Consider the following 288,358-nt stretch of genomic DNA (forward strand, 5'->3'; position numbering starts at 1 on the left):
TATTGCAGTCAGCCAAGGAGTGAAGGAAGGACCTTTTATAGCTGTAGTGGGGGAAGGGGTGCTCATCTTGCTGTGCTGTTAATATTTCCGGAGCCCGCTTACAATTTTATCCGAGTCTGGTGGTTGTGCATGACCTATCCTGGCTTAATACCGCATGTGATGTCCCTTGTCCAGTTGGTCCAATACCTCCTGAGTATTATTAACATTGCTCAAGGCAAGGACACATGACCGACATCTGTTTCTGGACTCCCTCAATCGGACTTCTGGCCGTGGTTCCACATAGAGGGGCAGTGCATACACTATTGCAGAACCATGAAATAACAGTGCTCAGGTAGACAGCTGAGGGCTATAAATGCATGAAAATGCATTTCAGTGCGGTGATGCGAACTACTAATACTGAAATGCGTAGTCTAAAGCCGGATGCGTGGTACTTGGCAGGACTGACTCTTGGAAACAATAGTTACAGATCTTTATAAAACCCTCCAACCTTTTTATCCTTTTAAAACACAGAGAACCTAGAAAAATTAAGTAACGTTGCACACTTACCATTTATAGAGATTTTTTAATTAAAGTCCTATTTATTAGGTTTTAGAATTTTTATTAAAAAATGGGTTGGGCTAACCACAAAAAGCCATGATATAGGCAAAACAGAATTACAATTTGAAGGGAGTCTGCTTAAATAAAAATGTAAATAACACTAAAATAAAAAAAGTCACTACGATGTTTAGTGCCACGGAAAACAATTGAATTGGGGGAATAAATTGGGAGTGAAAAGGAACGCATGGAAAGCAGATTTCAAAACAAGTAACACCTGATCGTAGCAGTCACAGATATTAAAGTTGACAGAAATCGAAATCCCTATTAGCCTTCCGCTTCGACCAACTACATTGTTCCTTTGCAACAGCTGTTTTCGCTGCAGCCAATAACCCGACAAGCAAAAAAAAATGGCCGACCGCCGCCACAAGGGGTTTCATTGGCGCTCTAACCTGTTCAAGTTACGTCTACAAGGACTTGACAGATGTAGCAGCCAATCAAAAAGCGCATAAATACTGTTGCATCCGCCCCAGACAGAGCCTTCAGACAAACATTCGAACAATCCGTCAGACAGTATTTGCAATGGCCGCCGCTTGAGAAGCAATGTGATTGGCTGTTCAGAAGAAGAACCGACAGCTATCTGACCCAATAGAAAGTTATATTTTCACTGCTTAGCACGGTGCAACCAATAGGTTGGTGTTGAAGGCGGCCCTAGGAATTGGCCGGACCCTTGTGCCCGCCTCTCGGCGGCAGCCGGCTCAGTCGGAGAATGGCCGCCGCTGCCTGCGGGGCGCAGTGTCACCGAACTGGGGAACCTCCCCCGCCCCAACAGACACGCACCCGGAGGCGGGGGGACAGCCGTCGGCGTCAGGCTGCCCTCTTCTTCCTCACCAACATCTCCCTGGATGGGCGGCCACAGGGGCCCCGCTGCGCTCCACCTCCGCCCAGCCCGCCCCGAGGACCCCCAGCACTCCTCCTTCCCTCCCAGGATCATGAAGTGTTCCACAGCCCGTCAGAGACTCCGCAGTGGGGGCTCAATGGCTTCCCCGAGGGACCCTGTCCCGCACCCCCATTACCCCCATGCTCAGCCTGCAGGACCGGGACACCGCAGACTGCGGGACTGCTACACCCCGGGGGGCTGAACTTGGACCTTCAGAGACAGAGGTGAGGGGTCAAAGGTTAAGGGGCGGAACATAGCAGTACATAACATTTGTTGTGGCCGAGGTCAATCCATTGTAGCTGAGGGCATTAGAAACAGTGCCATGGCTTCAAAGCATTTCCTCATTGTCATCCACTTTTCCAGATTTGCATTTGATTTTACTATATTTTCTCTATTTTAGTCGTCTTTCCTCTGTTTTTTAGCGTTGCTAACTATCGAGAATTATGTTCCTCATATCCGTTGTAAGGTATTTTGAGCAAACGGTGCATGTAAAGTTTCGGACTTTTAGTTCTTTTTCCTTTATTAGCAAAAGAATGAAGCCACCCACTTTTATGGCGTGTCTCTCTCGGTGGCAAGTGTCAATGTGGCTCAAAGCCAAACATTCTTTTAATGATTATTGTGTGTTTTGAGTGGTGGGGAGGTTCTCTCGAATCTGTAATACTGTCCTAATTCTGGTTCTGCCTTTTCACAAGTAACAACATTCGCTTCTTCTTTGCTGCACTCCATGCACTGTTATATTCACAGAATTTCGTGGTTTGAGATTCTCGCCCCGCCCCCCTCCCCGCAATAAAAATCTTTTTTTTTCAATCACTCCGGTGCTTGCTGGCGCTGCAGTTTATCAAATGAATACCATTTAAATATACTGTGGCTTGGGAAGGTGAGGAGAACTTGATAATTTTTAAAAATCCACAATGCGGTGTGTGATCTATGTGTCTGGTGGAGAATACTTTGTAGGTTTTGGATTCCCTGTTGGCAGCGGCTGAAGTGAATTAACAAATAAGTATCGGAGCCATGAAGCTGCGCGCAATGTGGCGGGGTGATTGAGCGTGGGGACGTGGTAAGAGTTCAAAAACAAAATATTCTATAACTTTTTTTCTTTCTTTCACCAGGTAAGTGCAATGCACAACTTAAATGAAAATTAAGTACAAGTTATGTTAATCGGTGGAAAATGCGCTATTGTACATTATGAAACCTCTATTAGGTAATTCACTGCACTAGAGATCCACAGAATTGAATCCTAGTTGGTGCAGTGGAGAATAGTGACTTCTGTATGTTTAGGGCTGTAAGGTACCAGTCTGAAAAAGAAAGCAATGTGTACATGTAAGTCATTATTTTCAACTTGCATTACACACAGTATAAAAGAGGCTTCTACAAAATGCACAAAAAGGTTTAAAATAAAAGTTCTTCCAAAATATAGATTTTAGGAATACCCAGACAGTACTTGGTGCAATATATTTTTTTATAACTGTTTTTGAAAAGCATCCACTTAACAGCTTAGCTGGTAGCTCCCTTACAATACCTCTCAAAAATAATAAATGTGTCTCGTCGGCAAGCTTCTTGTGATTCCATAAATTAAGGCTATTCTCGGTTTACAGCACCCTTTACGTTTTCAGATTGACCAGTTGCGCACATTTACATTTCTTTGAGGGAAGCAAGCACCCAAGTCAAGAAGGCTTGTTAGCTGTCTGCCAATTTGTCCGTTCACTGCACAGGAGATACCCTGCTGTACACTTCAGCTAGGCAAGAGACACAATTGATGGACGGCATGCAGAAAAAAATCAAAACATTCACCCCTAGTCAAGAGATCTGGGTTAAATCCATTATTTTGCTCACCATGCTGCCACAGTTTGGACCTGGCTATATGCAAATCAGTCTTGACCCTGTGCCTCATGGGACCAGTCCAGTCCGAACTGCCAAGCCAGGCCCTCCCTGGACTTGAAACAAGCATCCTAGGACCATTTTCGGGGATTCAACCCGCATCAGCCAGGCTAGCTTATATTCAGTGGCACAGTGAGCTCGGGACCCACGGCTGGACATACCCAGCACGCTAAGGTGAGAAAGCAAAAGACACAATTGCTGGATGGAATGCAGAACAAATCAAAACATTCACCCATAGTTTGGAGATCTGGGTTAAATCCATCATTCTTTGCTCACCATGCCACCCCAGTTTAGACCTGGCCATATGCAAATCAGTCTCAACCCTGTGCCTCATGGGAGCAGTCCAGTCCGGACTGCCAAACCAGGTCCTCCCTGTTTGGGCTGGACTGCTCCCATTGAGCACAGGGACAGGACTGATTTGCATATGGCTGGATTCAAACTGGAATGGCATCAGGGCCAAAAAACAATGGCTTTAGGCCCAGATCTCTGTACTGGGGTGAATGTAAGACATTGTTCTGCATTCTGTCTATCAATTGCTCTTTTTGCATTGGTACACTTAAGCTAAAGCATTTCCGCTGTCGTAATTAACCATCTCTGGATAGTTGTCTATTAGGAAAAAATGTAGGGGAACTTTTTTTTTCTAAAATTAAAAAAAGTATGGGCACGTCGTACCCCTTAAATTCCCCCTCCACCGACCGTGGCCTGTGGGTGTAAGAGATACCCTTGAGTGTGGTGCGGGATCCTTTGAGCATTGTCAACTGGCCCTTAGGCTCCTGTGTGATACTGGGAGGCAGTAGATACTTTGGATGGTGTGCTGCAACAGGCTATGGGGTTTGTGGATAGTGCTCTGAATATCATGTGGTGTTGGAAGATGTTGCAGATATGTATAATGCAGTAAAGAGGCATCTCTTTACAGAAATAGTAGTAATGAAATGTCTTTTTAGTGCTGGACAAGCATGTTGCTGTCCAAGCAGACTAGAGAGAGGTTTGTGGATGTGGTGGACAATTGCTCTAGGTAGATATCCTTTGGGGATTGGGAATTTCTTTGGCTGTCAAGATGTGCTCTACTTTGCTACACTGCATTTGGTTTCTTGAAGCGCTATTAAAACGTCTCTTGGAGCACTTGGAAAATACCGAAGCCTGGGAGTAATAGCTTTCATGAGGGTTAATGATTCACACATTCCTCAGCTACCCTGGCTAGTTGGAACTCTGCTGTGTCCCATGTGACAACAGGATGTTGGAAGTTTATTAAAGCTCCACAACCAATGAAGGGCGTTTTGAAGCAGTGATGTGATAGAAGACCGTTTCCTGAATATTTGTAAATTATAGAAGCTCTGAGTCGAGGTGTAGGGTATGGATGAGCGAAAGACCATGTGGACAAGAGTAGTGGGAGGGTCATAGGGGCGGGGGGGGGGGGGGGGGGGAGGTTGCAAGTTTTTTGTGGTGGGCAGGATTGGTAGGGTTTTCGGTGCGTGGTTGAAGATTAGTAGTTAGAAGTGTTGGCTACTTTGTGTGTATGTTGGATCTGTATTTTGGGCCACGATTTATTTCTAGCCGGTGTTGGGTATCCATGTATAGACTGTTAGGAGAATTGCAAATCTTTTCTGTCTTCATTGAACTGAACTGCAAGTCGACAATGTGCATTGAAAAGCCGGGTACCAAAGCAAGCACCCCACACCATAAAGGCCCTGGCGTAGCATCTGTGAAGACATTGTACATATAAGATCCTGTGTGGAACATCCAGAGCCTTGAACTTCTGGTCCGATGTAGGTTGGGTGGATCATACGAGAGCGGGTTGATGCCATTTTGATGCGCACATAGAATGTCATTAAATGTACAGAAAGTGTAAAACTGGTCCAAGCAGCTTGATTAAAAAAAAAAATAGCCAGAACAAATATTTCTGCTTTTCCTCAAAATTCTAATCGCCGCATATTTATTTTTATTATGTTTTTAGGAGAGTTGGGAGATTCGCCCTTTTGTAATTTGTTTCTGCCACCCAGGGCTTTGAGACATTTGCTGCCTTCTACCGAGCGGGTGAAACCTGAGTCTTTGCTCTCCATTCAGACAGGTTGGAATGTGCTTTGAATAGGTGGTCATCTTGTTTACACGTTGTAAAACATACTGACTAGGCCTCACACAAGCAACTGACTGGAAGAAGTGTGTTGTTAAAAACATTCATTGTCCTTTTGAATTGCATAATGTTTGGTCACGAGATATCTTTTGGCTCAGCACTGTATACATGTGTCTCTAATTCATAGTTTGACTGCAGCCTCCAGTCATTTCAATTTTACTTTGGAATGCCTTTGTCTTGTTTTTCTCACTGCTCTTTCCTTTCATTTATATGTATGTCCTATGTTAAAGGCAGCGGAGAAGCTGTACAGTGTTGAATGCAAAGACCGAATCTGAGAGTGAATCTGGGCAGTGCGTGGTGCAGAGGAGGGCGATTTTCTATGTCGCTATCTAGTGATCTTTTAGTAGACGTGGCTTCAGTTCTTTCACCTTGTTGCATTGATATGACCGTCCAGATCGTTGGCTACTGCTCAGATAGTCTTCAAATCCACTGCTCGTCTTTCTAAGTTCAACAGTTTTCTCTTGTTTTACATACATCTTTTCTGGAAACATATAGTGGCAAACATTGTGCTGCTTATTGCACAGAGACTTAGCGCCTCCTTTAAATCTGAACAATACATTGGCCTTCATGACAGAGGGGGGGGGGGCATTAACAGCTTATCAAGAGGTTCTTTCTCACCATTTCTTCATGTTGATGGAGATGCCCAGTGCTATTGTCTTTGCCTTCAATCGATCACTGGACTTCGATTTGCATCTAACTAATCACTGCCGATGAGTAGAAGGGTGCCACATACCAGAATATTTTAAGAAACAGCCTCTATGTTTTCTGCTTATTGGCGTGAAATGTTCTGATTATGCAGCTGATTGTCTAGGGGATCAAATAAATATGAAAGGAAAGGAAGAAACCTAAAAAAGCACCTAAGAATCTGAAATGTCTGGTTATTCCAAAGATGCTGACTTCTGACCAGCCAGTGCACTTGAATTTCACTCATTAGGCACAATGAGGCTCCTCTGGGCATCTCACCTACCTATCAAAGGCGAGGTAACAGGCGCTGGGGATCTTGCAAGCTCCTAATAGTTGCTATGCACAGTGCTACTGAAAACTAGGTTTGCACAGCACTATTTATAAATATGTATATTGTGTCCATTTATTTCTTATAGGCAGAGTGGAATCGATCTTGAGGTGTTCTATATCTTGTGTGCGCAGGATGTCATGCCCACCACTGCCGCTGGCTCCCCCACAGGTGCCGATTATAGCCCAGCATATATAATGCCTTTCGTTGGTCAAGCTGATGGTTCTTATTTATTTTGGCTCGGTTTCTAAATCGGACCACTCCTATTCCAGATCAAGCGTTGGGTCCCACAGTACTGAACAGTCCAGCTGGTGTTGCACTAGAAGTACGGTTATGGACTGGCTTAGTCTGGTTGAAGTCAGCCAATGGTAGACAAGCCAGTTGTTCTGCATACCTAACAGAGGCCCAGTATACCACGCGTCGAAGGGCATAGGCCGGGACACTGTTGTACAGGATATTACCGTAGTCAAGGCCAGATAACGCCATTGCCATCAAAATGAGTTTTAAGGCGGAGGGAGAAAAGAATCTGAATTTTCCTAATGGTGGGAAGGGTGAAGAAACAAGAGGATACCGCCAGATAGTGCCATTGCCAAAAAGGAAACGTGGACTATCTGAGTAACGCTTCTCAGCAGCAGTGATTCTTTAGTGCTATTTTACCACTGTCTAACCACTGCTGTTTGTATAATCATGAAAGCACTCACTTCCGTTAAGGCATTGCGCTATAAAATGAGTTCTAGGACTGAGCCCTGGCAAACGCCTGCTCAAATTAAGCACTGCTCGCAAGAAAGAAGTGCGGAAAGGAAGAACTGCAAATTGTACCATCACGCAGTCTCTGTACTGCCCTCCATTCTTTCAGTTTAGGAGTACTTTTGTGTAGCATCCAGGGTACCTTCTGGTAAAAATATCAGCCCAGGCTTAAATTCACCATAATATAGCTAAGGCCTCCCATTGCTTTTAGGAAATAAATGGTTGTCTTTTTAACATTCTTTTTTTAAACCCACTGTCCCTAATTGACTAGAATTATCTGCTTCCAAAAGGGTTACTAGTGGTGGTTGGCGACGCCAGTTAGTTAAAAATTAAATTTCAGGTTACTCGACCAGTATCCCAATGTATGAATATCTCTGATCAGTAGGGCAGCAATAGTGGCATGTTTCACTTCTAAGGACATAAGAATGATCTGTCGCTTCGTGAAATTCTCAAGTTGGCACATTTTAAAATTAGAAGTTATCTCTGGAGTGGAGGAAGGACTAATCACAGATCCTGTGCCAACAGGGCCCCAATCCGTGAGTAATCATACAAGTCTGACGATCAAAATATCGTGTTGGTCCTGGCGTTTTTTTTAAAGAACTGCGCCACTATCATTTTAACCCAAGCATCATTGATCGATGCCACTAGGTATCTAAATCACATCTGCCTCGAACATTGTTCTTGCCTGCTATGAAGTCTTATAAGCAAAGAAAGTCACCATATAAGCCATGGACACTAACTTTTTTTTCTTCTAATTTTAAATACAATTCAGTATACTTTGTTATAGAAATGGTATGATTGTACCGATTTTATATAATTGTACAATAAATTATCTGATTCAGGTCAGAAAGCATGGACATGTGAAGCAGTATTACCTATTCCATATATTGATGAACCAGCCTATGCCAACTACATTATAAACCAAGGCAATCCTGTTTCTCGCTTGATTTAAAAAAAAAAAAAAGATCAGAGACCGACTTCAAAGCATGAAAACGCAAATGCGCAACTCCTGCTGTTGGAGGAATCTGGCTGCAGCACAAGCAGTAATAGGAAATATACACTTTTTAAACCTCCATGCTACATGTGGCAGGCACCGTAAGGTGCGTGCCACATATTGCATGGATGGTTTTTTTTGGGGGGGGGGGCACCTTTGATGCCCCCAGGTCTCATAGCGGAGACTGCGGGGGACGGTGGCCCTGTTAGGGGTCCTCAAAGTCCCTTTCCGACAATGCACGTTTGCCGCATCCTTTCTGTGGCGGTCCGACCGCCGTAGAAAGGATGTGGTAAACATGCATTGTAAACCCCACGGCGGTACCTGAGCAGGCACCGCCTCCATTTTGAGGATTACGCTCTCCCCAATGGGTTTTTTTGAGCGTGGTTGGAAGTGGAGCTGATTCCTCCCCTATCCCACTGCCCCTTGGGCATCGGTAGGACCAATGCCTCCGATATCGGGTGGAACGCCACCGACGAGCTGTTGGATGGCCTTTCACCCGATATCGTAATGGGGCCCTTAAAGTGGTTAATGTTCAAATAGTCCATGTCCGTGACTTATTTACCATTTATATTTCAAATTTTACTGAGAGTATTCCCAGGGTGGTGTTTTTGTATATATCTTTTTTTCCGTTCAGATTGAGTGCCTGCTTCAACGGAGTTGCTTCTAGGTGTCTCTAACAGCCATGAGAGGGCTCTGGTGTTAAGGCTCGAGACAGTGCGGGTTTCTCACAGTGCCTGTGACTGGGGGCGTGAAAGGTGTTTAGATTACATAGCCATCCAATGCTTGGCTTCTCTCCAGATTGCATACAGATATCCATTGACAAAGCCAACAGTGCAGGCTGGCTTTAGATGCGCGTCGGTGGCTGGGTTAGTATATCTGGATATAATAACAAAGCTCATAAAGACACCAAAATACCAGTGGGGTGGCACACTATGGGAATCACAGAATGTTAGTTTATGGTGTTAAAGCTGCGCCTATACCTGCAAAAGCTGCGCCCGCCCCCGTGCACACTTTTTCAAAATTCCACTTAAAGCCCTGGTGAAAGTACTGAAGTGTCCAATGTCCCTAGTGTGCATTCACCATTACCACTGAAGTGTTACTTAACACAGAACCATCTTCTTCATGAGCAAGCCTTGCTGTGAGCCGATCTGATAATATAAAATAAGACACAGAAAAGGCGTGCGGTACACTCCAAGAGCTTTTTCGCTTCCAAGTGTAATGTCTTCCCGCAGAAGTGCATTATTTTAATTACCTCTACTTAATTCTGAGTGTTAATAGCAGATGTGTACATGGCATGTGATCGCAATGCCGTCTCGTGCGCTCTCTGTGGCTGCAAAATACTCCAAAGTATGCTATAAAGCAAACCACATGTCACGTGCTCCTAATGTATTAAATGTGTGCAATGGAGTCCTTGTTAACTGGAAGAGAATCACCCGTATAAAATTCTGAATAAGTTACTGGTAATATATTCTGCACATGTCTGTTACTATGAGTATTGTCCGTCAAATGTTATTAACATTCAGAAAATACTAAATTAACACTTTGTGATTTGCAAACATCAAGGCAATGTTAATTGTTAACCTGAATCCATTCTCTTGAGCATCAGGCTACAGACGGCTCGAGGCCTGCCTCGTGTGATCCGTGCACGGCCGTGTCATTTCACGGGCGGTCTGTGTCTTTGACTTCGTTTGGGCCTTGGTGGCGTGGCACGGTAGTTCCACCGCCGGTGCAGATCTGTCACCGGTAGAAGCTGCTTCTCTAGTCCTGTCAGGGCCTCCTCACAGGCTCGTTGCACCGCTGCGACCCCTCTTGCTGAACGTGGTTCTCTTTAACCCTCCGCAGGGCTTTTCCCCCAAGTGCAGTCCTGCTGCCTGGGCTTTGTTGGGGGCACTGAACCCTTCCGGGAGGCAAGCATTTGCATTGCCGTTCGTTGACTGTCGCCATGTTGAAACGCAGAAGTTTGGTCAAGGCAGAGTTTCTGTTGTAATTCAACAGATTTGCCTTGTATGTGATCCTTTGTGAGCTTGCAGGGATGTTCAGTGAGCATTTTTAAAATTTTATTAAAGTATTATTAATTCAACATTAAAGTCACATACATTTTCCAGTTGACATTCCGAATAATTGTACAGTGCTGCCTCATCGTAGGTAGGGAGAAAATGGTAACAAACCCAATACCCTAATTCCGCAAGCTTTTTGTTCCTAGAGCTCCAGACTCCCCCTCAGTAGGGCTCGCCTTGTCTTTTTGGTGCCACCTGAAGGCTGCTCCATGGGGGGCCACGCTTGCGGTAGAGATGAAGTTTGTTGGAATCATGAGTGAGGTGGGACTGAGTCAAGTTTCAAGGCTTTCTTCAGTATTCAGAGACCACCTGCAGTCGAGCTCCCTTCCTGGGTACGCAGGGCCTCGCAGGGGCACAACAAGCTCCTCCTTTAATCTTCTTCACATAGAGCAGAACTTTCTACCCAGCCATATGTATGGGAGTCTTGTTAAGGGTAAAGGATGGGGTACTTAAGTGGGGTCACTGGACCCAATAAGATGTGACACCTGGTGTAACCGGCGAGATGCTGTGAGCATGTCACAGCGTCTACACAATGACTAGGGATCTGAGCCCTCTCCACTGGAGTCCAGCTGCACCCCTGACGGTGCCTGTGGAGGGGAATGCCTGGGATGGAGACACCGATGCTACCGTGGGGTGGTACTGGGGGAGGTGCTTGTGCATAACTCTGTATGTCATGTCATCCCTTGCTGTCTTTCCTTCTTAAATCTGGAGCTCAGTGGTGTTCCAGCATGGCTGCTTTCAGAAAAATGTATAGTTCACCCTTTCCCAATCTTATTTTTCCTTGAGATGTCACAGTAGAGAGGATGCATGCAACCACCAAAACCAGCAGGTTTGACTTTAGATTTAAGCCTACATTAACACAAATAGCACAGGTACGGAATGGAAGGCTGCAGTGCTGTCTGCTGTAATGCAGTGTAGGTGCAGGAAAGACACTCTTACTCGCCTCCCAATTCACATGTCCAAGGGTGGGCACAGGTTGAGGGGTGCGTAGATCAGGTTATGTATATATTTAGAATTTGTCGCTTGAAATACAGAGTGTAGTTAGATGGGCAGAGTGAGTGTAATGAGAATGTCAGGAGTTGGATAATTCAGAGTGAGTCTATGATGGTGTGTAATGTGATGATGGGGGGGGGAGTGTGTGGGTGCTTCAATTTTACTTATCTCGCAAAAATGCTTCACATATATGGCACTTATGTATTCACTCCCTCGTTTATTGTCTTGAACTTCCCGAACAGTCCAAGATTCATTCGACCCAAGACCAGCCTCTGTTAAGAAACAATCGATTTAAATCTTGCACACAGGCTTTTCCCCAAAGAAATCATGGGGTTGACAGGTAAGCTACTGCACCCGTAATCCCCCAAGCATCCTAACAGGTAAACTCTGTTCTTTGCTGACCTAAAAGCATAGTGGCATCACGCGAGCAGCTAGTCAGATCGACTATAGTGAAATTGTGAATCTGTAAAACATAATTTAGACCACTCATGGTTAGGCACTTGCTAGGACTAAGCCTATTGCACCCTGTTGAGAATTCCTTTACTCGCCCTGACTTCTCTTCCCGAAACCTGAGATTATAGGGAAATTAGTTGCACTGCACAAGTCCCTTTTCAGCTGAAGGTGAGGCTGCATGAGAGAACTGACAGTGGAATTTAGGGAGGGAGGTGGCAGTTTGGAGACTAGTGAACATTCTCCTGCCTCGTGTGAACACTCTCTGGCTTGATCCAATATCCCTCTATCAGAGCCTGGACTCTATCCCCTTCTTACATTATTCCCTCCTGCATCCCACCATCTCCTATGCTGCTTCACCCCTCCTTACCTTACCTCTTAGTGCCAATGCAATAACTCCCACAAAAACATCGGCCATTGCGATATTAATGTGCTGTGGCAGCTCCATCCTAGTCCCTTCCTGTCTCCTGGTTCCGCTTTTTCATATCTCCTGTGCTCCTTCAGTGAGTTAAGGAAACCTTAAATTGGCATAAATTACTTTCTAAATGTGAGGTTAACTGATTTAGGAGAAAGGCTGGTTTAGTGAGCCTAACACTCGCCATGGACAGTGCTGTGATCTAAAGATCACAAGCTTGAGTCTCCGCAAGGCTACATTTTGATCGCAGAGAGGCCCTTCTGGTTAGCCATGTGCAGCATACATTTAGGAGAAAGAATTACATCATTAAATGGATCATTTCTGCCTGCCTGTGAATTGCGAGGCCTGCAAGCTGGAAAGAAAAGTCTCCCGTGCCGCCTGCCCTGCGCGCTGCTGTGCTGATCAGACGCATCGGCAGAATGTATGTGTGCGCCAGACCTCCTAAGAAAAACTCACCTTGGTTCACGCCAGATCTGGAGCAAATCAAACACGCCGTCATGGTAGTAGAAAGGAAATGGCGCCAAACTAAAGATCTGAGGGACATGGACCAGTATAAAGCTGCACACAGGCAGTATATGAAAGGAATCGCCGAGGCAAAAAAGGCATACCTTGGTAATAGGATATCCCAGGCGGCCAACTCAGGGAGAGCTCTACAGTATAGTGAAAGAATTCACTAATCCCCCTGCCAGCCAACAGCCACTCAACAAATCTAAAGAATGGGTGGATTCTGTGGCATCCTACTTCCACGAAAAAATCAACGAAATCCATAAACGTTTTCCTCAGTCACCTCCCATTTGTCAGACTACAGTCTCGCCCACTAACAGCTGCAGGGACCCCAACAATTGCATCTCTACACTTAGGGAATTTTCATCATGCTCAGAAGCAGAGGTTGAGGCAACTTTACACAAAATGAAGTCTGGAGCCCCTGGTGACCCTGCCTCTCCTCAAATCCTATCTAAAATAGCTCCTGTTCTGATCCCTGCCTTAACGAAAACCTTAAATCGGTCCCTACTACACTCCTCTGTCCCATTACATTGGAAGGAGGCCGTAATGAGACCTATTTTAAAAAAACATTCAGCCGATCCTAAATCACTCCCTAACTATCGGCCCATCTCACTCCTTCCCCTGTTTGGGAAGATTATGGAGTCCCTAATAAACAAACAACTCAAAATACATCTGGAGACTAACAAGCTCCTTGACCCCTCACAGTCGGGCTTCAGGGCCTTTCATAGGACCGAAACTGCCCTGCTCAAAATTGTGGACAATATTAGAATGACACTGGATTCCAACCAGTCTGCCATACTGGTCTTGCTCGACCTATCCGCTGCCTTCGACACCATCTTGCACCTCATTCTTTTAGAACGCTTTGCTGAGATTGGTGTCGAGGGCTCCGCATTATGCTGGATAAAAAGCTATCTGACAAACAGGCCGTCCAAGGTCCAAGTTGGTGCTCACTCCTTCCAATCCGGGACGCCGCTACGAGCCAGATTACCGAACCCCCGACTACAGGTGCTCGGTGGTTACCACGAACACCGTGCTACACTACAGACCGGTGTCTTCTACAGCTTCACCATATGCTCTTATCGGAGAATGATATTACAAGGAATATAAGAAATTTCCCCTGGGAATCACTAGACTCCCTGGCGAGCGTTTGCTCAACCTTGAACAATCACTGTATCAAGTCCCTGAAATCTGCCATATTCTGAAAACCATTGGACTCAACGTTGGGCTGACTCATTCGTACCTAGTGTGAACACCTCCTTTTAATATATGAAGGTTATATGCCTTTGAAGAACAATTGCCATTTGCTGTTTGATCCCCACGATTTTGTCCGAATAGGTTGACAACTCCAAACTGAATCGATTTGCCCTGACGAAGTTCCACAAGGCAAATGGAACGAAACGCGTTGGCTGTGCCTGTATCTGACGAATATTGTTAAATAAAGAAGAAGATGTACAATACACCTCTTTTCTTTTGGACTCTAATTGTGTGCACCTTCCATCTTATGTTTGAATATTAGAATGACACTGGATTCCAACCAGTCTGCCATACTGGTCTTGCTCGACCTATCCGCTGCCTTCGACACCATCTCGCACCTCATTCTTTTAGAACGCTTTGCTGAGATTGGTGTTGAGGGCTCCGCATTATGCTGGATAAAAAGCTATCTGACAAACAGGCCGTCCAAGGTCCAAGTTGGTGCTCACTCCTCCAACTTTTATGACAACGAGAAGGGTGTCCCTCAGGGGTCAATACTGAGCCCTACGCTCTTCAACCTGTGTGTCCCCCCTCGCTAAGGTTATACGAGCACACAGTTTCGGGACCGTGTCCTAAGCAGACGACACCCAAATATTGATCACAATCAATCAGAACCCAGATGCAACTAAACAGAAATTCAAAAATTGCATGGTTGACATTCATGACTGGATGACCAGGAACTTTCTAATGATGAATGCGGGAAAGACGGAGGTCCTGCTGTTTGGAAAGGCCGATAAAATCTGGTCCAATGACTGGTGGCCAGCCTCCCTTGGTTCATGCCCCTTGCCCAAGCTCTCAGTGAGGAATCTTGGGGTAATAATTGACAATAAGCTGTCCATGTCTGATCACATTAGCAATGTAGTAGGCACCAGCTTTGGTCTCATGTGTAGTCTAAGGAAAATCTTTAAGTGGATTCCCCTTTCAGCTCGCATGCCTTTAGTACAGGGACTCATTGTCAGTAGGATTGATTATGGGAACTCACTTCTGTACTCAACAAATACCACCCTGTTGGCTCTCCTTCAGGTTCTACAGAACACCGCTGCAAGGTTGGTGCTCAACCTTCCCTCCCGCACTGCTTCACTACTCTGCTTAAAAACCTTGCATTGGCTCCCAATACAACAAGCATTTACAATGCAATGGTTTCGCCTTTGTTAAAGTTAGAGCTATTGACATTGCTCTTGACATTATTTTTATTTATGTTTTTTTTAACATAAATAAATGGCATTGTCATTTACAATGCCACTAGCTTTATCTCTCGCAAATGACACACACAAACACACACAGAGCCCCCCCACACACACCCACACAGAGCCCCCCACACACACAGCCACACAGAGCCCCCCACACACACAGCCACACAAAGCTCCCCACACAGAGCCCTCCACACACCCACAGAGCCTTCCACACACACCCACACAGCACAAGCAGGCAACAGGGGCACGAAAACGGAGGCACAAGCAGGCAATAGGGGCACACGGAGGCACAAGCAGGCAACAGGGTCACGAAAACATGCACAAGCAGGCAAAAGGGTCACAAGCAGGAATTGTAATTTAGACGGGGCTGAAGTGGAGAACGGTCAGTAGGGAAGTAGTGCGGCTGGTGCAGTGGTACCAGGCTGAAAGGTGAGAGGGTCTGTCTGCACCCCAGTTTGGACAGTTTCCACTACCTAACATCATCATCTTGGTTCACTGATGTTAAAAAACAGGAGCAGCCATGATTGGATGCAACGGTATGCGTAGAGCATCATACAAGTAACCCAAAAATATCTATAAAACTAGGCACTTTCAAATTCAACTCAATCCCCCCGATAAGACCAATACGACGTGACAGCTGCAATTGAATGGCTTCAGTTTTGAATAGTCCAAGGCAAATGATTACATTCAAACCTGCATGCGCTTGAGGTTTGTCCCTTTGAAGCTCACAAATGTGCATTTTTTATTAATTGCTGCCACAGTACCAGAACACAGCTATCAGATAGTAATTGGAGTTTAATCGTTCATTGATGCCATACCAATATCTTTAAATTCGATCAAAATGCATGTGGCTAGTTAAAGGTACGGTATTGACTGAAAGATCCCCCTAATTAACAGCTATATTTTTGTGGAAATTGATCTGTATAATGATTACTTTATTATCATACCAGCGCCTCAAATAGCCACGTATGCCGTCTTGATTTCTGCACTGAACGCAAGCAGTGTTTCTGGATGCTTTAAAACTTCCTCACTTGGACTAGTCAAATTACCTACATTTTTTCAAAAAGTCAAGCACCGCTTATTTTATGCTGATGCACATAAAAGATTTATGGTTAAGCATCTCGGTTTGAGTTTAGAGCGGTTGCATTGTATTTGCATAGTTTAAAGGAAGAAGTTAATTACAAAAACAGGCCGGTTTCCCTCCCATCTTTGAACGTTTCTAGAAGCAGGGCTTCTTGTTGACAAAGAATGATTACCACTTGCAAGCGGATTTGGTGTGAAGCAATGATATTGTTGATGAACTCCTGACAAGTCATTCCGACCTGGAACGGTTACCATCGGCAGTAACTTCAGGCAGCTCTTTGCAAACGGACACCTACCACTGGGTGCCTTTCCCACTACTGAAATTACCACTTACCATTTAGGTCTAGGTAACTGTGGGACCATCCAACCATCAAAATTAAAGCTTAAACTGAGAGTTCAACTTGACCGGGCTAGAAAACCATTAACTACAGGTCATGGAGTAGTGGTAAACACGGCAGCCCTAATACTATATGCACACTGGCACTGCCAATGATATTATGGAAGGGGGGGCGGCACAATTCAAGGGGTTATGGTAATAAAAAGATAAATGTACGACGTGCCTAACTTCATAAAATGTAACCCATACTTGTCCGGGAAAGGGGTTAATCGCATCGTGGCAGTTTAATATCCTAAAAAAATTAGTAAGGACCTAAAGGAGACCTGCTAATTTTCGAATAAAGCGTTTGGCTGAATAACCAGGTGAAATTTTCCTTATGATCTACAAACTTTATGGTTAAAATAAGTATCAATTATACGGGAAAAAATTGGTAATTCTACAGCCAGGTAATTGGCAAAAACTTATTGTGAAAATATCAAATAAGATGCAGTTGATCATCCAAAGCCGACATTTTTAAATGATAATAAACTGAGATGAACGCATTACTGCATAACAGTAATCGTTTCAATTGAGGGGGTTGTGCAGGTTTCAATCATTCAGCTGGTTTCGGGAGTTTTAATTCAAGCCTGTCGTGCTTCCAGCAGCTTATTTAATCTACGGATAAATGTAGCCTTTGAAGGGCGTGCTTACCTTACATGTTTCTTTTTAAGAACTGAAGCCTAAAAACAATGGGGGGGAAAAGTGCAAGCTTGCAGTAGCTTTTTTTGTACAGTAGTATGAATGGTCAAAGAGGATTTCTTTTTACCTGTCTCAATTCGTTAATCATGGAAGGTGTCTCCAATAGCACTCGACAACTTCTACTAAATTATTCAACGAGATTACCAGAGTGGTAGTTTAATGACGGCACACCTGTGCACCGACTCATGGTGGATCGATACATTCCAACTAATTAAACCAAAAAAGAAAAAAGTTGCAATTAACACTTGAGCCGGTGCTAATGAGATGGAGTGGGGGAGAAAGCAGAGTGCTTTACCTTTAATAATCCATATGGAAAATACTCCCAGAAGAATCCCCTGCCCCTATGTGCACAACAGGATTCAAATGGCGTCCAACCTGACCTGTTACACGCTGCTTTTCAGGTACACCTGAAAAACCAGAGCTGCTGGAACCAAGAAAGAAAAAATTGTTATTAAACTGGCATTGACAGCCACATTCAGCTACATAATACACGCAAACAGTTAATAGGTCAAAAATCCAATTTGTTTTTATTTCTTTATTGTTAAAGAATCAGTCCTTAAAACATGAAAAATTAGTAAAGGCGTGTGCACATTTTATACAACATGGCAGATTGAGTAACCTTTAGTCATATCCGTTGTTTCTATTCCCTTTAATCGCCCTAGATAGCCAAAAGGGAAGGCAAACTAAGTGAGACACTGCGTCTAAACATTGCATTTTTCGAAAAGATTCATGCTTTGTGGGTGCTGAAAGCTACATAAGAGAACTTAACTTGTTTAAGAGTTTTATCGGATCCGGACTCTGAAGGCAACGAACACGTCATTGGTTTTAATTGTACTTTTTAGTAGCTAGCCTGGGATTCACCACTGTGCTTATCGGCAACCTTCTACTACGATGATGCAGTCAGTTCCCAACATTGCCTGATCACGTTAAGAGTCCTGCAAACGGCAAATGTTAAGTGAACATATTTCTCGAGAGCGATACCCAACCTTTCAGTGTCAATGGCGGAATTTGATGGAATCAGTACACGTGCCACAATACCCTCAAGGGCGGCCTCCCTGAACATGTCCATCACCATCAGTCACATGGGTCAAGGCGGGGGTGGAGAGGGGCTCTGTCAGCCCAGGGTATCAGCGACGAGTTCTAATGAGCCTTTGAGGCTCTTGAGAAGGATCCAGTCTGCAGTGCGGTCTCCATGTGTGTTCGCTGGTCCAAGGCAGAGGTCGGACGGTCCGTGCTCGGATTGTTGCCCCGGCCTACACTCAACGCCCTGGTGTACCAGTCACTTCCTTTCGAGCCAGGGCTGCACAAGATGGCGGCGGCGCCATCTTACAACACCGCCCACATCATGATCACCCGCCCTACCCCCCCGCCATTCACACGACTAACCGGACGGGCCGCAAAACCCCGGAGCCGCCAGTCACACCACCCCCGTACTCGCCCCATCCCTGTCACATTACCCCCATACCCACCGGGCTCACCATCCTCCGTTCCAACTCCACTCCCGGTCACACGACCCCGCACCCGACGCAATCCCCCGGAGCCTCCAGCCACACGACCCTCCCTACTGGCCCTACTTCGGAGCCTCTAGCCACACGACTCCGTACCCGCCCTACTCCGGAGCAGCCAGTCACGGCTTTCAGTACCCACACTACCCTCCGAACCCGCCAGTCACAGCACTTGCCGTTCCAGCCCTACCCGTAGTCACAAGATTCTCCGTACCGCTAAATACCACGGAGCCGCCAGTCGTACGGCCCTCTGCCCCGCTTAATCGCTGGTCCAAGGCAGAGGTCGGACGGTCCGTGCTCGGATTGTTGCCCCGGCCTACACTCAACGCCCTGGTGTACCAGTCACTTCCTTTCGAGCCAGGGCTGCACAAGATGGCGGCGGCGCCATCTTACAACACCGCCCACATCATGATCACCCGCCCTACCCCCCCGCCATTCACACGACTAACCGGATGGGCCGCAAAACCCCGGAGCCGCCAGTCACACCACCCCCGTACTCGCCCCATCCCTGTCACATTACCCCCATACCCACCGGGCTCACCATCCTCCGTTCCAACTCCACTCCCGGTCACACGACCCCGCACCCGACGCAATCCCCCGGAGCCTCCAGCCACACGACCCTCCCTACTGGCCCTACTTCGGAGCCTCTAGCCACACGACTCCGTACCCGCCCTACTCCGGAGCAGCCAGTCACGGCTTTCAGTACCCACACTACCCTCCGAACCCGCCAGTCACAGCACTTGCCGTTCCAGCCCTACCCGTAGTCACAAGATTCTCCGTACCGCTAAATACCACGGAGCCGCCAGTCGTACGGCCCTCTGCCCCGCTTAATCACGGTTAAACGACCCACCATACCCGCGAGCCATACACGCCCGACACACAGCCTCCCGTAACCACCCTACCCCTGAGCCGTTAGTCACGCGACCCTCCACTACGTAACCGACAGTCACTCACATGAATTGATACGAGTAGACCATGGTCTTTACAGTTAAGAACCCAAGTGGAGCCGTCATCATTATATAAGATGGTAGTTAAGATAGCCCTTCCCAACCCACTCCCGTCGAGGCCCAGGCGAGAGATAAACCTGCTGACGCACAGAACGGCTCAGCCTACCACGGCTAACTACGCAGCCATGCAGTACTCCAGCCGAAGACCCTTACACTCGGGAGGACCCACCAGCCGCCGCCATCTTACCAGCGCTCTGCCACTCTCCATGAAATCTCCGGCGCATCTATGCTGCGAGGCGGTGGACAGCAAAGCGCCCTGCCCGGACACTCGCATGGTGACACTGCGCAGCCCTGCTGGATCCCTCATTTGTTTTGGTTTGCCGCTAACCAGGCAGCTTTCCTGGTAAAACCGGTTTAGGAAACAGGGGTTTCAATTGAAGGCAGCCACACACTACCTCCAGGGATCCTTTGAGGCAACGTCCTCCGCAGACGCAGAAGTGCCGGCAATGCCGGACCAGACACGGGGGCGTTCCCGGCGTCCCGTGACGTCGGCAAAAGCCAAAGAATGTCGGGAACGCCCCCGTGTCTGGTCCGGCATTGACGGACAGGCCCCTCGTCCAATGGCAAGGCTCCGTTTACGGAGCCAGCCAATCAAGGACGAGGGCCGAACAAAAGCCACACTATGGAACTCAACAGGATTTCGCCTGCGCGGAAAAGCTGCGCAGAGCGCAGCTTCCGCTAGGCGAAACCTAAAAACGTATTAAATTCAAAAACTATGTTGCCTCGTCCGTTAATCCATAAATGGGCATGGCCCGGCATACCTAGAACAAAAGCTTAAGATCTACCACCCGGTGAGAACGCTCAGATCATCCAGAAAGTTTCTCCTAAGAGTCCCTAGGGTACGCACAGCCAGAAACGGTGACAGGGCATTCAGCAAAACAGCTTCTGAAGCCTGGAACTCCCTGCCCCTTCAGATCAGGACAGACCCAGACTACCTGAGATTCCGCAGACAGCTAAAAACAAAGCTCTTCTAGACCTATCTTGCTCAGCCTGATCTCTGCTAGGAGGTTTCTCTACAAACGCTCTGAGACCTTCGGGTGATTTATGCGCTATATAAATGTAAAAAATGGAAATGGAATGGCCAGTGTATGTGTCCTGAAGCAGACGCACCGAACTGTGGCGCAGTACCAACAATTCACATCATTTGGTGTGGACCTGGCGCTGACTCATGAATAGCTAGCTGCTGGATCGGGAATCCGGCAGATCCCACTCTATTCCAACTCTGCCTGCTTTGGCCCCACTGACTCCCAGAGCAGACATTGCACCAGCAGTTGCCAGAGCAGGAGCAGTTTGCGCCATATATGAGTGGTGTTAGGGCTGCCTGCTGTCCATCAAGACCTCCAGCTTCAAGCAGTAGGTTCCTTGAAATCACTGCACCATGCTTACCAGTGTAAGGTGTGGTGCTGATTGTCGCTCTTACTCTCTAACCTCTTCTTGAAACACCACTGTGGCACTTTGCCTTTGAACATATGTTAACAAGACTTGTTTTTCCCTGAATATGACCACCTAGTAAATCAACAGTTTGATCAGGTACATTTTATTCTTCGAGGCTTTGTGATGCATGAACCAGGATGCTGCTTCTTTGTAAATAATGAGAATGAGGAAGAGATGCTCTTATGTATGTTATTGTGAGGCATTGTCAATCGACCATGAGGCCAGAACTCAAGAAATCTGCCTCGTTCTTCAATGTACATGCTTTTGTTCTTTAACTTCTTTTCTGTTATAGCCACCCTCTTCTTTCCTAATTGGGAGAAGAGCTTGAGGAACTTGTGACTTGCCTTTTGTCCTCTGAATTTGTGGGGGCATCATGTATCCCACATACCCTGAAGCTAGACTTTACCGTAAGCCACAAAGGTAACTTTTCTTGCCGTTTCTCATTCTTAGTCCTCCCTACATTTCTGACATTGTATTTGTGGATGGTATTCTCAGTGTCTTGGTTCTGAAGGTGGTATAATTATGTTTTTAAACAGTTTTACCTGCACTATGTGTGAAATGGTTGCCTTTAGTATAGGCCATAACAAGAAAGTGGGGAACCCAATATACCCATTGGAGGCTTGGGCAATTAGATAAATGATAAGTAAAAGGTGAGTACAAGGGATTTTTTTAGCTATTCTCACTCAAGTGTTGTATAGAAGAAATCGCTTGTGTTCAACCGCAAATGGTGGCGAACCCTTGAACAATCAATACATAAATGAGGTTATTCAAAACATCAGCGTTTAATGAAAGAACATTTATAAGCACAGGGATATCTTTTTTTCAAAAGTACACAACTTTAATGTAAATAGAATAAAACATTATATTTTATACAGTTTGAAGACACCTCATTGTAGGATCAAGTAAGTATTGGGTGTGTCGCAGTCTCAAGCGAGTCATGTTTCAGGAACAGAACAGAGACTGCGACACACCCAATACTTACTTGATCCTACAGTGAGGTGTCTTCAAACTATATAATTCGGTTGGAGACTATAGTTTCTAATACATAGTCAGAGTGTGCATTGATTAACGCCCTTTTTACATTCAAATCGGACTGAAATCATGACTCTTCTGTTAGAGTTGATATATCCATCGGAGCTCATTTGTCTCTAATATTCTGATTCGCGTGGTCCCAATGGAAAATTGGACCGTTCTAAAGGGACTATTAAAACAATCAACTTTACATTCTGAAGATGGTCTGACAGACAAATCTGCCATAACAGACCGAAACGTCGACTTGTACATCTATTTCCTTAACATTTGTTGTGTTTTAGGAACTGTTCTCTGTATTTCCAGATTCGTTCTTCTTTATTTTTTATATGGAATAGATGTTTACATTAATGATTTGTAGGTTATTTTGTATATCCTCTATCATGGTGTTTTGTTTTTGAGTAGAGGCTGGCAGCAAGAATCTGCATTAAATATAATGTTAGAAATTGAGACGTATATCCCGTTTTTGGCTAGGTAATGACCCATAGATCCTAGACATTTTTCTCAGATACCAGCTATATATATGGGCGAGTGTACTTCCAGAAGTATTGAACCCTTTGCTTGGAAGGTAGGGTGTTTTGTAATTTAAGTTCCTTTTTGATTGACTGCCATTCAAGGGAAACTTCTTCCTGAAGCTGTGTTCCACATTACACATTGTGTACTGTAGCTCTTCTCTCACAATCGCCTTCAAACAAATAATGGTTCTTCACTGACACTTCTGAAAGGGCATTGGAGCAGTGTACAGAGCTGAGCGAAGGACTTCTGATCAAACTGTCCCAGTCTGTTTATAGTCACCAGAATTGATGGGTGTTAACCGTGGTCGAGGAAGTGGGTGAGGGAGAGCAAGCTGCCATGGTCAGGACACATGCAGTGCCATGGGGCACTATGTTATGTATGTTAGTATTTGGAATAGCGCAAGACTTGTCCCTGAAGGGGCATCTCAGCACTGACTGTGGGGTTAACATAAAACTGATCTCCCAGGCTCTGGATGTAAACGAAACTGTGCACTACACAGATCAAGGGAGCCAGCATGGTCTGGCACGAAGTATGGGGCAGGCAATGAGCAGTTTGGTTGTGGAACACATGGTGCAAGACATCAAAGAGGGAATAGGCTCCGGGAAGCCCCCGCCGTATGTATTCTACGCAAAATGTCGGCGCAAGTCCCATATTTCCACTGGTGGTCTGTGGTCCAACTAACTTTGCTTGATGATGATAGCCGTTAGCTTCAGAAGCTCTCAATTGTACAGATTGCTGCTTCTCTGTCAGTGCATTGTAATGAATACACTTCTTTGACAGTACAGGATGGAATGTAAAGAATGTGTTCTTGAATCCTGCAGAGCAGCCTATTTCAAGAAAGAGGAGCCTCACTACTTCCCACTGCTACACCAAACGGTGAATAGTCACAATATCGAATTTTTGATATCGAATTGCCAAAATATCGAGTTTTAAATATCGAGTGGACATAATATCGAGTCTCAAAAATATAGTGGTGCAGAATATCGAAATTCAGGGAAGAAATATCGATGTTCATAATATCTTAAGTTAGTAATATCGAGTCATAATGTAGTTAAAAATGTCGTGTTTTTTTTGTGTGTTTTAAGTGTTAGTATGTGTTAAAAGTATGTGTTATTTTTGTAATGTATGTTTGCGTTTTCTTAACACCTAGGCTGCTTGAGATGATCTTCTGCTGTGCTGGGCCATAATAGAAATGGGTGTGGTCATGACGAGCTCAGCTCAGGACCACTGTGCCTCATGACGGGCTGAACTCGTCATGAGCACAGAAGGGGTTAAAGTAATTAATTTTATGTTATTACATTTTTGCGTTATTTAATTCCGTAGCAGGTTGTGGGTTTATAGGGGAATAGGGTGGGAAGGAATTTAATTGTAATTAATTAAGTATTTATTTTTATTTATTGGTATTGATAATTTATTGTTTATTTAATTGGTAATTCATTTTTATTAATTGGTAATTCATTTTTAATTGATATATTGTATTTATTATACGGAGCTAGTTGTGGGTTTATAGGGGAATAAGGTAGGAAGTAATTTAATTGTAATTGAAATTCTTTTGTGTATTGAAAATTATTTTACTGTTAATTTTGATTTTATTTCTTTTTAGTATTGAAAATTAATTTTTTAATTATTAATAGATACTTAATTTTTAATTAGTTTGTAGTGGTATTTATAATTAATTACCTACTTTGTAATTGGCAATTTTTTATTGGTATTGATGATTTATATATATTCAATTAATACATCATTACTTTCTCTACTGTTGCACTCACTGGAGTGGGAATAATAATTTTGACCCCTACGCTATCCAACACTTTCCCTGCTGTTGCACTCACTGGAGTGGGAATAGTAATGTTTGCCCACCCGCTGTCCAACGCTTTCCCTACTGTTACATTTGGTGGAGTGGGAATAGTAAATTATTCCTACCCGCTAGCCAACACTTTCCCTACTGTTGCACTCTCTGAAGTGGGAATAGTAATTTTTACCCCTATGCTATCCAACACTTTGGAGTGGGAATTGTAATTTTTACCCCTACACTATCCAACACACTCTGTGGAGTGGGAATAGTAATATTTACCCTCCCGCTATCCAACGCTTTCCCTAGTGTTGCACTCACTGGAGTGGAAATAGTAATTTTTACCTTCCCGCTATCCAACGCTTTCCCTATTCCCGCTATCCAATGCTTTCCCTATTGTTGCACTCACTTAAGTGGGAATAGTAAATTTTACCTTCCGGCTATCCAACGCTTTCCCTATTCCCGCTATCCAACGCTTTCCCTATTGTTGCACTCACTTAAGTGGGAATAGTAAATGTTAACCTCCCGCTATCCAACACTAAAAATATTTAATATTTTTTAATATTAAGTTAACATATATATGTATTAAAAAATAAAAATGCATGTTTATTTTATTTAATTACATTAATTATTAATTTTAAGGTTTACGGTTTTTTAGGTATGTTTTACTTAATTATATTCATTTTTTAAATTATTTTACATTACTTTTAAGACATTTAAAACATTCGATATTTGTACAAACTATATTATTTACAACAATATTTTGGATTCAATATATTTGTACTTACCTTGTTTGTAGATAGGAAGTTGATATTCTGGCATTCTATGTTTTTCAGCGATATTTTTGCCTGGTCGATATTTTGCTCCTCTATATTTTGTCAGTGATCCATTTCTTCTTGAGCCTTAGTCCTAGCGACATGTCCCTTGATAATGGTCGGTTATGTTGTATAGATGTTTATAAGTGCTGTGTATGCCTGCAGACCTAGTGTGTTTAGCTGAACTGGATCAGTGGATTGCAATTTTATAATTAGGGCTGTAGAGCAAACCTTGTATGAAGGGACCAGAGCCCGTGTAGTCTCCTCATACCTCCCGTCTTTGGAACAGAAGGGTTATTCATTTACTCTGTGTTCACCTAGTGTGTGTTTATTATGTGGTGTCTTCTGCTCTCCTTGTGAAATGCAATCTGCCCTGCTTAGCAACTCGTGAGATAAAGCTTAAATTAACAACCTTGATTGTCTTCACCAGGTCCCCAAGATGGACTTTGGACCAGTTACCCAATGAACCTTGCTGCATTAAACACTATTGATCCCCTGAGAGTGCATTGTGCACCAACATTGGGTCCAGTAGAACTCGCGATTTGGATAGGTCTATTATTCGACAAACTGTAGACAAAGCTGTTTTGTATAGTAGTGAAACATTTGCATAGTTTTCTGTACTACTTAACACTCGGATTAGCATCAAACACCAGGACTCTCTTAGAGTGGATGGCCAGAAGCAATGTTGGACATGGAATGCTCTGTAAGACCAGTGACTGCTACTTTTATATTAGATAAACAACTAGTGGGAACCTGATTGTTGTAGAAGACTAATGCACTCCTCCACCATCAGTATTACATTTTAAATCTACACTGAATTCTTTTTAGGTCGAGCCTTTACCATTCCGCAGGAATGGGAAATGGGGAGAATTCAAGTCGGCTATTTTCTCTTCAAACCAAAGGGCTTTCAGCCCGCGGTTTTCATGCAGTGCCCGTCAACATGCACGCGCATCGCATGCAAGCCCAGCCCAGTCCTCCCTCATTCACGCCCACCCACCAGGCTCTCCCGCCCCCATCAGGCTTCTCTCCCAATCCGCATGCAAGCCCAGCCCAGTCCTCCCCTCATTCACGCCCACCCACCAGGCTCTCCCGCCCCCATCAGGCTTCTCTCCCAATCCGCATGCAAGCCCAGCCCAGTCCTCCCCTCATTCACGCCCACCCACCAGGCTCTCCCGCCCCCATCAGGCTTCTCTCCCAATCCGCCTGCCTCCCCTCGCGCATTCACGCCTCCCACCAGGCTTTCCCGCCCCCATCCGGCGTTTCATTTTTTTTTTGTTTGTTTCTGGTGCACGTCGCGTTTCTCCTGTCCGAGTGCTCGTTTTGGCTTCCCAGGTCCCAGTTTATTGATCGCCTGTTTTTCCGTTTATCCTGCCCCCTTATCAGTTATTGTGCAGTGCAGCGTCCTGGGAGCTTGTTTGTCTGATCCCCGCTGCGTGCGCGCTGCCCCCCCCCCCCCCACCCCGGGGACCGGCTCGCCAATGGTTAAGGTCGGCCGTGGCTCCACGTCACGTGTATGAATCGCCATATATGTGCAACTATGCAATACCTTCTCCCATGCTATGCAGTGTGTTTGTCAAATTCACACTATACAATGATGGCAAACTGTTTTTTTGGGGGGCGATTTTTACTGTACACAGAATAAAACCACCTTTCTTTTTTCCCTTGTGGTACTAAATCCTGGTGGATACGTGTTCCGTTATGTGATATTTGCCATCCCCACCTCCCTCACGCCCTGATTTGCAATGCTGCCTCGTCTTGCAGCAGTTTCACTGCAGGCAGTGTTCGCCCCGCTTCCACCGCCTGGCTGGCTGCTCGCTGGCTCCCTCTCCCTCCATTCATGGTTTTTCATGCATGGCAAAAATCAATCGTGTTTATCAACATCGTGAAAGGCGTCTGCTTTCGTTTTGCACGCGCGCCCTTTTCTCGCGTGCACCTGGGTCAGATAAGGACGCCATGCTTCTTCTGTCGATTGCTTTGGAGGGGTGGGCTGTGCGCTGCAGCCCCCCACCCCCTTGTTTTGCAGCGCACATGCCGCCATTTGCAGCAAACGGTTCGGGTTGGCCCGACAGATGGTCGTGTCCGTTGTGGTGGTGGTTCAGTCCCCATGTTCCGTTTTCTACTCCCATGTTGGGATCTATAGACGAGCATTTTCTGTACGCATCTGCAGAATACGCGACTGAGGTCCACGAAAATGCTAGGAAGTGCCACGCTGTATCTCAGCGCTCAGCGTTGGTATCTCCTTTTCAAAAGGAACAAGGCAACGCGGGCAGAATATTCAAGTAGAATTTCAGCCTCTCGTTAGTTGTGCTTTTATCGTTTGGCTCTCTGTGGCCGCTTCTTAGTCGTCTGGAGCAGAAATGCCAGTCTGTGTCCCAATTAGGTCCTGGGTTTAAATGGTATTGTATCATTGTGGTGTTTTTCTTAGAGGGGAGGCTCACCCTCACTCACCCTCAACCCCTCCCCCTCACCCTCACTCACTCACCCTCACTCACCCTCACTCACCCTCAACCCCTCACTCACCCTCACTCGCCCTCACTCGCCCTCACTCGCCCTCACTCGCCCTCACTCGCCCTCACTCGCCCTCACTCGCCCTCACTCGCCCTCACTCGCCCTCACTCATCCTCACTCATCCTCACTCATCCTCACTCACCCTCACTCATCCTCACTCGCCCTCACTCGCCCTCACTCGCCCTCACTCGCCCTCACTCGCCCTCACTCGCCCTCACTCGCCCTCACTCGCCCTCACTCGCCCTCACTCGCCCTCACTCGCCCTCACTCGCCCTCACTCGCCCTCACTCGCCCTCACTCGCCCTCACTCGCCCTCACTCGCCCTCACTCGCCCTCACTCGCCCTCACTCGCCCTCACTCGCCCTCACTCGCCCTCACTCGCCCTCACTCGCCCTCACTCGCCCTCACTCGCCCTCACTCGCCCTCACTCGCCCTCACTCGCCCTCACTCGCCCTCACTCGCCCTCACTCGCCCTCACTCGCCCTCACTCGCCCTCACTCGCCCTCACTCGCCCTCACTCGCCCTCACTCGCCCTCACTCGCCCTCACTCGCCCTCACTCGCCCTCACTCGCCCTCACTCGCCCTCACTCGCCCTCACTCGCCCTCACTCGCCCTCACTCGCCCTCACTCGCCCTCACTCGCCCTCACTCGCCCTCACTCGCCCTCACTCGCCCTCACTCGCCCTCACTCGCCCTCACTCGCCCTCACTCGCCCTCACTCGCCCTCACTCGCCCTCACTCGCCCTCACTCGCCCTCACTCGCCCTCACTCATCCTCACTCATCCTCACTCATCCTCACTCATCCTCACTCATCCTCACCCACCCTCAACCCCTCACCCACCCTCAACCCCTCACCCTAACTCACACTCACTCCTCACTCACCCTCACTCCTCCTCACTCATCCTCACTCATCCTCACTCATCCTCACTCATCCTCACTCATCCTCACTCATCCTCACTCATCCTCACTCATCCTCACTCATCCTCACTCATCCTCACTCATCCTCACTCATCCTCACTCATCCTCACTCATCCTCACTCATCCTCACTCATCCTCACTCATCCTCACTCATCCTCACTCATCCTCACTCATCCTCACTCATCCTCACTCATCCTCACTCATCCTCACTCATCCTCACTCATCCTCACTCATCCTCACTCATCCTCACTCATCCTCACTCATCCTCACTCATCCTCACTCATCCTCACTCATCCTCACTCATCCTCACTCATCCTCACTCATCCTCACTCATCCTCACTCATCCTCACCCACCCTCAACCCCTCACCCACCCTCAACCCCTCACCCTCACCCACCCTCAACACCTCACCCAAACTCACACTCAACACCTCACCCAAACTCACACTCACCCTCACGCTCACTCACCCTCACTCACCCTCACGCTCACTCACCCTCAACCCCTCAATCACCCTCAACACCTCACTCACCCTCAACACCTCACTCACCCTCAACACCTCACTCACCCTCAACACCTCACTCACCCTCAACTCCACAGTCACCCTCACACGCACTCACCCTCAACTCCTCACCCTCACACTCACACACTCACACCCCCTCACTCACACCCCCTCACTCACACACACTCAATGACAATAACTCACACTCAGACTCACACACCCTCACGCTCACACACCCTCACCATCACCCCCCATCACCCTCACACCCCCTCACTCACACTCACTCACACTCAATGACAATACCTCACACTCACCCTCACTCACCCTCAACGCCTCCACCTCAACTCCTCACCCGCACTCACCCTCAACACCTCACTCACCCTCAACACCTCACTCACCCTCAACACCTCACTCACCCTCAACACCTCACTCACCCTCAACACCTCACTCACCCTCAACTCCTCACTCACCCTCAACTCCTCACTCACCCTCAACACCTCACTCACCCTCAACACCTCACTCACCCTCAACACCTCACTCACCCTCAACACCTCACTCACCCTCAACACCTCACTCACCCTCAACACCTCACTCACCCTCAACTCCACAGTCACCCTCACACGCACTCACCCTCACACTCACACACTCACACCCCCTCACTCACACTCACACACACTCAATGACAATAACTCACACTCAGACTCACACACCCTCACGCTCACACACCCTCACCATCACCCCCCATCACCCTCACACCCCCTCACTCACACTCACTCACACTCAATGACAATACCTCACACTCACCCTCACTCACCCTCAACGCCTCCACCTCAACTCCTCACCCGCACTCACCCTCAACACCTCAATCACCCTCAACACCTCACCCTCAACACCTCACCATCACTCACCCTCAACACCTCACTCACCCTCAACTCCTCACTCACCCTCACTCTCACTCATCCTTACTCACCCTCAACACCTCACCCTCATCTACGCAACGCCACTCATCTACTAAAAGACACTCAACTACGCAATGCCACTCAACTACGCAATGCCACTCAACTATGCAACGCCACTCAACTATGCAACGCCACTCAACTATGCAACGCCACTCAACTATGCAACGCCACTCAACTATGCAATGCCACTCAACTATGCAATGCCACTCAACTATGCAACGCCACTCAACTACGCAACGACACTCAACTACGCAACGCCACTCACACATGCAACACCACTCACACATGCAACGCCACTAAACAACGCAACACCACTCAACTACGCAATGACACTCAACTACGCAACGCCACTCACACATGCAACGCCACTCACACATGCAACGCCACTCACACATGCAACGCCACTCACACATGCAACGCCACTCACACATGCAACGCCACTAAACAACGCAACGCCACTCAACTACGCAACGCCACTCAACTACGCACACATGCAACGCCACTGCCACATGCAACGCCACTGCCACATGCAACGCCACTGCCACATGCAACGCCACTGCCACATGCAACGCCACTGCCACATGCAACGCCACTGCCACATGCAACGCCACTCACACTGCCAACGCCACTCACACTGCCAACGCCACTCACACTGCCAACGCCACTCACACTGCCAACGCCACTCACACTGCCAACGCCACTCACACTGCCAACGCCACTCACACTGCCAACGCCACTCACACTGCCAACGCCACTCACACAGGCAACGCCACTCACACAGGCAACACAAATCACACAGCCAACGCCTCACACACAGGCAACACCTCTCACACACGCAACGCCACTCACACACGCAACGCCACTCACACACGCAACGCCACTCACACACGCAACGCCACTCACACACGCAACGCCACTCACACACGCAACGCCACTCACACACGCAACGCCACTCACACACGCAACGCCACTCACACACGCAACGCCACTCACACACGCAACGCCACTCACACACGCAACGCCACTCACACACGCAACGCCACTCACACACGCAACGCCACTCACACACGCAACGCCACTCACACACGCAACGCCACTCACACACGCAACGCCACTCACACACGCAACGCCACTCACACACACAACGCCACTCACACACGAACAACACTCACGTTGCCAATAGATCGCGCAGTACGACAGGTGGAACTATTACAATGGCAAATAACAATGCCTTTCACTGTTGTTATCATTTAGAATACATAAAGGGCTTTGTCATTTACACAACCAATAGCTCAAACTTTCCTACTGCGAGACCTATTGGCAACGCCAGTGCTTGTTCTGAATATGCAACATGTTGCTAGATTTGTAATATAGCAAACCGCATGAAAGGCTGGTTGTTTGTACCTCGAGTTTGCAGGGCCTTGGAGGAGTGCATAATAAGAGATAGGTTCTGACTAGCTTCAAAATCGGTTGACATGGGCTAATGTTGAATAAATCCCGGAGAAGCGTACCCTGAGTCTGTAGGGCACATGTAAGTGATAAGGTTTTTCAGTCACTTGAGCTGGAATTACCTGTAGTATTTGCATGTTGAATAAGTTGTGTCTAATTTTCCCTGCATAAATGTAATGGAACTCACTTTTTATTGTGTGAATTTTATCATATGCTAATTCATCAAAACAATCTCTAAACATTATTTGGTTCATTTCATGGATTTTTAAAACTAATTAAAAATCAATTTAAATCTTTGTCTAAAATGCTAAATAATTATTCGGATAGTGCACCATACACTCAGTCTCTTGGCACAAACAACCCCATTTAACCAAAAACTAGTCTGGGATAAATTAACTTCATTCAGTGGCGGACAATAAATTACTATACAAATAGCCAAATTTTTAGCTTTTCAAAGAATTTCCTAAAAGATTACTTAGTTGTAGTGAGGTTGGGAGTTGGAGCACATTCTGCTGCTGATTAAACGATTTTCCTCCAATCTTCTATTTGGAATGCAGAACAAAGCATGGGATTGTGACCGGAGAGCTCAGTGTGGCACATGTTTTGAAACTCCCTGGCTAAGAAAGGAGACCTGGTTTAATACTTAGGGGTCCATTAGGATGTAGGGCGGATCGCCACGGCCCGCATTGCGGTGGCAATCCTACCCCACCTGCCACCCATTTCCCCCCGCCATATTAGTGTGGTGGGGGGACCCTGGCAGACGGAAAGACCATCCGCCGCTTTTCCGCCATGTCGACGAGTCAACCGGGTGGAAAAGGATTTAATATGGTGGCGGTGTCGGCTATCCATATTAGTATGCAGGCGAAGATCAGCCTTTCTGTGGCGGCAATGGGCATGAGGAGTTCACAATTGGGGGCCCGTTGTGGGGGGTGCACATGTGGGGGTACCTATGGGACCCTCCTGCATTTGCATGCACAATGCAGCAGGCACCGCGCGGTGCCTGCCACTTTGTGCATGCAAATGCACTACCTGTATTTTTACCATTGCGGCGGGTGCTGCTGAATGCACTGCCAGCCGCAATGTTAAAAATGCATAATGCGCCCACCAGTGTGGAGGGCGCATCCTAATCCCACGCACAGGACCGCAGCACATACGACGGGCGGTCCCGTTTTCCGCCCTCCATCCTAATGATGCCGATAGACTTCATGCAGCCACTTTAAATTGAATGTTTGACCATCAGTAGATTGTGGAACTCTGAAGGAGGAAATGCTATCCTTTTTACGCAGATTGAAACTCGTCTCACAGTGGCATGCTGGGCCTTCGGTAGGATTGGAATCTTGTTCAAACCTAAGTAAATTGATTTGCGAAATTATAGTGGAATGGCACAAATGCTTAGGAAAGGATAACTCTGTTTAAGATTAGATTTCAACTTTTTTTTCCATTTTCAATTTTATTGATCAAACTCTGTGAATAAAACTTGTTGATCTCAATTTGGTTCTTATAAACATATCCACCTCTTTTTACTTTAAAAAATATATATATATTTTTGACTGAGTTTCATATAGCGCGAACTTGACCCGGTATCGGGTATCAACATCTCCTTTGAGACCGCAACCTTCCCGAAGAGCTGGAAGCACGCCGAGATCAACGCCTTACTCCAGAAACCCAAGGCGATTCCGAGGAACCTCAAGAACTTCCGGCCCGGCTCCCGTTCCCGGTGAGGGTAATCAAGAAGACCATCAACAGACAACTGACCCGCTACCTTGAGGAGAACAACATCCTGGACCAATCCCAGTCCGGGTTCCGCAGCAATCAATGCACAGAAACTGCCCTCTTCGCCGCCACCAATGACATCAGGGCCCTGCTGTACAACGGCAAAACTGCAGCCCTCATCCTCCTGGACCTATCAGCCGCCTTCGACACTGTCTGCCACCACACCCTACGCACACGCCTCCACAACGCAGGGATCCGAGACATGACTCTGGAATGGACCACCTCCTTTTTTTCCAGCAGAACCCAAAGTGTCTGCCTCCCCCTTTCCGCTCCGAAGCCTCCAAGATCATCTGGGGCGTACCCCAAGGTTCATCCCTCCGCCCGACATTGTTTAACGCCTGCATGGCACCACTCGTCCACGTCGCCCGACTGCACGACCTCAACATCATCTCTTACGCTGATGACACCCAGCTGATCCTCGCCCTCACCAAGGACCCCCCTCACCGCCAAAACCAACCTCCACGAAGGAATAAAGGCTGTCACCGAGTGGATGAAGAACAGCCGTTTGAAGCTGAACTCTGACAAGACGGAGGTCCTCATCCTCGGCTCCACCTCCTCAGCCGACTCCTGGTGGCCGACCGCACTGGGAGCAGCACTAACACCCACAGACCACGCACGCAACCTGGGGTTTATCCTCAACTCAACACTCTCCACGACCAAGCAAGTCACCACCGTCTCATCCTCCTGCTTCAATACCCTCCGCATGCTCCGCAAGATCTACAGGTGGATCCCCACCTAAACCAGAAGAACGGTCAACCAGGCCCTTGTCAGCAGCAGGCTGGACTACGGAAATGCCCTCGACGAAGGAGCCTTGGCCAAACTCCTGAAACCAGGACCTACTAACCTTCAGGAGGCTACTCAATACCTGGCTATTCGAGCAGTGGCAGCACCCCTCTTCTCCCCCCTCCCCCCCACCCCCGTGCCTTGAGACCCTCATGGGGGAGTAGTGAGCTTTACAAATGTTCTGAATGATTGATTATCAGAGTGCTTTACATAGCACCAGTTGCATTACATGAGGACACGTTCATTTTTGCTAGGCGCTGGGAGATCAAGTGATTTGCCCAAAATCACAGGATTTTAGTGTATAGTGTCAGAGATTAAATACGCACCCTGTTGGATGATTTAAAAGTCCAGGCCACCTGACAATGATGGAATAATTCATTAACACGATGGAGATTTATTAGTTACTTGGCCAGTGTACTGCCTTCCTTCAGCAATGTTTTTTCTTTTTATATATATATTCAGACCAGTGGATCAGCCAGACGCAGTGAAGACTATTCAATTTCCAATTACTTTCTGTAGAAGAGTGAATTACCCTCGAAAGGCAGAGCAGTTGGTGTTAATTGTACTCCAGGTTGTTAAAAGCTTTGAGTGATACAGTTCTGAAATCCGTTACTCTGCAGTTTTCACATCCATCTTGGGCAGGGCAGGATAAGGTTTTTGCAGTGAGCAAACCTGGGGGAACAGTAGTTGCATGTGACAGTGTGAATCTGTGCGTTTGTTGTTCATGAGTTAAATAGTCAGGTGACTGTCGCGATTGTTTGTGGGGTGTTCCTCGTGTAACTCAACCATTGCTGGACCTGTATCTATTACAGCGATGCACTCCCCTCTCATCTGCATGTGACTCACCCACATGCACATTTGTAAGTGGTATCTTCTGCATTGCATGCATTGTTCTGTTGGTCGTTAAGGTGCTGCTTTGTTGGGGAACTTGGTAACGACTGGAAGCTGTAGACGATTTGTCAAGTTTATTTATTAATTGCCTGGGGAAATGGCGACTACTCCCAATAACTAGAGTGCCACCCTGCACTTTTTAGTGCGTATGAAAGGTGTCAAGTGCCTCCTTTAGAGCCTCCTTGATAGGAAGTCTGTGGCAGAAAAAAGCCTCTTTGGTACTCTGTAGTCTTTGGTTGAATAAAATGACTTGTACGAAGTAGATAAGCAATTAACCAAACGCTTCCTACCCGGAGAAGAGCAGAACAAGATCTTCCAGGAGAAATCCAAGTTGGCGAAAATAGCTTGAAGTCGGTGACCAATGTGATGATAAAATGTCAACAAATGTGCTGTCACACATTCTACTGGTTTCCCAGTGCAAGAACTGTAAATAACAGGTATTCTAATTAAGGCTCACTGTTTTCGGTGTTTACTGTTTTTTTCCAGATAAGTACATACAGAAAACGCTTTATTTTCCGGTCTGTATTTATTTTTAAATGTGGATGAAAACAGAAATTAGATTTGTTTTTTGACTGTTTCTAAATGCTCTCAAGTCATCACTGTCAGGCCTATAGAATGGGGGATTGACAGGTAAGGGAGGGTAAAAAGAAATACATTTTAGTAATGAGGCTTAAACAGCAGTAGATGTGCATAAAGTTGTTACCAAAATCTACATGTTTTCATATAAGTACATTGATTTGTCATCTGTGGGGGTTCATCCCACTGGAACCTGTTGGGCATTCAAGAGGTTAGTAAAATTGGAACTTTACCAGTTGAAGCTTTTTTTTTCTCGCAAACCCCCAAATATATGTGGATAGATGTAGCTCAAATTAGCACAACAAAATATGGATAATTACAGGCGGAAATGTAAAATAAAAGCATAAAACCGGGATCCCTAATTAAAATGACCCCATGTAATTCTTTGCAGTTTACAGGCCTTGGAAAAATGGAAGGCTGAGATGGTCTTGCCGGGACTGGGGCTCATGAGCTGCAGCTTACTGCAGATGTCTTGGGAGCAGTGTTTTCAAATCCTGGAGAAATCCGGTGAAACGTTGTGACGTGTTCCATCATGCGGCAGAGTTAATTTGCCTAATGGTGCTCGCTGTACAGCCCTGCTTCGTCCAGTTAGCTTAGGCTTTCATGTGCTTACACAGCGTTAGTTGTTTCGTACCCTATTAACGTCTGTGACGTGCATGTGACCGACCAAGAATTCCGCGAAATGTTCTTCTACAGAAATCGAGGCCAGTGTTGTGAGGGAATGCCCTTCGGTCATTTTGATGGATTTCCATGAAATTTGAATTTCCCCTTTGTCATTCCTTAACTCCGGCCTGATTTAGAGTGTTGGACGAATGTCTACTTTCTCGAATAGAACGAATTTACAATTGGCTGCCATCTGTGCTGACGTCATCTATGCTGACGTCATCTATGCTTCTGATGAACCATTCTAAGGAGCCTGATCAAGACTTGAGCAGGGGGTCTTTTTAAGATGTGCAGCCCTGGGCGTCAACCAAGTACGTCTTTCAAACCATTCCTCAGAGAAGGTAAAAAGATAATAAAATGATCATGAAGTCAGAAGCATTCTCCCAGTTCTGGTTTCTGGATCAGTGTGTGAAATGATGAAGGAAAAAAAGCTGTTTTACAGACGACGGCTATTAGCAATTAGGAGTATCCTGGCAACATTAGTGTATCATCATTTTGGTCCTAGACTCACAAAACAAATATCCTTGGCGTTATTCAGAAATGCTGGTAATATGATTTCTCAGTATTCCAATCAAAAAGCCTCGTGCTTGGTAAAGGTGCACTTGCACGCGGTGATGGACACACAGGGCCAGCACTAGGCATCGGCAGTGCGGGTAGCTGCCCTGGGCCCTGGTCTCAGTCCACGAACACTGGGCCCCACATCATTGCGTCAAAGCCAGGCACACCGGTCCTCTCCTGACCCCTTCTATCTAATTTGAGAGCAAGATGTCCCCTCACAACTGTGCCCAGGGGTGGGGTCGCCAACCCCTGCGCCCCTCAATCATGGAATTGAGGCGATACTTAGCGGAGAAGCTCCCCTCTACTATGGGCCCAGTTGCAAGGAGACACATTCTGCAAACTTGCCTTGCAAACAAGCCTCTGTCCTGCTGCCCATTCGGAGTTAACCCCTTTGTGAATAAAAAAACGACTCACACATGGTGCTTGTAGGTGGCTGAGAGAGAGGGGCTGCAGCCTAGGAGAGCTTGGCAGAACAACTAAAGGAGCAGGCATCCATAGACGGACCCCGGCAGGATATTGCAGCATAGATTTGCAAATTTTGAGGCAACATTTTTTTTTTATTTGGCGGCACAAAAACTGAACTTTAGCTGCATTATTACGGCACTTTATTTTACTCATAATCATTCCATATCTTCCATTCTTTATCTTAACGTCTAGAGAAAGCAGTCAGCGCCAGGACACCCTTGGGTAATCGTTCGCGCTATATATATGTTAATAACATAACATAACATATCCGTATTACATCAATGGAGACTATTTTAGCAGAGTATTCCACTTTCAAATAGGCATGTTGAGTGTGGGAGAGTATTTGTTTGCAAAGCTAAGGCCCCAAGTCCTGTAATGGATGACAGCAACATTTTTCTCATATTGTTGGCAGCCAATCAGAGAACCTGCGGGACTCTGACTTTCACATGAGCGATATGGCGCAGGGGAAATAAAGATCCCACGGCCAATCATAACTCTCTACTTTTAAATTGGTGTGAGTCTAAGACACTCTTGCACGCCTAAATGCACCCCTGCTGGGTCCCGAAACAAGAAGAGCGGATGCTCTGGTGCCCATCGCAGGGCCCGCTTCCTGTCTACTCTCACCCTAAAACATGGTGCAGACACCCCTACCTTGACCAGTGGAATTAACCCTTCCACTCTCCTGCCACCGACTCTGCTCACAAGCCAACGCCATGGTTTGATGTAATTCGATTCTCTCCCGGCTGCACATGAACTTAAAACTGCGTAGTATACAACAAGTTGCACACATGATTATACTGACTGACCGCCCCCTCGCCCCCACCTTCTACCTACCACCAGCCCCATGTCCAGTGCACAGGTCCTAAAAAAAAAAAAAGTGGGGGACTAACCAATTTAGATAGTTTGCAAGTGACGACATGGCGCGTGCCACTATAGCCCATGACCCCACAATGCATGGCATTGCACATTTGATCACAGGAAGTGATCTCTCTGGAAGTGACATTGGATATTAAGACCTCAAAAATAGGTTTATCCGGTACTAGCAGCCCGCCCCAGCGTTGCCTGGGGCAGAAGGGGGCTGGGAGCAGCATTTCAGGCTTGCCTGTCCCTCGGCCCGTCCCTCCAGGTTCACTTACCTTACTCGCCGCTCCTCCTCGCGCTGCTGATTTTACTGCTCCACTGCTCCTCCGCTTCTCGCTGGTCACATCCCTCGGCCCGTCCCTCTAGGTTCACATACCTTACTCGCTGCTCCTCCTTGCGCTGCTGATTTTACCGCTGGTCATTACCGCTTGTCCGCTGCTCCTCCCCGCCTGTCCGCAGCTCCTCCCCGCGATCATGTCCTCCGCTCTTCCTGTTGCTCCTGAACGCCGCTCCTCCCCGCGCTCTCGATGTCATGACGCAGACGTCGCAGCCGGCGCTTCTTTCAGGGGACTACTTTGTTTTTAAAGTTCATTTTTTAAATGTACGTTTTATTTTAATTTTATGTAGCCTATGTCCATCTACACACCCTGACAATTTCAAGGATGTATCGGGTGTGTGGATTGGCGCTGTGGTTCCCGAGTTTACCTTGCCAAAAGGGTTGTGTTCTCTCTTTATAATAGTAGTATAGATATCATTAGTACGTTTAAGCACATTATGAGATTTAACAAATTTGATTTTGCTTTGGGCTTGCTCCAAAAAAAGGGGTGCAATCCCAATGTAAAATTTCGGCCTCAACTCAAACATTTTTTTTTCAAAGCCTTGCCACAAAGAAATTTGCAACAAGGAGTAGCATGGCAGTAAATCTCTTCTGCTTAATTGGTTGCAAAGTCTGCATTTTAAAATATTTTATGGGGTTAAGGCTTCTGCTGCATAGGGGCCCAATAAATTTCAGGGAATAATAACGGTGAGAGAACTCTGGAGGTTAAAGCATTTGCTGGAGAGATCTGTGTTTTGTATAGTCCCAGATTTGCACCAAAGTAGTATAGAAGGTTAATGTGTCTCCTGCAAAGCACAACACGTAACATACAGATGAGAGATTTTTATTTTATTTATTTAGGTGAGTAAGTTACTGCTTTGAACACAGAGATCCTTTTAATTGCAGTTCATAAATTATCCTTCTAATATAGCACAGTGAGCTGTAAAGGACATGTGACTCCTACACCTTATAACCCTCACTGACTCATGTAACACATCTTGTACATTGATTTACACACTTACATGATTTATTATCAATGTCTAATGTATATGTTATGTCAAGCGCTCTGACACCCTGCATTGGAATGAGTAGTGCTATAAATGAAATCATATAGTACTATTTAAATTGTTATTTTTGTAAATACTTGGACAGGCCAACACATCTTACATTCTTACAGTGCATGCACTTACTTGCATAAAGGGACTGAACAAAGTCAAAAGCATGCCTCTCGTTCCTGTGAAGAGATCTCGAGCTGTGTGCCTTTGTTTCCCCTCCGTTTTATTTAAATTTAAGTGAGGTTCAAGGCCACGTCCAGTCAGGATACTTGATCAAAGGATTCGCCTCATGGCCCCTTAACTTGTCCTTTATCTTCAACACAGAAGTTATAACTCTGTGGACTCAAGGCACTGGTTCTCAGAAGTACTTATGAGTAGAACTATAGCAGCATTCTTTTACATACGCCTACATGCCTTTGCAAAAATGTCCTGAATGTTCAAGTTAGTAAAAGTGTATAGAGGGCAGAGTCCTTTCTGTTTGTATAGATCTCGTCCCTGAATGTTGCCAGTTTGTGTTTTGGGGGCAATAAAGAAAGAAAATAGGAGTGCGTAAAAGAGTTCTACAGGACTTTTACTTCATGTTCTCCAAAATGCCCGTGTGAATAGTCTCCACTATCTTTAACATGAGCAGGATCTGGGGGAGGGCAGCCTAACATAAGCATTGTGATGTATAAGACTATAATCGGTTTACCCAAAAACCTACTCTCCACTTTCAAAGTACTTCTGCACCATCACCAGTCCAAATGAAAGCCACAGCGCCTCCTAGCGCAGGCTATTAGTTCCATCTTCTTTCAGCTGGAGCGGGCCTGGAGCTGGGACTCTTCATGGAGCAAATCGTTCTAATTCGAGCAGTAATTACAGGAATGTAATTCCCTGCTAGGGAAGGTGCCTGCATGTCTGTAGTGTCCCAGCCGTGACAAAGATGCTTCCAGCATATTTTCCTTTCTGCGGTGGGTTTTGAACATTGACACAAGCTTAGGACAGGTTACATTTGAGTCCCAGCACACCTCTCTTGATCATTCCACCTTGAAATATGGGGAAACCGCACTCCCAGTGTGGAAAGAGCAACCTGCTCCTTAACACCTCAGGCACAGGAAGGCACACAAAGCGCATTATAAAGGAAGCACTGTGCAGGCTTAGTATTATTTTTACTTACAGAAATCTACATATGTGGTTTTGGGTAAAGGCCTTTTAGTGTGGAGCAGTGATGGCCCCGGAGGTGCTATGATGGGGAGTGGGGTCTGCAGGTTGTTGTTGAGAACATAATGCAGGAATTGCCCTGCACGCGTGGCTTGACTCGTCTTGCAGGAGGCAGGCCTGCTTTCTGCCGCCCAGCCCTGATTTTGCGGGCACTTTTGTAAAAGCGCAGCCATTTGACAAAAGTGCCAATTTCGCAATTATTTAGCAAATCGTGAAATCCTGGAGGGTCTGTATTGAGATGTATACAGCCCTGAATATGTCACATTGTATGCAAATTAGAGCAGCCTTGCACATTCGCTTTATGCCGAGGGCCCCCAAAATCCTAGAACTGTTCCTGTGTACGCTGTTCTAAGGTACTCGGAGCGCGCTCTCCTGCTGTTTACTATGGCGCGAGTCTCAGCCTGTTACGCAATACACAGCTCTTTGCTCACAGGACCGGTGTTGCTGCCGCTGCTCCGTTAAAGAAAAACAGCAGAAAACAAACCCTATGTCCTCGTTTAGCTTTTCCTTGCTGTCTACCCACGCGCTGTCTGTCTCTGCCTCGTCCTACTTGTCTGGTGCGGCCACGCCTTTTGTCTACACAGCTTTGGTTTTTTTTGGTTTAGCTTCACGTATTGTTACTAAGTCTTTCAAATCTTCAGTATGGTTTTTAGCACCACACAGATGAGTATTCGAGCTCGGACTGAGACAGAAAATATGCCCGGCATCTATATATGTGTCCCCATTTGTGAATAACATAACTACCAAAGTGGGCCAACATTTGCAAAGCAGGGCAATTTTGAACTTGTAATGACACGCTGTCTAAGTGTTTTGCAAGGTATGGGAGACTGCATGCATTTGTGCTTGATGCAGGTAATGATTGTGGTGAAATCAGGGAAATCAACAGTAACCCCCCCACCCCGATCATAAAACAGGTCTCATAGCCAAAAAACTGGACCACACACTGACCTGACGGATCACCCATTTGGGCATTCCCCGTTTGCCCTACTGGCCAGTCCCACCCTTGGAGTGCTACCCTCTCACTTCATGCTGTTTGAGTACCATTTCGTCTTCTGTGCAGGGCTTCCATTTGGAATGCAGCAGTGACAATATTGTATCTAAAAAGTACTCTCCGTCCTCACCCTGCCTGTCAATTATTTGTCTCTGAAATGCATTATAATTATAAACAGGAACTATCCAGGTTTGCTAGTTTCCCACCAGCATTGTCAAAGCCAATAGGCCAGTTGTGAAAAACTATATTTGTTTGTACAACATATAAACATCTTTTGGGTATGCCTGTTTAGGTCGAGCCTGCAGGCAGCGAGCATACACTGTCGCTTGGCAACCTATTGTGACTTTAAACAAAAAAAAATCTAGAAAGGGGCTTTTAGCCTGCCCATCACTTAACTTGTTGGCATAATTATCACTTTTCTTTGAGACCTTCAACTCAGCAGCTCATTTGATGCATCACTTCCTGCGTCTCTTCCTTTTCTTTCTGTGACTCATAGACCAAGTACAGATTGATTTATCTTAATTGGTGTGATTTTGCAGCTTGCGCTGTGATTCGGGTATTATTTCTTCATTTGTTTTGCATTTTATATTGTGCGAACCCACCCGCAAGTGTTGGTGCGCTTTACATGAGCACCAGCCACAAGTTTGTTCTTTTTTTATTTATTTATTTTTAGCCTTGCAGCAGCTCACATGCACTGCTCGCTCTCCGAGGCATGCTGTAGTAGGGTATGCTCTGGCAGCCCCGTCCACTCTCCGCCCACATTTGTCATTGGCTTTGTGTCATTGTCCATCTTAAATTGTGGCTTCTGATTTCGTAATTGGGCCTGTTAGTCCCGCCTTGTCTTAATTTGTTATGGCCCATAACGACTGGACCTTTTACTTGGCTCTTTACACGGCCTGCTTTATCCAGGGGGTGAGCACTATTTTTGTTAGTGGCTCTTATGGGGACAGCATTTTTGGGAATTGCAGCATTTTTGGGAATTTGCATAATGAGTGCGGCTCCCGCTATAGGGACACCGCGATCATTTAAAATTTTTATTTAACTTTCATGTTGTGTGGCGTCCACTTATGGGACACAGCACTCTGTCAATTTTTTTATTATTATAATTTTTTTTACTTTCATAGGGAGTGCGGTGTCCACTTCAGGGACACTAAGCTCCGTTTGTTTATTTATTTTTTTTACTTAAAAACTGAGCGCGGCGACGCTTCAAAGACACTGCGCTCGGTTTCTTTATTTCTAACTTTAAAACTGAGCTTGGAGCCCGCTTCACGGACACCGCGATCAGTGTTAGTTTTTTTAAAAAAGGAAAAGAAACTGAGCGAGTTGTCCTTGAAGCGGCAACGCGCTCAGTTTTAAAGTTAAACAAGCATTTGCAATGCAATGGGTCTCGCATTTATGTGAGTTAAAGCTATTGGCATTGTCATTTACAATGCCAATAGCTTAAACACGCGTAAATGCGAGACCTATTGCATTGTAAATGCTTGTTTTTTTGTCATAAGGAGATTAAGTGAATTGCCCAGAAACGCTTCCAATTGTCACCAAGTGCCTGAGCACCTCATGTAGTAAAGCTAGCTTTGCTTCCAGCAGCAGTAGGAAGGGGCAAAGATTTCCCGAGCTCTTGCCTGACTAACGTTTTAGTTTTTTATGGTCTGGCTTGACAGTACATTTGTCGCCAGACAATTGTGTGAACAACACTCTAGAGGGTTTTTGCCTCCGCCCACATGTTTGGAGGCAACAGTACATGTTTTGATTGGACAGAAGTAATGTGCTTCCACAAAAATGTGCTTACCGTCCACATAGATGTAGTAATTGTGTTTATTTCTCCAGCTCCCTAAGCTTGAACTTTGAGGGGCACACAGGTGACGTTGGAATGCTATTTAAGTGACTTATATGATTAGGTAATCGTTGTTAATCTCTGTCCACAGCATGGATGGCAGGAGGGCAGTGATTTATCTACATTAATTTTTAGGTCTGGCTTGTAATACTTCACATTACCGTACAACATTCATTTAACCCTTTCGCTGCGGCCGCGATTTTAGCGCTGTGCGGGAAACAAAAGAACAGGGCGGTGCCGTGACAAACCCCAGCCGTCATCAGCACACGCCCACCGCGGGGCGTGACGGCTGGGGTTCGTCACCAGCATGGGATGGGTTAAAGCGAAATCTATCAACATTGCCAATGCTTGTTCGGGAATGACATTGCAAACGTCAGTATGCATTAGAGGTTCTTGTGCCTGTTCCATATTTTGGTGGAAGGGAAATGTTGTAATGCTTATACTCAACCTTTCCATAAGGCACTTTATTAGAATGTGTATTTACTGTTATCCAGTGTTGTGTATGATTGGTCCACTGTTGTCCGGAAGCGCCTCTGGAAAACAGCTGGGGTAAGCAGCTGTCTCTTATCCCTCGTGGGCCTGTAATTCCTATTTCTTGAATAAACTACTGAATTTGGATATCCCTACTCCTCCGGGAATAGGGAGCGACCCTAGGGGCTTTTCTGCACGCAACTCTTCACACCATCGTGGTTGGACCGTATCATTTTAGTGTGTCAAATTGCTCTTCTCTTGTGTCATCATTATCTGAAGTGCGGAGATTGGGCTAATAAACCCCGCTTGAGCACCTTGCAAACAAGCATTTGCAATGCAATAGGTCTCGCATTAGGAAAGTTTGAGCTATTGGTATTGTAAATGACAATTTTTTTATTTATATGTTGGTTTTGAAAATAGCTAAATTATTAGCTTTGTCATTTACAATGCCAATAGTTATAACTTTCGCAAATGTGACACCTATAGCATTTGTAATGCAATATGTGTTGTATTTACGTGACTTAGATGTATTGATATTGCAAATAACAATGGCTTTTATCATTTTTTTAATAATTAATACTTAAATAAAAGTTATTGTAATTTATAATGGCAAACTTAACTTAAACTTTTGTAAATAACTTTTGTGAAGATTATGTTCAGTGTATTTTATTGTGACGAAAATCCAAGAACAGAAGTTAAATATTGACTTTTTTTGTGACATTTGTAATAAAGTTTGAAACATTGAGAGAACATATTTGAACCAGGTGTTACTGAATGGTTGCACAGATTGATGCTGTGGTGGGGCTAAGTCATGTTGTGGTGGCGATGAGTGATGCTGTGGTAGCACATAGTGATGCTGTGGTGCCCCTGAGTGATGCTGCGGTGCCCCTGAGTGATGCTGCGGTGCCCCTGAGTGATGCTGCGGTGCCCCTGAGTGATGCTGCGGTGCCCCTGAGTGATGCTGTGGTGATGCGATAGATAGAGTGCAATAGATAGAGGGAGGGTGATAGATAGAGGGAGGGTGATAGATAGAGGGAGGGCGATAGATAGAGGGAGGGCGATAGATAGAGTGAGGGCGATAGATAGACAGACAGACAGACAGACAGATAGGTAGATAGAGTGAGGGCGATAGATAGAGTGAGGGCAATATATAGACAGAGTGAGGGCGATAGATAGATAAACTGAGGGCAATAGATAGATAGAATGAGGACGATAGATAGAGTGAGGGCGATAGAGAGATAGAGTGAGTGATAGATAGATAGATGGTTGTGTGGTTGTGGTTGTGTGTGTGGCTGTGTGGTTGTGTGTGTGTGATGGTGTGTGTGATGGTGTGTGTGTTGTGTTTGGGGTTGTGTGTGTGTGTTTGGGTGTGTGTTGTGTTTGGGGTTGTGTTCTGCTTGTGGTTGTGTGCATCTGGTTGTGTGTGTGGGTGTGTGTGGTTGTGTGTGCGTGGGGATGTGTGTGGGGTTGTGTGTGTGTGGGGTTGTGTGTGTGTGTGGGGTTGTGGGAGTATGGGGTTGTGTGAGTATGGGGTTGTGTGAGTATGGGGTTGTGTGAGTATGGGGTTGTGTGAGTATGGGGTTGTGTGAGTATGGGGTTGTGTGTGTGGGGTTGTGTGTGTGGAGTTGTGTGTGTGGAGTTGTATGTGTGTGTGGAGTTGTATGTGTGTGTGGAGTTGTATGTGTGTGTGGAGTTGTATGTGTGTGTGGGTTGTGTGTGGGGGGGTTGTGTGTGTGGGGTTGTGTGTGGGGGGGTGTGTGTTTGGGGTTGTGTGTGGGGGGGTGTGTGTTTGGGGTTGTGTGTGTGTGTTTGGGTGTGTGTTGTGTTTGGGGTTGTGTTGTGTTTGGGGTTGTGTTGTGTTTGGGGTTGTGTTCTGCTTGTGGTTGTGTGCATCTGGTTGTGTGTGTGGGTGTGTGTGGTTGTGTGTGCGTGGGGATGTGTGTGGGGTTGTGTGTGTGTGGGGTTGTGTGTGTGTGGGGTTGTGTGTGTGTGGGGTTGTGTGTGTATGGGGTTGTGTGTGTATGCGGTTGTGTGAGTATGGGGTTGTGTATGTGGGGTTGTATGTGTGTGTGGGTTGTGTGTGTGGGGTTGTGTGTGGGGGGTTGTGTGTGGGGGGTTGTGTGTGGGGGGTTGTGTGTGGGGGGTTGTGTGTGGGGGGTTGTGTGTGGGGGTTGTGTGTGTTGGGAGGGGTGTTGTGTGTGGGGGTAGTGTGTGTGGGGGGTAGTGTGTGTGGGGTTGTGTGTGGTGTGGGGTTGTGTGTGTGGGGGGTTTTGTAGTGATCTCAGAGTAACAGTATAGCTGAGAGCAGCATGGTACAACCCCGGCCGGGTCCCAGGAGCTAGCGCGAGGCGCGTCTGAACGCTCTTGTCAGAGTGCGGCTCAGCAATGACTCTGAGGTGCATGATGGCGTTTTTGACACAGGCATTTAGGGGAATGGGCAAATCGAATGCCCGGACATAATGTCAGCTGCATGACTATGTGTGAGAAAAAATATACTATGTTTAAATGGAGATGAACTGGGGATGTAGAACGATATTACACCCATGTGCATTTTAATAACGATCAAAACTCATAAGGAAGATACATGCCTTAAAAAAAATAATTAAAAACATGAGGAGTGTACTCGGCACAAAAAAAAATATTCTGTTGCGAACATGTGCTTTTATAGGAACTGGATGTTCTGCCATGTTGAGTGCCATTGTTAAATAGAGAACCCTGTGTAGTGTCAACGTAGCAGGGACACTGTGACCTCCTACTGCTGATATAATACAATAGTGCCCCCCCAAGTGCCCTTTTGATAGAAAGGATACATCTGAGCTGCTCCAGTGAGGTACATCCTCTATCCTTTGAAAACTGATCTGAAATAACATGTTGCACTAGTCTTAAATACGGCTTGCGGCTGGGTGCACCACATTTTAGGTCAAGTTTTTTTTAGTAGTAACGTAAAGGATCCCTAACTAATATGGGAGTTAAAACTGTAGCGCGTTCCTCAAAATGTTATACTCGCAAACTACTCCAAAAATTGTGCTGTTTAAAGCTGTCAGTTTCAAAACTCAAGAACAGGTGGCAGAAAACACAACACTATAAACAAGTTTAAATATGCGGTCTTTCTCGCTTCTCTTTAAAAGAAAATTACAAAAAAAGGCTTCCTACTACATTCCAAGAAAGAAAAGGGATCGCGGGTTCCTACTCAACAGAGGTATGCCGAACTATCTCCCGAGGCCATACATGAGGAATGCACCTACATGCCAATGTTTTCGAGCACGCAGAGATAGATGTTATGCAGGACCCACTGAGCTTCTCCGCAGCCTCCTTTGCAGTGAATGCTATTTTAAAAGATGCGGGTTAAAGAGCTGTATAGGCATGAGCGCCATAATCATAACATGATAAGCTCACATTCCGTTTGCTATAAAAACACAGCATGTAATTTGAACAACATAAAATTATTACAAACAAAACATCTATATTAAATTTGCAAAAAAATTTGCAATACAGATTTGTACGACAAATTAAGCCTAGGCGGCGTCGTAGAAAGTAGTACACTGAGCAGTGGTTATAACGGTATTTTGCAGCAAGGTTCAGCGAGACAACCGAAACGACAACGTAACGGAGCCGTGACCACCCACTTAAAGGAGGGAGGCAAAGTCACAACCGACAGGTGTTTTCAATGTGCACACGTCTAAAATATACAACAAATAAGCAATGACCACGGAAATGGCTGAGGTCCTCTGCAGGACTCCCTCGCACCCACCCCAAAGCATACAATTCAATAATACATGCACCCGTGAAATTACCCGCAACAAAAAGTTTAGTAGCCGAAGACAATGCGACGAATTAAATAAATAGTGGCTTTCTTACCTCACTGTCCTGGGCGGATCAGTAATTTAAAACTTTAAAATTCGTAGCGGGCGTCTTTACCTTTAATGAACCAGCCCTAACAGTCTATGATGCAGTCAGTCTCTGATGGAAACAGCTGTAAACCAGTGAGCCATTTTGGAGCATATGTCACTTTAAGATGTGCTAGTAATAAATAAGACATTAAACCCACATCTAAGTAGTATACAAGCATCAATTTAACACCTCAAGCAACACATGAAGCAGCTGTGCTTTTATTTCCAAGCACACCTCATTTTAGCACCTAAAGAAACAGCGGTGCATAGTGTGAGGCATATTAATTCATCCAGGAGTGCATGATGTGGTAAATTGGGAGCAGGTCAGAGACCATGGTCTGCTCACCACATTAAAACCTCCAGTGTGTCTTAATTACAAACTTTTTGCCGATCGCGGTATTGAGTTGTGCTTTAGTACCGCACTCCTGCATATTTTACAAGCATATTCTAATACATATTAGATGCAATGTGGAAGAAAACAGAACACCTTCTCATGAGTGAACTACGATCAATCATCAGCATTAACAACTCAAACAAGCAAACTCACCGCCACAGCCCGGCTTTAACAGGAAGCCAGGCAACCTTTGTTGGGACGGGGGCGGGGCCGGACAAAAACAGGAAGTAGGCGCTCCTGTGCCCGCCGGAGGATTTCCGTGTTAGCTAGTGGGGCTCCCGTGCTCGTGGAGAGCCCCGCGGCCCCCGCCTGTTAACCGGAATGACCCGCTGGCTGCCGAGGGACACGCAAGAAGAACCTGGTGAGTGGGGTGTGAGGGGGATGTGTGCGCGCGCGTGTGTGTGTCTCTGGTGAGGTAAGGGGGGGAGCGTGTGTGTATGCAGTGTGTGTATGCAGTGTGTGTGTATGCGACGGCGGGGGTGGGTTCTCTGTATGTATGGGTGCGTGCATGGGGGCTTGTGTGTCTCGGTGTATGCGCATGCGTGTGTGGTGCTGTGCGCGGCCCCGAGGAGGAATCTGAGACAGCGACGCTCGTGAGCTCCGTCTCAGATTCCTTCTAACACGCCGACAACAGTTGTCTTCGCAGACAAAGCAGGCTCCGCCTGCTTTTAGGTCTGCTCGCCCTAAAAAACTACCTCTCTGTCCAAAATCGTTTAACGCAGCCAAGAGTAAGCATTGGTAAAGCCAACCGGTCTCGCCTATGCGAGATCTAATGGTTTTGTCAATGTATTTATAGTCGTGTTGGGACAGCAGTGCAGCCTCTGTGCAACATGGCTGAAAATAAACAAAATAAAATGGTTATGACGTGGTTACCACTGTCCGGGTCATATTACTTTTTAAAAAATATGCTTAAAGCTATTTTGTACAGTAGCTGCTTTGCAGCATGCCTGAAAGCTATTTTAAGAAGTGCTGTGACATAGCATACTCCATCTCATAGCTAACCTATTTTATTTACCTTCAACCATACCTTTCAGTTGGTGTAGCTGAAGAGGAGGGGACTGCTCATTTCCCCAAACACACTACTAGCTGGCCCACAGGACACCTCCAAGAGCAGAAAGGCTGTGACAACTTGAATTTTACTTAGAATAGTGCACTTTGGGGTAGTGTGTTGTAAGGTAAGTGGGTTGTGCTGCAAAAACGGAATTAGCTGCCCGTGGGAACCTTTTCCTCATTGGCTAGGGAGGGTTTAGGAGTCCCCACTAGGAGTCACATCCACCCACTGGCTAGTAAATCCTGAAAAAGGGGTACCTCACCCAAAGCTCACGAGCACTTTCTGAATCTACTGAAGAGGACTGGACCTACTGTTTGAGTCCTGTGTGGAGACCTGAAGGGCCTGACCTGCTCCCACTTGTACCCAGGACAAGAAGTGGACTGCATGGGTCAATTTCCATGACCTCCTGTGTGGCTACAGGGAAATGACCAGCTTCAAGAGGCCTTATTTCAACTGGCCCCTGCTGGCAGCCTCTGCTAGAGTGACCTCTGGTCCCCAAGTGCTGTCCCTGATGTCCTGGAAGCTTGAAGCTAAGGTGCCCCATAGGTGATGCTCCAGAAACTCTGAAAAGCCGAGACTTGGAAAATGTTTGGCCTGCCAAGAGCTTGGGATGTCAGGAAGGCCCTGTGCAGAGGTGTCAGATTTCGATGCAATTTTGTCACACATACCTTCAGGCTTTCCCTGCTGGAGTATATTGATATATACAAACTGGAATACCCTACCCCTTCATATCAGGACCAGTCCTTCTCTTGTCGCTTTCAGGAAGTCTTTAAAAACGTGGCTTTTTAACCAGTAAATATCATCTCACTGTTACGCATCATTGTTCTTCAGGGCCGAGACACCTTCGGGTATTTGTGCGCTTTATAAATTGCATAAATAAATACATCTCCAGAATAAGAAATATTGAAGGGCCCAAGGCAAAAAAAAAAATCTGCCTGATACGAGGATTTCAGTGGCTGCAAGATTTCAATTTCTCCCACTCTAAGCTTTTCTTGCCAATACCAACTGCTTCAGCTGAAGCTCTTCTAACGGCTATCCAGTTTCGAAAGGACGTCATCAGATACAACCTGCAGTTTTTCCCCACTGGAGGATTTTAATTTCCATGTCTGAGCCTTTGCAAGAAGGGAAAATCTTTGACTGGACTCAACCCCCTTGTTGTATCCGACCAATGCTATATTGTGGTCTGTCTGAAATCGCATTTTCCCAAGTTGAGCATGTCTGCTGTGTGCCATAGGTACCTCTGGGTTGATTCCAGGTTTAAATTATTGAAACTCTGTCTGTGCTCCAGTCCACAAGATACCTAAACTTGGCTACCCATAATGCATCTATTAATTAGCCATTCAGGAGTAAGCATTTTGGAGGACATCAATCTGTTCTCAAGGCTTCTCCCTCATTCTCTGTCCATTGTTCACTCCTTTCCTCTGTTCTTCTCTTCACTTCCCATCTTTTATATTGACAGCCCTTGGCTCAACGCTTTGAGGTGGCTTTGTGGCTTCATCAAGCACTTACAAGAAACTATTCTAATATCACATTATAAGCAACGCAGTGCGGGTCTCAAAACGCCTGGTGCTGTTGGCTAAAACTCCCTGACTTGGCCTAGGGAGTGATTGTATGTTAAATGTAGAAAGGGGGTCCCCGCAAAGAGAACGTGTTTTGAAAGAAAACACAGTAACACAATTAAAAAGGAAATTAAGGATAAGTATAAACAAAGATTCAGAATTATTCTTGTATGAATGTTGTCATTTATTTAACAACACTACTTATGACTCAGTGAAGCATTTTACAATCACTTTCGAAAAATTAAGAAGCCCCAAGGGGGGGAAAAGGGAAAGGAAAGGGAGTCGTGCTCAAAAGCGGTGAAAAAGTTAAGAAAAATGCACAGAATCAAACAAACAGTAAGTATTTACAAACTTCCAGACAGGAATTGGAATTATTCCAAAAACCAAAAGCCTATACAAATTGTGGCAAATATTGAAAATAAAGTTCAAGTGGGGACATTCTACGGTCACGTCTATGGTTTAGTGTAATCCAGGGGATGTGCCGGAAGTCCAATTGGGAAATTCGTCGACGTTTCGACCCCTATATGTAGGCTAAGTTAAGTCCTTTGCCGGGGTCTTCATCAGGACAATTGCAGTAAGGGAAGGGGCGAGGTGGGGGACGTTTCGACCCCTATATGTAGGCTAAGTTAAGTCCTTTGCCGGGGTCTTCATCAGATTACACTAAACGATAGACGTGACCGTAGAATGTCCCCACTTGAACTTTATTTTCAATATTTGCCACAATTTGTATAGGCTTTTGGTTTTTGGAATAATTCCAATTCCTGTCTGGAAGTTTGTAAATACTTACTGTTTGTTTGATTCTGTGCATTTTTCTTAACTTTTTCACCGCTTTTGAGCACGACTCCCTTTCCTTTCCCTTTTCCCCCCCTTGGGGCTTCTTAATTTTTCGAAAGTGATTGTAAAATGCTTCACTGAGTCATAAGTAGTGTTGTTAAATAAATGACAACATTCATACAAGAATAATTCTGAATCTTTGTTTATACTTATCCTTAATTTCCTTTTTAATTGTGTTACTGTGTTTTCTTTCAAAACACGTTCTCTTTGCGGGGACCCCCTTTCTACATTTAACATACTACGCCCAGGTCCCCGTGACTGCATGGGTTTAACCCCCTTTTTGTAATGTAATGTAGGGAGTGATTGTAGGCACATGCAGACGCTACCAGCTGAAAGCAGTGACTCCTCTGTGCCAGTCAACAAATTCCCAAACATTGATGCAGTAGAGACCTCTGCATTAAGGACTGTCATGATGAAACAATGGTTTGATTTAATTTTCTGAGTAATATAAATCCAAAAGGAGTTCAGGATATTCTCATGTTGTACGTGACTTTTTCAAATGCATTCAAAATATTTAAAGCTATGACATATTCCCACAGGCACTTATCGTGCCTTTTTCTTCTTTTGAAAATCGACGTTAATTGAATGTTTCTGGGTCCGTATTACACTAACACTAGTATACATTTAACTAAATGCGCAGGGCACAAACTGGGCAGTGCTGCCTTAGGGCAGTCGTGGACTTGCGGCGTCCAGAGGACGGCGCATAAGTCAAAGGAAAAGCGGCTGGCCCAGATGAGCTGTCTGAATAAGAAACTCTTCCACTCAATAGCATGTTTAACATGCACCCTCCCCTGTGACCGATAATTTGTTTTTTAAATGTACCAATTGATGCCTGATTTTGAAAAACATTTTTAAAGTGGACCCACTTCTCGATGTTTGTTGCAAATTCTTAGCTACTATTTACAGCTACCCCCTCTAAAATCGACAGACTGGGCTTATAGGCGTATCTAAAATACACAAAGTTGCTAATTTTTGTTTATTAGATTTAAGAACACCTTCTCAAGCTCCCCTTTATAGCTTTTATTTAAATGAAACTTGTTGCAATTAAAAATGCGGCAGATTGCCAGTGGCGGCTCCTCCGCTATGGTACAGGAGCAATGCCGCACTGCTTTTTAGCAGCGTAAAGGATAGGAAATATAGAATGATAATAACTTTGAGTTATTATTTTATGTTTCCTTTGCGGGTGGGTCTGGCTGCTCTGCTCACGGAGCAGGGCTGGGGAGGAGTGGCTTGCCAACTCCCTTCGGGCCGCCCAAACCAGTCATGCGCACTTTCCTGTTCTCCATGCAGGCTGCATTACAGCTTGCGTGGAGAACAAGCCCAGGCCTTCATTCCCAGGTTGAGCATCGAACCAGGACGCTCAGAACTAATCACAAGGCTGCATTGCAGCGTTGTGATTGGTCAGGAGAGTCTGGCTGGTCTTCCTGGCTTCCTGTCCCACAGGAGAGCAGGAACAAGGAGCAGAGACGCGGGATCCGGCTGCAAGGAAAGTGTATAATTTTTAAAAATTGAGCAACCTCAAATGAAGTTCAAATAGTAACAAAACTGTGCATATTTTCTTTGTTTCAGGTGCAAACTGATTTCTCAGTTTAGCTTGCGTTGTTGGCAGTATTTCAGTTTTGTGACATTTATTTAGGGAATCTGTAAAATCGCGTGCTGTAAAGTTTACAACCTGCTGGTTTAAAGCTGATGCAGTGTTTAATTTGTAAAAGAATAAGTCGGCGCCTGAAGAATTTCTTGGGAGCCTACCACACTGCCTTTCTCAACTGTACACATTTGTTTTATCTCACTACTCTTGCAGGTACTTTTTCAACTCTTTCTTATCCTATTGCAGCTGCTTTCTTATCTTTCTCTTATGCCTTCTTTCTCCTGTTAAAGCCGGGATCGATGTATTGCTACCAATTGTTGAAAATATATACAGTTCGTGAGCTCTACCTTGAGGACTATTACATCTCTCTCCTCATGTTTTTGGCTGTTTGGTATTTCGTTCCACCCTCCAGGTTTCCACTGGACCGCGCAAGTGACTATTTTGCAAGTGAAAATTATACTCCATCATTGGGATTTTTGTTGCATTCAGTTGTTTATCTCTTATATTCATGTTCTAATTTTTTCCCCAGCATTGGCAAAGACACTATGGCGGGCTTTAATGTGAATAATACTAATTAACATGCAAAGAGTGCTATGGGGTGGGCATTTCAGTAGCTCAGTTGAGGCAAAGAGTTGGAAAATGCCTGCATGCACATGCAGTATGTAAGAAATTGGAATATTATTTTAGGATGGGTGACCACCCATCTCAAAGACAGTCACAACCTTTGTCAAGGTGAGCCTTCAAAGTCACTAAATTTCCCTGAGCTCGTCCCCTTGGTAGCTATGGCACTGTAAGGATTGTCCTCGGGTAGGGGGGTATCACCCTTAAAGTAAGGAGGTTCAGAGAGAGCTTGGTGAATAACCTTGGTTTTATTGTGCTAAAGGTCGTGGTAAACAATAAGTCTTGTAGCATGTTATAACTAAAAATAGTCTATATCCAGCCAGCTTTACGTCCTTCACTGTAGGCTCCCAGGTTGTAGTCCAACAGAAGGTCTTCAGCCTCCGAAGGTACTCAAAAAGAAGGAAAAGAAAGAATACCCTGGGTTACTGGCGTGGCCGATAGTCGATTAATGCCAAGAAGGGGGGCGGGGAAGTGAAGGGGATCATCAGGGACCGCAACCGATATGTGCTCTGTAGACTCGTGAAAGTGTTTAGGCTCGCACACACTCACGCATGTCCCGTGACCACCCCACCACCCTCTACCCGTTCCCTCCCTCTTTAAAGAACGCTCCCCGTAACCTCGCCCGTACCTTGTGGAGCCACACTTCTCCTGTTGAAGTGTGGCGGGGCGGAGCGTGGTTCCGTTGGCCTCCCGGCTTTTCCTTCTCCTGCGGCGAGCTGGCGTCTGGGTCCTCTCTCGTCTCAGGTGGCGGCAACGCTGCTTCGGTATTCTCCTGCAATATGACGAATTTCTCCCGAGGTTCACTAGACGCTTCCTCCTCTCCCGTGCCGGTCACGCCGTTCTCCCCAGGACGTTGCGTTATCAGGCCGTCGTCCTTCCCAATTGGAGAAACGGGGATGACGTCACTGGCGGAGCTCCCTCCTCCGGGTAAGCCCAGGCTGTCTTAAAGGGAGCGTAGCCGTCCTGCGTACGCCGGGGTGGAAAGGAAGAGGGACAAATGTCAGTACCCGACTCGTGGCAGGTAGGGACCCCCTGACAGGCACAGAGCAGAGAGGCTTGACTTAAGGCATGGGTACGCTCAAACATTTTCTAGGGGGGCAAAAATGTTGGTCTATGGTGGGACCGGGGCTGCATTGAAGCAAGTAGGGTGGCAGTCTGGGAAGTTGGCTGGTGTGTGAGGTGGTCATAGGGGAAGGGAACCATGTACATATAAAGGTTGAATTGCACATTGTGAAACCAGAAAGCCTGGGGTCAATCCCGGCTTCCTCAATTGATCAAATTGTGTGTTCATAGGTAGTTGCTTTATTTTATTTGTCCTCCTTTTTTTAGGGTCGAGGCCTGCCAGACAGTGCAGCTGTCTGGTTTGCTAAATACCTCTTGGGGACATTCAAAGCTTCCCTTGGAATGTATCCGGCCCGTTGCTTACCATTTGGATTTGAGGTTTATACCTTACGTTTTCTGGCTTTCTATTTGCTGCTTTAATCGCTTTAGGCTGTCCAGATTCAGTTTGCCCCTCCTATGAAGCAAAACCTTTTCACATTACCTCTCCTTGTATTCTTCCACGAGTGCTCCTTTCTGTAAACAGGCCTGTAAATCTTGTTATCTTCGTGTCAAGTGTTGTGGGTAGGGACACCTACCCTCGTGACTGTGCGCTCAGTAAACAATGAAACATAAGGGTTTCTAAACTAAGTTCAATTTATTTTGATTCAAGTTCGTGGAAACTTCAATTCATTTTGACAGATGAATTATAGACCATGATTCTTACCGTACATAATAAACATCTTATGTCGCAAGTTAGATGATTCTCTCCATTTTTACGTCCACCCAATGCATTTCGGGGCAGAAAAAACCATGACCCTTCGTCAGGGGTCTGAAAACAATGGGTAAGACAGGACCAAATTAGTTACTCCATTAACATAAACGTCGATATACACTGATAAATAGTGTGAAACGTGCTGCCTTTAAAAACCCGAAAACGTGTCTCCGAAACATGCCGTCCATGGAAATCATTAAAGATCAGTGTAAAAAATTCACCGCGTGATAGCTGGATATAGTGATAAATTACGTGCTGACACAAGTAACATAAGTATCAACATACGTGCCGAATCGCTACAGCAATTGTTATCACCAAACCGTTCCCAGTGCAAAATCAAGAAAAGAAATGTGCCTGTACACTTACAAGGGATCGGAAAACGCCGTAACTCCACGAGTACTCGCCAGTGTACACAGTTCAATGAGAATGGTGAGGATAAGTGGAACGGGGATCATGTGATCGGGAATGATCACCGGCAACGAAAACATTTGGCACCCATCACGTGATCAGAGTGTACATGCTTCAAAATAAGGAAGTGAAGTAGTGTCGGAATACCGTACATGAAGTGATATAGACAAAAGAAAAAAGTAGTAAACAAAGAATATAAACGAGTAAACATGATTTGAAATACACATCACATGAGGAATCTTCATCAGAGAAAATGACCAATTGATACAATACAGGTAGGGACCAGAGGCATTCAGAAGGCAATGCAGGCATATGTTTTTTGACTGATGCACTTCATAGATAACGCATGGTCTAGTATTTGTTGTAGAATTTGATACCATCTTTCTATGAATTTCTTGCTGTTTTTACGAAGCATTGGCTTAAGAGCTATCCTGAGTCCCCGTGGTATTCTCTGATATTTATGATAATGGATAAGAGTGGTCGCGTGCAACCTTTGGTTGATTTCCTTTTTGCTCATGTATTCAAATTGTCTTAACAATTGTGCCGTGGTTGTCTTTTGTGGAGCAAATATTCTGGTCTCCTGAATTAACCCATAGATTTCTTTTGCAGCTTCTGCGGTAAATCCAAGCGGTTCAGCTTTGTTGGTGGTTAATAAGGCTATATCATCTAGTTGCATCTTGAAGTAGTGGTGCACCCAGGGATGGGGCTGACTGGTTTAAACAATGAGAAAGTGTATTATCCCTGTGCACGCGTGATTAATAATTCTTTTCTTGATTTTGCACTGGGAACGGTTTGGTGATAACAATTGCTGTAGCGATTCGGCACGTATGTTGATACTTGTTACTTGTGTCAGCACGTAATTTATCACTATATCCAGCTATCACGCGGTGAATTTGACACTGATCTTTAATGATTTCCATGGACGGCATGTTCCGGAGACACGTTTTCGGGTTTTTAAAGGCAGCACGTGTCACAATATTTATCAGTGTATATCGACGTTTATGTTAATGGAGTAACTAATTTGGTCCTGTCTTACCCATTGTTTTCAGACCCCTGACGAAGGGTCATGGTTTTTTCTGACCCGAAATGCATTGGGTGGACGTAAAAATGGAGAGAATCATCTAACTTGCGACATAAGATGTTTATTATGTACGCTAAGAATCATGGTTTATAATTCATCAGTTAAAATGAATTGAAGTTTCCACGTACTTGAATCAAAATAAATTGAACTTCGTTTAGAAACCCTTATGTTTCATTGTTTACTGAGCGCACAGTCACGAGGGTAGGTGTCCCTACCCACAACACTTGACACGATGTTCAAAGGCACAGTTTGACTAGGTGCGACGTCTGTAGCGCCTTCATGAACTAACCACAAGCAGAGTTAAACCTTTTGATTATTAATCACGAGTGCACAGGGATAATACACTTTCTCAATCTTGTTATCTTGTCACATTTGCTGTGCATTGAGACAGATAAAGACAGATGGACGGAATGCAAAACAAATCAAAACATTCACCCCAGTCAAGAGATCTGGGTTAAACCCATCATTCTTTTGCCCACCATGCCACTCAAGTTTAGGCCTGCCCACCATGCCACTCCAGTTTAGACCTGGCCGTATGCAAATCAGTCTTGACCCTGTGCCTCAATGGAACACCCAGCCCGAACTGCCAAGCCAGGTCTCACCCTGTACCAGAAACAAGCATCCCAGGACTGGTTTCAGGGTTTTCACCCCCCATTAGCCAGGATAGCTGGAATCCAGTGGCACAGTGAGCCCGGGACCCACATCTGGGCATACCCGGTGCGCTTGGGGCGAGAAAGCAAAAAACACACAATTGATGGACGGAATGCAGAACAAATCAAAACATTCACCCCAGTCAAGAGATCTGGGTTAAATCCATCCTTCTTTTGCTCACCATGCCACCCCAGTTTGAAAGTCAGAGGTCAAATGTCAGGCTCTGTCTTCCGAGGGAGCTTGGTGTTTACTTTTCTTTCTCAGATTTCATAGTGAGAGGATTTTTTGTGACAATGTTCCTGAATACTGGGGTAGATGAAGGTGTTTTTTTTCTAGCATACAACATCTAAATGAACTGTGCAAGTATTTCAGAATTAGTAAAGCACAAATCAAGCAAATGTTTGCTAATTCTGAAATGTGTTGGAAACAAATACTTTAGTATAATAAAGCAAATCCATATATTAGGTGATGCCATTTCCATACATAATAGTTTGCACGCGGTATCGTTTTATTAGTAAAACTGTATGTCTGTGCAAATGTAATGGTTATTTCAATTGTAAATGTGTTGTCTCTAATGGCAGTGTGCTACTACACCATGCATACTCCACTCTGCCACTCCACTACACACCACTGCACTCTACTCTGCACCACTCCACGCCACATCACTCTGCACCACTCTACTCTGCACCCCTCTACTCTGCACCACTCTACGCCAATGCACTCTAAGCCTCTCTACTCTCCATCACTGCACTGTTCGCTACTGCACTTTACACTGCACTCTGTACCACTGTATTCTACGAACACTTCAGTCTACTATACACCACTCTAATCTATGCCACTGCATCCTATGATTCATTGTACACCGTTGAATTCTAGGATGCTGCACTCAAAGTCCTTATTCTCTGCAACATTCTATGCCAATGAACACTGCACCAGTCCACTCTATTTACCGCCACTACGCCAGTGCACTCTACTCTGCACCACTGAACTCTGCAGCACTCTACTCTACACCACTCCACGCCACTTTACTATACTCTACTCTGCACCACTGTATGCCACTGCACTCGGTGGCACTCTACTCTGCACCACTCAACGCCTCAGTAATCTGCACCACGCTATGCCACTACACTCTATGCCCTTCTGCTCTGCACCGCTGCATTGTATGCCAGTGCAGTCTACTATGCACCACTGTAATCTATGGCAAAAACAAGGAGATGATGGACGGAGCGCTGAAACTTTTCCCTCACCTCAAGTCACAGATCTTGGTTGAATCATCATTCTTTAGCTTAATCAGCCAGGCTAGCTTGAATCCACCAAGGAAACCGTGAATCAAGCATGAATTAAACTACCTGGAAACAAGATGCTCTTTTTTTCAGTATTTCATGTCAATATGAGCAGGTACCTTTAGGTTTCACCTAAACATCGTATGCGCTGGTCCTGCGAGACATGTTTACCCACATCCACCCATAGTTTCAATGCTTAATTTCCTTGGTTCCTGTTTATCATGGCATGAGAGGGTTGTGTCCTCTTGTGTTTAGCCCTCCCCTGGAGCAAGGACCAGGTACTTGTGTCCATCCATTGATCCCGTTTTCTTAGCTACTTTTATTTCTGTTCATGCGCTCCATATTAACGCTTGTGTTTTCAGTCAGTCTCCCATATCCTCGTCCATGTTGTATGCTGATCAAAGCAGTGCAGGCGATGTTGACCCCTTCCATGCTAGGCCGATTTTGCTCGTGTGCTAGGCTTTTAAAGAATCAATGGCTTTATGCGGCCCCAGCCATCATGAGCACACGAGCACCGTGATGCATGACGGATGGGGGCCGTCATCAGCATGGAAGGGGTTAAATAGCCGTTGTAGCAGAAGCCAAAAGATGTACACTTTTACATCAATATACAAACAGAGCTTTGCCCAAAGACAACTGGAGAGCGTTTAATTCCCATAAATATGTGTAACACCACAGCTCAAAGCATCCAACAGTACAAAATCCCATGCGTTGCTCGCCACACACCCTGTGTGGTAACTTTAGGAACAATGAGTTTCAGTCAAGGAGGCATCGCTTGAAAAGGGTTGTATAACACCACCCCTCTTTCCTTTCCCACTTGTTCTTTAACCACACAGGCGGAACAACGTATGTGTTTGAACCACACATTCCAATTACAATGCAAGTCGTTACAACTTTCCTTAAGGGGTGCTCGACTTTGGCATAGTATAATTTTACTATTCCAACTCTAGTGTCCGCAACAGTAGAGAAAGTGTTGGACTTTAAAGCCCAGCACCGCTTTACCCTGCACATGTCGTTTTAACGACTTGCGTTGTAAAGGGAATGCGTGATTCAGACGCATTCGTTTTTCTGCCTGCTTTATAAAGGCAGCGCACTGTTTGGCAGTCGTGGTATATGCGGTTTCCCCCTTGAAGTGCGTTGTTGCTAAAAGTCTGCTTGTCTATATATTTTCTGCTCTGCACTTTGGTGTGGAGCGCTCCTGACCGACCAACGTGGAAAAGGCTAGCACCTGGGGTGAAGGAAGCAACATAGAGCAAGGGTATGCAGGTTATTTACACAGGGGTGGATAGTTGGGTCAGGAAAGCAGCGCGATTGATGGAGAGCTGGGAAACACAGGCACTCTCATGGAGTGCTTGCACAAAGAGGATAAAATGTCGTTTCCTGAAAGTGAACAGTGGAAGGACACAAGTAAATCTGTAAAAGTGTCTGGGAAATGCTCCAGGGGGAGGGACAGACACAAGGCAAGCCATCGAGTATGAAGTAGAGAATTTGGAGTTACCTTAAAACCAACCAACGGTAAGCAGTGGGATAGCGGCAGTCTCCATGTTATTCACGTGGTAAGTCTACACCATGTCCTCTGTGATTAGACAGCTGTCATCTGATCAGCTCGACTTAAAAGAAAGCAGTGTCGACCACCGGCACAAATTAAGCACTTCTGTGCCGCATCAGAGTCCTATCCCTTTTAGTGGCTTTTCCGGAGAAACAGCAGCATGTGCCAGAGTCTGATTGGTAACGCGGGCACTTGGGCAATGGCCATGGGGCCGGTACCCGAATTCCTGCTGTGGGCTGATTTTTGGCAGCCTGGAGGGCCGATTTGGGTGGTTTCTGCGTTGTCCGATGCCGCCAGCAGCCCAGTGGGTGCCTGAGTGGCCATTCTGGAAGCAGATGGGTGTCCATTACCTCCCTTTTATCAATGGGCAGAGGTGTCGCACTCTTTCTCTCGCTGGGCCGACCCGTTAATGTATGCATATTGAGCGGGGCCGCAGACGGCCTGAGCAGAAGTGGCCTCACTTCTTTTTGGGTGTGTTTCACCACTGTGAACTACTCCGTGCATTTTTTCAACCCCCCCCCCCCCCCCCGCCCTTTTTTTTAAGTAAGTAAAATTTCGCCAATGCAGTGTGTTGTGGGAAAGTACTATGCAAATGTGGGCCACTTTTTATTTTTTTTTTGCCTGCCCGGGCCGTTTTTTAATCCCAATCCAACCCTGGCATGTGCTGTCGGACATGGGTGGAGTCGAGGCGTCTTAAAACCTTCTGCCTAAAGACGGAATGCAACAGTGCCTTTAAAGGCCATGACATAAAAACACCATAACATTTTTCACATTCTTAAGCAAAGTGGAGTAATGCTGGAATTTCCCCCTCGAAAAAACATTGTGAATGGTTTATGTCAGCTTTACAAGAACGTCTCAGAAGAGGCGGGTGAGCTTTGCTTTACTCTGTACATTTCTCTCTGTAAAATGGAGAGTAAGTGTGATCATAAATACCAGCAGCCCAGAGCTCTGTACTGGGTGCACTCTTGGTAGCACCATGTACCCCACTAATGCCAAATAACCAACACCTTGGAGAAAGCAAAGAGCACTATGGTGCATTCATTGTGATACATACAGTGAATTATATAATCACTGTGCAAATGAAACTTTTCTTGTAGCAAAATGCAATTGCTGCCAGTGGTCTTGATACTTTGGAGTACGTGTAAAAGGTGATTACAATTAAACTGGTACCCGACTGGCACATGGTTTGTTTACTTAAACATTATAATGAAAGTGATATTTATAACCAAAACTAATAGATCAGTCTGGCGTGATGTAATTTCTCCTTCAGCCATTTATTATTCGAATTAACGAACCACAGGAATAAAGCCAATATATTATCCAGAGTACCAATCACTAGCTCGCGTGCACCCTTCCTGAGCTCTGTCTCCAGTCTTGAGAAAGTGGTTTCTGCAACCGTGAAGTAGGTTTTACTGTGTTTGTCTTTGGATATTAAAAGAAAATTAAGAAGGGAAATCTAAAAGAAAAGTTGCATGCAGTTATCGAGTCTTTAATTATTTTTTTCCTTCTATGAAAAATATATTTCTTTTATTGATTACTTAAAATCACTCCAAAACACTTACAATAAACACATAGACCAAGCTTGCCCTTAGCCAAAATGATATACTTTCTACAAATTACATTCTAAAATGTAACTATGTCGTTGACTGCCTTCTTACATTACATACTAACTTGTGACGAAAATCTAGTAGTTTTACATTGAACATTTGAAGGAAAAATTATTTCAAGAGCGAACAGCATCCGTAATGTGTCTTGTACCATGTGTTAAAAGAAAAAAGGGGCTTGCAAATAAAACTTTCTTTGCTCTAACTACTACGCACACAGAGAATAGGTGAAAAGATTTTTTTTGTATCGCACAACTTGCAACGTTCAGTTTTATTTCTAAACTTTAATAAGGGAAGCCGGCAAAACCTTATCCTACTTGTAGGGAATGGATGAATAGCCTTTATTGCCAGATTCATTAAAATCATTGCAATATGCGTCAGTGCAATGCTATTTGTAGGGAGAATGTAATCAGAAATGTTTTCCTCTAGCAAACACACCTACATCGCTCCCCTCGAGACCTCAAGCGTTTTTAGATTTGTAAAACAGCCGATACACTCGAGGGATGTCCTGATGCTGAAGAGCAGAGTATTTCCAGCTAGGGAGCGAGATTAGACTGGGTTTTTCAAAGCTATGCTTGAATAGCTTCTTAAAGAGAGGGTAGCTAAAAACTTGACACGAGGATGGAGGCTGTTCTCCAATCTTTGCGGCCAAGTGCAAGGACAAAGATCTACCCTTTCAGATTTGAGGATTGACCGATTTAAGACTGGCCGAACAAGGAGCACACGTGGGATGGTAAAAGTTTTTTATTTTGATGAAGCGGATCGTTGTTATGAAGTGCCAAATGGGCAAAATGCAGAGTCTTGGAAAAGGTCTCTCAAAAGCATGGGGAGCCAACGCAAGTTTCTTAGATGCGTAACGCTAAGGGAGCGAGGCGACAGTTAAGTACAAGATGCAAACACAACAAGATGATGCACAGGGTTCTGAAACTTTTCAACCACTCACCCCCAGTCCCATGAGGAACAGGGTCAAGACTGATTTGCTTATGGCTGGGTCTGAACTAGGGTGGCGAAGTGAGCCAAAGAACGATGATGGATTCATTCCAGATCTGTGACCGGGGCTGAGTGTGTGAAAACTTTCAACGCTCCGTCCATCATCTCCTTGTGTATGCTAAGTTTGAGATGGTCAGCAGATTTTTGAATAATTTGTAGCCTGTACAACTGGTAGGATGGTATGACTACTTAAAGGGAGTTCCCATTGTCAAGCCAAAATGTACCAACTGCCTGGATCAATGTTTTCCAAATGCTGATGGAAAGCCAAGTCTCGAAAGACCTTCCATAGCACCATCAGGATGGCAAAGCAAGTGGCTAAGAAGTTATTAACCTCATCACTGCGGCGCGAATTCCGCCGCAGTGCTGAAGATTCCAATCATGGGCGTGGTCATGACGGCTCCCGGCCGTCATCAGCACACGCCCACCGCGATTCATGACGGCCGGGAGCCGTCATGAGCATCGAAGAGGTTAACCTGAGGGGTCCTTGAGAGATCTAGCTCCAAGAGAATGCCTAGCGATGGAGGCGAGCATCAACGTGGGAGAGGGGGGGGGGCAAGCAGCAGCGTGGGAAGGGCAGGCAGCAACGCGAGAGGGGATGCAATGCAAGCAACAACACAAAGGGGGTGGATGTAAGCAACAATGTGAGAGGGGGCAAGCAAAAATGCTTCGCTAAACCAGGCGTATGGGAGAGCCAGATTTCCTGCAAACGTATACACTTTAATGGAGTGCTGCAACAAAATGAAAAAGTAGCTCCAAAAGAGCAGGCAGTGGAAGAACCCAGAGTAAAGAAGCAGTACTTGGGGCCCTGTGCCTGGGAATGGACAAACACACGGAGCAGCAGTGAAGCAGAAACACGCTGACCAGAAACCAAGGAAATTAGTGACAATGAAGCCAACTAAGGGTAAAAGCAACAGGCGGGCACTAAACCTCCTGATTTTAAACAAAATAAATATCTTGCAAGCTACAGAAGATACGGTGACACACAAAAACCATCACAAGCAGCCGTCCTCATACTAGTAATGAAAACACACACCCAGTGTCCATAACAATTCTCCTATCCGTACCAGTTTTATCTTGCCTGTTGCACAGCAGTTTTCAGTTTTGTTGGAAATTTGACCTTTCTGCATGGTCACCCCCAGAATTTGGCCTTCTGTTGCTGAACCTGTTTTTTTGTTGGCTCTGGGAATCTATGCACTTTATCCTGCTAACCAGATGTAAAGTGCTTGTGCGCTCCTTTCAAATATGTTAAAATGAGTATACACCTAATTGACATGGTTAGTTTCCTTGTAAGTCCCTAGTACGCAAGTATTATCTGTACCCATGGCCGGTAAGTTGAAAGCTGCCAGTGGGTTGCAGTACTCAGTGTGCCACCCACTAAAGCATCGCAGTAAAAACCTGTCCCCAGGTCTGCTCCTACAGCCTGGGTATGCATTTTTAAACTGCCATTTTGTACTTTTGGGGAAAAATACATTTTGCCAGTGCTAAACCTTTCTTTTTATTGCCAATAAGTCACCCCTGGTGTAGGCCGTAAATGCCCTTAGGACAGAGAACATGGTATTTAAAAAGTAGGACATGTATATTTAATGTTTTACATGTCGTGGCAGTAAAAAAAAAACATTGTTTTTCATTGTTGCAAGGCTGGCTGTCTGTAGGCTAACATTAATTTCCTTTATTACATTCAATAAGTGCTACTTTCAGTTTGAAAGTTGCTAGAAAAATGGTTCAAGGACTACTTTTAATTGTAATTCAAAATCCAACTTAACGGTCAAGTCAGGTTTTATATCCCTATTTTAGAAAGGACTCTTTGAAAGTTGTCATTTTCCTGCCATAAAACTATTGACTTTTGTGCCCATGTCCAGCTGTCACTTGACCTCTGATGGCTCCCCGTGGTGAGATGTAGATTTCTCCCAGACAATGGCTAAAGGCTCTGAGTGAGGGGTGTGGGGTGGGACATCTCCCTTGAAAGGATGCCCTTGGGTTGCTGTAGCCAGCCCCTTCCTGAGCTTCCAAGGATGACTATATTGTCACTGCCAAATGAAGCTAACACCTAGGTCTGCCTTTCTTCCTCTAGTCATTCTGGCAACAAACCCAGTGGGTGTAGAGGAACTGGTTAGGCATGGCCCAAGGCTTGCCCTCCACCCATAGGCTGGCACTGTGCATAAAAATGTGCACACAGACTTCCCAGAACACTCCTGAACATGGATCAGAAGAATTACTGCCTTGCTGTCTGAAACCTAAAGGCCGGACCTGCTTGCCTTGAATCAAGAGTTCTAGATTTGACTCAAAGGGTCATTTGGTGAACTCCTGTGGAACTACAGGGACATAACTAGCTTCCAGAGGCCTTTCCCTGCAAAATGGACCTGCTATGGACCCTGCTGCTGGCCTCTATTTGAGTGAGTCTATCTACCAGGTGGTGTCCCGAGGTCCTGGACTCTTTGCTGGTGTTACTGTTTGCCTCCAGTCCTGAAAGAAGTGGGACGTTTCTAAGTCCGAATGTAGAGGGCTTTAAATTGATTTTCGCCAAGTAGCAACCCACCAAAGTCAAGGGCTATCTGGGCACAGATGTCGGTCCTCACCTACTCCTGAGCTTTCCCGACTTCATTGACAATTGTACTGCGAGCCCACGGCAACCCGCAGTTGACTAGACTCGCTTCTGACCCAGCTTGCAGGTTGCCCTGCTGATTTGTCGACTACCACTTTTTCTCTATACAAGTGTCTACGTCGATAGGTAAACTGTCCACTGAGACACACCTGGTCTCTATATCCGACCTGTGACCCTTCACAGTCAGATTTTACTTTTGACTTTGTCCCAGTGTAGCGTGACCAGATACCAGCGGATGGAGTTCTGTGCTTTGTAGCACTATTTTTAATTTAAAATTCATATCTCCAGTTGTACTTATTGGATGTTTGTTTTGGTGTCATTTATTTATAAAAATGTTCTTTTAGTTTCTAAATTTGTTTGGGATTTTTCTAGTGTTGAGTTTTCATTTTATTACTGTTTGAGTGCTGCATAGTTATTTTACACATTGCCTTTAAGTTAATCCTGCTTTGTGCCAAGGTAGCAGAGGTTTGAGCACGGGTTTATTTAGTGGTTCATTCTAAAACGGATCGTCATTATTTGAAGTGAGTTCTTGCATCCCTCAACTAATCTTCCAATTTCAAAAGTGTATAGGAGTGCACATAAATTCATAAGAAGCTAGCATGTGTGCTTCATAAATCATCATTACACCTGGTATACACACGACAGAACAAGCTTTGTCCAATCTGTTCTGAGTTTACTTCTGCCCACTCACTCTGGTACTAACCGCCTCTCCGCGCAGGTGCATTAATGCACACTACTCTCCTTTGTGTCCTGTCTACTCCCTCTTCTCCTCACAGTCCATCTTTGAACACTTGCACTTTATTCTTATGTGCCCATGGTATTGTCAGTTGCTGTTTTTGATCCTGTCGTTCCCTTCCTGGTACCTGCTCATTCCCCCACCTCCTTTCAACCCCAAATCTTAACTTCCTCCCATGTCATATCTATGAGGAGCCCTGGCCTCACACTGTGACTGGTTGCCCACTGTGACCTCCCCCTCTGCGGCGAAGCCCACCAGCCGTCTCCAGTTCAGTTTTACTATTTGTCCCTCCAGCAACCCCGAGAATGCCCCCAGTTCTCATACTCTTCTGTTATGATCCTGCTGCTCACGTGCTTTATACAGGAATGACATCCCCTGCACTTACTAAACACCTTGTGTAGCAGTTTTTGACCTCAATAGTACCCGTTCTAGGTGGCATTGCTTGGGTCTTTCCAGAAGCTCCAGTACCGGGACACAACCCATTCAGTATAACTTTTGCCAGGAATGAATGGTCTACCAAGACAACTTGAGATCAGGACTGTGGTAAGCAGCGGCACCCATCCGGTTGAGTTGTCCCCAAGGCTGTATCATGCACCGGACCTCCATTTTTTTCATTTATCCAAATATTTCCCAAAATATTTCATTGACTTTATTTATGTCCTAAGTAAATGTGCAGGCCATTTACATCAACTGTGCCTCAAGGTCCTATACAGCTGGCACCTGCTTAGGCCTCAGCAATTTTATCAAGCCTCAGGCATTATGCTGTCATTTATGTTGAGGCGTGCAGTAAAAATTGAGGCTAGATGAACTGTTGCTTCCAAAATATGGTTGGAATTTCTACCAAAAACGCAACCTACTATGTACAAAAACTTTTTCCTCCGAAGATACCAACCTTATGCTTTCAGAAGGTATTTATAACGACTCCAAAGATGTGAAGGAACCTTCCTCCAAGAGCACCGTAAATAACTTTGGGATAAGACCTCCAAAACGGACGTGTGAAATGGAAAGATCGGTATTAAATCTGAAATGTATTCAGGGGTGGATGCTGCATGAGAAATTGGGAACTAAGGCCCATATGTATCAACACATTTCCCCATAGACACAGAATGGGCAAAACCCTTTGATACATCTGGTCCTAACTGTTGCCAATGGTGTTTAGACAACAAACAGTGCTTCGCCTCCACAATCGGTAACACATCACAGAGACCACGTGTGTGTATATGTACGTACAGAGGTGGCTTGCACACAGCTCTTATTCATTGTACAGAGGAGAGCTTTTGTATTATGAGACTTGGTTACAACTGGTTTACAATGCGGGTATCTGAAAAGGTTAATTAAACCTGCTATTCTTCAATCCTTTTAATCCTCATCATTTTAAGGTGGTGTATCTGAGGTTTGAAGGCAATTTTCGAGAAAGACTAATTAGAACATTTTTGTACACTCGGAATGCTGGAAAATGTTTTCTGCCCAAGCTTAGAATTCTGCGGCTATGCGGCATTGATTAATTGTGCTCATTTACACGCCCTCTGTGTTGTCTGGTCTCAATGTCAAGTCCTGCGCTTTCTTATTAACCAGTTGGTTTGATGTTCCAGCATGAACTCCTTTTAAAAAGGCATCGTTTTGCCTGCTGCATGCCATCTTTAAATAGCCTTCCAAGCCTGGGAGTTTCAGCTGGCTGCCAAGGCACTAGGAACAGTTTTAAAAGGAAACAAATTTGCTGGTTTGCTTAAGGGGTAACTTTAGATAGGGATCAAGATTGTAGAGCCAAGTGTTCTTGTTTTGGTCAAAATGAAACTCGAATGGATTTCATTTGTGACTTCTAAAATCTCAGCTTGTTGCACAAAAGCAGCTGCATAATCCAAAATGTTGAAATTCGATCAATTTTGCTTATCCCTTTTCTGTTGTGAATCACAATTTTTATTCTTGCCAGTTTTGTTATGCTAAATATGTGTGTTCTGCGAAATAAAAGAAGTAAAACTTTTCTTCTAGTCCCGGATACAATTTTGTGAAATATAGGGATGTCTCTTTTGATATAGATGTTTTCCTGTGATCTTTTGAATTGAACCTGCTGCTAAATCACCATGGTTGGGTATTCATTGGGGGATTGTATGGAAATGTGAAATCTAGTTTCACCCACATTTATCCCAAAAACTAAATCTATAGAACCAATAGAACTAGTGTTCTTGGTATGTACTCTACTGTTAACCCAGGAGAACATTTTGTAGGTTGTGCAGCTGTTTTTAAATCGGTAGTTCCACACGTTAAGTCTCGTGTGTTGATGTTGTTTGTTTCTAGCCCTTAGGCTTTGATTAACGTTGTCCACTTTTACAGAAGGCGGCTTGCATCCCAGCGCTGTTCTCTAGAATTTCTAGACAACGTAGTGGAAAGCGCCGGAATCCGGAGGTACTTTTCATCGCAGCCTTCACTTGCCTTCACTTCTTGCATGATTCCTTCTGCCTGCAATCTCTGCCCAGGCTGTCCTCTCCCTGCGATCCTCCTTCCAGCCTCGATGCTTATTGAGTTTCAGTCTAGGTTCTGCATGTCTTGGGGTGATGCTGGTACTCTGGTCACTTTATATTCAATATACACTTTCCTGAGCAGATCGTGGCGAGTCTGGGCATTGGATCTGTTTGGCCATAGCAGACTCTGGCCCGCGGCCATTTATGTGCCAAGTCTCCTTGGGAGACTTCAATAGTCACTGGTCTATACATTCTCTTTTGTTTCTTCCTATGCCATAATAAAGACCTTTTTCTTTTTTCCACATTGCTGAAGTTGTGTGCTTGTTTGCTAACTTTATATACGTTAATCATTTTATCTGTTTTTGTGTAATTTTCAATGAAAGTGTCCACTATCTGTTGTTACTCCTCCCATGCCATTAAAACCGACCATTGTGAATGTAGTTTTATTTTGTTTATGGGTGGAAATGAACGCATTTGGGGTTAAGCCTTTCATCCGCTTGTCCTCAATGAAGCAATGTGCCTACCTATAGTAGGTGAACATCTGAGGTGTGGTGATGGTTAAGGATATCTGAGCGCAGGCTTCAAGGCGAAGGCCCGGTTTCAGGAGCCACAGTTGTACCATGATTGGGTATTGACTCACAGAGCCTAACAAATAGGATTTACTGGCAAGAATTTAGCATCTGTCCTCTGGGTCTTAGCAAGAGGCGAGGCTCACTAGGCTTAGAGCAGCTTTCCAAACCCAGGTATTCAAGACCAAGCTGGAGACAAAACTCTACAGTTCTCTGTCGGGCAAATGGCAATCTCATAGTGCTGCATTAAGGGCCGTCTGTCGTCCCTTCTGTTCATCAGCTGTCTGACGTCAGTACATTAAGAAGGGTATTTTAAAATGTAAAAATAGGACTACATTTCTAATGATCTATAAGGAAGTCTGCTCAAAGGGCCCCATGTTCGCTTTCCTGTTTGACAACAGGGTGACCCAGTTCCTGTTCTAGGATTATACTTAGAGATAGAATCTAGTCTTAAATAATTTTCCTACACACTCCCGAAAGGGTGAAATAGTTGTCCTCCTTTGCTAATTTTTCTCCTCTGGCGTGAGGTGAGCCAGAAACCAGAACAGCTTCTTGTAAACCACCCAGCGGAGCTCATACAGACTATTTTTAATTCAACTATGGATAAAGCACTGTAGGTAATGGAAATCTAATCAATCAAATGATTTTTCATACAGAACGATGTGTATACCTCAAATTTGGTTCTGTTAACATTTTTATTGTCAGAAGTTAGCAATAACAATAATCTTTGGGAAACATGTAACTGAGGCAAGATCATTTTGAGGTTGACTCCTACAGAGGTAAAAAATATGTATGAACAAAATACAAATGGGGGAATACTGCAAATAAAATGTTGAAGCGCCATAACCCCAAACAATACTCTATTCATGTATGTCCGTGAAAGTTTTCACACCAAACGGGGGAAATAGAAGCATAGAGAAGAGATGAGTTAGTCAGGTGTGCAACGGCACATACTAGAAAATATTGGCAAATTCTACAGGTAAAACGAGTGTGGGTATAATTCACAAATGCCAGGAATTCACAAAAAGATTTGTGGCAGCTGTAAATGGATTTACTGCTGCATGCCGATTTATCTGCCACTAGTGTGAAGAACTCGGTAATGGGAACCTCCATGCAGTGGGTTGATAGTAGCGTTACAGGTTTTGTGTTGCATTGTAGGTTAGTGAAAGGCCATAAACATGCACATTTGTGGCCGTTCAAAAACTGAAATCTTACACTTTTCTAATGTGGAAATGGTCAAACGTGACTGTTGTTGGACCTGGATTAACTCTCCTCCCAGGAGGAGATATTGGGGAATGTCTTTATCCACGTCATTTTACTCTATGTACAATTCTGCACAAGGGGATAGTCCGCTTTAAGAAAGTCATGAAACTTCTACTAGAACCCCGCGCTTGACATGACTTTCCAAGTGAACTGTTACACTTGTTTGGTGAATGGCAAATAAGTGTAAAACCCCATTCAGGTAGAGTTGTATGATGCAGCCCATAGTTCTAGAAATTTCTACATGAATTGGTCACATTGACTTTAGGTGCAGCTGCTGCCAGCAATGTGATGCATGCACAGTAAAGTTGCAATCGAAGTCTGGCCTATACCGTTATCTCCAAGTGCCCATCACCCAAAAGATAGATCTAATTTAATAACAATAGCGAATGTGTTATTTGCATAAATCTCACTTAGACTCAGCTGACCATCGTACACTTGAATGTTGTAAATTGTACATTCTTGATCTGTAGGTTGGCATGAGTGGTATCGAGTGTCACGTCTGGGTAGGCAACCTCTGAGGGTGACAAGTCATCTTGAAATACATATTACATGCAGATCAGCCAATATTATACCCCAAGAAGTCTATTAATATCTGCTGTCAACATTTCTATATATTGTGCTTCTACTTGGGCTCTGCCCACAAGCCCACATTTGATTGGTTCCTCAGTGATTGATTTTCTACATCTGTCACCAAATTCCTTAATTATACCAAAAGTTGAATGCACTGTTCACACTGAACCAGCTTGACTTTGTCTGCTTTGAATATGCTGTCTAATTAAGATCCAGCTATGTGGACAGATCCAAGCACTGTGATGTTGACGGAGCACTTTCTAATCCCTTTATTAATAATGGTGGAAGAACTCTAGTTTTAATAAATGGTCATAAAATAAGCTCTTTAGCTCTTACAGCAGCTCCCCAAATGTCCTATTGGTACCTCTTTACCTGAATGCAAACCAACAACTTGTACCTTCACATACACATTCTCTTCATTGCCACCACTGTAGCTCCCAGCACGTTAATAGCATTTTGAAATCTGTGAAGTAAGAACACTTAAACTAGTCTAATACAGACAACATTATTGTAATGGCTTTACCCATCTCAGGGAATCTTAATTAGTTATGGAATGCATTCTGGCCAAGCAACCGCAGTAAACTAGCCACCAGAGAACAGTAATTTGACTTTAAGAATTTTCAAATAAAAGATGCCATTAATTCCCCAGGACTAATCCTCGCCTTCTTTGCACCATTAAGCATCACCTGCTTGTAATCATGTTCCTAAATAATGTTGACAACAAATTGCTGCCCAGTATCTGACACATCTGTCCAAAGCATTGTGGAAAGCATTGTACAAATTTAATGCACAGACTGTTAGCTAAGTTAATCCATGTACCATTTATTTTCTTGGTCGAGCTCAAGGTGTTTTCGTAAGGACAAACTCGTTGCTGACACCTACATTTACTTAAACCTTTACATGTAAAAAACAGTAGCATGCCACCTTTGACCCTGAACCACACTGCCCTTCATGAGTAACCTAATAAATAAACACAGCCACCCAAGTTTAAGAGAAATTAGTAAGGACTGTCTTGGCATTGACTGACAGGAATTCCCCCTTCAGTTGCTCAAAGACCTCCATGCTTGAAATCGTAGGCAATTTGCTCTCGCTTGTGAAGCTTTCTCGGATCTCTGTATGGAGTTTGGCACAATCAACTATAGAAAACTAAAGAATGTTCTTATTATGATTATGAACATTACTGGCTTAGTTTTATCATGGTTTATATGAAAATAGAAATATCACGGAATACCCTTGTAATCCTGCTCTCAAATGGATCCCTGTCGATTCTTCTTCCCCTGGCTATCAGTCCATGGCTCTTGGTACGGCAGTGTCCCGTGGATGCACTGCTTCAGCCAGAAAAAAGATCTGTCCTATTCCAAGGTCTGCCACCGGAAGACCAAATGTGTCAGACTGAAATCCTAACAATATATCTCATTAAGACAGAATTCCTTAAACTTGATACTGTGGCTAGAAAACCTCCACTACGGTAGGTAGGTGCTAGCAGATCCATCAATCATTCAGGAGCCAAATCCCAAGTCTCCAAGCATAGAATCGTGTTTGGTCCAGAATACCAAGCACAATGAAAAGAGCCTCCATTTGTGACAAATGAAGATTTTCCTGCTGGCTCCAACATTCCGCATGAATGTGGGGAGGCAGATTTATCTGAATACCAATAAATTGTATGGCTGAGATACCCGCCACCCCCTCTCAACACAATCCCCAAGGATGGGAAACCGGAAACGGTTCTGAACTTTTGGAAGACGGGAGGGAGTGACCCTCCCGGCCGTATTTATTAAAATATGAAACAAAATTAAAACATTAAAATAACAGTTTCATATTAATGTACAATTTCATTTCCACATTGCGATGTTTGGCTAACCTTAACATATTCTCTAATACAAAGGTTCTCCTAGCCGATCTAACATCCTACAAAACATTTAACTTGAAATTGTACATCCTAACGTTTAAGGGCCAACGGCAAGGTCGTAACCGGTGTCAAGATCCCTAAACCAGACATATCCCCCTCACTTGTGAGGGGCGACCGCACAGAGGTGTACCTCAAGTGCATTTACCAATTTCCCTTGACTTGACAGGGGCCCCAATAAACTCGACGCCATTTAAAGGTCGTCCGAGGACTCGTGTGAGGTATCTAGAAGGTAGCGTAGACCCCCTCCCAAACCCCACACAACTTACCACATCTGCCGTCGCAGATGTCCTGGCCCCGGGAAATTCCCCAGGAGGGGGCTGTAGCCCCTCCTACCCAGGAAGGGGCCTTGACCGCCTTTCCTTTCCTTTCGGCGGCCCATCCTTAGAAGGGACCGCCTCCCCGTTGAGGGGCCAATGGCCACCTCCCTCGAGCGCTCCCATCCGTAATGGGTGACGCCCACCCATAGGGATCTTCCAATTACTGCTCACCGATCATGACCTTACCGCCCGACCAAAATAAATACGACAATTCTAACTAAATTACTAAATGACTAAATCACTAAAGACAATAACAATTACGACTTATTAAAAGGCATGATTACTGGTCAACACTAGTGCATAATTACTTTATTTGCAAAAACATACCACAATTTAACCATTCTTTATTGCATATTCAAAGTTATCACGATAATCATCACAACCTGCAAAAAATCAGCGTTACCACATCAAACTTTATTCAAAACCACTTGCTGTCTTCAGGGGCTGGTGGGTGGGTCAAAATTGGCTCTTCGTTCCGTCTCGAGCTCACGTGCAGCGAGGAGGTGCAGCTTCAGAGCACAGGAACAAGAGGATGCTTTCTTGGCTTGTTGCTCCTTTTATCCGTCTTCAGGGCGGGCGTAAAACCCGCCCCGCCTGCCCCGAAGGGCGTGGCCGGCCGCGTCAGTGTCTAGGCCAGCCCACTCCAGGGCGGGAAAAAGCGCGCCCCGGCTACGCCGCTTCGGGCATACCAGCCGAGACTCTCCTCCCGCCCAAGATGGCTTCCCGGGGGGATCGTGGTACTCCGCCATACGTTCGGGGGGACCGAATGGTCGCCCCTTTCCATATGGCTGAGATACCCGCCACCCCCTCTCAACACAATCCCCAAGGATGGGAAACCAGAAACGGTTCTGAACTTTTGGAAGACGGGAGGGAGTGACCCTCCCGGCCGTATTTATTAAAATATGAAACAAAATTAAAACATTAAAATAACAGTTTCATATTAATGTACAATTTCATTTCCACATTGCGATGTTTGGCTAACCATAACATATTCTCTAATACAAAGGTTCTCCTAGCCGATCTAACATCCTACAAAACATTTATCTTGAAATTGTACATCCTAACGTTTAAGGGCCAACGGCAAGGTCGTAACCGGTGTCAAGATCCCTAAACCAGACATATCCCCCTCACTTGTGAGGGGCGACCGCACAGAGGTGTACCTCAAGTGCATTTACCAATTTCCCTTGACTTGACGGGGGCCCCAATAAACTCGACGCCATTTAAAGGTCGTCCGAGGACTCGTGTGAGGTATCTAGATGGTAGCGTAGACCCCCTCCCAAACCCCACACAACTTACCACATCTGCCGTCGCAGATGTCCTGGCCCCGGGAAATTCCCCAGGAGGGGGCTGTAGCCCCTCCTACCCAGGAAGGGGCCTTGACCGCCTTTCCTTTCCTTTCGGCGGCCCATCCTTAGAAGGGACCGCCTCCCCGTTGAGGGGCCAATGGCCACCTCCCTCGAGCGCTCCCATCCGTAATGGGTGACGCCCACCCATAGGGATCTTCCAATTACTGCTCACCGATCATGACCTTACCGCCACAGGCCGGATAGTTGACCGGCTATCCGGACCCCCCACAACACTCCTGCCTAAAGGTCATGTCATAAAGTCCTTAGCCAAGCTATCAGGTCTCCTATGAGTAACTCGTTGCCCATCCGGGACAAATGAACACCATCCCCCAAATACATACTGTCCCCTTTAATACAACCATGCGAAATAGAATGCAGTGTACTTGAACGGAACAATCTACTCACTTTATTATTAATTTTCCTTACTGAATGATTCAGAGCAGAAACCGAAAGAGCCCCCCGCCACACTTTCCGTGGGATCATATGAGACCATGCAATTGTGCACCCTGGAACTCTTCTCGCTAACCAACTTACCGTGGAAAGCATCGCCTCAAGAAGAAGTCGTCTACCAGTGGTCACCAAATCATTGCCCCCAAGATGTACTATGACTACAGACGGCGGTGACCTCGTCCGCCCTAACAAACCCTCGAAAAATGATCGAAACTGGTCAATACAGAGCCCGCCCTTTCCGTAGAAGGACACACTGTACCTGTATTCCCCAGCCACGTGAATCATGTCACCTGCTTTGAATACGTCCGCGGCACGCCTCACGTATGAGTGGCCCACGACCCACACCTCCTTTTTCACAGCCGGTGATGTCTGACCGCTGGCCCGGTGTTGGGTCGACTGCACAGTCCGCCCCGCCTCGTAGGCTTGCGCAACTGAAAACCAAACAAAAACAAGAAGCGTGAGTACATCATTACAGCTTCACAACATGTGCAACCGCACATACCTTTTATAACAGTTCGAGGACCAACGCCCCACACGTTTTATTTGTTCGACATTCAGACCCCTGGCTGTAGCCTCTGTAGCAGCCCCTATCCGAAAGGAATGGGTCCCAAACTCGCCGGGGTTCAAGCCCGCGGCCGAAATCGACATCGCAAGCACCCGCTGAAACTGAAACCTCGTCAGTGGGGTGGCGTCAGCGTGTCTCAACAAGGTCCCCCCCATGATGCCACCCTTTGCGCTAAATATTCCTCTACGCAACCCACCGGGCACATGGACGACCCGGGAATCCTTTGTATGATGATGCAGTCCCCAATCGCACCCTGATCGGTCTTGGACCTGACCAACGAGACAGTCATTGTCTCCCCCCTGACCTGAACGTGCGCTCGGCACAGTCCCCCCATGGTATCCTGCTTGTTCTTTGCCACTAGTTCGCTTACCCGCATAGCCCCATGGAATGCTAGCACAAAAGCGGCACGGAATAACCTTGTTTCATACATGGATGAACATGTCGCAGGGAGTACAGATAACAACAGAGCCAACCTATCCAGACCTATCGGGCGCCTTGCATCTACTCTGCGACCCTCAAGGCGTTGCCACCCACGTAGCGCTTTTTGCACAACGAAAGACGCAGTCGGGTCCTGAATCCCATGAGCCTTTGCCATAAAGGAAATGGCGGCCCGATGCCTCTGGGCCGTAGCCACTGATTTGCCTGCCTGATGTAAGGACAGCAGAAAATCTACTACTAGTTCTTCCTGGCCCCAAAGCTCTGCCCTAGCAGCCCCCACAAAGGCCCAATAGGATCGGAACGCCCCTTCATATGCCTTCCTTGTCCTGGGTGCTAAACTCTCTCCCACGAGGTTCTGTAGTTCGGGGCACCGAGAGACCAGAGAGCTTCGGGAAAGGGTGCCGCCACCGGGTCCGCTGTGGGCAGAAAACCCCAGAAGGCCTGCATACGAAAACGAGAAAGCGCATCAGCCGCTTTATTCATTACCCCTGGCACATGTCTTGCCCTAAATAGCACGTTCAATTGCATACACAATAACACAATTTCTTTGAGCAATCTCAGAATCCATTTGCATCGTGCTGCCTGGCTATTGATACACTCAACCACGGTCATGTTATCAGACCAAAACACCACAGAGTGATCTCTGAACCCCTCAGGCCAAGTTTTCAGGGCCACAAGAATGGGAAACAGTTCAAGAAAGGCAATGTTACTTGTCAGCCCACACTCATGCCACCATAACGGTCATTTTTGAGCCGACCATCGTGTGCCGAATATGGCCCCAAAACCAATGCTCCCAGCTGAATCTGTCCACAGCCCCAGCTCCTCGGAGGATACGGCCGGTTTATTCCAGACAATTCGACCATTGAAATCCGCCAGAAATGCCAACCAAATGCGCATGTCCTGGCGAATCTCTGCCGATAGCCTCGTGCGGTGATGACCCTCCTTCAGGCCGACCATGGCCTGAGCGATCGAGCGGGAAAAGGGGCGGGCCATCGGCATTACTCTCAGGGCAAAATTCAGCTGGCCCACCAATTGTTGTAATTGATGCAGTCTGACCTTAGACTCACTAATACACGTTTCCAGGGATGCCCTGAATCTTAACACCTTTTCTCTTGGTAATCGAAAACAACCTTCCTCTGAATCGAGCTCGATCCCCAGGAACTCGAGGCAAGTCGAGGGACCCACAGTCTTACCTGGTGCCAATGGCACACCAAAATGCTTCATTAAGACACAAAATTCATTCAAAGCCTGTCCACATTCCGGATCCCCGGCCGCCCCCAGAAACAAAAAGTCATCGAGATAATGCATGACATGTTGAAAACCCGTCCTCTTTGTGAAGACCCACTGCAGAAAACAACTGAACTTTTCAAAATAGGCACAAGATATAGAGCAACCCATTGGCATACATCTGTCCATGTAATAGTGTCCCTGAAACATGAAACCAAGGAGACGCTGATCGTCTGGGTGTACCGGGAGCAACCGGAACGCTGACTCAATATCTGACTTCGCCATCAGCGCCCCGGGCCCTAGGCGATTCAACATGGCGACGGCCTCATCGAAAGATGCGTACCGCACCGAGCACACTTCCGGGTCTATCGCATCATTCACGGAAAGACCACGTGGGGCTGATAAATTATGTATCAGTCGGAACTCACCCGGGTCCTTCTTCGGGACCACCCCCAAAGGAGAACAAACAAAGTTAGCACACGGTGGCTCATCAAATGGACCGGCGACTCGACCTCGAGTAACCTCCTTCCCAATCTTTTCCTGTACCACGGTCGTATGTTGCAGGACCGACATTTGGTTTTTACATTTTGCTAAACCCTGAAACTCCCCCACTGGGATGCGGAAACCATATGAAAACCCGTTCCGCAACACCCCAGCGGAAGCATGATCCGGGTATTCGCTGAGCCAAGGAATCATTGCCATGGTATCAATCGGAGTAGGTAAAGGCACCCCTCGGACTATTTCAGACCTGTTTGGTGCCTCCTCTACCACCGTTATCACCCGTTTTGGCTCTGCACATGGACTCAGGATGGGATGACTGCCCACACCCTCCACATTCGTGTCTAAATTTGCACGACCCCTGGGGCCTCTTACATTTACCCCTGTTAAAGTTCCAACAAATCCCCTTTTTACCTGCGTTGCCGTTCGGCCTCGAGTGGTAGTCGTTACCTGTACCTGATCGAAAGGGTGTCCCAGCATATTGGCGTGAGGACTCACCCCCGCTACTCCCTACCAATGGTAACTTCAACATACCAGTACTCTCCATTTTTGACCACGAAACAGAATCGTAACAATCCCAAGTCAAGTTTTTGTCGTGTTCTTTCGCTTTTCTAAAAATATTATCGTAACAGAACCACTGATTGCCCCCATATGATACAGAATATTCCATGATCCGTGACTGATAAATAGGCAATTCGGACAGCAACTCGGGCCTACGTTCACCCATGATGGAGGTAAAAATTCCCCATGCCCTGCCCCAAGTGCCAATGTTTTCGTCAACCTTAAAGGCGGCCATCTTTGCGCGCCAAACACTCGGATGCATGAGCTCCTTTTGGCTCTTAACATGCTCCATCTCATAATGATCTGTAAGCAACGAGAAAATGTTTACATACTCATCTGCCCACATCTTTTCCTTAATAGCCAGAGGGACATGCTGACCCAACTTTTCCCTTCGTGAGGGTGCAGACTCATCCCTCGCAATCGGCAATGGCCGCTTACCTGAACCGGAAGCTGCGTCTGCCGCTGGACCTGCTCCTGTCGATTTTCCACCCGCCGGAGACGGCGTGATAACTGGCGATGGTGCCTTCGCCGCCTCCCTATTTTCCCGCAGTTGCTTCATCAACACCCGTGCGTCGTCAGCCGTGGCGCCCTCGCCATTTTTCCCCAACCACGCTGCCAATTGTGCTGCCAACTCGGGCGGCATATCCTCCCCGGACACGGGAGTGACCACCACGGGAATCGGATTCCCCTCTGTCGGCACCGGAGTTGGCCCTTCGAGTGGGGTATCGGGAACCGGGATGTCTCCCCCAGCTGCCCCCCGTCTGGGCCTCTTGCCCTTCCCTCCTGGAGCGGCTCCTGCCAAAGGTCGTTTCGGTCCCCCTTCCCCGTCTCTAGCCGCCATCCGCTTCTTTAGATCGGTTACCTCTTTCATGAGCATACGGAGCATCTGGTCGGTAGTAACTCGCTTTCCGACTTTCTTAGGCATTCTCAAACAGAGTATCTGTAAGACAAAAAAGAAAGATTACCACGCTCAAAATTGGCTCTTCGTTCCGTCTCGAGCTCACGTGCAGCGAGGAGGTGCAGCTTCAGAGCACAGGAACAAGAGGATGCTTTCTTGGCTTGTTGCTCCTTTTATCTGTCTTCAGGGCGGGCGTAAAACCCGCCCCCGCCTGCCCCGAAGGGCGTGGCCGGCCGCGTCAGTGTCTAGGCCAGCCCACTCCAGGGCGGGAAAAAGCGCGCCCCGGCTACGCCGCTTCGGGCATACCAGCCGAGACTCGCCTCCCGCCCAAGATGGCTTCCCGGGGGGATCGTGGTACTCCGCCATACGTTCGGGGGGACCGAATGGTCGCCCCTTTCCAATTGCGTTGTTCAATGCACAGTTGCTTTGGAGATCCCTTGCTCCCACTGCAGTAATCCAGAATTGATTGAAATAATACCTGTGCACGGGGTACAAAGTAAAAAAAAAAAAAAAACATACTCCTACTTTATACATGGTTTTGTACTAGGAATATCTTCCATGCATCCAATGTCTCTCGAGGAGAGCAAATCTGCTAACTGGTCAAAAGCAGCATGACCCTGGCCAATTCTCACAATGTAAGGAATTCAATTTAAATACGTTCGTATTGGATTGACATAAATTCCCACCGAACCATACATTCAGCTACATTTACATACTTCAGAACCTTATGCCAACATTAACCATTTATTTTGTTAACCCCTTGCGTGCGGGGCGTATTTTCCGCCACTTGCTGACTCCGCCTTGCGCGGGCGGAGTCATGACGGAATGGTTCCGTCATCAGCACAGCTCAACCGATGCTGATGACGGAACCGTTCTGTCATCAGCACGCAAGGGGTTAAATACATTTATCTTAAATCCTGAATCAATTCAGTCATTTTTTTATTCCAAGACTAATTCTAACCTTGAATATTACAGATTTAAAGTGAAATATTAAACTAATATTATTGTAACATTAAATTAACCTTAATTAAATTATTTTGAATTAGTTATATTAATACTAACCATAGTCCTATTCAAAGGTTGTTTTGATAACCTTGATTCTAGATTACATGAACGATCAATTTGTTTTCCTGATGCTTTAAACAAACGGATGGTATAACCCTGTTTTTGCAGATAAAGTAAAGGTGCATTTGAAGCACATGGCGGCTGAAGTAAAGGGCAAAAATAAAAGGTTTGGCACAGGAAATGACTGAGTGGAAAGTAAAGATTAGTATCTGAGGAAGAATACGTGAGGTGATCTTTCACCCCTCGTATTTGAAAGGAAAAGGTCATAGCCCAAAGGGGAAGTATACATAACATAGCCAAAAGGGGAAGTGATTACATAAGAAATGGCATGGAAGAGATGTGTAGAAAGGGCAAGTTAAATTTGAGGGCAAAGACACAGTGAGGGTGTAGTAATCCTGGTAGGATCTCCAAAAAGGACAAGAATATTTGAGCGATCACATGGGGGGGGACCTATGGGACCTGGCAGTGTTTCAGGCACTTTGTTGTTTCTTAAGTAGATTTGCACTATACCAATAACTCTACATACATATATACAAAGGACTGTTATAATATGAATGACAAACCTGGATGAAAAAGTAGGTTGTTCTCCTTTTACACATCGCTGATATCGTATTCTGGCAGCCTCAACGTCTGAAATCTAAAGATGGGCTGGAGGTAGGTCTATGAAAGGAGGATTGAGCATTCAACTCTAGTTTTAATGGAAACGAGCAGGGCTTTCGCAGCAAAGCAGACCCTGTCCAGTTCAATGCCAGCACACAAGAATAGGTGGAAGAATGCAGCCAAACAGTTAGAATTAGGTAAGAGATTAAGTTTGCACTGAGCTGAGGCAAGAGGTGATTGACAGTCTCAAACCAATGGCAAAGAGGCTTGTCCAAGAAAGCCAGTGGTTCAAATGAGCCCGCTGTACGAATAGTGTTAGCAATAGATCTACTTGACAGATACACTGTCTAACCCCTAACCTAAAAAGGGAAAATTACAATGGTGGCAAACATTGCTGTTTCTTCAGGTTATAAACCCAGTATACGAACTAGAGGTTGCACAAGACAAGGGTAGACCTCAAGTGTAGCATTGAAAAATATTTTTACAAATAAAAGATATTTAATGCACCTATTGAATTTCTGCAGATGTAACGCATACAAAATATTTAAGGCAAAGAGGATCAATAGTACTAAGTGAGTCTTTTGTCAAAGTAGACCAGGAAATTCGATTTGGTGGGCATGCACACTTGTACTGGTTCTGTAATTATTTTCTGGCGAAAGATAATATCACATTCTACATGTTGAACGTGTTTGTGGTTATTCCTGAAGCTGAAACCCCATTTTGTTGGAATTTTAGGTCGATACATTTGTCGGGATCTCCACGTCACAAAGGGTTGAAAAAAGTTCACTTCATCAAAAACATGAGGCAGTACGACACCAGGAGCAGCAGGTAATATGTTGTTTCAAAAATTTTACATGTCTTTTCTACACTGTGCTTCTCTACCACAGCCCTTGGTTCTCACTCATGATGTTCATCAGCCAGTGTTTTCATTGGTATCCTGGCTTTCTTGTTCCGAATATACTCCTTGTCTGCAGATCCCTCGGCTCCACAGTTTACACAATCTTCCTGACTACTTATAGGACACCTGCTTATCCTCTTTCCTACTGCTTGTGGTTTCCCTGAACCCCTATGGGGTTATCCCTGATCTCTTGCTACTTTTGCACATTCTCTACTCTGCCACTCCTTGCTCCTGTTTTTCCTCAAAGCATACGGGCCTTTTCAGATCCACCCAAACCTACATCAGTTTTTTTTGTAGTGTGTAGGACCTGGAAAACATCATCCTCGTACCTTCACTGAACTTGTCCCGCCTACCTTTTTTCTACATGCACTTGGTAGACATTTTACCTTTGACTTTTTACCTTTTAATAGGATTTCTTTGCTACCCCTTTAACCAGGATGCCCTATTCTGATCAACATAATGTGACTAATGTTAATGTTTTCAGAGTTTATTATGTACTCATTTGCAAGGACTTGTAGTTCTCTGGTTAGTATTGATGTTTTCCTTACTGATCCAGGAATACCTAATGGGCTCTGTGTTCATTATTGTAAAGCCTTCACATTGATAGCCAAAGTAGTGAGTGAGCCCCACACTGGTCGAGTTATATCCCAAGACCTGAACACAGATGTCAAATTTCACAGTATCCTGACACCTTTTGATGCGGTGTAGTTCAAAGTAGGAAATGTTGGTGTTTTCTCCTGCTTATTGGTATTTGTTTTATCGTTTGTGTAAGAACTTCAATGAACAGGTTGGATTGGAGCTACCTTTAAAGTTGGCCATAGCCTTGTGCGTAGGACTCCTGGTGATTGGTATACAGCACAAAATATGTTCTGTTTGGGCACCATGATGATAACTTTGGAAGAATGAGTGTGGGTTGGCCTTGCAGAGAATTGAATTTGAACTGTCGAACAGCAGGTCACCCTACTCGTCAGCAGCGAGGGCTTAACTTGCTTCTTTCTCCTGCTTGCTACCCCAGTGCGATTACAGCGCGTTTGAAATGTCCACCATGGTTCTTCCCTGACCCTCGGCTCAGCAGTCTCTCGTATCACAATTCCCTTACAGTTTTATGGGACAGAAAATAGGGCCAGGCACCAAAATAAAAGTGGCCCACCATTTGCAAATGGGATAGTAAAAAACTAAAAAGTGTTACACATTTGTAGAAGACCCCACTGTGACTTCTGCATGTGCATGGGCTCTCACAACAAAGGTGTGAACACCCTACCCAGCCAGTTATCCGCTGCCAGCATTTCAAGGGGAATTATGCAGTGAGCATCCATTGGTTCTGCATTTAGCGCTAGTATGACTAGACGGTTGGAATTGAAGAGTGGGTAACTTCTGGAAGGTATGCGAGTGCCAGTTATTGTGAGTTAACTGGCAGTTGATTTTTTTTTAAAATTTTGTAAAAAAAAAAAACATTATGTAGAGTTGCACCACTGGTCTACGCACACCTAATGATTTATTGCAGCTCCTTCCATACCATATGAGATCCCAACTCTTGATGCATTGTGGGCCAAGTGTAGCCTACCTTTGTGTGCACAGTGGAGTATGGCACTACTCAGCCCACTCAATGTATAAAGATGCTCACAACATAAGATCACAAATCCGGCTCCTCACCACATTACAAGCCCATCCCAGCCACAAAACCATCTCACACAGACTATCCCATCTGGCACTTACAGATTGCCCTGTAGGCCAGTCAGCCCTGGCTCCTGGGGGATATCAGACTGGTTCAGTTTGCATAAATACAGCGTGCAACAGTGTAGAAGGCTCCTGTGGCTCTTTTGTTGCAGAATGCAGAGTTGGAAGTCTGATGGCGCTCTTGCATGGAGCAGTGGGGTTTTTAAAAGTGTTGAGGCCTAAGTTTTTCTTATGAACCTGCTACCAGAGACGCCTGATGCATTATACGAATACTAGGGTTCCCAATACCAAGGTTCGTGGGTCTTGATCGCACCTTATGTCTTTCTTCCACCACCATAAACTTTGTTTCTCGCTTTTGCAGGTTCTTTCTCTATCATTGTTTTATACATTTATGTTCTCCTTTTTTCCACCATCTTTTTCTGCCTTTCTCTCTTCCTCCCTATCAAACACTGATGAGACAAATAAGTGCTGGTGCCAAAAGAATCAGTGCCGAAGACCACCATCTGCAACCACTGGCACAAATGAAGCACTGATGCAGGGTACTTAGTGATACCCTAGATTCTCGTATGGTGTTCACTGAAACTCCTGAGGATGAGGTGGTGGCCCTAAAGCACTCTGGCCGTGTTATTCCTTAATACTGTGCACAGAGAGGGCCGGTAGCCCTCTGGTAGTAGTTGGCCAGATGCGTTGAACTTGGAACGAGTGGCCTCTGGCGCTTTGTGTAGAGTGGTCTGCAGCACTCTGTGGTGGTGGGGCAACCAGTAAGGTAGTGTGAGGGAGCCCATTGGTACTCAACCCAAGGCAACCAGTCCCGCACAGACTCCAGCCAGCCATTACAGGTAAGTCACCCCTGTATGTAGGATTGAAAATGTTTTCACAAAAGAACAGACAGCTGAACATCCATGAAAGGAAGACCAACTATAACGGTAGTTCTATATATTGGGTGGATTTTTTACTTTAGTTTGGTACAGTCCTGAATAACCCTTTACACACCGTACCAAGCCTGCGATCCATTTTTTATGCGTTTAGCCTTTGTGTCTGGTATTAATTCTATTTTTGCTCCCCATTGTGTCTTGCAGGATTGTTCTTATTTGTGCCAAAAGATCGTTATGTGCAGCGTTTTCTATCCTGCCCTATGGGGAAAGTGTGCGCATCGTGTGAGTAATTCATACATTTTTTAGTAATCCAAACAAGGTAACATGTTTGTAACATTATTGTAATGCTTTGTTTCATTGCATCCTTTTGAAACGTTATAATGCTCCTGGGCAGCCATGATGTGGTTACAGGGTCTCCCATAGGGTAGTGAGCACTCCTAGGCAGGAGGCGACTCAAAGGTTCGAAGTAGATGTCGGTCAGGGGATACAAGTGGATAATGCAGTCAATCTGTTAATTCAGCAGTGAACCTCTCAGGCCGTGGATTCAGGCAGTCATGGAATCTTATGGAGTATCATGTACTGAAAGATCAGCGTCTGCAAAACTACACATTTCACAGTATCACAAATGTTAATATTTGCTTGTAGTTGGGGGGGTAGAGAGCTCTTCTGGAAGAATGAGTGCCGAGTACAAGGTCATGGCTACATCGTTGTGTCTGACATTTGTTTCTTGGATTTAATTTTATGCCACTAAATGACCGATATTCAATAACAACTTGGCTACATGCGTTACAATCAACAGCCCCAATGCAGTGGGTTCTTCTCTAGAAGTGGTCATGATGATCCCACAGATCCCTTTGTGGGGAGTTAAACATAAGGATCCAGAGGGGCGTGGCCAAGATGGCGGGGTGAGCGGACGCTTCCTCCCGTAGCTCCTCCGGCCCGGCTCAGCTCGAGCCCCCTTTCTTACGCTTCTCTCCCCCCGCTGATGCTCAGCGAGTTAGAGGAGTGTGCCGGAGTACTTGGCGCACACATTGATGTCACTTTGGCCCTAATCGCCCCGGAGGAAGCACTTCGAAAGTTTGGTCAAAGATCGAGGCACGGAGGAGAGCCTGGGAGGCGGAGCGAATTGCAGTGCTGTCCAGACGCCTCGGCTGGGCCTGGTGCTGAAAACTGACGATCCGGAGGGGATCGGATCCCGCCGCGTACCGGAGGATAGCGGAGCCCTACGGGCGGGGTCTTGGTGACACGGACGATTTTGGATTTGAGATTTGCGCCTTGGCCCCCCGACTAGCGACGGCGACACACTGCGCTGTGCAGGCCCCGGCCCCGTGCGGACTTTCTTTGATCGCTGTATTCCGAGGGGACGCCGGCGGTGTCGCCAGCCCGGGCCGCTCTACCTGGCCCCGCCCTGCCGCCATCTTGTCCCCGAAGGGCTGGTGTTGGTGGCCTCCGTCGGTGCCTTTGGCTGGCGGGCGCTTGCTGTCGCCTCCGCTACTGAACTAACTTCCTGTGGGACGTGCTGAAGGGAGACCCCTGCTTTGGCTTCCGATCGCTGCCCTGGCCGGGCGCCGCGACTGGTAGTGCCCGGACCGGACCGCCATTTTGTCGCTTGTGGCGCAGCACCCTTGATGCGGAGCGGTCCCCACATCTGGCGCCCACCGGCGACTGGGCAGCTCTGAGGCGGCCGGACCTGAGCCCGCTCGTCCACTGCAGCGACTGCGATGACTGGGAGGGGCGGCTCGAGGAAGGGGACCGCACCCTGCCGGATATGCTTGGCAGGGCCCAGCAGCTGCGGGACAGAACACAGCCGTCGCCGGGATCCTCCCGGGCCTCGGCGGATGCGGCTGGGGGCGAGCCGCCGGTCACGAGGTCCTTTATGGAGGAACTGTTTAGCTCCCTCCAGGAAGACTTTCAAACGCTGAAGAGAGAAGTGGCCAGTGAGGTCCGTGAAGTACGCAGGGAGGTGGAGGGCCTTGGCGAGCGAGTTGAAACAGTAGAGGCGGCGGGCCAGCGCCGGGATGACGAGATAGTCCATCTTCAACAGGATGTTCTCCGCCTCCGGGAGCAATGTGTCGAGCTCCAGGCCCACTCTGAAGACCTTGAGAACAGGTCCCGGCGGAACAACATCCGGGTGCGTGGTGTCCCATCCGCGGACGAGGGGACCGACTTGGTGGCCTATCTACAGGACCTGTTCCGAGAGATCCTGGGGGAAGAAGCAGACTTCCCTGTCGGCATTGACAGAGCGCATAGGGTTGGTCGACAGCGCCAGTCATCGGCGCACCCTCCGGACATTTTGGCATTCTTGCCCGATTTCCCGCTGAAAGAACGCATCATGGCGGAGGCCCGAAAGAAGCAGCCTATAACTTTCAGGGAGCGGCCTGTAGCGCTCTACCAAGATCTGTCCGCCATCACGCTGCAGAAGCGCAGGTCCTTCAGGATCGCCACTGACTTTCTGCGCGAACAAGAGACGCCTTATTCCTGGGGACACCCTTTCCGTCTGATCTTTAGGTGGAACGGGGTGCTGCACCAACTACGCTCCCTACAAGACATCTGTGGGGTACTGGGGCTCACGGCCACAGAGAAGGACGGAGCTACACCGTCGTGGAGACGCCCAGAGAGACGGAGCCGACGGAGGTCAACGAGGAGACAGTCGCCAGCGAGTGCAGGTCGTCCTGATTCCCCTACTATCAGGGCGGACATGGCTGATGCTTTGAGGGCGGAGGCCAGGGACTTGGCCGACTCCAATGGCGTGGTCATGACGGCCTAAATTCACTCCGGGGGGAGAGATTCTTAGCCTCTACGATGCTGGGTTGGGGGTCGGGGGGGGCGGCTGGAGGTGAGTGGCTGAACGTCCACTTTGCTGTTTTCTACGGACTTGCCCGTTTTGGGGCTTGACTGAGACAATGGGGTGTTTAAATTTGTTTTTGGCTAGTTGCCATGAGTGTGCTTTGGGAGGGTGTAAGGGTTGTTTTGTTGTTGGGGGGGGGTCCCGTCCGATGTTGTCCATGCCCACGCTTGGCCTGTCCTGGCCTTTCCCGCGCGCCTGCCCCATGCGCCCCGCCCGCTGATCCCTTGCCTGCTACATAGCGCTTCTGATCCCCGGGAGGAATGCCATCCTTAAAGGTAGTGACCCTTAATGTTAAGGGTCTGAATAACCCCGTGAAGCGAAGGGCGATACTATCATTGCTGGAGGGGACGCAGGCGGATATATGCCTCTTGCAGGAGACCCATTTGCTGCCCATGGATTGCCATAGGCTGCGCTCTGGCAAGTTCCCCACTCAGTTCTTCTCCTCAGCGGCGAACAAGACTGCGGGAGTAGCCATTCTTTTAGCGAGCTCCTTTCGAGGCGAGGTTCTGTACAAGTATGCCGAACACAAGGGGAGGCTCCTTGCATATCGCATGCGACTAGGGGGAATAGCTTTTACGGTTGGCTCAGTTTATAGCCCGAATGATCACCCGGATCGTTTCTTAGACTCAGTATTGGTAGACGTCACTGCCTCTCCCGACCGCCATGTTATCATGGGGGGGGACCTTAATATTGTTTTCGACTCTGCTATGGACAGGTCGGCGCAGCGCTCCCCGCAGACGGGGGAACTTTCCCGCGCGGTGAAGGATCGGATTGTGGAGATGGATTTGCACGACCTCTGGCGCTCAATGCACCCCACTGATAGGGACTACTCCTACTTTTCCCATGCGCACCGCACTTACTCGCGGCTGGATTACCTCCTGGTGACTGGACCGCTGTGCACTGCCGCCACAGCGGCGGACATTGGGGTCCTGTCTCTGTCCGACCATGCGCCAGTTTCCGGCGTTTTCAAGTGGCCGGGGGCCTCTCCCTCTCGGGGGACGTGGCGTCTTCGCGATACCCTTTTACATAAGAAGTCTGTTGTGAAGCGCATAGGGGAGGTCATTCAGGATTATCTGATTCACAATGGCAACTCCGACACATCCCGAGCAACGCAGTGGGCAGCTTTGAAAGCGGTCCTCCGGGGGGAATTTATTTCCACCTCTTCAGCCAAAAATAAGGAACGGCAACGTAAGAGGGACGAACTGACCGCGCAGGTCCGGGAGCTTGAGCAGGTCCATCGCCGCACAGGGGCTCCGAGAGTTTGGAGGCAATTGAAAGCGGCGAGGAAGCTCCTGTCGGCACTGGATCTTGACAGGGCGGAGTATGCCGCTTTACGCCTGAAGCATGCCTTTTACTCAGGGGGGGGACAAGTGTGGTATGCTCCTGGCCCACCGGCTCCGGGTCGCACAGCAGCGTAGTGTCGTGAAGGAACTGGTGGGCACGGACGGGGTTGTTGTTTCTGGTGACGCAGAGGTGGCGGAATCTTTTCGCAGCTTCTACGAAGCACTGTATGCTGGGGAGCCCTCCTCGCCGCGAGACGCCGAGGGCTATTTGGAGTCAGTGGCCCTCCCGGTGCTGGATCCCGCCCAGGCGGACCATCTAGAGAGAGACATCCATGTTGAGGAAGTCCTCTCCGCTATAGCGCAACTGAAGCATGGTAAGGCCCCGGGCCCGGATGGCTACACATCCTTGTTTTATAAGACCTTCTGCACCGCTGTGGCCCCAATCCTGGCTCGACTGTTTAACTCCTTCTCCGAGCCTGGCGCTATCCCACCGGACCTCCTGAACGCGACGGTATCGGTCATCCCGAAACCCGGGAAGGACCGGGCCTTGTGTGGTTCGTACAGGCCCATCTCACTCTTAAATGTCGACCTCAAGCTATATACGGGGATTCTAGCGTCCAGGCTTGGTCTACACCTACCGGGACTGGTGGAGGCGGACCAGGCTGGCTTCGTACCCGGTAGACAGACGGTGGACAACACCAAGAGGGTGACGCATGTACTAGAGAAGGCCTCGCGTATCTCGGGGGAGCGGATGTTGCTATCAGTTGATGCGGAGAAGGCCTTTGACAGAGTTCATTGGCCGTACCTCGAGCTGGTTCTCAGGAAACTGGGTATCGGCGAGAAGTTCCGCACCATGGTCTTCAACTGTTACAAAAGTCCTTCGGCGTCGGTGCGGGTCAATGGGTGTAGCTCCGGTAGTTTTGCCATCGAACGCGGTACGAGACAAGGTTGTCCCCTCTCGCCGCTTTTGTTCGCCCTCTACATGGAGCCGTTTGCTCAGAGGATTCGCAACAACCCGGACGCCATTGGGGTCAAGATGGGCCAATATGTCCACACGGTCAGCCTTTACGCGGACGATGTCCTGCTGACCCTAGACGACCCCAGGAGGTCACTCCCTGCTTGCGTCCAGGAACTGGACGCCTTTGCGCGTGTGGCCGGCTTTAAAATGAATATGAGCAAGTCGGTGGCGTTGGATGTGTCACTGGCGGCGGATACCAGGAGGGACCTTCAGCGCCTTTTCCCCATGCAGTGGTCCTAGTCTACGGTGCCATACCTGGGGATCCTGCTGGCGCCCACACTGCCTGAGATGGTGACAGCCAATTACACTTCCCTCGGCAGGAAGATCAAGGAGGAACTTGGCCGCTGGAGCAAGGGCCTGCTGTCGTGGCTGGGTCGCATCGCGGCGGTTAAGATGACGGTGCTGCCCCAGATTCTGTACCTCTTTCGCGCTCTACCTCTCCAACCCCCTGTGGGTTGGATACGGCAAACGCAGGCTGACCTCTCCCGCTTCGTTTGGCAAGGCCGCAAGCCTCGGATGAAGAGGGTTCTCTCCACGCTTGCTCCGGAAGCGGGGGGTCTTGGTATCCCGGACCTCCGTAAATACTTTCAGGCGGCCCAATTGCGATACTTGGTGGAGTGGAGCAGATGGGAGTCCGACAAACACTGGCTTTTTCAAGACCAGGCGGTGGCGGGCCGCACCCTCCAGGAGGTTCCGTTCTTACGCAGCACGCATCGCCCTGCTAATCTCTACGCCTCTTTTGTTAAGCGGGTCCCCCTGAGGGTGTGGGATGCGGTTTGCGAAACTCAGGACCTGACCACCTTCCCCTCGCCGTTCACTCCCATAGTGGGTAACCCGGACTTTGCCCCAGGGATGGAGCCGGGAGCCTTTTCCCATTGGGTGAGCGCGGGCTGTAGGGCGCTTTTCCAGATCAACGGCCGGAGGGCGTGATTCCTTTCCAACAACTTCGACAGGAATTCGGCCTGACGGAGATGGACAGACTGCTCTATATGCAGGTCCGACACTGAGCTCTCCAACCCCAGGTGCGCGACACCGCTGCTCGCCAAATCACACCGTATGAGCGGTGGTTGGTGACCTGGACCTCGGACGCCAAGCTAATTACCGATCTGTATAAATTCCTTCAGCCCCCGACGTTCCACTATCATAACCCGGGGAGAGAGCGCTGGCACAGAGAATTGGGTAGGACACTTAGCCATAAGGAGTGGGACAAAATTGCATATCGGGCGCGGCACTCTGCATATCACACGGGACTTACGGAGACCTTCACTAAGGTGTCTACTTATTGGTACTACACCCCGGAGAGGCTGTATGAAATGCATAGACACACTGACAAGGGGTGCTGGCGGGGATGCGGACAGGAGGGTACCCTCTCACACATTCTCTGGGCTTGCCCGGTGCTGACCGCTTACTGGAAGGAGGTCTTGGATGAGGTGGATAGGCACTTTGAGATTGAGCTGCCGTGCTTCCCAGCGTATGTTTTGTTAGGCCTTCCTAATGATCTAATGTACCCGTTGAAGTCCCGCAGGGGTAGACAGATTGCAATTGCGCTAGACTCAGCGGTCCAGAATATTCTTGTCCACTGGCGCACCACCACTGTCCCCTCCATTACGGGTTGGTTGCATAGGCTCTGGCAGGTGTTGGGAATGGAGAAGATGTCGCTTACAGTGGCTAGGGATGTAGATCAATTTGAGGAGCTATGGCAACCCTTCCTAGCACTACTGTCCACGGAATTCCGGGAGCTCACCTGCCCGAGGTACCTTGGACTTCTTAGGCTGACGCCACCGGCGACCCCGGTGGATTAGACTGCACAGGGGGCAGGATCTTAGGGGAAGGGGTGTGGGCTAATTGGGGCGGGTTATCCTAGTACAGAGCCATTGGACGGGGGAGTTGGGGTGTTGTTTTCTTTCTTTTTCCTTTATTGGGGGTGGGGGGATCGGAGGGACTGGGTTGTGCTTTGATGAATCGCTGATGGCTATCCGCGCTCGGCTTTGGATGGGGTGTTGAGGTGCACGCGAGGGTTACACAGATTGCTTATTTGCCTTACATTTGTTGTATTTTTCTTCTGGACCACCGGACTACTTTTCGCCAACGCTCCTGAGATGCGCTTCTTCCTTACTATACTGTATGTAACCTTAACCTCCTATTCCCCTTCCCCATGTTTCTTTTGTCTTAATAAAAATGCTTTAAACCTAAACATAAGGATCCACTGGTTGTTTCGCTACAGGCCTGGTTTCAAATCTGATCAAAACTGGACTAGGTTAGCTCTATCTTATTCTTAACTAAGCTGTAACCGGAATACTGATGCTCACTCTTGGATTCGACCCTGTTTAGTTCCAAATTCTACATTTTCCAACATGTCATCAAGGCTGGATCAAACCTAGCAATGTCATATTCCCAATATGTTACACCTGATTGCACTCAATTGAATCTTTATTGTTCAGTTAGTTAAAACGTACAATTAATACATCGGTTAAAACCGAAAACGTAAATATCCTGTTCTTTGAGATTTACAATTAAAGTTCAGCAGAGACAAAGTGCTCGGGAAACTTGATACGCTAGAAAAAAGTGCCTACTGTAATTGAAAACGCATTTTAAAAACACAAACCTTTTGTTTTAAATTGGTTTGAGACCAGCTTCCAACAATTGTCTCCATGTTTGAAATGACTCACTAAATCTAAGTGTATTAGAGCGAATAGACGCTGCTGTGCAAAACTATTGACGTCAAAAGTTTGGTTAAAAGATAAGAGGCCGAGAGCCTAGCTTTAGGGGCATCGTCAGATTAGAGTGCAAATTTGGATAAAGTGCTTAATGGTATATCTAAGATGGCAGATGCTATGCTATAATTAATACATTGATTGGTAAGCAGAAATGGACAATCTAGAAAAACAAATTACAGTGCAAATTTGCAGAATAAAATGCTAAGTGCTTTAGCTTCAAAGATAGATGCTTCACCGTGGAAAGTAATGAACTGAGTTTGGTAGTCTAGAAGCAGAGAAATATCTGTAGTGAGTGACGACCATGCGAGCTGAAACTAGAGAAGGACTCATTCGATCAGTAAGACTGACTAGGCCTTTATTTTTATCTTTGTTGATTGGTTTTAGGTGCATCAATTTGCAGGATAAAGTGTTTAAAGCTATGGCTAAGATGGTGGAGATGGACAATCAAAAAGCACAAAATGCAGTGCAAATTTGCAAAATAAAGCGCTTAGGACTTTAGCTACAAAGCTAGGTGCAATGATATGTTATGGGCTAGGTGCAAGTAGCCAACAGAGAATGCTTTATGTGCATTAACAGGTTACTGTGCAAAAGCAAGGTGATCAAAGTGCAAGTAGGAAAGTAGGAGTCGAGTAGGTCATGACCAGGTAGCAGGTGGCACGCCAGACAATTGAACATAGTACTTTTAAATGGTCAGAGCTTTAACATTTAAAAATTGTGCCCTTTCACTGCAGGACCCACTTGGCCAGTTTGACTTTTCACCATTCTCATTAATTTCGACATTTTCTCGCGGAGCATTAGGTCTTCTCCTTGTAGACAGGCAATAATTGCCTGTCTGCACGTACAGATTCCGTTCCTTATGAGACGATGTTTCAGCAGGCTCCTCCGCTCTGCCTTTAATGCCGGGCAAGTGCAAAAACGACAGATGTCTTCCTTTAGAAACTGGCACAGCTGCCAAGCGGATACGGTAGTATTTCTCCGCCATATGGGAGAGTTGCAGTGTATGAAAAAGCGGCTTAGCCGGAAGTTCAGCAGCTTGAGTTTTGCTTGTAACCCAAACATTTTGCCTAGTTTTGGTTGTGGATGGTCGCCAAGGCTGTTCAAATTCTGCCTCTGTAGACCAAATTTGAGTAGTATTTGGTCTGGTGAGATGTGGGAGGTTACAAACCTGCAGATGGGTACTAGTCATAGCATGGTCATTTACTTTGTCTGCTCTCCCCCCTGAGAGCCTCTCTTCCATAGAATATGGAGGAGGCATGTTTTGCAGTCATGATTGCACCTAGTTCTGATCCCACCAGCAAGCCTACACCTCATGGTTTTGCAGCTGCCTTGTGGTTATACTGCAACTGATTGTTTTCTTACTGCCTTGATGGTGGTTGACATCCGGTGACTTCCAGCACACATTCTTCTGCATGTGCCTGTCATCTGCTTCTCCCTTCACCACTTGGTGTTCCTTATCCTGGTGCCTTGACTTGCTGCTTTAGGCACTGGAACTTCCTTTGAGCAGCTGACTGCTGTCAGAGTGGCTGTTGGTTGGGACCCACCAATCTCCTGTACCTGTAGTGTCCTTGTGAAGGTATTGCTGTTGGAAAGATAGTGAGGCCTTCTACTTCCTCCGTTTTGATCTCCTTAACGTGTGAATGCTGAAGAAATACTTTTTTTTCTTATAAGGGTGACCGGTCTATGGGAGACGCGGACCTTTTCAGTTTTTCTTCGCTGCTCTCCTAGCGAGGAGTCTTCATGCTTAAGTAATGCTAATCGTAGCTCTTCCGTCAACTCTTATTTAGGTAACTGTAGGAATAGCTTCAGAGATTGAAAACCCACAGATGAATGCACCCAGATAGGCCAATCCCTGGAGATTGATGTGGTACTTATTGGATTGGATTTGAGACTTGTTAAGCGCACGATTACCCGAAGGTGTCTTGGCGCTAATGTCCAGCTGATGAAAAGAAAACCACGATTGCTTTGTTAATGTATGATTTCTTCTATTTATTGAATAGCCATGTTTTTAGCTGTTTCCTAAATCCGAGTAGTGTTTTGCAGTTTTTTTTGTTGCAGCGGCAGGGAGTTCAGATTCTCGTTGCCCCTAATATGAAACTCCTGCCTCCCCAACGGACCTGCCTGTGTCTGGGAGTGCTCAGTAAAAGTGCCTGGGAGGAACTCCAGTTTCTGGCAGGGGTGTATTTTTTTTAGTTGGGTTCTCAAATAGAGGGGACCTAATCCCTGTCCTGCTTTGAATGCTAGACACTGGGACTTGAATGCTATCCTCTTGTCCACAGAGAGCCAGTGGAGTTCCTTCAGCCGATGCGATACTGATTGATGTTTTGGTATATTGAGGATCAATCTTAAGGCTGCATTCTGAATCCTTTGAAGCTTAGTCAGCAGCTGGGATTGTATGGCGACATATAAGGCATTGCCGTAATCAAGTCGTGAAAGGGCCAAAGCTGTGACAACTGTTTTCACAGAATCGGGTGGAATAAAACGCTGAATTTTTTTGATCATTTTAAGGATGCCCCAAAAGGTCGATGTGAGTTTGTTAATTTGGTGCTCAAAGGTTAATCTGTCATCAAAAATGACCCCTAAGTTCTTAGCTTTTTTTTTTACTGGTTCAGGACAATCTCCCATTTCACTGGGCCACCATCTGGGGGACCAAAAAGGGGTCTTTGCACCCGTTCAGTTTTAAGCAGTTGTTTTGCTTCCACCTTATGGTTGAAGAAGCAACTGTGTTCCAGAGGTTAATTTCCTTATTTTCCCACCTGTTGTCACAAACATTATGTTGTCTGTGTCTTCCTCTGTATTCCTTTTTTTCAAGTATTTTCCCCAAATATGAAAGGTTCCCTGAATGAATGAGTATACCATTCCTGTATGTTGACTCCTTGGCGATCCAAGCCCTGTGCCTGCCCAGTAAATTATGGGTTTCACATCCTTCATTTGTGAGCCTAGATCTATTCACTGTCTCTGCTCGATTGGAGTCTCCTTCCTTGGTACCCTAAGAAGGCGGGATTTTGAGAAAGGGACTTGGAATACTTTGTCTGGTGCCTTTCAGCTCTTCTATTTTCCCTTGTTCTGAGGGGAACATCCCCAACTCGTCTATAGTGCCTTACTTTGACTTCTTCTTTTTCCGGCACACGCATTGCTCTAGTCTTTGGTTCACTGGTTGGAGGCTAGCAGTGTTGTAGTACACATGCCAGCTCGTCCCTGCAGTTGACAGCATCGTTCTGGGGATAGCGTTAGCATTCACATCTTCTCTTGGTCTCTCTTCATGAAAGTGCTGGCTTTTAAAGCAGTTCTCTATCCGTTTTATTTGAAAATCATATTTTGTTTGTTTGGGCTCACCCATAACTGTGTCTCTTGAACTCTTCTCCATATCTATGATTGAGAACAATACCCTGGTTGCTCGACCTCGCGTTTGACCTCATGTTTATGGTTCTTGTGAACTTGCTACCTGACCTGGGGTTCTGCTTGCTACTACATTAAGCAATGTATGTAGCCGGAATGTTTTTTTCATGACCTGTTTGGAATACTCTCCGTTTTCCCCAAATGAGCCTTTTCGTCTATGCTCCTTATGTGAGAATGCTCATAGAGGGTTTCTCTAATGCCCTTGTTCCTGGATAACCAGAGTCTAAGGAGTCCTACATCTAAAATGAACTTCTGATTTATTAACTAATGTTTTGGCAGAAGTGTGTGTTTCCCAGTTTATACTTTCCCTTGCACTAGGTATTTCTGTTCTATCAAAATCGTCCAATGCAGTTTCTTCTCAAAATCTATGTGATGTGCATGACTGATCCTGTTACCCCATGCCTGAGGTGTTGTCTGAAAACTAGGACAGGAATGAGGGTAGCCCAGTTGTTGACGCACTTGAGTCGCAAGACTGGTTGCCCTTTCCTGAAGATCCATCAGACTACTTACCCAGCGCTTTGAGGAATTCTTCGTTCTGTACATGCATGGCTCATCTGTTATATGGACTTTTGTGAACATGCGACTTCAGGATCATAACAGATGTTTGTGAGACTGCCAAAGCGCTACTCTGCTTGAAAATTTGTATTGGAAATTTTCTTGTTAACATTCCTTAAAATGCATATCCAATATTAATTTAAAACCTAATCTATGTTTGTTGAAAACCATTCAAAAAGATTAATTATAACCTATCACTCGTATAGTGCTTTTCTTAAAGTCGCTCCTTGAGTTTTGCATAGAGGCTAGTTCCTAAGCGGACACCATAAAAAAGCTACAGTATGAAATGTTACAAATATTACCACAATAAACTATTTGAAGATAGTCCTTTAATATATAGTCAACCAGCCTTACCTGAGTTTAAGACAATCTCTCAATTTACTGAATCAGAATACGTATGTGGATATTAGAAGGATCATGAATGTGCATTTGAACCATGCTAGTTACATTCATCTGGATAGATGTAGACCCAAAATATTGTTTTTTTTTTATTTCAACAATCTTTTATATGTAACTGGTCACAAATATTTTATATCGGTAATTCTTAGGCTTCCATTTGTAGCAGAGTGTCCTTTCAGGCTTTGTTTATAAGCACTGTCATAATTTTCCATTTCCTCAGGATACACCATTTACTCACAGCTAACACTGAATCAATCCATCGTTTCTTGTGACTATTGATTCCGGTGACTTCTTGAGAATCATGCACAGTTGCCAGTTCTGTAAGCGGGGGGAGGGGGGATAGTTGTCACTGTTAATGCTTATTTTGTGCCTGATTTGATGCACGTAGGATTGTGCAGTTCCATAAGATATGACTTGTCACTCTCAGCCTGTTTGCAGTTCCAGCATGATGAGACTGATAGTTGGGCTCTTTATAGTTAATTAGAGGTGCCTAGTGCCAGTCATGCAAGATAATAAACTGAATGCAAGGCGTGCTTCTCTGAGGCTTCTGTTATGCGTAAACAATAATTATGACCAGTACTCCTCAGTATGTTGTTTTTCTAATCTTGTTTCCCATTTGGCGTGCTGGGTATTTTCATTGGTTTGGAGTATAGTACTTCAATCAAGGTTTCATGTAGTCCTCCTTTTCGTTTTTATAATGTCCTCGTTTCACAAGATAATCATGCAAGGGAGATGCCTTGCCTTCCTGGAATAATTGGCTAATTGCAGTGCCTCAACCCAAAGTATTTCCAGGATTGGCTTTTGTGTCAACCATGTTCTGCAACCACTTTTAAGAAGGATTTCAAGTTTCCTCGGGGAATTTTCTCTAGAGTGGAATACTTTTGTAAATCCAGTCTTGCACGATAAAGTATGTTTTTGCTATGCTGAAATTCATATTACCTCATCTAAAAAACGAAGATGGCTAGCTTTTCAGCTATGGAGTTATTAGCCACCTCAAGGAATAATCATAAAACTTGTCCGGATGAACCTCAAAGTCACTAAATTATTCTTAGTTCAACCCCTTGGTGTATATATGGCACAGAGCAGGCAGGCTTTACTTAAGGCAATATGTAAAGTATGCATTTCTAAAACAGTAATACAGTTTAAATGCAGAACAAAAAATAACAAACTTGGAAAAAGAGTAGAGTTTGATATTGAAACTGTCATTTTGGGGCCTTTTCTGTAAGAGAAACTAGAGGCATGATTTTATTTTAAGTTGGAACAGCGCAAAGTACTATAATGTACCAATGATAGTCAATGGTCGTGGTATACTGGGCTCTAGGTGCATTTTGACGCAGAGTGCAGGTTGGTAACACCAACCAGGTTTGGCCTGGTCACTGATTTTACCTTCCATTTCTAGCCCTTTAAATCCCAATTCACCACAGGGGTACACTTCTGAAGCCCACCAGGACCTCAGGTAAGGCTCTTAGACTCGCAGGGTGTGAGGTAAGGCCAAAAGCAGGGTCCAGTCCAGATCCAGTGTCCACTCCCAGTTGCCACTGGTCAACTAGCAGTTGCAGGGGCGGCCTCTTTTAGCTTGTAGTATCCCTGAAGTTTGAACATGAAGCTAGCCTTATTACCCCTAGAGTCCACTTCTTTGTCCAGGGTCCTAGAGCGAACAAGTCCAGCCCTTCATTGATCCTGTCAGTTCAGACGGCAGATCCAAACCTCTTCTGCACCTCCTCCGGTCCAGGAGGGCTCTGAAGTGGATGCCTGGAGATTCCACATATATGTCTGGCACGAGCACACCGTAACCAATGGGGTAAACGTTCCTGCGGCCAACCCTACTCATTGTAAACATTTTCAAAATGGCAAAAGTCTTTGGCCACACTAAATGTTGGGGCTCTGACGGTTGGGGTTATGTGCGGGAAGTTGGCTAATGGCAGTGTTTGGATGGTGTGTTGAAATTCAGTCCACTTGTGTTGGGAAGGTGATTCGTAATTTGTAGAAGTAGTTATATTTGTGTTTGTGTTGTGTTTTTGTGAACCTGAGTTGAGTGAATCCGAGTTGGGGGGGTGGACGTGAGGGTCTAACTCTAGTACTCTACATTTTTGCAGTTGATGCCAGGGGTATGGGGTATATGCTGATGTGTGATGTCTTGACTCATAGTATTCGATGAGGATGGTGATGGTGATAGTACTCACTTCTTGACAGTAATCTATTAGTTATCAGATGTTGTGCTGAGTGCCTCACCCCAAGATCCCCTGAGTAAGCTTTGGACTGTTTGACTTCACTTCCTGGGGCTAAAGTGCTAAAGGGATGTACTTGGTGCTCAGATTTGGGCCCAGCAGTAGGAGTAAGCTCAGGACACCATCGGTATAAGTCTTTGTCACATTATCTGCCCATTGACCCTCTAACCGCCTCAGGAGTTCTAAAAAAGCATATTAAACACTGGCTCATTCGTCATTGCTGTGACCGAAACTCCATGAGTCAGGCGTTCCAAGGTACTACTTTTCTTCCTGCACTTTATAGATGACTGTTTTTGTTCACTATCGAATAGCTATAATTTTCAGGAGAATGAGAGGGCAACAGGTAGTTTGCGGTATAAGTTGTGACGTGTGCGCATGCTTATTTGCAAGAAAGATATTTAGTTTTTTGGTGATAGATTTTGAGGACGCATTTGTAGGACGGCTGGTGAGAGACCATCTTCCATTCTGTGTGGAAGGTGAAGGGAGTGCAAGGGGACACAAACCGGAAGTCGCTTGGGAAGGTTGACCTTCATATGGTAAGGTGTCCATCCTGCACGATTTTTGGGAAGAAGGGGGCAGAAAGTAGATACCCTGCACGCGCACACTGAAAGCTTCGGTACAGGTAGCTAGAGAAGTTCGTCCTTCTCATTCCGGAAGTAAGGATACTAGGCAGTAGAGACTTGAGGAGGGCCACAAGAGGGTGAGTCTCTGCTCAGCGCGTGGATAGGTCTGTGAATGGGAAAGCCTTAACTCGCGCGCACTTAAAAGGAATAAATGGCGGGAAGAGGGCAGGCTACCCTCTCTCCAGTACTTAGTTTGCTGCTTCCTTTCAAAAGCGCCTTGACAAGACCAAGTTTTTATGTTAGACAGGTGTAAGGGAAAACAGCCCGCTGCCCTTGTTTTCTTTTTTTTATTGTCCTTCCTGTAACATATTGCGCTATTTTGGATATTTCCATGCAGGTCTGACGTGCCCTTATAACTGAACGTGCTTGTTAAATGGGAAAACATGGTCTTACTGTTGGTCACGTTCCATGTTCATGATGTGGGTTATGAACCCGAAACCGGTCCTCGGAAGCTTGTTTCCGGTCCAGGGAAGACATGGCTTGGCAGTTCAGGCTGGACTGTTCCCATGAGGCACAGGGTCAAGACTGATTTGCATATGGCCATGTCTGAACTGCGGTGGCTGAGTGAGCTAAAGAATGATGAAAGATTAAACCCAGATCAGTTGAGGGGGGGGGGGGGGGGATGGGGTGTTTTGCTCAAACGCTCCGTCCATCATCCCCTTTGGTATCGCTTTGTGCAGTTGGTACAGCGCGTATTTCGTATGTGCACTCCAAGCAAGTCTTGCTTCCGGCTGACGACATGGAAGGAAACACCCCACCCACAGCAATACCCTCGGGTCTAGTGGGCGCTATATAAAACTGCAAAAAAAATCTAAATTCTTTATATGTACATATTTGTGTGTGTGTGTGTGTGTGTGTGTGTGTGTATATATATATATACTGGAGGGAAAAAAATGTAAAAATAAAATATATATATATATATATATATATATATATATATATATATATATATATATATATATATATATATATATATATATATATATATATATATATATATATATATATATATATATATATATATATATATATATATATATATATATATATATATATATATTTTATTTTTACATTTTTTTCCCTCCAGTTTTATATAGCGCCAACTCGACCCGAAGGTATTGGAACACTTTGCACGAGCACCCTGTTACATTACCCAACTCCTATTCATGTTTGTTAGGCACCGGACGATTAGGTGATTTGCCAAGAATCACAGGCTGTTCAGCCGACGCCGAGACTCTCACCCAGTTCCACAGTTCCAAAGTGGACAGCTCTGGTTATTTCGCCACATCTTGACCCTAATTGAAAGAAGGAACGTCCAAAAAGCTCTGTACGTTCTCAAGTGGGCGAGATCACGTTTTAGTTTTCAAAGAGTTCTCCCACAGGGTATAATTATTCTTCTCAGTATAGTTATCGGTGAGCCTGTTATTGGCTCTTTCGGGCTTTAGCTGTTTAAGTAAGAACTGGAGGTTCATCTCGTGTTCTCTTTATAATGCGGCGTTAATTGGGCTAAGCAGGGAAGTTATTTTTAGCACTGCTTGTGCTTTGCAGAGGGTCTATTCATGCGCCTTCCTTGTTCAAAGTGAATCCTTGTGTTCCATTGCTTTTGTTAACACAATCTTGGCATGTCTTTCAGCAGGTGTACTGGTTCTTCTCGTTCCATCTTTTTATTCGTTTTAGCTTTACAGTAGCTCTTAGTTACACAGCAATACTAGTGAGACAATCAGACTCTTTTTAATTTGTTGTTCGGTGCCATTCCCTTGTCAGTGGACACTTGTTGCTGCTTTTTGTGGTTTCTCCTTCAGCCTTCGCAGGGCTTTCGTGTTGGCTTCTGGGACAAGGAGTGTTGGGTGGTAGCAGACATCTTTTCAATCACTTGCTGTCTTAACAGAATAAAGAGCTTTTAGTGTTAGATGTCAGTGTACAAGTATACACCTAACTGATTAACAGAATGCAGTAAGTCCATGCTTATGAAGAATGAGTCTTCAGAGAACCCTGCCCTCTGAACCAAAAACACAAGCCTCTTGTTCATACAAAATTCTCTTAAACTTGTTTAGACTTTTAGGACGGGGTACGTTTTATTTTCCACCTAGTACCAAAAATGAAGGTGTTTAACCAAGCTTTGTATTCTTAAGAATTTTTTTTTTTTTACAGAAACCACCACAACATTGTCCTCTTCCCCTAAAATAATCTAGAAATAAATAAAATGATCTATAAAAAAGAATTCAATTTTCTGATCTTTCTACAGGTGAAGATTTGCAAGCCCTGTAGTATTCTGCTGTGTTCCATCCGGGCGCCCATAGGCTAAAAGGGCTTCACCCCCCACCCCATTTGGTGGTCCAAGTATGCACAGATAAGTGATTCCAAATAGGCTTTATGTGACTGCTTACTTTTGTACAGTCTAGGACATCATTTTAATGAGCTGGCAATCCTAATCACAAGACTGGAAGTTTGTTGCAGGATGAGTCCAATATTTATTTCCTCCATCCCTGAACAGGGCCGGACTGGGAACGCAAACCAGGCCTGGCAATTGAGTTGGACCGGCCGCTTGGGGGGAGGGGAGAACGGGTTGCGCTTGGAAAACACGGCAGCAGCTTTTGGTACAGGGGGCCAACATTGCAGCACTGCTGTAAAACCGCCCGTACCAAAAGCTTCCCAAACTGTCCAAGACCAGCCCTACCAGCCCCCACCTTTCCGGCTCACCGAGAAAACGCCCGTTGCTTGCTATAGCCAGTCCAGTCCTGTCCCTGAATAATGCCATAATAGCAATAGTTGAACTTGTATCTGAAACCCTACACCAGCCCTCAATAACTTCAAGTGTCTGGGAATGCACCCTGAATTCAGACAACTCACTTCTCCTCCTCGCCCTTCACTTTCACACTCCAATGCACTCACCCTGACCACACTGCATTTATACACTTGCGCTGTTCACCCTGCGGTCACATGAGCACACTACTCACCCAGTCCCACTTCACTCACCTCTCCTCCTCACTGCTCACTCTGAAATCTCACTCAGACAAGCCCATCACTAACCATACATCGATTTGGCCCACTCTGCACTTACATCTGCACCCAAATTCATACGGTCACCTCACTCACCCTGCCGTCTCCTCTCACCCTACTCACACTGTTACACTGCTAACCGTGCACTTACATGGGCACTCCTGACACCTACACAGCGCAGAGGCTTAATGTGCCTGCCACAAAGAATGTGTACCATGCAGATCAACTGAGTGTGAGTTAACTACGAGTAGCCCTATAAAAAATGAAATGTTTGTCAGAAAGGGGCTATAGAGAGATGAGGTGTATTTTTGACGAGTGGTAGTGAAGGAATTCATGGAAAAGGAAGAAATGGGGGAGGGGTGCCAAAAAAGACTGTTGCACCTTGCTTGACCGTCTTCTAGGGCCAGCCCTAGCTGAGAGTCTTTGCCCTCCTCACCCCCCTCCCTCCACCCGAACGTTCGGGTCTAGTTGTGCCCCTGGTTCCACCCATAAGTATGGTTGCCCACAGCGTCTGAGAATGGTACCAGATGCTCTCAAAGTAAAGGCTACCGAGGAACAAGCGTTTGAACTAAGACCGAGGCAGCTCAAAGCCCCATGCAGCATACCGAGTCAGCTAATCAAGCCTTCGAGAGATACTTTTGGGCTGCTTGTTAACTGTTCTCTTGCCTCCCATATATTCACAGTGAGTCGAAGGTGGAAGGGCAGAAGCAGCGTCATTCTTCAGGTGGCAACTCCAGCGGTACAGACATGGTCCTTGGATTGGAAGGTGTTGAACTTGGAGCTGATGGGAAGGTACAGAGGGGATCATATTTGGAAAGCTGTAATTGCCTGGAAAGTGAATAGCATACCGCTGCCATATAATTTTGTAATTATTTGACCTGTTGAAATCGTCCAACCACAGTGCTTTTTCTCAAATTAGTGCAAAGTTAGTAAGTAACCTTCTGCTGTTTTTCAGTCCAGTGCATGCTTTGCTTGACATCTTAGAATTATCAGCTGGTCTGCTGAAATGCTTTGAGTGTACGTTAAGATGTCCTTGGGTAGTATATCTTCTCTATGGCGGGGACTGGGCTAGAATAATGGTATGACTTGTGCACATAAAAGGCATGATCCCAATGTGGTCTCTGCTCACAAGAGGTTGGTTTCCAGCACGAATACAAGTAATGGACATCATTGGTATGTTAATAAATATCTTAAGCGCACAAATACCCGGAGGTGTCAAGGTGCTAGCTCAGTACAGCAGGATGAGGACCAATTAGCAGGTTTAGACAAAGAGCCATTTTTTAAGTGCCTTTCTGAATGCCAGTAGGCTAGGCATGGCTGTGATAGAAGGGGGTAACTCATTCCAGAGTTTGGCTGTACCCAGTACAAAACATCTACTTCCCCAGTTGGTCCTGGAAATGGCCAAGTTGTTTGCTCCAGCCGAGCGCAGGTATCGGGGTTGGCTCATAATTTTTAAAACGAAGTCTCAAAAATGCAAGTCCGCCTCCTTTAGGAGCCCAATAAGCAATACCGAGGACCTTGAATTTGGTCCGCTGTCTGAGAGGAAGCTCCTGCACTGATTATGCATGCTTACATTTTCTTCTTAGCTAATGCTTTCTGCATGTTTTTTTTGTCAGTGTAGCATGATGTTCCTGCCTGCTAACTCCCTATAGGCTATGTTGTAGCTGTGTGCATGATCCCTTAGGTACAGTGCATAGAAGTTTCCTCTGATTCCTTGTCTTCGGCCACTCCATGAGAAGTGTAGTGCATAAGCTTTCTTTTAAGCTAGTGCCCTGAAGACCAAAGATCTTTGCCGGGACAGCTCTAGCTCATGTAGACCTTTGGCATTCAACTTAGGTGAACGGAATCAACCAGTAAGGCCTCTTTTTCTAGTCTGGTGAATATGCTCTTTTTGAACAGCGCGGCATTTGTAACAGGGGAGGTTTTCAAGCCATCATGCAGCAATAATGGAGTTGTTTTTGACCTGCCATCAAGGCACAAGAGTGCTTGAGCGCAAAGTCTCTAAATATTATGTTGTCGTGAGAGGCAATCACTGCCTTTTACTGGCTTCTCTTCCAAAGTGTCCATGAGGACCCCAGTGTGCTTTCTCTCTGGTTGGTTGATAGGCCAGACCTTGTTCTAGATGCACATTCCAGTATGTGGAACTGATACTTATCTGGACATCCCGGGCACTCTTGAAAGCACCACAGCACTGTTACTCAGGTTCAGTGCAAAGAGGACATCGTGTACAACCCTTGCGTTCTGGCTTTGAGCCCTGCCTGTGGGGCACAACTGCAGGAACTCACAAATTGATGTGCAGCCATGACTGGTTATGCTCGCGGCAGCTGACCAGTACTCCCAAACCACAAGGGTCCCATTTTTGGAGTTTACCTGGTTTTTGCATCTACTTCGCTGGGAGCTCAACCAATTGGCTAAGATAGAAGTGACACAGTTGCAATAGGACAGATACAGGAGGAGCTGGTCTCACCAAACAAAGTTGAGGACCAAGATAAATCATAAACTCTTATGAGAGCGAGAGAGCACGTGCTCAACAACATTTTCAAGGCGCATTGGGTGCAACATTAACTGCTCCTCTCAGTGGGAACGTCCTCAAGGCAAACTGCATCCTCCCTAGGTGGGCGACTCATCCAATGAGTCAGTGATGCACAAGAAAACTCTTAACTCTACTCACTGGCTGGGAATCCCCTTGAGGATGCTATGGTGTTGTATCTGTGCTGCCTCAAATGCCTGTTGTGGGTGTCTCCATGTTTACTCCGTTTATGGCTCTTCCTAGGCCAGGCAGAACACATGGACTATGGGCAGCTATAAGCTCCTGAAAAAAGATGATTTGGTTTTTCATGATGATCAAAAAAATCCTTTTCATTGCGGAGTTCTTCAAAAATTATTTTAGTTCCCCCCCCCCCCCACGCTCCATTGTACTGACCACTTCACCGTCACCAATTCAAGCAGTCGCCCTATCTGTGGAACTAGATCTGATGGGAGTCAGGCAGAAAGGCCTCTCCATTCTGCAGGACCTCTTAAAACACAGATGACTTCGAACCAAGATTTGATGACTCTAAAATTCTGCTTTCATACGCATTGAAGGTTATGTGTTCTTTTTAGGGTTTAATTTCTTTTGCCCACACCAAGACAGGGGATCTTGCTCCAATTTTTCCCAGCAGCTATATCTGTACAATCTGATGAACTTAAAAAGGCTCTGCACGTTTGGAGAAGCCCAGCCTTTCCGACATGGTGGCTAGAAAGATGGACACGGTTTGCGACCGCCGTTAGCTTGTGTATGTTTCTACCCTCAGTCCAGTTTGGTTTTGGCAGCCACAACTATTGTCCTTTTTGGTATGGCATTCCAAGTTTATGGTGCAGTGGGAGAGCTGGGTAATCCAGCTATAAAGTCTCTCTGCAATAGGTTGGCACTCACCCAGATGAACAATAGACAGCGATGAATTATAGGATTATTGCCTTGTTTAATTTTTTATATTCTGTAGCCAAGTACCAAAGCATCGGAAATGCTGTTCCCCTTGGATAAAACCATTGGCAAAGACAATAGGTCCTAGAGACACATCGTCTTTGCCAATGCTTGTTTAAATTCAGGAATCCCGCTAGGAATTTTAATGCCTTTTTTACACCCTTGATATCGCAGTCTAACTGTAGCACTTAAAGCCCAGAGTAATAAACTACAATCAGCAACTTCAAGTGACACTGCATTTATGTTCTTCCTCCCATCATATTGTAAAGCGCTCTGATATCCTTCGGGATCTTGTTTGCGCTATATAAAACTTTATAAATAAATAAGAACAAGCAGAGGGGACCAGATTCTAAAAGGTCATTCTACAACTTTGAGTGTTGATCCTGGGATTTTTTGATGTATTTTCTTGAGTTCCTCTGTCAGTTTGAGATAAACAAGCTTACCCACATTGGGTAAGGCCTGGTAAACAGTTGTCCCAAGGCCACAGTACAGTTGCAATCCAGACTGGATAGTCGAGGAAACTCCTTGTAGTAGATTGACTCCATCAGGGCAGTGAAGGAGAGAACTTGAAACTTACTGCAAGTGGTATTTGCAACCAACTTGTTACTTCAATGTCCAGTCAGAGCTTTACTTGTTAGAAATAAAGACTTTAATCACAAGTAAGTAAATTCGTATGCCTTAAAAATTAATTGCACATCTTCTACATCCAGCATAAAATTTCAAACTTCTTTTGGCACCTCAATAGATTTCTGTGTAACATCGAACACAATGGCCTTTGTTATTCTGTGAGAAATGCTTCAGAACGCCTTATAAGCGTTAAGGACCTTTAGAATAATATCAGTATGGTTGACTGGATACAAGCAAGCAGAGAAATGGTCAAGTCAGTCATATTTTTAGGTACAGATCTTTTCAGTCCAAAGGCTCAAACCCAAAAATCCACCACCCCAGACAACAAAGGGCCCACCTCCAACATCTTGAGTGCTCCCAGTGATATTCTTGGTGACCTGATGGCCCTGCATGGGAATACAGTAGCCTGTCCACTAGTGTTCAGAGTCTGGTTAAAAGCTCACCTGGACTCTATTTTTGATGAGTGCAGAAGGAAATTAGTGGGCAAGCACTCGCTGTAAGTTTTTTGGGGCAAGTAGTTTGTATTTTGGAAGTTCCTAGCAGATGCAGTTGACCTGCTCATGCAGACCGGTAGGGACCACCCCCATTCCCAGGACAAGAAGTGTGGTGCATGTACAGGCCTCAAAGTTTTAGGGCAAGTCTGGAGTGAGACCGGTAACAAGATGAGTACTGGTTGAATAATACCAATGTTTACCCTCATTTGGTAGCCCAGGAGGACAGATGGAGCTAGTAGGAGTGTCTGTGCTTGTCACTTGTCCTAAGGTACTCCACTTTTGTGTGCTTGTTTTGCAGGCTTATTGCCCATGTGCGCACAGTGATCAGTTTGTGCTGGTTCAGGTGGGATGTGCAGGTGGAATGTGCATTGCACTTCCATCTAGAGAGCTGGTGTCAGGAAAGCATGCCACAACACAGAAATGTGGTGAGGTTGGGGAAACCTGCTCTTGGTGCCCTGGTTTTAGGAATGGAGGGGACAGGAGACACGAAGAAGGTCAAAGCCTGTGGGGGAGGACAGGAGATCTGATGAAGGCGAAAGATGCCAGTTCTGGACATTGAACTGAACTTTTACAGCAATGTGGAATTTACTAAAATATATACTCGTCCAGGGGACATGTTGCTCCATAAATCTACTTGTCCTATTAAAAAAAATCCACGTGTCCCGTTAGTGCCGTATAGTGCGGTGACAAATTATGGCAGTAATCTCATTTTATAAGAGCTCTGATAATAGCCACTCTGATTATGCCAGGGATCATGTGATAGTTGGGTTTGAATTTTAGCAATTCCCTTACTTTGCCACCTTTCCACAGATATGTATACTAGGGCTGGTGGCAGCGCCAAGCAATAGTTCCAGGGTTGGAATGCCTTTGAGACTGTGCAAACAAACTAACTTGCATGTTTTGTGGGTTTTTACCAACGCTTCTCTAATCTTTTTCCATCCTGAAAAAGATTGGAAATTTACTCCTGACAAGGACAGAAGTAAAACTTCTTTCGGAGTTGGGGAAAAAGTGGTTGGAGGGCAAGTGAGCTTGTAAACTTTCAACAGATTTTCACTTGAGCAAAAATACATATGCATATTTGCTTGTGCTAATATGCAGTTCACAAATCTTTTCTAGAATATTATGTTTTTTTCACAGTTTTATATAGTGCGAACTTGACCCGAAGGTATCTGGTATCAGAGCGCTTTACACGAGCACCAGTTGTGTTACATGAGGACACATTCATTTTTGTTAGGCGCGGGTAGATTACGTGATTTGCCCAGAATCACAGGATGTTGTGCGTCCCTGCTGAGACTCGAACCTGGTTCCCCAGTTCCGAGGTCAACCGCCCTAGCCGTTATGCCAACTGCTCTGCTTTAAATTCTTGTGATTTCATGAAAGCTGTAAATCCGCACTAACGCAAGGACATTTTCCAGTAGTGCAGTTTTGTGTCTTTAAGAGTTGGGCTTCTCATTAGGGCTGGCATTAACCAAGACCTTTTGTATTTATTACAATTCTAACTCTGTCTCGAACAACTTGCTTCACTGTGAGTGATGGCATTCTCCTCTTTCACAAGGAGCATATAGGCACAAAGTAGTTTTGTTCGGTGCCAGGGACTACTGTGACAATGTGTGCATTTTGAGGAAAAAAAATATTTTCACTTTTTGCCAGTGTTTGTTATAACGGTGAAGGCCTGGCAGCTCACACTACAATAAAGTTTTACAAAAAGCAAGTCAAAACTAGACACGCATTGATAAAACAAAAAGGCTGATCACCAATGCCAGACCTAATGGCTTTGCAAACACTTATTTATTTTCATATTTCCAATCTGGTTAAAACTAGTTATACTGATTTTTTTTCTATTATAAATATTTTTGGGGGAAATACTAGCATGCATCAACATATTTTTGTAAATGATGCTCAAAAAAAATAAAACGTTACCTAAAATTTCATAGTAGTTCAGCGATCTTTTTTTTTTACTTGTACTTTTTGTGAACATTTTATTTTGAAAGCTAAGAATCATAAATCTTGCTTTCAATTTTCTGCAAATATTTGTATGTAATCAGAGAACATTCTCGGAGCATGGTGCATAATCTCATATTAAATTTTGCCAACGTGTGTACACATTTTTATACTGGAACCACTGTCAATAGTGCAGTCCGAGCTTACATTTCCCTCGAGCGCTCAACCTAATAATAAAGGCTTTGCATTAATGAGGCATAGATACAAGTTTGAACTGCATTAACATATGGATCTAATATTGCCTGAACTCCAGGCTATGCCCTTCTCTGATCCATAATGTGGTACTGTAAACTGGCAGCCGAAGGGTTTGTGCTACAGTGGGGTTGGGCCTACTTGTCCCAGGGACAAAATAAGCATGAAAATGTGTTGTCTTGGATCCCAAACAATATGTCCTGGGCGTTTGGCTATAGGAATTCCACACCCCTGTTTGAGAAAGGCAGTTTTGCCCTAGAGGGGCACACACAAAATGATGCTTGTGCCCCACGCTAGAGGCCATTGTCACAACCATCAACTGCCACATTCTCTGGGATTAGAGTGCAGTAGCAACTGCCACTCAAAACCGTACACTTTCAGAGACCAAATAGCATTGAAGCTCAGCTTTGATGACTACAAAATCAACAAAGCGCATCTCCAGTGAGGGTGCGTGCTTGTTAATCTCCACTGAAAAACTGGGCTGTCCAGAACTGTAGAAGGACAGGGTGTGGCACAGCTTCACAAACTTTCCCAACTAGACATTCACCCCAACTCTTTTGAGGACATTTTTTATTACCCTTCTTCAGTCTTTCACTAAGCTTGCTTTACAATACCAATCAAATTGGTTGCCTTTTAAGTCTTGCTAGGAGAGAACCTCAGAGTTCTCTGTCCACCGTTCCGGTGACAAATTGTTCTTTGAAGGGCCTTAAAGTGTCCCTCCAATTGCATCATTCTCCATGTGAGTTAACCCGAGGTCTTTTGAGCCTGTGGTTTTCTAGCCCTCTGCATATTTCATAATAGCTCTTAGCTCTTAGCTCATCGATTGACGCCAGTGAGATGCAGGCATTGTTCTCTAAAATCATACATGTTTTCTACTGAATGAAGGTGACTTTAAGAACACATCAATCTTTCCATCTAAAGCTATTTTCTCATTTCTATGTAAACCAAACCATCTCTTTACCCACCTTCTTTCTGAATCTATTCTCCATCGCAGAGACCAAATAGTTGTTTTAACCTTGTTCTGCCTCTGCTGGTATGACAACATCTAGACAATCCATAGCTAGGTATTAGCGTTCACAATCAAAAGACTTTATGGTGGGGTCAATACCCATTCCACAATCGGAAATGCAGCTACCATAGTCCTTCTAATGGATATTCTGTACTTGCCAGGCTTTGTCTGGATTCTAGCACACAAGTGCGAAAAACAATGTGTGGAATGCTTGAACTAATCTGCTGCTGGTAATTACTCTGGGCAACTTTTCGTCTTTTTTTTACTCACTGCATAAGTTACTTGTGGCATTGTAGTTGTAGCTGGACTGTTCTTTTTATGACAAGACTAGACCAATCTACTTAACTGGATTGCATCCCACAGTAATTGCCCCTGGATGAGACCTACTATGGCATTTTCAATAAGGCATTCAAGTGGGTCAAGCATCCTGGCATAATCTTTTTGGTTATATTTTCCCTTATACGTTCTCCCACTAAGCTTACTTCTTCTTGCTGTTCTCTCAAATATTTATGAATATTTACGAAGATTGCTTTCAGGTAAATTAAATGTTACTTGTAATCTCTTTCCATTTATTGGACTCCTCGTTGAGTTCATGGCACCTTGCATTCCCCACCCCATCCATGCATACTATGGCATTGGATGAAAATAAGAATCCACTCCAATTGCTGCCACAATGAGCTCCGTCGTTTTGAAGTGCAGCTGCTGGCTTTCTTCAAATTGTGATGTTCGCTTCTTTCCTTTCCCCTCCTTGAATGTAAAATCTGTCAAAGAAATGTGTCTTGCATGATGAACTTGGTAGGATGTGTCCGGGAACGACCTTTAAGAGTAACCGCTTCAAAACCCTGATTGGTTCTTGGATGGGGCACCCTGGTTGTTTGTTCCCCTCACTGCAGCACGATGGATGAAGCATAAAACACAAGAACAAAGGTCTGACTGTTGTAGTCGCAACTATGGGAAGAGGCGTGGCGGCAGGAGGGGGTTGGTTTAGTCGCAACTATGGGAAGAGGCGTGGCGGCAGGAGGGGGTTGGTTTAGTCGCAACTATGGGAAGAGGCGTGGCGGCAGGAGGGGGTTGGTTTAGTCGCAACTATGGGAAGAGGCGTGGCGGCAGGAGGGGGTTGGTTTAGTCGCAACTATGGGAAGAGGCGTGGCGGCAGGAGGGGGTTGGTTTAGTCGCAACTATGGGAAGAGGCGTGGCGGCAGGAGGGTGTTGGTTTAGTCGCAACTATGGGAAGAGGCGTGGCGGCAGGAGGGGGTTAGTTTAGTCGCAACTATGGGAAGAGGCGTGGCGGCAGGAGGGGGTTGGTTTAGTCGCAACTATGGGAAGAGGCGTGGCGGCAGGAGGGGGTTGGTTTAGTCGCAACTATGGGAAGAGGCGTGGCGGCAGGAGGGGGTTGGTTTAGTCGCAACTATGGGAAGAGGCGTGGCGGCAGGAGGGGGTTGGTTTAGTCGCAACTATGGGAAGAGGCGTGGCGGCAGGAGGGGGTTGGTTTAGTCGCAACTATGGGAAGAGGCGTGGCGGCAGGAGGGGGTTAGTTTAGTCGCAACTATGGGAAGAGGCGTGGCGGCAGGAGGGGGTTGGTTCTAGCACGCTCTAAATATCTTAATGGTACTCACATTTTCATGAATAGAAGGCTTTCCAATTGAACACCCAACTATAAAAGATTAGAAAAAAATTGTCTGACAAAATATTGAATTATTTTTCTCTTTTCCCTCAGGTGGTTTCTTATGCTCGGTTCTTGCATCCAACAAACGCCCTTGTTAGTCAGAAAACGGAACCTTTGACAACCGTGAACCATAACCGTAGTAGTGTGGTGGACTCTGCAAAACGTAACTTTAGCACTCCAAGATTTAGTGCTGTCTCTCCGGGAGCCGAAATTGGTAAGGGACAACTCTCAAAAACTAGGTTTTTGCAAGGTATAAACGTGTTAGACTGATCTGTCTGCTATGTTTTCCTGTTAATGTTTTTTTATACCTGTGTTTTACTGACGTATGGCCCACTCCTCTTGCAGTGTGTGTCACAACAGCATGCCATACCATACCATGGCTTCCGTAATGTAAATTAATTACATTAATAAATATGATTAACCAGTGTAATATCATTAGATTTATGCTGATCACAATTCATGCATCCTAGTCTCTCGAGCTGTGTTTCTCAGTAAAGAGTCCTAAAATGGGCATGACAAAAGGCGCTCCAGTGCAGGCGAATATGGATATTGTTGAGCCATACAGTCTACTTAAGAGGTTGAACCATGGTCTACAAATCTGACTGTATATCTCTGATCCCCTCAGAAGCTGCTAGGTAACTGTTTCATGTATTGCTAGATGTCGAAGATGACTTGTCTGATGTGTATTAGTTGAGCCCCGGTAGACTTGTAAATTGGCTAAGCTTTCCAGACATTCACTTTGGGGAAGCTCTCCCCTCTTATCGGATGTAGCCCATCCTTGCGTGCCTTATGTTCATTAGGATTAAGCTCCTCAACTGGCTTGTTGCTATATTACTTTCGACCTCAAGGCTGACTCCTTGACCAAGATGTACAATGCATCAGTCGATGCAAATATCAGATTAGTGTTGAAACGCAGCTCCTGATGACCATTAGTGCATATATTCTTGTTGAAAATCCTTTGTGTGTCCTGCTCCTTTCACTCTCCGTGGCAGCTGACTGCGTGTTAAGACTGGTGGGGCGATCAGGCGAACTCTCCGGGGATGCCTTTAGGAGTAACCCCAAAGCTCTGTCATGGTCCATTATAAACCGTGTTTATAACGGGCCACAATTAAAAGCTCTGGAATTGAGGCGAAACGCAGTGCAAGTTTCTCACACTAGTGTAAAACAAAATAAAACAATATATTAAATGAAATAAAAAATAAATACCTACTCCTCTCTGGTCCGGTATTCCGCTCCTAAGAGGCGGCAAGGGGTCTCTGAGCCCACTCCCCCATACCAATCCAGGCTCTGCTCTCATGCTGTTAACCAGTATGAGCAAAGGGCCAGGATTGGTTGGAGTGGTCTGGTGCAATCCTCCTACCGGCACTGAAGGCCTGTGCCTGCTCTCCACCCAAGTGTGTAAGACAGCTCAGATTAGAGGGGTTTAAAGTGCGCATGTCAGACTGGCCGTCTCAAGACAGCCAGCCAAAGTGACATACGCACTTTAAACTTTTAAAGTGCAGCACTACTCCTTCCCTACTGCCAGTCAGCCATAATGTCCCCATCCCAACTCTTGACCCGGACTGGCGGCTGTAGTGAAAAACAAACCTGTAATAAAATAATTTTATTACCACTTTATTTTCAGGTTTGCTCCACTTGATCTGATTGGTTAGTTTGGCAGTTATCAAGTGACAATATAGTCTCCCTCCTTGACACCTACAGCCTTGCTCCAGCCATTCGCACTTTACCAGCCACAAAAATCAAGACTATTATCACTCACCCTATCAGGACATCCCACTCTAGCACCAGCTTTATTCATACATTGAAACTTACTCAAGTTCCCATCTTGCATACATCCTTGACTACCTTCAAAACAATCGTGAAATGTGTGTTACTAATTTGCCGCACTGCCTTGAAACACAAGGCTGACATAGCTGTTCTCATTCTTAACCAGAACCTAGACATCCTCATGCTCACTGAAACCTGGTTGAATGAACCCTCTACTCCCATTCTGGACATTCCAGTCCCCCGCCCCCTCCACTCCACCCACCACCCAGTCATGCCATCATTAGACTAGACCACCCAGGAGGCGGTCTAGCCTGCATATACAGATCCTCAGTCTGAAACAATGGCACACTGTATCTCTGCCCTCCTGTGAATACCTCCGGATCGACATCACCACTAAGAACCCAAGATGCTCCCTCCACACGTTTTAATCAATCCCAGAGATAACCACATTGAACAGATCATGGAGATTATCTCTTCCAACAATGTAGAGCAGAACAATCCGATTTTCTTAGGTGATTTTTAATATTCACTGGAACAATGCCAATGACCCTCTCGTTAACTGTTTCAAGTCTTTCCTCCAGGATCTCAACCTTATCCAAGCCGCAATAGACCGCCCACTCCAAAGTAGCCACAGTGGACATAATCATTGCAAAGAAGAACACCATTCAACTAGAATCTATTCTTCCTTGTGATTGGACTGACCACCACTGCATCACCTTCTTTATCAAAGAAAAAGGCAACCACTTCTAAAGGCCAATCAACAAAAGCCAAGCACTGGGTCCGAGACACATACAGTATCAACCCTCAAACTATATCGACTCTTGATAATGCCATCCTCCTCTGCCCTCCCCATGAACGACGTCCATGACCTCACTGATCACTACTTCACCTCCATGTCCAATGGTTGCCCTTGTCCAATGGTTTCCCTTGCCTCTAAAAAAAACTAGAAGATTCAAGCCTTGGTTTAACTCGAACCTCAATGAAGAACGCCGACACCTCTGACTCTCAAAGAGCAAGGAGACATACCTCCTCCCTGGCCGACCTCAAACTCCTACTCCAAATACGCAATGCCTACAGTAGACACGTCAGGAACTCCAAAGTGACTCATCACAAATCATTTGGATACTTCAACTAATCGACCCCCCAAAAGAACTGTTCGAAATGATCAAAAAACGATCGACCCGTAAAACCAATCCTACCTTCTCATTTAACACAACACTGCCAAACAGTGAAACCTTTGCCTCCATTTTTGCTGAGAAAATTTTGCAAATCACCAACATCAATAATGCTATCAAACATCTGCCATGCCCCTACTCCCTTCCCCACCAGATCATGAAGCTTACCTGGGATTACCCCCATCTCACCCAAAAATAATTCCTCCTGGTCTAGCTTCAAAACCCTCAATGAAATTGGCACCTTTAAATCTATTATCCTCCTAAAACTCTCCAAACACTTCAACAATCCCCTACCCCCCAATTTCCTAAATGAGTCCACTATCCTATTCCACTATGGACTAGGATAATACCTCACTCACCCAGGGCTCCTTACCAGAGTGCCATTAAAATAAAGTGGCCTGGTTACCCCTCGTCCAAAAAAGCCCAATTCTGACCCAAACAACTACCGCCTCATCTCAAACATCCTACTCGAGCTAAACTCTTAGAAAAATGTGTGCACCTTCAGCTTCACAATCACATTGAACAATTCCATCTCCTCGCCCTTTGTCAATCTGGTTTACGATCGGGTCTGGGCACCGAAACTACTATGGTCCACATTACCGACGATGCCTTGCGCACACTCAACCAGAACGAATCTTGCTCCCTCATCACTAACCCAAAGAATAGTCCCCAACTCATTCAAAAGTCATTCCGTTGCAAAAGAAACTGGGGTCAGACTCCAAAACCTAAATACCTTTCAGCCTGTTACAGGCCAACTTTTACTAGCTAATGTGTAAGAAGGCTATGTCTTGCTTGGCTTAAGAACTTACTAAAGGTAAACAACCTTCCGGGCCTGCACTTCTGAGCCCAGTTCAAGACAAAAAGAGCCACACTAAAGCTATCAATGACATCTTTCACATTTTGCCAAGGAGGGTAGAAGATCATGCAGTCTTATCTTCCTAGATATGTCATCAGCATACAACACATTGAACTGATTGCCTCCTGACAATCCACAGGGATAGGATGGGCATTAAAGCGTAGTGTTCAAATAGTTAACTTCATTTTTGGAAAATGCCATCCAACATATCAAGATGTATAACCGTTTCTCGAACAAAACAACTCTGTGCCAAAGCATTCCTCAAGACTCAGTAAGATCACACTCTGTTAAGCATTTACATGAAACCATTTGCACACATTCTAAGCCAATGCAACAAAAACTACCACTTTTATGCAAGGGGTACACAATAGCTACAAAAAAAATACCTGCATGGCTCAAAGAAAAAAGATTCTTCTGAACACCCTCCAAACAGTGATCAGTCTGAGATTCTACCAAGAACAACACTTGAACCCACACATCTGTGTGCACAACTCTCTACGTATTATTTCAAGGCAGAATTGACTAATTATTGCATTGAAACCTGCCTGCTAGAATCCTCACTGAAGCATTTCTGGCTCTTGCATATTTTTAAAGCAATGCAAGGAAAGGGAAGGAAAAAACTGGCCACTAGATAAAGATCCAGTTTCCCTCCTAAAGAATGTTCCTCTTCCTGATTCCCCTGATTGTGTACACAGTGTGAAAGAAAATCCCAAGTCTCTTTACCTGGACTACATACGTCCACCACTGTGAGTGCTGTATTGTCACTGCTAGGCAGTCACGGCAGGCCTTTATGGCAATCTCCTGAGCTATCACTTCTTTCCTAACCAGGGGCTAGAAGCACCGATTTTAGTTGGCAAGGAAAGATCATATATATATATTTGCTTCAGCCATCTTATTATCCCCTCTAAAGATGTGGTGGGTTTATCTGCTAGGGAATACGAAGACTAATATTTAAATGCAACTTTCTTCATGCTTGCATCTGTAAGGCCTAAATAAAGTTTATGCCCAACATAATTTTCCAAAGTATTGTTTTCGCTGAAATCTCCACTCTGCTTCTCTGGACTCAAAAGGAGAAGGGTTAATAGACTTCCATCAACACAAAGGTTTGGAACTCATATGCAGCACTTCTCTGTTACTTCTGGGGGCGATACAGAGTCACAATTGAGTCACACAGCGCCACCTGTCGAGAGGCAGGAGCATTGCTGTAAAATTTACATTCCTGCGGTTAGAGTAACTGTAAAGAGTGTTACCACAAGTAAGTAACCTGTTCTTCCCTTGCTGTTTTTAAATTAACATTTTGTTGCATGAAACCACATTTTTCAAGGTAACCGTTCCAATTTACACATGCAATATGAAAACTATTACTTCTGTCATTTTGAGTTAATTTTCATCCTTTTTGATCTCTTCTGTATTTGTTATGCTAGGAAACGATGCTGGAGAGGTGACTGAATATGATCCCAACCTCTTGGACGATCCCCAGTGGCCCTTTGGAAAACATAAACGTGTTCTCATCTTCGCTTCATACATGGTAATATCCTTTTAAGTATATCCCTATGTATGGTGGGTGTAAGTCGAGGTGAACGGAGGGCTAGTAAATATGTTACGAGTAGGTAATATTGTGACAACTTTAATACTTTGAGTTCCCCATCTGATCACCAATTTTTCCACCAAAGTTGCTTTTCATGTCCATGAATAGGATGTGCTTAATATCACGTTATATGGAGACACGGTCCCCAGTCTTTCACATTCACCGAATTGAAACGAAGTGTTTAACCCATGTGCAAAGAAAATCATGTTTCCACACTTGTGTTGTCTTTAGTACTATGGTTAATTAAAATATTTCTCTATCAATTAGACCACTGTTATAGAATATGTGAAGCCGTCCGAGCTGAAGAAGAACATGAACGAGACTTTCAAGGAGAAGTTCCCTCATATCAAGCTGACCCTAAGCAAAATTAGAAGGTATATGCCAGAGCCTATTCAGACACACATTCTGTCTATTCACCTGTGAGTTTGCCTTGTATGTGATGCAAAGCGAGTTTGCCCCTTTGTGAAAAGATGGCTACTCAACTTATGGGCAGGGCTGCCTAAATGTTAGTAAATTCCAATACCAGGAACCTCACTCTGTTCTAATCACAAATTGCTACAACTTCCAGAGTGATCACTCGCCCCTAGTAATAATTTGCAGGATTCTGAAGCATTTTGCAAGCTGTCTGCTCTCATCCTGGCTCATTTAGTGTCCGAATATTGTTCTGATTGGGTAGTTTGCCTGGTACACCATAAAGACTAAACTGGTGTCAGAGGCACAAAAGGTATAATATATATTTGTTTTCAGACCTTTCTGAAGATTGCCTTTAGTGGAACTCCTGTGTAGAGCTCCCCGAATTGGGTCCTCCAATCTAGAATGGTCTTTCACCAAAGACAGAAAAAAATGTTTTCCCTGAATTGTGGTCCCCGTGTGAAAGCATAAGGAGAGCAACCCGGCCAAAGGAACTCCACTTATGCAGTTCCACAAGGCTGAACAGAAGAAGACCTATTAGGAAAGTCAACAACAGACTTTTTCCAACCAGGTCTTGTTTTCTGTATGTCTGGGCCACCTTCCCTTTTGTGGCACCTGCATCCTTTGGACAGGGCCAGTGATGCATATATTAGTTTTATGTTCAAAGACCAAACAAATACAAGTCTCTAGACAAGAACCTGTAGATCTTGAGTGCGAATCCTGCTTGTTTTCATCCATTCCCAAAAAGAGAATCTCCTCCTGTGAAAGGAGTTGAATGGCCTCTCTAGGAAAAATATTTGCAAAACAGCTGGCACTGTGACAAATTCTGAAGGCCTGCTTGGCTGCTGTGGCCATGAGGTCTGGCATTCCAGTTTGCAGACATTCTTCCTAGAGATCGCTGGGAGGATTTGCCAGTGGTCAGAAAACAGTGAAAGATCTCCACTCGTGGGATGACCTCTGCAAAAGACTTGACACGGTTGTTACCTAATGGAGTGGCCCTGTTCTTGCTCCTTACCCCAAAGAAAATGCAGCATATTTCATTCTCAGGAAACTTACATTGTATGTCTCATGCAGCTAATGAAATCTGTGAATGAAAAATTGACAGTGGAATAAAGAAGTGAAGAGGGTGTTTTCCAAGACAATAATTGAAGATGTGAGATGCTTTTTGTTTGAAGTTTCAAAAACCCTGCTAGCAACAGAACCAGCATCATCAACAAACACTAGAGGTCAGCATTCGAGCAACAAAGGTAGAAACACGGAGCGGCAGAGCAAATGACTAGGGCATTAAAAGGCCGTAGCAACCACCAGATAATGCCTCATGCATTTGCTGCACAAGGGGGAGAAGCCTAACCAACTACCGTCCAGCAATACAATGTTCACAAAAGACACATGGTTGCTAAATACTGTTCTGTTTGACCATAAAAAGGACACATGGTCCTGCCCAGGAGGAAAATCTTTCAAAACTGTAATGGGTGGGTTAAAGTTTCTAAAACTACAGAACAGGCGTATGGTCATCTTATTTTTGGTTAATAGAAATTGTTGAAGGCAAGTCTCTTGGCCTTTATTAATTCAAAGGCGTCATGCAAATAGAAAAAATAAGAGCAATGCAAGGTACTGTTTCTGCATCAAATGTCCAACATGTACAGTGGAAGGCTCTGGAATGTTGTTGCAGATATGAGCATACCTACATCTGTTTCACTGTTGTCTGAAAGTACAGGCTCATTTTTCACTTCAATATCAATAGGTGTAAGAAATTACCTTCTCTTTGCATGGTTGCCCCCACTTTTTGCCACATTGCTGATGTACTTTCACTGAATGTGCCATGGGTTTCTGCCAAAGAGGTACCCAGGGCCTATGTTCTTTCCCTAAACTACATTAAAAAAAAAAAGTTGGCACTCTTTGGCCACATGTCAATCCCATGTAAATGGTGCCACATGTGCCAAGGGCACTGTGGCCAGGACTGCAGCACTTATTGTACCACCCTTAGAGGCCCTGTACCTTTACTCACACTCACTCACACTCACTCAGCGGTTTGTTTTGGTGCAGATCAAAGTGAAGAGTCGAAATGGCTGTGTGCCATGCCTACAACCCACTGCCCTGCCATATATCAGCCACCCCTCTAGCTGGGTGCACTATACCAGTGGCGAGGGCACAGGTGCATGAGCCCTGTACCCCTACAGTGTCTACTTCTTAGACATTGTTATTGCAGTAATGCCATTAAGAGTATATGGTACTGGGTGTTTGTCTTTACGAAAACCGCACAATAATGGCTTTACTAAAAACTGGGAAGTTTGGCATCAAACTTCCCAGCACATTAAACCCACACCGAGGCCAGTGTTGGATTTAATGACAAATGCACACCCTGAAAAACAGCCTAACACTAGTGTCCTTGCTGAATGGCTGCTCGCCAGCTGCCACCACCAGACATGTTTCTGGACCCCTGAAGCCTGCTGCTCTCTGGGGGGCTAAAACAATGCACATCATGGGATGAGGTGCCAAGCCTCCCCAGGGTGGGCAGGGTCCACGAAGGGGAAGCTTCAAAGGCTTGCCGCCTTTGTGATCTAGCCCAGCCCTTTGCTGCTTCCAGCAACTGGCTATCACCAGTTCTGACCCCCACTTTGGGCATGAGAATCAGTGGTAAAACCAAGTGATGAAGGGAGGGGTGCCCACCTTTGCCAACTCTCAGTCCCCGCCATCTTGCTGATGGGGGATCCAGCCAACCAGAGAAAGGCATATGCTCCTTCCCACTGGAGGGTGGCATAATAGGGGTTGTACCCACCCCAAGGAAGGTACCCACTGACTTCAACCTTTACTTACCTGAAACACCCCTAAATCTAGTATTTAGGGGCACCTCTGAACCTTGCCTCCTCAGACAAGACTCAATCAAGAAGAAAAGAAGAAGGCCCAAAGAAACTGTGCTGAAACTAAAAGGTGGAGAACAGCCACTGACTTGGCCCCAGCCCTACCACCCTGTCCCCACCTCGAACCTGCAACTGCAAAAGCCCGGCGTGTCCTGCAGCCAGCAGCCTCAAGAACCTGAGGGACCTGCCCTGCCTACAAGACTTTGTCTCCCGTGAGCACCGTATTTGCTCACCAACAGACTGTGGCCCCATACAAAACCATGAGTCTGCACCCGATGCCTACGGCCCAAGTTCGAGTGGCCCAACACCATGAGGAGGTCTCCACGGTGATCCTGACCTGAGATCTGGTGATCTCTGACCTGCCTCGAATCTCCAAGCAAAGCCTCCAGCCCCTTTGTGGAGGATCCCCTGACCGTGACCAGAGCTGGTAAGAAAATCCAACTCCTAAAGACACCTCTGCACCCAACGTCCCACAACCTTGGGTGGCCCAATCAACTGTGTCCCAGCATTCCAACTTACCTCTCCAACTGATGGTCACCTCCAGAAGATCTTCGTCCCTGAGCCTGAAGCCTTTGTTGCAACTGGAGAATCTCCATTGAAAACAGGGCACCGACTCCAAAACAGCACAATGCACCCAGCCGCCACTGCGTGTGTACTTTGGGTGCTATTTCAGATTCCCCTTTGCCCTGAGCCTAACACCAGGAACTTTGTTCCCACAACCTTGTGGCCTGCTCGTGAGCAGCCACCAACCGGAGGCCCCCTATCCCCCATTGGATAACATTGGGTCTCAGCACTCTGCACACAGCCGCCCTAGTCCTGCTGAGGGTGTTTCAGGAGTGCATCCTTGACCCTGGGGGAACTCTGGTTCTAACCCAAGAATTCAAACTCCTACAAGTAACTACTTGCCTGTAAACCGATAACTCACTTCCTCCCATAGGATTGCATTGACTGCTTTTCTTGAAAATTGTTCCAAGTGTGGAGTTGGTTTGTATGAAACACTGAAAAACTGCAAATGTACAGAAACTGTTTTACTTACCTTTTCTCTAGGAAATGTCCCATTGCGATATCTAGGCGTATCACATTGAGTAGAAAAAGTAACTTAAAAGGTAATCTGAAAAGTAACGTACAAATTAATTTGTGAAGTAACTGAAAAGCAATTTCGAGTTATTGACTTACCTCTAATTCAATCAACTGCATTTGAACCAGGCCCCCAACCGAAGACCAGATTCTTGGACTCCCTTTTGGCCCCATGAATCCATAGAGACCTCTAGTCTGGTTACCGTTGGCGGTACTGCCCTTGGTGCCGTGTGTGCCTTCCAAACCTCCTTCTAGTTCAGCTCAGATTCTGAACTTGTCAACCGGTGCCATGATCTGTGCTGGTCCCAGCTGCGTCGACACCAGCGGATGTCAATCCCATGGCTCTATCCAACTCTAAACTGAATCCCTCTCATCCTCTGCCGAAGATGTGCTCAAGCTTAGTACCTACATGGCTGGTCCCATAGAACAGTGCTCCACAACTCTTGATTTGATCAGACCTAACCTGAATTTTGGGATGATGGGACTAGTCTCACACTCTCCTCTGGTCCTTCCACACAAGGGTCTGCCTGCCGTCACCATGGGAGACAGCCTAATTCTTAATCTACAGTTGCCTTCTGTCAAGGTGAAGACAAATATACTCCCAGAGGTATGCTCTGGCGAAAAGGCTGACTCGGCTCTGGAGCATTTTAAAGAGAGTAGGGCCACTGCATGCTTCCTATCTCTCTCGTGATTCTAGAGCAGGGGTCTCCAAACCGGTCCTGGAGGGCCGGATCCATGCCAGATTTTTGGGATATCCCCATTGAGATACATGAAGTAATTTTAAAAATCTGGCATGGATCCGGCCCTCCAGGACCGGTTTGGAGACCCCTGTTCTAGAGGCAACATACCCTACTATTTCTCCCCTTTCAAATCCTCGCTAGTGGTATCACCCTCACACAGTGTTGAGGCCCACCATCCCAACCACACCAGTCCTTTTTGGGTCAGATTAGTGTAGCCACCAAACCATGTCCAGGTCCACCAGGACAACCGACCTCCCAGTGTGGCCCTTCCGCACCACCCTACAAGTAGATTTAGTTTGCGCTTAACATTGCAGAATCACCCTGTTGGAGGCAGATCAATAATTATTTACACATGTGGAAATCAGTAACATCAAGCAGATGGGTCCTGCAGATAGTCCAATCGGGCTAAGCCCTTCCAATCCTTTTCATCTCACCGCCTCTTCCACCATTCAGAGCAGCTTTTGGAGAAGCCATAGTGAGAGTTCGGGCCTCAGATCAGAGCTGGGTCTTACACTCGTTATTTCCTAGGGCTGAAAAAGAAGGAAGCATTTGTCCTATCCTAGATGTAGACCTCTTAATTTCTTCCTGCAGAAGGACAATTTCAAGATGCTCATGCAGTCTGAGTAGACTGGTACATTTCACCTGCAGGATGCCTATTTCTTCATGACTGTCTTTCTGATCCACAGGCCCTATCTGCAGTTCAAGGTTGGCCAAAAGCCTTTTCTGATTGCGGTACTCCCATTTGTGAACATATGACTGGCACTGGTGAGTCCAAAGGTGATTGTGGTGGTTGCAGCATACATTCAGAGGTCAGGGGTACCAGTCTTTCCGTACCTCAGCGACTAGCTGCTAAAGGCAAGCTTGCCATAGTCAATCATAGACCACCTTCAGGTGATGCTGAACTTCCTAACATCTCTGGGGTTCACTATTATCTTGCTGAAGTCACACCTGACTCCTTAATGGAGCCTCCTTTTCATCGGGGCCTGCCCTGGATACAGTACGCTTTTGGGCCCTCCCTCTGAACCGAGTCCAGAAGATTCAGCCTATGATCCCAGTGTTGCAACCTCAGTAATGGCTTTCAGTGAGGATGGCTCTGATGCTTATTGTCCTACTAGCTTCCTGCATCCTACTAGTCGACCATGCCACACATGAGGGCTCTTCAGTGGGACCTGAAGACTCGGTGGGCTCAGCACCATGAAAACCTATCCGACTCTATCCAGTGTTAGGAGGAAACGTTAAATATCTACAGTGGTTGCTGCTTGACCACAATTTTGGCCTTGGCAGACCCATCTCCCTTCCCGAGCAGACGGTGGTAACTGATGCACCACTACTGGGTTGGGGAAGTCCTCCAGGAGAGCTGGCATGGTGGTGAAGGCCGTCCTGCCATCCATCAGGGAGAGGCGGGTTCAGGTTATCACAGACAACACCACTGTTGTGTGGTCTGCAACAAGCATGGCTGTATGGGGTCTTGGGTCCTTTGCTAGGAGGCTCTTTGCCTCTGGACCTGGCGGAATCGTCTGGTATTTCCCTGCTTCTGAAACACCGGGCTGGATATTTAAACACCAGAGCGGAGAAACTCAGCTGGCAACCCCTAGCAGATTACGAATGACAGTTACAACCGGAGGTGGTGCAGGGTGTCTCCCAGCAAGAGGGCGAACCCTGGTTCGATCCTATTCGCTACCGCTGAGCATGTACAGTGTCATATCTTTTGTACACTGGAGTTTCCAAGAAAGCTCTATCGGAAAAGAGTGTGCCTAAAGTAGAGCATGGTGCTCCTGTAGGCCTTCTTGCTAATATCTCTTGCCACGAGTTCTGAAGATCAGTCACAACCAAGCCAAGGTTATCCAAGTAGCTCTGGATTGGGCCAATAGAGTGGGGTAACCCGGAAACGTCTGGGCATGAGCATCTGTCCTCTGATCAGGCTGCTGCCTCTGGAAGATCTTCTGTTGCAGCATCATGGCAGGATGTTGCACCTGGGCCTTCCCCGTTTGCTCCTCAATGCGTGGAGATTGAGCAGAGGCGGTTGGCTGCATTCAATCTACCTTCCAGAGGAGTTAATGCATCCTGGCTGCCGATCGTTGGTCTACCAAAACTTTTTACACAGAACGCTGGGACAAGTTTTTGGCCTGTTGTGGCTCTCATAATACGGACCTGTGCTCGTTAAACTGGTGGATTTGTTACTATTTGTCCTGTTTTAGGACCAGTAAGGACTTGCAGTGGGCACTGTTAAAGATTACGTGTTGGCTCTTTCTGCATTTTTGCATTTACCAGATCAACTGTCCGTATTTAAATCTTTTCTTGGGATGCATTTTCTAAAAGGTTTGGTCCATATGTTTCCCCCAAAACCCTTTGTGATGCTTCCCTAAGCTGGTTCTCACTTTTGTTATGTGCACCCATTTTGAGCCATTGCAACAATTTCTGACAAGGAAGACTGCCTTTCTCATCAGATAACCTCAGCTTGTCACATTAGTGAGCTTCAAACTTTGTCTAGCTGCCCTAGAGCACCTTCTTTTTGGACAAACAGGTGTGTAGGACTAAAGTGGCCTATCTACCAAAAAAGTGTGACAGACTTTCATGTCAGACAATCTAACATTGTACAGTGGTTCTTCGCCCCTCCTCACCCATCGAAAGAGGATGGGACAACAAAGCCCATTGGTGGACAATAAGCAATAAGCTCTTTGGGGGGTTCTCTGTGGCAAAGACAGGCAAATCGGTGCAGACACTGACTTTGTCCTGGTGGATACTCTTCTACATTAAGATATGTTACAAGATGCAGCCTCCAGAAGGGTTGAGGGCCCATTCCATCTGGACCAAGGCTGCTAGCACTGCACTAGCACACAAGAGTCCCTGTCCTGGATATTTGTCCGGCATGGAAATCGGTTCACACATTCGTGAATCGCTACTGTCTCGATAGCCAGATACAAAGGGCATTTAGCCCATCGGTTTTGCAGGCCTTTTTGGACTGCGTAATTCAACAGACCCAACTCAGAGTGAGGTAGTGCTTTGGTATCAAATTAAAGGCGAAGATTCTGAGGCCAAAAGTATCCATTGGAAAAACGGGTTCATTTCCTTCTGTAATGCTCTTTCTGATCAATACTTTATCTGACCGCACATTCCTCATCACTCTGCCACCTGTAGATTCTGTGAAATTCCCTCCATCTAAAAGGATTGCAGATTAGATCTGCACAATGGCACGAACTACTCGTTTTTGTGCTCCATCCCAAGGGTGCAGAGAATAGCCAGAAAGAAACTTGTGCCTGTGCATTTGGGTGGCACCTCTATGCAGCACAATGGGTCACTACCATGGTGAGGCGGAGTTGCTGCTCTACTGACGCATATTGGCTTTGCTGAAAAATCTTCTGGATCGGTCTGGCTTCTGGTGATTTTCTAAAGTTGAGTAACCTACAGTTAGTGTTACCAAAGGTAAGTAATGATTATGTGAATTATGTCCCGAACAGTCGCAAAGGTTTTTCCTTCATTGAATGGATCATATTTATGTCATCCAATGTTTTCAGCTACAGAATATACCTCTTAAGAGAGCCAGGCAGATGTTCTTTCCTCTCTGCTCCCATGGCATCCTGTATCCTTGAAAGGCAGTCACCACGTTAGACCTTTTAGGTAGTTATTTGAGGAGGAGTGTCACCAGAGAAAGGGAGAGCGTATAAACTCATCTAAAGTAATTCTGGGAGATATATCTCCCTCCTCCTCCTCCTCCTCCTCCTCCTCCTCCTCCTCCTCCTCCTCCTCCTCCTCCTCCTCCTCCTCCTCCTCCTCCTCCTCCTCCTCCTCCTCCTCCTCCTCCTCCTCCTCCTCCTCCTCCTCCTCCTCCTCCTCCTCCTCCTCCTCCTCCTCCTCCTCCTCCTCCTCCTCCTCCTCCTCCTCCTCCTCCTCCTCCTCCTCCTCCTCCTCCTCCTCCTCCTCCCCCTCCCCCTCCCCCTCCCCCTCCCCCTCCATACATACATACCCTCTTGTTGATCCTAGATAAACATTGAGGTAGAGGCCCTCCTATATGATGTCTGACATTTTTTGATGATTGGTTAAGCACAAAAATAGTATTAGCTCATACCTAATGCTGGATCTTGGAGCGGTCCATCTGCTTCTCAAGCAATTCCTGCCTTGCCTTCGATTGGCCACTTTTTGGTACAGATAATGGTACAACTGTGTTCTCCCTGAGTAAACTAGAAGGGATAAAACCGCCAGATCAGAGCAATTTACCTTTTTGAGCCTTCAGAACGCAAAGGATAAGAACGCCGCTCAAGTGCTGCTGACAGTGCTTCTGCATTTCTCCACTGAATGTGGTTGGGGGAGGGGGGGCTGAACTGTGACTATTTTTCTGTCACTGCAGTGATGCAAAATGCTGAGATATTGTATTGAGGTTCCTAGAGCCCGACTCTGGAGGGACTGCCTAGAGCATAGACTGTTAGGGATCATATTGGTACACTTTCCCACCAAATAGTCTCCTCCCAATGGTGACTGTTTAATTTAAGCAGCTGAGAATAAGCTGATCGTCCATGCTCACAGCTGCCCACTCCAGTGCCCACAACCTTCTAATGGGCCAAAAGCTAGAAATGTGGGTGACACCGGTATCCTGAATAAACCAGTACAAACATCTACATCTGTCTGAGTGTATGAGAATTCTGAAGGAAGAAAACCACCTACATTCTATGAGATCACATGCTTTGTAGGCATCAAGGGTTTGCTTTTGTGCACACTAGATTTATGTCTAGAAAAGCAAGGCAATGCAGGACCTGTCCAAAAGTGACTGTTCAAGCCTCTCTTCTATATTTCCCTGAATGTTTTTTAGGTCTCGGCTAGAAGCGAGCGAAGCTCGCTCTCGCCAGAGACCTTATTGTTAGCGGCTCAGCTTCCCAGGACGACAGCACTGGCCGCGTGCAAGCGATTTGTGCCGGCCACGCGAACGTGCTGTCCACCTCGGAAGCTGAGACGCTAGCAATACCTCCCGCTGCTTGCGCATGCGCCGTGCCCAATGGAAGGTTTCGGGCTTACGCATGCGCCGTGCCCATTACTGCAGGACCGGCCGCGGCAGACCCGGGGCTGCGGCCGTCAACGGAGCGCGTGATGACGATGCAAGTGTTTGTTTTCTTTCTTCGGCTCCTCCTCACGTCGCGTGGCCATGTTTGTCCCAGTCATATGACCGCAAAGAAGGAATAAAGAGACAGCCCGGGTGAGTCATAAGAAGCCGAGCACGGGCTGCTGTGTGAGCAAAGGGCGGCAGTGAGGCCACCGGAGTTTTCCGGGACAGATTTAATAGCGACTAAAAGTATGGCCAGGGGCGTAACACAGGCCCACGCAGCCCACGCAGTGCGGGAGGGCCCCCAGGCTTCACTATCCAAAGGGGGCCCCTCATGCCCCCATGCTTCAAAAAAGAACAGCTCGTGGAAGGCAGCCTGTTTTCCACCGAGCTAAAAGCATACAAATCCTTGCAATGTCATTGCGGTTTGTACTGTGAGGCCTCGCTCTCAGGAGCTGAACAGGGCCACACAGGGAACAGCATTCCAACATCCAACCCCCCCCCCCCCCCAGGAAGGGGACTAAATGAAGGGGGCACCCTCGCTAGGTGAGAGAGAGTCTTTAAAGCAGCCTGCACGATCTGACCCAGGACTGAAGCGAAACAATGTTTCAAGTAACATTGTTTCTCTTCTGTCAGAGTGCAGGAGGCTCGGAAAGAGGATGGGGGTGGGGGCCCAGTTAAAGCAGGAGGCAGCACAGAGAGGAGAGCTGACACACGAGAAGGATTGCAGCTCCCTCCAGGAACAGGATCTGCTGGGGCCCATTGGAACTAAGGTAAACACACATTTGCAATATATGGTTTTGCAATATATGCATTTGCATATATGCAAGTCATATATGGTTTGGGTTACAATTGTAAGTTATGGATTTGTGTTGTGTAGATTAGATCTGTGTAGTGAAATAATGTGGCATGGTGTGCAGTGTAAAAATGTGGAATGTTGCTATGTGGCATAGACTGGATTTGTGTGGAATGTATTTATGCAATATGGAGTAGAGAATAATCATGTGATGGTAAATTATGTGGTGCTGAGTGGTATTATGTGGAGTGTAATTATGTTGTGTGAGGTTTAGCTGTGGAATTGTGTGACGTGTGGAATTATGTGGCATGGTGTGGTGTACAATTGTGCGAAATGGAATTATGCAGCATGTTACAGAGTTGCATTTTGTGGAGGGTAAATAGGTCTTTTGCAGTTAAGTGTAAATATGTTGTGTGAACAGTGGCGGCTGGTGAGTTTTGAAAGTGGGAGGGCGTAAAAGTTGCGGGATGAGGGTTATATCGCGAGTGAGCAAACAAACAAGACCAACTGAGAACATTTGGGATGAGGGGAGTTACACCCCAAGAATTTTTTGAGATAATGAACGGTAAATGGGAGGAAAGGATAGTGTGTGAAGGGGGTATTCTGCCGAGAGAAGGTGCAGGCACAGGGAGGAGGAGGTGTTAGAAGGAGGGGAATATAAAGGGGAGATAAAGATGGGAGAAACACACGTGTAATTAGGAGAGGGGTGAGCAAGAAGGAAGGAGTAGTGTAAAAAGGTTGAAGTATGTAATAGAAAGATCTGGGAGAGTGGGACATTGTAAAAGGGTGAAGAAGGAGGGGGAAAGAAAATGCGTAAGATGTATGGAAGACTTGGTTGAGAGAGAGACAGGCGGGTCTAATGACCAGTCAGAGAGAGAGGGGAATGGACAGCGAAAAGAAGCAGAGAGATGGAGAGAAGATAGGAAAAATGTGTCAGAAAAAAAGAGGAGTTATAGGCAAGTGAAGGAGCAGTGGAGAGTGAGTGAAAGCTTGGAGAGCATGAGTGAGGGTGTAGCGGTAGAGAGTAGGGATGAGCAGGAGTACAAACTGGAGAGAGTGGAGGCAGAGTGGGATGGGATCAGCACTTCCTGGTACAGCGCGATTGGCGGTTAGTCAAGATGCAGATGAGCGGCCCCTCTTATTGAACCTCTGTGCATTACTAAATATTAACTGCCCTTGTCTGGCACTGTGCGCCCTGCCAACTCTGGTACAGCACTGTGCACATGATCAGCCTCTATGCAGCTTTGGGCACACAGTGAACCTTTGTAAAAAAATAGTGCCTCTGAGTTAGTTAATATCTGTACCAAGTTACAAAGCTCATAAGTGTCTGCGTGTGTATCCCTGAATGTGCTGAAGTTGAAAGGGTACCGCAAAAACTGTGTCACTTCATCATGGTGGGGAATAAAGTCATTTTGCATTAAACACAAGTGATAACAATATATTGTATTTCTATCACCAAAACCCTTTTATTTTGAGCACTTGAAGGATCACACATCAAAAAAGTGATTGGCATATGGTATGCTTCTGGCAGTGACGTACTGTATGTAACAGGCACATTTTCACAATTGGACAGTTCACTGCTGGGAAGGGCAGAGACAGTTACTGTTTGGAGTGGTGGGGGGTGGGGATGGGTAAAGGAGGTGCTGTGCTTGGATAAATGACCCTAACACTATACTCACAGCCACGAAGGCTAGGTGTGGTCGACAACAAATCTATCAGCTTTTAAAAAAGATCATATGAAGAATCACTTCTGAACAGTTTCCATTTGGCAACCATTTCACCCATGAGTAGCTTTCACCTTCAATCTATGTCCTGCATCTATTTGAATTCAGCATAGTTCTTAGGCCGGCTGATCATTAGTTTTCGCCTATGTCTTCGCCTACTGTCTGTAAAATGCTTTAGTGGACTAATGGCACCCACTATAGAGATCTGTGTGGAAACTGAAAACTACAGCTTCACATCTTGCAGTGCCTACTAAACGTTGCATCCTTCCAAGGTCGATTCAGAGTTAGTGAACAATAATAATACTATTAGTGCCTAAAGATGGAACCAATCGTGAAGTGTGCCTTTGTGACTGTACTAATTATGCCGCACACTGGTGCCCTGGCATGTAGGTTTGAACTCTATAAAAACTCTGACTAAATGAAATAAATAACAGTGTGATGAATCTGCCAGATGAGTCACAGAATCACAGTTGGCACAGCGTGCCCTGAATACATTCCAGTGGATTGGACATTATCTAAATAGTATTCCATCCATTTATTTTGGCCTTTTAAACATCAATACAAAAATATTTTACTGGAAAAAGAGCTGGTATGGACACTCTGAAATCTTTTAACTTTAAAAAAGAATTAATACAGTTGTGGTTCACAATACTTGCGGGGTGGAGGCTGGGGGAGTTGAAAATTAAAATAAAAACTTACCTTGCCGGTAACGCACCGCCTCTGCTCCTGGACCAGGGTCCAGCGTTAGTGCTCTTCAACAGGAACAGCTGCGTCACTGGCAACCCCTCTCAGCCAATACTGACGCTGCCCCAGCAGCACCAGAATTGGCTTAGCAGGGATACTCGCTGCCCTGCAGCCCATTAGGAGACTGAGGGTTGCAGCGTTGATCAACCCTCGCTCTCCTAATGCGCAGCCACAGCTAACACTAGTGCGCATGACTGGGCTGGTCGGAAAAATTCTCTGACCTAAACCCAACATGTGCATTTGTGCTGCTGTGTGCTCCGCACCACCCACTGGTCTGACAATGCATGTCAGTCAGCATGACGCCGGACCGCCGGTGGGCGGTCCAGTGTGATGCTAAATTGGGCACTTCAGCACTGTGGTGTCATTGTGTTGGAATCTTAGATCCCGGCATCTCCATGCAGAGCTGCCGTTTTTGCAGATCGCTCCCCGCAGGGAGGCGGAGGTTATCCTGGGTCACAACATCACCCACTCCAAAGCTCCGGTGCCCTTCTCAAGCCCCTAGCTCCTGTCAGGAACCAGTCCTTGCAGATGTCATACTCAAAGCGGCTGATATCGTAGGGCTGCTGGGGCATGGCGCACTCGCCTGCAACAAATCCTCAAGAGACCTAACTTTATGGACACACTACGGAAATATGGCAAAATGTTGCGGGCATAGTAAAGGGACACTCATTACATGACTACCATGCAGGCAGCTGTACTGCATAACGAAAATTACGGCATCATGTGTAGGAAACAGGGAAAGTCCAAGAAAAAAGTCGGTGGCCACATGGAAATACTACACCAGCTTTGATTAGCAGCGCTACCCGAGGAGGCACGATGCCTGTTATGCGTGATTTTGCATTCCAGTTCGGTGATGCAGATCACCACACTGAAATGTGTTAGTTTAACACCAGATGCGTGGTACTTGGCAGGACTGAATTAGGTGGCGTGGATTTGGACAAGCTGGGCATGCTAAGGCTTTTATGTCATGGGGTTTAAAGTGGACGTTTGTCTATTTTTCTTTGTAAAAATAATATGGGCTGTTTCTTTACCTTCCGGTACATTTATGAACAATTTGTTAAGCTAAATTGCATTGTTCCATTGTGTGCGCATGCAGGTCTGCCAGACATGCACAAAATCATCCTACGTCTCAGTATTAACTTCCACACTTCTAAGCTGTATTTCCAATCCGAGAATGAGTTACCTGTTTGCTTTAAAATGACAGTTAGTAAAACAAGTAAGTGCTTGTATAAGTAGCAATGGTTTTAACGGGACTTGTTTTCGTGCAAGGTATTGCCTTTCTCAGTTCATGAAAGGGATAAAAAAACATGTCCAGATAATAATAGGGTTGCCTGGAAGGTGCGATAGCAGAATATTGAAACATGTGGATCTGGTGAGGACTGCGGGCAGCAAGTGCTTGATACGCTATTTGCATAAGAAAATACTATATTTTATTTTGTTATCCTCCCTTAGTTATTAGTAAAGAAGGAGCGTTCACCGACATCATTCGGTTAGTCTTAGGGAGACAAAGAATGCTGTGGTCTGTGGTAGATGCCGCCCAGAAGTCATAGGTATATTTATCCGGAGCTGCCATTGAAAGGAAGTGGAAATGCGCTTTAGATGTTGCTGGTATTGATGGCTACTATGCGGTTGCAGACTTCGCGGGGCTGACAGTGGGTGGGGAAATGCTACGTTGTCACTATAGGTTTAATTACATGAATCGCACATTCTCTCTGGTCTTTGTCCTTGGGGTACTTGCTGACTGGTGCTACACATGGGATCAGGTTTGCCTCTGACAGGAGGTATGGTTTAGTGGGGAACATAGTGTAAATTAATGTTGGTGTGAGGAAACAAATATAGGACTCTTTGTACATTTAATATTATTGTGTGCATCATTCAGAAGATGAAAAGTAGCAGGAATGGCTTTGATGCTGTAGAGGCTAGCAGGAAGATCTGTTTTGGGGTGGTCAGTTGAAGAGATTGTTTAACATGTTTTAAACTACCACAGTGGCATTGGGGGAGGGCAGCAGCTGAAAGGCTCTGTCTTTACTGGTAGGCAGCGGTTACATGGGGACCGGCCATCAGTCTTTCTGTCGGTGGTGGACAGGGGAGCAGTGGGCGGCAGTCACAGGTTTGCAGTGACATCCGAGGGGTGGTTTGAAAAGGCGGGCGGGAAAGCATAACTGTGGGTTTCGTAGGGGCGAGAGTAGAGTTGAGGGATGCGTTAGTAGCAGGCACGAAGGCAGTGGTCTGTGTTTGGAGGTGGTTAACTGAGCAGGCTTCGCTTGAAGGTGGATCATTAACATTACATAGAAGGATGTGTTTGGTGGGTGGCTGGAGGCAGTGTTATGTAACTTTGCTGGAGGGCGCAGCAAAATTTACTGATGTATGTAAATCACCTGATAAAAGGGCGGATGTGACCAATGGAGGAACCAGAATCCTTTTTTTATGGCTGGGGTGAGCCCCTGCAGTATGGCGGGTCGCTGGCTGGAGAGCTCTTGACTGGCGCGGAGAATGAGGGGCCCCCCTCCATGAACTTTGCAGGGGGGCCCCCTCGGGTTTCGTTACGCCACTGAGTATGGCTTGTTTCATATCTAGGCAATATGAGGAAAAATGTAAAAAAGGGAAAAGTCTAAACAATGCATGAATTGGCTATTTACATATTTGTTTGCACAGAAATGCTGAGAGCACTGATCTGATGGTGTCTAGTCTCATTAAATCAGTATAAATCAACATCCATTTGGAGGGAAAATAATTAGCGTGCGCTTTGTGAGCGACGAGATCTTACACCAAAGTGTTTAAAAGGAAAGTTGCACATCCCATGAATCTGGTGCCAGTTTCTCTCCAGCATATTGGCCCGGAATCTAGCACATCCCAAACAATGTAGAAGGGGCAGTTAAACTCACATAATCCAGTAGTAAACAGTAGGCCGTAGTTTAGATCCATTTATTAACCCAAGCCATTCAGAGCTGTAGGGAGGTGTGCGCAGGTCTACCTTTTGACACAACACTGAGCAGACCGAAAAAGCTTTTCTAGCCTCAGCAAATGAGGGCAAATGCACATTTCTAATTATGAGGGCTCCTTTGGCCGTGAAGCCTTTCTCTACTCTCGTTGATTAAATGGTCTTGTATTAACAAGTATTGTGGATTTTACGAGGTCACCATGGTACCAGACTCTTGTGAGTGGAGGGACGACAGCTAAAACCTGGCTTCACGAGATTCCTCATAGTAAAACCATCAGTTACCTAATTGTTTTATTTCGTGCAGAGTGGTGAGTGCAGAGTGGTGAGTGCAGAGTGGTGAGTGCAGAGTGGTGAGTGCAGAGTGGTGAGTGCAGAGTGGTGAGTGCAGAGTGGTGAGTGCAGAGTGGTGAGTGCAGAGTGGTGAGTGCAGAGTGGTGAGTGCGCAGAGTGGTGAGTGCGCAGAGTGGTGAGTGCGCAGAGTGGTGAGTGCGCAGAGCTGGCGAGTGCGCAGAGCTGGCGAGTGCGCAGAGCTGGCGAGTGCGCAGAGCTGGCGAGTGCGCAGAGCTGGCGAGTGCGCAGAGCTGGCGAGTGCGCAGAGCTGGCGAGTGCGCAGAGCATTGTGTGCTGTTGAGTGCAGAGTGCGGTGCATTGCCAATGTTAATGACAATGCCCATTTATTTTTGATTTAAAGAAAAAAAATGTCATGAGCAATGCCAATAGCTCTACCTTTAATGATGCCGAGACCATTGCATTGCAAATGCTTGTTTGTTGGATGCTGCTGTTGCTTGTCTCATGTACTTTTTTGTCTGGTATCTGTTTAACACCATACTAGTGGTTCAGTAGTTCTTGGTGGGATTTAGGAAGGTATTTCTTCTGTTAAGAAACCGACTACCGTTACTCCAACCCGGTCTCTTCCAGCTGCTTCCTCACTCTTTGTATGCTCTGTAAAATCTTCAAATGGCGCCCCGAAACAACAGACGAACAGTCGCTCATGCTCTAGTTACCAGCTGGCTGGAATTATAAAAACCCACTCTACGTAGGAATAATCAGGCAACTCCTGATGTGACTGCATACTATACAGGATTCAGTGACCAGACTCATCCTCTACCTCCCCAGACACTCGTATCACTCCGCACCTCAAGAACCTCCACTGGCTCCCCATTCAGAAGAGATGCCAATTCAAGATGCTGATCCGCATCTACAGAGCCCTTCGCAATCAAGGACCAGCATACATGGACCACTGCATGAACTTCCACCAACGCTCCAGACAGGTGCGCTCTGCCTCCTCTCCACCTCACACTCCCTCACACACACAATCCCCGCATCCGTTGAAGCTATAGTGGAGGACTCTTTCTCCAGCTCGCTGCGAAGTCCTGGAATGACCTCCCCTGTCACCTCTGGACCTCATCCTCTCTGCTGGAATTCAGGAATGGTCTCATGACAGGACTGGTCACCTGAACCCTCCGGATGCAGCAAGGCGCTGTGGATACCCTTGTGGGTGATTAACCGCCTATATAAATCCTGATTGATTGGTGATATTTCAATAATAGTGTGCCAGTACTTATGGGACAGCTATGAATGATGCCGAAGGCAGACCCTAAACATAAGTCATGTTAAGTTGCATTTCTGGTGGTTTTTACATCAGCCAGGAGAGTGAGTGAGTGAGATTGTTACACATGCTCATCAGCAGCACACTAAATTTCTCCACAAAATATCCTCAAGATCCCACCTTTTCTTCCTTTTGAAAGCAATATCAGAGTTTCACATTACTCAGACCTTTTTGTTGTCCTCATAATTTCCATGTTTGACCTTTCTATCAGCATTGCCCCTACATACCTCAAAATTAAATGAGCCCTGCTGTATTGTTTTGATAATGCTCTGATACTCATGATGGGTGTCTTACGTGAATTTATAAACCATCCATCCTCCTCCCTGTGAAAACAGAAGCATGGATTGAAATTGGTTTGATTTAATGCGTACTAGAACCTCTCTCCCTCCCAAAATGAGCTGCCCGGACCTGCTGAACTTTTCAGGGCAGTGGAGTACTTTGATTTCTTAAACACTGTCAAAATATTTCCATAAGCTTGTCTCCCTTCATAGTCACACTTAATGCTTGAACCGGACTTAACTATCCACCAGTAGCCAACCTGATGGCGTGTATCACAAGGTGGCAAACTATTTCAGGTCAGATCTTGCGGATGCTAGGATAGCAGTGATGGCTCGGTGACGGGGCGTGTGGAAGAAGATTATTATCCTACAGAGTTTATGTGGGGAACAAAAGTAAAGCCTGGTCGTTGCATGCAAACAGATTTGGGAGTAGGGATAGTCTAAATTGCTTACTGCTGTAAGTTTTTTTTATTTTGCTTGTTTTTTAGGTAGTGTCCGCAAGTTAAAGGCCAAATGGAGGGCTTCTTTTGTGCTCCTCCCATTAGTAGATTATCCTTTGCTTCCATCCAGCTTCAAATAATTATATCTGCTGCAGACATTAGGTGAGCTGGAGTAGGTGCAGGGTGATGTAATTTGGTCTCCTTCAGACTTCAACAATATCTTGTTTCCAAAACTGTACAAACAAATCAAAAGCCAAATATAGCCATAAGGCAAAAAAAGCCCCCAGTTTTATCCAGAGAGTCTAATATGAGGCAGGTGTTGACTGTCCTAATGCGGCGGATCGGTCCAGTGAAATCTTTGCACTAATATTGTCTGCTAGGGACACTGATGGAGGCTGCCTGGGACAACTCATTCTAATTGCATTATTTCCACCAGGATTAAATGAATCTTTAAGCGTTTAAAGAAGTTTGTGGATGTCCATAGGTTTTTTTTTATATCTGTGCTTTAGCGGCCTTCTGCAGCAATGTCTCTGGACATGAGTGATGTGTTTGAATTCATGAGCAAGAGTATGCTGGGAAAATACACAAGAGGAACCAGATCATGGGAAACCACTTATAAGGAAACTTACTTTTCAGGAAATACAAATCGAAAATTAAAGGAAACCTTTTGAAGGAAAGATAATTTAAAGTAAATATTATTAAATAAAAAAATAACAAATGTAATATTTACATAACAAAACATTCGTTTTTTATTGTACTTGGAAAAGTAGATAAAATCTGAAATTGGATAGATGACACATGGACACATTAGAGTGCCCCAATGAAATAAATATACCATATGTTCCTTCAAGTACAAAAAGGCATGGTTTCTTAGTAGCACATTTCTAATGAAATAATGACAAAAAAATAACCTTTCTCGTACATATAATTTAATTCTCTCTCACGTCCCTCACCAAAAAGCGCCACAGGCACTCAAAAGTGTTGCGGATACCTGTAGCTTTTATAATCACACAGCCGGGGCTGACATCTTTCAGCTTCATGCATAGCGTTCACAGCAATGAATGCAATTTTGCATTCCATTTAAGTACCCAGTAACTAAGTGCTTCATACTAGCCATAAGAAAAACATACTGTTACAATCAGATTTTGCAATTTTTAACAATAGATAAAAATAATAATTCTTGGCGGTAATCTATACAAATGATTTCCGTATACTGTTAAAGTGTTACAAAATGTAATGTAACTGTTAGTTTTTTGTGTCTGGTATGAGGCAGTTAAGGTGACTAGCAACTTCCATGTAATGCCACTCGTCGCTGTGAATAATGCTATGTATGTAGCAAGCATCATCGTTTTCTGTGTATAGAATGTGAAATCATCCATTTCTGTGTGAATAAACAAGTATCAACAAAACCCTTTTGTGTGCCTCTTTGTGATGGGACATATGAGAGAGATGCCTGAAATATGTGAAAATGAGGCTGTGCTCGACTTGGCCAGGCTCCCATTATGTTCGGGTACATGCCAGTAGCCTGCCAAAAAATGTGTATGTGTGTATGTATATAAGCATATCTCCATCAAAAAATTAGGCTTGGGGAGTATACATAGATAAGAATTATAGGGGGGTAAGTATCTATGCGAACCTTGCAGAAAAACAACCAAGAGAACCAAATTTCAAGATTAATTGCATCTATGCCTTAAACAATAAGCAAGCAAAAGTCAATTTTGAAAGAAAAGCTTTCTATAAAATAGTACATGACATTCCTCTTGCTAATTTCCATTACGCTGTTTACGTGAAATGGTTTCTCAGTGATGGTACTGCATGAAATTGATTTCTGTAGAGTCCCATACATTCCCATAAAACATGCACATTATTATATATTATGCCAAGGCAATATCTCCTTGGGGATAAATGCCTTGTACTGAAAATCAAAATGTTTAATGCTATTTTTAGAAGGGTACTATTATGACTTGAGTCTAACCACCAGTTTCTTCCTACAGCTTGAAGCGTGAAATGCGGAATATCGCGGACGAGTGTGGATTGGAACCAGTCACTGTGGCGATGAGTTATGTCTACTTTGAGAAGCTGGTCTTACAAGGCAAGCTTAACAAGCACAATCGCAAACTGTGTGCAGCAGCATGTTTGTTGCTTGCAGCCAAGATTAGCAGCGACCTCAAGAAGCACGAAGTCAGCCACCTCTTTGACGTAAGTACAGGACAGGAGGGTGTCTGAGGATACCGTTGGCTTAATGAGTGAAGATCAGTCTGCCACTGTAGCCAATGTTGTGTGTTGCTGACTCAGGTCTGTGGATTTTACATGCTGCCACATGCCTCTTTTTTTCCCAGGCTTGCCTTACCACAATCTGAATGTGTTACTGACCAAGAAGCTTCTGAGAGCTTTTGGGGCCTGTGGTGCGACCTAGTGCGCTGGGCTTCTCAGGATCCTGGTTTCTAAGCTATCTTTGAGTTCTGCTAGAAGACAAACCACAGTCCAGACTTGAGTCGCCTCTACTTCAAGAAGCGCTACACAAATGTAACCAAACAGTGTATTTGCCTCACAAATTATGTAGAGTATATGCGTTCTCTTTGGTGAGACATAGCCTTTGATTTGCTGTTATCAATGAGATGAATCCTCTTGCATCTCACACATTCTACAGCCATACCTGGCATTTTCAGAAGGACAGTCAAGTGTTCCAACAGGGCTCGGACATCAGTTGTTTCCCAGTGACCTACTAACAGAAGGGACACATTGTGGGAAACCATTGGGTTTACAGTGTATGATGTTACCAGTTGTGGACCAGTTGTATTTCTTGACACATAATGCCTTGCATCGTACCACGGTATTTCAACCTCCCCCCACTATTTCTACTTTATAATGTGTCCCTAGCAAGTTGAGAATATGAAGGAGTAGGATGTAGGAGTAAAAAAATATTACTCCCCATAGTGGTTGATATTCCCATAACACTAAATATGCCAAAGTACCAGTGTCTTTCCAACATTCAAGCACAACTCTAGACCCTTTTTTAAAATAAATTCTTCTTTCTGGTTTATTTCTTATACCTGGGATTGAAATAAAGCCACAGCTTATCCACACCATATCTTTCTGCGATGGCCATTCTCATCTGCCCAAAATTATTTTGGTTCAGCAACCCTTTCTGTTCCTTTTTTTCCTCACTTTAATCTGACCGATCACATTCCCGTCCACACTTAACCCACACACGCGACTACTGAACCTCTGTAAAATTGGCCTAGCAGTAGCTTTTCCTGAATGATTTGCATAACAAACGTGATTGAATTGTCTTGCTATAAATTACTTTTGTATGTTATCTGTAGTCTGTAAGTCTAGTTATGTACAAAGATTAGACATGTATGTTCAGTATTTAATTAGAAAAGAACTAGATAGAATGCTGGCCTCATTAAACTTTTTAAGCTTTATTAGACTAGGAAGGCCAATCGATAACATAGCGCCAAACTCACATTGCCATAGCACGTAGGTGGGCCACAGAATGGGAAAATGCTTTTGGTGGCTCTAGAGATGTGTGAGGAATGCTTATCAACAAGGCATTTGTTCTCTGATGTACAACACCGGTCTGAACAACCATCCAATAATCACAAGGAAGCCACTGTTCATGTCTTTCAGTAATCTACATTCAGGGCAGTAGCCTGTAAGGATCTCATTGGGCCTATTTTTTTAGAGGTAGGTGAGTTTTGAGCATAGAGCATAGAGCATAGAGGATTGAGAATTGGAGAAGTGTGGCTCACTGGTTAGAGGAGGTAGACCCTGATGCAGAGGTCAGACGCGGGACCAGGGTTCAATTCCCGACGCGGCAGGGTCTTGAGCTCAAATGTCCAAGGACTCGATAATTCTCGCCTCTGTGCCTACTCGAATCATGGGTTCACACTCTGCAACTATGGGCAATAGCTTGCTTAATCTCCACTATGGCCCCACCGCGATGGGATGCCTGGTCTTCACCTTGGGGATGCCCAGTAGGGGTTATCTCGCAGGGAAAGCCAGGACGGGTTCCCAAAGCAAGCGCTAAGAGACCTGTCGGTGATTTGGCGCTATATAAATCGAAATTAACATAACATAAAATGTCGCAAATGTGGCCAAACTAAATATCCCACAGTACTGGGATTTGGTTTGTCAGAAAGGTGAACATATAGATGCCTGACTTCCCTTTGCTCAGTATTTCAATAAATCGCTGAGCAGAAGGTGCTCGCCTTCGGTGATTTGGGGAGGTAATAATTTAGAAGCTATTCAGCGACACATGGCCTGCATTATAGTTTTTTCAAAAACCTGACTGTTCCGGACTACAGAATTAATCACTAGCACTGCCAAAAACCATTTAAAGGGCTCTATGAGTTTAAAGGGGCACAGCTGTTGATTGGCGAGCAGCACTGTTCCCTGTAGAGGACTTTTGAGAGAGTCCAGTTTTGTGATAGTGATATTTCATCACTAATTCAAATGTTATTTCACCTGTGTTCGGCATGGGCAGTGCCACAAGATGACATGCTGGACCTGGCTTGGGGCATTGCGCAAGGTGACACTGGTGGTAAAGTCAGCATGCTGCAGTAAGGGTAGTTTTATTCAGTTGAGTAAATGCAAAACTTGAAATAGTGGAAAAGGTTGGGTGAGAGTGGGGATGATGAATATGCCATTGTCTTGCTTTAAAACTATACACAAGCACTGGACTCCAACAAAGGAGCCCGTAGAAAGAGATCCAATGGGAAACATTTTAGCCGTGATGGGAAGATTGAGGCCTGGCAGAGGTGAACACAGACTGAATCAATTGAGCAGGCTGGAAGTGCAATGAGTAAAGTAGAGCAGTAGTTGAGGCTGTGTAGGGGTAGGAATGAGGGGTTTTGGCCTGGAATTATGGGAGCAGACTGAAGATGTGGAGGTTATAGTTGGCAGCAGCAAGAGCGAGAGTCAGTAGAGATTAAGCTGCAGTCAGTGATTCTGAGTAGAGAGAGAAAGACAAAGAGTAGAAGAGGCAGAAGATGAGTGGAGGGGAGGGACCAGGGACATAGCAGGAAAGGAAAGAATATTGGTGTTGGGAATTTTGAGGTGAAGCGCGTGAGAGGGTATCCTGTAGGTAATTGTGGTTTAGTAAGAAGAGATAAAGCATTCAATATCATGAAGGGTAAGAAAGAGATGAGAAGGTGGGTGACCTAAACATACAGACGATAGGAATGAGTGAAAGACGATAATCCAGGAGGAAAGGCAAGATGTAGTTGGGAAAGCGAACGGGGCATATAAAAATAGTGGATGAAGAGCCGCCCAAGAGATAACTGTGCCCTGAAAGATAAGTGCGAAGTGAAACAAGCATTGGCAAAGCCAATAGATCGTGCATATGCAAGAGCTATTATCTTTACCAATGTATTATAGCCAAGTTGGACAGAAGAGGGGCTATGAAGCATGGCTAAAAGTAAAGTTAGGGGGAAAAAGGACTATGATTTTGCCAGCAGGTAGGGGGTGGGCAAGACTTGTCAACATGGTAGGAAACAGGGCAGTAATAAAAAAGAGTGAAATGATGCTGCCAACACTGGCCACGCCATTGCGCTTTTTTTATTATGGTGGGGGTTGGGCAACTGACAACGGAAGGGTGCTAGTGGAAGGGATGGAGAAATATCGACACGGGTGGGAGGGGAAGATGCAACACAGTGCATTGAAGAAACAAGTGGGTGGGAGGGGAAGAGGCAATGGGGGAAGAATAACTAAAATAGTACCTGAAGCACAGCGGAAGGACACTAATAAAAGTAAATTAATCAGTACTTGGTCGCTGATCCAAATAGTGAAGAGGTAGTGATACTGTCGAGCACTGATCATTAGGACGCAGCAAGTAAGAGTGACAGCAAAGCCAACAAATGGAAACCAATGGGCGGGGCTACACGTCTCTTGCAGAACAAAATACCTTTCGTTTAGACAGTGCCTTCACGATAGGTAGGAGAGACCTAAAAATAACAGTGCCAAAAATCAGAAAAAGAAAACTGAATGAATTGGAGGATATGATCCACTGTTGGAGAGGGTGAATCGATCCAGGAGCGGAAGTAGCCTGAAGGTGGTTTAAGACTGCAAAGGACGCGGTTTCTGTTGAATGTGCAGTACTTAAACACCATTGTAGAAGATGAAGCGAGTAACATATTACAGCTGTGAAAATCAGTAGGAATGGAGAAACAAGTTAAATGAAAGTTGCACTACAATAATTTACATAGATAAACAATATTAGAACAGTATTTCGTTATTGTGCTCTTAAAACTATGCTTGTGACCCGTCTTTCTTTTGTCCACACTATCGCTAATGCCTTGTGCCTTCTTTCTCTTTGCTATGTAGAAGCTGGAGGAAAGGTTCAGATTTAACAAACGAGACCTGACTGCTTTTGAGTTCACCGTCCTCGTGGGATTGGAGATGGCTCTCTACCTTCCTGAAAACCAGGTGTTACCTCACTTCCGGCGTCTCACAAAGCAGTCCTAACCTGGTACTGTCCACGGCAGATCTGTTAATGGGCCCTGTTTACGGGCTGTTGAAACCGTGCACATCAACTCGCCTCAAAGCATCCCCACATCTTCTGCCTGCAACAGACTGGCTGAATGGGGGACATTCTGGAGTGCCACACTCTACTGGCTTTCAAAAAGTTGAACTTATTTTAAGGTCTTTTTTTTTTTCTTCTTTTTTTGGTTGGTTGATTTTGGACATTAAAGCACAATGAATTGAACCCTGGTTGCTGGTGCAGCGGGCTGCTGTAATCTGTCCTCTATTTTAGGAGGTTCAGAATGGGTAAAACTGTTCGGCCATGATATTGAGCTTTTTTTTTTTTTTTCCTCCTCCTTTTAAATAACTTATATAATTGCTTCCATTACAAGATCCCTAAATATCCAACGGCATTTTTAACAAGAACCATATACTTATTTTTTTAATGAAACGTGCCTAAAACTGCCTGGTCTGGTACCAAGGTTTAAGTTATTAACTTATACTGCATACTTAATTTAAATCGTTCAAGCAATTTCTCAGTTTTTAAACTTTATTTGTGGATTTCTTCTAGCCTGGTTCTAAAAAGTGTATGAACGTGATTGGTCGAGGAGCAAGATTATCTGTGAAGAAATTACTTATATATATTTTTTTCATATTTATAGCATTACCTGAATAAATATTGGTTATTTCTGGTGGGTTTCCGGGGGGTGTTTTTAGATTCTCACTGATTCTAAATCTGCTGCAGTAGACAGGGTTGCTGTCGTCCACCCTTACCTAACAGTAATGATGTTGGATAATACCTTCCTCAGTCGTGATGTTTTGTGTTGGTTATCTGTACCAATTTGTCTGAAAGTAACCTTTTTATATGCAGATATATATATATATGTGTATTTGTGAAATATATTCCTGTATTTTTGGGTGTGCCCTTTTTGGGGATTGATTCGTACTAATGTCTTTTTTTTGTGAGTACAGCTATTGTTACCAAAATGAGGCAACAGTGAAACCTGTGTGTATTATCAATGCTATTTTCAAGTGTTGACCTTTGTTCTTCCAAGCATTGCTGCCACTGTGACGGTCTGCACAGAGTTAGCATTGGTTACACATGGGGGAGTCTCTACGTTAGAGGTTGTATGATTGGGCACCTTTTTTGTGCTGCACGCCAGGGCTTATGCAAGACTTGCGACAGATGTTCCTCCCATGTGGCCAGAAAGTATCCAAGCTGTGTGCGTCCTCTTCCTTGAATCCCAGTCAAGCGCCTGTGATATAGAAGTGGTTATTTGGCCTCTATAGCTCTTGTGAGTGGAGCTCTGCTGTGCATGCATTTCCTTCTCACCACTCAACATATGCACCTCCTAGACCATTGAAGTAAAGAGGTTTCTCTGTGCTCCACAGTACTACACGCTGGAGCATTGCAGTATACAGCTGTCCTGTAGAATGTTGCTGCTGGATCTGTGCAATACCACGCTGTGCACCCTCGCTATTCGTTATCCACAAGCATTCCCCTTCTCGCCCAACAGCTAGGCTTATGAGTCTGTGCAGCAAAGATCATCCTGTATGTAGCCCATGACCGCTGTACGCCAGTATCTCTGCTATCCATGAGCATCCTCTTGCTGTGTGCATTTCCTCCTATACCTACCACGGTGTGCCATGGATTTTAACAATAAACTTTGTTCATGACTTGGTCTGCCAATTTCTGGCTTCTCTGCTAAACCCATGGATATACCTTGAAGGTTTTTGTGAGTTCATTTGCAGGTAGTTGACTGCTGTCCTTTTTCCTGGCAACAAGCACGCACTTATGCCCTTCTTCGATGCCTCCCACCTCCAGTTGCTTAACAAGTTATTGTCTAGTCACTACTAGAACTTTGTAAAGCTTTTTGTGCTAACTTCTCAATTTTTAAGTGTGCCTGCAAATTTTCTTTAACAATATTAAAAGACACACCGTAGTGCCAAAGGGGTTATTTCATTTCAGAATTTTCTGAACTCTTCCTACTAATCTTCAGATCCCGCTTCAGAAGAATACAGGTGGCTAATCAGGTACAGGTTTGAATTACTCTAGAGTCAGTTCTAGGCTTTACTTTTGATTCTGTTCGCCACCACTGTCAGTCAGGAGTGGACATCAGTTGTGTCACGGGAGTACATGCTGTCTTTCATTTTTAATGTAACAACGAGACAAAAATGAACGTAAGCGTTGTACACTTCAAAACGTTTTGTACTCATGGAAAAATATAATGCGGCAAACTAGAGTGCATTCCATCTATTGAAACCTTTAAAACGTAAAACAAGGAGCATCAAACTGACCACCGCAAGATGAGACTCAAAAAAGCCCAAGAAAGATAGCCGCATTCCAGTTTTAAAATGTGTCCTGGGAAGTGGAACATTGTCCTGAGCACAGGAGTGCCAATTTCACACCACCACATCTGCACCTCATAGTGTACGGTTTCAGGTGGATTAAACCTGGTTAAGCCTATGCAGGGTGCCAGTGGGGCCACTATGTGACCAAGACATGATTCAACTTGGAAGATGTTCTGTCAAAGGCAGGGATTTCCGATGTTTTTTTTAATAAAACAAATCAGTTGGAAGTGGAAGTGTGTAGCTATAGATAGTTTGGAAAATGATGGGCGGAAGGAGTTAATCACTCTAACTGTGAACAACCTCCCCAAAGCCTAAATGGGAAGTTGGAACATTATAGGCACTCTGGGCATCATTATGATGCCGGGTGGTCGGACAACTGACCGCCATTGCGTCAATCAGGACACTGCCGACAAACATGTGGGCGCTCCCCGCAAACTCGTCAGGAGCATGCTGCGGATGTGATAAAGGGCAGCAGCACGTTCCGACTCCAGCAAATCCTGCACGTCTGTGCACTGTGTGCCATGCACCATGTCTTGCATGGCACACAGTGCATGGAGGTGAGTGGGGCACTGCATGGGCCCCAGTGCCACTTTTCAGCGGGCCACGACGGACGGGTGCCGTGTTTGGGGACCGCCAATATCCCTTTCCGACAACCTTTTCTTGGCGGTGTTCCCGCCATGAAAAGGCTGTCTGAATTGTAATCCAGACGGGGGTGCTGGCCTCAGCACCCCGCCCCGTCTGGATCTCTGATCCTGGCAGAGGCTGCAGTCTTTCATCAACAGCTCTGGGTCCGTCTGCCAGCATGGTAATGCGGCGGTTGGACCAAAGGAATGTTGGCGGTCGGACTGCCACAAACGGCCTGGCGGTGACCCGACCAACATCAAAATCAGGCACTCTGTCTTGGATGTGTTGATACCAACAGTCTGTGCTTAAATTTTCCCAGGCTGTTCATATGAAAATTAAACACTGATCTACTAGAAATAGACAGCCTGTCTCTGATTACACTTTTGAAGTGACCAGTCACTAGCAGAAACTGGAAAAGAATATTCTTTTTTTTCCCCATGGGTGCGTTAACGTCGGCAAGTGAAACCTAACTTCTGCAAAGGTGGTGTTAGATTAGTGTGGTATTTGGTCTGCTACTGGGAAGATTTGTGTATGGAAGAGAGAGAGCGAATAAGAATGAATGAATTTTTTAAAACCCTGCAAGTTCAGTTGAGATGGGGTACTAGTAAAAGAGCCATGAAATAATAAAGTTTCAGGTACAAAATTTTTGGTGGTGGTAAACTAGTAGTGCTATCGATTGCCATTGAAGACAAAAAGAAAAGGACAGACAGGACCTGCAAATATTGGACTAGTGTATGTGGTTTCAGCATGCAGGCCAGGGCAGTGTTTGTCAGGACAATGCATCTTTCTTAACACTACGTGATATAATGTGGCCCATGTCTGCAGTTTCAGGATTGAGCATGTTCAGGATCCGTTCGGAGTACGAAGGTGCAGCTGGTAGGGATGGATTAAAAATCCTAACAATCGTAACATGCTGTGTTAGGTCCTGGAAGAGTTCTTTCCCAGCTAAAGGCTGCGTCCGCAGTGACTGATTGTGCCATGTCGATGTAAATTACACGTGCAATAAGGGATTATATTTTATGATGTGTGTATGGTAAATTATTAGTCACAGATTCCAGTGCCAATGCCTAAGAAATGGTTATTTAATTGTAGTCCTGGTTCAGCATTAAAGGAATCTTTTTTGAAGTCCTAAATGTTCAAATAATGTCCTGCTGCATCCGGGGACCCCGGAACACTCCCATCATAAATATATATGTCCCTATTTAAGTAGAAAGAGAAGAGTCCAACATGTTCATATTTAGTGCAACACTCTAAAAGATGATAATAGACTAGGTTTGCTGAAATATAAACTTTCTAATAATAAAATAAAAACCTTTCTCAAAACTTTGTATTGCCTACAGTCTAAGTAATGCAGGAAAGTGCTGCCTGGTACACTAAGAAGAGTTATAAAGGAAAGTAAAAGGCCTCCGCTCCCTTTAACTCTCGAAGCTTCTACTGCCTATGAAGCCTTATAATGCCGATACCTTTCAACGTAGTTTGACCAGTGTTGGAATTAGGTTTGATATCAGAATCAAGCCTATGGTGTCTCATGAACGTGGGGACTGACTTCCAAGTAGCTGCCTTGCAAATGTAAAAAAAAAAAGAATATATCTCAGCCAGGGTGTGGTGGCTGTTTTCCCTCTAGCTGAGTGGGCTCTAGGATTCCCTAAAAGGAGCTGATTTGCCAGTGGATGATTCTGGCATATGCAGGTTACAATCCTACGAATGATGGATTGCTTGGAGTTGAACAGAGCTTGGCGGACGTAATTAATGAAGAGTTGGTTAGATTTGCATTAGAACTTAGTTTTTTGTAGGTAGGACTCTCCTTACATCCAGAGTGTAAGGAATACTCTGCTGATGAGGAAGGATTGCGGAAACAATATTGTCCGGGTTATAGTATGGTAAATGTAAAAAAGTGATATCAATTTTGCAAGAAAAGAAGGGCGAGTTCTCATTCTCCTATCAGTGTGAAACATTTTATAAGGCTCTACGGACAATAAGGTTTGAATCTCGCTAACTGTATATGTAGAGGTTATTGCTGTTAGAAAGGCAGTCGTCTGGAGAGATTCTGCAATGAAGCCTTGTGAATATGTTCAATGGTGGGCCTAACAGTTTAGACCGAATTGCGATCCCAAGGAGGAGGTGGAGTTGTGAGTGGAGGAGAGCATGTTTTGGGCCTTTTAACAAATCTTTAATAGTAGGAGGTTTGACAAGGGATGTCTGGCCTGGACCTTAACCATAATCTATGATCACAGCTGGACGGGCTTTAATGGACGAGAACTGCACCTTTGAGTATGCTGAATCTAGTAAAACGAAAGAATGGCATCCTCCTGGCAGGTGGTAGGAATTTGTAACCTTTTTTTTTTTATGGCCCCACAAGTTAAAACTTTTAAATTTGAAACAATAGTATGTGTTTGTTCTAATAAGTTTGACTTCTTTTAGAATATTAAGGCGTGGTTGATGGAGGATCAAGTACCTCTTTTGCGTGATCTCGAGAGCCCACTGCCAAACTAAGGGTTATCCTGTTCAGATGGAATAGGTCCTGAGACCCGGGTAACAAGTTAATTTTAGATGGCAACCTCTTGCTTGTTTTGACCCTCCTCTTTAACAGGTCTAGAGACCACCACACTCTCTGCCATTCCAGAACAATGAGTATCAATGGTGCTTGACTGTTTTGGAGCTCCAGAATGATGGACGGTAGCTAAGAAATTGATGGAAATGTCTTTGACCAGTGCATTAAAATAGCATTGTCCAGTGAACCGGTTTCTAGTAGTCTTGATGCAAAATCTTGGCATTTTCTGTTCTTGATGTTTCTAAGAGAATTAACACCAGTCTATGAAGCTTTGATGAAGAATGTTTCTTCATAGAATGTTCTTTGGATATCTGATTGATGGTTCAGGATTCCTGGTAAATGTGCTGCTTTTATTAATAATCCTCTGCTGAGGCCCACAACCAGATCTTCTGAGACTCCAAGAGATGTCTCTGCCTGGTGATCACTTGTTTATTGAGGTTTGGATGGTTGCTGTTTTAGTCCGTTTGTATAAGAACACTGTTCATTGTCAGAGACGGTAGGACGACTTTCAGAGCAAGATGGAAATCTACAGGCTCTAGATAATTAATGTGGCTTTTTTCTGAACATTGTCCTTAAACTATTAAGGTTCCTAAATGTGCTGCCCATCCTGACAGCGATCTACCACAATACTTTGAGTTAGGGGATGCCTACTGGAAAGCGATCCCTTGAAGCAGTTTCGTACCCTGGCATCACTAAACCAGAGGTTGTCTTGCCAATATTGAGATTTGCAGTTTGTCGCCCCATTTGTTCTTCTGAGACCACTGATCTTCTAGACACTGCTGGAGACATCTCGTAAACAGTCTTTTTATTCGGGGCAATGGAAATGCAGGATGACATGGAATCCAGATGGGAGGAGACTTGATGTGCTGTTAGATTGGAGGATTTCATTTTAGAAGATTAATTTCTCTCAAATAGATGACATACTCTTCCCTAATAAGAAAACTTTTCTTTGTACTGTCTAGTGTTGCTCCCAGATTTGATGGACCTTGAACAGGGGATGCATTTGCCTACTGAACAGTCCTCTGTAGACCAAAGCAGAGCAATAGAGACCTGCGTTATCTTTAAGTCATGCTCCGCCTCGTATGCGTTTTGTGCTTCTATGAGCCAATTAACCAAGCGCGGATACATTAATACTGCCCTGGTGATGCAGGTGAACGGCCACTACTGCATTTTGAAAAGGTTTGTGGAGCTAGCTTTAGAGAAAAGGGAAGGACAATGCATTGAAAAGAAAATGTTCTTAGGACACATTGTGTAGGCATCTTGCAGATCTATAGCGCACATCCAAAACCTTGTCTGAGGTGTTGGAAGGCTAACATACGAAACATTTCCCTGTAGATATTTTGCTCTTTTGTCCATCTAATTTAGGTCTGAATTTTCTCTCTTTACCCTCTTTCTGAATCAGAACATCTCTGGAATAGGTCATTTTCTATCATTAGAATTGGCGAGGAAGTGTTGTCTGCCCGCTTCTTTTGTAGTATATAGGTATCTTTTTGTAGTATAGAGTCCTCAGCCGGAATATCAAGGTGAGTGCTGAAAAGATAGTTTTGTAGTAGGTGATAATGTCATAAAAAATATTTCTGGTGGATACTTCTGACCACAGATCCTTCACCTTTGAACGCCCCCAGGCACAAGGATAGATCTGGAGATGTTGCTCCCTCTCTCCAGCAGGTGGTGTTGTGCAGCTCCAAGTCAATTTCATTCCTACCTGGAAGGATGCCGGACAGTGCTGTTCTTGTTCAAATAATACGCTTGTGTGCTAAAAAGCAAATAGGTGTGTATCACGTATAAGAAAGAACCCTGCACGTTTGTCACTGGAACCCACTGTGTCATTATTTTGTTTTATTATATATAATTTGTTGTAATTATATTATTTAAAAAGAAATGTTTATTGCCATCTTAGTGACCACTGTCATTGTTTACTGCATAAAATACCTACGCTTCCTAGTGATCCTCGGGTTTCCCTTGTTACTTCTTTACTTGCGACTCATGAATTGCAGCAACAACGGGAGGTGGCACAGGGTGTTTCCAGCAATGGGTAGAACCCTGACTCCATCTAATCTCCACTGCTGAGAACACACAGTAGCATCAATTTTGGATACTGGAGTTCCCAAAAAGGTTTTCTGGGACTCACTTCGCCTAGAGTGAAGCACTGGACTCTTGTATGCTTTCCCACTCCTTCTCCGGTGCCCAGAATTTACATGAAGTCCACAGATGGTTGAACCCAGGTCATCCATTGGGCCCAGAGCAGGCCAGGAGTGTGTGGTATCTGGAACCTCTGGGAAGGAAACTGTCAACTGATGAGGCTGCCCTTTTAGGATGATCCTTTGTCTCAGTAGCAGACCAGAGTCCTGCACCCGAGCCAAGATAATCTACATCTCCACTCATGGAGTGGCGACCGTTAATTGCCTTCGATCTCTATCCTAAAGTGGTGGATGTCATTTTTGCGGCCAGACATCCATCTTTGAAAACGTTATGCTGGATGCTCCGATAAAGTTTGTGTCCCGATGTAATTCCTGCCATTCAGGGGTGGTTCTCTGGGGTGAATAAGGGTTAGGTGGTGTTGAAAGGGACCTCATCAAGCACGATGGTAATCTGTATAATAATCTTCTATACATTGGCTAAGAAGCTGCCCCTGCAGGTCTGAAAGCTCATTCCACCACAGCCAAGGCTGCACAGGCACACAAAGTGCCTGCTTTGTACATGTGCCAAGCCACCACGTGGTTGTCACTCCGTATATTTAGGAAGCACTACTGTATGGATAGCCAGGTCCCAGTGGGAAGTGCACTTTGCCCGCTCAGTCTAACAGGATTGTCTGGTTTGAGCCGTTCCACTGACCCACCACCTGAGACGGTACTGCTTTGGTATCAGTTCACAAGTTGAGGAATCTGTGGTTGGAAGTATCCATCAGAAAAGCAATTTAGCGCTCTTTTTGGTGGATACTCTATCCTACCACCCTCCTTCCTCTATGTTCTGTGGAATGGACTCTTTTTGTAAACCATAAAAAGATCCGAATTAAGAGATCTGAACGCTGTCCTATCTGATCAGTTAGTAAGCTCCTGGTCAGACGCATGGAGCACAGTTAAGAAAGAAACTTCATGTCAGCAAGCTGCATGCCACATAAATGTAGCACCGGTGTCACTTCCACAGTAGGTCAAAGCAGACGCTGAGCTTCATGCCATCAATAAGGCTTTACACTATAGCTAGTTGTAAAACAAAATGTATAGTGAAAGCACAAAAACATGGTTATGAGAGAAAATTCTCAGAGGAAAAAGGTGTGAAAACAACTTGGGTGTTCCTGGGATCCAACTCTCGCGAGCCAGAAAAGAGCGACATCTTAGGCAATTGCCAATATAAGGCATCATGGATAGTAGAAGTTTCTTGAACCTTATGTAATGCAAGCCCATCAGGCTGTAATTTTCCTATTTACTTAGACATGTGGGTAACAGGTTGTATCACAGGTGCTGCACTGTAATGCTGTGAAAGGGTTTTTATGCTATTACCAACTGTCTGTAATTCGGAAAACCTTGCCTAATCCACAACATAGGTACAGGTGAAACTCTTTGCCCTTTCTTCTGATATATGGACGTGTGTGTGTGTGTGTGTGTGTGTATATATGTACGTGTATATATGTGTGCAGAGATATACACACACACACCCCTCACTCAAACACCTGCCCTCACTCAACCAACAGGGAAGGGAGAGAGAGAGAAGGGTAAAATAATGTGTTCGCCTTCCCAACCAATAACTACTATAAAAAAAAATTTAAAAAATGTGCTACCTACTTTGCTATAGTTGGAAGGACAGGTTTCTCCCAATCCTTAAGGCTAAGGTACATTGAAACCCACAGGGTGTTTCTTTTTTTTTTCTTTTTAAGAACCCTCACTCACCATGCTAGTTGGGGACATGCTTCATCATTGGGTTAACCCCCCTGGTCGCTCAGTGCTTCCGGGGTGTGCTATGACGCACTAGAAAAAAAGACATTTGAGTTGAGCTAATTCACCGTGTTGCTGGTATAGGGTGCTTGCTCTCCACCTCAACTTGGGAACTACCCAGAGTTCTCTGCTTCTTATTTTGCATATAAATATTTAATTGTGTTTCAAGTCCCCATACATAGCAGGGAATTATTCTCACGTTTGAGAAGCTCCTATGCTATAAAAATTTGAGAGCTTAGTTACAAGCCCTTTGCGCCACCAGTGCATAACTTTTTATAGGGGGAAAAATAACGTACCAGCAGCGCAAGGGACTTGTAAATAAGCCCTTGGTATTCTGGTTTCACACTGATATATTGCATTAAAGATGTGACAAGAATCTATTTTGTGATTCGAGCACTGATGTAGAAGTTTGCCAATCCATTTACCAAATCCACGTATGCTGTCTAGAACTCCCTGCAATGTTCCAGGATACACAAATATTGGTTTACTGAGTATTTGGGGTTTCATATATGGCAGTGATATCATCTGTAATGCGTGTCTCATTTGATATTTTGATTTTTATCTTGCAATGTACGCTTGTGTTGATTTGTTTCAAGGCAAACGTTAAATAAAGTGTATTTGTTTAAAACAACATCTCCAAATTCTTTCGTTTTAGATAATGTTTGGCACTGTGTAAGTTACTTGTTTGCATTTTAGATAATCCACAACACTTTGGTAATCGGGACGAGCAGGGGTCAAATCTAGCAGCTTGTCTTCAGAATCACAAATTTCAGTTATTTTTAAGATTAAGTAAAATTAGTTTTTTAAATAGAGTAGCTAAGTGAAATGTTTGATGGTTTTACACTCTTCGAGAGATCCCCCTCCTTTAATAGAATCATCATGTACCTGATCCTTTTATAGAGCTTTATTTTAAGAGACCAGCTGTGCTGTCCAGTTTTTCTCAACTAAAAGTAATTTATGGTTTTGGTTTGCCCCTTCTTTTGTGAAAGAGAACCGTGTCTGCAAGCAGCCTTGTTCATGTTAAATGGAGGTGATAAAATTAAATTGTATAAAGATACATAAGGGCTTGAAACCTCAAAGGTTCGCGTGTTCCTTCATGCTACTAGGAGCTTTTTTTGTCACTACATCAGGATTGCCTTGCTTACTTACCTGTAATCTTTATTACTTCAAGTCCAGCTTCTTTGTCACAGTTCTTGCCGTGTATAGGTGAGTCCTAACCTGCGAGATGAGCAAAATGATTGTCCTCTCTCTGCACTATGTTCCTTTTAGAAAACCTCTTTTAAAAAATATAAGCATAGTACTTTATTTTATTCTGTTCATGCCTCCTCCCTTTGGCTACTCATAAATTCCAGCTGCAGAACTGACTATAGCACTCAGGAGGCATCAGATTTGGGAGTGGAATAATCTGATTGAGACTACTAGCCGCAGATTCCTTCACGTAGAATTATCTCCAGGCATGAGACCGGATCCGGAATTTTTTTTAGCCACAGCATCCCTGCGCGCCAGGGGCGGGGCGGCATCACGCGACTCAGCCCAGGTGTCCGCGTACGTGATGTGAGCGAGGTCACTTAAGACCCGCCCCAGCGCGCCTACGTCAGTTTTTGCCTTTTCCGCGTGCAACGCGGATCCGGTCCTTGCTACGGGCCTGATTTGGGCCCTTTTTTCTTCCCATTGTCACTTTTTGGGTGGAACAGTGTGCGAATGCCTTCGGGCTTCAAGACTCGCACGTCGTGTCGGCGTCTTATGTCGGCGACAGACCCTCACCTCATTTGTATGTGTGTTTGGGGGAGGATCAAGGCACCACCGATTGTGAGGCGTGCCAACAGTTGAAGCCGAAGTCGCAACGGGAGCGCCGGATGAAACTTCTCTTGGCGCGTCCCTCATTCAGCTTCAGCGGACGGCTTCAGGTACGGCTGTGCTCATTGTCCTCGCCCTTCTCCGATGTCACGTGAGCGTCGCTCCCCGGTGGATAAGTGTCGCAGTTTGTCCTCCGGGGAGTGGGCTCTCCACGGGTGATGCGGCCCGCGTGTTCTCCTATCCACAGTTTCCCGGTGTTAGGGTGTCGAGAGTCCAGATGGAGACATACACTGTGTCTTTGCAGGCCTCGCTGGCGTCTCCTCCTCCTCCTCCTTCCCTTCCTGGGGCTTCAGCGGATCCCTCGCCTTGTGCGATGCCTTCGGCGCGCCGCCGCCATCACCAGCACCAACTGGCTCGGATCCAGGCTTGGAGGATGTGGTACTGTTGGGAGGTGGCACCTCTGGGGTCCATCCTTCAGACCACAGCGACTCTGCCTCGCCGCAAACTCCTGCAGGGGTCCCTGTGGTGTCGCGTGAGGTCGCCGGGGCTCGGGTCGCAACCCTGAGCCCCTCTCGGTCCTTTGACAAGGTGGTCCTGTCTAAGGCCGAGGTGACGCCGCTATGGCGCCGGAGGCGGCTAGATCGTGCGGAGCCACAGGGGTCGGTGGACCCTCCTCGTCCTGCTCTGGGTGGGGACTCCTCGTCCCTCTCCGGCCCCTCTTGTCCCTCTCCACAGACGACTGCCTCGTCGGAGGTGGAATCCTCCCTGGTGGTACACTTTGGGCTGCGGCTGGCGGAGGGCTTTGTTTCACTCCCCAGGCCCTTCTCAATCCTCCACACAGGCGGCTGCCTCGGCGGAGGTTGAATTGGAGTTGTTCCGGTGCCGCCCCGGGGCCAGTTCGGCTCCGGCCCCACTCCGGTTTCTGACGCAGTGTGACTCGGGGAGCCCTGTCCGGCATCTCCCTCGGCGCTGGATGGTGTTGACTTCCTGCCTCAGGCGGCGGACTCTGACTCCACACAGAGGTTGTGCCGTGGATTCGTCTTCCAATGCTCCCTCTTCTCCCGGAGGCTGGCTGCATATTGGTGTCGTCCTCCTCGGGTGCAACATGTTCGCCTCGACCAGCACTGCCCTGCGGGCCCATAACACCTTGTGTGTTCTGGCTAGGGCCTCCTCCTGTTTGTGGAACTTGGCTGAGTCTCTTGGATCCACAGAGTCCCAGGAGACTGTTCAGGTGGACTTATGGCATCATGCATTGGATGGCCTGGAGCTTGTGGCGGTCATTTTCCGCTCCACTCTGGACATCTGAGGTGCTGGGCCCGGCCATGGCTACCTCAGTCGCTCTCCGTCGCCATGCTTGGCTTTGGGATGGAGTATTCCCCGAGAATATTTGGGAGCGGCTCATTGATGTTCCGTTTGATGGCAGCCTGTTGTTCCATGCCCAGGCTGGTTCCAAAGGTTCCTGGCAGGACTCAGTCCTCCTCCTCCTCCTCCTCCTCCTACTCCTCCTTCCCCTCCTCAGTGACTGCTGAGTTGGGCTGGTTCTGGGCTTTCTTAGGCCGGTTATTCTGGCTGTGGAGTGTTTTCTGGCCATTTGAGTGCTCCATTGGGACTTTGGCATTGTTGGCTGCTGGATGGCCCTTTGTGGATATTGTGTGTGTATCTTGTTAGTTGCTACTCAGACTTGGCCCTGAGATTAGGCCTTCTGCTTTGCTTGGGCTGCTTCTCAAGCCTTCTGCTGGGGTGTTTTTTTCCCCTTGGCGCTTTTGTTTTTTCCTCTGCTGCGGAAGTTCTTCCAAAGAGGGTTCCCGTATCTTGGGACTTAACGTACCCTATGTGGGGTAGTGGTAGCTGTTATGTGGCTTGTGCTCTGCTGGGGAGTTCTGGTCGCCTTCAGGCTCCTGTTCTCCATGGTGTTTATGTGGGTTGTTTTTGCCTCTTGCGGTTGCATGCGTGGCTACTCGTAGTGTTGTGTCCGGGCATTTCCTCATCTCCCTGCTCCTTCCCTGACAGCTGGAATGATTCTGTGTTCTTCCTTGGCAGGCGCCGCCTGCCCGGTCTTCCTGGGGCCCCGGGCTGTTCTTTTTGTTTCTGGCGGCTTATGACTACCGGCGCCATTCTGGCTGGCATGTTTGTCTTATTTTCCCTCATTTCCTTGGGCCCTCTATACTTCTTCTCTTGTCTTGGCATTGGATGGAAGCTATATTTCCTTGTGGGGGAATGGGGTGCTTCGACCTTCCTGGCCCTCGGTTCCTCTGCTGTGAGTGTACAGCCCTCTTCAGCCTTCTTTCTCCCCCCCCCCCCCCCCCCCCTACATCCTCTGGGGGTTGGTGGTGTTCTGCTTGTAGGGGTTCCCCATTGCCTGATAGGGGCAGGGTTCTTACCTGGTCCACAGATCTGGACCCTCTGTTCTGTCCAGGCTGATGGGGTCCTTTTAAAGACCTTCCTTCCCCTGGGGTATTGCTAGGGTATCTATTCTACGTGAAGGAATCTGCGGCTAGTTGTCTCTATCAGATGTACAAGTTACTTACCTTCGGTAAAGATATATCTGGTAGAGACGATTCTAGCCTCAGATTCCTTCACGGCTCACCCTTCCTCCCCATTCTGCGAGGACCCTTGGGTTGGTCTTCGATACTTGCCTTCTGGTGGGGGGAGCTGTGTATCCTGTGAGTGCCTTCTTTGCTCTTGACGGGTGGCTCCATCTGGTGGCGATTCATTCCTTCTCTTGGTTCTTTGGAGGATGGGGTTCCCGTTCTCCGGTGCCCTGCTGCTCTGGCTACTTTGGGTGCGGGGGGGCTTGCTTTCTATCTCTGTCCTTCCCTCCTTCCCTTTCCTTCTATTGCTAACCTCTGAATAGTGGTCATCTGTCCATGCCTTGCCCTTGTTCCCGTGGGGGTGGTTGCCGTCTGTGCTGGGGTGGCTTGGAGGGTTGGAATCCCTGTCTGTCTTGAAACTGGCCTCCTCCCTGTTCAGGATGGGGGTGGTTGGTCTGCTACGTGTGTCATGACTTCACGCATGTTCCTTGCCTCTGGGTTACGGGAGTTGGGAGGCTGTCTATGTACTGGCAGGGTGGATGCTTCTTCTTTCTTCTTTCCCCGCCTTTGGGTTCTGCAGTGTTGACACTGCTCCGTATGGTGTTGTTAGTCACCATTTCTTTACCAATATTTCTGCTCTTCGCATACTGTTCCCGTGCTCCCACAGTTTTTTCTATGATGGCTCTGCGTTGTGGTGCGGAAAAGTTCTTTGAAGAAAACTGACTTAGGCCAGCGGGGTGGGTCTTATGTGACCTCGCTGACATCACGTACGACGCCTGGGCTGAGTCGTGTGATGCCGCCCGCCCCGGCGCGCAGGGATGCTGTGGCCAAAACAATTCTGGGTCCAGTCTCACGCATGGGGATTCTACGTGAAGGAATCTGCGGCTAGAATCGGCTCTACCAGATACATCGTTACCGAAGGTAAGTAACTCTTACATCCGGGTCACTGGACTGTGACGTGGAAGATTTGGGATGACTAAGATTGCCAATGCCTGTAAATAATCGAAGCATTACCTCCTCATCACTCCTTACCACATAAATAGTTCTATTTGCAACTAAGCCAACACCAACCAACAATACTGTGCGAAGAGACAAACACTGCATTATATGAAAAAGGTCTCCCCTCAATCCCCAGTGGAGGAGTGGCACAGCACAACCAAATACTCCAAACCAGGTCACTGCTAGAGGGAAGAAACCAATCCACAGGAGAAACACCAGCAGAACAGTTGCAACAACTCCAGCAGAAGGTTAAAATGCCAATATACACCCAAACCTCTACAGACGAATTTGGAGAAAAGACACTGTTCTGGAAGGCCCTATGGGAAAAAACTGAGCAAACCCACCTGGTTTATACAGAAGAGCTACAGGATTACCCCAACAGAAGCCATCCTGCAGAAGCACCGCAAACAGGAAAAAGAGAGGCATGAGTAAAGATGGAGAAAAGCCTCTGTCAAGGTACACAAGAGCAACAAGCATTGGAAATGCAATAGGTCTCGCATTAGGAAAGTTTGAGCGATTGTTACTGTAAATGACACTTTTTTATTTGTGTTGGTTTTGAAAATAGCAAAAGTAATAGCTTTGTCAGTTACAATGTCAATAGTTTTAACTTTCGCAAATGTGACACCTATAGCATTTGTAATGCAATGTGTGTTGTATTTACGTGACTTAGATGTATTGATATTACAAATAACAATGGCTTTTATTTTTGTAAATAATTAATACTTAAATAAAAGTTATTGTAATTTATAATGGCAATACCTTAAACGTTTGTAAATAACTTTTGTGAAGATTATGTTCAGTGTATTTTATTGTGACGAAAATCCAAGCACATTGCATTTGCACCTACACACACACACAGAGCCACACACACACACACACAGATGGTGGTTCTGGGGGATATGGTGTTGGTGGATGCGGTGGTGGATGTGGTGGTGGTCATGGTGGTGGTCATGGATGTGGTGTTGGTGGATGCAGTGTTGGTGGATGCAGTGGTGGTGGATGCAGTGGTGGTGGATGCAGTGGTGGTGGATGCAGTGGTGGTGGATGCGGCGGTGGTGGTGGTGGTGGATGCGGTGGTGGTGGTGGTGGATGCGGTGGTGGTGGTGGTGGATGCGGTGGTGGTGGTGGTGGTGGTGGATGCGGTGGTGGTGGTGGATGCGGTGGTGGTGGAAGTGTTGGTGGATGTGTGGTGGATGTGGGTGTGGTGGATGTGGTGGTGGGTGTGGTGAAAGTGGTGGTGGATGTGGTGAAAGTGGTGGTGGTGTATGTGGTGGTGTTGGATGCGGTGGTGGATGTGGTGGTGGATGTGGTGGTGGTGGTGGTGGATGTGGTGGTGGTGGTGGAGGATGTGGTGGTGGTGGATGTGGTGGTGGTGGATGTGGTGTTGGTGGATGCGGTGGTGGATGCGGTGGTGGATGCGGTGGTGGATGCGGTGGTGGATGCGGTGGTGGATGCGGTGGTGGATGCGGTGGTGGGTGTGGTGGTGGATGTGGTTGTGGATGTGGTTGTGGATGTGGTGGATGTGGATGTGGTGGTGGTGCATGTGGTGGTGGTGCATGCGGTGGATGTGGATGTGGCGGTGGATGTGACGGTGGATGTGGTGGTGATGGTGGATGTGGTGGTGGTGGATGTAGTGGTGGTGGTGGATGTAGTGGTGGTGGATGTAGTGGTGGTGGATGTAGTGGTGGTGGATGTAGTGGTGGTGGATGTAGTGGTGGATCTGGTGGCGGTGGGTGTGGTGGATCTGGTGGATCTGGTGGCGGTGGATGTGGCGGCGGTGGCAGTGGATGTGGCAGTGGATGTGGCAGTGGATGTGGTGGTGCATGTGGAGGTGGATTTGGAGTTGATGGTGGATGTGGTGGTGGTGGATGTGGTGATGGTGGTGGATGGGGTGGTGGTGGATGGGGTGGTGGATGTAGTAGTGGTGGGTGTGGTGGTGGTGGGTGTGGTGGATGTGGCGGTGGTGGATGTGGCGGTGGATGTGGCGGTGGATGTGGCTGTGGATGTGGTGGTGCATGTGGAGGTGGATTTGGAGTTGATGGTGGATGTGGTGGTGGTGGTGGATGTGGTGGTGGTGGTGGAGGTGGTGGTGGATGTGGTGGTGGTGGATGTGGTGGTGATGGTGGATGTGGATGGGGTGGTGGATGTAGTGGTGGTGGATGTGGCGGTGGATGTGGCGGTGGATGTGGATGTGGTGGTGGATGTGGTGGTGGATGTGATGGTGGATGTGGTGGTGGATGTGGTGGTGGTGGTGGATGCGGTGGTGATGGTGGATGTGGTGGTGGATGCGGTGGTGGTGGTGGATGCGGTGGTGGTGGTGGATGCAGTGGTGGTGGTGGATGGGGTGGTGGATGTAGTAGTGGTGGTGGCGGTGGATGGGGCGGTGGATGGGGCGGTGGATGGGGCGGTGGATGTGGCGGTGGATGTGGCGGTGGATGTGGTGGTGGAGGTGGATTTGGAGGTGATGGTGGATGGATGCACACATGGATGGATGCAAATGTGAATGGGTGGGTGAATGGATGCATGGATACGTTTATAGTTGAAGACTAAGCCATGGCTGTGTCACTGAAAACTATCGAAGCCGAATTGTGACAAGCCCATCAGAAGCTATCAGATCATTTTCATCAACACCCGCCGCTCCCCACCTCCAACTGGGCAATGAGGGCGTGTTTGGTGATGCAAGCAGGAGGAAAAGGTTCGGCTACCTGCGGAACTGTAAACAACCCCCATTTGAACAACAGACTAGACAGAGCCGAACACGAATCAAATAAAGCCCACGAAGTCCATATATTTCAGTAAAAACACAGTTGAAGGCAAGCAGACATGGGCTGCAGTCTCCAAGGTTGCTTACCCGTAGAATAAACACAGCTGTACACGGGGTAAAATTAGACAGACATTCAGAATAACAAGCTTTAAACAAGGGTCGGAGCGAGGGGGAGGTGTGCTGGGAGAGAGAGTGGGGAGGGGAAGAGCTGCTGGCGGAGTTCCAAGCGCTATATATCAAAAATATTATTGTTAGTAATTTGATGGGCAATTAATTTGCAGTGGAGGAAATACACTAATAACAGAACATTCAGTATATAGACCTAGACAGAGGGAGGGAAGACAAGAACGCTAGTTGCCATAATGAAAGAATCAAAGTTTGGGATGAGGATTAACCAGCTGCTTTAATAGTGAAGGACCTCTTGGCAGCAGTCATAATGAAATCTTCCTGAAAAAGGCAATGAGCAGAATAGTCCACGGAACCTGGACTCAATTCTTCCTGCTGAATTCCATGCTGTATGCTGGAGGGGGGGGTGTGCTGGGAGAGAGAGTGGGGAGGGGGCGGAGCGGGAGGAGCGTCGTGAGGGGAGAGAGAGTGGGGAGAGGGCGGAGCAGGAAGAGCTGCTCTCGGCAGGTTGGGGAACAGATGATGCTGTTCGTGTGCCAGCAGGAGAGGTCCGCAGTTGTGCGTCTCCTCCCTCATCATCTGGCTCCTGGAGGAGGGTTAGCGGCTCTCGTGATGTCCTCGGGCAAAGGGAGGAGGGTGGGAAGGAAGGGGGAGGAGAGGCGGGATGTCTTTTCAAGGTTTAAACAAGGGGCGGATCGAGGGGGAGGTGTGCTGGGAGAGAGAGTGGGGAGGGGAAGAGCTGCTGGCGGAGCCTGAATTCCGTGCTGGGAAGGAAGGGGGAGGAGAGGCGGGATGTCTTTTCAAGGTTTAAACAAGGGGCGGATCGAGGGGGAGGTGTGCTGGGAGAGAGAGTGGGGAGGGGAAGAGCTGCTGGCGGAGCCTGAATTCCGTGCTATATGCTGGAGGGGGAGGTGTGCTGGGAGAGAGAGTGGGGAGGGGGCGGAGCGGGAGGAGCGTCGTGAGGGGAGAGAGAGTGGGGAGAGGGCAGAGCAGGAAGAGCTGCTCTCGGCAGGCTGGGGAACAGATGCTGCTGGGGAAGTGATGAGGGGAGGTGCCCTGAAGAAATGCGACACGGCAGGCAGGGGAGGGGGCGGAGCGGGGGTGTGGGAGGAGTGCGGCTGAGGGAAAAGACGTGCAAGGCAGGCGGCTGGGGGCATGTGCACGCGCTTTTAATGTCCATGCGCATTGAGCTTGAATTTCACGGGCACTGCAAGGAATCGCCATCAATTCCTTGCAAGTTGCTTAAAGTCTGTTTAAGCCCCCATAGTCTCGCAAGCTCAATGCGCATGCGCATTGACAGGCGAGACCTAAAAACTGTGAGGTAACATCCAGACCCACCCTTTCACACACACACACACACACACACACTGAACTTCCAACTAAAAGTGAAAGAGAACAAGAACAAAAAACCCTGGCGGACTGTCAGGCACCCAGCGCAAGCAGCCACCCCTAAAAACATGAAAAAGTGAGTCAGACTCTAAGCAAAGCTAGCAATGTGAAGATGTCCATAAGGGGATAGTCAAGACACGGGAGCAGTGCAGGACGCTGCATCGAGAGGAGAACAAGGACGCCCGTGTGCAGAGAAGAATCAAGGGCAATCTCCAACTACAACTTTTCCTTATCTCAGACACATTTCAACTGACCACCAAAGTAATTTTATGTGGAAATAGGTCCCACATCAGTTTATCATATAGCTGGAAAAGAAGAAATCAAAGACTGCTGAAAAATACGAACCAGCTCATGGCAATAGAGCAAGGAGCCAACACAGGACACACTCGGAAGGTCTACATGGGCACCTCAAAAGGAAGTTCCCTGGAATCCGATGACTAGACCGGAAGTGCCCTAGTTGAGTCAGACAAAACTGCAGCAGAATTGAGAGAACCTTCCTTCTAACGCCGGTACGAAGGAGCACCATTGTCATGGAGGAAAGACTCCTCAAGAAGATAATGGTAAACCACCATACAAAGTCAAAATAATTATCTGGTTACCAGAAGTGCACAGGACAGAAACGGAGAGCTACAGCTCCTTGGATGTAGTTGTCCCTGTCCTATGAGGAGTCAAAGTAAGGCCAGCACCAGCAAGTGGTCAGATATTTGGACCTGACCACAAAAAGTCCAAGATGCCATATCTGCAGGTTCAATGAACTGGTTATCCCTGGGCGTGGTTCGCGTAGTAGCGCTACGCGTAGCTACACAAAGTGCACTACGCGTACTGCGATAGGGAAAACGCTGTTTGCACTGATTGCACAGTGCCGGATGCTTGTTCACACTGTGCAGTCATTGCAAACCGCATCATGCGCAGTGCAAGTGGTCGTTTTCTGCCGCTCGAGTAGATTTGTACTCGAGCAGCAGCTTTCTCAACATGGACTGGTAGTTTCTCATTGCGAGCGGTCTCGCGCATACGCGACCACTCTCAATGAGAAACCTGACCTCTCCACGTTGAGAATCTTGCCAGTAGGTTTATTTTCCACGGTCACGATCAGCAACTTGATGTTGCTGATCGGGAACGAGGAAAAAGTATTGGCGGGATGGTGATTTTGCTCGCTTGCGGTCACCAACTTGACGTCGAGGACTGCGAGCTAGGAAAAAATGCCTGCAGCGTGTTTTTGCAGTATGCTACATGCAATTCGCGAAGCGCATAGTTGTGTAAACTACCACCCTCTGCGAGCGTAGTGTTGTGCTCTGGCCAGGGTTGGAACTGGTCAACCGAGTTCCCTGAATAAAAAACACACTTAACATGCAGGCAGGCCAAAGATGCAGAAACCCACGTCACATAGAGCTGAGTTAAGACCTGAAACAGGAAAGAAACCCTGGTTCAGTGAGCAAAGCTGCAAAACCGCTCTATGGAAAACCATTGCCTGCTAACAATGCTAAGAAGACCTGCTCCCTGGATCATCTGTGCACAAAGAACACAAAACCATAACACTACAACCACAGGGTAGCAACCCAGAAGGAGCCATGGAGAGTAGAGAACTCTGGTTGAGCCAACATTCAGAGCATAAAGGAAAACAAGGCCGCAGAAGGAAAAGGGATATACCTCAATCCAAACAAAGGGCAGACATGCAGTGGGTGCTGTGGCATTGGGGCCCGCTGAACCCCAATTATGACTGTATTAACTACCCAACATTGGACAGAGGCTGCCAGACATTGTTCTGGGGTGCCTCAGGACAAGCATGGGCTAACTGGACACAGAGTATGTGAAGATTAAAGCCATTTACTACGGGGGTTTGGCAGCCACCAGAAACAGTGTACCACTGCATAACCAAGTTATATCAAATATTTGCAGTAATATTGTAATCTTGCAGTTAAGGATAGAAAATCAGGGGCAGATTTATGTTGTGTATGCGCCACGTTTGCGTCACGCAACTGTGGCGTAAACGTGGCGCATCCCTACGACCGATTTACAACGTGACGCATCTAGGCAGATGCGTCACGTTGTAAAGCCCTGCGCCGCTTGTGGGCGTTCCGGCGCAGGGTGGGCGTTTCGGGGCAGGTGCGCCTCGCAAAAGTGGCTGAGTGAAATCTATAAGATTTCACTCAGTCACTTTTAGGCCAATGCTGCGTCAAAACCCTGCGCCTGCTCGAAGCAGGCGTAAGGCTTGATGCAGCATTGGTCAGATAGGGCACCCCCCAGCCTTGCTGGAGCTGCGTCGCGCTTGCGACACAACTCCAGCAATGCGTCACTTTTACGGCACAGATGCGTGACGCATCTGTGCCGTTTTTGCCCCATGGTGCGCTGCATCATAAATGCGGCGCACCATGGGTGGCGTAGCTGTGGCGCATGTTAACTGGCGCATCCCTCGGGATGCGCCAGTTAACATAAATCTGCCCCTCAGTTTCTTACAGAACAGTAAATAATACACAAGGAAAATGCCCAGTCAGTGCTATAACTTCAAAGGACTTTATGGCCATGTAACTAAATGAGGTCAGTTAAATATAAAGTCTGAACTAGAAAAACAAGCACCATTTTCTCGGTCCAAGAACCGATTGAGCACATATTTTCAGTTTAATTGCTGTATTTTCCTTTAACAAGAAGGTCAAGACCAGTGTTAAATCGAGTGGAAGAATTCGGGTGTTCTTAGAAGCCTTCAGACAGAGCCATGAACTAATGTTTCTTCCAACACAAACTGTGGTTAGCAGCTTAAAATAGCCAGCATGTGGGAAACAGCTAATCTTTCCAATTGATGTTTATTCCATCATGCAATCAGAATGCAGCGCCAAACATGGTGATGTGCGTTTCAGTCCTAATGCGCCCTTCTTCCGACCAATGTAAGCCCAAAGGTTTGTGAGAGATAAATACAAAACAGACTCCAGGTGTTACCATGAACACTCTCAGGCCTGTGTAGGCACTGGAAGACTGAATGCTCAGTGTCACAAAAATCATTGTGCTGTTTAGAAAGACATCACATTGCATCTTAACATAAAGCAATTGTTACACACGAGCTATACATTATTGAAAGCCAACATACTTGCAGTTAAACATAAGGTATACATAGGCTTTCATTTCCGCGCCATTAAAAACAGCAGAAACTGTGTTTTCCCAGTGTTAATGGAAAGTTTTGTTTTTATTATTGCTTGCTTTCTGCACTGATAGTGGACGGTATATAGACAATGTACGTACAGTGTATATGAGGTCCAAATAAAGTATTGCAAATCAAACTTATTGTAGTACACCATACAATACTTCTTCAGTGAGTCTTTGGTCATGTGTGCTCGCTCTTTCCTTCCCATGTAAACTTTTTTCTCTGAATAGGCCCTCTCAGCATTGGCACTTGAAGCGGGCAACGCCAAAACAGCCAGTACACATTTTGCTAACTTTGGCCACAGACATAACTTTCCATACCAATACTGGTGCACTTGAAGATTGTGATTCTCTGGGCAAGTTCTGCAACATTTGCGTTGAACTGGGCACTTATGCCCTCTAAGTTATTGAAGCGGTCAAAAATGAAGCAGCACTTTTGAAACTACAGAGAAAATTCCTCTTTACGGAAGGTATCTAGAACTTGTACAGAGTACCACAGTGAGGTTTCATTGACTTCAAATGCCATGGTTGGTGAAGGGACATTTCTATGCATCACTGCAAGACATTTCTTATACATTTTAAATAAAAGTTACTGAATTGCTCTTCAACATTGCTTTGCTTACCAAGTGGCTATCCCTCTAACATGGAACATGTTGCAGTTCCAAAACCACTAAAGGTGTTGACCAGCCTACTCTCATTGAGATGTTTCTCATGTACACCAATTATGATGTACACTTGGCAGACAAGGGTGTTTTCAGACTATTTTTTTATTATGTGCAATACAGCAGTTAATTTTCCCTATTAAAATCTAAGAATGCAGTAGAGCGTACTTTTTTTCACATCAATATGCAACCAAAGATACTCACATTTCTTGCCTTTGGCATCATCTCGTAGCAGAAATTCTGTAAACATTTGCCACGTGGATAATATAGCATTCCCAGCCCCTTACACTGAGAACCATCAGTTATGTGGCACAGTTGGGATAACTCTTATGTTTGATGCCACACAAAGCACAAAATAAGAAATATTTGTGTTTTAGTTCCCGCCATAACAAAACAGTGTACCAGAATGGACTAAAAAGTCAATAGCATTCTTCATTAACTCTGAAAATTGCAAAGATGTTTTCAGCATACCATCTAGCAAGTGGCAAGGATCTCTTACAGGGAAGCACTTCAGCTCAAGTATTGATTTTGACAGGTCATCATGCAACATTTTCATATATGTAGCTGAATCACTGCAAATACAAACAATGTCACTCCAATCTTTGTTGAACTTGGAAAGAACCTTTTTTGCAACAGCATTCCATGTGACCGTGCGTTCCATGTTTTCCAAAAATCTGGTGTTATGTTTTCACCACTATCCTTAATGCTTGGTGACATCACTCTTTTCACATATACTTGACATTATACCCTGCATTGAATGTTTAAAGCCTGATGTGTTGGCAATTCACCTATCAATACTAACGCACTAGAAACTGGGGGCTAATGTATCAAAGGTTTTTACCCATTTTCTGTGGGTAAATGTGATGGCACACATTGGGAAAGATTCTTATGAAACCAGCCATTTTACCCATCAGTGAAAGAATCAAACACAGCCAAAATATCAAATATGATTTTCATATGTCCTGATTCTCTACAGTTTATAAAATAATTAAGCGAAACCTAAAACATGCTTCTTAACCCTTCATCTTTAGACTAAAGACCACAAAACTGAAAAAAGCAAAAGAAAGAAGAAATAATATTTCAGTGACATCCCTAAGCAACAAAACTCAAACAGATTAATGTTAGCCCAGTCTTTCATGCTGCTAGCTTGTATAACAAAGTTACATTATATTGGCCCCTTCAGGAAGAAATAAAATGACTCACACTCCTTTCCCTTTATTTGAATGGCATTTAGTTTGTTGTTGTTGTACATGTGTTTTTCCAGTGTTTATATGTGTAAACTAGTGAGGGCTATTTCCCTTTCAATGGGGTTTTATCAGTTATCATAGGTTGAAACCTAAAACCAGACAGCCTAGGTATACACCATTATGAGCTGTTGTTCTTCCATGTAAATCGTCCATATGTGTCCCTCCGGTAAATGTATAAATATGCAAGGATTTGGCTAGTTGAAATGATACAAAAACCCTGATTAACATTGTAATGTTAATGCAAGAAAGTACTGCTTACAGCATGTGTTCCTTTACTGAAAATCAATTTAATGTCTCGCCTCTGTGGACATATATTTCATTTGTCAATACATTGGGTATTAATGATAGTTACATTAAGTGGCAGCTTCAGTATGCTTGTAATCCCTGCATATTTCACTTTTATAGGTTTTTAAGTCTTTCCAGATACAGTGCATGAGCTGTCGCAAGACATTGTTAGCTTAACAGGGGCTTAGATCCCACCCATTGTTTAATATAGGATGGCTTCACTGTCACTCTTATTTGCTGGCCTCTGTTTGGTCTTTGAGCGCCAGCTTTACTTTCTCTTTGTGTTACTCCCTCCCTTGGAGCATAGACCTAGTACTTCTTCCTTTGTTTTAGTGTTTGCCACTGTCTGTGCTTTTTGTCCTGTCCCACTTTTTTCTTGTACTAACAGCATTCACTGATTCCTCTGTACCTCTTTTTGTTGGTTCGTTCTGTGCTTTTGTTTTCACCCTCTGCCCTCCCTCTTTGTTTGCTCCTTTTCTCCCATTGTTCTTTTTAGAGCTGTCTACCAATACAATTTTTTAAATATAAAGTAAGTTACATGTTCCAGCACTCCCTAAGAGTGCATGTTTGTAGCGCATCTTAGTCTTGGTCCTGTAGTGTTCTTTTCCTTTCACTTGCTCCCATACTGTACAATGCAGGCCATACCATACTATATGATGGCAGGCCAGACCATACCATACAATGATAGGATATACCATTCTATAAAATAACAGACCTTACCATACCATACCATGGTAGACCATGTTATGTCATACTACACTCTGATAGATCATACCATACAATATGACTGGCTATACCATATGTGCTTAATACTCTTTGTACAACAATAATTTAATACTCCAGAAAAAGGTTGCTGTTAGCTGTCTGTATGCGAAGGAACTCCTGCTAGCCATACTAAAAACACTGCTGTTGGAATAAAGCACACCATTTGCTTACTGTTAGTCTGTGTTATTGTCGCTTTCATTTGCTTCCTTGTTAGGCATCACCTGAGACAGAGTATGTGCTGTTGCTTGGGAGAGATTCTGTTCGCTTAAAGGGGGCTTAGAGCGAATAATTGCTTACCATCAGTTGGCTTTCCCAATCACTTTTAATTTGCTGGCTCCTGTTTGGTCAGCATATGCTGGCTTAATTTATTCTGTGTGTGTCTACCTGCCTTAGAGCATGGCCCAAGTACTGTTTCCTTTTTTTGTGAACGACCTTCCACTGCTCGTGCTTTCAGGCCCGGGCTACTCTCTCCTTCTACTTGCAGCACTCACGAAGAGTGCAGGTATTTGTCGGCCATCTCCCTTCCTCCACCTACCCCACTCTTCATTGTTGTTGAACTGCCTCCGCGTTGTAGCATGACCTGTTTCCGAACCCTCTCAGCATCTTGTTGCTTGTGCTTTCTGCTGTGTTCCCCTCTTGCATTGTTACTTGACCTGTTCCCCTTCATGCCCCTGCTATGGTTGTTTGTTCCCTGTCCTTCCCCCCTCCCTCCTGCAGAAAAAAGCATTTGCAAAGCCAATAGGCCTCGCCTGTGCAAGATCCATTTGCTTTGTCAATGTTTTTAATCCATCTTGTAGATAGATTGGTTGTTAAAAATTCCTGTCATGTTTCTTGTCAAAATGTCTTCACACAGGATATGGGAAGTCTTGGTTTTGATTGCTCTTTTTTTTGTTGCGGTATTCATTTTCTTTTCTGGGGATATGGTGCTTATTATGTATCCTTTACTGCAATGATATTCAATGACCTATACCACAATATGTTTTTGAAATAATGTTGAAGAATGTTCTATTTCTGATATGGCACAGTGTATTCGTTTCTGATTGTGCTGCTGCACATCTTACACTTTTTTTTAACACAACATAAAAAAAGGTTATGCTGTTACGCCAATCAGAGCTAACATCAACTTGCAAACAGCTCTAAACATAGACATCTTTAGTTGTGGGTGTGGCCAAGCCACTGGACCTGACAGCTGAATATCTTTGAGCTCTACACTGGAGACTCTTTAACCTCTTTGGTGCTCGTGACGATACCAGCTCGTCATGGTGTAGCTGTGCTCATGACGACCTGGTCTCGTCATGATAGTGCCGCTCCGCCCATGCGTGGTTAATTCCCTGCTTGCGCGGGTAAATTAATCAGTGGGTGGGGTCATGACGAGACCAGCCCATCGTGAGCGCAGCTCCACCATGACTCATGGTCTTGTCATGAGCACCGGGTGCCGCGCTCACCTCCCGCCCCGCACCGTGGAGAATTACCCCGCAGGGAAGGGGTTAATCTGGCAAAATCCATGCAAGCAAATTGAACAATAGAAGGTATGGTCTGTAAATGCAATGCATACTGACCCACTGCCATGTCTCTGGTGATCTGATGAGCAGCAGGGGGACAACAGCCAGAGCTGCTCATACACTCCTTGACTGGTGCATGGGCCAAGGGTGCATTCCGGTAGGATGTTAGCAGTCAAGAAGACCGCTATCCGCTCTAGGGGCTGCACTGTCTAGGCGTGACGCAGCGTGCCCAACTGGAGATCTTCTGCCACAGTGATTTGTTGATATGGGAGCTGCAGGAGTGCACCATATAGTAGCTGACTTAGGCAGGTGAAAGTACTTTCGAGGTGCTGGTGTACGATGGCATCGATCTCAAGAGGAGCAAGGAGTTGCATCTGAACCGCAGCCCAACAGAAGATGCCTCCTCCACCGAAATATCTATGGAAAGATATGCAGAGGAGAGTCACCAATTGGTGAATATGAATATTGCACCCCCACCACCCCAGTGCCCTGAATACCAACTAAGACTAGGGGAGTATCCCTGCAAGCAAACTGGTTTTGACTGGGACGTATCCCAAGGGAATCTGGACGAGATACAAATGACTTTGATATGTAGAGGATCAGGGGTTGGGTTCCTTTGTCTGTTCCCACTCCCTTCACTGTGTCTGTGACCTCTCAGTAGTGGTGATCTGCAAAGGAACAGACCGCATTGAATTAAAGGCGTATACAAATGTAAACACTCCTGGTCCTCTGCAAGTAATATAAAGGGGGCACCCAATTGAATGAACTCTTGAGACTGATGGTCATCTGTCTCTTTGGCTGATTCCTGCCTCAGTTGTCAGATCTATTGTGATTCTACTCAGGTGGTTGTGGATTGGAGACATTGAGGTAGAGTCCTTCACCCAAAATACCCCACCCTTTCACAAACATGGGCAAAGACAGAGTGGGCAGGGGACCTGTAACCAAGTCGCCGCTGGAGACCGAATATGGTCCGGCCCCTCCAGCTACGATCCCTAGTGACACAACAGTGACCATCCTAAGGTCATATAAAAAAAATGCGCTCATCATTAGATGGGAAAAATTTAAGAGGTGAGCCTGGACTTATCCCTCTGCCAAGATTTAAAGAATGATGATGAAGGGCAGGATACTTGTGGCAGAAAATGCAATCCACACCCTTCAGGATAGAGTAGCGGGGGTTGGATCAGACGATGCAGAGTGCTGATTGGCAAGTCCAATAACAAAAGTTTTTGGCATGCTAGAGGGTCAAAGGATCCCACCTTGACCAAGTCATAGCAAGATAGATAAAATCCTAGGTGACCACCAGGGAACTATCTCAATGCTTTGTGGTGGAAAGAGTTCTCCGCTGCCGAAGCCACTGCTGGCACTCCGCCCAGACCCTGATAGTTCATATCCTCAATAAGATGGACCGATACGGGATCCAACACACAGTACAGAGGAAGGGCACCCTATTTAAATACCCACACAAAAAAGCAACAGTGAAAATCCTTCATAGATGTGAAGCAAAAACTGAAAGCAATGCCAGTTTTAGGTGGTTCTTCTCTTTTTGAGTAAAAATGTTTCCTGCAGGGAATGCGGAAACCATAGGAGGGGCATGAGGGGAAAACAGACAGACGGGGACAGAGCAGACCGCGAAAGCAACAACAGTGGAAGAAGACGAAGCGCGAACTCAGGCCCAATACCGACTTTTTAAACATAGTATAATTGAACTGAGGCCTGTTCTTGTTCATAATCCTAACAAAACATATTAAAAAGTGAAATCGGGCACCTGCTATACGAGATCAGTAACCATAACGAACAAAAGCTTGCAGCAAAAGTAGCCCAAGAAAGCTCAAAGACAGTCACCTTGAGAATGAAGAGTTGATAACGGCAGTGCAGAAAACTCAACTACAAGTGATGTAATGTATTCTTTTGAATGGGGCTTAGAATGTGAATTATTTCCCATAACTAGTAGTTTAAGTAACATTCCCGACTAAACCAAGGTAATTGGCTCTTTCTTTTTTGTTATGGGACCTAAGCATGGGTGACAGTTACTTCTGAGGCAGAAGCGATGTGTGGTTGGGAGGTTGGGTAGGTTGGCGTCTGATTTTAAAATTTGTTTTATTGTTATGTTCCGCAGGCAATTCCTCATGTTGACCATGCTGCGATCCTACATACAGATATAGAGTCTACTGCACAGAAAATACTACCCCTTAAAGTTAATGGGCTAAACCAGTGCTTCCCAAAACTTTTAGAACTAAGGCCCAACTTTTAGAACAACAAACTTTCCTGGCCTGAGGGAGCCTGGTAGGATGGTAGCCATGATTCTTCGTAGTGGAGCCCAGAGAACGCCTGTGGTCATGATGCATGAGGCAGGTAGGTACGCTCCCAGCAGTAAGTTATGCAAGTCTTTGCGAAGTACCTTCAGGGGGTCAATGCAGCACCAGATACTCTCAGGTGGTGTACCTGACTGACCTGCAGATGGCCTGTTTGCCATTGGAGGACAGGGAACAACTGGATGCAACCCTTACCAAGGAAGAAATTGTAGTGTCCACTGTACACTGAAAACCTCTAAGGCTCACGGAGGGGATGGCTTACCCGCTGAACTGTACCAGAGGAGGGCGGGCTCCTTGGTGGTCCAGCTGCTGGTGGTGTACCATGAGGCGTATGAGAGGGGGCAACTGCTGGATTCTATGAGAGAAACAAAAGGTGGTGGTGATGGACGGAGCATCTGAACCAATCAAACCCTCACACCCAGTCAACAGATCTGGGTTTAATCCAACACCGTTCTTTAAGCTCACTCCACCACCCTGGTTCAGACATTCCCATATGCAAATCAGTCTGACCCTGTGCCTCATGGGAACAGTCCAGCACGAACTGCCAAGCCATGCCTTCCCTGGACCGGATTCAAGCCTCCCAGGACCGGTCTCTGGCACCACAGCCGTCATCAGCCAGGCCTGCCCAAATCCAGTGGCAAAGTAAGCAAGGGACTCACGTCTGAGCATACCCTGCCAACCTATGGCGAACAAAGCGGTACAAAAGGGGGTGGTGATGTCCATCACCACCCCTTTTTGTACCGGATTCTATGAGAGAGGCACAAATAGTTATGATACCTAAGCTGGATAAAGACATGAAGGAGATCTCCTCATATAGCCCCCCTCTCCATGCTAAATGTTGATATTAAAATACTTTACAGGATTCTAGAGAATAGGTTGCTGGTCTGCCTGCCGTAACCAGTCCACAAGGACAAATGTGGTTTCATTCCTCTCAGAAACGCTTTATGTAATCTGAGGCGGCTTTCCCTGGTAATGCATGCGCCAGAATTGCAGGATGATCATTATGCTCTGGCACAACTCGACATAGACCAAGCATTCGATTCCCTATCGTGGGACTTCTTATGGCAAATATTGCAGAAGGTGGGAGTTGGAGAGGCTTTAATTAAATAGGTGCAGTTGGTAAACTAGGGCCCCATGGCAACGGTCTGTATTGACAGGACAGTGTTGTTTTTCCCTTCACAGGGGGACCAGGCAAGGTTGCCCGTTATCGCCATTGCTATTCTGATTGGCAATGGAGCCACTGGCATGTAAACTGTGTTCGGTTTTGCACGGGTGGGATGTGACGCTTGGGGAGACCACACATGTGGTCTCTCTGTATGCAGATGATGCCTTGGTATACTTAAGACAGCTGGTGTACTCTGCCCCCATCATGTTAGCAACCCTTGCATTAATTGGAGAGGTCTCTGGGATTCATGTAAACTGTCTCAAGTCCACTCTATTCACACTGGGCACCTTGGGGAGGAGTCCACCAAGGAATCACCAGATGCTGGGGCTTCCATGGGAGGCTGCCATGGTGAAATATCTCTGGATTTGAATAGCAAGGGAGGCGGGGAAGTTTGAGCCTCTGAACATCAGTAGTGTTCTGGAGAGACTTAGACCTTGGGTGGAATTTTGGAATACTTTCCGTTTATCATTAATTTCTTAGGTGGTTCTCTTGAAAATGACGGGTTTCCCCTTATTTGATATTCCCAGAAAATACTTTACTGAATTGGCTAAAAATCCTTGTTGACCTGCTCCGGGCATTCGGGAGGAAAAGGGTCAGCCTGGCTACTTTGAAGCGAACCTGACTGCGTGGTGGGCTGGAGTTACCCATCCTGGAGATTTACTATCTTGCCACCCAACTCCCAACATGCGGTACACTGGTTAGATGACGGGAGAAAATATCCCACTGTATTCGGTGCAGGACAGGTGGCAGGAGGCTCTGGGGAGAACAGATTATGGATAAGGAATAGGATACCACACATGCAGGGCTGCAAAAAGCTTCTGCAAACTTAAGGTGTAAATTGATTCACTATAATGTTCTCCACCAGGTTTATCTTACTCCCGTCACACAGCAGATCATTTACCCCGGAAGGGTGCCTATATGCTCCCGGTGTTTTGTTAAGGGAGTAGGCTTTCTCCATATGATGTGGTGGTGCCCCGAACTGGACACCTACTGCAAGACAATAGTTGATAGGTAGAATCCAGCTATGGAGGGGAGGTCCTCTGGGATCACAGACAATGCCTGTTGGGAAAGATACTGACATGCAAAAGGAAGGGCCTGAGTAGGTGGTTTCTACTGTTGGGGTTAGTTCTTGCTACACGCGGTCTTTGGTTGGTGCAGGGCTGGGTGAAAGATATGAGTGAATGGACGGTGGCTGAGGAAAGCCGGATGCATAAATATTTGGAGACAATAGGGTGGCTGATGACCTCCAGCCTAAGCGGCCATGCTTGCAGACCTGCTCAAGCCCCCCAATGCCCGCCCGCCCCCCCTAGGATCCCAGACCTTTATGCTTGAAGTGACTGTTCAGATACCTCATGACATTGAGGGGGCGGATGGGGTTGCGATTAGGTGCCATTGTGCATTGTACCCAGGGGATCCCCAGAGTCTTCCATCTGTGATGGCCTGGACTATGCGGTACTATGCACTCTGCAGCTTCTTTCTTTGTTCCCTGGATTCTGCTCCATTCTCTGTTTTGGGCAACTGTTGTGATAAGTATGGGGAAAGAGGGTGATGGGATTTGGGTTGTTAACACTACCACACTCTGGTGTGTACCATTTGGCTTTAAATGCCAATAATAATTTAAGCCCCCCCAAAAATAATCTTTTGTGTCCCACCTACCTTTAATGGACATGAGGGGCGCAACATTGGAAGAAGACAAAGGGGCACATCGTGGGGTAGATCATTGTCATTAACAGACAACACACTATCCATTTAAGGGGCCACTAAATTTGAACAGATACAGTTTCACCAATAAAACAATATTGCGCATTAATGATAATGTGTGGAAATAGGATCTCTGTGCTTCACCAAGTAAATCTGTTTCCAGCACACTTCAGAATTACACAAAAATGTGCTTCATTTTTTATTTCCTGAATGCATACTGTTCATTTACAGGTACATACATTTTGTTGTGTGTTGCAAAAAACTACTTCCTACAGCCTTTCCTGTCACATTTCGAGCACAATTGCAACATAATTCACTTTAAAAACTCCTTTCACTTTAAAGTCAGTGGAAGAAAAATAAACACCAACATCCATATTAAAAGAATAAACAGCAATTGTTCAGAACACATATCCAGACATTTGACCTCTGTCTTTGAAGCACCAGCAAATGTGACAAGATAAACACAGAATTTAAAGGCATCTTTATTTCCTGCTTTGACTTTCTCGAACCATCCTAAATCGTCTCGAAATCCACAATTTGGGAAATGCTGGGCTGAACAACAAAAAAAGAGGAGGGGTAGTTTTGTAGCACACCAAACGACATTCCCCAGTAATCCTCCTCTTCTTACAGGAGATGCACATTGTGGGGAAATGTGTGGCTTCATAGGCACAGAAGGGTACAATAGAGTTTATCACACTGGCTGCTCCTCAAATTCCAGATGTGCAGTATTACTGCAACAAAAATCCTTTCACCCTCATAGTAGGGCGAACAGAACCACAGTCTGGGATGACATGTTTTGGAAACGAGGGGGCATATTTACAAGGAGCTAGCGCCGCCACATAGTCATTTTTTGGGGGGATTCAGCTGTGGCTTTGCTTTCTTTGCTCCATATTTACAAGGTGAGGCGTCTAGGCAGATGTGTCACTTTTCGTCGGCCTACATCGCTTTTTATCTTCGTCGAAATTGGCTGTGTTGCGTTAGTTTTAATATATGTATGGTAGGAATTCCCACCTAAAATATATGCATGGTAGGCATTCCTACCTAAAATCCCCCATAAAACTGACGCAGTGGTATTTATGACATTATGCAGACGTGACGCATCTTCAGGAAGCGGGTCACTGAGATGCGTCAAAATTCAAGTCACATCCTCTCAACGGGTAAGTGCACACATAAGGCAGGTAACACAGTAAATATCACATCATAGACTTGTATGTACTCACATTGTACTTTCACATAATATGTTACCCATACATAGTGGTACACATAATTACACTATGCCCACGTACATGCGTGACATCCAGGACCAATGCTATAGAGTGCAAGGTGAGTTTTTCACCTTTTCACTCTTTTACATTGCCCCCACACATGAGGCTCCTTGCGTCAGTCAAAACTGATGCATCGCCTCTGGTTTTTCACATTTTGCTGTTTTTCCGTCAGTCTCAAGACCAACTGCAGCAATGCACCATTTTTGGGCTGGATGACTTGTGGCGTCCTATCCAAGGATGAACCAGAATTTCTGACACATCCTTGGGACCTTGCGCCATGGAGCCCTGTATTGTAAATAAGACGCATCCACAGCACAGCAAGGTTTTTTGACACAGGCGCAAGAATTGACACATCTCTTCCTTGTTGCAGAGATGTGTTATGTCGTGTAAATAAGGCCAAAGGTCCCTATTGGGCAAAAGTGGTTCCTGGTAAAATGTATATGCTCCACGATCTACAAGTCATTACCTATGTTTTCTATCTTGCTCCCAATAAGGTGGTACTAGGCACAGACGTCAATGCAGTCATGGACAAACACCATGATATATGGCAGCTTCGCCCATCAACTTCACATTGATTACCCCCCAAACCCCCCCCCCATACTGTGGACCGGCGGAGAGTATTTTAACTTTAACAAGCACTTGTTCCAGTGATAGCTACCCCACTCCATGAAAAGCATTCAAAGCTGTAAATGGGAAACAACCTTCATGATGCAACCTTTACATCGCATGTCGCTGCAACGCAAAAGGTGTGCAGCAGTGGGTAGAAGGTGTTGGATTTAACTCTAACACCGTCCCTACTGCTGCACACACTAGAGTTGGAATAGAAAATTTATCTATTTCAACTTCCAGCGCCCCCCCCCCCCCCCGACAGAAAGTTTGAGTAAAGGCATGCTTTGCAATGGCATGCGTTGTAACCGCATGCGTTGTAACGTCACATGTCCGATGTAGATATCTATCTGATGTAAGAAGGAATAAGAGGCTAACATTAAAGCTCTGGAGAGAAAGGATTTGCAGCCTGAGCAACAAATATTGAGATCCAGCCAAGTGCCTTCCTTAGACAACTGGAGGCCACAAAGGCGCAAATAAACAACCTGACACTGCCACACAGGTTTGGGTGGCAGCACAACACTGAGCATACAAATCAGAGGACAAGACGGGCAAACTCATATACTCATTGGCCACCAGGAAAATGACTACCAGAAGAATCCCTAGCATTAGAAATGTAGAGGGCAATAGGGGTGCAGATACAAAAAGTTTACCAACACCTTCACAGTAGGATACAAAACCCTTTGCGCAGAACTCACCAGATTTCAGACCGAAATAAACAATCTATTGATCAAGGACCGCCTTGTGGGAACATTACATATCTACGACCAGCGCGATCTCCAATTACTTGAATAAATCAGAGGCGGACGCTGGAATATACTCTCGGAAGACACCAGGTCCCAATGGTTTTCTGGTTGAATTAAAATAATCCTAACTAGTCCATCTTCCTAGTCCATGTTTAAGAGAATATTCAAAATGGTCGGCTACTGAAAGACTTGCATGGATCCACAATTGTAGTTATCACAAAGCTCGAGAAACACTGGAGATCTGTTCATCATAGGCAATATCACTTATAAAGACAGACACAAACACACAAGGTATTGCCGAACAGGTTGATAAAAATGGCTTCATGCCAGGGCAGCGTGCTAAACATTGCAGCAGCGTACAACTGGCCCAAGCTGTGAGACACAAACTTATTGGACCACATGTGCTTTACCATGTAACTTTCGAAAATGCGTTTGGCTCTTCTAGTTGTAAACCTACAACTAGGTGCTTTATAGAATCAGCCAATTTCTTTCTCTGCCTTGTAAACCATAGTTAAAGCCACAGGGCGTCTCTTTCGTCACCAACAAGAATACACTGGCAAGACCACACGCTTACCTGGTTATAAACAGCTATAAGACCTCGCACTCTCAACCCTACCTGACAGTCGGCCTCCCTTCAACAGTGAAATGGCAGCTCATCAAGTATCGACCTGTAGACTTGATGGAGCAAGGATTCGCACGTATAGCGCCTTGCTCGTATGCAAAACCCTTGTCTAAATGGCATAATAATATTAACACCATTGTTCGTCATTTGTAAAGTGTTTTTCCCTATACGCGGGTGTCCCTAGGATGCTTGCTTGTTTGTCTTTTCAAGTACTAACGAAGCTTGCACTGAAAATGGCTGCTTTGCCGCAATTCAGTCTGCGCATGCGTCGGTCATACCCATGTGATGTGACGCACTCGCATTCTGGAGGGATTCTGTGCTCATGCGCATTGTTGCTGAATATGGCTGCTTGTCTCTCACCACGCTCTCTGCTTACTGCAGCAGCTTTTAGCCTATCTATTCTTTCGCATTAATCCCTAATGCTATAGTTATTATAAAAGTAAGGGTTGGTTATCTCTTATCGTGGTATACAGTGCGATCATTTTTATGTATGATTCTAATTTGTTTTCGCTTACTTTTCATGTACCGCGTCTTTGTGGGCTGGGTAATCATGAGCGGAGCCATACTTGAAGCTCTGCTGGGCACTGTCACGTGACCGGAGAGAGTTCCAACTGCGCAGAAGCTAAACCTAGCCAGCTGGCACCTGAAGCACAATGCGCCTGGGAACGTCGCTGGGAATACGGCGCCTCACCTTGGAAATAGCAAGACTGTTGCTACCTATTGAAAACTGTTCTGTACTGCTGTATTCTATGCATGGGAACGTGAACCTGAGGGGCGGGTATTCAAAATTGCATATTTATCATGTGAAACTGAATTCTAGGAGGTGGTAAAGACCACACCACCTCTCCTGACCAATCACAATATGGGAAACTGTCACTTGCAACATTAGGGGGTGGTCTGAGGGTCCCCAAAATTGTATAATTACCCTAGTTTAGCTTAGGAAATTTGTCCGACTTGTCCGAGTAGCAGACCTGTCACTGACCCTACGATCTCAATAGGTGCTCATTCTGAAAGTGCTGCGGAGCACTTTGTCCATACTTTCCACAAACTCCCAAGGGGTGGAAAATCCTAAGTGCTGGCGAAGCACTTTGCTGGGGAATTCGAAATCCAATCAGGGTTTCTGGCGGATTACTTGCAGGAGGGGGTAACGCAGGCGTTGCTGTCCGAAGCTGTGGGTGTTGGTCGTACCCTGGGAGGCCCAGTCCTTGATCCGAACCTGAGGGGTATCCTGTCCTTATTCTCCGTGAGCTGTACCTGCTCACAGTCTGGCATTCCTTTTCTGAGGGTCCCTGTCCCCGTCTTCCCAACTGACCCGTGGCCAGGGTTGGTCTTCAATCTGAATTAGGTAAATATAGATTGTGGGTTTGCGTATCTTTTCTCTCTCTCTCTCTCTGATCTACAAAAGCATTCTTACCTATGTTATTGCCTTATTGCCATTGAACTTATATGTGCCTGAATTTTAGTTGGTTCCTTCTCTCCCCCTTTCCTTTAGAAATTCATTGATTTTATAAACCATAGCATGTTCCCGTTTTTCCCTTTCCTTTAGTGGATTGCAGTGAAAGTAGCACGAATAGTTCAATACTTAGGTTAAGTACATGTTCTAGGTCCCATTCCCATCCTATGTTCTAGTGTAAAGTTGCAGTGAATAGTATGTGCTAAACTTCTCCCTGTAGTTTCCCATATATTCTAAATGGTCATATTGTTTGTGCAAAGTTATCTTTTGGTATTGATTTTGATGTTTGATATATTACTCTGTGTATCGCTTATTATTCTGGCTTCTTCACTTTGAATTCTTATATAAAAACTAGAACTTAATCAGGTGTCTGTGGTCATTTTACAAAACTGTGGAAAGTATATTGTGGATTTTAAGGTGTATTGGATGTTAGGCCTGTCTACTTTTCCTTAACAGCTCCAGGTCCGTCAAAGAATTGCGCCTGTGGTAAGTCGGGTGCATGGTAAGCAGAGGTAAATCCAAACTTGATTACTCCTAGCAGCGTGCAGGAGGAGAAATCCTCACCCAGTTTCACCCAAACGAAATTAATGAGTTCTTCACGCCAAGGGCCCAGTGCGTGTTAGAGAATTGGTATCCCGGGTGACCTGGGGAAAACTGCGCGCTCTAGCAGTAATTTCTGGCTAGCAGAGGATGGTTTGGACTAGTTAGATTAGGTAGACAGGATAGTCATAAACAAACCGTGAATACAAAAACGTGCTGTTGATTGTTACTGTATTTTTACAATAATTTTGAAATGTGTTTTTATATGTAAATGTTCATGAATTTGCATTGCTGTTATAAATACTGCATGTTGAATTAACCCAGAATTGTTTGTAAATGTTCAGTGTAGTCTGAATCCCCGGGGAAGTATTTTAGCTAACGGTGAGTAGAATCCGGTTAGCTGTTGAAGTCACTAAGTTTGAATAATTAGTGCAGGGTTAAGGATAACTGGAAGCACTAATTAGGACCTTTGTTTCTGGAGTGAATGATAGCTACGAGTCCGTTATAAAACTTTCATTGCGATATCACCTAGTAAGGGTCGCATACGGAAGGAGTAGTAGGGTCTCCGAGGCTTGTCTGGTAAGTAAAATAGTTCGCTGGTGAAATCCTGGCTCAGTACATATCCCCGACTAAGGTGGATGAGCTAGAAGAATAACGGGTTCTATGTTACTAGTGTGAAGGGACAGGCAAAGAAGTCTATCCAGAGTGAATGAAAAGTAGACAGAAGTGGTTTACTAGTAGCGAAAGAAAAGTCTTTTCTCTTTTTAGAACACTCAGACATAGTGGCAAACGTTGTGTGTTATTAACTAAAACTTGCACTCGCACTTTAGAGAGAGTAAAAAGTTTCCGTTACCTTGTGAAGGCGGGAGTCAGTCGGAGAGCTGCTCTGACGTCACTCCGTGCCGCGCTGGTATTGGTCAGGACCGCGGGCGTGTAGCGGAGCTGAATTTGTGAAGGAGGGGTGAGTGCCGAAACGGGAGACTCTGTCTTGCGAAAAGGCCGCGCACCCATTGGTTGACTGTAGTTGTATTCTCTGACCTGATTGGGTGGCGCGAAATAAAAGTCGCTCTAGCATTGGAAGCACGAAAGTAAACAAAATTGATCAAGCCGAGTTCAAAGAAAGTCCCGAAGATTATATGTGGTATCCAGATTTTATACCTCATCCCAAATACCTAGGATTTTATAAGGATCAGCTTAGACGAGGTAGACCGCACATGATGTATGGAATAAAGAGAAAATTGTCATTTACGGATAAAGTAAAGAATTTTTTCAAAACTGACAAGCCCATTAGAACGAGAGAAGGTGTACTCATTCCCCCGCCAAATACCCCTGCCTCTTTTATGTTGTTTGATAAAGGGTATCACACTTGTGTCTGGCTAGAAAATTGGGCAAAGTATACTATAGATGACGGAGTCCTGGCATTCCCTGTTGAAGGTACATTTAATGGTCGGATCCTGTTTAACTTAAGGACCCGCATGAATGAATTACACCCTAGACCTAGGTTGACCCAGTACGAAGCTTTGGAGGAATGGGAGATTGAGGCTGCAGAGCGAGATAAACCCCGAATGGATAAAGGAGTGAGTAAGTGGTATCCCAGACTTCCCACGCCGACCAAAGAGCAGAAAATGAAACAGTGGAGGCAGTCTATGTTAACTGAAGGACTGTTTCCCATGATGGGAGTATTAGAGGAGAAGAAAGGAAAATGTAAAGCAAAAACCCATCACCTAGCACCTATGGGGGATGTAGAAGATGAACACCTGGAAGACTTGTTAATGAAGGATCCACCTCCCTATGTAGCAGAATCAGATTCGATGCATTCTCAAAGCTCTGTTACCACTTACCCCCGGAGTAGGAGGGAAAGTGATACAGACAGGATAGCTACAAGCAGTAAACCTAGTGGAAGGGATGAGTTTTGCAGACCTAAGTCCACAGTCCCGAATTATCAGCCATTTGGGGAAAGTCCCCCTCGATTGGTTACCCCGACTGCCCCGAGTATTTATCCATCCTTAGTACCCCAGGTATTACATGGCAATACTGTTGAAAGGGGGTTGCAGGAAAAAGAGAGAGAAGTCCTCTGTAAACAACGAGAGGATTTAGCCAGAACCATTGCACAGATGCATCCCCATCCTGAGGCCTTGACCATTCCGGTAACTATTGGTCCTGCTATCCCAATGTATAAAAATGACTTGATTAGTCCCCTTCCTCCTGTCATCACCCCAATACTGCCTACTCCTAGCTGCCAGACCCCGAGGAAAGAAGTATTCATAGATGAGGATCAGGAAAGTGAGTGTGAATCTGGAAGTTTAATGGATTTGCCCATAAGGGAGTCGAGGGCCAGTGTAATAGGGACAAGGAGTCAGCCCAGACAAAAGGAAGTGGTGATTGAAAGTGCATCTGGAATTAGGAACGCCTCTTTAGTTTCCCCTGAAGAATTAGACCGGTGGACAAAGGAGATAGAGAAAGAGACCACTTCTCAACCTAAAACATTGGAAATATATAAATTAAGAATAGAAATAGAAGAGATGATGGCTGGGAACGTGGGAGTTGAGCGCCTGAGCTCGTATAATGAAGAAGAGTTACTATTCATCAGTAAAAATCTTACCCGGAGTGCTAGGGTGCTCCACGAAAAGATAATGGATGCCGCTGCAGAAATGGGAGTTGATGTTAGTCGCTCCAAAGTTCTTCAGAAACCTTACAGAGTAGACTTCTCAGACAAAGACTTAGAAAGCCTGAATGTGATGGGGAAACAGATCCAAGTAAAGGAATTATTAAAACTCCTGCAGAAATGGGGCGAAGTGGGGAAGTGGAGAACAAGGTGGGCAAAGAAAAAGGAAGGCAGCAGGGCTGGGTCAGTAACCTCAGAATTTGTATTAAAGGAAGTAACCCCAACAGAAAAGTTGTGTCCCATGAGGGAGGTCCCGGGAGGAAAGTATGTCCATGTCCCTTGGTCCAGACAAGACATTGTGTCATTTACGAATGACTTCCCGAAATTACGTGAGAAACCAGTTGACTGGTACCGACAGGTAGAGCGGTTCATAAAGGTTCAGAAATGCCTGTTGAAAGACCTGGATGGGTTTTTCGATATTGTGGTCCCTGTGGATCTATGGACGGAGTGTAAGATAGAAATTGATTGGCCTAATGATGAATACCCCAGAGATGAAAGAACGGGAGCCCCTTCACCGGATGTGATGAGGAAATATGACCAGGTCATACAGTATCTTAAGAAAAAGGTGCCAGCCAAAGAGACAGATTGGACCCGAATAGATAGAACAACCCAAGAACGTGATGAGACAGTGCATTCATTTTACGAAAGGTTACTACAGGTATTCAAAACTTACAGTGGTATTGATAATGTGGACATGAAAGACATGACCCATTTCAGTTACAGATTTGTGCTAGGATTGAGGCCTGAGATATCACAATGGATTCGAGATAACAAAATCAGTTGGCAGGGAAAGCCCATAGATGATGTCCTGAAATATGCAAAATACTGCGAAGATGAAATCGAAAATAAAAAGAAAGCCCTCAAGGAGAAAGTGATGTGGGCACAGGTGAAATTAGCTGAACAGCAAGAAAAACAGTTAAGTAAATTGACTTCTGATAATAATGTTCAGAATACCAATTCTGGGGGGGGAGGAAAGCCCAGACCTAAAATGAGTCGTGAGGAGGCCATGAAAAAGTTTCCGTGCCATGGGTGCGGCCAGATGGGGCATTGGAGAGACGAGTGTCCACACCTACAGGCTGGTAATGCCCCTGTAAATGGTTTAAATCCACAGGTGCCGAAAGAGGGGACAAGGAAAACCCAGCAACAGGTAAAATTACCTCCAGTACCTCGCGCTCCTAGACAGAATTTTAAGAATCAGGGTCAGCAGAATGAGAGGGCGGAAGTATGGGAGGTTGAGAGTGAAAGAAATGCAGTCATTCCACAGTACCTGCTAAGTGATACCTTCCTTTGTGAAGATCAAGATTGACGGGGCCTGAGAGGGGAGGATGAGGAGTGCGTACTTGGCGCCTCCTTACCGGTAGACCAGACTGGACCATACATTGAAGGAAAGGTTGAAGGAAGAGACGTCACCTTTCTGTTGGACACTGGTGCTACCAGATCTACTGTAAGAACAGTGGATGTTCCTAACCTACCCCTCTCGGGAGAAGCGATCCAAGTAGTGGGCGTATCAAATCAGATAATACGTACCCCTGTAACTGAACCAATGGAAATTTCTATAGGGAATTTCAAGGAAATGCACAGATTTGTGGTCTGTGATTCCAGTCCTGTAAACCTACTGGGACGTGATTTGTTGTGCAAGATGCGTTGTACCATTTACTGCACACCAAATGGCGTTGAAATTCAGACCCCCGATGAAGATGGCCTGTACAAACTAATGTTAGTCAGACAAGATGCTGATATCAAGCCTTTGACAATTGAGGATTTACCTGAGGAACTCCAGCTAAGAGTAGTACCCGAAGTGTGGGATTTCACGGGAAAGGATGTAGGCCTGATGGCAAATGTGGACCCGGTTAAAATAACAATCAAAACAAATGCTGTATACCCCAAAACAAGAAAGTACAAAATGAGTGCAGAAGTGAAGGCAGGAGTAGCGACTGAAATAACGAGACTGCTGGAAGCAGAAATAATTGAAGAAGTGTTGAGCAGCCCCTGTAATTCGCCTATCATTGGGATCAAAAAGCCTAGTGGGAAGTACAGGGTAGTGCAAGATCTGCGCAAGGTAAACCAAATTGTCGTACCTTGCTGTCCTATTGTACCCAACCCTGCAGTCATTCTCTACCAGATTCCCTGGAATGCAGAATGGTTCACTGTCATTGATCTGTGCCACGCGTTCTTTTCCATCCCATTGCACCCTGAAAGCAAATTCCTTTTCAGTTTTGAATTCGACAGCCATATCTATGTCTGGAATCGTGTCCCCCAGGGGTACACTGAAAGTCCATCGATTTTCAACCAGATACTGAAAAAGTGCCTTGAATCCCTAGTGCTGCCAAGAGAGTCTGTTTTGGTGCAGTACATAGATGACCTGTTAGTGGCATCTAAAACCCAGTCTGACTGTGTCACTGACACAATTGCCTTGCTGAATCACCTAGGAAAGGGAGGACATAAAGTGTCGCCTGACAAATTGCAGTTTTGTAAAAACTCAGTGAAGTATCTGGGGCACCAGATAGAAAAAGGAATCAGGAAAGTAACTACCGAAAGAATCAAAATAATTAGAGCAATGGAACTGCCCAAAACTCAGAAAGAGGTGAGAATGTTCTTGGGAGTTGTGGGTTACTGCAGGCAATGGATTGCAGGATTTGCGGCTCTAGCCCGACCCCTGATAAATATGACAAAGAAGGGAGTGGAGGACCCCGTCCATTGGGACAGTGAAAGTATGAATGCTTGGGTAACTCTGAGAAACTGTCTGTGTACCGCACCTGCATTGGGTATGCCTGAGTACAATAGACCCTTTGAACTGTTCTGTGACACTAGAGAAAATTGTGCTCTTTCAGTCCTAACCCAGGAGCACGGATCAGTCAGAAGGCCGGTCGCCTACTTTTCGGCCACACTAGATCCAGTGGCGGCTGGACTGCCTGGCTGCTTAAAAGCCGTTGCTGCTACTTGCGTCAGTCTGGAACAGAGCGAGAGCATTGTCATGGGACATCCCGTCACTGTCTATGTTCCTCACTCTGTTGTCATCCTACTGACTAGAACTAGGACCCAGTACCTCACACCTAGTCGGCTGACTAAGTATGAGAGAATTTTGATTGGTGCTGAAAATATAACTATCTCCCGGTGCAATGTCCTGAATCCTGCGACACTGTTACCTGTCCCTCTGGATGCAGAATCGGATGAGGGTGGGGAACATAATTGCATTGATCTGACTGAATATAGCACCAAGCCCCGTCCTGACATTCGTGAAATAGCACTACGGGACGGGGATAAAACAATGTTTGTGGATGGCTCGTGTTTGAGACATGAGAGTGGGAGTCTGAGTGCTGCCTATGCTGTGGTTACTCTGACAGGAGTCATCGAGGCATCTTACATGCGCGAGGTGAAATCTGCACAAGTGGCGGAGCTTATAGCGTTAACTCGAGCATGCAAGAGGGGAAAAAACAAAAGAATTACTGTTTACACCGACAGTCAGTACTGTTTCGGGGTTGTTCATGACTTCGGCCAATTGTGGTTGCAAAGAGAATTCATGACTTCCTCTGGCACACCTATCCGAAATGGGAAAGTAGTGCATAACTTACTGGAAGCTATCCAATTGCCCAAAGAATTGGCTGTGGTCAAGTGTGCGGCTCACAGGTCTGGAAATGACGACGTGACTGCCGGTAATAGGTACGCTGACAAAATTGCACAGTTTTGTGCCCGACACCAGATGTCCCTACAAATTGCCCGGTGGGATGGAACCAGCTGCCAACTTATGTTGTTTGATAATGTGTCAACGTGGGAAGAATTAAGAGAGATACAACAAGCCACAGACAGGCAAGAAAAAGGCAGGTGGGCCGCAAAGGAATGCGAGTTGCGAGAAGATGGTGTGGTGGTAAATCCGGATGGGGTGCCTGTACTGCCTGATAGCTTGATCGACCCCATGGTCAGAATGATACATGAGCCAACACATATGGGAAGAGATGCGATGTGTCGGGTGTTTGAACAAGTGTTCTGCAATTCAGGGTTCAGGGACCAGGCGGACAGGTTTTGCCAGAGGTGCCTAGTGTGTCAGCAATTCAATGCAGGAAAGAAGACTGTAGTGAAACAGAGTACTATTGGAAAGGCAGTAGGTCCCTTCGTAAGAATACAGGCAGACTTCATAACCATGCCCAGATGCAACGGATACAGATATGTTTTAGTCATAGTTTGTCTATTCTCTAGGTGGGTGGAAGCATATCCAGCTAAGAAAAATGACGCTATCACCACAGCCAAGCTATTGCTCAGGGAGTTGATACCTAGGTATGGGATCCCAGAGACAATCGAAACGGACCAAGGTGGGCATTTTGCCAACGATGTCCTATTGGAACTCTGTAGAGCATTCAAAATGAAGCAAAGATTGCACTGCGCCTACCACCCAGAGGCTTCTGGGGTAGTGGAACAAATAAATGGCACTCTGAAGTCCAGACTGGGAAAAATGTGTGATTCCACAAAAATGAACTGGATAGAAGCTTTACCCCTGGTACTGATGAGTTTGAGAAGTATCCCAAATCGAAAGACTGGCCTGAGTCCCCATGAAGTGTTGATGGGAAGAGTGATGCGCCAGGCATGGGTACCCGGAAACAAACTGCTAAGCATTTCTGATGATATGGTGCTAGAATACTGCAAGCAGTTGGGTGACCAAGTGCGTTCTCTCTCTCAGCAGATTGGAGAGACTGAAGACGAGTGGCCAAAGACTCCAGCACACAACCTGCAGCCAGGAGACTGGGTGGTGTTAAAGAAACACACCCGGAGCAGCTGCTTGAAGCCAAGGTGGGGAAAGCGACGACAAGTGATCCTCGTCACTACCACTGCTGTGAAGTGCGCTGGTGTACCGAAGTGGATCCACGCCAGCCACACAAAGCGGGTATCTGGAGAAAACGCGACTGGAGCTGAAGGCAGCACAGCTGAAGAGACCTCCGAGGAAGAGAGTCCGGAGCTAGCTGACATCGAACTGCCGAGCACAAGTCAAGACGTTGAATGGTATCCCGCCGACGAACCGGTTCATGATCCAATACGAACCCGGAAATATTCTTACTTAGACAGTGAGTGGGATAGTCCAGGTGAGTCAGAAATAGAAGAAGCAGGTCAGGTCAACGAAAGCCATAACCCACCTGATCAGGAAGTAGGCCAAGTAGGGTCAGATCAGGACATCGACACTCCTCCTGAAACTCCCGAGAAGGGAGAGGGACAGTTAGAAATTAGGGCTGACGTTCATGCAGAAGAAAGCGAAGAGGTCGAAGAGCATGAACAGGAACAGATAGAACTAGATCAAAGTGCTCAGACAACGGAAACAACAGTAAAAAAAAGTAAGAAGAAAGTGCGATTTGAATCTGAGCAGGAACAGATTAGCGACCAGGCAGAAGAAATAGACGAAAGACCTGGAACTAGTCAGACAGGCAGGACAACAGAAGTGCCACAACAAAAAGTGAAAAGAGTGCACGGAGAAGGAGAAGTCTCCTCAACCACTGGGAGGCACGGAGGAAGAAATACACCTCGATACGTCAAGAGACTAAGGCTCAGACTAAAGACAGTCGAAGAAAACGATAAAGACCGAAAAAGGGCTTTAAGTGAAAGGAGTGCAGCCCAAGGCAAATCGCTGAGAAAGAGCGACAGAATAAAGAAACAGAACCGACTGTATCGGAGCCCTGAGTGGACGTACTTTGTGTTGGAAGAAATTGACGAGCCTCACCACAGTGGCAACAGTGACCACGAGTCCATTGCTGATCGGAGTTCGGACGAAGACCCTCCTTAAGAGAGCCCGAAGTGAGCCTTTGGTGCAGAGAAACGAAGAGGGGTAGCAAAAGCCACCTGTAAGCTAAATATGTCTGATCCGAGTGTCTCTGGGAGATCCCGCTGTGGGTGTCTCAAAACCTGTTGTAAGATATGCTTGTGTAGTGTAGCTATGCTAATAGTAATGTGGATAGGACTAACAGTTTTTCTACCTTTTATGATAAGTAAGAATCCTAACTTGTCCCCTACTGAACCCGAAGCAGTAGATGAAGGGGTTGTACCGACTGCAGAAACACCACGAAGACTAGAGAGACGCGACAAAAGAGTAGGACTGACACACACACGACCTGATTTAGAAGCACCAGATGAGGATGGACTACATTTTCACAAAATGAAGAACAGGACGCACTTAAATGTTTTTGCTAACTTGTTAGTGCATTATGTAGAAGCTATGGAAATAGAGGACTGTTATGTCTGCATGAAGCTGCCAACTTCAGTGGCTGAAGGCGTGACATACCACCACCTACCTTTGACCTATGGAATATCCTGTAGTATACTGGCTAGCTTGTTCTATAGAAGCACCTTGCAGTACTATTATTCAAATGATGACGTAGTATTTTCTGAACTTCCTGTTAGAGGACATTTGAACCGTGTACATACTACAAGTGACGTGACCCGCTATATGGGAGAATATTTCCTGACTATAGGTAACATAGACTTAGATCAAGCAAGGGAAGACAATCTGACCTGTTCACTGCAAGAGCAGGAAAAGATGTTTATAAAGATGGCAGACAGAAGGAGAGAAAAGTTTCAGAAGAAGGCAAATGACGAGAAGGATAGAATCCCTAAGTGGGCTGAGCACATGAATAACACCTCAGAAGGCGAAGCCAGTCCTGCCTTGTTGCTGGATTTTGAAAGGAAGGGGAAACTTTGTATTCATAGAGAAAGGACAGAGTACTATAACAATGTATTCATCGGTTCCAGCGAGTGTGAACATAATTATAAGGTAATTGGAGGTTGGGGTTTCAAAAATGGGTCAGAACCTGTGTTTCCCGGAATATATTATATATGTGGGAACAAGGCTTATTTCAAATTGCCGGATCACTGGTATGGGAGCTGCTACTTTGGCATTGTTTTCCCGAAAATATACCATGTGAACAATGCGGCTGGAAGCGATGATGAAACTAATGGCTTAGTGCGTAGTAGACGCGAAAGTGTAGGCGAAATTGTAGGTGATATTTTTAGTGCACTGATACCTGGAATGGGGGTAGTTCTGAACACCCATAGAATCTGCAAATTGTCTACAGTAGTGGACCGGTTATCAACGGACACTGCTGCTGGTTTCCTGCTGGTCAATACTGAAATGGTTGCGATCAGATCAATGGTTTTACAAAACCGTCTTGCCCTTGACACCCTATTAGCAAAGGAGGGCGGAGTCTGTAGAATGCTGAAAGCGCAACATTGTTGCACCTACATTCCTGACAAGAGTATCGAATTAAAACAATATGTGAGGAACATAACTAATTTGGAAAAGGAACTCAAACCATTGGAGGTTGACAGTGCCTGGACGAGACTGACTGGAGGTCTCTCCTCAATAGGTAGTTGGTTTACTAATCTAGGTAGAAATATTTTGTGGAAAATACTGATGCCAATAGTCATAATAGGTGTGATTGTATTGATCATTTTTATCTGCTGCAAATGTCAGAAGTGTAAGAAGAAATATACAGTCAATCCGAGGGGGGTGAAAAGAAACATTGATGAATTAGAATTAGAAGAGCTGAAAAGTGCAATTTATAAAAAGGCGAAAAATCACCACTCTCATAGGGAAGCTGAAAGAAAACTAAACAATAAGTTTATTGAAATCGAAATGGACGATATGAATGAATGAGAAAAGTTGGCATCTGTTTCCTTCATGTAGTGATGATAGTAAATATCATCAAAGAGGGGATTGATGGAGCAAGGATTCGCACGTATAGCGCCTTGCTCGTATGCAAAACCCTTGTCTAAATGGCATAATAATATTAACACCATTGTTCGTCATTTGTAAAGTGTTTTTCCCTATACGCGGGTGTCCCTAGGATGCTTGCTTGTTTGTCTTTTCAAGTACTAACGAAGCTTGCACTGAAAATGGCTGCTTTGCCGCAATTCAGTCTGCGCATGCGTCGGTCATACCCATGTGATGTGACGCACTCGCATTCTGGAGGGATTCTGTGCTCATGCGCATTGTTGCTGAATATGGCTGCTTGTCTCTCACCACGCTCTCTGCTTACTGCAGCAGCTTTTAGCCTATCTATTCTTTCGCATTAATCCCTAATGCTATAGTTATTATAAAAGTAAGGGTTGGTTATCTCTTATCGTGGTATACAGTGCGATCATTTTTATGTATGATTCTAATTTGTTTTCGCTTACTTTTCATGTACCGCGTCTTTGTGGGCTGGGTAATCATGAGCGGAGCCATACTTGAAGCTCTGCTGGGCACTGTCACGTGACCGGAGAGAGTTCCAACTGCGCAGAAGCTAAACCTAGCCAGCTGGCACCTGAAGCACAATGCGCCTGGGAACGTCGCTGGGAATACGGCGCCTCACCTTGGAAATAGCAAGACTGTTGCTACCTATTGAAAACTGTTCTGTACTGCTGTATTCTATGCATGGGAACGTGAACCTGAGGGGCGGGTATTCAAAATTGCATATTTATCATGTGAAACTGAATTCTAGGAGGTGGTAAAGACCACACCACCTCTCCTGACCAATCACAATATGGGAAACTGTCACTTGCAACATTAGGGGGTGGTCTGAGGGTCCCCAAAATTGTATAATTACCCTAGTTTAGCTTAGGAAATTTGTCCGACTTGTCCGAGTAGCAGACCTGTCACTGACCCTACGATCTCAATAGGTGCTCATTCTGAAAGTGCTGCGGAGCACTTTGTCCATACTTTCCACAAACTCCCAAGGGGTGGAAAATCCTAAGTGCTGGCGAAGCACTTTGCTGGGGAATTCGAAATCCAATCAGGGTTTCTGGCGGATTACTTGCAGGAGGGGGTAACGCAGGCGTTGCTGTCCGAAGCTGTGGGTGTTGGTCGTACCCTGGGAGGCCCAGTCCTTGATCCGAACCTGAGGGGTATCCTGTCCTTATTCTCCGTGAGCTGTACCTGCTCACAGTCTGGCATTCCTTTTCTGAGGGTCCCTGTCCCCGTCTTCCCAACTGACCCGTGGCCAGGGTTGGTCTTCAATCTGAATTAGGTAAATATAGATTGTGGGTTTGCGTATCTTTTCTCTCTCTCTCTCTCTGATCTACAAAAGCATTCTTACCTATGTTATTGCCTTATTGCCATTGAACTTATATGTGCCTGAATTTTAGTTGGTTCCTTCTCTCCCCCTTTCCTTTAGAAATTCATTGATTTTATAAACCATAGCATGTTCCCGTTTTTCCCTTTCCTTTAGTGGATTGCAGTGAAAGTAGCACGAATAGTTCAATACTTAGGTTAAGTACATGTTCTAGGTCCCATTCCCATCCTATGTTCTAGTGTAAAGTTGCAGTGAATAGTATGTGCTAAACTTCTCCCTGTAGTTTCCCATATATTCTAAATGGTCATATTGTTTGTGCAAAGTTATCTTTTGGTATTGATTTTGATGTTTGATATATTACTCTGTGTATCGCTTATTATTCTGGCTTCTTCACTTTGAATTCTTATATAAAAACTAGAACTTAATCAGGTGTCTGTGGTCATTTTACAAAACTGTGGAAAGTATATTGTGGATTTTAAGGTGTATTGGATGTTAGGCCTGTCTACTTTTCCTTAACAGCTCCAGGTCCGTCAAAGAATTGCGCCTGTGGTAAGTCGGGTGCATGGTAAGCAGAGGTAAATCCAAACTTGATTACTCCTAGCAGCGTGCAGGAGGGGAAATCCTCACCCAGTTTCACCCAAACGAAATTAATGAGTTCTTCACGCCAAGGGCCCAGTGCGTGTTAGAGAATTGGTATCCCGGGTGACCTGGGGAAAACTGCGCGCTCTAGCAGACTTACCAACTCCACACCTGGCCCGAGTTGGCAGAACCCGGATAATAGGAAGAATTGCCGGCTATGTAGCCACTACTGGCCACCTGCCATGCTCTCCTCGTGGAGCATAGATCCTGGATCTAATCAAGCTTCCTAACAAGAGGAATTAGAACATGTAGAAGAGCTGTGATTGAGTCTCTACTAGCCATTGATCTTAGACGAGCCGCTGGCTTTGCTAAATTCTTGCCTCGTGCAGCAGAGAGTTTAAATGACTGTAGGAAGCTAGCTCCGTATATACTATACCAAAATGAGGTATAGTGTGCACAGAGTCCAGTGGAACCCCAAAGGTGGGCAGAGGAAAAAGTAGATAGCAGCTTACTCTCTATTTGTGGTAGTGTGAGCGAGCAGTAAGGCTTTATCAGAGCGTAGTGTTAAGCACTTGTTGTACACACTCAAAGACTGAAATCAGACCAAGTTTTTGTATCAAAAATAATATTTTATTTTATTTCTTAGAACCAAGCCAATCCCGGTGAAGGTAAGTGAAGGAGTAGTTTCTGTCCTGTAACTCCAGTTCTGTAGTAGGGGTATCTCTGTTATAGTCATAATCTAGTGAATAGTCCCGCCCATGTGCGTGGACCCCGGCAATCAAAAATAATCTCTTAAATTGTCAAATCATGCAGAAACTGCAAAGACACTTAAGAGAGAATTTAAAGAAAAATAATGCAGCCTACATCCACAGGCTACACTGTCCAGTACTTCAACTAGAATTTCCACCAAACAACACCACACGCAACACAGCCTGCCCAGTTTCTTCCATAGAGAAACTTGCCTCTACCAGTAAAAGACTCTGGAATGATAGAGAGAAAGGCATGGACAGACAAGCCCCATAGGCTGCCATTATGTGCTTTAATTGGATACTGTGCCTCTAAAAGAACTTTCCAGAACGTCTCCCAGTATCCCAGAATGCACAGCAGGTCCCTTTTACTTTCAGTTCTTTTTGAGGGCGTAGCACGCCAGACCTGTAGCATTCCTTACATGAATATCTTTCTCCACCGGGGAGGAGGGCGGGTGCTTATGACTATAACAGAGATACCCCTACTACAGAACTGGAGTTACAGGACAGAAACTACTCCTTCTGTAGTAGGGTATCTCTGTGTATAGTCATAATCTAGTGAATAGAATGGCAAGCCCATCCCCACACCAAAGCGGCGGTGGAGAAAAGAAATTAACACCACTATTGTGCGAACAAATTCCGCAGCAAAGCCTGCCCAACCTGAGCATCTGCCCTGGCATCAGTGTCCAGACAGTAATGCTTAGCAAAGGTATGAACCGACTTCCAAGTGGCCGCCTTGCAGATCTCTGCAATCGGAACATTACGGAGTGAAGCTGTCGTGGCAGCTTTTCCCCTGGTGGAATGAGCCTTAGGTTTACCCCCTAAGGTTTTATTAGCTTTTTGGTAATACAACTGTATGCAGGACACAATCCACCTAGAGATGGACTGCTTCGAGGTAGCAAGACACATCCTGACCGATCCATAACTGGTCTGACCTACGAATATCTTTGGTTTTATCCAGATAAAATTTCAACACCCTCCTAACATCCAGGGAATGTAGAGACCGTTCCGCTGGAAATGAAGGATTCTCAAAAAACCTAGGCAACGTTATGGTCTGGTTGACATGAAAATCAGAAATAACCTTGGGAAGAAATTTAGGGTGAGTACGCATAACAACCTTAGCAGCATGAAATACAGTATAAGGTTCTTGGCAACACAACGCCTGAGTTTTACTCACCCTGCGGGCTGATGTAATGGCCACAAGGAACGCCGCCTTCCAGGACAGGTGCTGCAACGAAGCCTTATGACTAGGTTCAAAAGGCTCCTTCATCAATCTGGACAGCGCCACATTCAATTCCCATGAAGGCGAAGGAAGCCTGACAGGAGGGAAGCTTTCTTCAAGCCTTCCAAAAAGTCTTTGATCACAGGGATCTGGAAGAAGGAAGTCTGTGAAGGGCATTTCCTGTAGGCAGTCAATGCAGCAAGATGAACCTTAATGGAATGAACATTAAGGCCAGACTGCGCCAAATGTAGAAGGTAAGGAAGGATGACGTCTTCCTTGCACGTCGTCGGGTCATAGTTCTTAGACTGGCACCAGATACAGAACCTCTTCCACTTGTAAGCATAGGAAGGCCGAGTGGAAGGTCTTTTAGACTCCTTCAGTATGTCCATGCAATCCTCGGGCAGATTTAGATGGCCATATTGCACTATCTCAGGAGCCATGCCGCCAAACTCAAAGACTAGAGGTTGGGGTGCAACATCTGCCCCACGAACTTCGTGAGAAGGCCCAGCCTGCACGGCAGCCGAATGGGAGGAAGGAGTGACCGGTGAAGCAGGTCTGTGAACCACCACGGTCTGGGCCATTCCGGGCCAATGAGTATCATCCGAGCCCTGGACCGGGCCAGCTTGATGAGTACCGCCGGAATCAGGGGAATGGGTGGAAAAGCGTACAGAAAGCTGTTCGACCAGTTGATCCATAACGCATTCCCCAGCGTCCCCTGCTGGTAGTACCTGGAGGCGAAGTCTCGTCATTTGCTGTTTTCGGCGGTGGCGAACAGATCTACGTCTGGAGTCCCCCACCTTGCGAATACTTCTCCTAGTACTTCGTCGTTTATGACCCATTCGTGGTTTTCCTGAATCAGTCTGCTCAGTGCGTTCGCCTGAACACTCTGCACACCTGGCAGATGGGTAGCCGTTATCGTCAGTCCTCTGGCCAGAAGCCAGTGCCAGATCGTCTGCGCCTCCTGCGACAGAGTGCGTGATCTCGAGCCCCCCTGTTTGTTGAGGTAATACATCATGGTGGTATTGTCCGTCTGTACAAGCAGAGAGTTGGTCTGAAAGGATGGAAGAAAGGCCTTCAGTGCCAAGTGAACAGCTCTGAGTTCCAGGAAATTGATGTGATACGTGGCCTCCATCGGGGACCACGTTCCTTGAATCTATAGGTTTCCGGAGTGCGCTCCCCACCCATGGAGAGAAGCATCCGTCACGACAGTCTGCGTGGGAATGTCCTTGTGGAAGGGAACCCCTCTGAGGAGAATCTCCGCTGAACACCACCACTTCAGAGACTGAAGAGCATGCAGAGACAGTCGTATCTTGTCGTCCCAAGATCCTTTCCTCTGATCCCACTGTCTTCCAAGCACTCCTGCAGCGGTCTCATGTGCAGCTGTGCGTGTGGCGTCAGGAAGATACAAGAGGCCATCGACCCCAGTAGAGAAGACACCGTCCTCACTGTTGTAGATGGAGTGGTCATAAGAGCCTGAGCCTTCCGAAGGAGTGATAATCGTCGCTCTTCCGAAGGAGACACGCTTGCTGACAGCATATTGATGGAGGCTCCCAAGTACTGTATGCATTGGACCGGAGTCGGGACAGACTTGGACATGTTGATGTGCAACCCCAGCTTGTTCAAGAGAACGCACGTCTTCTGGAAGTGTGCTCGAGCTTCCGAGAAGGAGGATGCCTTGATCAACCAATCGTCCAGGTACGGGTAGACAAACACCTTGTTCTTCCTCAGGTGTGCTGCTACCACCGCCATGCACTTCGAGAATGTTCTCGGCGCAGACTTCAGTCCGAATGAGAGTACTGTGTATTGATAATGATTGGCGCCGACTTGGAACTGCAGGAACTTCCTGTGTTTGTGTGCAATAAGCACATGGAAGTACGCATCCTGTAGGTCTATAGCACATAGCCAGTCTCCCTGTTGCAACTGAGGGTAAATCTGATGCAACGACAGCATGCAAAACTTTTCCCTGCGAATCCATCTGTTTGCCTGTCGCAAGTCCAGAATGGGCCTGAACTCGTTCTTGTCCTTCTTGCGAACCAGGAAGAACCGGGAGTACAGACCTCTTCCTCAGACAGAGGTACGTCTTCTATCGCCCTTTTCCTTAACAGGATATCTGCCTCCGCCTGGAGCTCGCGCAGCCGACACTGCGAGCTGACCGGTGGAATTGCAGGAGGCGGGCTGGTGAACCGAAGACTGTATCCATTGCAAACAATATTCAGCACCCACTTGTCCTGAGTAATTTTTCTCCACTCTGCCAGAAAAAAATGTAATGCTTCCCCCTACCGGAGTGGGTAACAGATCCGGGGGAAGTAAGTGCTCAGGGCCTAGACCCGGCCGGGCCTTTGTTCGCTGGTGCAGACTGTTGGCCTCCTCTGACCTTTGGGCGTTTCTGGAACAGCTTACGGAACTGTTGTTGCGACTGTCCCGAAGCTTGGCCACGTCCTCTGCCCTGCCCACCCAACTGCTGTTGGAACGGGCGGTACGATTTCTTCGCTTCTTTGGGCTTCTCCAGACCCACAGCCGTGAGTGTTTCGGCCTCCGCCTTCATGCGGGCCATTTAGTCATCCGCATGTTTCCCAAATAGGGTTCTGCCAGAGAATGGAAGATTGGCCACCCTTTGCTGCGCATCTGGTTTCAGTGACGTAAGGCGGAGCCAGGCGTGTCATCGTTGGTTAATCCCATGGCAAAAGCCATGTGCCGCCAAGAGGGATGAATCTGCTGCAGCGCTGATAATTTGATTCGCTACCAGCATCCCTCCGTTTAGCACTTCCTGGAAATCTTCCCGCTTCTCGTGAGTCAAGTGTTCCGCAAACTGTTGGAGGGAGTCCCAGAGGGCGCGGTTGTAGCCTCCCAACAAAGCCGTGGCACTCGCAGCCTTCATAGAGGTCGCCGATGTTCCACATACTTTCTTTCCAGCTGAATCCATCCATCTAGACTCTTTGTCTGGGGGGACTGTGGATGACGGGGTGGTGGCATGCTGCTTGCGGGCCGCCGTCACAATCACAGAATCCGGAGGATGTTCCATCCTCAGAAAAGCCGGGTCCGAGTCAGGAGCCCGGTATTTTTTCTGCAATCTCGATGGGGCCGCCTTACGCACCGCAGGGGTGAGGAAAAGGACCCTGGCCGGTTCCTCCAGGCCCGGCACCAGAGGTAGTAGTGGACGAGACAGGTGTTTCTGGTGCATTGTCTCAAAAATTACTGATGTCTTAGGCGTGGGCACCGTCAAGGATATGCCCAATTTGGCAGCGCCTCTCAGTAGGACATCAAGAAACGCCACCAGGTCATCAACTGGAGACACCCTTGTGTCCGGCGATCCCGACAAAGTCGGAGTAGTCCCTGGTCCCTGAGGACCTCATGCGAGAGCGAGATCTGTGCCTCCTATGGCGGTGTCTCGACCGCGTGGACGACCTGTTGCGCGATCGCTCCTTTCTCCTGGAGCGAGAGCGTGACCTCCCGGTACGTGGACGCTCCGCCGGTTTCCGTGGGGGTGTCTTCCGTGGTCCATCCTGGGGCCTTGGTCTAGGAGTCACCTTAGGTGGTGTAGGAAGAGGAGGTAGTGACGCCGACCTTGGCGGAGGAACGGGAGGTATCTCCAAACGAGGGGCGGGCCCATGCGGTGGAAGCGGTGGTAGTGGTCGTCCTGGTGGAAGAGGAGGGCTGGTGGGAGGGTCCTCCTTAGGTACCGGAGGAGGGGGCGACTTAGGCCGAGGTGGTGTATATACCACCGAGTACACCGAGCCAGGTGACTTCTTCGGGGGAGGGGACTGCGACGCAGTCCCTCCAGCAGGCGATCGCTTTCTCCTGCGCCCTCCACTAGATCCAGCCTGACTTCTGGTGCCAGAACTCCTTCTGCGCCATTTAGGAGAGTTGGAACGACTCCTAGACACCGATCTCTTCCTTCTCGACGCTGAGCGTCACTTTTCCGGCGTCGAATGTCGCCTCCGTGACTTTGGCGTCGAACGCCGCCTCCGTGACGTCGAACTCTTCTTCCTCGACGCCGAACGCCGCCTCCGCAACGTCGACCTCCTCGACGCTGAACGCCGCCTCCGCGACGTCGACCGTTCCATTCTCGACGACGAGCGTCGACTCCTCCTTCTCGAGGTCATCGACGTCAAGGATCCCCTCGACGCCGATCGACGTCTCGGTGGCGACCGGCGGTGTCGCCTCGACGGCGAGCGCAGATGCCTGTCACTCCTTCGACGTCGATAGCTCGACGCGGACGTCGCCGACGACGATGAAGATGCAGTCGACGGTGGTCTCGACGGCGGCCTATCCAGGCCCTTCGACGTCGAATCCTCACGCTGTCTCGACCCGAAGCCCCGGGGAGATGGGGAACACACCGTCGTCATCCCTCTCGACGTCGATGCAATCGACGCCGACAGAGACCGAGACCGTTTGCTGGTCTTCCTGCCTCTGGGGAGCCCCCCAGAGGCCTCAGCAGAGGCAGAGGGAACCTTCCCAGCCTGCCCAGACCCACCTGCAGCCTGCAGTCGTCTCTCTTTAAGGCCTTGAAGCCTAATCTTCACCTGTCCCTCAGGGTCCTTGCTGAAAGTTGCTGGCAGATGTCACAGTCTTCAGGGACATGTGCTTCAGGGAGACAGACGATGCAGACGTCGTGTGGATCACTCTTGGCCTTCTTCCTTCCACATGCTGGGCATTTGTCGAAAAGACCAGGCATTTTAGAGCCCTAAAAAGCCTGAACAAACACACAGTGGAGAAGAGAAGCCTCCAAGGAATATAAACTCAAACACTTTTATCCCAAAAAAGTGACAAAAAATCCAATAAACCCTTGAAAAAAGGGAGATCTCAATGCCAGGGTCCTGTTAGCAGGAGCCGGAAAAAAAAGGGACCTGCTGTGCATTCTGGGATAAAGTTCTGGAAAGTTCTCTTAAAGGCACAGTATCCTATTTAAGCCACATAATGGCAGCCTATGGGGCTTGTCTGTCCATGCCTTCCTCTCTATCATTCCAGAGTCTTTTACTGGTAGAGGCAAGTTTTGCTACGGTAGAAACTGGGCAGGCTGTGTTGTGTGTGGTGTTGTTTGGTGGAATTTCTAGTTGAAGTACTGGACAGTGTAGCCTGTGGATATAGGCTGCATTATTTGTCTTTAAATTCTCTCTTAAGTGTCTTTGCAGTTTCTGCATGATTTGACAATTTAAGAGATTATTTTTGATTGTCGGGGTCCACGCACATGGGCGGGACTATTCACTAGATTATGACCATACACAGAGATCCCCTACTACAGAAACAGTACTTTGCAAAATCTTATGCAATGATTTACAGTTGAATGCAGGTTCATATGCAGTTGGTTGAATTAAAGGTAAGTCAACAGTCGGAGATTGCTTTTCAGTTACTTTACAGATTACTATGTACGTTACTTTTTAGATTGCTTTCAGATTCGTTTTGCTAATCAGTACGATATGCCTAGATATCACACAGACATCTCCTAGACAAAAGGTAAGTAATTCACTTTTAGTACATATGCAGTTTTTAAATGCTCCATTCAAACCAACTCCACACTAAACAATTTTCAAGGAAAAACAGTCAATGTATTCCTATGGAAAAAAAATGAAGGTAACAGTTTGCAGGTAAGTACTTATTTGTGGGAGTTGATATTCTGGGGCGAGAACCAGGGTTCCCCCAGGGTCGAGGATGCACTCTCCGAACACCCTCAGCGGCACTAGTGCGGCCGGGTGCTGAGGCATAATTATATCCAATCGTGGATAGGGGGCTCCGGTTGGTGGCTGCTCACGAGCAGGCCACTGGGTTGTAGAAGCAAAGCTCTCGGTGTTAGGCTTAAGGCAAGGGGGGATCCGATTTTGCACACAAGGTACACCCACAGTGGTGGCTGTGTGCAGGGTGCTGTTTTGCAGTTGGGTTTCCTGTTGTTTTCAATGGGAATTGCCAGTTTTGGATTTTGGCTGCAGGCTTGGTCCAGGAAGACTTCAGGGAGGAACCAACAGCTGGGCAGGTAACTTGAGGGCTCGGGAAGTAGGTGCACCTCAGGTTCTCTTCTACAGAGCTGCTAGATGCAGGGGTGTCTTTTGAGTGCGGATTTCACCTTATAGAGCCACTCGCGGTTGGGGGGGTGGCTCTCTGCAGGCAATGTTGGAGAGTCCTGGGGTGGTCAACCCACGTGGACTCTGGAGTGCTGGGGGACCTCGCTGGGTGAGCCACCTGGATTCGGGCCGCAGTAGATCCGGTCTTTGTTGAAAGCAGTCCGTCCTCCTAGGGTTCTGGAGGTCGTTGGCTGCAGGACAAGGTGACTTTTGGCGCAGGATCTCTGGAAACTGCAGATGGGCCGGTAGGGCTGGGGCCAAGTCAGTTCTTCTCTGCTGGGCGTCTTCTTTTGTCCTTCTCCTTTGTAGGTTGCAGGAATCTGTCTTCTTGGTTCAGGGCTGCCCCCTAAATACTGTATTCATGGGGCGTTTTAGGGGTCTCGAGGTCAGTAGCCAATGGGCTACTGACCTTAGGTTGACTACACCCTTTGTGTGCTCACCCAATGGGGGGGAATGGGCACAATCCCTAATCCTGATTGGAGAGTGCCTGCCATCTGCAAGAAGGCGGGCTCTGAAGAGTGGGCTTCACCTTGCCTCCACACCTGAGGAGGATGGCAAATTTTTCCCATCGAAAAGGAGGGGGAGGCAGAGAGGGGGCCTGCTCCTGATGGCAAGAGAGGCAAGGGGAAGCGTTACAAAGGTGGCATAGCCTTTGAAGCTCCCCTGCCACAGACGGCTCTTCCTGACCTGGAGACGTGTGAACACCTCCGCCTAGATAAGGCTTTATTTCTGGGCTCAGGGAGCAAAGGATCCCACCCCAGGGGTCCAGAAATATCTTGTGGTGGCAGGTTGGTGTTTACCAGTCAGGGAACCCACCAGAGGCTGGTTGTTTTTCAGGGAGCATCTCAAAGATGCCCTCTGAGTGCATTGTATAATAAATCCCACACTGGCATATGTGTGAGTTTATTATGCTGGGAGGTTTGATACCAAACTTCCCAGAATTCAGTAAAGCCATGATGGTACTGTGGAGTTCATAATGACAAACTCCTTGGCCATATACAGCCTGATTCATCAAGCCGATTTGAGCTCGCAAAGGGCCAGATTCTGAGAATCTGGCCCTTTGCGAGTGCGATTTTTGCATTTGGGATTCATCATCCCAAATGCAAAAATCGGTAATAGCGATTTCGCTATTTAGCGATGAATTACATTTAAGGAATCTCTATTTGAGATTCCTTAAATGCAATTCATCATCCATTCTTCTAAAACAAATACAAGCCGTAAAATGAACAAAAGTGCAAAGTACATTTGTTTATCTCTAGTTTAATTTTCGTTGGCTTTGAATCAAGAGGTACAAATAAAGAAATGTGATTTTGTAGAGAATTCGATCCCTTCTGGGTCCAAACGACAGTCAATGACGTCTGACATTTTTCGGGGGACGACGCTACCTTGAAAATGGCGCTTCCATGGCGCGCTTATCGTTTGCTTGTTTCCAGAGTTATTTTGATTAAACACGAGGGGCTGCAGTCTGGGTCTCCGCATGTTTCTGGCATACATTTGGAAGATGTCGCGGCGAGATACTTTTAAACGTGTCAATAGTTACCGGCGCCACAAAGGGGACCGCGTGGGGGTTTGCGGAGGGCTGCAGCAGAGGGAAGACCACCATGTTTCTCCGCGGTCATTCTGAAATGGCTCGGAGAAACGCCTGTCATTTTCGGGATTGAGGGGCGTGTTTTTCTTTCTCTCAGCCAACGGGAAGAAAAAGAGAAAGAAACGAAAAAACACACCCCTCAATCCCAAAAAGACGGGGCTTGAACTGAGTGACGCCCCTCTCCTCCAATGGCTGGCCTCTGTTTAGGAAGCCAGCCAACGGAGAAGATGGGCGGGTTCAAGCCCCACTCTCTGAAACATCAGTTTTCTTCCAGCGAGAGCTGCGCAAGCGCAGCCTTCGCTAGGCGAACCTAAAAAAGGGGAGGGGTAGTTTTGTAGCACACCAAATGACATTCCCCAGACATCTTCTTCTTACAGGTGATGCACATTGTGGGGAAACGTGTGGCTTCTTAGGCACAGAAGGCTACAATAGAGTTTATCACACAGGCTTCTCCTCAAATTCCAGATGTGCAGTATTACTGCAACAAAAATCCTTTCACCCTCATAGTAGGGCGAACAGAACCACAGTGTGAGATGACATGTTTTGGAAACGAGGGGGCATATTTACAAGGAGCTAGCGCCGCCACATAGTCATTTTTTGGGGGGATGAAGCTGTGGCTTTGCTTTCTTTGCTCCATATTTTCCATATTTACAAGGTGAGGTATCTAGGGAGATGTGTCACTTTTCTTCGGCCTACGTTGCTTTTTACCTTAAATTACAGGTAAGTCAACAGTCGGAGAGTGCTTTTCAGTTACTTTACAGATTACTATGTACGTTACTTTTTAGATTACTTTTCAGATTAGTTTTGCTAATCAGTGTGATATGCCTAAATATCACACAGACATCTCCTAGACAAAAGGTAAGTAATTCACTTTTATTACATATGCAGTTTTTAAATGCTCCATACAAACCAACTCCACACTAAACAATTTTCAAGGAAAAACAGTCAATGTATTCCTATAGAGAAAAATGAAGGTAACGGTTTGCAGGTAAGTACTTATTTGTGGGAGTTGGTATTCTGGGGCGAGAACCAGGGTTCCCCCAGGGTCGAGGATGCACTCTCCGAACACCCTCAGTGGCACTAGTGCGGCCGGGTGCTGAGGCATAATTATATTCAATCGTGGATAGGGGGCTCCGGTTGGTGGCTGCTCACGAGCAGGCCACTGGGTTGTGGCAGCAAAGCTCCTGGTGTTAGGCTTAGGGCAAGGGGGGGATCCGATTTAGCACACAAGGTACACCCACAGTGGTGGCTGTGTGCAGGGTGCTGTTTTGCAGTTGGGTTTCCTGTTTTCAATGGGAATTGCCGGTTTTGGATTTTGGCTGCAGGCTTGGTCCAGCAAGACTTCAGGGAGGAACCAACAGCTGGGTAGGTACCTTGAGGGCTTGGGACGTAGGTGCACCTCAGGTTCTCTTCTACAGAGCAGCTAGATGCAGGGGTGTCTTTTGAGTGCGGATTTCACCTTATAGAGTCACTCGCGGTTGGGGGGGTGTCTCTCTGCAGGCAATGTTGGGGAGTTCTGGAGTAGTCAACCCACGTGGACTCTGGAGTGCTGGGGGACCTCGCTGGGACGGGTGAGCCACCTGGATTCGGGCCGTAATCGTTGGGTGCAGTGGTTCCAGCCATCAGGTTTCTTTGTCCTCAGCAGGCTGTCTTTCTTTGCGATTTTTTGAACAGAGCTGCTGTCCACAGTAGATCCGGCCTTTGTTGAAAGCAGTCAGTCCTCCTAGGGTTCTGGAGGTCGTTGGCTGCAGGACGAGGTGACTTTTGGCGCAGGATCTCTGGAAACGGCAGACAGACCGGTAGGGCTGGGGCCAAGTCAGTTCTTCTCTGCTGGGCGTCTTCTTTTGTCCTTCTCCTTTGTAGGTTGCAGGAATCTGTCTTCTTGGTTCAGGGCTGCCACCTAAATACTGTATTCATGGGGCGTTTTAGGGGTCTCGAGGTCAGTAGCCCATGAGGTCAGTAGCCAATGGGCTACTGACCTTAGGTTGACTACACCCTTTGTGTGCTCACCCCATGTGGGGGAGTGAGCACAATCCCTAATCCTGATTGGAGAGTGCCTGCCATCTGCAAGAAGGCGGGCTCTGAAGAGTGGGCTTCACCTCGCCTTCCCACCTGAGGAGGATGGCAAATTTTTCCCACCGAAAAGGAGGGCGAGACAGAGAGGGGGCCTGCTCCTGATGGCAAGAGAGGCAAGGGGAAGAGTTACAAAGGTGGCATAGCCTTTGAAGCTCCCCTGCCACAGACGGCTCTTCCTGACCTGGAGACGTGTGAACACCTCCGCCTAGATAAGGCTTTATTTCTGGGCTCAGGGAGCAAAGGATCCCACCCCAGGGGTCCAGAAATATCTTGTGGTGGCAGGCTGGTGTTTACCAGTCAGGGAACCCACCAGAGGCTGGTTGTTTTTCAGGGGGCATCTCTAAGATGCCCTCTGAGTGCATTGTATAATAAATCCCACACTGGCATATGTGTGAGTTTATTATGCTGAGAAGTTTGATACCAAACTTCCCAGAATTCATAAAAAGCCATTATGGTGCTGTGGAGTTCATAATGACAAACTCCTAGGCCATATATTCTTTATGGCTTTACTGCAGTTACAATGCCCAAGAATTGACTTGGACACTGTAGGGGTACGGGGCTCATGCACATGTACCCTCACCAGTGGCATAGTGCACCCAGCAGCAATAGGGGTGGCTGACCCATGCCATATGCACTGGGTTGTAGGCATAGCACAGAGGAATGTGTGCCATGTTGACTTTACTTTTCTCTCCACCAAAACACGCAGCCTGCAATGGGGATTGGGGGGGGGGGGGGGGGGGGGGGGTTGGGGGCGCTGGGGAGTGTGTGCGTAAAAAAATTATACACACACACAGAACCTCTAAGGGCGGTACAATAAGTGCTGCAGCCCTTCTCTGGTCACAGTGCCCTTGGAACCTTTAACAATGGACTGCCATGAGGCCAGAGAGATGCCAATTGTGGGTACAAGGTGCAATTTTATAGGAAAGAACACTGACCCAGGGTACATGATTGATGCTGCTTTGTATGCAATAGTTCTTAATAACAGTGTCTTATTTTATTTATTAGGTGCATACACAAAGTTGGACATTTTATTTGAAGTACTTTCAAAGATAACTCTGGCTCCTGGTTGGTTCTTATGGGGGTGGGTGGAAAGGTCAACGGGGGGGTAGTGTTTTCCAATGAGAAGAGCAATCCGGGAATGATATTTCACTATATACCGAACGTGTGCTCCTGTTCTTTCATGGCACCCTACAAAGAGGCACTGAATCATGGGAATGCTGGGACTATAAGGAAGCTACAGAACTTGTAGAATAAAATCAAACCAGAGGATCGGGGGTAATTTTAATTCACATCACTCTCACCCCTACAATTTCTGACCACTACTGCGAATAACCAGATGGTCTCCTTCCTGGTGGAGGAAAGCACAACAAAAGACCCAATGATGACGCTTTTCATGTAACAGATCGCAACAGACAACCAAGATATACCGCTCGCACAACTATAACGTGAATGAGGGTTTTTTTTAACATGGCCATTACTCCAGACCTTGGTAACAACAGGACAAGTGATCCATTCCCCCCTTGATTTTGAGTCTATCCCATGGAAGTCGAATGGATCTCAGCTTCTCTCTCCCTTGAGTGATTATAAGAAAGTCAATTGAAATAGGTCAGTCATGGTTCCTCTGGGAAGAGGGAGGGCCACTGTGGTATGCTAGCACCCTAGCCTCGGACATATACTTTTAATACTTGGGGACACAACAACAGTTAACGTGATCCAAACACAACTCGTTTCATGGTTAAACCTAACTAAGTTAGGCAGCTGGATGACCTTCCCTCTTTCAATACTGGACAGTATTGCGCTTTTTAAAATGATCGTACTTACCAGGCTCTTGCCAAGATAAAGTCCACACTACGGGGATTGTTATGTGCAGTAGCGTCTCATTTGTGTACACATTTCACTACATGAAGGAGGCTCGAGAATGAATTGCGTCCAGGTACATTACTGGACAACTGACCATACCACCAATAATGATTGGTTATTTGGTAAGAGGAACAAGCCAGCACACTGAATAGAGCTTTTTACCTGTTTCACGACACAAGCCTCCTTAACCATCAATACAGGACCAACATTCTTAGAGCACTTCCTGAGGTCACAAAAGTGGCACTCAGTGCTTGGCACAAAGCACAATGGGAGGTACAACAACCCACCCAAGAAACACCATTGTAGATAGGAGGCTGGCTCCAATCAGCTACTACATTTTAAAGGGATGGGACTACATCAGGATTTCCAACTTGGGCGGTCTGGGGGGAATTATTTGAAGTCCTTCGAGGAACGTCTAGGTAATGGACAAGACACTCATTTTGATTCCTCCAACAGAGACAAGCAATGGTGCCCACAGAGTCACCGCCCCCCCCCCCCCCCCCTCAAGCCAAATTTACAGAAGGTCCCCTAGGTACGGGTGGCATGTATCAAATCTATTGGACTTCAGTGGTCAAAGCCTCCGACACCACGGTTCTGTTGGCGTACAAGCTGGAACAGTCTTGGGCGGAACAGAGGATGACAAATGGAGAGATGCTAGGATGGCGTCCAGTACCATGGCGACCTACGCAGATTCAGTTACCTTCACAGAACATACCATACCCCAGAACGGCTGTGGTGGATGCGTACTGGAATGTCCGCAAAGTTGTATCCAATGTAAGGACACAAGGAGTGCCTTTATACATGTAATACAGGAGTACGCTATTATTCAGTCCCACTGGAAAGAGTTACAACACTCCCTGGTTGCAGCAGAAAGGAACACAGCAGACCTCTCCACCAAGCCGACATTTTAAAGGTTAATGGAGGTCACAGGAGGTACTATTACCAAGAACACATTCATAGGCTTGGGGTGTCTTATCACCAAAGAGAGACATGGGAAAGAGGTGCAGTGTAGCGCCACTCTCGTCCCCCAAACATTACAAGAATGGAGGCAGGAAGGATCATTGTTCACATTTGGAGATGCAGGTATACAAAGTGAGAGGCTGCCCCCATAAACATGATAACATTTAAGGCACCTGACTGGAAAGCACAAAGAGGTATCATTTGACATGGAGCAGTTACCTGTTCCTCTCTTCCCTTCATTTTAATACTCCCCATCAGTTGAAATCTTATGCATTTCCCTGTTCTGAACATTGTTGTTTGTGTGGCCCTTCGCCATATATACTTGAACTACGTCCTCAACTTACCCACAGAGCACCTGATATTGAAGGGTAGACCCTACAAATACACCAATAATTCACTTGGGACGCAAACTGATTTAGACTCGACACATAGCCCAAATGATTCCAGAATATTGTCGACATGCATGGTCAATTATGCTGCAATATCGGGTTTGTAGTTTGAAAATCAACAAGTACTCTTAAATAAATAAAATATATATATTTTTAAATCGCAATTAATCTCATCCTCTTGAAAATTATACTATTGTTCTGAAATCAGATCCCATATCGTATCATATCAGCACAATATTACAATACTTTTGAATCCAATCTAGAATCTGTTTAGAATTTGAACTGTAATCCAGGATCAATCATTTCTTTGGTTCCTGGCCGTACACCAGCAACTTAATTCCTTTGGTTTCTTGTGAGGTGCTCTTTTTCTGTCGTATTCAGTGTAGAACCTCTGTTATGCTATGCATGTTTCTCGATGTCATAGTTCTCACCCCTGCTGCAAATTCTCGTGGTTCAGCTCACCTTAAGGGACTTTCCAGTTTATTTAGGTGGTGGACCAGCTGGTTCCATGAAACACAGTCGCCTCCGGGGGCAACATGTATAACCATTTATGGATCACCTTTTTCTTGATTTCATCTAGCAGATCAAAATAATTTATCGCAATACCATTCATTATAGCTCTGAATTTGAGATTCAAATAATAGATGGGTCTATACATTTTTATGCACCCTTTTTACTGCCATACCACGAGAAAAGGATGAAAGTGCCAACCCTCAATGTTCACATTTAATATAATAATTGTAAAAGGAACCTGCTTGCTTTAAGCAGCAAGTGCTATAATGTTAGAAGCTAGACATTCTTCATCATTTCAATTCATCAAATAAAGATAGCAGTGGACCGGAGACAGCGGTGTCTTGGCACAGGTGCAGAAACAAAGCACATATTGCTGTTGCTTCCTCCGAGGATGAGAACAACCTGAAGAAACTACCAGTCATCTATGCAGACAGAGAACGCCCTTCATCAACACCACTCAGTCTGCCGGTCTCATATGTATTATCAATCTCTGAGGGATTCGAAACCTTACTAACTTCAAACCAATGTTCAGGCAAAACATATTCGCCCAAAGAAGCAACTCAAACAAGCATTGCAAAAACAAATAGTTTTTCACTTTGCAAATGCACTTATTGACTAAGCTTATGATTTTTGCAGATGCTCTTCCGAATCTACAACAAAAAAAAACTCAATGTGTGCACATTTGGCGAAACATTACGCCATAACGACAGCCAAGTTGTCATAATTTGCCATTACAAGGAGGCAGATAGCAACCTCGGCGCAGCAGTTATCAGAGTGCAATAAAGCACACACAAAAACACGTGAACTTATGCTTGTAGTAAAAAAAATTTAAGGCAAAAAAATTCACTGCTATAGCTGCTTTAATGGACACAATTTTAGGTCTCTTTCAAAAGAGCACATGTACCGTCGCTTGAGAGATAGTGTGTACATGGGGCTTGGAGCACACCCATTGCTTACCATTCATTGGCTTTTCTGTCACTCTTATTCACTTTGGTGCGGTGCAAGTACTGATTGCTGTATCTTGATTAGTGCCCTTCCGCTGCTCGCACTGATTGAGCTACTTTATTTTTTTGCTTCTTACTGTCGTGCTTATTTGTCTGGATTGTTTCTTCCCCTCACACCCAGTTATCCATGTTGCTTCTTCACCTTCCACCCCATTGTTGTCCATGTTGCTGCTACACCTCCCGCCCCGTTGTCAGTGTTGCTGCTTCACCTCCCGCCCCGTTGTCAGTGTGATTCTACACCTCCTGTTCAGTTGTAAGTGTGCTTCTACACCTCCTGTTCAGTTGTAAGTGTGCTTCTACACCTCCCGTTCAGTTGTCAGTGTGCTTCTACACCTTCCGTTCAGTTGTCAGTGTGCTTCTGCACCTCCCGCCCCTGGTCAGTGTGCTTCTACACCTCCCGTTCAATTGTCAGTGTGATTCTACACCTCCCGTTCAGTTGTGTTCTTCTACACCTCCCGTTCAGTTGTAAGTGTGCTTCTACACCTCCCGTTCAGTTGTCAGTGTGCTTCTACACCTCCCGTTCAGTTGTAAGTGTGCTTCTACACCTCCCGTTCAATTGTCAGTGTGCTTCTACACCTCCCGTTCAGTTGTCAGTGTGCTTCTACACCTCCCGTTCAGTTGTCAGTGTGCTTCTACACCTCCCGTTCAGTTGTCAGTGTGCTTCTACACCTTCCGTTCAGTTGTCAGTGTGCTTCTGCACCTCCCGCCCCTGGTCAGTGTGCTTCTACACCTCCTGTTCAGTTGTCAGTGTGCTTCTACACCTCCTGTTCAGTTGTCAGTGTGCTTCTACACCTCCAGTTCAGTTGTCAGTGTGCTTCTACACCTCCCGTTCAGTTGTCAGTGTGCTTCTACACCTCCCGTTCAGTTGTCAGTGTGCTTCTACACCTTCCGTTCAGTTGTCAGTGTGCTTCTACACCTCCCGTTCAGTTGTCAGTGTGCTTCTACACCTCCCGTTCAGTTGTCAGTGTGCTTCTACACCTCCCGTTCAGTTGTCAGTGTGCTTCTACACCTTCCGTTCAGTTGTCAGTGTGCTTCTACACCTTCCGTTCAGTTGTCAGTGTGCTTCTACACCTTCCATTCAGTTGTCAGTGTGCTTCTGCACCTCCCGCCCCTGGTCAGTGTGCTTCTACACCTTCCGTTCAGTTGTCAGTGTGCTTCTACACCTTCCGTTCAGTTGTCAGTGTGCTTCTACACCTTCCATTCAGTTGTCAGTGTTTATTTATTTAGAAAGTTTTATATAGCGCGAACAAGATCTTCGCAGATATCAGAGCGCTTTACAGAGGAGGGGAGCATGTATACGCAGATACATCAATCATGTTAAAAGTACATTGAAGTGATATCATAAAAACAATCAAGTAAGTCAATTTCAAAGTCAAAATAAAAATACAAAGGGTTCGAAGAAGTAGTACAGATGAGCATTGAGTCTTTGTAGTTTTTCCCCAGTAGTGGTTCAAGTGTATTTAGCCATGAGGATCGCTTTTACTTCTTTCTTGAACAGTACGGTAGAGGTGATGAGCCTGGTTTCAGGGGGGAGCGAGTTCCAAATCCTGGGAGCCATTCCTGAGAAAGAGCGTTGATAGGTTTTTTCCTTGCGGAATCTTTTAGGCTTTAGCAAAAGATTGTTTGTGCCTCTAGTGTTTCTGGAGCCTCCAGAAATCGTCAGCTTCTGAGCGAGGTATCTAGGTGAGCTCAGGTGGACAGCCTTGTGCGTCAAACAAGCGATTTTCAGGTGTATTCTGGCTTCAAACGGCAGCCAGTTCAGGGATTTGAAGTCAGGGGAAATGTGTGAGTGTTTTTTTGACCCAGTGAGAAGTCTCGCTGCGGCGTTTAAAGAGGCTCTTATGGGTGCCGTAGTAGCTAGGGGGAGACCGCAGAGGGCGGTGCTGCCGTATTCTATTCGAGGTATGACTAGTGATTGTACCGCAGTTTGGAAGTCTTTGGCTGGAAGGAAAGGTTTAAGTTTCCTACGGGTGTTGATTTGGTAGTTCGCTCCCTTAGTTGCTTTGTTGATGTGTTCCTGCATGCTGAGATTGGTGTCAAGTGTTATGCCCAAAGATTTCGCGCTGAGTCCACGATGGTGGGTTGAACATTGAGTGCCGTTAGGTCTTTAAGCCACATTTGTGCGGTAGTGATCTTCGCGGGTGGTGAGATCAGAAGGAACTCTGCTTTAAGGGCATTGAGTTTGAGATGATTAGCGGCCAACCAAGATTGGGTGCTTCTGATCGTTGAGTTCAAAAGCGTGATGTCTTTGGGTGATTGTAGTTTGAGATAAAGTTGGGTGTCATCAGCATACATGTGGAAGTGTACATTGGATTCTTGCAGCAAGGTGGTGAGAGGTTCCATAACTAGGTTGAACAAAGTTGGGGATAGGGAGGATCCTTGTGGTACGCCTAGCGATACAGGTCTTGGCGCAGACATCAAGTTGTTGCTCTTGAATTTCTGCGACCTGTTATGCAGAAAGGACGTGAACCATTTGAGCACAGTTCCAGATAGGCCCAATCTTGTGTTTAATAGTTCGAGTAAGTTCTCATGTTTGACGGTGTCAAATGCGGAGGAGAGATCAAGGAGGATGAGGAGGCAGGTATCGTTATGATCTAGGATTTGGAGGGCGTCGTCAATTATGTGAGTCATAGCAGTTTCAGTACTGTGATTTGCTCGGAAGCCTGATTGATGAGAGTTGAGGAGATCAAACTGAGTAATGTGTTTAGTCAATTGTATTTGTGCGCATTTTTCCAGCAGTTTGGCAAGAGTCGGAATGTTGGTAATGGGACGGTAGTTGTTTAGGTCAGAGGGGTCGGCTGTAGGTTTCTTTAGCAAAGGTGTGACTTGTCCAACTTTGAGGGAGTCGGGAATGATCCCTTGTTGAAGTGAGCTGGTAATGATTTTGGTCCTGAGTGGAAGGAGCGACGGGGTAAGGACTTAGACAGCGTTAGCAGGAAGGGGGTCCGTGAGGTGATTGGATGGTTTCAGAGTGCTGAGCAGTTTGCCAATTTCTTCTTCCGTGTAGGTGACAAAGGTTGACCAGGTGGCATTGTTTTTTGGTTTAGTGGGTGCTATGCGGTGTGCTTCTACACCTTCCGCCCCATTGTCAGTGTTGCTTCTACACCTCCCGTTCCGTTGTCAGTGTTGCTTCGACACACCCCCCCCTTCGTTGTCAGTGTTGCTTCAACACACCCCCACTCCGTTGTCAGTGTTGCTTCTACACACCCCCACTCCGTTGTCAGTGTTGCTTCTACACCCCCCACTCCGTTGTCAGTGTTGCTTCTACACCCCCCACACCGTTTTCAGTTTTGCTTCTACACCCCCCCCCACCGTTTTCAGTTTTGCTTCTACACCCCCCCCCACCTTTGTCAGTGTTGCTTCTACCCCCCCCCCCACACATTTGTCAGTGTTGCTTCTACCCCCCCCCCACACATTTGTCAGTGTTGCTTCTACCCCCCCACACACCGTTGTCAGTGTTGCTTCTACACCCCCCACACACCGTTGTCAGTGTTGCTTCTACACCCCCCCTCACCGTTGTCAGTGTTGCTTCTACACCCCCCCCCCCTCACCGTTGTCAGTGTTGCTTCTACACTACAACCCCACACCGTTGTCAGTGTTGCTTCTACACTACAACCCCACACCGTTGTCAGGGTTGCTTCTACCACCCATGCCATTGTCAGTGTTGCATCTACGCCCCCCCCCCCCACACCTTTGTCAGTGTTGCTTCTACACCCCCTCACCGTTGTCAGTGTTGCTTCTACACCCCCCCACCCACCGTTGTCAGTGTTGCTTCTACACCCCCCCAGCCACCGTTGTCAGTGTTGCTTCTACACCCCCCCCACCCACCGTTGTCAGTGTTGCTTCTATACCCCCCCCACACCCTTGTCAGGGTCGATTCTACACCCCCCCCTCCCCACACCGTTGTCAGGGTTGCTTCTACCACCCCCCACACACACACACACACACACTGTTGTTAGGGTTGCTTCTACCCACCCACACAGTTGTCAGGGTTGCTTCTACACAACCCCCACACCTTCGTCAGGGTTGCTTCTACACCCCCCCCCCGCCCCCCAACCGTGGTCCACGTTGCTTCTCATATACCATTATTCTACACCTCCCCCATCCCATTACAATTTTTGACCAGTTCATAGCAGTTGCTTTTCATATCTGGCTTACTCAGAATGGAAACTGTTGTACATACGTTCTTCCTGTTCTGCAAAAATAAATTAATGATCGCATCACACTTACTGTGAATGCTTGTAACGTGAACCATAGGCATTTTAGATTTTTCGAGTTGCTTTAAAAAATATATATCATTTTAGTCTGCTGTAACAAAACCAAAAATGCTGTACTTTCCCTAGTACGCAATCCCCACCACCTTTGATTGCATGTATGTCATAGAATAAGACATTTTCAAATGTCTAAATCCTGTGGGACTACCTCATCTAAATCAAAGTTGCATGACAGTCCCAAAGCACTGAATGTTAATCACTGCATTATTGTTGGCAAAATTGGTAGACACTCTGGTGGAGTTCGCTTTGAAACGGTGGTTGCCATAGTTTTAATGGTTCTCACTGGGAATATTGTGGCATAAACCAACTGAACAGATTGGTCTACAGTAGGCTTACTCATAATAGCCAAAATAAAAGTGTTCTCAATCACAATAATTCTGTTCGCCTGACCACCACATGGTCCATCCAATACACACAACAAAACAATTGGTAAAACCCATGAGTTTCACCTAAGAAGGAGATATTGGCTTTCTCCATGTTTTGTATAGCCACGCTGCACAACAAAGAAAAAAAGCACTTTTTTCTTTACTGCTATACAACATGATTAACCAAACCACAGATATAGCAAATAGTTCTTGCTTAAGAGAGACCTATTAGCCTTGCTAATGCTAGTTTTAAATGGCAAGGCTTTCAGATGTGCCATGGATCTTATTCTGAGGAAGGAATACATTGCCGCAGGGGTGGGGGAATTATATCGCCCGAACCATGTTGATGTTTATGTTGGGCAAGAAGATTTAATGTCTATTTTGTCCGACGGACAAGTAGACATTAAATCACTCAAGTAATATCCGATCTGTGGCCACTCTGTGGCTCACAGCCAATAACAAATGGTGACAGAAACCCAGAGAACCTTTGGAGGCCTCTGATCAACATGAGCACCGGACCGTGCTCCCCTCCACCGCGTCGCCATCGTGTTAATTGGCACAGGAACAATCCGTGCCCCTTGCCCCTTTTAAACATGAATTAAGCCTGTCTGAAACTCCGCTTTGCAACACACGAGTTAACATTGGCCTTTGGCTGCATCTCCCTATTCGCCACCACTGAGGAATGGAGTAAGTGCCTGCCGCGCATTGGCCCGAGCCTCCCGCCGTCACTTCTAATAATCTGTATTTTGAGAAGAGCATCAAGACGGAGGCGTGCAAGAAACTTGGCGGTGAGTTTCAGAGGCCGGTAGTCAGGCCAGGATTGTGAAGATGCATGCTCCTGAAGCATGTAGGCGTCTACTGTGAGCCTGCTTGAGTGTTGCATAGGTCTGTTCTGCCGAAGGCATAATGTAGTAGCTGATTAAGAGCTGGATTAGTGGTGGGATGGTAAGAGCCATTCTATGGTGTGTGAGAGAAGGACACACACCAGTAAGATAGCACAGCCTGTGAGTGCACCTACTGTATAATTCTTGTGCTATGCATTTCTTAAGTGTAGGTCGAAGAACCTGGTACACAATTCACGTGGTATTCTTCACGATGCAGAACAGAGCACCTGCACGAATGGGAATACAGTGTGCATGAGCAAGAAAAATAGCTCAGTAAGTTCACATACCTGCCGCCACCATGAGTGTAATTGCTTAGTTCACCCGCACTCTAACATGGTGCTCCAACATTCCTAATATCTTCTTTCTCTGCCCTTGCCCGGAAATGAGATGTGATCTGGTTGCAGTAGCACTCCAGCTAAAGTCTCACTCCCAAAGTGTGTTTGGCAGCTATTAAGACCTAACTGCTTCCTAGATTGCTACAAATCTATGTTTTAGCAATCTACCCCCAAGTCACTTCTGGCTAAAGATGTAACATGTGTGAAGAAACAGTGGCACATTTGTGGGTTGTTGTATTTACATTTTATCTGGAATGAAGGATGGGGCAACTTCTGGAGGGTCTTGAGCCTGCAACCATCAGCAGTAGGTGCTGTATACATTGCTTTATGTTCCAGTTATTAATTAGGGGGGTTTACTTTATTTGCTGTCAGTGCAAGGTGTGTGTCTCTATTTTGTCTGAAGTGGTGGGTAGATTCATGTTGAGAGGAGTTATGGATTTTCCTTAATTGCTAAAGTATAAGATGCACTATACATGATGGGGTCGTGTGTATTTGAAGACCTTTACAGCTCTCATGGTTAGGGCTAGGAAGCAGGGGGAGATGGGCGTGTCACATATTGGCATTTGTGCAGTGCGTTGGTCCATGCTCTAAACATGGTTTTGGTGTACCCCTGCTCCCTTCCTCCTCGTATTTCCCTGAAGGACCACAAAATGTAGATGTGAATCAGTCTTCAGAAGGGTTTAGATGATGGTCGCAGACCACAATGACCGAGAAAATGAAAACGAGTAGTGGCACTTTTGGATGTTTGTTCAGCTGAACAGTTAATATTGGATTTAGACATCCTTGTAGCTGAAGCATAAATAATCTTAATACGTCAAATTTACCTCGAATATCCATCAGCACAGGAAAGGGTTTCAACTCTACTGTGATTGAGCCCAGGTTTCCTTGCTAGGTGTGACATGGAATGCTGAGTTTTTCCAGGGACTCACTACCCCTCCATCTCAATTATCCTGATCCCTCTACTTCTAGATTGACTATTTAACTTAGCTGTCCTTCCCATTGCCATGAGAAGGGAATGAAGTGTTATTTGCTGCTATATAAGCATGTGTGTTATATGTTCTACATAGCGTTTATTCTGAGTTAGACAAACTTGTACATCTGCTCAAGAGTTGCATCTGTTCATTTCAGTGAAGCTTACGTTGCTGCTTCCACCATTACTACACCAGTACTGTGCACGAGAACCTTGTACTGATACTGCCAGTTTATATGATCCTTGTGTGGGAGAAGAATGTGTAGATGTTGCCTTGCATACACCATAATATAACCACATTACACCTCCCCAGGAGTGTAAAAGAAGAAATTGATTTAACGTCCCCATTAAAAGTATAGAACTCCCTATTCCTCGCTGGTAGAGAAGAGATTCCTACATAATGTATTTTTAAAGAAAATTGTACTTTAAATGTATGTATTGTATTTTCTACTGCATCTTTTATGGTCTATATGGCCGAAATAAAGAATTTTTGGATTGGATTGGAAAAGTATAGAAACCCTGACAAGAATTGTGGATATGCTCTCAGTGAACCACAGCACCTCTGCTACGTGATTTTGCTGCCCAATGAAGAGTTGATAAGCTCGGCCAGGAGGTACAGTTATTTTCATACACACATGTTTATCAGAACATCTCTTGCATATTTTTGAAGCTGGTGAGCTATGAGTTGGCCCTACCAAGTAGAAATCCCTTCTGTCCTACAGGTACATATTTTGACACACTTTGCCCTAAAGACAGCAAGAAATGTAGTCAATTACCAGTCTGCACTCTGCCTTTAGGTACAATTTCTTTACATATGAAAATCTGTCACAGACAAACTTGCTGATACATGGGTGCAGTGCACAATGACATCTTCACACATGCTGTATAAGTAGCCAGTTCAACATATTCATATAAGTGTGCAACACCATTCATTGCACAATTGTACTGGCATTTAAAATATGAAATGCACGTATGTTGCACTGATTGCAGTGCAGGCTCTCTGTGTGCAGAACTAGCTTAGTGATTTATGGAGTAGGTAGGGCAATCAGATATTTACAGAGGGCAAGTAGATTTCTGTAACATTTTGTCCCTTGGCCAAGTAGATTTTTTTAAAAATTCCACACCCCTGATCGCCGCTCAATCAAGCGCTTAAAAGGCAGGCAGCAACAATGGAAACAATAACTATAAAAAGTGAAAAATAAATCACCTAACTGGCACTCGAAGTGCAGGGAATATAATTGGCTCATTCAATGTTAATTTGAATAAAACAGGCGTAACTAGATTCATCACTTAAGAGAAAGGTACTGTTATGGCTAATGTGATCAATATGCAGAGGCTTAGTGCAATCACTCAAAGTGAAGGGAGCCAATGGTTCCTAGTAGCCTGACCAATTACTGTGTATGTCTGTCTGCACCCCTGTGTGTGTCTTTTCAGCAAACGCTCATATATGAACTTGTATTATGAATAATTTTTGGGGGAAACATTATTGTAATAAAGAACGTTGAAAAAGCCTTGAGGGAACTAACATGGGGAGTAGGGATGCAGGAAAGGCCAAAACGGGGAAACTAACAAGAAGACCAACAATATTTTCCCGACTATTCTCTGGATAATATCAGTGCGACAGTTTGTACAATTTGAAACAATCTGTTTCAACAAATTATGTCCATGCAATGTGTTTCTCAGAGAGTAAACAGCTCAAACTCAGACCTTTCTTTTGAATGGAATGACTGGAGGCATAAAAACACATTCCCACCAAATCAGCCACAAACAGGTCAAGTGTCAGAATGTCACTACACATTGTGTATATTCCCTTTTCCCCAACCACAGCCCAAGCAATCACCCTAAAATTATTATTTGTTCAGAGAGATTATAGCTACCGATTGTGTTCACTTTTATTCTTTAAAAGTCATGACTGTTACAAAAAAAAAACCACAACACACAAAATGATGCATTTTCTTTTATTTCACATGTTCCCGTGCCACAAAGAAATCCTTGTTAGAAATTCCTGTAAAAGAAAAGGAAAATTGGTCAATAACCGTGCTAAAAGAAGCACTCACTTCTAGGACTCCTATTAAGCCCCTGAATTAAATCAATTAACACAACGTAATTAAGGGTACAGACTGCAAGTCAAACCAAGACCAGACTCTAAATGCTCCAGCGTGTTATCTAAAGAACCTTAGACACCACACAGGAGTGGGGGCCACCTGCCACATTCCATGGAGTGAACATACCAAGACTGGCGACTAGAAAAGGTTATCGGCACACTTGCTTCAAAAACAAGCAGTGCAACATACACTCATAACTTGTAGATCACACAAAACAAGCCTAATTGAAACAGCTGTAAAACAACCATGGAGACAATAGGAGTCATGATAAAAACTCTACCCCCAAAGCCAATCCTCAAGATTAAGAGGAACCCAACTATGTAACGTAAAAGGCAGCGTAGGAAAGAACTCGTGTGCTCAACATGTGCCATTCATATAGTATTGTAATTGCATTTATAGAGAGCTTGCGTCCCCTGACAAGGCGTCGGATCGCTTTTTCGGCAAGTAGCATTCTACTCCGGGACCCATAGAGTATTTGTGTTGAATTAGTATAGTGAAATATGAAAGTAACTAAGTGGTGGATAGGTTAGTCAGTTATTTGGATTCAGAAGGGTAGAAGAGGAAAACATTTTTGTATTTATATAGCGCTGGTTACCCCTGATGGGGTATTTAAAGCGCTTTTTTGGCGAGTAGCACGCTACTCCGGAAACCCATAAAGGATTAGTGGCGAGTTAGTATTTTGAAATATGAAAGTAATTTGAGTGGTGGATATTAGTCAGTTATTTGGAGTCTGAAGGATAGCGGAGGGATAGAAAGGGAAGAAAGGTTTGCATTCATATAGCATCTGTTACTCCGATAGGCGTTGAAGCGCTGTTCTGGCAAGTAGCACGCTACTCCAGAACCCATAAAGGATTCGTTTTGAAAATTAGTATAGTGAAATTATATATATATATATATAGAGAGAGAGTTTGCTAACCCTGGTGGGGGTTTAAAGCGCTTTTTTGGAGAGTAGCACACTCCTCTGTGAAACATGAAAGTATTTTGAGTGGTGGCTATGTTAGTCAATTCTTTGCATTGAGAAAGGTTGGGGAGGGGAGAAAAGGGAAAAAGGTTTGCATTTATATATCGCTTGTAACCCTGATGGGGTGTTGCAACGCTTAATTGGCGAGTAGCCAGCTGCTCTGAAACCCATGAAGGATTAGCGGTGAATTAGTATAGTAGAATATGGAATTTGAGAAGTGAACATGTTAGTCTGTTATTTTGATTGAAAAGGATAGTGGAGGGATAGAAGAGTGAAGGATTTTGATTTTTTTCTAGGTCATAGCAGTAGGAAGTGGCTCTTGGACGAGTAAAAAGGGGTTTTGGAGGGGAAGAGTCAGAGGGAAGAGTTTAGAAAGGTTTGTTTTGGGGGAATCGGTAAAGTAAAAAGGTGTCAGATGATGCAAGGAGGGGTAGAGTAGGGAAGAGTCTAGAAAGGGTTATTTTGGGGATCAGTAGTGGTTTGGGATAAATGAGAGTGGATGTAGAGGATATACTGATAGATGTATAGTGTGAGAAAAAGGGTAGTGCATTGGAAATAGAAAAGTTTGAGATGAGAGACAGTTTGGCTAGAAGATATATTGAGAGAAGTATAGGCTGAGAAATAGGGTAGTGCATTGGAAATGCTAAATTAGAAGAAAGTGATATATACACATAGATCCATAAGTACATTGAAAGTATATAGATGCATAAAGAAGGAAGTATATGTAGATTAAAGATATTGATAGAGATACAGGATGAGAAATAGGGTAGTGCATAGATATGCTTTCTCAGGAGAAAAGTAACAAACAGATCTAAGTACATTGAAGGTACATAGATGCACATTGGAAGCAAGTGCAGGGTAGCGGAATACCGAATAGCTTACTGTGGGCCCATAGCCTAATCTCCACAATCAGCATTAACTGATGAGTTGCATTCATTACACAAATGTAGATTTTAGGGACGGGTCTTGTGTGCATGCTGCATCGAACCCTTGCCTTAGAAGTGGCATGGGAACTAGCTGGCAGAGCTACATTTCTTTTGCATACACTGTCCCCCCTTCCAGACTACGGCAAAAATCAGGAAGGGTCTACTGGCATGCATTAATGACTGTTGCTTACTTGGAAAAGCAACTCTGCGTCATATCCCTGTACACATTTAGTCTGCTCCATATTCACTTGGTAAAAAGATATACCAACCTTGCCCTGCTCGTATCCTGAAGCATGACTGTCATTTACCGTTAACTAGAGGTCTCTGGCAATGGTTAAGAGACCAGGACAAGCTGGGAATCGCATTTAATTTAATTACATTGAATATGGCAATTTGAGCAGCCTGTCCCCTGCATTGCTTGATGGGGATTATGGGGCATGTTACCAAGCATGAGCGAAAAATATCGCTCAGCTTGGTTAGCGGCCGAAATTATATCGCCGAGCATCGCCGATTTTTATCATTTAGGAGCCTTGATATTATCAAGGTTTATCTCCTAAGCCAGTGGTTCCCAAACTTTTGACTCCTGTGGACCCCCATTGAGTCACCACTGGAAGCCGGGGACCCCAAGCAATTTGTAGGATTTAAATTTCAAACATTAAAACAGTAATTCGAACAAAATAAACACACATGTGCACACAAAAGAAAAACTCGAATTACTAAGGATTTTAGGGGCATATTTACAAGCCCCTGTCCTCATGGGAATGTCACTTTTTGCGATGTTCCGGTGGCGATAGGGGCTTCGCCTTATTTACAAGGCAGCATTGAGCCACTTAGTGGCTTAACACTGCCTTGCAAATAAGGCCCTCTTTCATGCAGTACGTAGCGTGAAAGAGGTGGACAGTGGGCGTTGCGGTGGGCGTTCCACTGCAACACCCATTGATTTTGACACTGCCTCCTATTTACAATGGCAGCGTAAATAAGGGGCTGCGCCAAAATTAAAACCAGGAAACACCTGGTCTTAACTTGGCGGAACGAGGAGAAATGCTTTATTTCTCCTCAATTTTGCTTTTTCAATGTGTGCTGCCTAATGCAATATACATGGAAAAAGCAAAATGCATTGGATTGTATATGTTCAGGAAGGTGACCCTTCCTGCACATAACAATCTTTAAAAAAAATGTACATTTTGTAACTTCCATGTGTGCTGCATTAAGCAGAACACATAGAAGTGACAAAACAGCATTTCAAGATTGTTTATGTGCAGGAAGGAGGAAGGTGCAAGGTTGCCTGCATTGGCGCTACCCTGCCAAGTGTAGAGCCAGCGCAGGGGGGAAATGCAGGGCTGCACCATATTCTTGTAAATATGGTGCAGCCCTGCGTTTCAGAAGTGGCGGAGCGTGTCGTTAAGCCAAGGAGGCTAACAACACGCTCCTCCACTTCTGTTGTAAATATCCCTCTTAATATTTTATATCAAAAGAACTTGCAAAAAACAAAATAATTTAATGGGAAGATTGGTGCTGCACCCTAGTGACTAACTTTTAAATGACTGGTTTTATTTTGCAGTGCGAGGTTCCTGCTCCTGCCAGGGCCAGAATGGAAACCAAAAGCAGCCCTAGAAATTTTTTCCAGACCAGTCCCCATACGGCGCATACCAAGTGCAATGAGTGAGCCACTACAGAGGGGGCTTTGGAAGACTCTTCTCCAAAAGTTTTTGGGAAACAATGGTGCAGTCTACAACACATTTATTCTTACACATTGAATTTTATTAGCTTTTAAAGAATATTAAATGAAGACCTTCCTATGCACCAGGGTGCGACAATCTGGGAAGAAAAATAAGTTACTGACAAAAGCTGTAACCCACTGGCCTAGGCACATAAAATTTAAAAAAAATTAAATGCATGGTACACGTTCTTTGCAGTAGGCATATTAATCCTCTGTGCTACAATAGATAAGTTAAAGCTGCAACTGGACAAAACTCATCTCTCTCTTTAGCAGGCACATTAATCAATGGTGTTATCTTGACACTTTTCTTGTTGCTCAAAAACGGCTACTTATACAAGAAACCTTGAAGGGCTTTTAAAACTGCTGCCTGCGGACCCCCATGGAATGTGTCAAGGACCCCTGGGGGTCCGCGGACCACAGTTTGGGAAACACTGTCCTAAGCGATAAAAATCGTCCGAAATGCATGAATATCGCTGTTAAGTCAGCGATATTCATGCATTATCGAGCAAATGCTCTTATCCATGTAATCCACCTACCATTGGATTACATGGCTAAGAACAGCTCTGGGCAGGCGTTCGCTTTTGGAGATAATCGCGCTTATTTCCAAAAGTTGGTAATAGGAGATAGAGATGTTAGCGACTGTTTCCAGTCGCTAACATCTTGGCACGCCCACTTTGCCTGTCATTAGCGATAATTATCGCTGACATGCAAAGTGGACACCTAAATGCTCGCTATCTCCTACTAGCTGTCGCTAACTGGTGTTAGCGACAGCTAGGTAATAGGGCGATAAAATTATCGCCGCTTTAGCAGGAAAAGTTCCCGCTAAAGCGGCGATAAGACCCTTGGTAATATGCCCCTCTGTCCGTAATGCCAGCAGAGGCTCATCCAATAAACCATCGTCCTCTGTCTCCGAGAAGACATTAGGACTTAGCTGGTCTCCAAAGTGGAGCTGTCTATTTGATAATTGACTAAGTGGTTAAGAGTTGAATACCAAGAACATTCACCATTAACTTTACTGCCTTGGGGCGATAAAGTCTGATCATTTCAACTGCTCTGCATTTGGATATGCAGCCACCTAAGCTATCCAGTGGTGCACCAAAAACAAGTCTAGTAATGACCTCTGCCCCAGAACACACAAAAAGTGCCTTATTTTCACTGTATGAACGCAATATATTTTTTAAAATTTCCCTTAAAGCATTCCCATGCTCCATTAAGTATGTAACCAACCTATTCGGTTCATTGTGTACCATTTACTACACCATGTCAAAGACTAACCCTCAACTTTCTCCTAGAATGAGCCTCGACTTTAATGTTGCTACCAGTGTTGGTCAATTAGAGTTTAACAGCTTGGGTGGGTTTAGGACTTTAGTGGTGAACCCCAGCTTCCAGAAGTGGCCATATATTCTACTAACAAATGCAGTAGTAACAAAGCTCCAGTACATATACAAATATGTAGAAAAACCAAGACTACCCAGAATATGGAACTTTAAGCAGGAACGGAGGAAAGCAAGACGTTTGCTGTGGATCACACTTTGGCCAAGCCAGGGTGCCTTGATATACTTTGTCCATAAGCAAATGTAGCTTCTCCACACAAGCACATATGCAGTACGACATTTCGAACACATGGACTTACATGTGGCACTGCCACAATCCCCATGTTTAAAAAAAAAAAATCCTACATCACTGGCTGTCAAAATAGGTCTCAATTTCTACTTGGGCAAGAAGGAACGCTTTAAACAATCTTACCAATTTTGCATTTCTTCCAGTAAGTGAAGATAAGGACAAGGAATTGCTTGTATGAATGCCTCTGGCCTAACGTTTTTCCACTAAGACAGCAGACCACCCTCCAATGTAGTTTCTGCACATTCACATATAGAGGTCACAGCTACAATGGAACTTTTTGCTGGAGTTATTTGTTTAGACATCTTCCAGACAGCAGCTTTACAATACTGTTTAGAGGTACAAGCTAGATAGAGTCAAAGTGAGGAGTAAACGGGGCAGTGACACGGATTTCAATTAAGTGAGCCTCATTCTCACTTTCCCGGATATTGTTGGGTACTGCTTGCTTCTTGAATTAAAATAATGTTGCTTTATTAAGACTATAGGGAATTTCCTCTCAACCTAAGAAATGCGTACTTTCTTGTAACTACTGCTTCAGCAATGGTATTTTACAGATCTAGTGTAGGGTGCCATAACAAACAATATGTCCAACTATCTATAATATCTACTTAGACACATTATATTAGAAAGATACTGGGAAGCGCAAGCTGCATTTGTTTTAGCAGAAAGTCTATAAATAGTTCACAAGTGACAAGCAGAATACAGTTATGCAAGCAGCAAGTGTACGCTTTAAACTCAAAAGCAAGTGTGGTAATAAAAAAAAGCAGCATAAAAAAACAAAAGTACTTACTTTGAGACAATTCCATCGGTCTTGGCTAGCCGGAGGATAGAGTCATCAGACTCACCCTAAAAAACAACCAAAGAAAAAAAAAAGTTACGAGTTAGAAATCCCAAATCCTTAAGGAAGCAGGCTATTTGAATGTTGTATAAAACACTGTTGTGAATCGTTTGCCTCGAACAGCCAAGTTTTGTGTTTTCTCGCCACATAATCTGAGTAGATGAAGTGTGACTAGTTTAATGTTAAACTTGTTGGAGTAGATTAAAAAAAAAGTGGGCATCGTTCAAAGAACATGCCATTTTATCACATGCTTGTCGGAACTTGACCAGATTTGAATCAACAAACTACTTCACAGCAGTTAATGGATGTCTGGCCATCAAATAAAAAGATGTATGAACAAAAACTCGAAAATTCGTACAAGTTATACAAAGCCAATAATTCGATCACAAAGCTAGAGGGCCAGTCCCACCAGATCATTCTTACTGCCTATGACACATCTTGCCCAAGGCGGGATTGGTCATGTCTTGAATTTATCGTAAACAAAGAGGGAGACGTAATCTGGTCATCTTCCCCTGCCAAACATCCAATAAAAAACAAAGGACGGATCCTCCACCTATTTTCGTCTTTCTTACTCAAGTCTACTCCTTCAGTCTCTTAACATTTTTAGAGACTTGGAACCCACATGGTGTTTTACAAGAAACCTCACTCCCCTACCTAGTAGGTGAAATGTTTCATCATGAGGTTCCCACCCTGGTAGCCGAATGCCCCCCCAGGGTGTGCTAGGACGCCTGACTACCGCGAAGCTGGCTGTTTTTGGGTTATACAGTGATTGCGCCGTGAAGAGCTAGAATTGGCTCAGGAATCCCTGTGATCAGAGGTATTTCAATTTGATTATTTGGGGTTCCCAGTCAGTGTTAAAGAGTGGTGTATATACATGTAGTGTGGACCACACCGAGGATGATAATATTGAGGATATAAGGGACTAACTATCCCAAACATATCCACCACTCTAACGTTGACCGGGAACCCCAAATAATCAAATACATTCAAATACTTCAGATCACATTGATTCCAGAGCCAATTTTAACTCTTCACGTCACAATCACTGGATCGCCCAAAAACAACCAGCTCCACTGTAATCAGGCATAGTAGCACACCCTGGGGGCATTTGGCTACCAGGGTGGGAACCCTATGATGAAGCGGGTCACCTACTAGGTAGGTGAGTGAGGGTTCTTCTTAAACACGGTGTGGGTTTCATGTCTTGAATTTGCCAGCACCGGATGAAGTACTTTAGACTGTTCCACATGGTTCACTTGGTAGCGCGAGGCAAGGCTCTGCTTCACTGTCTTCTACAAGAGGGATGTGTCCTAATATCTCCCGTCAGATCACTGACTTGAACTGGTTGCAAATGGACAGAAAAAAAACTAATCAAACGTGTCAATCAGATCATAAAAGACAGAGTAAATGACATCACGTTTAAGGTAAGGAGCACAATCTCTAAGAACTGTGGCAGTGTTCACAGAGGAGGAAGACAACGCACCAACTCTGAGAACTCGGGTACAGAGCGAATGTTAACTAGACATTTTTCTCCAATTCACCTCCTGATGTACAGTGCTTAATTTGTAAAATAATGAATGCGGTGGCCAAAGCTTTGTTCAGACGCTTGTGGCTGTCTTTATTAACACCTTGGGTGCTAAGGGTTTTCCCGCTGGGTGCTGATTGCTCTTATTTCCCATTGTTCATGACAAGGCCAGCTCGTCATAAGCGCAGGGCAGGTAACACCCATGACGAGCTGGCCTTGTCATCAGCGCTGAAGGGGTTAAATGTCTGCGTAGTCTTCAATCCACCCCAGTCCTCTTCAATCCATTAACAGACGCTCCCTGACCCTTTATCTCACTCTTGTAGGTTACAGCATGCCCCCTTATGACAGGGTTTCAGTGGCTCTTCCTCCTCCTTTCCCATTTGCATATTTTTCCCTTTTGTACTAGCGGTCAATGCAGTGGCTGCTCCTCCACTAAGGTGGAGAAGTGTCGCCACACTGCCATCTGAGCAGTTAAAGGAAATTTTTTTATAATGCAGTGTTATTTTATTTTTCCATACTTACTCAGTTTTCGGGGAGGGCTGTGCAGAGCAGCGGGGAGGAGTGCTGAGCACTGCAAGTACACAACGGTTCGGCCAGCCGTCTTGGGCTGACCAAACAGTAATTCGAACTTAGCATGTTCTCCACAGGGCTGTAATGCACGGTCTGGGTGGAGAACATGAACAGGTTCAGCCCTATCTGAGCGCCGAACCACGGCGCTCAAGACCATTCAACACTGCTGTCACTGACAGCAGCGGCATGGGAGACATACTGTGCGCAAAACAAGAGCAGTTATGAAACTTTATTTGCAGTCTCTTGCACACTGGCAGTTGAAAGAAGACAATCATGTGTCCAGTCAATCAAAAGTAAAAGCAAGACGTCACACGGTGATGGGAGTTAATACCCGAATACGCTCTGCCCTGCACGGATAGAGCATCAGAGGGAGGAAACCCTCCTGCGGGTGAAGAGCATGTCTTCTGATCCATAGGGATCCCCACAAAGGCCCAGAGAACCCAACAAGCACCCAAGATCCCCCAAAACTCCCCTCAGAACACCCAAGTCTGTCTTCACAAGGATCTTAACCCCTTCCCTGCTCATGACGAGCTCAGCTCGTCATGAGGCACACTGGAGCTGTGCTTATGACGAGCTGAGCTCGTCATGAATAAAGAAGAATAGCAATTTCCAGCACAGGATGGGAATTGCCTTAGCAGCCAAGGTATCAAGCAACCAGAGGGGATACTAAGTAAACAACAATCTATGCAGAAAAACATGGGACCCTGGAATAGCAAGTTCAGTTATGGATAAGTATTTATATAGAATATGCAACCCTGACACTACATTTGAGATGAGAGTTGAAGAAAATGGTATTGCAAGATTGCCATTTGTTTCTTACTGTTGAAGTCTATGGACAGATACAACAGCAATCCGCATCTGGGGCACATAATTACCTGTTAAGAATACTTTAATATAAATAATTAACATATGACCCCTTCTTTTTAACAGTTTCCTGCATCAACTGTGGAGATACTGAAGATACGAAGGCAGGACATCCATTGGGAAAAGTTCAGCTTTTGAAAGCTTGGCAAAGGATAAAAACAAAGCAATTTAGGATTCTCATTTGTCAGCAGTAGTCAACAAGCATTAGAAATGCAATAGGTCTCGCAGCATTAGAGTTAGTGCTTTTAGAATTGTTTATGGGTTTTTTGTAAATCTTTAGCATGAGGTTGAGGGTGAGTGAGGGTGAGTGAGGGTGAGGGGTTGAGGGTGAGTGAGGGTGAGGCTGAGGGGTTGAGGGTGAGGGTGAGTGAGGGGTTGAGGGTGAGGGGTTGAGGGTGAGTGAGGGTGAGGCTGAGGGGTTGAGGGTGAGGGTGAGTGAGGGGTTGAGGGTGAGGGGTTGAGGGTGAGTGAGGGTGAGGGGTTGAGGGTGGGTGAGGGGTTGAGGGTGAGGGGTTGAGGGTGAGTGAGGGTGAGGGTGAGTGAGGGTGAGTGAGGGTGGGTGAGTGTGAGTGAGGGTGAGTGAGGGTGGGTGAGTGTGGGTGAGGGGTTGAGGGTGAGTGAGGGTGAGGGGTTGAGGGTGAGTGAGGGTGAGGGGTTGAGGGTGAGTGAGGGTGAGGGAGGGTGAGGGAGGGTGAGGGGTTGAGGGTGAGGGGTTGAGGGTGAGTGGGGGTGAGTGAGGGTGAGGGGTTGAGGGTGAGTGAGGGTGAAGGTGAGTGAGGGTGAGTGAGGGTGGGTGAGTGAGGGTGAGTGTGGGTGAGTGAGGGTGAGGGGTTGAGGGTGGGTGAGGGGTTGAGGGTGGGTGAGGGGTTGAGGGTGAGTGGGGGTGAGTGAGGGTGAGGGGTTGAGGGTGAGTGAGGGTGAGGGGTTGAGGGTGAGTGAGGATGAGGGGTTGAGGGTGAGTGAGGATGAGGGGTTGAGGGTGGGTGAGGGTGAGTGAGGGTGAGTGTGAGTGAGGGTGAGTGTTAGAGGGTGAGAATCATTTGAATGGATTTCATACCACTTCTCATTTTAGAGAGCTGCAACGAGACTGAAACGTATTAACCCGCAAATGTCCCATGCCGCCCTTGTTGATGCTGCTGGCTCTTGATGGTAGCTGATGTCGATTTAACAAGGAGCTGTGGTTTCTCATTGTGCATCGGTACTTGGCCGCATGTGGTATGGCCTCGTAGGTGCTAGGAATGCCAAAGCATTCAAAATGAGGTGGCACTCCTCTAGATCAGCAGTTAGCACAGGCTCACAAATTGCTGCATATATGGGATGTGTAGGAAGGCTAATAGGGTATAGGCTTCAATCTGGGAATGGGGAATCCAAAAGCGTTACTTCTATTAAATCGCAAAATGATGGCTTTAAAGAGGAGACGTCTCCTTCAAGACTTTAGACTAGCGTGATGCACCACGTTGGGTGGTTGGAAAATGACACGAAACATACTAGATAACTGGTTCACACTTCTCCATAAGCAGTGCTCTTCGCTATGCTTGGAAGACGATCAGAGTAAAGAAACAATGTCAAATATGACCCTGCACCCACTGTCATTTAAGCAAAGTTAGCTTCTTCAAAGAAACCCTCCGGCTGAAAGCAATTAATCATACATTCGGTTATCTAAATGTTAATCAAAACCGTATCTTTCAAAGAGTGTACGCTCAGGATCACAGGCGGCCTCAGCACAGAAAAGGAGAGGGCGGGTCGGCATGACAGCTGCTGGTATCATGCACCCAGATGACCCAGTTAACACAAGCTGGAGGGAAGAGAGGGGAGGGGGGAGGAGAAGTGCGACAGGGGAAAAGAGGGGAGGGGGGAGGAGAGCGAAAGGATCGGAGACACGGCGGGTAAAATAAACAAAAAAAAAGCCGGAGGGAAGAGAGGGGAGGGGGGAGGAGGTGCCTGGAGAAGAGATGCCTCTCCATGACAGCTCAAGGCCCACATCCAACAGTGGGAGTGTTTACCGCTGTTCTCGTCTAACCCTCTCTTTCATTGAAAGATGGATGCAGGCCCGCCTTTCACATTACGGATCTGCTGCTTGATCGGATTACCAGCCCAGGCTTGTACACAATTACAAGCGGCCTCGAACATTGTTCTGACATAAAAACGTTACCAGTGATTCAATACTTTCGGACTGTTACACATTTACAATTATGCAATCAGCTCCGATATAAATAAAAAAAAGTAATAAATCAAAACTCAGCACCACTACCGAGTCATAACGCAGTCTTTCCATATCATACCGTATGATGTTAAAGCGAAAAATGTATTTTTAAGAGGTCTCCGCTTTCTGAAGAAACCCTCCGGCTGAAAGCAATTAATCATACATTCGGTTATCTAAATGTTAATCAAAACCGTATCTTTCAAAGAGTGTACGCTCAGGATCACAGGCGGCCTCAGCACAGAAAAGGAGAGGGCGGGTCGGCATGACAGCTGCTGGTATCATGCACCCAGATGACCCAGTTAACACAAGCTGGAGGAAAGAGAGGGGAGGGGGGAGGAGAAGTGCGACAGGGGAAAAGAGGGGAGGGGGGAGGAGAGCGAAAGGATCGGAGACACGGCGGGTAAAATAAACAAAAAAAAAGCCGGAGGGAAGAGAGGGGAGGGGGGAGGAGAAATGCGACACGGCGGGAAGGGGAGGGGGCGGAGCGGGTCAAATAAACAAAAAACAAGCTGGAGGGAAGAGAGGGGAGGGGGGAGGAGAAGTGCGACAGGGGAAATGCGAGACGGCGGGAAGACGGACATGCACGCGCCCGTGACTTTTAAGGTCAATGCGCATGCGCATAAGCTTAATGCGCATGCGCATTGACCTTAAAAGTCACGGGCACTGCAAGGAATCGCCACGATTCCTTGCAGTGCAGATAAAGAGTGGATAACTCGCAATACTCTCGCCTTGCTCGATGCGCATGCGCATCGACAGGCGAGACCTAAAAAGGTAGCACAACTTGTTAACAGTCGCCGCTAACGTCTAAAGGTTCATGGAGATTGGCAAATCAAGAACCATTAACTGAACAGAAGGAGAAATACTGCATGATGGTAGATATAAAAATATAACTTAACTCAGTAATACAGTAAACAGAACTTACCATCCTACGAATTGCACCACAGATTGCATATGTTTTGAATTGTCCAACGACTCTGCCTGTGACCTTGTCAACCTGAAGGGAAAACGAAATCCGTACTTAAGACTTCGAAAACCATTACATCGAAAAGATCAAGAATAGTAAGATGTGAAAGGGTAAGGCAACTGTCGTGCTTTTTCACACCAGCATTGTCATTTTTCAAAGCATACTTAGCAGTAAGGGAAATAGTCACCATTTGGTGATAACGTTTCACATCAAGGAACACCATACCATCACTGTACAAGCACAGATCACGGGAGTTCCCGAAAAAGACATTGCATTCGTGCTCAGCTCTGAAAACAGAACTGTTTGTCGTCATTTTCATAATCATTTTAACGTCTGATCCAGCTACTGAACTTTACATGCCACAAGTCTTTTTTTATCTAGCAATACATTTAAACTGCATCAGTTTCATTCCAGGCATTAGAAGGCTAATATAGGATGTTTATCTATAGTGCCATGGTCTAAAAAAATAAAAATAAAGACACTGCTTAGTACGGAGACATTCATCATTGTAATCCAACATTTGAATAGGGACCTAGTCGGTTGAAATAGGAGTCCATAAAACGGAGAGGATAACTTGTTTTTTTTTTATTCTAGAGAGGTTTGGCATAGGTATATACCATCAGGAAGGGGGTTGGTGAGCCAAGTTGGGTGTAGGTTAGGGTGGAGTAAGAACCTCACTTGGCAGCAGCTTCTTTACTTGCATTAAGTGCTGGCTCTATTTTGAAAATAAAATCCCCTATTGCAACCAAAGGTAACATTTTGCTCAGTCCGTTCAAATGAGTATGTGACCCGAGCTAGGCGGCTAGGGCCCTACTGGGACAAACCCCTTGCATCTTTTTAATATGCCATAGAGAAAGCACACTTGCAGAAAGTCTGCAACAGAAGTACCTTGCGATGGAGACAGGCTACCTTTGGATTTAAAGCGAACAGCAAGAGGTCCTTATTTCGAAGAGATTTAGTGACTATAGTCTTTGCTGGGCGAAGGAGGCAGAATATCCTCTTATAACTATATCAAAGTATGATAAGCAAACAAGTGAGTGATTTCTGGTGCCCACAGCAAGAAAAGTTGCATTCTATCAGAGTAATTATTTCCACATGTTCAAATACTTGGCAGGGGACGAAGTGAGAAGGTCGTCTTTGCTTTTATGTAACTTATTATTAATTCTGAACTTTCTGGTCAGTTAGCCACTGCCCGCTTTGTGGGCTAGAACAAACCAACACAACTGCTGCTTCAGGATCTCTGGCTGTAAAAGCATTTGGGCGAAAACACTTGCCTTGAATTTTCAGCTGCTACTTGCTGAAGGCAAGTCTCAATAAGGGAAACTAAGTGGAGGAGTTTTTGTGGCCTGCATATTGCTATATGCAACTTCTGCACAAATCTGTAACAAAGGTACTTTGCTTAACTGAAGTCTAGGATGGTACATCAATTGAACATATTCATCAAAAAAGGAATCCACAAACAGACTTACAACTTTCATGTATCTTATGTACCCACCAGCCTTGGGAGTTTGACAGTATATCAGTTGAAGATAAATTGTCCACTCTTGCAATCAATGAAAAAGCCAAAAGATTATAGGTTCAAATGTAGATGCACCAGATGCCTTCTCTACAATTCCTGGCTTGACGTGGGTGCAGCAGGGCTCTAACAAATACTGCGTCCGCCAAGACAACGTTTCTGTTCACCTTCTGGACAAATGCCAGAATTTGTTTTAGATTCACCTGCATTGTGCTGGCACTCCAATGAAAGTTCCGGATTCCATTTTCTCTGCAGCCTTTGGAAGTCAATTAATGATATTCACTACATTAGAATGTGAACACGCGTGGCAGTGTGCTTTATTATATAGAGCGCATGGCTGCCCTAGGGCTTCCCAGCGCTACGAGACACGTAGTTGGTTGAAGTAATACAAACATGAACGGTATTGCTTGAACAGCCATGTTTTGATTGCTTTACGAAACTGCAATTCTTTGTTCAGTATACGACATTCCGTGGTAGAGATTTCCAGAGTCTGGGAGCAAGGTGGGTGAAGGATCTTCCTCCCCACCTCGTCCTCCTGGCCTTTGTTGGTTTTAGAAGTTCCTCCGAGCTTGAACGCAATTGCCAATTTGGGATGTAAGGGGCAATTAGACTCTTGATTGTCCTGGGGCCCCTACTATTTAGATCTCTGTGCACCATTACCAGCCTCAAATTTGATTCTGGCCTCTACTGGGAGCCAATGTAGCCCCTTTAGGTGCTTTTTTACCGACTCCCGAGCAGGGACTTTGCACAGCAGCCTTGCCGCTGCATTCTGGACCACCTCTTATCTGCGTGTCACATATTTTGGTGCCCATAGGAATAACTAATTTCCATAATCCAGCTGCGGGGTGACCAGGGAATTGGCTACTGTTTTCCTAAGCTGAGTAGGGATTCTATATAGGATTTTTCGCAGACTTCTAAGTAGTCCAAAACAGGTGGCTGCGGCTTTCTTAGCCTGTGTCGCCATGGAAAGATTTTTCTAGCCAAAAACCCAGATTCTTTATTATCTCTTGAGATACGGGTGGGCTGCCCAGACATGCAGGCCAGCTTATGAAGGGCCTGGGAATTTCATTATTCCAGAGGGTCATTAACTCAGTTTTGTCCCAGTTTAGTTTTAAACAGCTTTATGCCATCCACTCCTTGACTTCTTCCATACGGGATGATAATCTCTCAGCGTCCTTGCTGTTTTCTGGGTATAAGGAGATCACCAGCTGAGTGTCTTCCACATAGGACGTCATTGAGAAGTCGAACTCTTGGACAATCTTAGCAAGTGGTTCCATATATACATTGAATAGTGTGGGGCTTAATGAGGAACCCTGTGGGACCCCATACATTAGTGACAGTTTTGGAGAGGGTGGTATTCTCCAATACATGGAATGTTCTTCCCTCCAGAAATGTTGTAAGCCACTTGAGCATGGTACCTTGTACCCCGATGGCGGAGTCTACTACGTGATATAGGATTATCTACAGTGCCGAAGGCGGCACTCGGGTCCAAGAGGAGCAAGGTGGCTGATTTTCCCTGGTCTAACGATATTCTGAGTTCCCCAATCATCACCAACAGAGCAGACTCTGCTGTGTTGTGCCCTGAAACCAATCTGGGTGGGGTGGAGGCATTGGTTATCTTCCAGGAATTCTGACAATGATCTGTTGACGTGCTTTTCTAATAGTTTGCACACAAACAGCAGCAAGGAGGTTTAATGATAGCGTGTGTCCATGAAGCTGGGACTATGCCCATCTCCAGAGACTTGTTCATGACCTTCGTCAAGGTAGGAACTGTTTTGAGGATATGCGGTGGGCTGGATCTAGAGGCGAGGCAGTCTTCACTTTGTCCATCAATTCTTCAACACCTTTACTTCCATAGGCGGGAGATTGGTGATTTTTTTTGTGAGAGAACTTCTTCCTGATCCTTTTCCCATCCAGAGGTTAGTTCCCCGTTCGCTTTGAAGGAGCTATAAATGTCTTATTACTTTCTAATGGAAATGGGCGGCTAAGTCATTGCACCTCTCCTCTGATGTCTGATGGGTGGGGGTCATGGGCTGGATTAGTCAAAGTCTTGACTAGCACTAACTGTTCCCTTGAGGAGTTCTGAGAAATATTGATTTTTTTCCTCAAAGAACTTTGCCCGAGTTGTTTTGATAATATTATGGTAGTTTCTAATGCCTGATTTATACTCAGTTTTAAGTTGTGGATCATACTTTTTCTCCAATTCCTTTTGATTTTTTTTTGCAATTTTTCTTTAGTGCTAAAAGTTGGGGGTTAAACCATCCACCCAGCCTTGGTCTGGCTTTTGGTTTGGAGGTACCCTTAGGGGCTACTTCATCCAAAGATTGAATAATCCAGGATTCCCACCTGGATAATGCTTCCTCTACTGGTACTGGTTTCTCAGTGTTGGATATAGTTGTCTGTTAAGCCCCCATGCCTCTGTGTTGAGCTTGGCCCAGCGTCTTTATATTGTCTCGACATTGGGGGGGACCCCCCTGTAATCTCTATCTTTCCTAAATTAAAGGGAATGATATGATGATCTAACCAGGGTACCAGTATTGGAGGTGCGACCTTAATGCTAGGGGTCATTAGAGATTACTAATCCAAAATGTGGCCCTTAACGTGGGTGGCATTCGTTACCAGCTCGGCAAGTTGCAGGCTTTCTAGATCTAACAGCAATCTTGACGCTGGGGAGGTTCTTGGCCTCCATATGTCGATTTAGGTCTCCTAATACAGTGATGTTAAGATTTCTTTAATAGCTGCCTGGCCACTGCTTCGGGCAAATTTCCTAGAAATTCTCCATAAGGGCCTGCAGGTCTATAGATTAGGAGCTGTGATAAAGTGTACGTGGGTGATAACAGGATTGAAAAGAAGAGACATTCACACCCCTTGATAGGAAGGGCCTCATTGGTACACTTGTACTAATTCTTTATGAGAATGACCAGATCACCCCCTGCCTGTCCTATCAGAGTATTTTATAGCCCGTGGCAAGGCCAATACTATATCAGGGGAGGAGCAGTCTTTAAGTCATCTTTCTGTAATAAACTGGGTATCCAAGTTATTTTCTAGCAGTAGGTCGAGTTCGGTTTTGTGTTTAGGCAGAGAGCGGCCCTAACTTCCTTGCCTGCAGCTCCTTTAGCCCACAAGTCTTGCTTGACTGTCTTAGGAGGTAATTTCCACACTAGTTTACAGTGCTGACAAACCTTTTTTGGGGGTGGCTCGCTCAGGAAGTTTCAGCCCTTCTCACATCCCGCTGCTCTGGGTTTGTTAAGACTATGTAGTTCATTTCCAAATCTTGAAATGTGCCAACAGCTTTATTATCCCCCCACAATCTCGACCCTCTTACCACACTACATTCCTGTTTACAGTTGCACAGACAAAAGCTTAATCAGACTTCTGCCTCTGGAGGGACGGAGCCACGTAGTTACACCGCACGTGCGCTAGCCCCATTTCACCTCAGACGCTTTGAGGCACTGCGCTGCTTCCTGGGTTCGCAAGTGATCACCCCCCGGTATGAGCTGCGCTTTCTCCAAGTAAAAGCAACACGTGCTAAACAGGTAGATTTATTATAGCCTTATAGCCCACCGTAGCAGGCTATACCGGCTATTAAAGGCCCGCTGAATCGTTAAAGGCCCGAGCCAAAGGCGAGGGACTTTAACGAGACAGCAGGACTTTAATTGCCGGTATAGCCCTGCTACGAAGGGCTATAAGGCTATTAGAACATTCTGCCACTAGAGGGCAGAATGTTCTAACAAATTAAACAGAGGCTTCTCGAAGCTCGAGGGGATATAAATTCCCTCGAGAAGCCTTTGTAGAACATTGGAATGTTGCTCTGCGGGCCTTTATCGGCCCGTAGAAGCAGGGAGTACTCGATTGTCTGCAATGGAGCTCCCAACATTCCAATGTTCTAATAATTTATAATGAATGTACCGAGAAATTAGTTATTGACCATCTTATTCCAACTGCTGTTGCCCTGTGTTTATACTATTCTCACCCCTTCTGTTAAATACTGTGCCAGTTTAATTCGCTCCCTGTTTTTGTTCTGGTCTCCCCTGCAGTTTAGTTGTACAAAAACAACACTTTAAATAAGTACTTCTCAATGCAGTTCTATTATATGCCCATTAGTGTCAAACGTTCTGCGTTAAACAGTAGACGTTGTAGCACCCAGATAAGGTGCCGTATTAAGCCACCCCTTTAATTACATTTGTCACGCCTCTTTGAGAGACTGCCCTCAGTTTCTTCATTCCACTTAAAGCCCTGGGTAAAAGCAGTAAAATACCAGAGACCCGACTGAATGGGTGGTGAAGAACGTGGAGGTGTGGCCAAGCACAACTGTCTTTGCGTGCCTGGGCGCGAGGCTACAAGAGTAGACAGTTGAAGGGGAGCGGGTAAATCCCAAGGGGGCTTAAGTAAAGTGCGGGACATTGACAGTCTAGTACAGTGAGGATGCAGGGCTTCATGTGGGGATTAGGGAACCGTGTTGGAGGACGAGGGTAATATATTTGGCGCTGACATGCAAGGATGGGGCAGAGTACGGTTAAGATCATGAACAAGGTTGTAGGTGGGTGTTAGACCTGTCTGGCCTTTTGCGTAGCCCCTCCTATTAATTATTTATTTTATCCCCTTTTTGTCCTCATACCCTTTTCATCTTTTTGAGCCACTAGATTTTTATGGTGTTGACCTGGGGGATAGATGCTCTTTTGCCCTCATGGTTTTTCACCTCAGGCCTAGGTGCCTTTTTCTGACTGAAATTCACTTAAGCTCTACAAAATGGTGGCTACCAACTGTCCCAACTGCCATTCCCTAGAGTGCCCCATAGGTTAACAGAGCCTTCTAGAACCTTCTGGACCCTAGGTGGACAGGCTATATAAGGGCAGAGGTCGGGAAGCCATTTTGTGTAGACTGTTGGGCTAGAGGAGAGAGGCAGTGGTGAGAGGAGGCGGATGCGCTAGGAGAAGTTAGCTTGTCAGTGGGATAGGCAGCCTCTCCAAGGAGACGTTCCCCCGTTTACCCCTGACCAAACCCTCTTGCTAAGAATTGGTTGTTGGAGGCTGGGTGGAACACCGATTGGCCCCTGTGAATCTTGCAATTCCTGCTTAACCCTTTCGATGCTGATGACGAGCTCAGCTCGTCATGATGCACAGTTGAGCTGTGCTGATGACGAGCTGAGCTCGTCATGAATAAAGGAGATTTAGTGATTTACAGCACAGGAGGGGGAAAACGCCTAGCAGCCAAGGTGTTAAAGAGACGCTGTCTGAAGGAAGCTTTTTCCCAGCCTCTTGCCCCTCGCCAGATCACCTTACCGTCTAATCAGAAGGAGATTCGAGCGAGTAGCGGGGTCCTGTGTTGACCGAGGCAGTGACAGGTGCTGCGCATGAGCAAAGGAGCGCTTAGCCTTGTGCAGGCTCCGTGGTACCTGCCTTGTGAGGCGAGTAGTGCTGGATGTGCGCAGGCCTGGGAGTGAACCGGAATCCCGCGCAGCTGAGGCGCCACCTGACGGAGACACTACTCCATCGCGCATGAGCAGAAGCGCCAACAACGAAGGAACGACGTGAGCAGCGCGGGTGATTAGTTCACCGGCAACCCCCGTCTGGCCTTCCTTCGGCATTAGAGCGAGAGCGGAGATCCCGTAGTCCGGAAGAACAACAGCCGGAGTACGAACTTGGAGAGACTTTGCCTCGCTCTCTGTCATTCAGCCAAGTAAGGTGGTGGAAGGGGGGAAAAAGGTTATCGTGTGACTGGGGGAGCAGGTCCTGCCTCTAGAGACGCCTGCAGTCCTGCCGGCTGAGGGCTGCGAGTAGAACGGCAGCAGCCAGTGAGTGGAGGAGTGTCCCTGGGTAGTCCGGTCGGCTGGTAGTGTGGCCGAGTTAACTAAACCGCCCTATCGGTGCAAGACTGGAGGGCCCCCTCCGAGGAAGCAATAGATTGCCCTGTGATTAGAGGTGGAAGCCTTTAGAGGGTGACTGTGTGAAAGGGTTACACCAGTTTAGAGCATAAGGCTCCAGGAAAACGGGGTCAGTGGGTAACTCAACCTCAGTAACAAGTCCTCTAGGTGCTACTAAGTGAGGACAGTTCCTGCTTGGGGACAGAGTGGAAGTCTCCCTGCGCAAGGATTACAGAGCAGGATATATTTCTTATTCAGTTAATCTGGAGCGGGGTGGGAGTTAAAAGTCAATGGAATCAATTGTGAGAGCTCCTGGAAATACTCTTAGTATGCCAATGTTTCATTGAAGGAACTGTGTAGATTGGCCCCTTTTAACCCTGCCCATCTCTCATTAACTGTGTAGCTCTGCTAGTAAATGTGAAGGAAACCGAATTGAAGTTTGATGAAACTGACCAGAGAAATGTGAAATGAAATTGTAAGTGTTACTTGTCAAGCAAAGTGAGAAGGAATATAAGGAGAAATATTGGTGTAAAAAGAAAGGAGATATACAGAACAAGCATTGGAAATACAATAGGTCTCGCATTAGGAAAGTTTGAGCTATTGGTCTTATAAATGACTTTTTAAAATTATTGTGTTGATTTTTGAAATAGCTAAAATAGCTTTGTCATTTACAATGGCAATAGTTATAACTTTCGCAAACGTTACACCTATATCATTTGTAATGCAACATGTTTTGTATTTACGTGACTTAAATGTATTGATATTACAAATAACAATGGCTTTTATTTTTTTAAATGATTAATACTTAAATAAATTATTTAATTTGTAATGGCAATAGCTTAAATTTTGTAAATAACTTGTGAAGATTATGTTCAGTGCTTTTTATTGTGACGAAAATCCAAGAACTGAAGTGAAATGTTAAAAATTTTTTGTGATGTGTAATTAAGCTTGAAAACAGCTTGAAACATTGTAAGAACATATTTGAACCAGTGATGCTGTAGTGGTGCTGTGGTTGCGCTGAGCGATTCTGGGGTGGCGCGGTGGCGCTGAGTGATGCTGGGGTGGCGCTGAGTGATGCTGGGGTGGCGCTGAGTGATGCTGGGGTGGCGCTGAGTGATAATGTGGTGGTGCTGGGGTAGAGCTGAGTGATGATGTGGTGATGAGTGGTGCTGAGTGATGCTGGTATGGTGCTGAGTGATGCGGTGGTGGCGATGAGTAATGCTGTGGCGTTCAGTGATGCTGTAGTGGCGCATAGTGATGTTGTGGTGCCCCTGAGTGATGCTGTGGTGGTGCTGAGGGGAGCGGGACGAGAGGAGAGAGGTAAGTAGATAGGAGAAGAGAGGTAGAATAAGAGAGGGGAGAGAGGAGAGTAAGGAGAGGGTTGAGTGAGGAGAGGGTTGAGTGAGGAGAGGGTTGAGTGAGGAGAGGGGAGAGTGAGGAGAGGGGAGAGTGAGGAGAGGGGAGAGTGAGGAGAGGGGAGAGTGAGGAGAGGGGAGAGTGAGGAGAGGGGAGAGTGAGGAGAGGGGAGAGTGAGGAGAGGGGAGAGTGAGGAGAGGGTTGAGTGAGGAGAGGGTTGAGTGAGGAGAGGGGAGAGTGAGGAGAGGGGAGAGTGAGGAGAGGGGAGAGTGAGGAGAGGGGAGAGTGAGGAGAGGGGAGAGTGAGGAGAGGGGAGAGTGAGGAGAGGGGAGAGTGAGGAGAGGGGAGAGTGAGGAGAGGGGAGAGTGAGGAGAGGGGAGAGTGAGGAGAGGGGAGAGTGAGGAGAGGGGAGAGTGAGGAGAGGGGAGAGTGAGGAGAGGGGAGAGTGAGGAGAGGGGAGAGTGAGGAGAGGGGAGAGTGAGGAGAGGGGAGAGTGAGGAGAGGGGAGAGTGAGGAGAGGGGAGAGTGAGGAGAGGGGAGAGTGAGGAGAGGGGAGAGTGAGGAGAGGGGAGAGTGAGGAGAGGGGAGAGTGAGGAGAGGGGAGAGTGAGGAGAGGGGAGAGTGAGGAGAGGGGAGAGTGAGGAGAGGGGAGAGTGAGGAGAGGGGAGAGTGAGGAGAGGGGAGAGTGAGGAGAGGGGAGAGTGAGGAGAGGGGAGAGTGAGGAGAGGGGAGAGTGAGGAGAGGGGAGAGTGAGGAGAGGGGAGAGTGAGGAGAGGGGAGAGTGAGGAGAGGGGAGAGTGAGGAGAGGGGAGAGTGAGGAGAGGGGAGAGTGAGGAGAGGGGAGAGTGAGGAGAGGGGAGAGTGAGGAGAGGGGAGAGTGAGGAGAGGGGAGAGTGAGGAGAGGGGAGAGTGAGGAGAGGGGAGAGTGAGGAGAGGGGAGAGTGAGGAGAGGGGAGAGTGAGGAGAGGGGAGAGTGAGGAGAGGGGAGAGTGAGGAGAGGGGAGAGTGAGGAGAGGGGAGAGTGAGGAGAGGGGAGAGTGAGGAGAGGGGAGAGTGAGGAGAGGGGAGAGTGAGGAGAGGGGAGAGTGAGGAGAGGGGAGAGTGAGGAGAGGGGAGAGTGAGGAGAGGGGAGAGTGAGGAGAGGGGAGAGTGAGGAGAGGGGAGAGTGAGGAGAGGGGAGAGTGAGGAGAGGGGAGAGTGAGGAGAGGGGAGAGTGAGGAGAGGGGAGAGTGAGGAGAGGGGAGAGTGAGGAGAGGGGAGAGTGAGGAGAGGGGAGAGTGAGGAGAGGGGAGAGTGAGGAGAGGGGAGAGTGAGGAGAGGGGAGAGTGAGGAGAGGGGAGAGTGAGGAGAGGGGAGAGTGAGGAGAGGGGAGAGTGAGGAGAGGGGAGAGTGAGGAGAGGGGAGAGTGAGGAGAGGGGAGAGTGAGGAGAGGGGAGAGTGAGGAGAGGGGAGAGTGAGGAGAGGGGAGAGTGAGGAGAGGGGAGAGTGAGGAGAGGGGAGAGTGAGGAGAGGGGAGAGTGAGGAGAGGGGAGAGTGAGGAGAGGGGTGAGTGAGGAGAGGGGTGAGTGAGGAGAGGGGTGAGTGAGGAGAGGGGAGATGGAGAGGAGCGAGGGGTGAGTGAGGAGAGGGGAGATGGAGAGGAGAGAGTGAGGAGAGGGGAGATGGAGAGGAGAGAGGGTAGTGAGGAGAGAGGGGATTGGGGAAGAGAGGGTAGGATGATCAGCCACAGATACTCAGCTTATGAAAGTAGTGCCATGGTTGGGGTAAAGGCCCATCACTGCTGAGGGAAGTTAGCCTTAACACATCATTGCCTATCAAAACTGGGTTTAGCTCCTGTACGCTTTGCATTGTAGGTAAATGTCCAACCATTCACTTGCGCACAATAGCTGTGATGCAATAGATTCAACAACCAAAAAATATAATAAAAATGTATTAAATGCTGTCAATGTCATCATGTTTCTGATGTGCACCGCTGCTCCTACTTGCTGCTGGTCATATGTTTTTGTTTTTCTTTGTGCTCGCTTTTTACCTAAAATCAATACATTTGGTTATCAAAAAAAAAAAATGTATTTAAGTCATCAGCCCTGGTTCCCTAATGCCTGAAATAGAAAAGTACCAATAAAATTCCCGTATATTGGCTGCTGCCACCAGAAAAGGCATCTCGGGTCACTTGACGAACCTGGAAATGTAACGAACGTTTGCCAAATCCTCATCTTTTACCATTTATTCCAGGTTATCAACCCTACTGTCCAACTTTACGTTAAATGCTCACCACGCTTTCTGGTTGTTCTGCATCTTTCCCTATGCAGGCGCCTGAAGAGCAACGGATCTTAAGCCGAGCACTGTCTTACTTAAGTCAAAATGCTTCGTAATTAACTGTATAAATCCCAGAGGATACACGTTAAGATATGAAACAAGGAGGTCCATCACGTGTGTCCTTCAATATGTGATTTTTTTCGGAGCAGCAAGGCGTTTGGCCGGCTCTCCAGCGCGTCTCTGATGCTCAACAGAGGAGGTTCTTCTGCCGCAAATAATCTGTTGCTAAATTGGTCTATTTGTCCTCGCGGCGACTCTCTTCTGCTGATGGCGTCCAAGCGCGCGCGCCGGAAATAGAACATGTTTTCAGTGGCATCTTCCAAGGGGAGTCTGGAGTCAACCCTGTCTGCGGAACAGCTGGGGACGCACCAGCGCCAGGCACACAACCAGCGAGCTGAAAGAGTGAGGGAGGGGAGGTGAGCTACGCAGAGGGAGGGAGGAGAGAATAAAGAGGTGAAAGATGTGGAGGGGAAGCGAGTAGGAAGGGAAGCGAGCAGCCAAAGGATGGGTAAATGAACAGTAATGGTGGGAAGGAAATGGGATGAGGTAAAAAAAAAAAAAAGGGACGTATTCAGGACAAGGAAGGAATAAAGAAAGCAAATGAAAGGGGCAAGGAAAATGAATAGTCAGCCTGGGGAAAAAGATAAAGTGGAGGAAGAAAGCAAACGAGGTGAAGGGAAGCAGGAATTCAAAATGGACGAGGAGGGGTTGTGGGAAAATGGTGGCGAAAGGGAGCCATGAAGGGGAAGAATGGGAAAATCAAAGGTAACCGTAAGAAAAATAAATGTTTTGAAGCGAGGCGCAGAATGTTGGTGGTATGGACAAGAGTCTTAAAGAGACAAGAATAAGACCAAAAGAGACAAGACGGAGGGAAGGCAGAGAAGGGGAGGGGGAAGGAGAAATGCAACACGGCGGGCAGGGGAGGGGGCGGAGAGGGTGTGAAAGCAGCAGGGGCCTGGAGTGCGGCTGAGGGAACTGAAGAAATGCGACACAGCAGGCAGGGGAGGGGGCGGAGCAGGGGTGTGGGAGGAGTGCGCCTGAGGGAAAATACATGCAAGGCAGGCGGCTGGGGGCATGTGCACGCGCTTTTAAGCTCAATGCGCATGCGCATTGAGCTTGAATTTCACGGGCACTGCAAGGAATCGCCACGATTCCTTGCAAGTTGGTTAAAGACTGTTTAAGCCCCCATAGTCTCGACAGGCGAGACCTAAAAACCAATCTATTTTTATAAAGCAATCCATATTTTTCCATAATTACCGGTGTAGCGTCATTTTTGAGAGGAATTTCATTGAGTTACTGCTGGGTTGTGTGCAACCTTCACACATATGCCTCTAATTGTTGAACGTCTTGCCCTAGGCCAGGCTACCCTTGGTGACCTGACAACTTTAGGTCCAACAAATTGGTGTCTAGCGGTGGGATGTTGACTGTGGTTGCGACTACTCTGCAGTAACTAAGTGTAATCCACTAACCTACACCTGGAGTTTTCTCCTAGCGGCCTTCCTAATTGTTACTTTTGATTTTTCCAAATTTATTCCTGGTGGTGGGGTGGAGGTAGCTTCAGGTTGCCCTTGTAACTCTATTCTTTTTGTGTGTTTGACCTTGTATTGCCTTTAGCAAAATGGAATTTGCACTTGGAGAACTGGACACTTATTCTGTGGCCCAGCTAAAGGATTTCTGCCAACAAATGGGGGTGTTCTTTAAGCGTGGTGCCAAGAAGGGGGAACTCCAGACCAGTTTGAGGGCTTGGGTGGAAGCACACAGAGAAGGGAAGGAGGAGGATGAGGGGACAGATCGGGACACGGTCATATGAGTAGAGGGATTGTTCCAACCAGAGGTGGGAAACCTACTCCCAGGACCAATGACCTACTCTAGATGGGGCAGTAGTGTCTCCGGAGGAAGCTTGACTGAAGCGGAACTCACAGACAGGAGGGAAAAGAGGCAACTGAAATGGGAATTGGCCAGGCTAGAACAGGAGAGGGAGGAGCGGAGGATGGCTCATGAATTCAAATTAAAAGAGTTAGAACTCCAGGCATTGCAAGTAGGACCCTCTCCTACTCCGAATGGTGGCAGCGAATCTAGAGAACCAACCAGGGAGTCCAGACCCTACTTGCCCAAGGACATAGTTGCCAGCTATAGTCAAGGGTATGATATAGCCAAATGGCTGGCTGCCTATGAGGTCTCCTTAAGAGCCCATGGGATCCAGGAAAAGCACTGGGGGGGTGGGTTGTATAAGTATATGCTTCCTACTGGTCGAGACACCTTGTTAGCCTTAGAACCGGAGGAGCAGACCAACTACCCCACCATGAAGCTAGCATTGATCAGGAAGTTTGAGCTAACCCCAGAAAAGTATCGCCAAAAGTTCAGGGGGAGCCACAAGTTAAGCACCCAGAACTGGGTGGATTTCCTGGATTATGCGAGGAAGGCATTGGAGGGCTGGGTACAAGGCAGTGAGGTGAAGGATTATGAGGGGTTGTATGATCTATTTTTGAAAGAGCATCTACTCGAGAAATGCTTTCCCGAGCTGCGCCAACACCTGGTGGACAGCAAGCTGACCAACCCCCAGAAGCTTGCAGAGGAGGCGGACATCTGGGCAAGTACCCGGGTGTCCTCAAAGGGGACTGGAGGGGATTCCCAAAAGGCCGGACAAGGCGCCCCTCAGAAGGAGGGGGGAGATAAAAAGCGGGAGTTCTCTAAAGGTCCCCAAAACAATTTCCAGGGAAAGGGAACAGGTTTCACCCCTAAGGCTAACCCGCCCAGAAACCCTCATCCTGGCCAAAGCCAGCAGCCAAGGGTTGTCCACTGCTTCGAGTGTGGTGGTGTTGGACATTATAAGGGAGATGTCAGATGCCCAAAGAGACCACCCCCTCCCACCGGAGGAAAAACCCCGGGAGTAGCTAGTGTAGCGCTCAGGGAGGAGTTGCCCTTAGATAAGGGGGGTGAGTGGGCAGGTGTCACCTTAGTGTCCCTGGGAGAACGGGAGATGGTTACTAAGATCCAGGTGCCCCCAAATACTGCTAAGTATGGGCAATGGATCACCATCAATGGCCAGAGAGGGGAGGCTCTGAGAGATACAGAAGCCAGTATGACTATGGTGAGAAGTCAACTGGTGTCTCCAGAGCAGGTGGTTCCCAATGTACTCCACCCCGCCGCGATGGCTGACGGCAGAATGGGCCACTATCCTGTGGCTGAGGTTTCCTTTGAGTGGGAAGGGGTTGCAGGTTCACTTAGAGTTGCCGTAAGCCCTGCCGTGCCAGTTGATTGTCTGCTGGGGAATGACATGGAGCACAATGCTTGGAGAGGTGGAATACCGGACGCATTCAGCGATGCTGAGTACACCTGACTGGGCCTGTGCAAGCACAAGGTCTGCGGCTGCCTGGGTTGGAGCCTGGAACAATGGCCCAACCCGCTGCCAAAAAGGGACAGACCCGAAGACAGAAGAAGCCTGCTTCGGCTTCCACACCCCATGTGACAGATCAGCCACCTGCGGTGGTGGACCAGGAGTCCGTGGAGGGGGAAGTAGTTTCCCTGGAGGACCTGCCCATCCCTGCTGAGTGGCATGTGGAGGGAGGGCCTACCAGAGAGGAGTTCTGTAAGGGCCAAAAGGAGTGCCCTACCCATGAGGGACTGAGGCGACAGGCTGAAGCCCAGGCAGCAGGGGACGTTGCGGGACACTACCACATTTACTGGGAGGATGGGACTCCTCTACAGTGAACCCAAGGTACCCTTACCTGGTTCATCAAGGGCCTTGGTAGTTCCGCAACGGTACCGAGCCTTTCTGCTGGAATTGGCTCATGCAATACCCTTGGCAGGACACTTAGGTCAGGACAAGACCTTTGCTCGGCTTGTCCCCCACTTTTACTGGCCTCAGATGAAAGTGGCGTCCAACACCTACTGTCGGACATGTGTATCCTGCCAGGCCAGTGGGAAAACAGGGGTGAAGCTGAAAGCTCCCCTGGAACCACTTCCTGTCGTTGGCACCCCCTTTGAAAGGGTGGGCATCGACATTGTAGGGCCATTGGATCCACCAACAACAGCTGGTCACAGGTTTGTTCTGGTGGATCATGCCACATGGTACCCAGAGGCAATTCCTCTGAGGACTGTCACTGCACCTGTGGTGGCTAAGGCCCTAATGGGGTTCTTTACCCGAGTGGGTTTCCCCAAAGAAGTTGCGTCCGACAGGGGGACCAACTTTATGTCAGCATACATGCGGGCAATGTGGAAGGAGTGTGGAGTGACCTACCGGTTCACCACTCCCTATCACCCCCAGTCCAATGGACTGGTGGAAAGGTTCAACAAGACCTTGAAGGGCATGATCAGAAGTCTGCCTGAAAGCCTGCGGAGGAAGTGGGACGTCCTCCTACCCTGTTTGCTATTTTCTTACAGGGAAGTGCCACAGAAGGGAGTGGGCTTCAGCCCCTTTGAGCTTCTGTATGGGCACCCTGTACGCGGTCCTCTCAGCCTGGTGAAGGATGGATGGGAGAAGTCTCCCAGGAAACCTCCCCCAGGATGTGGTGAGCTACATGCTGGCCTTCAGGAGCCAAATGGCGAAGTTGTGGAAGCAAGCTTCTGACAACTTGGAGGCCAGCCAGGCAGTAATGAAGGAGTGGTATGACCACAATGCTCACCCGGTGGAGTTGGAGCCTGGCCAGAAAGTGTGGGTGATGGAGCCTGGAGAGCTTAGTGTCCTCCAGGATCGCTGGACAGGCCCCTTTGAGGTGTTAGAGAAGAAGGGTAAGGCCACATACCTAGTGGACCTGAAGACCCCTCGACAGCCCCTACGGGTGCTACATGCTAACCAACTCAAACCCCACCATGAGAGGCCAGAGGTCATCTTAATGATGGTGACTGATGGGGGAGAGGAAGCGGAAAGCGTACCTCTCCCAGACTTGTTCTCGTCTCAAGAAAAGGATGGGTCAGTGGAGGGAGTGATTCTCTCTCCCACTCTAACTCCTGAACAGCTGGAGGACTGTCGCCAGATACTGGGGCAGTACTCTACGTTATTCTCCCTTGTCCCGGGAAGGACTCACCTGTGCACCCATGATGTGGACACAGGGGACAGCCCACCAGTGAAGTCAAAGACCTACCAGCTGTCCGACAAGGTGAAGGCTAGCATTCATGGTGAGGTTACCAAGATGCTGGAACTAGGAGTTATAGAACCTTCCAACAGCCCCTGGTCCAGTCCGGTGGTTCTAGTGCCAAAAGCCGCTCCACCAGGCACCACTCCAGAACTGAGGTTCTGTGTGTATTAACAGGGACTGAATTCAGTTACAAAAACTGATGCTCATCCGATCCCTAGGGCGGATGAATTGATTGACCGGCTGGGAGCTGCCCAATATCTTAGTACCTTTGACCTCACTTCAGGGTACTGGCAGATCTCCCTGACAGATGGAGCAAAGGAAAGGTCAGCCTTCTCCACGCCTGAGGGACACTTCCAATTTTGTGTGATGCCCTTTGGGCTCAAAAATGCCCCTGCCACTTTTCAGCGGCTGGTGAATCAGGTCCTCTCCGGAATGGAGGGTTTCTCCGCTGCTTATCTGGATGACATTGCTGTCTTCAGTAGCAGTTGGGAGGACCATTTGCAAGCAGTTCTCCAGGCCCTGAAGCGTGCTGGATTGACAATCAAGGCCAGCAAATGTCAGATTGGGCAGGGGTCGGTTGTGTACCTTGGACACTTGGTGGGTAGGGGGACAGTGCAGCCCCTACAGGCAAAGATTGAGGCAATCATGGCCTGGGAACCCCCCAAGACCCAGACTGAGGTCCGAGCTTTCCTGGGCCTCACAGGCTACTACCATCGCTTTGTGAAGGGGTATGGCACTATTGTAGCGCCCCTCACAGAGCTTACCTCAAAGAAACAACCTCGACGGGTAGTTTGGACAGAGGCTTGTCAGCAAGCTTTTGAAAAACTGAAGCAGGCAATGTGTGCAGCACTGGTCCTGAGGGCCCCAGACTTCTCCAAGGAGTTCATTGTCCAGACAGATGCATCAGAACATGGCATTGAGGCAGTGTTATCGCAACTAAATGAAGAGGGCCTGGATCAGCCTGTAGTTTTCCTATCCAGGAGACTGCTTCCCCGGGAACAGAAGTGGAGTGCAATTGAGAGGGAAGCTTTTGCGGTGGCTTGGGCTCTGAAGAAGCTGCGGCCATACCTGTTTGGCTCGCACTTCCTGGTACAGACTGACCACCGACCCCTTTGTTGGCTGATGCAGATGAAGGGGGAGAATCCCAAGTTGCTGAGATGGTCCATCTCCTACAGGGAATGTGGACTTCCGGGTGGAACATCGGCCTGGAGTGGACCACGACCACGCCAATGCAGACGGTCTCTCTAGGTATTTCCGCCTTAGTGATGAGGACTCCCAAGGGGTTGGGTAGCTCTCCCCACTTTCAGCTGGGGTGGGGGGGACAAATTCACTTAAGCTCTACAAAATGGTGGCTACCAACTGTCCCAACTGCCATTCCCTAGAGTGCCCCATAGGTTAACATTAGAGCCTTCTAGAACCTTCTGGACCCTACTGGACCCTAGGTGGACAGGCTATATAAGGGCAGAGGTCGGGAAGCCATTTTGTGTAGACTGTTGGGCTAGAGAAGAGAGGCAGTGGTGAGAGGAGGTGGATGCGCTAGGAGAAGTTAGCTTGTCAGTGGGATAGGCAGCCTCTCCAAGGAGACGTTCCCCCGGTTACCCCTGACCAAACCCTCTTGCTAAGACTTGGTTGTTGGAGGCTGGGTGGAACACTGATTGGCCCCTGTGAATCTTGCAATTCCTGCTTAAAGAGACGCTGTCTGAAGGAAGCTTTGTCCCAGCCTCTTGCCCCTCGCCAGATCACCTTACCGCCTAATCAGAAGGAGATTCAAGCGAGTAGCGGGGTCCTGTGTTGACCGAGGCAGTGACAGGTGCTGCGCATGAGCAAAGGAGCGCTTAGCCTTGCGCAGGATCCGTGGTACCTGCCTTGTGAGGGGAGTAGTGCTGGATGTGCGCAGGCCTGGGAGTGAACCGGAATCCCGCGCAGCTGAGGCGCCACCTGACAGAGACACTGCTCCATCGCGCATGAGCAGAAGCGCCAACAACGAAGGAACGACGTGAGCAGCGCAGGTGATTAGTTCATCGGCAACACCCGTCTGGCCTTCCTTCGGCATTAGAGCGAGAGCGGAGATCCCGTAGTTCGGAAGAAGAACAGCCGGAGTACGAACTTGGAGAGACTTTGCCTCGCTCTGTGTCATTCAGCCAAGTAAGGTGGCGAAAGGGGGGAAAAGGTTATCGTGTGACTGGGGGAGCAGGTCCTGCCTCTAGAGACGCCTGCAGTCCTGCCGGCTGAGGGCTGCGAGTAGAACGGCAGCAGCCAGTGAGTGGAGGAGTGTCCCTGGGTAATCCAGTCGGCTGGTAGTGTGGCCGAGTTAACTAAACCGCCCCATCGGTGCAAGACTGGAGGGCCCCCTCCGAGGAAGCAATAGATTGCTCTAAGATTAGAGGTGGAAGCCTTTTGAGGGTGACTGTGTGAAAGGGTTACACCAGTTTAGAGCATAAGGCTCCAGGAAAACGGGGTCAGTGGGTAACTCAACCTCAGTAACAAGTCCTCTAGGTGCTACTAAGTGAGGACAGTTCCTGCTTGGGGACAGAGTGGAAGTCTCCCTGCGCAAGGATTACAGAGCAGGATATATTTCTTATTCAGTTAATCTGGAGCGGGGTGGGAGTTAAAAGTCAATGGAATCAATTGTGAGAGCTCCTGGAAATACTCTTAGTATGCCAATGTTTCATTGAAGGAACTGTGTAGATTGGCCCCTTTTAACCCTGCCCATCTCTCATTAACTGTGTAGCTCTGCTAGTAAATGTGAAGGAAACCGAATTGAAGTTTGATGAAACTGACCAGAGAAATGTGAAATGAAATTGTAAGTGTTACTTGTCAAGCAAAGTGAGAAGGAATATAAGGAGAAATATTGGTGTAAAAAGAAAGGAGATATACAGAACAAGCATTGGAAATACAATAGGTCTCGCATTAGGAAAGTTTGAGCTATTGGTCTTATAAATGACTTTTTAAAATTATTGTGTTGATTTTTGAAATAGCTAAAATAGCTTTGTCATTTACAATGGCAATAGTTATAACTTTCGCAAACGTTACACCTATATCATTTGTAATGCAACATGTTTTGTATTTACGTGACTTAAATGTATTGATATTACAAATAATGGCTTTTATTTTTTTAAATGATTAATACTTAAATAAATTATTTAATTTGTAATGGCAATAGCTTAAATTTTGTAAATAACTTGTGAAGATTATGTTCAGTGCTTTTTATTGTGACGAAAATCCAAGAACTGAAGTGAAATGTTAAAATTTTTTTGTGATGTGTAATAAAGCTTGAAAACAGCTTGAAACATTGTAAGAACATATTTGAACCAGTGATGCTGTAGTGGTGCTGTGGTTGCGCTGAGCGATTCTGGGGTGGCGCGGTGGCGCTGAGTGATGCTGGGGTGGCGCTGAGTGATGCTGGGGTGGCGCTGAGTGATGCTGGGGTGGCGCTGAGTGATAATGTGGTGGTGCTGGGGTAGAGCTGAGTGATGATGTGGTGATGAGTGGTGCTGAGTGATGCTGGTATGGTGCTGAGTGATGCGGTGGTGGCGATGAGTAATGCTGTGGCGTTCAGTGATGCTGTAGTGGCGCATAGTGATGTTGTGGTGCCCCTGAGTGATGCTGTGGTGGTGCTGAGGGGAGCGGGACGAGAGGAGAGAGGTAAGTAGATAGGAGAAGAGAGGTAGAATAAGAGAGGGGAGAGAGGAGAGTAAGGAGAGGGTTGAGTGAGGAGAGGGTTGAGTGAGGAGAGGGTTGAGTGAGGAGAGGGTTGAGTGAGGAGAGGGGAGAGTGAGGAGAGGGGAGAGTGAGGAGAGGGGAGAGTGAGGAGAGGGGAGAGTGAGGAGAGGGGAGAGTGAGGAGAGGGGAGAGTGAGGAGAGGGGAGAGTGAGGAGAGGGGAGAGTGAGGAGAGGGGAGAGTGAGGAGAGGGGAGAGTGAGGAGAGGGGAGAGTGAGGAGAGGGGAGAGTGAGGAGAGGGGAGAGTGAGGAGAGGGGAGAGTGAGGAGAGGGGAGAGTGAGGAGAGGGGAGAGTGAGGAGAGGGGAGAGTGAGGAGAGGGGAGAGTGAGGAGAGGGGAGAGTGAGGAGAGGGGAGAGTGAGGAGAGGGGAGAGTGAGGGGAGGGGAGAGTGAGGAGAGGGGAGAGTGAGGAGAGGGGAGAGTGAGGAGAGGGGAGAGTGAGGAGAGGGGAGAGTGAGGAGAGGGGAGAGTGAGGAGAGGGGAGAGTGAGGAGAGGGGAGAGTGAGGAGAGGGGAGAGTGAGGAGAGGGGAGAGTGAGGAGAGGGGAGAGTGAGGAGAGGGGAGAGTGAGGAGAGGGGAGAGTGAGGAGAGGGGAGAGTGAGGAGAGGGGAGAGTGAGGAGAGGGGAGAGTGAGGAGAGGGGAGAGTGAGGAGAGGGGAGAGTGAGGAGAGGGGTGAGTGAGGAGAGGGGTGAGTGAGGAGAGGGGTGAGTGAGGAGAGGGGAGATGGAGAGGAGCGAGGGGTGAGTGAGGAGAGGGGAGATGGAGAGGAGAGAGTGAGGAGAGGGGAGATGGAGAGGAGAGAGGGTAGTGAGGAGAGAGGGGATTGGGGAGAGAGGGTAGGATGATCAGCCACAGATACTCAGCTTATGAAAGTAGTGCCATGGTTGGGGTAAAGGCCCATCACTGCTGAGGGAAGTTAGCCTTAACACATCATTGCCTATCAAAACTGGGTTTAGCTCCTGTACGCTTTGCATTGTAGGTTTATGTCCAACCATTCACTTGCGCACAATAGCTGTGATGCAATAGATTCAACAACCAAAAAGTATAATAAAAATGTATTAAATGCTGTCAATGTCATCATGTTTCTGATGTGCACCGCTGCTCCTACTTGCTGCTGGTCATATGTTTTTGTTTTTCTTTGTGCTCGCTTTTTACCTAAAATCAATACATTTGGTTATCAAAAAAAAAAAATGTATTTAAGTCATCAGCCCTGGTTCCCTAATGCCTGAAATAGAAAAGTACCAATAAAATTCCCGTATATTGGCTACTGCCACCAGAAAAGGCATCTCGGGTCACTTGACGAACCTGGAAATGTAACGAACGTTTGCCAAATCCTCATCTTTTACCATTTATTCCAGGTTATCAACCCTACTGTCCAACTTTACGTTAAATGCTCACCACGCTTTCTGGTTGTTCTGCATCTTTCCCTATGCAGGCGCCTGAAGAGCAACGGATCTTAAGCCGAGCACTGTCTTACTTAAGTCAAAATGCTTCGTAATTAACTGTATAAATCCCAGAGGATACACGTTAAGATATGAAACAAGGAGGTCCATCACGTGGGTCCTTCAATATGTGATTTTTTTCGGAGCAGCAAGGCGTTTGGCCGGCTCTCCAGCGCGTCTCTGATGCTCAACAGAGGAGGTTCTTCTGCCGCAAATAATCTGTTGCTAAATTGGTCTATTTGTCCTCGCGGCGACTCTCTTCTGCTGATGGCGTCCAAGCGCGCGCGCCGGAAATAGAACATGTTTTCAGTGGCATCTTCCAAGGGGAGTCTGGAGTCAACCCTGTCTGCGGAACAGCTGGGGACGCACCAGCGCCAGGCACACAACCAGCGAGCTGAAAGAGTGAGGGAGGGGAGGTGAGCTACGCAGAGGGAGGGAGGAGAGAATAAAGAGGTGAAAGATGTGGAGGGGAAGCGAGTAGGAAGGGAAGCGAGCAGCCAAAGGATGGGTAAATGAACAGTAATGGTGGGAAGGAAATGGGATGAGGTAAAAAAAAAAAAAAGGGACGTATTCAGGACAAGGAAGGAATAAAGAAAGCAAATGAAAGGGGCAAGGAAAATGAATAGTCAGCCTGGGGAAAAAGATAAAGTGGAGGAAGAAAGCAAACGAGGTGAAGGGAAGCAGGAATTCAAAATGGACGAGGAGGGGTTGTGGGAAAATGGTGGCGAAAGGGAGCCATGAAGGGGAAGAATGGGAAAATCAAAGGTAACCGTAAGAAAAATAAATGTTTTGAAGCGAGGCGCAGAATGTTGGTGGTATGGACAAGAGTCTTAAAGAGACAAGAATAAGACCAAAAGAGACAAGACGGAGGGAAGGCAGAGAAGGGGAGGGGGAAGGAGAAATGCAACACGGCGGGCAGGGGAGGGGGCGGAGAGGGTGTGAAAGCAGCAGGGGCCTGGAGTGCGGCTGAGGGAACTGAAGAAATGCGACACGGCAGGCAGGGGAGGGGGCGGAGCAGGGGTGTGGGAGGAGTGCGCCTGAGGGAAAATACATGCAAGGCAGGCGGCTGGGGGCATGTGCACGCGCTTTTAAGCTCAATGCGCATGCGCATTGAGCTTGAATTTCACGGGCACTGCAAGGAATCGCCACGATTCCTTGCAAGTTGGTTAAAGACTGTTTAAGCCCCCATAGTCTCGACAGGCGAGACCTAAAAACCAATCTATTTTTATAAAGCAATCCATATTTTTCCATAATTACCGGTGTAGCGTCATTTTTGAGAGGAATTTCATTGAGTTACTGCTGGGTTGTGTGCAACCTTCACACATATGCCTCTAATTGTTGAACGTCTTGCCCTAGGCCAGGCTACCCTTGGTGACCTGACAACTTTAGGTCCAACAAATTGGTGTCTAGCGGTGGGATGTTGACTGTGGTTGCGACTACTCTGCAGTAACTAAGTGTAATCCACTAACCTACACCTGGAGTTTTCTCCTAGCGGCCTTCCTAATTGTTACTTTTGATTTTTCCAAATTTATTCCTGGTGGTGGGGTGGAGGTAGCTTCAGGTTGCCCTTGTAACTCTATTCTTTTTGTGTGTTTGACCTTGTATTGCCTTTAGCAAAATGGAATTTGCACTTGGAGAACTGGACACTTATTCTGTGGCCCAGCTAAAGGATTTCTGCCAACAAATGGGGGTGTTCTTTAAGCGTGGTGCCAAGAAGGGGGAACTCCAGACCAGTTTGAGGGCTTGGGTGGAAGCACACAGAGAAGGGAAGGAGGAGGATGAGGGGACAGATCGGGACACGGTCATATGAGTAGAGGGATTGTTCCAACCAGAGGTGGGAAACCTACTCCCAGGACCAATGACCTACTCTAGATGGGGCAGTAGTGTCTCCGGAGGAAGCTTGACTGAAGCGGAACTCACAGACAGGAGGGAAAAGAGGCAACTGAAATGGGAATTGGCCAGGCTAGAACAGGAGAGGGAGGAGCGGAGGATGGCTCATGAATTCAAATTAAAAGAGTTAGAACTCCAGGCATTGCAAGTAGGACCCTCTCCTACTCCGAATGGTGGCAGCGAATCTAGAGAACCAACCAGGGAGTCCAGACCCTACTTGCCCAAGGACATAGTTGCCAGCTATAGTCAAGGGTATGATATAGCCAAATGGCTGGCTGCCTATGAGGTCTCCTTAAGAGCCCATGGGATCCAGGAAAAGCACTGGGGGGGTGGGTTGTATAAGTATATGCTTCCTACTGGTCGAGACACCTTGTTAGCCTTAGAACCGGAGGAGCAGACCAACTACCCCACCATGAAGCTAGCATTGATCAGGAAGTTTGAGCTAACCCCAGAAAAGTATCGCCAAAAGTTCAGGGGGAGCCACAAGTTAAGCACCCAGAACTGGGTGGATTTCCTGGATTATGCGAGGAAGGCATTGGAGGGCTGGGTACAAGGCAGTGAGGTGAAGGATTATGAGGGGTTGTATGATCTATTTTTGAAAGAGCATCTACTCGAGAAATGCTTTCCCGAGCTGCGCCAACACCTGGTGGACAGCAAGCTGACCAACCCCCAGAAGCTTGCAGAGGAGGCGGACATCTGGGCAAGTACCAGGGTGTCCTCAAAGGGGACTGGAGGGGATTCCCAAAAGGCCGGACAAGGCGCCCCTCAGAAGGAGGGGGGAGATAAAAAGCGGGAGTTCTCTAAAGGTCCCCAAAACAATTTCCAGGGAAAGGGAACAGGTTTCACCCCTAAGGCTAACCCGCCCAGAAACCCTCATCCTGGCCAAAGCCAGCAGCCAAGGGTTGTCCACTGCTTCGAGTGTGGTGGTGTTGGACATTATAAGGGAGATGTCAGATGCCCAAAGAGACCACCCCCTCCCACCGGAGGAAAAACCCCGGGAGTAGCTAGTGTAGCGCTCAGGGAGGAGTTGCCCTTAGATAAGGGGGGTGAGTGGGCAGGTGTCACCTTAGTGTCCCTGGGAGAACGGGAGATGGTTACTAAGATCCAGGTGCCCCCAAATACTGCTAAGTATGGGCAATGGATCACCATCAATGGCCAGAGAGGGGAGGCTCTGAGAGATACAGAAGCCAGTATGACTATGGTGAGAAGTCAACTGGTGTCTCCAGAGCAGGTGGTTCCCAATGTACTCCACCCCGCCGCGATGGCTGACGGCAGAATGGGCCACTATCCTGTGGCTGAGGTTTCCTTTGAGTGGGAAGGGGTTGCAGGTTCACTTCGAGTTGCCGTAAGCCCTGCCGTGCCAGTTGATTGTCTGCTGGGGAATGACATGGAGCACAATGCTTGGAGAGGTGGAATACCGGACGCATTCAGCGATGCTGAGTACACCTGACTGGGCCTGTGCAAGCACAAGGTCTGCGGCTGCCTGGGTTGGAGCCTGGAACAATGGCCCAACCCGCTGCCAAAAAGGGACAGACCCGAAGACAGAAGAAGCCTGCTTCGGCTTCCACACCCCATGTGACAGATCAGCCACCTGCGGTGGTGGACCAGGAGTCCGTGGAGGGGGAAGTAGTTTCCCTGGAGGACCTGCCCATCCCTGCTGAGTGGCATGTGGAGGGAGGGCCTACCAGAGAGGAGTTCTGTAAGGGCCAAAAGGAGTGCCCTACCCATGAGGGACTGAGGCGACAGGCTGAAGCCCAGGCAGCAGGGGACGTTGCGGGACACTACCACATTTACTGGGAGGATGGGACTCCTCTACAGTGAACCCAAGGTACCCTTACCTGGTTCATCAAGGGCCTTGGTAGTTCCGCAACGGTACCGAGCCTTTCTGCTGGAATTGGCTCATGCAATACCCTTGGCAGGACACTTAGGTCAGGACAAGACCTTTGCTCGGCTTGTCCCCCACTTTTACTGGCCTCAGATGAAAGTGGCGTCCAACACCTACTGTCGGACATGTGTATCCTGCCAGGCCAGTGGGAAAACAGGGGTGAAGCTGAAAGCTCCCCTGGAACCACTTCCTGTCGTTGGCACCCCCTTTGAAAGGGTGGGCATCGACATTGTAGGGCCATTGGATCCACCAACAACAGCTGGTCACAGGTTTGTTCTGGTGGATCATGCCACATGGTACCCAGAGGCAATTCCTCTGAGGACTGTCACTGCACCTGTGGTGGCTAAGGCCCTAATGGGGTTCTTTACCCGAGTGGGTTTCCCCAAAGAAGATGCGTCCGACAGGGGGACCAACTTTATGTCAGCATACATGCGGGCAATGTGGAAGGAGTGTGGAGTGACCTACCGGTTCACCACTCCCTATCACCCCCAGTCCAATGGACTGGTGGAAAGGTTCAACAAGACCTTGAAGGGCATGATCAGAAGTCTGCCTGAAAGCCTGCGGAGGAAGTGGGACGTCCTCCTACCCTGTTTGCTATTTTCTTACAGGGAAGTGCCACAGAAGGGAGTGGGCTTCAGCCCCTTTGAGCTTCTGTATGGGCACCCTGTACGCGGTCCTCTCAGCCTGGTGAAGGATGGATGGGAGAAGTCTCCCAGGAAACCTCCCCCAGGATGTGGTGAGCTACATGCTGGCCTTCAGGAGCCAAATGGCGAAGTTGTGGAAGCAAGCTTCTGACAACTTGGAGGCCAGCCAGGCAGTAATGAAGGAGTGGTATGACCACAATGCTCACCCGGTGGAGTTGGAGCCTGGCCAGAAAGTGTGGGTGATGGAGCCTGGAGAGCTTAGTGCCCTCCAGGATCGCTGGACAGGCCCCTTTGAGGTGTTAGAGAAGAAGGGTAAGGCCACATACCTAGTGGACCTGAAGACCCCTCGACAGCCCCTACGGGTGCTACATGCTAACCAACTCAAACCCCACCATGAGAGGCCAGAGGTCATCTTAATGATGGTGACTGATGGGGGAGAGGAAGCGGAAAGCGTACCTCTCCCAGACTTGTTCTCGTCTCAAGAAAAGGATGGGTCAGTGGAGGGAGTGATTCTCTCTCCCACTCTAACTCCTGAACAGCTGGAGGACTGTCGCCAGATACTGGGGCAGTACTCTACGTTATTCTCCCTTGTCCCGGGAAGGACTCACCTGTGCACCCATGATGTGGACACAGGGGACAGCCCACCAGTGAAGTCAAAGACCTACCAGCTGTCCGACAAGGTGAAGGCTAGCATTCATGGTGAGGTTACCAAGATGCTGGAACTAGGAGTTATAGAACCTTCCAACAGCCCCAGGTCCAGTCCGGTGGTTCTAGTGCCAAAAGCCGCTCCACCAGGCACCACTCCAGAACTGAGGTTCTGTGTGTATTAACAGGGACTGAATTCAGTTACAAAAACTGATGCTCATCCGATCCCTAGGGCGGATGAATTGATTGACCGGCTGGGAGCTGCCCAATATCTTAGTACCTTTGACCTCACTTCAGGGTACTGGCAGATCTCCCTGACAGATGGAGCAAAGGAAAGGTCAGCCTTCTCCACGCCTGAGGGACACTTCCAATTTTGTGTGATGCCCTTTGGGCTCAAAAATGCCCCTGCCACTTTTCAGCGGCTGGTGAATCAGGTCCTCTCCGGAATGGAGGGTTTCTCCGCTGCTTATCTGGATGACATTGCTGTCTTCAGTAGCAGTTGGGAGAACCATTTGCAAGCAGTTCTCCAGGCCCTGAAGCGTGCTGGATTGACAATCAAGGCCAGCAAATGTCAGATTGGGCAGGGGTCGGTTGTGTACCTTGGACACTTGGTGGGTAGGGGGACAGTGCAGCCCCTACAGGCAAAGATTGAGGCAATCATGGCCTGGGAACCCCCCAAGACCCAGACTGAGGTCCGAGCTTTCCTGGGCCTCACAGGCTACTACCATCGCTTTGTGAAGGGGTATGGCACTATTGTAGCGCCCCTCACAGAGCTTACCTCAAAGAAACAACCTCGACGGGTAGTTTGGACAGAGGCTTGTCAGCAAGCTTTTGAAAAACTGAAGCAGGCAATGTGTGCAGCACTGGTCCTGATGCCCCAGACTTCTCCAAGGAGTTCATTGTCCAGACAGATGCAGACTTCTCCAAGGAGTTCATTGTCCAGACAGATGCATCAGAACATGGCATTGAGGCAGTGTTATCGCAACTAAATGAAGAGGGCCTGGATCAGCCTGTAGTTTTCCTATCCAGGAGACTGCTTCCCCGGGAACAGAAGTGGAGTGCAATTGAGAGGGAAGCTTTTGCGGTGGCTTGGGCTCTGAAGAAGCTGCGGCCATACCTGTTTGGCTCGCACTTCCTGGTACAGACTGACCACCGACCCCTTCGTTGGCTGATGCAGATGAAGGGGGAGAATCCCAAGTTGCTGAGATGGTCCATCTCCTACAGGGAATGTGGACTTCCGGGTGGAACATCGGCCTGGAGTGGACCACGACCACGCCAATGCAGACGGTCTCTCTAGGTATTTCCGCCTTAGTGATGAGGACTCCCAAGGGGTTGGGTAGCTCTCCCCACTTTCAGCTGGGGTGGGGGTGGGGGTGGGGGGGGGGGGGGGGGGGGGGGGGGGGGGGGGGACGCGTGTTAGACCTGTCTGGCCTTTTGCGTAGCCCCTCCTATTAATTATTTATTTTATCCCCTTTTTTCCCTCATACCCTTTTCATCTTTTTGAGCCACTAGATTTTTATGGTTTTGACCTGGGGGATAGATGCTCTTTTGCCCTCATGGTTTTTCACCTCGGGCCTAGGTGCCTTTTTCTGACAAATTCACTTAAGCTCTACAAAATGGTGGCTACCAACTGTCCCAACTGCCATTCCCTAGAGTGCCCCATAGGTTAACATTAGAGCCTTCTAGAACCTTCTGGACCCTACTGGACCCTAGGTGGACAGGCTATATAAGGGCAGAGGTCGGGAAGCCATTTTGTGTAGACTGTTGGGCTAGAGAAGAGAGGCAGTGGTGAGAGGAGGTGGATGCGCTAGGAGAAGTTAGCTTGTCAGTGGGATAGGCAGCCTCTCCAAGGAGACGTTCCCCCGGTTACCCCTGACCAAACCCTCTTGCTAAGACTTGGTTGTTGGAGGCTGGGTGGAACACTGATTGGCCCCTGTGAATCTTGCAATTCCTGCTTAAAGAGACGCTGTCTGAAGGAAGCTTTGTCCCAGCCTCTTGCCCCTCGCCAGATCACCTTACCGCCTAATCAGAAGGAGATTCAAGCGAGTAGCGGGGTCCTGTGTTGACCGAGGCAGTGACAGGTGCTGCGCATGAGCAAAGGAGCGCTTAGCCTTGCGCAGGATCCGTGGTACCTGCCTTGTGAGGGGAGTAGTGCTGGATGTGCGCAGGCCTGGGAGTGAACCGGAATCCCGCGCAGCTGAGGCGCCACCTGACAGAGACACTGCTCCATCGCGCATGAGCAGAAGCGCCAACAACGAAGGAACGACGTGAGCAGCGCAGGTGATTAGTTCATCGGCAACACCCGTCTGGCCTTCCTTCGGCATTAGAGCGAGAGCGGAGATCCCGTAGTTCGGAAGAAGAACAGCCGGAGTACGAACTTGGAGAGACTTTGCCTCGCTCTGTGTCATTCAGCCAAGTAAGGTGGCGAAAGGGGGGAAAAGGTTATCGTGTGACTGGGGGAGCAGGTCCTGCCTCTAGAGACGCCTGCAGTCCTGCCGGCTGAGGGCTGCGAGTAGAACGGCAGCAGCCAGTGAGTGGAGGAGTGTCCCTGGGTAATCCAGTCGGCTGGTAGTGTGGCCGAGTTAACTAAACCGCCCCATCGGTGCAAGACTGGAGGGCCCCCTCCGAGGAAGCAATAGATTGCTCTAAGATTAGAGGTGGAAGCCTTTTGAGGGTGACTGTGTGAAAGGGTTACACCAGTTTAGAGCATAAGGCTCCAGGAAAACGGGGTCAGTGGGTAACTCAACCTCAGTAACAAGTCCTCTAGGTGCTACTAAGTGAGGACAGTTCCTGCTTGGGGACAGAGTGGAAGTCTCCCTGCGCAAGGATTACAGAGCAGGATATATTTCTTATTCAGTTACTCTGGAGCGGATGGGAGTTAAAAGTCAATGGAATCAATTGTGAGAGCTCCTGGAAATACTCTTAGTATGTCAATGTTTCATTGAAGGAACTGTGTAGATTGGCCCCTTTTAACCCTGCCCATCTCTCAATAACTGTGTAGCTCTGCTAGTAAATGTGAAGGAAACCGAATTGAAGTTTGATGAAACTGACCAGAGAAATGTGAAATGAAATTGTAAGTGTTACTTGTCAAGCAAAGTGAGAAGGAATATAAGGAGAAATATTGGTGTAAAAAGGAAGGAGATATACAGAAAAAACAATCCATTTTTATAAAGCAATCCATATTTTTCCATAATTACCGGTGTAGCGTCATTTTTGAGTGGAATTTCATTGAGTTACTGCTGGGTTGTGTGCAACCTTCACACATATGCCTCCAATTGTTGAATGTCTTGCCCTAAGCCAGGCTACCCTAGGTGACCTGACAACTTTAGGTCCAACAGTGGGAATATGCACAAAGGGCTGGGCTAAGAACAGAGTGACTGGGGCTTAGCACAGGGCTAGCGCATACAAGGAGAGTGAATAAAGGAATAAAGAGAAGGGTATGAACTGGGTGCTGCTATACACGAGCTGGTGCTATATGCAGGGAGCAGGGCGAGGCTACACAATGATGGTCGGGACAAATTCACAGCAGAGTTCCGTATAGTTATGTGGGGCCACTGATGCACCTCGTCCCCTTCCATCTCCCACGCTGTACAACACCCCTTCATCATCTTTACATGCCCACATTTAATCTAGGCTCTCATCAATGCACCCCCCTCCCCGCCTGTTCTCATTCCCGCCCACAACACATGCCTGGGATCCTTCGACCTGGCGCAAGAAGATCCCGGCAGTGTTTCCTTTCCTTGCCATTTCCTCCCCGAAGCCCGGCCGTAACCCATGAGGGGCGGAGGATCAAGCCAGATCATGAGCAATGTGGTCCCTAGGTCCTGGCGCTCCACACTTCCAGCTGCTCCTCCCCGGCAGACACTGGCACATGTCCGCCCAGACAGCAGGAGACGCCGCCCGCCCAGCACAGAGGGGCAAGGAGAAAGTCCAGACTGGAGTCCGATGACCAGCTGAGAAGCTGGGGGAAATGAAACGTCCATGTGTAGCGGAAGGGTCAGGAACACGATAAGGGCGACTCGAAGAGGATCAACAAAACCCGGACAGGAGACCACTGCAGCGCAACTAGGCGGCGTGACAGTGAATAAAACATTGCAGCCCTCACCACATGCCTCTGCCAGCCACGCCTCCACACACACACGCTACATAAGTGCCGTCTTCTCATCCTCGTTCACCTTAAAAAACAAGCGCGGTCCGTCATGGGACGGACAGAAGGTGTGCACGCGGGGACTGCCTTTACTGGCAGCAGGAAAAAAGTCCCCAATGTTTAACGCCGCCAGTAAATCATCCAATCCCCGCGTGCACATATTTTGTCTCGTTTGTCTCCCTGCGTGCACGATGGAATCGTATCGATTCCAAAAGGCCTCTTATAGCAGAGCAGCACATGCGCTGCTTTCGCCATGAAGAGACCTAGCAGAGCAAAACATGCGCTGCTTTGGCCATGAAGAGACCTAAAAAGCACAGGAGAGACTGCTCTACAGAGAAATATTCCAGATAGAAAAGTCTTTTTCCTTGCAGCACAATACACTGCAAGAAAGCTTGCTAATCACAAATATTCAAATATACTGAGGGTTTTAAGAGCAGCTGATGAAGAAATAAAGAAAATACACAGTACCCCGAAACAGCGTAAAGACCAAAATTAGTTGTGGATGCCACTGTAAACCCACAGACCAGGAAATACCAAGAGTGGTCTTTGACCAGCAACTCTAAAGTTAACAATTGCATTCATGCTTCTACTAGCATTTATATAGGGCCAAACATAGCACCTAAGATGTAGTCTATCGATTTCATGGCGCTCATTTTTAAATGGACTATTACCTCCAATAACTATGAAGATGCCTGCAGTACAGCAAAGTAGAACTCACTCCCTAGACAAATCCTTTATGCCCACTTCAGGAGTAAGGCCTAAAGCTAACAAGATGGAAAGTACAACCATTAAGGCATAGCAATATGTCAACCTTATTCTGCAATGGAGAAGAGCAGGCCACTTGCTTATAAAGTTATGCAGAACAGGAGAATGAATTCTCAGAGTAGGTGTGGTCCCGGAGACGAGCAGCACCTGCTGCACCAGTTCATACACTATTTCCACAGAGGCCAATAATAAGGACATGTTTTCCAACACCAAACAAGCTATACGCCAATCCAGCAGCTCTTTTGCTTACCTCAGCTATGTTCATTTGGATAGATGCGTGGTCCTTGGCGCCAATGATTCTGTTGCTTGCAGAGCTGGAGAAAAAATAGAGCAGAGTTACTGCCAGCGATTCTTAGGAGGGGGTTGTTGGTCATGAGTAGAGAAGGGGCCGAAATAGTATTTGACAGCCAGTAACATGAAATCAGTTCAATATTACAATCAAAATTTTCACCCATTCTTGTACTGGCCTTTCAAGTAAAGTTGTTGAAAAAACAATTAGTGACATCTCAGTCAATACCTGGGACTTAAGTAGAGCAGCCGGAAAATATGTACGTGGTGTAGGCCCCTAGAAATAATGCAACCAGTAATTCAAGCTAAGTGTGAAAGAACACAAGAATATGAATGAGGCAGAGGGAGCCACAGGCTTCCTAGGTTCTCTGCACTACTGAGGCATCCCAGGGCTCAAGAAGCAGAAGTGAGCAACAAATGCAGCATTGTCCCTGCCTGATCCAGTGAGGATCCTAAAACCCCAACAGTCATCACTAGTTTCATTAACAAAAATACGGTGATGTAATTATTGGTTTTAAAACGGACTCACTGGTCGATGGACAAGCTAAACCACTTCATAATTACAACAGAAAAAAAGACGCAGCCTCTCACTAGAGGAGCGAAGAGAATTGCTGATGCAAAACAGAAGACTGCTGCAGTAGTTCAGCATGCTAAATGCAAATGTGTTGGTTTGTGTTTTGGCTATGTTAATAATAAGCATATTCTTACACTCCGTAACTGGAAGCATGTGCAGCTCTAGGTATGTTAATGCTTTCATTTTGAATGATGGGTGGAAAAGAGCTCTAGATAACTGTCAGAAAATGCACATTTTTATTGATTTGGGAGAGAATAGTGAATGGAGCAAGAGAGATGGGGGTCATGTAAAGTATTTTAAGTATTTGAGGGGTTTTGAAAGTATGCCCATGCCGCTATCCAAAGTATGTTTGCTGTGACTCAACCCATGATAAGTGACTGAGATGGTATGCAAAAGTAGCATAGGAGAAAAAGCTGTGTGCTGTCGGTATAGAGTGGATAGGAGAAGCTGAATGAGGAGATATCACTGAGTGAAAAAGTGTAGAGAAAAGGAGTGAGCCAAGGACAGAGCTTTAGGGATAGAGAGGGATAGGCGATGGTCTGAGTTCCATGCAAACGAGAATGGACAATCTGAGGCCCATTAAGCGAACCAGTTATGTGCCAATCCAGTAATACCAAGTAGACAGATGAGGAGTGGTCAATGGGGTTGGAAGCTGCGAATAGGTCCTGGATGTGGGTGTGAAGGAAGCTACAACATAGTCATTCACAACACTCCATATTTATGCACTAAACAGTTAGGCCTCACCCATGAGGGTATATTATTGCACTAAACAGTTAGGCCTCACCCATGAGGGCAGTTGAGTCAGTCTCCTCAACAATTGAATCGTGGCTTTTATATATTCCCAGCAGGATACAATGGTCTTTCTATGACAACCATGGAGCAATTTTTTAATCACTTCCACCACTACCCACCTAAGTCTGTACAATCTACAAGGGAAAGTCTTATGAGATGGTAAAGTAACAATAAGAATTACTTTGCATGAATGTGACAAGAGGATGCTTACCATTTACGAGGAACGTACAGGTCCACGAACTCACCAGCGTCGTTCTGCATGATTACTTTAGTACAGTGTCAAGCTGACCTACAATAGATCACAGACAAATACAGTTAACCAACAAACATTTCATTAGACCGCTGGATCACACAACCATTAAATTATTACTGCAGAAATGTGTCAAACTCAAATACATTTCTGATGGCTGTTGGGTTTTAGAAGTAAAGCATTAACCCCTCCCCTGCTGATGACTGAACCGCTCAGTCATCAGCCGCGGTGCTGATGATGGAGTGGTTCCGCCATGGCCCGCTCGACGCGCCTGCACAGCGCGGATTCCGCGCCTGCGCTGGGCGTTCTATTGAGCGGACGGAGCCATGATGGAACCGCTCCATCATAAGCACAGCGCAACCGACGCTGGTGACGGAGCGGTTTCGTCACCAGCATGCGCCCGCCGCTCGGCCGCCCTCCCCCTTAGCACTGCGGCGGAATAGCCGCCGCAGTGAAGGGGTTAATGAGTTGCTTTGTTTGTTTTCATGGAGCAACTCAGCCGTTTAACTAGAACAGTTTTTTATTTAAAAAAATCTCCTATATTAGCTCTATTAACTAGCCAATTCAATTACCCCAAGACCCCACCCAGGTAAACCTAGGCATCTTTTTGGTATTAAAAACTCACCCCACAACGACCGACCTAACCAGTAATTGCCGATTGTTTTACCATCTGAAAATTATTTGACATAGACACTCAATCCCATAATTATGTGAAATAATTTACGCAACTCAGAATAGACTAAGGAAACAGGAAATTATATTATTTGCACAGCAGTAAAATGGGGCGGGCGTGCGAGAGCAAACGGAGAAGGGGCGGGCGTGCGGGAGCAAGGCGGATGGGAAGTTAGGGAGCAGCATGGAGAAGGAGTGGGGTCACAAACCTTAGCGACGATGTTACAGATTATACAACACCCATTTCCATCACAGACAATACTACTACCATGGTACATCTTTCTCGTAGTGAGACCAGACTTCTCCCACTGAGATAGCACGCGGAACTAAACAAAACGGTGAGCCGGGTATTCATACAGCAGAAAAAGCACTTATTGTGGCGTCTGCTGCCCATTGTCTTCATGGAAAAGGGATAGGCTTTACAAAACAAATAAGGGTGAACGTATGTGCAATATTAAACAAGGCTGGGGGTACGGGCAATCAAGCTATGGGGACAAGGGGGAGAATAAATAGCACCTCACTCACAGAACAAGTAGCAGACTGGCACTAATCAAGATGTACCTATCTTTTGTATGGTGGTCCCATTAAAAGAAGAGGGAGTGACTCATGTCATGCACTGACCAATTAGGAGGCAACAATAAAATAAAAAGAGGATTATAAAGCCAACAATTGGTAAAAGTGGACAGTCTCCAAGCCCTTTATGTAAACAATAACCCTCACAGCACGTGCGCAGTCAGCAGGCAAAATCTAAAAATACAAAGACACCATGTCAAAACAGTACACTTAATCAGGCTACAGTGAATGGACGGCCGAAGGCGTTGTCAGCTCCCTGGCGTAGTCAAAACCAAACCTTTATATTAAGAGAAACAGATGACCTGAAAACAATTGAAGCATAGCCCGTCCGCTTCAAATGCACTTCTCTCCTACCTATAGGAAGAATGCTAGTGGGCAGCTTTTTTGGAGCTGAGAGTGAGGCAAAGCTGTTTTCACATATAAACTGGACAAACCCCTAAAACGCAAAATCGTCCATGTCCATTAACCTCTTGGCTGCTAATGACAAGGGTAACTCGTCATGCACTTTTCATTGATTTCAATGGAAATTAGAGGAGAATAGGTAAATGGCCTTAGCAGTAAAGGGGTTAAGTAGCACTGAGACATGCCACAGCTGATCCAGTTGCCTCAAGACTTTTCTCTTTTCTTGTTTTTTTTAAATAAGGTATATTGGTTCGAATCTTCATTAAAATACACATATGCAGGGCCACTGAAATTGTTAGTTCATACATGAATATGCATTTCTCAAATATTCAAAGATTAATCATCATAGTGAAAATAATTTCTATCTCAAACAGTTGAAAAATTACTGAAAGATTCTACAATGGGTTGTGGCGGTTACAGTGGCATACCAGTTTCAGATTAACTAGCTCCTTTTCAGTTGTATATTGCCATATTTAAGCATTAAAATGGTGCTGATGAAATTAAACTTTTGTTCAGGCAACAAGAGGAAAAAAATATCAAGAGCATTGGCAAATCTAATAGGTCATGCCTTTGAGGCCCATTGGCTTTTCCAAAGTTTGTTAGCCATGCTGCACACCAGTCATGATTCTGTCACAAAAAGGATATCTAACAGTTCCACAGCATCTCCTTTTCTTGACACAATCTGGTCAAGCATGCCTTAATGTTTACAGTAACCATATAAGATAAAGGTATACCTTAGTTCAGGGGTCTTCAAACTGGCAGGCGGGCCCCCCTAGTGTGGCCTTTAATGATCCCAGGAAAGGCAACAGGCTCTGGCCAAAATAAGCTTTATGCTTATAACAGTGCTTTGTTGCAAGTGGAAAACAATGAGCAGCAGTAAGCCACTCTGTAATGGGCCATCACTAACATCTTTTATCATTTATATCCTGACTGGGAGGTGTCTGAAGGGACTCCGAATAACCTGCAAAACTCCCACCCCCATTTCTAATAATCATGCAGTAGATACTTGTACATGCTATTACGGCCTGGCTGACCAGAATAGTAGGTTTGGTAATCATGTATTTGATTGTCAGTCAAAAATACTTTATTCGGTTCAATACATAAACCACAAAAGTATACAAAAACATGCAAAAGAGGTCCAAAAGCAATAATATACACAGTTACATATAAAAAACCTCGGTTTAGGGTGTAGACAAAACTCAAAACCTTATTAAGAGATTACAATAAATATACAATTACGTCCTATCCGATTTAAAAATACATATTAAAAGTAGTCCATGGTTAAAAATGACGATCAGAACATAAGTAGTATTTTATGAAAAAATAACGGGTATTAAAATTTGTCTATGTCCGGTTAATCTTTTTACTCAATCTCATTGCAGTGGTTAAAAATTTGGCAACATTACAAATTTCCCAGATGCTTGGCAGTAATTGAAGATACATTAAAGCAGGCTTCACTTGGTTGAACCCTTTCCCCTTTAATAAGGGTACAATAAACTTTCTCCTAATATTAGTGAAATGACCACAAAAGAACATAAAGTGGGCGGTATCCATAAGAGAACACCCATCACAATTGCACAGCCCTAGGTCAACAGGTTTCGTCCAACCGGGGCGACCACAAATCAATAGGTGGATTTTATTTAAGCGAAACTTGGTTAACAAATATTTTATTGGATTACTACAGTAACATAATTTGACTGCAATGTTTAAATGTCTAGACATTTAAACGTTGCCGATTTAATACAATTGCAGAGGGGGGCCAGATTTTTTTTTTTTACAGGGCGGTAAAAAGTTTGAAGACCACTGCCTCCTTAGTCATACCACTTTTATAAGGATTGCATCAGATCTGCTAACAAGCAGCACTTAAGGATTTGCTGGGTATTAATAACAGGACGTGTGAAAATTATTGTTGCTGCAGATGGAATGCAAATTGTATTGCAATTACATTTATGTCATTTACTACCCATGACTGGGCGGCAAAGCGCTTTTTCAGCGAGTAGCACGCTACTTTGGAACCCATAAAGGATTAGTGGCGAATTAGTAAAGTTATAGTGGTGGATACATTAGTTAGTTATATGGATATGGTAGAGGGGACAGAAGAGGGGAAGGGTTTGCATTTATATAGAGCTGGATAGATCTGATGAGGTGTTTTAGCGGATGGATTACTGCTGAATTAGTACAGTGAAAAATAAAAGTAATAAAGTAAGATATCAAAACTCCGATAGCGAGACGTGCACTTCCTTACAGGTCGATCACCCCGACATATATTTTACAAGCTAGATGCTACAAAGCAACACAGTTCCATACTGACTACTCTAACATCGCTTTGCAGAGGGTTCCTTCCAGAACCACTTCCAAGAATTCCAACAGGAAACTGCCAAACTCAAACAACTAAAGATGTGAGCTCATCAGTGAAGCTTCGACGGGTGGATCGTTCCAATATACATTTTTTTGATAATGTGAACGTTTAATATACATTTTTTGATAATGTGAACGTTTAAAAGAAAAAAAACTGCATTTTAACCACCAGCAATGCAAAGATGGGTCTGCTGCTAATTCAAAAGAAACACATGTTTTCAGCGCCTGACGTACTGTTTGCTGATTGAGTGAGTCAAAAGAATTAATCACTGGCTGGCAGGTTTGCCCAATGCACACCAATCGCAGATTTAAATATGACTTGTTCTTGCTTGATCCATCTCAATTTGCGGCATAACGATTTTTTGGGCATGGAAAGCAGTCAACATAACAGCGCAAAGTGGCTGTCACCGTCTTTATAATCATTCAATCTCGCGCTATGAAACATCCAAGCATAATCTAGAGATGGCGCGTTCATTTGAACAGCGGTATATGGAGTTAAACCCCTGAATGTCAGATAAAGTCACCCCCGGTAAACTGGGTCGCAGGACGATCCCATGTTGCCACTTACGTGTGTATATATATAATATAATATATAAAATATAGCTTTAAAAGCAGGATGCCGTAATTCAATCGAGAGTACTGAATAAACACTAATTGATAGTTGTCAAAAGAAAGTTCTACAGTTGCTATCCCAGCTACATTAATTCACCGGGTCACCGAGCCGCTAGATACCATGATCACGCTGGAACATCGTACCCTCTTCCCTCCGGTCTCTGTCGAGCCTCTCTATCCTCAACTACTGTCGTTACGCCCTTTTCTAAGGCTCAACGTGCTCTTGAGGAGCTCCCCGAAGTTATTTCACAGACAACCCCCTTCCCCGGTCCCGTCACAGCCACCACGGGTAAGTACTTTTCTCCTCCACACGTTCCTCACCTCCGCCTGTAACAAATGGTCGACAACGAAAAGGAGGAACCCCGCTCCGGAAGTGCTCTCTAAGGCCGCGAGCGCAGACAGGCGTACAACTTCCGGTTGCAAAGGCGAACTCCTCCTCGCTCATGGACAAATTATTAAAAGGATCTTGCAGAACCGTAGCAGCAACTGCAGCCTTCACCCACTGGCATCAGAAATAGAAACCTCCGTAAGATTTTTGCCACAGTCAAGCAATTTGAAATATTCTTGAAGACATAATAAATGCTGCGTATGGTATTGAAATTAGGTTTTCGTGATCAATACTTTTGCTTTGATGTCTGTGAATATCTTTTATTATGTTAGCGCATTTGTACTCATACCGGATTATTACATCCCCACTATGGAATGTCAAATTATGACACGTTAAAGATGGCCGCTGGATTAATTTACGAGTTTACAAAAACCATTGGGAAGTAAGTTTACCTTGCGCTGTCCTTCTTCTATTTCCATGTCACCAGTGCAGCGACGATTCCAATCAGTGCCAAATGTTGTGTTGGTAAAGCGTGCGTTTATTTGATATATGTGTTTTTATATAGCGCGTTCTTTACCCAGAGGTGTCATAGTGCTTAACAATACCGCAAAGTAAATTGCATAAGGTATTCCGAGTAAGATGGTTGATAGTAGGTGACAATACTTTTATCTACTACGGTTACTCGTGGTGAGAGATACATTTGAACAAATTACATATTCACTCAAGATTACAAATTAAATTGCATAAATACATATTTACACAATTGAGACAAAATGTCGTTACTAGTGTGACAATCAGGATCACAAGCTGGCATGAGGTTGCGTGTGCCTAATGGGGAGCTTCGCAGGGAGAATTATTGATAGAAGTGTCTTTGGAAGAGATGAAATTTATGGTGTTTTGAAAATCTGGAAAGAGGTGGTGGACCACAAATGTTGGGAGGAAGCGAGTTCCAAATTCCAAATTGCTTTACCTGAGCAGGATTGCACCATAAGTAGGATTTTCAGCATTGCTTGAAGTTATGAGACCGCCTGAAATGTTGAGTTTATTAGCGAGGGGTGGAAGTGTGTATGGCTTTATGGGTGATGCAAGCAGTCTTATATATTGACCTAACTTCAATGACAAGCTAATGAAAAGAAATCATTATGGGTGTAATATGGTCTTTGCCTTAGGCCAGGCAGACAAGGAGAGAATTACAGTAGTCCTGTCTGGAGAGTATTAAATATTGAACCAGAGTTTTCAGGTCTTGCTCAGGGATAAAACGTTTATCCCCAGTGAAGGCGAAGTTGGAAGCGTGCGCTCTTGGCCATGGTTTTGATTTGGGATTGGAGGTTGAGTCTTTTGTCCCAGATGACTCCTAGGGATTAGGCACTGTCAACGATGGTAGGTTTCAGCCGTGGCGCGTGCAGGTAAGAGCGGTGGGGCCAGGTGTGTGTGGGGGGGATTTCGACAGACGAGGAGGAGGGAAAATTATTTATTTATTTAACTTTCCCTTTTGGTCATCTGTCGAATCCCCCCAACCTTGCCCCACCTCCCCACTGCTCTTCCCTGCACGGGCCGCTCTTGGTAGGTTTTCTGTTAAGAATGTTCAGATTATCTATCCATGATTGAACAGGAGGTGGAGAGTTTGTGATTTAAGATAAGAAGGAATTCGGTTTTAGAGGGATTCAGATTTTAGGTGATGAGTGAGAGCAACCGGCCAGGATACTCTGCATGGATTTTAACCACCTTCCCTGGGAAATGTGAAGCAAGCAATATAGCCACTCCTGCCCACTTCCAGGGTCCTGAGGAGAAAAACTGGCGGTCAAACAACGAGAACAGAGGCGTTTCTAGTCCGAGTAAAGGAGGTGTGTTTCTTGTAACAAGCATATGTCACATTTTGACTCTCTGAGAAAAGAAAGAAGGTCCAATTGCTTACTATTTTAATCAAGAGTGAATTGGAGGTGGCATGCTTATGAGAATGAACTGAGGGAGAAGTGGTTCACAAATCCCAGCCTCAGTGAACTTAGAAAGATGGGTATAGTGTTTTAATTTGGATAAAGGGTTTTCGATTTGAAGGAAAAAGAGTTGTGCACATCTAAAACACGAACAGATTCCAAACTGTGGACTGTGTGAACCCATATCAAAATACTCCTGACCCCATCTAGAGCCAGCAGCAAAAAATTACATAACATTGACATTATGTCAATATATTACATAATATTGGCATAACATCAGAAGGTCTCATCCACAAATATAAAACTATGCTGAAGATAAGGCACTGAACTAAAAAGTCATATTTGGCAATCATAATATAACATGGGTACTAGAGCCCTTAAATGTGGCAGAATACCATACCAATCCCTCTCCCAGGAAACAATATCACCCGTCAGTAGGAGTCTGTCTCCTAGGCAGCTAACCATCTCTAAACTGTAACATAGAAGGGAGTGGGGGCCCCACCATGCACGGACCCCTACTTCTTGAACTTCAAATCTGTTCAGTTTGGCCGAAATCTGGGCACCGCGCTGATTGGAACCAACCCGCGGCTGAGAGCAAGCTTCCTCTGCTCCTGTCATCAATCCTTCTCAATAGCCAAAGTATCATCTTGATGTTGAAGCTAACGCATGAGGGCCTCCCGTTCCCCATGACTCTCTGATGCAGATGTTTTAGCTTGCGATTCATTCACAGTATGACGTTGGCGTCTTGATCTGCTCCTGGAACGCGGCAGGGACCCGGGTCACCCACGAGAGCCTCACCTCCTGAAGTAAACTTGAAGCCCAGCAAGGCGTATGCCTCTTCCGCCATGCAGACTGCTTGTGTTTTTTGGTTCCAAATGAATATTAGGCTGAAGGGATGGCCCCATCTGTAACGAATGCCCAGATGCGTGGAAAGGCTGTTGCTGGTTTCAGTGTTTTGCGCTTCTGGAGGGTGAGGTGAAGAGATCTTTAAAAAATGCTAACATTTGCGCCATCAAAAGTTATAACAGGATGCCTCTGACAACTGACATGATCATCAAGTCCTTCTGTTTATACAAGTGGAGTCAAGTGAGAATGTCCTGTGGCATGCCAGTGGTCTTCGGCAGGCAACCCACTCTGTGGGTGTGGCCAAGCAGAATGTCTTTATCCCCTAACTCTGACACTACATGTTTAAAGGGGAAAAGGGGGTAGTGGGGAACCCAGTAGACCCTTGGAGGCTTGGGTAATTAATGTATCAACAGGTAAGAGTGCTAACAAGCGATTATTTCTTCTACTTATTCTTATTTAGAAATCATCTGCAATAAGCTCTGGACAGTAGCTTATATTGAATTGTTTTGATAAATTAATTACTTATTTTAACATAAACAGATCTATGAAGAACTGCAAGGGAACAAAACAGACGGGTGTATACTAATTGAAACAAAAATGTATGTTGATAAAATAGACATATTAAAGGGTACATAAAATACTGCACAAATAAACACACAGAGAAAGAGATTTAGAAGTTTTTTTTGCCGCTCTTATCTCACTGATGTGGTCACCCATTCCATTCACTATGTACATAAGGAAACTGTAACTGATCATACATAAAACAATTCCTCTGGTGAAAAATCACAAAGAAAATGAGTGTAGATCTCTTCTTCAGGTTGTCTTCTTCTGAACCCTTCTGTAGGATTTCTACAGCATTTTCTTCAATTTGAAGAACAGGTTTAGCAGGCCTATTTCTTCCCAATTATATTTTTTTACTATTCAATATTTATTATGATTTAGAATTCCGAAGAATTCCACATAAAATACATGATTAAAACACCATTCCATACATATGAAAATTCAAATAAAATTACAAATTCGATTTTATGCAAAAAAAACGTACAATTAAAAGAGGACAATTTTTCTCTTTACTAGGCTATGCTCTACAGTGGACAACTTCATTTCAATGCAGATGGTCTTACAACATAAACAGACTTCTTTAAGTTGGAGCACGCTATGGAATATCGGGAAACCAGATTAAGTGAGGTACACAGAAGAATTAATATGCAGTTGTAATCCAAAAGTATATATATCAAACATCTCACAACAATTAAAAAGCTTCTTTTAGAGAAATGATCCCAATTAATACTAGCAGCAAGAACTTTTTTTAAAGTGCTCAAAAAAGTGCTGATGCTCTAAGCGTCCTCTACGGAACACTCTTTACCAATGAATAACTAGCACCAAAAGTATCTTATAAAGTGCACATAGGGACTTAAAAAAGAAAAAAAAGTGCAAGTGCTCTGTACAACTTTTTGGGAGATTATTTCCCAACCTCCCCTAGCAGCAGTGTAAATGGTCTAACATAGAAGAACTGATACACTCAAATCACCATAACATTTTACGCTCTTAACAAATATTTAAAATTCTTTAAAGAAGCGAAAAATTTTAAAACACATCAGTTCCAATGGGGGGGAACAGAAGACAATTACGGGCCTGTTCTGCTGTAGAGATATTATGCTTTAAAAAACCAATCCTTAAAAATCTACGTCGTATTGAATGGAGTGCAGGGCACACAAACAAAACATGATTCAGATCTTGTATTCCGCAGTTACATAGGTGGCAATATCTTTCATTTTTAGGGATACCCTCCCAGGAACCTGTTACAGTTCTTAGAGGTAATAAATTCATTCTTAATAACAGAATCACCCTACGTACTCCGTGTTTCAGGTTCCATAGAACATAAGGTTGGGGATTTTTAACAAAGGTTCTCCCGACAATACAATCCATCCTTCTATTCATTGAGCATAGTTTCAGATCTCTTTCACGAGAAACCCCATATATTGTCTTCTTAATTATCTTCTTTAAGGCTGTTTTACATAAAGCCGCTGCCCCGTCCATTTCTAAACCAAACATGCTTAATGCTTTTAAATAATTTCTAAAGATAGCACTTTTCTCCAACAAGTTTACAATATTTCCCTGTGCAATGCTACCCTTAGTAAATTGTCGGAACCGTTTATCAGGGCATTACACCACCTTAAACAGGCAGCCATTGATAGCACATATGTAGAGAGAAGACCAAATTCGAGCCTAAGTGCCGCGATCGGCGCAGCATGATTCAGATTACATATTTGGCGCCAGATCTTTCCTTCCACTTTCTCAAATTTGGCCCACTCATGCGCATCTATTGTTTCGCTAGTATAATTCAAAGTCGGTGGGATCTTTATTTTATAAACTGAAATAATGTGTGAGAAATGTCTTTTCCCACATTGCATGTACAGGCGTTTAATTGCAGAGGCTTGTGAAATCGCTTTACCTTTGCAATGATCCATGTGTCTGTTAGCTGAACACCTGTTAGTAAATATTTTTCCTACATATGGATAAAAGGTTACTACTTCCAGTTTTTCCTTTCCCAGAAACCAATTCAAATTTTTTCTAACCTTACAACCTTGGTAACTAAAAATCATAACTTTACTTTTTGAAATATGTATTTAAAAAAAATACTCTTCTGTGTACCTAACTAGCTCTGTCAATCGTCTTTGCAAACCAATCGGTGTTAAGTCCATTATTATTGCATCGTCTGCGTATAACAGACAACTCAGTTTTAGGTTACCTACTTGAGGAGGGTCCCCTTTACTCTGTCCTACACTACTCGGCAGATCATTGATGTAAATAGAAAAGAGTAAAGGGGCCAAAAGGCACCCCTGCTTCAGCCCGTTATATGTGCTTATTTTCTTTGAGAGGCCTTGTGTTCCCCCCAATAAAACTTTTGTCCAAGTCGAAGAATGGAGTGCAATTATTAATCTTAGGAGGTTCCCTGGGATCCCCATTGTAACCAATTTCCTCCACATCGTCCCCGATCTACCCTATCGAACGCTGTGGAGAAATCTATGAAAGCTGTGTACAACGGGACCCCCAGACCCACAGGATATTTTTCAATTAAGGTTTGCAGAACAGAAATGTTATCCAGTGTGCCACTATTCTTGCGGAATCCTGTTTGCTCCAAAGGTATATCATTATTTCCGAATGCCCACTCTTGCAAGTGGCCAAGAATACTCTTTGCAAACAGTTTCCCCGTTGCATCTAAAAGGGAAATTTGTCTAAAACTGGCCATTGAATTTTTTGGGCCCTTCTTATATAACGGGACTATTATACTTCCTTTCCAAGAATGTGGGATATCCCCATTATTATAACAGTGGACAAACAACGGATGAAAAAATGTATTCCAATCCTCACGGTCCTGTTTTATTATAGCTACAGGAACATCATCTGGCCCCATTTGCACTGGAGTATCTTGCCCCCTTAATATATCCTTCAATTTCCAAACCTGTCGGTGCTCCTACAACACCCCCCGTTAAAAAAGTATTGGCGACCACCTCAAACTGATCAGCTAGTTGATTGGGAGCATAAAGTTGGGAAATATAAATAAACCATTCGGTTTCTGAGATTAAACTGGGTTCTGATTTTTCTCTCCCATCACAAAACTGTGCTATCAAAGCCCAGTACTTTTTAGTATCCCCAGATAAAGCCACTTCTCTTAAATTGACCCATTTTTCATCTTCAACGGTGCTCCGATCTGATGCTATTTTCCTTTTCCAAACCTGTTTTCGTCTATATATATCTCTCTGCCTTTGTAATCTGGGCTCCTGAATTGGGCTCTAATTAGACCATTAATCTCCTTATTCAATTTTTTAATTTCCCATGAATTTATTACTATAGGGGAGACTCTCATACCTTGCTTATTTCTTCCCAATCTTCTAATTGCTGCCAAAACTCTCTCATACCTCAAAACCGGAGTCTCCAGACTTGGGCTAAAAGCAATATTCTTAAAAAAAAACCTCTGGAAGTTTGGAAGTGCCTTATATGACCAACAAGTACGGGCATTATTTCTAGAGTGACACTTTCATTCCTCTGATTCCAGAGTTCGGGCTTCTCAATCTTTGTAACCATATTTACCTCTAGAATGTTATGGTCACTCAACTTCGTAGGGAGAACCTTAAACTGTGTGCACACACAAAAAAATTGAAAGGAAACTGTCATGTAATCAATTAAAGAGTGGCCGTATGTCCCATTAAAAGTATAAGCTGTGGGAGAATCCTCTGGAAATCTACAGTTTAAAAGTACAAGGTCAAGATTCCTAAGATTTTGCAGAAGGGATAGGCCGCATTTATCAGATTTTAAATGGGCCGGGAATACAGACTCTGGGATAGCCCAAACCTTCTCCAGGTCCGAATTAGAGAAAGACAGGACTGCACTGTTACTTAGCTTAGCATTAAAGTCCCCAACCATCATTATTTGTGTCAATCTTCAGTATTTCCTAAACTTTGCACGAAAGGGCAGATGGAGTCGACCAATGGATTAGACACCCTCCCCTGGGGAATATACACGTTTACCAACAACAGACATCGCATGCCCCAAGTTATCTTTTCCTATTTTCAACTTTGCACAAATACAACAATTTGAAGGGTGTTTATATATCACGGGGTCCCATGCTATGTCGCAGCTAAGTAAGATGGCTAGACCTCCACTTGCATGCCCTTTTATTGATTTGTTTGCTGTACTGCAGTACACATAAAAGTTCTCTAACTGGAACTCTTCCATCCCCCACGCCTCCTGGAGACAGATTATCTTGGGGTCTAATTCTACTAAAGCTTTAAGCTTATAACTAGATTTTCCTAACCCCGCCACATTCCATGATATAATGTTCCCCAGTTGGCTACCCTCGCTCTGTGGGCTTTATAATGGATGTTTTTGCCCCATTCAAAGTACCTGCAACCCAGCTCCACTTTGTCACATCATCTTCTCCGTCCAAACTAGGCGCCTCCTAAACCTCGGGTGCTAAAATATTAATTTCTCTAACACCTGTTTTTCTTTTTCCTGTTATTTCCATGTCCTCATATGTTATGTGGGTGTTTACACCCTCATACTCAGTGAAGCCGTTCCCTTGCGCCTGATAGATTGTTCCAAGGCTTTTGGTCGGAGCGCTACGAGGAACTACACTAGGGATCACGTCTATTCCTCTTCTCCTAAAACCATCAACGTTTGCTAAAACAAGTGCTGACACTACCCCTGATGAGAAAGTAGCTTTAGTTCTAGGGGTGCGCTCCTCCAATCTAGGTGTACCAATTCAATATCCTTACTGGTGATTAACCCCAGATCCTCTATTTCAGATAGTGTCTTAAGGCGGGCAATTCTATTCAATGTCATTGGTTTTGCATCAAACAGGGGGCTAAAGAGTAAAACCTTATGCGCTTGCCTGGCAGCTATACCAGTGTTCCTAGTTTTATTAATACCTGGTTGTCCTTTTAACTTACCCCCTTTATTATTATCTGCTGTAGTTATTCCCCGCCCCCCACCTATCCCCTGGCTGGAATCAGTCCTCGTTGGGGACAGATCCTGCCCACAGAGGTGTTGTACAGCACCTCCTGGAGCTACAATTGGATCTTTTACTGGGACATTTAAGTTGTCCAATTTACTTCTTAAACTAAAGTCACTGCTTAATCATAATTTAGCCCACTTTCTTCCTTACCCTCTTGGTTAGAAGGGGCGTTCAACACTAAAATTGGACTATTCGGCTGAAGATTATTTACCTGCCCATGATTTTGACTCTCATCCATTATAGATTGAACCACGGTCCTTGTATTCTTTTTAAAAGAGGAGGATGTATAACTATTTCCTATTTCACTTTCAGGATGGAACCGCGTTTTTTTCTGTTTACGTTTCGGGAAACGGCGGTTCTTTATCTTCTTCTTTCCCCTGCAGCCATTTTTGGCGTTACCTTTACTCACTATTGAGACCTCTCCCACAGGTGCACTAACTGAGATGTTAACTAGTTCGTCGGGTAACTGAAGTCTTGATTCTTTTGGATAGATTTTTTTAAAAATTGGGTAAACACGTAATGGATTTAGGGCTGAGGAAACCTTTAGTTTAAAATGTTCCCCTAATGTAGGGCCCTTTACGCACTCGTGAAGATTAGCTCGGGGCAAGCTTATAATTGGATTTCTTTCAGGAGTAGCACTTTCAGGACCCACAGACCGATCTTTTAGATCCCCCACAACTGTATATGTATCAATATTTTGCATCTCATTGTGTATTTGACATGCTTGACTGGGTACTAGCGGAGCCTTTTCAGGGATCATTAGGGCTTGCTTAAGCTGTTTAAGGTCTTGAACCCCTCCCAATTCTGGGCGAGAGGACTTCCAGTATGTGATCAGTGTTTAAAGTACTTTTCTCCAACAAAGATAAAATTGCGGAGAGAATTTTTTCTAATGCAAAAAAGATCTCCATAATCCCCCCTGTCCATGCATTCTCATTTACATGCAAAGAATTCAAAGAATTCCCTGCCCCTTTATCCTCACCCACTGAAACTCCTGATATCTTTTCAACAGAGAGATCTAATAGATCAGCGGCTTGGGATAAGTTGGTTGGTGTACTACTGTACATGGCAGGCATATGTGTTTGAGCTCCTATTGGGGCCGGGTACACTTCTGCATCCGGATACAATTCCGGATCCCTCCCCAAAGAGCCAGACTTATTCAGCTGCTTCATCAGTTCTGCATTCTTTTCTATTTGATTAGCAATGTCCGGTAAGGTGTAATCCTCTGTTTTCGCCTGCCCAGATCTAAAACTGGATTCTATCCGCTGTTGTACCTTAAAAGAAAGATCACTTGATTTTATCGACAAGCAGCCCGGCACAGATCTCTGTGTCTCTCTTGAATTGTCCAAGAGGGCTACCAATCCTGCCAGTGGTGATAATAGGGTGACTTGCTTTTTTTCAACGTTCTTCTCCCGAGGGTAACCCTCTACCTTGCCCATTGATAAGGCTATTTCCATTTCCAGAGTGTTACCCTCCTTTTCTGCTTGCCGTACGTTCATTTCACATGGAGGATATAACACATCAGTTTCACCCCCATAATTCTGACGTATGATTACAGTGGGGTAAAGCGCCTCTGGTTTTATAAATTGGCTCTACAAACATTAGACAGTAACAGTATCCAGGCAATAATAGTCAGAATAACTGGCAGGAAGGAAGTTATTCTGACTATTATTGCCTGGATACTGTTACTGTCTAATGTTTGTATTGCCCTGATCCAGGAATCTGACTTCACTCAGGGGGTCCCTGTTAAATACAATAATTTATAAATTGGCTCTCCACCCTATTCTCCGCTATTACATGGGTGTCCATCTCTTCTTCACCTGAATCCTCCTTTTTCCCTTCCTCTTTTAACCCCTTTCCACGCTTAAAGCTTCTTACCCCTTTTGAAAACATTGACATCACCGATGGGTATGTTTTCAAGAGTGAAGGATGATCCCCGTTTCTCCCGCGACAAATGGTTTTCTGGGGCTTAAGGGAACTCTTATCGCTCAAGTTACAGCTTTCTGAGTCTACTACTGATTTTGCTTTTAACTTTGAGCGCAAGCACGTAGATGGCATTACCATTGCGTAAGAGACTTAGAAAAAACGTACTCTTGGTGCTTTTCCGTTTGTTGAGGAATGGAGGATGGAGGATGGAGTAGGATGGGAAAGTAGGAAAGATGACGATCTACCAGGGATTCGCAGGGCCAACTCAGGGAAGCACTTGGTAACCGTTCAGATCACTCAGGCGGCGACTTCCGTACTCAGCTAACCTTATATGGCTTTTATAGCACCAGCCGCTCCTGCCGCTGCCCAGGTTCAGACGCGACCACAAGCTCCAGTCCGCTGTGAGTACTGTAGAAAGCCAAGAAGAATCAATCTGCCGCACTATAGCTCTCTGCCGCCGGCCCTCCAGTTCCACAGGCGCTACACTCCCTGTGGTCAGATTCTCTCCGGATGCAGGGCGGCGTTGTCTGTGTTTTTTTTCCCCAGAAGGCATTCAGTTCTCAGTTCAGCCCGCCTCGCCTCGCTGCTCCATCAGCTTCCGTGGCTAGCTAAACCGTTACGGCTCCAGCCGCTCTTGCTGCAGCCCAGTTACCGCACGCCACAGACGCCCTCCACGCAGCTCAGCACAGGCTCGCTTTATCCAGAACAATAGTAATGACTGCGACTGTCCCCCTCTGTGGTTGAAGGCTCCTGCCGAGTTTAAGGGCTTTTCCAGAGGAGCGTTTAGCCCGATTCAAACTTCAAGCTGCAAAAACCGCGAGGGAACTGGTCTTTTGGGCGGCTCCGCGTAAGTTTTTACTAGCGGCAACAGCCGCTTTGATGTTTTTCTCGTTGGCGGCACCTGCCGGCTTGTTTTCACAAGCAGCTACGGCCGCTTTGATGTCTGATTAGATTTTTAGCGGCCGCTTTGATGTCTGATTTGTTTTTTAGCGACCGCTTTAATGTATGATATATGGTGTAACCTGCTCCTGCCGCGTTTGGATTGATTCTCAGCGGATCCTGCCACATTTGTTCCGCAAGCAACAGCCGCTTTGGTGTTTTATGTAAGCGACTCCTGCCGCGTTTGGTTTACAGCGTACAAGTTTCAGGTTTTCAGCGGCTCCTGCTTTAGCTCCGCGGTGGCGACGGCGCTTTGATGCTTTATTTAAGCGGTTCCAGCCGCGGTTGGTTTTGGTTTGATGTTTTATTTAAGCGTCTCCAACCGCGTTTGGTTTTTCAGCGGCTCCTGTCGCGTTTGTTCTGCAAGCGACAACGACTGCTTTGATATTTAATATTAGCGGCTCCTGCCTTGTTCGTGCCGCTTTTGTCTTTTATTTAAGCAGCTCCTGCCGCGTTTGGCTCCTGCCGCGATCGCCATCCCCGAACTTACTTGGGGAAAAAGAAAAATCAAATTCAAAGAAATGACAAACTGTCGAACTAGTAATGTCATTTATCTTCTCCTTTGTCCCTGCTCCAAAGGATATGTTAGCGAGACTGGGAGAGAGTTCAGAACACGTTTTTCTGAACACAAATCATCCATTCGGAAATCGTTTGCAGGTGCACCATTGGTGGCCCACTGGAAAGACATGAAACATTCTCTGGAGGATCTCAAATGGCTCATCTTGGAACTTATACATTGCCCCCACAATGCCAATGTTGATGCTCTAAGAGGCAAAAGAGAAGTGTTGTGGATTTTTACCCTCAACACGGTGGTCACAGGCTTAAACGAAAATTTACAGTGGGAAAACGCGAGTATTTAAACATTCCAAAGATCTCTCTTTCTGCCATTTCTCAGAACTAGTCTGTCATCTATGTCCATAGCCTCATGTTTTCTAGTTATTAGCAGAAGAGTTTTTCCTTTATACGTGTTTATTCAATATTCCAGCTCTCTCTTTTTTCCTCCTTATTTTGTAAACTAACTTTTATTCCTGGGGCACATTCTCTCCCTCATCTCCACTTGAGCCACAACGATCTATCCGTATGGCCGCCATTTTCCTGTCTCCGCTTATCCACCAGTAGCGCTCTAGTCATCCGACTCAGTATAGACCACAGGTGCCCTACATGAGGTTCCAAACAAATGGTACTTATGGGAGAGCAATTTCTCCGGTCCCAGTTGCTACCCTGCTTCCGGATGTATGCGTAGATTTTTCGCGACACACCAGATTGAATCCACGCGTTTATTTGCCGTACAGGTAACTGGCTTTTCACTCCTTTACCTTATGTCCTCTTTTCACCTCATCCCTCTCGGTATGCTCATGTTTCCATTCTCAGCCATATTCTTTTACTTTGTAGGAGAATCCACTACACAGAGCAGTGATTCCCCGACATGGATCGAATATCTTAAAATAACTACATGTTTCTCTTCAGACATTACCAGGTACCTTGCAAAAACTTTTCATTTCACACTTCGTTCTATTGTTTAACGGTACCGGAACATCTACAGACTCTATGTCTTTTCTTGAGTGCTGCCTATTATCCGGGATACACCGGGCCTGTTTTAAATAGGGTCGGATTTATTTCCCCAATTTGAAATAATGCGTGCTACACCATTAAGATTGTGGTTATTATTTGTTGTGTGCCTATCACATCCGCATTAACGGGCCCACATTTTCCTCATGATTAATTCAAATTACCGGCACAAGTATGGGGACTTTTCTATATTATTGTGTGTTCTTTATTTAAGGAGGAAACAATTGGAATTCTACTTCTGAACACACCTCTTCACTCAGAATAGACTCGAACAGCTCTTTGCACTGGATCAAAATCGTCTCTTTCCATCTTGGTCGACATGAAAGACAGGTAATCAGTGCGTCGCCATATTGGAGCAGTGCGGTACGGTCATATTTCTTAGACCGTTATGTCTTTGGTATCAGAAATTCCTATGGATTCCCTACCCCTTCTTGCAAACTCATTAACCTATTGTAGACACACGTAGTATTCATGTAGGTGTCGCTAATTGATCCCTTTACTTTGTTCTCTTCTACAAACAGATATGCAGAACAGCGAGGTCTGTCTAACATCTCTCCCGCATCAACCGTGTCTCGTTGAACTTTTTTGAGATGTGTATTCCTTTTAAACACTCAAAAAATATCTAGCAACGCCGTGCTTCGAGGTGTGTATACCTATTTTTCCCTTTTTTCTCTGTCAGGGCATGACCCTTCCTACACCGTTTTCAACTCCTACTCCTTACTTAGGGGTATAAGGTACTTATAGAGATAACCCCTTGGCTCTTGATGAATGATGTAAGTCTATGTGCTTCAGTATGCATGATCGAACACTGCCTTGCCCATGATTATGACCTGGAACTGTGGTCCACAATGTAAATTTTTATCTTTTTGTATTTTCCCCTTTCACACACAGATATGCTTCGTCAGCCCTCACTGAGACCATGAATCATTTGATATATTGATTTTATACTACAAATTGGATATTTAAAGACCGCGCAGATTAATGGATTGATGATATGCGCCCTGATGAAGGAATTTTCTAAATAACATTCTTTTCCGAAACGCGCGTCGACGCTTTTTCCCAACTGTATGATGAAATGATGTTTTGATTGAGTATGAATGTATGTATTGTATGATAGTGAGTTTGTGGTTGATTGATTGAATGACTGAATTGTGCGTCATGTTTTTATTGTCCTATTAGCTTTTGGGCTGATGTTCTCTTTTTCTCTTGCACCATCTCTTGAAATTTTTATGTATTAGAAGCTGATTAATATGAATTTTTCTGTGTTCATTTTTATGAGAATCTTACTAAAAATGATTATATAAAAATAGATTTTCTAAAGTAAAATAGCTGGTCTGTGGGTTTTTGGTTGATTTTTATGTGTGTTTCTTATCATTCAGGGATGCCCCTTTCCATGTTGTTGCAATAAAAAAATCCTGCCGCGATCGTCCCATGAGCGGCAACGACTGCTCCGGGGGTCCAAGCAATAGCGGCACTAGTGGCTCCCACCGCGTTCTAATTCTCGGCAGTTACTTACTGCCGCGACCGCCTTGAATTCTAATCGTTGGCGGCTCCTGCCGCGTTGCCAGCACAGCTTAGCTCGCACGGCTAGCCTCTGCGTCCGACTCACGAGCTAACGAGCTTCAGGTGCGGTGCCTCAGCTGCGGTGCTGCTCTCCCAGACGTAACTCTGGTATTTCTTCCCACCAGTGATCAGTGATGTTTTTATATGCAAACTGTTAGTTTAAATAGCTGGACTTATTAACAGGTCTTACAGCTTATTCCAAACGGACTTCAATAATCTATCATCTGCAGCCAATGACTGGATTACCTCACTCTGGAGCACACCGCAGAGGAACCAGAACTGCAGGACCTCACTAAATGGCTGGGTGGTGCAGATCTTTCCCTGTACAACACCAGGCCAACTTCAGTTGTTCCTGAGAAGATCCTCGTGGCCCTTCTCCTCCAGGCACCCTTTCCTTCATTAAGCAGCTCTTCTTGACAGGATACAAACCTTTCTGCAACCCAGGAGTACAGATGTCTGTCTTAGTTTTCGCTTGTGTGGGACCTATTGGCATTTGATGTCCATATTCAGTGTACAGACAGAGACTGTGTATTACGCCAATCGAGCTCTAAGGCTGCTTTGAAGAGTTCCTGTCTTTTTGTGTATTGCTCCCAGACTGGCCAAGCCACAGTCAGAGTCCTCTAGTGTCAGCAGGATGGAAGGGTGGGGCTGGGACCTCCCTGCCGAAGAGACTCTAGCCAAAGACACAAATGAGGGCAATACTTCCTCTCTGAGCTACATCTCAGCTTTTTGTGTTCAACACTTCTTTGGACGGAGCAGGAAGTTGACAAGAGGCACTCTGTCAACAATTCACGGCCAGACTGGCCTTAGCGGGCTCCGGGAGTTTTCCCGGTGGGCCGGAAGGGTGGGGGCTGGTTTTGGACCTGTGGGGGCCGGTTTTGTTACTGGCGGTCAGTTTTGTAGCAGTGCTGCAATATCATCCTCCTGTAACAAAAACGGGAGCGATGCAGCGGGAGCGGTGCTTCTTACTAGCATCCCCCACCTACACTTACCCCCCCCGTCAAGTACCCCCCTGCGCTACTAGAGCAAGTCAAGCAGATTGCCAGGGCTGGTTCCTGTTTCCAGTTTGGCTGTGTCTTCAATCCACCATCTTCTAGAGTCTGGTCAATTTTAAAGGATTTCAGAATGCTTTTGAAGAGCAATGAAATTCATATTGCTGTCTGGCAGCAGACTCCCTCGCACCCGCGCATTCGGAATCAGTTATGAACAGGAGATAAAAAAATGATTCCTGCGTTGCATATGCTTAACACTCATCCTATTTCACATCCATAGGATAAAGATACATATATTATATGTATAGAGTGAAGTATAGGAGTCTGGCAGACAATTTCAGCCAATAGAGGCCAGTAGACAACTCTCACTGTGCAAGAAATAGGTAAAAAGTTTTGTCCTGCAAGTATAATCTGTCTCTGTCACTGCAGCCAGCACCTCTCCATCCCAGTGAACTGACAGTGTCATGCTTAGTAAAGGGAGGCTCAGTTGTGTGCCCCGCTAGGCCAGAGAATCCAGATCTGGCTCACATTCCATGTCAGCTTACATGCATGATTGTCATTTGTGCTGAGGTCAAAACTCAGAGATCAGCAGACACTCACAGCAGGGGTCAGGCAGGGCAAGGGTGGCCATTGTCCAGCCCTAGGCATTTTCTGTTCCAGCAGGCGGCTTTAAAAAAAACTCATTGGTCGAAAACATAGTGCTAGCAAGAAAATATTCCCATGCAGATGGTCCATAATGTACCCATGGTAAGGCACCTAGGGATAAGGAAATCAAAGGAACAGCTGCCTTACTTCTACTACTGGTTCAATATGAAATCAGACACAAAGAGGTTCAGCAAGACCTACCCAACTTTCCAATACAGTTGGAAGCCAGAAGGGCAAACACGAGCTTCCCTTGTGCCACCGCTGGTGGTTGAAGCTCCCTCTCAGAGTTTGGGGATTGTCACTGTTGGCTTTCTAGACTTTACTACAACATTACGCAAGTACAGCCGTGTTGTCGTGAATGTCCCCCAGCTTTCTGGAGGCTGTACTTTAGTGCAACAGTACTGACCCTCAATAGGTATGACCCAGTGGTATATTTTCCAGAGTCATGTTTTCCATCTTTGAAAGAGGGATCAACATACATGAAGACCATGCAAGATGGAAGGGATGTAAGGGATTGTGGAGAGGTATTCCCCTGTGAGATAACCCCGGCAGGGTATCCACAAGGTGAAAGCCAGGTATCCCACCGCAAGGGGCCGTTGTGGAGATTAAGCAAGCTATTGCCCAGAGTCGCAGAGTGTGAACTCCTGAATTGAGTAGGCACCGGAGCGAGAATTGTCGAGTCCGTGGACATTTTTCGGACTCAAGACCCGCCGAGCTGGGAATTGAACCCTGGTCCCGGGCTGACCTCTGCTTCCAGGTCTGCCTCCTCTAACCAGTGAGCCACACTTCTCCACTTCTTGATAGGGTTCAGCTTCTTGCAATTACTCTATGTTCTCCAGGGTCACGTAGTTTAAGTAACAGAGTATTGGGAGGAAAACCGAGCTCCCCCTCTTGTGATGTGGTGATTTATGTGCTGGACCTTGATAAAAAGATGGGTAAACTAATGAACAAGGCAAAGGACAACCTTTGTGACAGTCAGGATCCCATGAAGGAGAGTTCATACAGCAGGCAGCTTTTACATTTTACAATGAGAACAAGAGATACAGGGTTGGGAAGCTACAGAGAGGCTCTCTAACACCAACACTGGAGAAGCTGCACATTTCCCTTGTGTACCTTCAGAGAGCCCATATTTGTCCTTCACCAAACTCTGAATAATCACAGATTTGAACTTTCTTACCTGTGGCATACGGTGTAATCCTTGTGACTGGAGGTGGCCTTCTGATTCTGAAACAGGTATTTGTGAAACTTGGTTTCCAGTGGGTGCCGCGGGTTCCTTGAGTCACTTGGCCCTGGCACATGTTGTTCATAATTTAGTACCTCTCGGTGGATGTCATTTCTGGTGCTCACCCTCTTCTCCATCTACCCCATTGAACAGACTTGAGACCAGGTGGGTCCTTCACTAGTTGAAGTAAGACTCTCCGCACACCACATATGTAAAAGTACATTTTTATTTTTTGTTTTATTATTTGAAATGATATGCCATACAATTTCCACATTATTTCAGTTATAAAATTGCTGTACAATGTATTTAATATGGGTGCCTGCTTCGTATAACAAATGATAAATTTCACTGTTCAAACATTGCACACTTCACTCACCCTCCACAATGCACCACCACACTCCTGTATAGGAATACGGCGCTCCACAGTACTTCCCACAACAAGCATACATGTGGCGAATAATTGCAAGTGGCCCTTTTACACTACATCTCTCACACCCTATGACATTGCCGCTTAATCTGTCTTAGCGTATAGGGTGAAATTTCGGCGCCATCCTCAGTCATCTCCTATATCCCCCACAGCATCCTGCACATATATATAGACCCCTCCAATGCTGCCATTCGCTTCAACTTGTGTCCCTCCAAATTCAGCTTGTGTCAATCAATCACTTTACAAATTTCTAGTCTTTCTGGTCTGATTGCCAGTAGTACATTTTTCTTTCTTTATGTGCCCATCAGAGCCATGGAGCCATCAATGCCTCTCCAGAAGCAACTTACAAAAGCCTCTAAAATATGGTGACCTCCAGGGCTTAATTTGAGCCAGTGGTTATTGGTGCCCTGCACCAGCACTTAATTCTCTATACAGGTATTTATGACAGCACACCACATGGCGGTGCTGTTTGCTGATATTTCGATGAGCCCAGGAACAGAGACTTTCATAGCTCAAGAAACAAGCACTGACAAGGGCCATGAGTGGTGCAGCTGCAGTGGCCTCTTGAGAAGGGCACTGACACTTATTTTATTTTTACAAATTAAGTACTGGTGACCTGACATTGCTGCACCTGGCTCACAGCATAAGGAGGTTCTACAAGATGTATCAAGCTGGAGGCAGCTCTGCTATCCATGCTAAGGAGAACAGTATAACCATGGTCTGGTCTCTTTACTGTTACCCCAGTAGGCCACTGAACAACACAAAAGCTCTTACCATCGGAAAATGCGTCCATTGGGGTGAGACCCTTGGTGGGTTTTTACGTGAATTCGATTTTTGTGATATATTAACTGGAAACTAAGAATCTGGGTCTCCAGCTGAGTCAATCAGTGAACTTTTAAACGTGGAGTAGATGTAACATAGTACAGTTGTAACCCAGTATTCCTTTTGTCTGTTGCGTCCCATTGACAGATACTTTGTTTATTAGCATTATAGTAAAAGCATACATTCCAGAGTCATCTGATTCAAGAGCAACCCCAGTAGATGCCTTTTTAGCCATAGGATAATTAACAACAATATCTCAAAAGGTAACAGTAGGGGAGTCAGTTATATCAGTATGTAAAATACATTACGAGCAAAGGAGACAGCAGGAGACTCGTGTAAATTTTTCAAAAGTGCACATGACATCATATATTTGGAGAAAAAAAGGGTTTTAGATATGGTACAGTTGTAACAGCACTCTAAGCATGAAATGCATAGGCAGCCCAACTTGGACTTAGTGCACAAATGTGCTTGTGACACAAACGTGGCGACGCAAGTGACAAGGTGAGAACAGCGGAAATGGCGCGTGGTGACAACAAGTGAATAATATACAAAAGTGACTGTGTGGTTCAGCACAGATTGGTTTACAGAGGTTGCGTAGAAATAGATGGGAGCGATTTAGGTAGAACCAAATGGAGTTAACGCGCCTTCAATTGCGCTGTGGGGTCGACGATGTTTCGATCCTAGGAACTCAGGATCATCATCAGGACGGGGGCTGCTGTAGTAGGAAGTGCTGTACAGGGGGTAAGGAAGACGTATCAGGGTCTGAAAGGGGAAACTGGACCATATCTAAAACCCTTTTTTTCCCCAAATATATGATGCCATGATGCCATGTGCACTTTTGAAAAACTTTCCGTAAGTCTCCCGCTGTCTCCTTTGCTCGTAATGTATTTTACATACTGATATAACTGACTCCCCTACTGTTACCTTTTGAGATATTGTTGTTAATTATCATATATTCACCCAGATCTCAAGAGGTTTATGGGTTATACTCCTGTGGTTTTCTCTAAGTTTTTAGCCATAGGGCCTGTTGTTTTGGGGATCAAATGCCTATCACAAACACTGGAAAAACATTTGTGATTGTTTCTCAACCATAGACGGTGCTAATACTATCTGTTTTTCTTCCTGTTTCATAGTTGTAACCGCTCTGTTATTTACTTGTACATAACAGCCATTTTCCTCGTTGAAGATTTAACAGTGGCTGGACTTTGAATTTATTGTCTGACATGACCCCTACCATTTTCTAGAGTAAGCCTGGACTGCATGACCTTGCTGCCCCTGGAAGGTTAAGCACCAAAGGCAATGCCTTCCATTTAGAATACCAATGTGTAGGTGTCCCTGAAATACCAATGATAAGCAACACAGGATAGCAACCAGTATCTACTAACTGCCCCATAACCCCATAAAAGACCTCAAAGTGACCTTTCATTTCCGATTCAACCTGCGGGCACAGTATGATTTTTGCTGATATCCTTCAAAGAAAGGACACAAGGGACACAGGCGTAGCTTCACGGGGGGTGCACACCCCCCTAATAAATGTATTTTCTGATAAATAGTTGGGTGCAGGTGCTTTCAGTCGGGTATGGTGAGGTGTCTGTCGGATTTCGGCAAGAATATTTACCATACACACAGACAAAAACACCCACACTCTCCCTCTGCTTTAAAAGTTCTCAGAAATCGCTATTTTACAAAATATTGTGGGGCTTATTTACCCATACGTCACTTTTCTCATGTTAAAAATGACGCAAAAGTGGCACAAGGGTCTTGTGAATAAGCCCCTGTGTTTTCTCTCTTAGTGCCCCTACCAATTCGCATCCTTTTCCCTTTCCCTTTCGCCCCTCTCATGCGCCCTGCTTGTCGCATAATGTATTTAAACATTTTTATGTGCCAGCCTGATTGCGGGAAATCTGAAGCTCACACCCCCACCACCCCACCCCCAACTTACTGACCAAGATTCATCCCAGAGAAAAGAGGAGGAATTTGAC

At 46.1% G+C, this 288,358-nt stretch overlaps 2 protein-coding genes across 5 annotated transcripts; one reads left to right on the forward strand and one right to left on the reverse strand.

The window, feature by feature from the left end:
• Positions 1-1,219: 1,219 nt before the first annotated feature.
• On the forward strand, positions 1,220-145,209 carry CABLES2 (Cdk5 and Abl enzyme substrate 2). 2 transcript variants are annotated; one of them, XM_086932848.1, is made up of 10 exons: positions 1,220-1,698; positions 69,109-69,180; positions 82,248-82,340; positions 85,167-85,244; positions 103,713-103,821; positions 112,533-112,695; positions 117,704-117,807; positions 118,135-118,241; positions 138,515-138,719; positions 142,848-144,936. In XM_086932848.1, the coding sequence occupies exons 1-10, from the start codon at positions 1,304-1,306 to the stop codon at positions 142,986-142,988; spliced, it is 1,467 nt and encodes a 488-aa protein (XP_086788974.1). In that variant the 5' UTR covers positions 1,220-1,303; the 3' UTR covers positions 142,989-144,936. The 2 variants fall into 2 exon arrangements, with proteins under 2 accessions (XP_086788974.1, XP_086788975.1); XM_086932849.1 differs by lacking the exon at positions 69,109-69,180 and having other exon boundaries at positions 1,225-1,698; positions 142,848-145,209.
• A 72,230-nt stretch (positions 145,210-217,439) lies between these two features.
• Positions 217,440-268,069, reverse strand: RPS21 (ribosomal protein S21). Of its 3 annotated transcripts, none has more exons than XM_086932850.1 (6): positions 267,970-268,069; positions 262,993-263,070; positions 261,378-261,441; positions 229,817-229,888; positions 223,688-223,743; positions 217,440-217,570 (listed from the first exon to the last, which is right to left on the reverse strand). In XM_086932850.1, exons 2-6 carry the CDS (start codon positions 263,040-263,042, stop codon positions 217,561-217,563), a joined length of 252 nt encoding a protein of 83 aa, XP_086788976.1. In that variant the 5' UTR covers positions 263,043-263,070; positions 267,970-268,069; the 3' UTR covers positions 217,440-217,560. The 3 variants fall into 3 exon arrangements, with proteins under 3 accessions (XP_086788976.1, XP_086788977.1, XP_086788978.1); XM_086932851.1 differs by having other exon boundaries at positions 267,793-267,979; XM_086932852.1 differs by lacking the exon at positions 217,440-217,570 and having other exon boundaries at positions 223,684-223,743; positions 267,970-268,050.
• Between the last annotated feature and the right edge of the window lie 20,289 nt (positions 268,070-288,358).

This window comes from Lissotriton vulgaris, chromosome 7 (genome assembly GCF_964263255.1).
Source record: "Lissotriton vulgaris chromosome 7, aLisVul1.2, whole genome shotgun sequence".
Taxonomy (NCBI): Eukaryota; Metazoa; Chordata; class Amphibia; order Caudata; family Salamandridae; genus Lissotriton; species Lissotriton vulgaris.

Coding starts and splice junctions, on each gene's coding strand:
- CABLES2 (XM_086932848.1), top strand. CDS start 1,304: ATGGCCGCCGCTGCCTGCGGGGCGCAGTGTCACCGAACTGGGGAACCT. Junction 112,696..117,703: donor CTCTCCGGGAGCCGAAATTG/GTAAGGGACAAC, acceptor TTGTTATGCTAG/GAAACGATGCTGGAGAGGTG. Junction 138,720..142,847: donor AAGTCAGCCACCTCTTTGAC/GTAAGTACAGGA, acceptor TTTGCTATGTAG/AAGCTGGAGGAAAGGTTCAG.
- RPS21 (XM_086932850.1), bottom strand. CDS start 263,042: ATGCAGAACGACGCTGGTGAGTTCGTGGACCTGTACGTTCCTCGTAAA. Junction 261,442..262,992: donor CTGTACGTTCCTCGTAAATG/GTAAGCATCCTC, acceptor TTTTTTCTCCAG/CTCTGCAAGCAACAGAATCA. Junction 229,889..261,377: donor TCCAAATGAACATAGCTGAG/GTAAGCAAAAGA, acceptor TTTTCCCTTCAG/GTTGACAAGGTCACAGGCAG.